We start from the raw sequence: 284119 nt of genomic DNA, 5'->3' as shown, positions 1-284119 counted from the left end.
AAAACTTTTTGCTCGTTTGCACAGAGCTCAAAATTAAATTACTTGCACGGGCTTGTCCAATTTCCACATTTGCTGTTTTGTTTTCAGAACCCATTTAAAATATTTGGAAAAAATGGAAGTTTCTCTACTGTAAAATACAGCAAATCTTATCTGCTTGCTCTGCAGTTACAAGATTTTTTTTTTTTTTTTTTTAGCAGACCAGCATATTTTTTCAAGACAATTCTATAAAATACGATCATTCCCTATTACATATAATTCATATTTCTTCACTTTCATTTTCAGTGTGGGGTATCTATATTCTGGTGTTGCCTTCAGTAAAAAGGATGAATCCATAGGCTGATGGAGCCGGAGTTTTAGTGTCTAATCCAGTGCCCATTTAGGTGAAAGTAAAGACTCATGTTGACTTTAAGCACGCGATTGGGTCTCTGATGCCTGATGAGAAGTCTCACCATAGTAAATGAAAATTCAGACATTAAGCAAGAAGGGATATACTTTCTTCAGGAGGTGGAAGGAAGAAGAGGGAGTGAGGACAAACCCACAAGGACTCAGACGGCAAAGAAAATTTGAAGTTTTTACTACCCAACTACAGAAGTGTCGCTTTGAACTGACTATGACTGGAATGAGTTGCACCAGGCTTACAGATTCTGGCAGGGCAGATAAGATATGAGAAACGTGCATTGTATGCTTCCTCCAGGACCAAAAAAAAAAAAAAAGAGCAGTCTACGCCCTGCACTCGCAAGAACATGGACTATATAGATCTGACAAACTTGTAAACATCAGCACTCCCCACTACTATGCAAAATGGAATCTGCATTATAGAAGTTGAAGAAGTTTTGTTTCAGACCTCAAGGTGCAGAATCAAGACGAAACTGGTATCATAATCAGGCAAACGTAAAAGCTGTTTTCTAATTTCAGAAAAATAGTAGATAAACACTACTATGTAGAGAAGAAATCTAATAAATGCTTAAACATTTTTAGGTGACAACTTAAATTGATGATCAGCATTTCTGGAGGTATTGCTCAGGTTGTTCATACTGAATTAGTGAAACATCACCGTATATTATCAACTATATGAAATTTCCAGTCAAAGGACTTATCAGAGCACCCATCTGATTTTAGTCGCTTAGAATGTAATTATGAAAACTGTGCTTGGAGTGCATACAGTCAACCTGGATTCACAGGGACAAAAAGAAACTGCTCTATTATTCCCGTTTCAATTGCTGCAAAGGCTCATTCATGCTGCCACGTTTTCTAATACAGAGAAAAGACTAATTAGGAAAGTCAAGAACAAGTACAGTGTTACACAACAGTCTCCGTCAACCCCTCTCAATTACTACAGAGCTGAAGTTTTCTTATTTCACACACTTCAAAGTCCTTCAGCTTCAAAGAATATTTTCCAGATGCTAAACAGCAGTTTTAATAGGTGTGCAAGAGTTTTCTGTTGTGGCAAACTTGTTAGGTATTATTATTCAGGTGACATCCTCACAGGGTTTGTAAAGCACTTGTATACAAAACATCAGGAAAAAAGAACACACATTCTGTTATATTTCTGCACCGCTGCTCAGTTAAGCACCCTGGCTAGTAAATTCAGTTACCTACCGATATTTCACTTTGATCCTGTCATTGTCAGGGTTGCAGTAGAGTCTTTCCAGATGCTCCTGTGAATCGTTGGTCACACTTTGCCAGCTCTGCGTTGCTGTCCTTCTCACTTGCCAATGATAAGGCAAGACTGTGTGATGTTTGGGACAATCGCTGCCATAAACACAAGTGCCCTGGAGAAAATCCACACAGATTTCTATTCCGTCTTCCTGATGGGTGTGATATTGCAGCTGGTTCAAGAGTTCAAAGACCAGATCGAGAGAAGCTTCTTCACTTTTATCCTGGAATATCCCAGCACCGAATTTATTGCTTGGGTTCAAATTGTATTGCATTGGACAGCTATTCTCTTGGAATAAGCCAGATGTGTAGCTTTCCAGAATCTTGTCTGGGAACAAAGGACAAGCCGCACCATCGCTAGCAGCTGGGTGCAAAGGATGATCCTGGAATGATTCACTGTTATTATCAGCAGCAGTTCCAGGAGCAGTTTCTGATGAGAAGCCTTGCTCTCCCACCCGGCGGACGTCCTGCTCAGGATGCCCAGAAGGAGGACGAGCTGCTGGCAATTGAGCCTGCACATCTGGAGCTGTTGGCATCAGCACAGTCACATTATTTTCTGGTTGAGGGCAAGAAGTACCAAGGTCCAGAGTCTTTTTCACAGCAGGTTCACATAAATCACTATGACCGCCACTTTGGCCTCGGGTCACAAAGACCCTATTCAAGGTCCCAGCTCCCAGCAAACTGGTAAAGATCGGCCGCAAAGCCCGGAGAGTTTCTGTGTCCAGTCTCTTCTGCACTTGCTGCTTCTTCTTGAAGCATGGCTTCACTGGTGGTATCTTTTCAGACAGTCTTATCTGGGGAGGAAAGTCCTCTGAAGGAGGGCACTTCATTCCTGGGCAGTGAGCCTGCTGCACGACACACGCTGGCTTTGGTTCGGTGTCCATCAGACACAGACTTTGCTCTCTCCAAACCACTTTCAAATGTCCCAGAGCCTCACAAGAATCAATCTAGGGCAGAAAGGAAAACAAGACAGTTAATCTCTCTAATTGCTCATGGTTGACACGAACAAGATCACCCCTGGAGAGGATTTCGAGCCAGCAACAGCAAACTCCTCCCTTCTCTGTGACTGTGGGTAGCCCCTAGGCACGTAAAGCATGAAACCAGCTAAACTCCGGCTAATTAATCCCAAACACACACTCATCGTCTTCTCACACATGAAATCTCAGAGACACTCAGGCACGCACACACAGTCCCCAGAGGGGGGGCAGGAAAGTCTGATGCCCTCCTCCTTGTGATGATGTTTAATAATAAACAGCACTTTAGTTCGTTATGTTCCACAAAAGCGAACGCTGCTTTCTTCAGTTTTACGCCTCCCTCACACACAGACCTGAGAGCAGAAGAATTAGCAGACATACAGCGTTCCCACTGCACTTTAAACGTGCAGGCACCGTTTCTTCTCCACCAGAAAAAGGGGCAGAGGCACACATTGCCATTCCCTTCACAAGTAGCTTCCCTCACACAGCCCCACTCGGCAGAGAACTGCCGCCTTCGCTTAAACCAAGAGCAAACTTCATACTGACTTCAGCAGGGGCCGGGGTTTAACCCTTGGGTTTTCAGACGTGGGAATTCAAGTGCTTCCACCCTGCTCCTCCTTGCTGCACACCCGACACCGACAGTCCCCCGCGTGCCCGGGCGCTCCCGCGGCACCCACAGCCCCTTCTCGTGTGCCCGCGCGCTCTGGCACTGACTTCGTGGCGCAGCCTGCGCCCCGTCACCCCGCCGTGACACGCCGAGCCCCGGGGCTGCTCGCCGGGAGTTCAAACCGGGCAGCCACGGAAACAACAGGGTGCGAGTTACTCAGGAACAGAGACGAAAAAAAATTATTTGTAAGATGAAAATACTTTTTTTTTTTTTTTTTTTTTTGCCCCTACAGTCCAAATAAATAGCACGTCTCGTACATCACCAGAAAGCAAGCTCTATACCTTTTAATCAGGAATCTTGTAACATTTGATTACATTTAATTAAACCCTCTTCAATCTCCTCGCACGTAACCTCAAAGCTTAGAGTGGAGCACATTAAGGATTACTTCCTGGATAAACGCATTCCGGGCAAAGTAACTTCTCATTTCAAAACAGAATCCCAGAGAACAGATCAAATTTGGCAATAATTTCTTACTGCTGACAGTATGCTCTGGAAAATTTCTCACCGAGTCTTCCTTATTTTGGAACGCTCATTTATAAGGCTTTTTGCATTACCCTGGGAAACAGCACGTCAGGATTGCCAGGAAAAAGAAAAAATGTTGCACCTCTCCAGTTTCCCATTTTTAGATTAAATTTAAAGCAACCGGTATATTTGTTTGCCAGTTAAGCTCCAAAATTACTGGTATCTCTATTATTCTTCCACAGACATACAAGGCAACTCTCTTCCTAAACCACCAAGAGTACCTTAAACCCTCAAGTAACTTCAGAGGTTTTAAATCCCTCAACTCCAGAAGGAATCAGATGCTTCATCACACCCAGGTTTAAGAGCCCCCGTGATACATATGCAAGAGGATCAACCAGGGTTCAAGGAGCCCTGCTGTGCCAAGGAGCCAAAGAAGTGACTTCTGATCTTTTTCAGCCATATCTTTAATGCTATTTACAATATTGTTACTGATCACTTGATTATCGTTTAAGTTTCGCTACTATTTTTAAAGAACTGCCTTACTATACAGAGCTGAATCCCCCAACTCCTCTAAAAATAGAAAGCGGCAAGAACAGAGACCATCAGAATTCATTGGCGTTTCTATTTCAGCATTCTGACATCCCAAATCAGTCGGCTATTATTTAGAACCAACGTTAGCAATCACCAAGAGCAATGCTGTACTTGCACAATGTATTTCAACAGAGGCAGATCCCTTGGTGGGAGATTTCAGTCCCCAAGTACTCGCCCTCTCACGCGAACCACACCTCCTCTGCTGAATCAAGCAAGCCAGGCTAGGGGCCCTAAAATAAATTTAAAATGAGAAAAGCAGCAGCCAAAGCACAAAACCTAATGCCAAGAAGAACGAGCAGAGCCTGATGGACGGAGCGCCCGGCAACTTTTGGGGTGTGTGTGTCCCCCCAAACCTACCGCCTTTTGCTCCCCTCGATTGCGAGTCCTTTTGACCCAATTTAAGGAGACCTTCAAAGCAAGTCTTCTTGGTGGCGGAATGGGGTGGTGAAAAAAAAAATAATAATAAAAAAAAAAAAAATAAACTGACTGCTGCAGCCAGCCGCTCGCACGCCAGTATTTTCCACCTTAAAAACGCTGAAACGCCTGTCTGTCGGGCTGCAGGTCCCGGGTTGTTTCTGGAGTTGCTGTCGGGGTTCCCAAGAGCCGGGGGGGGCCGGGGGCAGGAAGCGGGGGCAGCCGGAGCCGAGCCCCGGCGCTGCGGGGAGCGGCAGCCAGGCTCACGGCCGCCCTGCCCGCCCGGCGCTAGGGGCCAGCCCGCCCCGCAGAGCTCCTTCTGCTCCTCGCATCGTCTCCCCGCTGCCTTAAATAGTGCTCCCCCCCCCCCCCCCCCCCCCCCGCCACTCTTCCCTCCTCCTCTTCCTCCTCCTCCCTCTCCCCAGCTCCGCGGCCCGGGGAGGAGCTCCGAGGCGGCGGTGCGACTGCTCCCTGCCGGGAAACCGGACCGGCCCTCCGCACCGCCCCGGCAACCTTCCCCCTCCTGCCCCGGCAACCTCCGCACCGCCCCGGCAACCTTCCCCCTCCTGCCCCGGCAACCTCCCGCACCGCCCCGGCAACCTCCCGCACCGCCCCGGCAACCTCCCCCCCCCTGCCCCGGCAACCTCCCCCCCCCCTGCCCCGGCAACCTCCGCACCGCCCCGGCAACCTCCCCCCCCCTGCCCCGGCAACCTCCGCACCGCCCCGGCAACCTTCCCCCCCTGCCCCGGCAACCTCCCGGTCCCCTCCTGAAGGGACAAGCCGCAGCCCGCCCTGTCCCCGCACCCGTGACAGCGATTCGCCACCCCCCCCCGCATTTAACTAGTGACACCAAAGAAAACTAAAAACGCAGCGACTCGGTCTCTCCCAACGGTAAAAGGGGTAAGAAATTCCTTTGCGTTTGATTTACCAGGCATTAAGCCTTGAGCTTCACCTCTCGTCAACCTCGCCAGCCCCAGCGCCTTACCAAGGAGGATTTCCTCCGGCAAAAAAAAAAAATAAAAAAAAAATCACCAGTCCTAGGCCACTGACAGCGTGGGTGTGCGTGCGGGTGTGCTTGCACACGAGGACACGCAAGTTTACCACCACGTCAGCGCTGGAATGGAGAGTCCTCCCCTAAAGCCAGAGCCGGCACTCGCGACTGCCCAACGCTGCTGGGTTTCACGGGGTGAGTGTCTCAAAGAGCACTGGCTCATGACTAAGATGCAAACCAGAAGCCCGTCCTGGAACAAAGTCACCGTGACTCATTTTTCTGTAGCGAGCCTGGCGTGAGCTCAGCCCCCTTCTCGTACGGGTTTGGGCCCCTGCTCCTCGCTGGTGGGGACACGCTGAAAAAGAGTGCAGCAAACAGAATGGATTACAGTAAGTTGCTATTTGTTTACACGGCGTGTTTTAGGGGTGGAATTCGTTAAGAACATAGTTAACTTCATCTTTTGGCTGCCCAGGAGGTGGGTTCAGTCCGGGACGCGGCCCCGGTGAACCGCACGCCTGCGGTGCTGCCGGGAATTTCACCGGGACACGTCCCCCCATTCACACGGCCGCCACAATTAAAGGCATCTGCATCCCTAACTCAGCCAGATAAAATAACTTCTAAAGAGGTAAATAACTTCAGGAGGTAAAATTTATGTTGCTGGAACACTTATTATTAATATTATTTGTGTTATTGGTTTTTTGTTTTTGTTTTTGTTTTTGTTTTTTTTTTAAATAAAGCCAGTCTTTCGTTCCTTGTGCTCAGTGGTTTTATGAAATTACGTATACAGAAAATACAGGCAGCTGGAAAGAAACTGTCATTTTAAGATGGCACAAGCTTTGCAGCGTGTTTTGAAAATGCTGCACAGCTGCGCTCACAATGCAGGGAGAATATGCCATTTCTACAAACAAATTACAAAAATTGAGCTTCATGCAGTTGGAGCTGACTTCTCATAGAATGACACAATAGAGGCTGAGTAAAGAAGGCATCCGTATCTACAGGAGCCGAAAACAAATTATCATCTGTAAATTAATTGAACCCTTGAGTGTCTGAAACATCAGACAGGCACAGCCTTACACTCTGTCTGGACTTGACAAAACAAGGGCTTCACCAAGCACGGTGACTGGCAATGTGTCATATCCTCATTTAGTGAGGAAGAACTGTACACACACTTGCATTTATCTTCTATTACCAGAACAGAAATCATCTGTTTGGAATAGCTTATTTCATGCAGGAGATATAAATAAGCAGCACATATGGCTGAACTACACACTGAGGTACGCACAACTCCCACTGCAGTGGGACTGTGCGGATGTAACCGAGGGAAGACGGAGGCCGGGAATAACCATCTTTCTCAAAACAAATGTATAATTAAAGGAAATACATCACAGCACACCAGCAGATCGTACACCCATTTCTGAGGCTACCCCACACAAATATATAAAGAAACTATGACCACCATGAAAGCATGATCTCATTTTTAAATACACGTTTAAATCTCAAGCAAGGGAAAGCTTTAATTATTTCTTTCAAATGGTAAACTGCATCAGAGTGAATGCAGCAATTTACAATTCTGACTTGCAAATAATGGAATAATCAGTATGCACACTTCATTTATTTGCTGATGAAAGAAGGGAAGTGTCTTTGACTTAGATGTTCATGCTAAAAAACGAGTTCTCAGGCTCCAACACATTTTTTTCTAGTGACAAGACCTCCTTTTCTACCTCAGTACTTGCACAACAAACATTCCTCACTTCTTAACACGCATCCCATTACAGGAAGGTTAACTGTCCTTTTCTGATGTTTTATATAAAGTGAAGTCAACAAATGGTGGGAACTGGAAGGACGCTGGGGAACAAGGCGGCACACAAAAGGCGTGCTGCAGCTTCTCAGCTCCTCCGACGCCCTTACATCCCAAGTCTATCTTGCTCAGACTCTTGCTTCGCATTTTCAGCCAGAAGGGAAAGGGAGAGGAACAGTCACTGCCACAAGCTCTTATTTTAGCTCGACGTATTTCTGCCAGGCAATCCAGCAGAAAAGCAAGCTGTTAGACTCCACATTCTCTGTCTCCCACAACTCCTCCCCTCCCAACAAGTTTAAGAGTGGCATATGTCACCATTTTAAAATCAGGTCACAGTCAGGAGGTTCCAATATAACCCAATTAATACAGAGCCCCAGAAATCAAAGTCTAACCTCTTCCACAGTTGTGTTTCACATGGTCTCAGGATGCCTCGACCTTGCAAACTGCCTCTTTGGGGCCTTTGTTAGGCTGCTCTAAGGGAGCACTCCCTTTAAGCTACGCATTGTGGAGGAAACAATGAGAAACTACTGTCAACTTTTTCAAGGGGAAGCAAAGGTTCCTGAAGGAAAGTTGAAAAAGAGAGCCATGGGGATGCTAGATGTGCCCCCTTGCAGTAACACACGGGGGAAAAGCGATGCTTCTCGTAAAGGTAAAACCGAGCTATGTTGCAAGATCTTCTGCCATCGAATCAGAGGGGAAAACTTGGCAGTGGCTTGCAGCGGGTGTGGGGAAGCCCCTCTCATCACAGATTAAGACTCGCTGCTGATGCGCTTCTGGGGATGTTGTGGGTTGGCATTTTTGGGGCCAACATGTTTTAAAACCTTTTTCCTCCCGATTCTTTGTAACCAGAAAAAGTTAATGAAGCTAAAAATACTTCCTTGCCTTCACCACATCCTTCTAAAGTGCACAATCTAGTTCACTCAACCGTCCAAAATTTTTAACACGTTTACATTCTCGTTTGCTCAATTATGGAGCAGGTGAACGCTGAGACTACTGAAAAGGCAGGATGTTATGTGGTGGTATGTGGCACACCCCCTTCCACAGGGTCTAAGGCAGCCTTTCCAGACAAAGTGAATGGAGGTCACCATGCAAAACCATCAGTACTGCAAGACTACTTTTTGTTGATAATCCGATAATACATTTAATTGATAGTCTGATAATCACAAAACCACTCTATCATTCCAAGATCTTGCTACTCAGTACAGAAGTTGCATGACTGAAACTCTTGCTTACAGAAAGTTCTAGTGATGGGAAGTTAACTTATTTTGAGATTATATGTAACACTGTACGTAGGTGGCCTTCATCAATTTCAAGGCATCAAAAATACTCCTCTTATGAGGAATCTCAGTGCTACTGTTCCCAGTGTGCTTATACTCTGTATACAGTCTAAAATAATCTACCTCACTTTCCACTGCAAACCAAGAAGAGAAGGAAGTTGACTTCAGTAGTAGGAGAGTCTCCTCCAAGAACTTCTCTATCATTTCTCCAATTTATTCAATCACTACATAACTTTTTACATTTTTTTAAAAATTGCTTTTTAACACTGGATTTTCCACTACATACCACTAAAAAAAAAAAAAAAAAAATCAGTATATATTATTACTACATAAAATACTGAAACCTATGGTTCCGGACTTTTTTCTTAATAATATTATTATTATTATGTAATATAATTATATCAATATTTTCTTACTCTTAATTGTCTGCTATAAAATTTAAGCAAAAATACAAAATAGGACCTATCCAAGGTTAAGCAACAAGTCAGTGGCAACAGGAAGAGGACACAGGTCCCTTGACTCACGCAACAGCACCTGCCACATTGGATCAGACATCCAGCACTTCAAAGCCAAAGAGAACATACAAACATGTATGCCTCCTCCTTTGCTACGCCGCAGCAGATACAAATGCTGAAAATAGGAAAAAGGAATGAAAGTTGTTATTTTTAAGCTACTCAATCATTATTTGCAGTAGGAAATGCAAGTACAAAGTCATACCACCTTTATTTTAGTAAAGATACCAAACTTCTGACTTTAATTTAGCAGTGGAAAAACAATCCATCTATTAAAGTTTTACAGTACTAAACAAAAGATATACATTTATTACGGAAATCAATATGAAACTCAGGAATTCATTTATGTAGTTAATTTTTACTGTAATGCTTTAAAATTAACCAAGTAGATGGTTCTTTTTCATACCAATGCTTGATGAAAAGTGCTGATCACCTTCAAATAAAATCTCAAGCCCTGTCCTTGTTCTGACATGGACATGTGCCAGCAAGTCAGGTTAGGGAAGTACCAAGGGAAAAGCAATGGCAATGATGCAGGTATTTTTGTAAAAGGTAACAGATGGGAAAAGAGAATCTCTGATCAGTTCATCCTGTTATTGAGATGTGCAAGATTAGACTTTTGCTATAGACCATTTTTCATGTCAACCTATTACATACAGATTTATTTTTTCTCTCTTACAAGTTGCATGATTAAATATTTGTAATTTTTCTGTTCATATTTCTATCCTCCCTCTTAATACTATGATGGGTAATTTTAATTGTTGGGTTTTTTACAAGTGAAAAAAGTGCCTGCTGTGTTTACATGACAGTGAAATAACGCAGGCCAGTTCTCACAAATGGAGAGAGGAGGGCAGCCAAGGCTTTTGACACCCGCGCTCGTAGCCTCTGCCTGAGTGACACCTAGTGGGTTACACCTTGCTTTGGTCCATCCTGAAGATCAGGAAGGCAGAAATTTCAAGGTCCAAACATGCCGAGATGAAATTTTCTATTCCTTAAAGTCTCCCTCCCCTGGCCAGGCTAGTACATATAACTTCAAGTCAGAAGGAGGACCTCTGGGGAGCAGTAAATGCTTCATACCAGAGTCTAGAAAAGAAGCTGGGACCCTCGTTTGCCGGGGGCACGGAGGGAGCATCTGTCTTGTGTATCTATGTTTTGAAAAACAGCTGACTCCCAGACACTGCCGGAATGAAGAATTGCTCCTGAAAATGCCATCATATTCAGAGCAAGATGATTAGTAGGTAACTAACTAGAGAAATTACTATTCCCACTTGTGCCCTATTGGTATGAGATACAGCCAGGAATCTTGGATTACTAACCAGTATTGCATATGTGACTGGTGGATGCATTTGGCTCTTTGGAGGATAGCAATGACCTAAACCCACAGTGTTTTTAAGAAAAATAGAAACACGGATTATTATTCTGGTCCTATCCACAGGCAAGTAAAAAAACCAAACCCTCTTCTGCTTAAACATGATAGCCTAGAACTAGTGTAAATGGAAGAAGGTGGCTAGTTTATAATCTTTAAAATAAAAATCTTCCTGCCAGATAAATGGCATATTCACTATGTGGTGGTGATTTTTTAGTAAAAAGTCACATTCTCTTTTACACTGCTCAAAAGTATCAAAACTAGAGTAGTTCCAATTCATCCATATTAGTAAATGAAAACTTTTGAATCCAGACCCAACTTTTCCATGTGCAGCTAGCAGTAACAAAAAACAGTAATTTCCTTGGTCTCAAACTCACCTTCTTTTAATATCTTGTACTAGTAATTAGAAGTTTTAAAAGCACACCATTCTGTTCCTCTTATTTAATAAAACCTGAAAGTTTGGCAAAAACAGCATTTCTCGTAAAAAAAAAAAAAAAAGAATCATATATTACACATATGAATATCACCACACTTCGAGTTATTTTGCTGACTATCTGATAATCTTATCTCTGTCACTGATTTATGATTCATGTATTTGGACAGGGAATACATCAGTCAAAAGCGGGCTCTTGTCTTGGAAAATCTGTTATAGTTAATCATTTCTGCAGGGATATCTTACTACCCTAGGACTGCAGTCATTGAGGAATGGACCTAGAACTTTGGCCTACACATGCAGCAGAACACTTTAATGCTTTTAGCATATCAGTACAGTAACATTATACAACTTAAGCTGAAGCGTTACTAAGAGTTCCCGTCTATCTTATGAAACAAGAAATAATTTTATCACAAAATAGAAACAGAGAAAAATTGTATCAGTCACACTCAAGTCAACAGTCTCTCAAGAAGTTGTCTTTCTAGATGGGCATTTTCTTCTGCAGCCGTAATATCCAGTGTTGTACCAGTGTGAGAGAAAAATCAGGGATGTTGCAGAATTAAAAAAAAAAAAAAAAATCCCCAAACCTTATTCTTAAAATGCATGTAGCAAACATTTGCATGGATTAGGCATGAATTAGGAACAGGTAGCTTGTTTCATTACACTAAAAAAACCTCACATACCTGAATAGCATTTTGTGAGCGGAGTCTGAAGACAGCCTTTCATCGCTGTGAATGGGCCTGGTGAAAACAGTACCCCTTGGTTCAACATCAAACTTCCTGACTCACCCACAGAGCATCATGTACCCGTCCATGTCCCTCTTACAGACCACAGAGACACTCTGGGGCACTAATGATTAAAGCATCCGTCCAATTTCAAAGTTCAGATACGTGAGTTAATACATAAAATGATAGAAAATATGCCCACAATGGGGACTCGCTGGTTTGGTTTACACAGGATTTTGTTGAACGGGTGCACCCTCTTGTGGAACTCTCCTACATCAGTACAAGCCATGTTGGTTTAGTGAAGGCCAAGGCAACACTTACTGTGCATCCTTAACTAGTATGAGCAACACAGATTGGTTTATCTAATATCATGTAACTTTTGAGATTTTTTTGAAGGTTGATTCTAAAACGCTGATGGTTCTGGACCCCATGGATCCTGCCACGAGGTAAGCAGTAACGTGTGGATGGCAGTGCTTTGTTCCTTCTCCTTTAGGCTGACTCCAATTTAACGTTCCTTTATAAGGCAGTGTTGGACAACTAAAATTTAAACCGTTCTAAAATTAACAGCTAGTTCTACCTAACAGACAGGCAGTTTACTACCTACATGCAAATGTCCATTCTTCAACCAAAAATTCCACCTGATTATAAAGGGACACCTGGAAGGTAACAGTACCATAGCATTTTACATCTGAAAAAACAGCTAAGAGCTGCTCACCGTAGCACACCTTCATGAGAGCTTTAGTTAGCCAATAAAACACTGATTCTACAAGAACCTGCAACACTCTTGAAAAGTTGAAGGCGTGAATGAAGATCTCTGCAGACATCCCTTGAAAAAGTCAATCCTTACAATGTAAGAGGGAGAGGTATTATAAATTTGCCTGCCCTTTCTCCCAAGCTCTGTATGATTCAAACAGCAAGGAGGAAAACAGCAGCACTCACAAATTAAAAAAAACATAAATGAAATTAACACTAAATTCAACAAGTGAAACTAACACTAAATTCAACAATTTTCTTCTAAAATGCAGAAGATTAAGAACAAAAATCTGAAGCTCGGGAAATGCTGTTAACGTTCAAATCCTCCAACTTAACCGTGCCTCCTGAAAATGGCAATAATAATGGAAATTATTCACAAACATATCACGCGCATCCAGCGGACTAGGCATAGTTCCAGATCAGCTGTAGCAACACAGTAAAGTCTAACCCTGAGTAATGATACAAAACCATCTGGGAGAAAACAGGGCGAGTCCTTCATTTTGGCAAATACATATGTAAGCAACCAACTAGAAGAGACGCACACATTGCCTTGGAAATCCTGCATGCCTTCCTTCAGTACCGCACGGCATAGTTTGTCTCAGTGTTGACTCCCAAAGCCTCCCTGATGTGGGTACTGCGAGCAGCTGGATGGAGAGTCTGCAGAACACATAAATAAAACCACAGCGTTAGATAATACCATGCAGAAAACAGCAAAATGATTACTATATTCAGCAGATGTTCTTCCTCTGAAATAGCCTTAAGTGACTATGAGTAGGAGAGATGCTCGGCTCTACGTTTTAGAATGAGAATACGCATTTGAAACATTATTTCTTGACAGAAGAATTATTGTGTGGGAGTACACTATAAATGCTTTATTTCTAGACTTCAACAGTCTGTGTGTTGCTAAATTCAGCATTCTGGAAGGGTACAGGATACTGCCTTGCTATATTTATTCTGTCCATGAAAAATTTATATTTTTTTTCCCCCCACATTTCCTAAGGTTTTTTTAAATTAGAAAAAAAACATAACTTGAAAGAATTTTCTCTAACATATTGTTCCAGATTGAGTCTAGCCATGATAGGCTAGCTAGAAAACACAAAGCTAATTCTGTTTTCTGTGGATGGTCTAATCTCCAATCTACACCAATATGGCATGAAGTAAATGAACCCAAATCAATTCTATCCAGAGCTAGCTCAAACCTGCGCTACGCTCAAGATCACCACAGACATGTAGCCACACTGCTGCTAAGAGCAGTTCTGTTCAGCTGTACTGCAGAAGTTTTGAACTGCTTTCCCATAACACAGGCTTTACATTAAGCTCAGTAGATCCAACCTGGATCTACTAGACCAGTGCAAACACCCAAGCTGCTGTCTGTCCTTAGCCTGGCTCCTGTCCTACTCATTAGGTCCAGCTCCACACCAGGCTCTCTGGATCCAACACTGCTGCTGCAGAGCACAGCTGCACATACCTGGGCCTTGCTTCCCTGTGACAGATATCCTGTCAGAGCTTTCTGTCCTGGCTAGGAAGTGATGCCCTTCTCAGTGCTGGCACTGCTACACCCAGCCTGACTCTTGCAGAATCCTCAGTATCAGTATTAATCAGATTTTCTCTCATCTCCAGACTTGTAACTATACCTGAGCTCAACCATTACCTCAAGTTCTAAAGCTGGCTGGATAGCATTCCTACATACTCCATTCTGTACAGACCATTATAGTGAAATGGGTATTACCACAATGAGTTCAAACATTTGCAATGCACGAGGCTAGTCTGTTACGTGTGATTACAAATAACCATTCAAAAGATGAAGCAGTCAGGATACCCCTTTTAATCACACATCCAAACATTCTTCACATGATACCTTCAGTTTCTAGTTCATCCTTCTCGCTTCAGATATTGGCATTTTAGGAGCCATCAGCACATGGATGGCCAACCCTTCCGACTACACAACATATGCTAAAATTTTCCTATGGCTAAGATCCAGAAGGCTTTTGCCGAACTCAAGGCTGCAGGAATGGGAAACCCCAGAGATAACTCACAGGTGAAAAGTGACACCAGCCACCATGAGATCCTCCTACACTGCTAAAGGATGGAGCAGTAGTGGGTGGGTAGGTGCCAGGATGACACATTTCAGACTCAGAAATCCCATCTGGCTGACTTCCTCCCACTACCAGAGATTCAGACTGCTGAACTGGACCAGCAAAATCCCACTGCCGATCACCTGATATATCCCTTGAGTGGGGACTACGTGTGAACTGCTTCTAATCTGCGTGTTGTTACAGAGACCAAGCTGACTATCCCACATTTAAATGATTGCTTCCGATTGCCTGGCATCCTTTGCGCCTAAATATATAATCACAGGCAGCAACTGAATGGATGGACCCAAGAAGCAACAACAAACCTAGCCCCTACACCAGTGCTTCACTGCTGCAGTCACACCCTTAGCTCACTTTGCCTACCAGTTGTCTTCTACACACAAAACAAAATTTGCTAGGTCTGCTTATATTAAAGGCTCATTCATTCAACTTCCTCAGCCTGCCCGAGTGCAGCCCTTGTGCTGAAGCATTAATGACACATAATTCCAGGTCTACTTTCACCCTGCCTTTCTCCATCACACCCTGAAAGGCCAGAGTGATCTGTAAGAAGGCTTACAGTACCTCTGTGATAGGTGGTACACCCCCCAAGGGTCCTCCTGAGCAGGTGAAAGCCTCCACACAGCAAATAGCTTGACTGCCATCCTCAGATCACAGCTGGCTGTAAAGTATATAAATCACATACATATGCAGCACCAGTCTGCACAAACCTCCACAGGACTCAAACCAGGGGATTTTGTGGTTAACCGGAAAAAAAAGTGAAAGATACGCAAAAGAATGTAATGAAACACCATTATTTTATTATTTCCTGCTTTCAGAAGCTTTTATTTGGATTATCTGTAGGATACGCCTGCAGATCTCAAAGCAGACCTTGATGTTTAAGAAAAAGATGCCCCAGATCTTGAATACTGGGTTAATTCTTACCTGTAAAGTTTAGTTATTTTCCAAATATTACATTTGATGTTGCTTTTCAAAAGCGTGGTCAGTTCCATGCTCAATCTCGGATAAATGCTGAGCAAGCCATCCCCTTCAGAATCTATTCAAAGATATTATTTCATTAATTTCATCTACATGCAGAAAAACCTATCAACCAAAACTTTAAAAATGCTAAAGAAGGAAACTGGAGCAGATGAGACCATTTCAAGACACCAGAAATGGGTCACATATGCTACACTGAGCTCGCTTCAGATACAGCAAGCGTCACAGAAATCCAGCAAGTTTCATCTTTTAGAAATTAAAGGTGAGCATAGCAATCCGTTATTTCAATGCCATGTTCTCAGAAGGTAAAAGAAAACAGCTCATCATGCAACAGTGCTGGATAATGTACTCTACTTTGTTCACCTCAGTGATTATTGCAACTATCTTCCCCTTTCCTAACACAGAGAAGGACAACTCAGACATTCTCCTGACCTTGCAGAGTCATAGACTCTTCCTAAATTCATATCCAGATAAGAAAGCTATCCTCTCAAAACTGTATCTGAAGCCAACACCAGTTCAAGCCAGTGCTACTCCGCACCAGCCCCCAGACTGCCCCTCCAGCTGTGACAGATGTGCTCTTTTGGGGGCTACATTCTAAACCACATCGAGGAACTGATTTGGCTGAAAAATAATACAGCCAAATTATATGGCTGATTTTAAACCTCAGACACCACAGAACGTTTCAAAAAAAGCACAGCACACACAAGAGTCAGAAAGCTTTTCATCCACCTAGTTCACATAAAGATAACAAACTGCTCAGTTTGAGTGTCATGCGTGTTTACTCAAAGAAGGTTTTTCTTTTGTAATTCAACAATCCCCAATCAGCTGATCCAAAACTCAGAACACTAATCCCTTACTGCATGATAAATTTCAACACAGCCAAGTAAACACAGGGATTTCAGAATATTAGAAGAGTGCAATTCTGAACAAAGAAGGGGTTTTTCAATCTTAACTATAGTGAAGCTTTTGCTCTGCTCTAATTTAATTCTTGGACATAGCTTAGTCCACTGACTGGAACGAATGCCATTGAGAAAGTTAGTCTGAATTCAGATTTAGATGTGAACATGAAAACCTAGCAGTTTTCAAAACTATGGAATTTATTTCCCAACTAACAAGTGTTGGGGAGGAGCAGGGGGATTTAAAAGGAAACATGGAAAGAAATCTGTCCAGATTCCTGCTAGCCAAAATGAGAATAATACACAATTTCCCCGGAGAACTGAAGCAGAGAGCTGCCAGATTAAGTCTTAGTCACAAACTTCTGAGGCTGTATCTGCACTGTAGGAAACTGTCTCAATTTCAGTGAACTACTTGAGCTAAAACAACAAAGCAGACAGAGGTCTTCCAGACATGCAAAGTGAAATGGTTCAGCTGGAACAATTAAACATGTGCAAAAGGAAGTGATCACCGCATGAGCACTTGGTAGTGAAATGGTTACTGAAAGCAAAGAATAGATATTGTTTCTGTGCTTAACAAAACCCCTTTTAGAGAAGCAAACAAAACCAGAATGGCTGGTAAGTAGACAGCAAAATTAATGGCTGCAAGGTCAGCCAAGCTGATCCTTTAGCTTTGGAGGTAGGTTTACAATGTAGTTGCATATGGAAAATAAAAAGGTGTTTTCATAGGAGTTGGATCATTCCTTTGGCTGTGGTATGATTTAAACTAAAATCCACGCAGTACTAGCATATAGATAATGAAGTGAGAAAGATGCAAGAGACTGCACAGATCCTTCAACTCCACAATAAAACATCAAATCCAGAATAAACACTGACACAAGGACGAAGGCAAAATACCCTTTTTAGACTAACTTAAAAAGAGGAAAACATACACACCCCCAAGCATAACAGAATATACGCCACTGGTACTATTGAAAAAAATATGTGCAAGCATCTGGAGACAACATCAAAGAAATGACTCTCCTCTTCTGAAAGACAGCTGGGCTCATTGCTGTCTGATATTCTATAATCGGCTGAAATAAACAATTTTAAAATATCAGGTATCTCTTAAATGTATCTCTGCAAATCTACCCTGACAAACTAATGTTATAAAAGCAAAGAACAGAGAGGGAGTATCAAAGTTCATGTTGAGAACATTTGTTTTGTTATAGAGAAATTAAGGGTGTGCACTGTAATTCCACACAGCACACAATGTTCTGCGTTACTTTTATGAACATGAATTGTACAACAACACAGAGATCAGGTATAATCACCACTGGGGTGATGTATTTTAATCACAAATATTATTTTCTGTGGGACTCGGAGAGGATTCTTGCCAGTCAGTATTTCTTTTTGAGTCAACTCTTACTGCTGGAATGTGAGTGATCACCATCCTGAGAGACATGTTTCTGTCTGAAGGTTTTTAAAAACTCTTCTGTTAAACAAGATGTCAGCTACCACGGTAACTAACAACAGAGAAATTCATTTAGCCATAAGAAATACTGGGAAGTCCTAATATTAACACTAGACAGCAAAAATGATCCTATTTGGTCTGTTCATACATAATGTATTAATCTCAGGGGAGTTTTTTCCACAGGTTTTGCAAACTGAAAAACAGTTATCAAGAGCATTTGAATTAGATTAGGACTGTACAAACCATCAGGCTGTAAGAGCTTGTAATCTTTTCAGCAGAGCTATGCCAAGGAAGAGCCACAGCTCAAAGCGATACAGAATTTTCAATACAGTTGAGAAGCCTTACTCACAAAAACAATCTTTGTGTGTTCCCAAGGGTTTAGGTAGGCAGAGCCAGGCAAGGGTAATCAAAGTCTGACAGAAAGGTAATTTTATACAACAAGAAGTAACAGAGCAAATGTTGATTGAAAGAACTGCTATACAAGATTCTCTAATATATTCTCTCAATGGAGTGCAGAAATAAAAAGAGAGAGAAATAAACAAGATGTTCAGAAAGTTGCTAACCCACGACCAATAACAATCAAGACGTTCAAGTCTTGGCTGCAGGAGTACAGCTGCGTAACCGCGGGCACCCCCTTAGGAACTCCCACCCCCCCACCCCACACGCAGCCCGGGTGCTCCTGCGCTGCCCTGCCGCAGTCGTGCCGGAGGAAAGGGGCCATTCCCTGGCCAGAACAGCTCGGTGGCCTGTGGGGCTGCTTGCTACCAGAGCTACAGACACTCGTAGCTCTTCAGTCCTAGGGCACCTATTTCTGGCGCTGTTACAGGGACAAAAGAGCCACCACGACAGCTTTCTGGTTCTGTCCTTGACCTACCTGAGGTTGCTCGCCATCTCTGCTGTCCTAGAAGAATTTCCCCATCTGCAGGTTAGGGATTCTTTCAGGATTTCAACACCTAGGAAGAGATGGCATGAATTAATCAACTGAAAAAAACCTAGTAATAAGTTATGGACTCAGAGGGTTTTTGGTTTTGTTTTTGTTTTTTTTTGTAAGATAATCATATTAATGAAAACCGTCCTGAGACCCTGGGACATTAAGATTCATATTAGCACAGAAGATAACAAATAAAACTTTGCAGACTTATCTACTGTTAATCACCTGATTTGGAGATTCTGCAAATGTGTTTTGGAGCCTATGCTTCACATGGGTAAGTGACAACAATAAAATAGACAAAGCAAATTCTGCTGGGAAATACCACTGCCCTCATTTAAAATTTTCAGCTTGGTCCATCTTAGAAATCTAGAGAAAAGAGAGCAGTAAAGATAATCCTGTATTTCCAGAATGTTTATCACTGCTTCTGTGTTTTCAAAAGAAATTTGGTAAGAAACATACTTTGTAAATTACAAAGATAACGGCATTAATATTTCCATTATCAGGAGAACTTTTGCCTTTGGGTCATGGAGCCATTGTTCCTCAGATTTTGACGCCTTCTGTTCCCAATAGCTTCTGAATGAGCATTCAGACAAGATGCAGTCAGCACAAAGCAGATTTAGGCACTTAAACAAAAACGTGAATTGTTTTGACAGAAATCGGTGGCCCGATTTACTTTTGGGGAAGCAACTATGACATACTTAAAGTGAATATAAAGCTTCAGTGACAGCTTCGTTGTATGCCGTGTTCTGCTTAAAGCTACAGTTTGCCAGTGCCAGGATTTTTAGAAAAGCAAAGTGCTCATTTGTTTTTTCAAGAAAATCTTTCATTTCACAGCCTAAATCCATGTCATACTTCATCTTAATGGAAAGACAGATGGTCACCAGGCAGATTTTGTTCCAGAATGACAGCATCCTTCCCATGTAAACTCAAACCAAGAACAAAAAGTTAGACTTAATTACATTCCACCACAACACAAATTTACCCAAATGAGCGGAAGAAAGAAATCTGTGCAAGAACAGAGTCAATGATTACATCTGAATCTTGAAACAATCGTAAAACTTACTCTTTCCCACGGTTTTCAACTACTTTATACAACTCCAATAATGTTCTTTAATAAGCAAAATCTTCCAATTGGTAACGTTGAACAAATAGTAATGTTACCTACCACGCATTTAGCTTGAATGTGTTTTACAAAGAAACCAAGACTGATCTGCTCTCCTGTTGGGAGTACCATCCTTAGTATAGATTTCAGAATGCCTTCTAACAGGCAAACAGTGTTTCCTGCCAGTGAGAAACAGCTGAAGCCATTTCAGAACAAGGTAGTATAAGCCAGAGAGGCAGGGCATAAGGAACAGAGACATTAGGAGAGGTATCCATGTGTTTCATGTAACATATACTCATATAAAAAGAAGTGAATCTGTGAAAGTCAGGCAATTTTGCAAGTCCAGTGAAATACATGCATGCACCTTTAGGTGCTTGAAGACCTTGAAGTAAGAAGCCACTAAAACATCGCTGATGACTTCAATGATTTCTGCAGATAAAATGCTTTTTCATTTAAAAAAATGTCAGAATTCCTTATTAAAATAAAATCAAATCATAGTTTTTTTCCATTTTAAGACAGCCACAGAAATATTTAGAACTTGAGAATATACAACTCAAGAACATTATAAATCCAATTAGATGTGGGAGCCATCATCAACCACTCAACAGCATTAAAAGCATCTATGAAGGACAACACCTAAGCTAATATCAAGGCTGAGAAAAGCCATATATTCTGGTTAGATGCAGCGACAGGGAGACAGACATGACCACTGCTGACAGATCCCACAGGCCACTTGTTTCCTCCCCAGCAATGCCCTACCATCGCCGGTACGTGAGCGGTGATATCCTTACTCACTGCCAGAAGGTACCACAGCCCGTGCGATGAGGAGGAGGGGGTGGGTGAGGGAGGCAGGCTGGGTCCTGGCCGTGGCTCAGAGCCTGCCCTCTGCACCCAGCCATTGGTACTCACGAGTGTTTCTGCTGGTAGTGGAAGCTCCTGCGCTTCATCCGATGGGCTGGTGGGTCGGCTCACCCAGCTGGGGAATCGCTGTGTGAGGGGTCTCCAGGCCAGGAGGGAAGGTCTTGCTAGAAGAAGCGAAACTCCCATAGCTGCCTGGAGATAGTGCGACATCAGTGACACCATCCTACTAGCACCCTGTGTTCAATACGCTTTGGATCATGAAAACCCACTCTCAGTTTAGTCATGGAAATCTATTACGAGGTCAAAACACAATCTTACTACACTTAAGTGTTTTAGAAAACTCTGTCATAACGAATTATGATTTTTGATCACAGAACAAGTTGGGTGGGAAGGGACCTTAAAGCCCCCCCAGTGCCCCCCCTGCCCCGGGCAGGACCCCCTTCCCCCAGCCCAGGGGGGTCCCAGCCCCGTCCAACCTGGCCTTGAACCCTTCCAGGGAGGGGGCAGCCACAGCTGCTCTGGGCACCCTGGGCCAGCGCCTCACCCCCCGCACAGGGAACAATTTCTGCCTTAGATCTCATCTAAATCTGCCCTCTTTCAGCATAAAACTCTTCCACCTAGTCCCATCCCCACCCCCTGATCCAGAGTCCTCCCCACCATTCCTGTCCCCCCTTTAAGCACTGGGAGGCCGCTCGAAGGTCTCCTCAGAAATGTTATGGATATATATTATATACATAAAATATATGCAAGCAGTTCATATGAATAATGTAATATGCATACTATATTATATATAAATTTAGCTTCATTTCCAGGTAGCATTTCCTCATCACATGTACCTCCTATCTTTCATCGCAAGCAAATAATATTAGTAATCAGAAGGAAATAAGCGGCAAGAATGACTTTGAATAATTTTTTTTAAAAAGAGACACACTTTGTTAAATATAGCATGCTCAAAATATGTGAGAAACATTAAGGAAAAAGCACTGTCCCAGTAGACAAGGGGTGCTACAGTCTCCCCAGGCCCAGGTCCCTCAGGCTGTGCCGCTCAGGCAAGCCCCCCACTCTTCCAAAGATGCCAGTGCTGTTAAACCCCGCGATTTTCGTGGGCTCCCACCCGCTATGACCACCAACTGTTGCTGAAGCTTTACTCCAAACTGTGGGGACCCACCTTCTGCGGCTCCCCAAGCTGGGAGGGGAGGGAGGGGGGGAGATGAGGGAACGCTTCTAGACGTTAAAACAAGAAAGAAATGCTTTAACGGCGCATAACCCGGCTTGAAGGCGCATCACAAAGAACAGCATGGCAACAACCGTACCGATTCTGTGGGAGAAAAAGGTAGTTTTTGCTGGTTTTTTTCCAGAGAAAAATTGCGCGGGAAAGCGCGCTGAGTGCCGCAGCGCTGCTTCCCTCAGCAAACTGCCCCCCCCCCAATTCCCGCAGCTTCCCCCCCCCAATTCCCGCAGCCCCCCACTAAGCTGGGCCGTGGCGTAACGGCCGCTAACGGCCGCTTAACCGTCGTTTAACGGCCGCCCACCCCGGCAGCCCCGCCCCGGCGGCGGGCTGACCCGGAACCGATCGCGGCACCGCTCCCCGCCCACCCCCCCCGTTCCCTCGTCCCGCCATGGCGCCCAAGGGCGGCCCGGGCGGGCGGCAGCAGTCGGAGGAGGATTTGCTCCTGCAGGACTTCAGCCGCAACCTCTCCGCCAAGTCCTCCGCGCTCTTCTTCGGCAACGCCTTCATCGTCTCGGCCATCCCCATCTGTGAGCGGCGGGGGCCGGGGAGGGGGCCCTGACGGGGCGGGGGGCGGCAGCAGCAGGCCCTGAGGGGGGGAGCCGAGCCCTGAGGGGGGGAGCCGAGCCCTGAGGGGTTTCGAAGCTGTGAGTTGTGGGGTTTCAGGCCCTAAGGGGGGGGGGGGGGGGGGGTTAGGGGCTCCCCACAGCCCTCCTCGGGCTCCTGGCCCGCTGCCGGTCCCTGGGCCTGGCCGGCTTTGAACCCCCCCCCCCCCCCCCCCCCCCCGACCCCTCGCGGTGTCGTTTTGTCTGTCCCCGTCCTGTGTTCGGTCCAGCCGCAAAGCCGGTTCGGTTTTCTGGGGTTGGTAAAGATGGACGAGCTGCTGGCCTAACACTGACGTGTCACCGGGGGCGGCTGCCTAGAGCTGGCCCGAGGTTGACGTGGGCCAGCTCACGAGGCCCCTTTCAGCCAAAAGCAAAGCCGATTTCTCGCTTCAAACTACATTTTGATGCAGTTCGAAGACACCCCCGCTCCCCCCAAGTGATTTTTTTCAGGAACTGGCTTTGGTCTGGCAGAGCCAGTGCTGAATTACAGAGGTAGTAAGCTGCGTAGGACTGGTAGGGGCATTGTTCTTAAACAGAAACCACTCAAAACGTCCTTTTTTTGTGTTTCTTCTAAGGGCTTTATTGGAGGATATGGCATATGGATCTTGTTCAGTCCGCAGTCCTGTATAGTGTCATGACCCTCATCAGTACCTATCTGGTAGCTTTTGCATACAAGAATGTCAAGTTTGTTCTCAAACACAAGTAAGTTTGGTGGCTATTTGAAGTAGAAATTATTACTAAGTAACTTAACCAAACCAGCATTTACAACCTTTTTTTTTTTTTTTCCTTTTTAATAAAGAAGAACATCTGAAATGTTACTCCAAAAACTATTTCACACAGAAATATCTCCTGATTGGGTTCTGTCCTCTCTCTTGTAATTATGAAATAGATTAGCCTTATTTGTTAGACAGTGAAGTAGCAAAACTACCTTCATTTTCAGCAGGTATTGCCACAAATGATATTTGACTAATACTTTTATTAATTTGATTATTACTTGTTGTTCCTTCAACTTGGCAGAACTGCTCAGTTTCTCAGCGAAGCATTATTCACTGTAAATACAACTTTCTATAACCCTGGGGGGGTTTATGTTTATTTTTTGACTTAAATGGTGTTACTTACAGAGTAGCACAGAAGAGAGAAGACGCTGTTTCCAAAGAAGTTACTCGCAAGCTGTCTGAGGCAGACAATAGGAAGATGTCTCGTAAGGAGAAGGATGAAAGGTAATCCTCCTTGTTCTGTTGTAATACTGCCTGGTATCTTTAAGGCTCTTGCTAGAATACTGGGAACTGTTGCTTGGACATTCTTTTTTTCTGTATTCTGGTAAGTAGAAGCTGTATTGTCAGCTCTCTGTTTATCTCTAAAACGTTTTTGAGGCAAGTTATTAATGAAAGGTCTCAAACAGTGGAACCTTTATCAGTGAGATTCTATAAGGCAACCTCTCAGTCCTCGAGCTGCAAAGCAAAGCAACTTACTGTACAGGCCTCTTAGTAACTTCGAAGAGTAAGCACCACAGCCGTCCTCAGAAATAAGAAACAGCTCCTTTTCTGAAATGCTGGCCTGCACGGCTAATCGCCAGTTGTCCTTGTTGCCCCTCATGGTTAGGACTGGCACGTGTCAGGGGGCAGATTTCCACCCGAGCGGTGCTGATGCCCAGGCCATGCCCCAGGGGTGTCTGGAAGCACTTAACAGTTAGAGTAGGTGCCCATTACGTGCTGGGTGTGAGGATATCAACTGTCAGCTCCGGGGCAAAAAGCCATGGCTGGTACATCTAACATACAACCTCACAAAAAGCGTTAGTTACAAAGGGCTAGGTTTGATGTGCCTGGTAGGAAAACAAGCAAAAGTCACTTAAGTGTACAAGTGATTAGTATACGCAGGGTTTTGTCTCTAACTCCTGAGCTGACTGGTAGTTCTTGCTGCACTCTATCTTTTAGAAGCTGGCTGCAACCCGCGCAGCAGTACATGGTTTACTACACCCCTGGGTGTCAATCGCTTCATAATGGTGGGTGTGCCAGGCTATGCATTGATTTAAATATGCCTGAAATAAGGTTTCTGCTTGCTCCTAGAATTCTGTGGAAGAAAAATGAAGTTGCAGATTATGAAGCGACAACTTTTTCCATCTTCTACAACAATACTCTCTTTCTGGTCTTGGTCATCATTGCTTCATTTTTTGTGCTGAAGAACTTCAACCCCACTGTGTATCCTTTATCACCGCGCTTGAAACAACTGGAGTCCTACTCCTTTTTGTTGTTATTAGTAGCTATATTTGTCATGTGGGTTGTGAGGTTAACCTTGATGTGTGCAGTTCAGTGTAATGCCTCAGCTTAGAAACACTAACATAAAAATAGATGTTACAAAAAAAAAATTCTCCTAGTCATGTAAATATTTGTCTGACACAAGATGTCTTAAGGATATCACTTGGACAATAGACAGAAATTCTTACAGCTTTGCCATTTCAGTTGTGATTGTGGAACAAGGAGGCAGCTCCTGTTCTTACAGAAACACGGCGTCAGTGTTAATTGCCAGGTGATCTTGCGTTACAGGATTGTTTAATTTCAGTAACTTAACAAATAAAATTTGTTGTTACTGAAGTAAGTATTGCCAATCAGGGCCACGTATATTAAAGATCTGCAGTTTTTAACAGTATTTATTAACTACTTTTAAGAGAACAGGCTAAACGTCATGGGTGTTTTAATTTTTAAGGACATCGCAGCATCCTGCTACCGCCTTAATTGTAAGTGGTATTTCAGGTTATGATGTTGCAATTTGAAAACGACAGAGGAAGACCATTTCAATCCCTTGTTTTTCATCAAACCTCTACTAAACGTTCTGTACAAAAGAAGTGGTATCTTTACAAGTATATATCCTTAACCTTTTCCCTACAGAAACTATATTCTTTCTATAAGCGCTTCATCTGGACTGATTGCTCTGCTATCTACAGGATCCAAGTAGACAGTTTACTTCTGTGAGATGGTTGAACTGCCATACAAAAGTTTAAGGGTGGGATAGAAATACTGCTGGTTTGGTTTGTTGTTTTTTTTTAATAGTGTAACCTCTTGAGGGTATGGGGGGAGGGTTTGAATCCAAAACAATTGAATTATATTTACATTTGGTATCTTTACATGGTATTATTCAATAACTGAATTAATCAATTTTTTTTACTTAGCAATGAAAGGAAATGGTGTGTGAGCAGTTACCAAATGTAACCTTTCTGAGGTACTTCATAGGTGCGATGGTACCACAGACGGTGAGACAAATACACCGTAAGAGGCTGCTACACAGCAGCACGAGCAGCTGTACTTACACCTGTAACGGAATTCCCCTCTCAGTGTGGTGACTGAGCCAAACTCACTGATCATAAAAAGTGGCAATCCACCATTTATCATTGTAACTTGAAAAGTTTTAATAAAAAGGAGGTGCTTTTTTGTCATTTAATTTCTTGTATTTCTGCTCTTAAAATTAAAAAAAAAAAGAGTATTTTCACGGACAGGCAGTGTGTGTAGATTTCTTAGCTTTCTGCCTGCAGAATAGAGGAGTCTTCCACAAATCAGTGTATGTATTAGTTTCATTGCAAATACTCCTCATTTTTAAGTAACTTGGAGTCAGAACAAAACCTAAACAGTGTCTCCAAGAAAAATACTTCTGAAGTGGTTTGAATGCACTTCATTCATCTCTAAAGTTGTAAATGCAAAATAAAGAAAAAACCTGCCAGTTTTCGTGGCACAGCTTAACAAAAATGCTTTAGCTGGCTTTTTATAATGGGTTCAGACAATCCTTTTGCTTTTTTCATTACATCAGTGAAGCAACTGCTCTGTTAAATGCTAAACTCTACCGCTATTAATGGCATCATGTTGTAGAAGTTACAGATTTTGCCATTATAGACTTAGAACCTGGAGAAGAGAAGGCTCTGGGGAGACCTTCGAGCGGCCTCCCAGGGCTTAAAGGGGGGGCAGGAGAGGTGGGGAGGGACTCTGGATCAGGGGGTGGGGGTAGGATGAGGGGGAAGGGTTTTAAGCTGAAAAAGGGCAGATTTAGATGAGATTTAAGGCAGAAATTGTTCCCTGTGCGGGGGGTGAGGTGCTGGCCCAGGGTGCCCAGAGCAGCTGTGGGTGCCCCCTCCCTGGAAGGGTTCAAGGCCAGGTTGGACGGGGCTGGGAGCCCCCTGGGCTGGGGGAAGGGGGCCCTGCCCGGGGCAGGGGGGGGCACTGGGGAGGGGTTTGAGGTCTGTGATTCTATAATCACAGGCGGCCGTTCAGAGCGTGCTGGGTAGGACAGAGCATAGGAGGCTAACTCCTGACGGTACCTTCTCCAAGGTGCGCGGCCAGCCCCGCTGCCCCCACTCCTCTGGCCCGCCGTCCTTGTCCTTTGCCCGACATTACAGCTGAAGATGAGCGTTGCCCTGTGAAACGATACATATCCATTTTCAAAGTAAAACACTGCCGTTTCAAAATCAACCTCAATGTTAGTAACGGGTCTCCGAGTATAAAATCAGATGCACAAAATGCTTTTATTGTGTCCAAGCAGAAGTCAAAGTCAGACTGCGTTTCTGGATATACAGCAGCTAAATTCATTTACGCATACCATAGCTCATTGGATTAAATACAGAAGACAACTCAAGTGTTAGTATCTGTTCACGCGGCCCACGTGAAGATATCCTGGAGTTAAGGGGACTAGAACACGAGGGTCCTACAAATACTGTACATAGCTGTACCCCCAGGAAGGACGTGCCCAAAGTACGCGATTCAATACGAGGGAGAAACGCTTACCGAAATCAGAGGTGCGTTTTACAAAGCAAACTCATGGTAAAACATGACGTGGTTCTTAAGATGGGCAAAAATTAATACACAAATGCTTACTACCAACTCCTGTAGAGGGATGAAATGCTCACAAAAAACTACCTGTTTAAAACATGTCTTAAAAATACTATGCGTTTACTTATGCCCGATTCCAGAACAAGTTAAAGCAAATGTAGCCTTCCACCAAAGTACATACCTGATTTTTTCTGCTATTTTTCAGTAGCTATATACTATATATATTTATAAGTATCTATATCCTTAAAAGCTCATGAATATTGAAATTTGCAATAGCTCTGTCTACAAGCAGGCAGAAGTAGAGGCAGGTTTCTATAGATGCAAAACCCAATATTTTATTATGGATTTCTTGATTTAAGGTTTATGTAGAATTAGAATTTTGCAAACAGCTGCTGTTTCTATTATCCTGACATGCATGTTCGGGTTTTCTAACTGTGCTCTTCCGGCTTGTACTCAGAAATACTTCCCGGGAGCACTCCACAGCTGAAATAATTGTATAGTTAGGAGTTGAGCTATCTTAATTTCTAACTAATTCTCTGTCTTACATCCTTTATTCAACTACAAACGGAATCTAAAGCATATCGTCAGCATAAAAAAGAAAAGAGAAAATTTGAGCTTGCCCCTTCTATCTGTTAACCTGAAGAAACTTCATAGTTGAGATTTCTCAAATGTGGTTTTATTAAAACCTTAAGCTGTATCTGGCTTTTCTGCATTGAAAAAATAGATCTGTACATCCTTCTTTAATTACCAAGTACCTGAAGGTTATAAATTATTTTTTGCTTTACAAGTGTTTTTCACAGCACAAGCATGAGGTGCTAAGAGTAAAGTAAAAATTAATGAATTCAGTCGAAGGTAAGAAAATACAAGATTATTCTTGGTTAGAAGAGAGATCAACTGTGCTTTTAAATTTCACTGCAGATTAGTAGCAACAGCACACATCTCGAAGGATCCAGTGACAGTAGACACCGAGCAGCAAGCTGCTGAATGATTCTGATGACCGGATATTAATTCGGGGCTGTACTTCTGTACAGAGCACTTTTTAAACCATGCAGTCCAGGGAATTCATGCATTGCATTATGATCTGTAGTCCTTCTTGCTGTAGGGCTTATTTCCCAGGATATTATCTATTTCGTTTACAATATGAGATGTCATCTTTGGAAGGACCTGGGGGTAGAAGAAAACCGATGTTTAATCAAGCTTCCAGTGGAGGTTTTTCCAAATTTAGGTCTAGACTTTGTCAAATAGCGTTTCCTCTGGGTTTTTTGTGTGACAGATATTTAGGCGTTCATCTAATACCTTTCCGCCTTAAAGGAAAAACTACAGTAGTATCTTCATCGTGTGAGAGAGTCACAGAAGTGCTCCTAAGCTTTATGAGCACAATATTGTTCAGCTGCGGTGGAAAGCGAGCTGGTGGCAAGAACATCAGAGGCAGCTCTTGCTGTGAAAAGCAACGGAGAATAATTAAGGTGGGTGCAAGTGCTGCGTGCCCTGCGGAAGACCTCGTGCTGAATATATCACAACGTGTCCTGGAATCAGGTCGCTGGCTTTTTCAGGTATATTAAACCTGCTGATGCCACCCTCCTGTTGCTGGCTGCGGCTACGACGACCTTGCGCGGTGGTAAGTCACGGTGACGCACCGTAGGTTTGCCTAATTAATGTACCTAATTAGAACTGGAAGGCGCCCGAAACAAAATCTGAACTATTAAAACTCTATTAGGAGAAGGAGGGCGCTGGTGTCAAGGTGTGCTGGTGCTTCCCCCCCCCCCCCCCCGCCCCGGGGAGCTGAGCAGGAGATGACCCCCCCCCACCTCTGCCGAGGTGCCACCACCACCTGCACTTGCCTGTATGGCTCCGAGGTTCTCTATCAGCTGCTCGGGGTTGGAGGATCCTAGAAGGACGGAGCTCACCCCCTCGTTTCTCAGGCACCATGCTGTGAACAAAGCCACAAGATGGTCAGGATCACAGGCTCCACGGCACGGCATTATTCCAAATCCTAATGTTTCTCTGGGCTTCTATCTCTTTGAAAAATTGTCTCAACCTTCACTTCACTCCTCCAGCAGGAAGAAGATGCACAGATCAGATAACAAACCATATAGCAGATCTTCCAGCATCCCACCTGGTCCTGGTCCCTGGCCCAGCAGTTGTCCCAGTTGTGGGGTTTGGTTTTTCCCTATATCACAAATCTCAAGGATTCACCTCTTGGCTATTTGAACCGGGGATCATTTTCCTAACAGACACGTGTGGTATTTTTCAGCCTTGCCTCTCAGCAGCACAAAGGTAATTATTAAAAAAACAAACAAACCAACCAACCAACCAAACCAAACCCCAGCTCTTTTTAAAAACTAATATTCTCTCGTGTCTGTCAGCCCAGCACACCAAACAACCGATGGCTTCCACGCAGGGAAGGACTGTTCAGAGAAACAGGCAGGTCAGGGTTGGGCTCCTGAGGATGGCCCAAGATACACTGGCCCTTTCATCAGTCAAAGCCTGAGGGTGATGCTAGAAACAATCCCGAGTAATTTTTAACTTTAATTCTCAAAAAAAAAAAAAAAGTTATTTTTGTGTGAAGCTAACAGACCAGGGGTTACCTCTAAAGCAGTACATGACATTTAAAATATCCTACAGTATGTTTTCTTCTGTTCTTTAAGTGTGTTCCTCGACACGCGTTAGCCACCTCCTAACAAGGGGTTGCACTGCCCATCTTGCCTCCCCCTGTTTCCGGCATTCTGCTCCCCAACTCCAGAGAGCAAATAATCATTTAAATGTTTTAAATAATGAATAGATCCATAGATGCTGCCAAGACAAAGCCACCCTTTGTCCTACTTGAAAGCCGGCACATCTTCTTCGGCGTCACCGTTCGCCGACACCCTGCCAAGCGACGGGAGCACCGACAGAGTACCCGGAGCTTGGGGGGTCGGCGCCAGGCTCTGCCTGCACCCGTCTCCCAACACCCCCGGCAGGCACCGACTCTGTCTGTGCCGTGAGGATGCCGGCCGGGTGCTGCCCGGGGGGGCAGCGGCGGCGCCACCGTCCCCCCCCCCCCCCCCGGTCCCGTCACCTACCGACGGCGAGCTGCGGCAGCGTGCACCCCAGGCGCTCGGCGATGGGCGACAGGTCCTTCAGCTTCACCTGCTGCTTCCTGCCCTCCTCGCTCACGATTTTCTCCTTCAGCCACTGGTAGCACTGGGGATGAATTACCCGCCGTTAGCTTTCCTCTTCCAAAATGGAAAGATTAAGGCAACGATGAACAACTCTGAAACAGGCATGTCCAACCCCGGGAGGTAACGGGGGCCGAATAACACACTGCTTTGCTCAGGATGTCTGCTGTGAAACCCTACGTCTGTATCTCCCTGGCTTTATACAACTGATGGACTCAGCCCAGATCCTGAAACCTCCTCATTTTTATTTCTGAACCACTGGATCCCAGCACAGAGGGGAAAAAAAAAAAAAAAAAATAGTGAAGCATTAGTCAACTTGAGAAAATTTTGACACAGACTCCCCCAAAAAATTGTGAGAGAACATCTAATCTTGCTCAAGATCTACTATTGCCGTTTGAGGTTAGAAAATGAATGAAATGAAACTGAGATTTCAGTTCTCCCAGTTCCAGATTTGAAACTCGATTCTGCTTCACTCTCATCAATTAAATTGGGATCCCTCTCTACAGTGCTACCTGCTTCACTAGCTTTTACCAAATATTAATAATATATTTTATCATCAGGGGAAAAAAAAAAAAATCACACATGCAATGAAATACCATATTTGAAAATGCTGCCCTTTGTAAGGAAGTCACTGTAGACTGCATCTTTCCTTTAAAAAGCACCAGTCTGAGCAAAAACCAGCACAGGAACATACGTCAGTCTGCTGGCATTTGTCAGGCAGCGTTGGCTTTCGCCCATCAGCTGTTACAGAGGCTCAAACACCATTTTGGTTGGGGTTTTTCCCAAATCCGTGACATTTTAGTGCTCTGCTGTTTTTTTAAACCCTTAAATAATATGCCCGCCGTAGGTGTGATATGAGAGGAGACCCCATAACACCCCAGTAAGAAGAAAATCGGGATAAACGTGGGAGAAACCAAATGCTGTGGTGTCACTGAAACACTAAAACATGTTAAAAATCGCTGCTGCCCTGCCCAGCAAAGGGCAGGACCACCGAGAACCCCCAGATTTCATGGGGTGCTGGGGGTCTGCCCCTGTCCGTGGGGCTCCCCGGAGGGATGCTGTGGGGCTGAGCTCCCACCCCAACTGCCCAGGGGTGTCCAGAAAAATAACATCCAAATCTATTTTACCCACTCCACGTGGTTAAGGGGGTTTGAAAAGAGCTGCCTCGATTAACATCAGCTGGGAGCATCGAGCACGACGGAAGCCCTGGGCTCGTGCCTTCTCGATGTTGGTGCGTGGTCAACGTAAAAGCTGGTGGCAGCATCCTCGTGTGACCCCCCCAGCCCCCCCCCAGAGCCATCGGCTCGCTGCGGTGGGGAACCCCGGGCGGCTTCAGAACCCAGATTTGGAGCACGGTTGCCAGAGAAACCAAGCTGGTCTGTCAATACAGCAGCACACAGGCCAGCCTTCTCACGAGGGACCCGTTTTCCCTTTGCTATTTTCCTGCCCTCACAAAAGCAGCACATCAACTCTTCTCAATCATGCAACAACGACAACAACAAAAATACCTTCAGTGCAGCCCTTGAGCTTTCAGGGACGCCGTTGCCATATTTCCCTGAGATGATCCCACAGGCTAGTGGAGACCATGTCATCGCTCCGACCCCTGCAGAGAAAACGGAGAAGGAGGTTTTAGGGGGCTGGGAGAAAACAGAGTTGTATCAAAACCAGGACTTTCCGTGAAAAGAAAAGGAGAGAAGAGGAGAGGAAAAAGGAGAGGAGAGGAAAAAGGAGAGGAAAGGAAAGGAGAGGAAAGGAGAGGAAAGGAAAAGGAAAAGGAACAGGAAAAGGAAAAGGAAAAGGAAAAGAAAGGAAAAGGAAAAGGAAAAGGAAAAGGAAAAGGAAAAGGAAAAGGAAAAGGAAAAGGAAAAGGAAAAGGAAAAGGAAAAGGAAAAGGAAAAGGAAAAGGAAAAGGAAAAGGAAAAGGAAAAGGAAAAGGAAAAGGAAAAGGAAAAGGAAAAGGAAAAGGAAAAGGAAAAGGAAAAGGAACCACTGCTTGTTTCTATTGCTGCTGGTGGTGACGTTCAGTCGATGTCTTCAAGGAAGATGCTGCTGATGCTCTTAGGACCAGCTTTATTCATCCAAAACGTCCTTGCAAGAGCCTCCAGCCCCACCCCGGGCTGGTGCTGCAGCAAAGTACCTGCAATCCTGACCATCATCCCTGCCTTACACCATCCTGCCTGCGTTGGCCCTGCTTGGCAGGGGCACCGGCTCCCACCCGGCCCCTCTCAGCTGGGTCCTCAGCTGCTCCGGAGAGGCAGGAGATGCCCGAAAAAGCATCAGCATCTTCGACACGGGGGAGAGGTGGCACCTCCACGGTCCACGGGATCTCAAAAAATCAGAAGCAGCTGTGGCAATTAACACCGATTTCCATCAGAGGCACGGTAAGCCATTTTTTTTTTTTTTTTAGGTCATTAAACATCTACTTGTCTGTCCCCTTCCGATCCGGGGAAGGAGAGCGCTGACCCCATCCAGAGCCCCAGCTCAGCCTGCCCCGTGTTTCTCTCCGCAAATGAAATAGCCGAAAGGCACAGCAGTCTCAGACTCACCGATTTTGTGATATAATTCCGGCAGCTGAACCTCCACTTTCTCTCTTTGGAAAAGATGATATTCAGCTTGTTCGCACACGGGCGGTATCATGTTAAACTGCCTGGCTACAGAGTACGCTTCCTGGAGAAAAGAAATCAGTAGATAAAAACACTTAGTGAAGTAAAAACGTTTTGCAAGGACACAGCCTACGGGCCAACACTCCTTGAGCATACAGGAGCTGACAGACTGAAATTTCGCCGTCCCTCAGCAAGGCCACGCACGTCCCCGCGCACACCCGAGGCAGAAACACGGCCCCTTCCCACCTTCAACCGGACCAGGTCGCTCAGAGCCCAGTTCAACCCGACCCTGAGCGTTTCCAGGGATCCATCTACCACCTCTCTGGGCAACAACGAATTAAGGATGAGCTGTCAGGATGCCGGTTCCCCCAGTCTAGGGTATTTTGGGGGTAAACACAGGTACCTGCGGGCACATATCCCCGCAGGCGAGCAGGGGTATGTCCTATCTGCACCTCTGGATGGGACACGCGCAGAGCGGTGCCACCCACGGGGGATTTTCCCCTGCGTGGGGACTGTTCCCACCGCAGCAGCAGCTCCGCGGGGCACGGGGGGGTTTCCCTTCAACAGGGGACCAGTGGCCCCGGGCACAGCCAGCCAACAAGCGCGTTACCGAAAGTCTTGAAGTCAGGCAAATAAAACCAAAATGACACAAAACCCCAATTGAACGAGTCAAGACACCCAAACCCCCCAAGCCCACCAGACCAGCCCACCTTCTCCTAATTAACATCGGGCTCGTTCTGAAACAGGTTTTAAAATTATTGTAGGCGGAAAGATGCTGGGTGGAGTAAAACACACACATCCCCAGCCCGGACACGCGCTTGCGGTTCAGGTCCCAGCGTGGCTTTCAGCAGAAGGAGAATTAGCAAATGTCAACGCTTTCCTAAAAACCAACTTTACCATGATCTCCATTGCGCTCCAGCGTGACGTTCCCCAGTACATCGCCATGCCTTGATTTATTACATGTGTCATCGCTCGGACAATTTCTAAAGGAGGGAAAAAAAAGAAGTATGAGAACTGCACAGAGGCCAATGTTTCAGCACCAAATCCTCCCAAAGCCACTTAAAAATGCCAGGTTTGCTGACAAGCCTGAGCAGCTTTGCATTAAATGCTACTTCTGCTGTGTTCTCTTGCTTGAGCACGGATGAAAATGCATTGACAGTGCGAACGTAAGACATTTATCCTGCAGTTGTTTAAGAACTGCCTTGTGATAAGATTTCTTTAAAAATTTGACACAAGAGGGCAGCACAGTTGAAAAATAAACTAAAAGAAAAATTCAATTTATTTTAAAATTTGTTTACTAAAAGCATACATCTGGTCCTGCTTCTTTTGACTAGGAATATTAGGATGCTGGGGGTGAAGCTGCAAAACTGGGTGGTTGAACCCCCAACTCTGTCGAGGGCCCCCCGGCCCGCGGGAGGCGCAGGCGGCACCTCTGCAAAACCCAGCGCAGCTCCTCAGCCCCGTCACCCCAAAGCCCTCCTTTTCCTTTGGGAAGAAGGAAGCCTGCACGGCTACACGTGTCAGGACAGGCTCTTTAATTTCCATCCATCAGCCCTCTGCTGAGCAGCCCTGCATGCCTGTGGCGGGGGGGGGGGGGGAGGGGGGAAGACATTATAAACTTTGCAAGACAAGGAGAAAAAATTGTCTATCCCCAGTGGTTGCCCAGGAGGTCACAGAGCCTGGCAGGATGCCTCGCTAATACTATAAAGAAAATAGCCTGTTTATAACTCACTTTTAAGCCTGATTTATCCCTGGGAGCAAGCCTGCTGGGTATGTGGCATCTTGGGGGGCAGTGCCCACTGCTGCTGCGGAGGAGCTGGGACCAGGGACTGGCAGGATCTGCAGCCCCGGGGACACAGTCCTCATGAGCAACCACGAGAGCATAAATAAGTGCCCTGGTCGCAGTAATAAATTCGTATTTCTTACTGAAATTTGGCACTCCCCGCCCTTCACAGCCGAGCACTGGCTGCCAGGGCACTGGCACTACACCAGCCACGAACAGCACATCATTTGAACGGGCAAAAATGGGCTAAACTCGCTCTGAGAGGCAAAAGAAAACAGTAGTTAGTCACCACTCCCCACGCCACACAAGGCGCCTCGAGGTCTCCGGGCACCATCTCGGTGCGCTCTTCCCTTGGGAAAGCGGCAAGGAACCGGCGCTCTACCCCGACACCACGAATTCCCGACCCATGGAACGGCAGGGAAACAACCCCGCTCGGACACGGGGCTGCACGGAGAAGCCCCACGTCTCTATTCCATCCCTTGGCCCCCGGTACTTGGACAATGACTCTGGGCATCGCTGTCTCACGATCGAGAGGAGCTGGCTTTTATATCATGAGGATTCTCGTCCTATTTATGGAAATTAAAAAAAAAAAAAAAAAAACAAAAAAAAAAAAAAAAAAAAGGAGCTTGGCAGAGGGGAGATTACACCGCCAATCTCGAAGCTATTGTGAGATTTCTTCTGCAGGCAGCGACAAGCAGCTAGAGATGATGAAGTCTCCATTTATAACCTCGGAGGGCTCTACAAGAGACACCGTGCCTCTTGCGCCGGGCTTCTGCCTTCCCACTGGAAAGGGAGATTTCCTCTCGAAGGAAACATTGGCTTGAGGAGTTTTTAACCCGATGAAGGCTAGAGTTCAAATGCCAGATCTTGTTTGGTTTTTTTTTTTTTTCCTTCTTTGCTTTGGCCAAAGCCACATTTTTCTCTGTTTCTAAGCATTTTATTCTAGGGCATAGGTACTAGCCCAGCCAACTGCCCCGTTATCAAGCAGCTACCCGCCGGCGCACTGTGTGCCACGGGCAGCTGTACAGCAATCCCTCCCTCCCTCCCTCCCTCCCTCCCTCCCTCCCTCCCTCCCTCCCTCCCTCCCTCCCTCCCTCCCTCCCTCCTCGGCAGCTCCAGCTTCTCACTGGGTTTAGTTTTCTATTTTTGCCGCACCACCATTTAGGCATTTTGATGAGCATTTCATCACACGCCTCTTACACATTTCAGTCCAGGGTTGTTTTCATTTCTTCCACCTCTACTCCTTTCAAGAAAAACTGAAGTCAACTCAGAAAATACATATATATATATATATATATGTATATCTTCTTGTTTATCAGAGACCGCTCCCACGGGCATGGCGATGGGATGGTTTGTGAAGAGCACGGTGCCTGGATCGCTCGGTTTGCCAGCTGGATGGCACAAATGGCATCACTTAAGAAGGGGGGATTTTTTTAGATGTAAATGACTGTTTCAAAACCCAGAAAACAGCCTCCAGCAGCATAATAATCATTTTGAAGTAGCTTAAAGTTGCCTGATAGGAACCGCGTCCCTCCCTGCTTGCCAGGGCTGGGGGCTGGCCGTGCAGCGGGTGCCTGGTCCCCCGGCACGGTGACAATGAGGTGGGGGGGTCTCACCAGTGTAGCCCCACTCCTCTGCTGGAAAAGCTGCTCGAGATAAAAAAAAAAAAAAAAAAAAAAAAAAGCATCTGCCAGCACAGCTGTGGGGGGTCAGATGCCTCATTCCTCAACCTGGAGGTCTGACCCCGCTCCAGGCTGAGGAACGAGCCATGAAACCCGCAGAAATGCAGGAGAGAAGCACGGATCCTTCCCATCACCCGTCTCCCGAAGTGGTCCCCGTGCCGGGGGACGGGGCGAGGGTGGCAGAACCCAGAGCAACCCCAGGGAGAGGAGGGACATGGCAGGGCGACGCGAGGGGCATCTGAGACTCATCCCCAGACGTTCCTCGAAGCTAATATTTTATGATGAAAAGCTTTTTGAATTTTAACTTTTAAGAAAGGTAAATATGCGTCTGATTTTTAGCTTTCGCCTGCCGCTTTGGGGACCACAGTCACCTACAACGATGAAATGTGTATGAAATGCTGATCTTCTCTTATTAGCTCTCCATTACCCACGCCTCCTAAGGCAGCCTGGGGGGAGCGGGAAGCGATTTTGCTCTGGCTGGGCTGGACCAGACGAGCGTTTCGAAGAGCTGATCCCTCTCCTGCCGATGCCCTGACACGCGCACCACGGGAGACGGAGGGCCCCGAGTGACAGCAGAGGAACCTCACCTGCCTGCATGCAGCCGGTGAAGAAAACAAAGTGAACATTCAAAGTTTCTCCTTTGATTTATTTGGCCGCGCCTCACCCACGCCGTTTGCTCGAGCGGGACCCTCGCCCTTTGGCAGGAGTAGCCCAAGTGGGGAACGTTTTAAGGTTACCTACAAATCGCTCTCCCTCAGAAGTGGCTATTTGCCCGTGGGAAAAGCACAGGCACGTAAGGAGCCGGAGTGGGGACTGTGTCTTGTGAAGGTAGCTCAGCGCTTCTTGTGCATGCCAGATAGTGCAGAACCGACAGATGGTTCAACAGACGCTCTGGGATAGAAGTGGCTTAGTAGGTGAACCATAAAAAAAGCATGAAGTGCATATAGAAGGAATCAACGCCACACCATTCATAATAAAAAAATGTCCCTTTTTTCACCCTGCTCAAAAATCTCACCGAGCGCCGTGGTTCATACCTCACCGCCAAGCTCCAGCGCTGCCAGGAGTATCTGCAGCATCTTAAAAGCTGCAAACGCCTGAGACCAGCCGTGCTGCGCGGGCACGGGAAATATATTCAGCACTGCCTCGTTAGGTGACACCTGACTGAGCAGAGAGGTCATTCCTCCCTCCAAGATACAACACGCCGTCCTTCCCTGAGCTCGTCAGGTGCAGCGAAATCCACGCTGGTCCTAAAATCCCAGGCCAGGTCGCTGGACCCGCAGCTGGTGCAGCGGCACCGCATCCCCCCGAGGGTCCTGCCGGGTCGCCCAGCCCCGCGTTCGTTATGAAAATAGTTGTCACGAGCACCAAAAGCCAAGCCAGGAGCTTCGAAAGGGCCTGTCAAGCTCCAGGTTTGTTTGATTTACATGTACTCGTCTATGACAGCTTCTGCAGCCTGCAAGTCTTTCTTCTTGCTATTCTTTATTTAGCTGTGAAGCTAATCTTCTGCCACAGTGTGAATGGTTGTGTTAACTCCGATGGGAAAAGAGAAGGAATGGGAACTGGTGCCCATTAAATAGGGCACTAACCCCAAAACATATTGATGGAGGTTCCTGGGTAACGGGGCTAATACCAAACACACAATCCGTGGTTATCAGCAACCACGAAACATAATTAAAGCGCACGGGTAGTCACAGATCTTGCAAGTTCCTCATTTGAATTCCCTGGATTCCCCACCGGCGGCTCAGCTTGTGCTGCTCATGCACTGGGGGCAGCCGGCCCCACAGCTCGCCAGCTGGTCCTTATTTCTGACCACGCATTGGGTTGCACCCCTGGTTTTATTGCTGGGAGAAGCACGTGCTATCCGGGCAGCCCAGGGGACGTTGGAGAAGGATGGGGACACCCTTGTGTCCCCACTGGACAAACCGGGACACCCCCCTCTCTCAAGCTGGCCGCACCAGGGGTAGGGAGGTACAGGTTTCATTTGACACCAAGAAGGCCTGCCTTAAATGCAAACCCAAGTTCACTTTCTCTGAAGGAATCAGGAAAAAAAGGAAATTAAAAAAAAAAAAAAAAAAACAAACAACGTTAAAACCACCACTGGGACACAAAGGAAACTTAAACTTCCTCCTAAAAGATATAAATTAACATAATTGAAGTATAAATATATAGGGCTCCAGGATATCATGATGAAGTATTTCATATTTAAGCTGCGCCACCTGAATATTTAATAAAAAATTGCTTTTCATTTCCTACCATCATCAGTCACGTTAAAACCTTTAATTCAAGCTTCCACTAACCTTCCATGGGGGTATTATTGTCTGGCCGGTTGGCGAAGACGACGTCCACGTACTCCAGCTGCAGCCTCTGGAGAGAAGCCTTTAGCCCTGGAAACAGCAAAGCGGAGACAAGACTCTGTGTGGTCAGAGCACGGCGGCACGGTGCGGTACAAAACAGCTCCGCGTCGGGACGCAAATAGAGCTCGTTGTATTTATATACTTATATATATTTATTATACGAATACACAACCAAATAGCATAGGAGAAGGATGCTGCATAACGTCCTGTATCTACGCAGCCGTATTAAGAAGAAAACACCAGTTTGGCCACAGGCAGAGCCCCATCCCCACCTTCCATGAGAATTTGCTTTATTGAATTACACCGAGATTTGGATTGGAACAGACCCTGGTTCTGTCCGTGGCCAGCCTGCCAGGAGGCAGCTGCCAGGGACCAACCTCAGCGCCGTCCTCCAGTTCAGAGTTAATTTAATCTAAATTCTATCACAGAGCCTTCCCGTGCCATCGCCTCGGTCCTGTCCCACCCAAGGAAGCCCTGGCCCAGGGGCACCTCCCAGAAACGCAAACCCGGAGGGGAGGATGGTGGCGCTTGCTTAAATACGTTACGATGAGCAGCTAGAGCACCGTGGAAAGCTCTGCCCCCTCTGCAGGGTAAGCAAGCTGTGCCCACCAGTGCTCTGCACCGGGCACTGGTTTGCAGAGCAAGACAAGGCACTGGTTTGGCAGCTACAAGTCCAGGACTGCCCAGGCTTCCACAGCTTCTCCAGGAGGATCTGATGGGAGAGGGCATCGAAGCCTACATATATATATATATATATATACATATATATATACACACACACACACATATATATATATATGTGTGTGTGTGTGAGCATGAGAGAGGGAAGAGGACTTCTAACACTTATTTTCTACAAATCTTCCCAGGAACAAAATGTTTTTATGAATGTTCATGAAGAATGAGCCAAAATAGAGCAGTCTGAAAACGTTCGCTGAATTTTAGGATGGAAAAAAATGGCCATTTTTGCCAGAAGTATTTATAGAAAAAAGCTATCACTGACCTTAACATTATTTGCTATGTGTTCTGTGAAGTTATTTCAACTGCTGCCAGTATTTTTCTGTCATTTCATGAAGTAGCTCCACAAAAAATGGGAAATGGATGGGTTTGGGCCACCCGTGACATGGCCACAACTTCCCCGAGCATCTCTGGGTCTGGTGCTGCCAGCGACCAGGACACCCTCTTATGGGGGGGGGGGTCACTCAAATGAAAGTTCGATAAAATATTACTGAAAATTTTTCTCCAGTATTACCTTAATATTGAAGTCATATCCTAACGTAGCGGAATTCTGCAAATTCTAAATAATTAAAATTTTCCAGGACAATCCCAGACGTACAAGCTGGTTACTGTGAGGCAGAACCGGCTGTGCTGGGATGTCCCTGCTGTATTAGCCAGGGTGTGAGGTGGGTGGCAGTGACCCCCCAGGCAAGGGGTGGATAATATTATTACTATATATATATATTTTCCATATAATCTACAGTTTAATGTCTCCTGAACAAATCCTGGTGGTTGAGAGCTGGGACAAGTGGGCCATTGCAGATTCCAGAGAAAAAAAAAACATACAAACGACCAAAGGCAAGTTAAAAACTGCCATTTTGGGTGGGCAAACCTGATTTTCTGCAGAGGAATGCGACCTTCTGATGAGCAAAGACCAAAGCCCTTACCTCCCACCTACTCTGAGGTGTGAACAAGCTGGTGTGTGTGTGTCCCCCCCTCCCCAGCACCATCAAACCCATAATGTAGATGAGCCCGAATTTTTCTTTCCTAATTTATCTTGGCAGCAAACATTAGCTTAACCAACCGCCACTGTAAACAATTAAGGCTTATCTCATAAATCAAAAAGGAGGCTAATTACCCCAGCGCATGCCGTGCAATAACGAGAACCACTTCTCACTGCTGCGGCCGCTGTGGTTTACTCCGCGGGCGGTGCGAACCCCTCCGCAGAGATCTGATGTTCCCCCCTTCAGCCCCAAAGCCCCCCGGCCCCCGAGGAGCCTGACATCCCAGGGAACCCTCTTCTACTGCTTTATACAGCTTTTCTCCAAACCCATGCTATTTTTTTTACTCGGGATTTATGTAAAAGACAGACCCAGGCCCCCACGCTGCCGGTTGCTTTTCTAGGTTTGGGACCCACCTCGTGATCTGTACGGGGTGGGGCGGGGGCTTAGGGGTCTGCTCCAGCCCAGGCTGGCGCCTCTCACTGGGATAAGACCCTAGCTGAAACAGCTAATCCGTAATAGGACAGAAATATGTCTTTATGGGCACTGCCCTATTTGTATCCTGCATGTAAAATCCCGTGCAAGTTATAATTATGCCCACGGTCACTGCGCCTGGGCGCCCGACCTGAGACCCAGCAGCGCTCTGGAAAGAGCGGGGTCAGGTGAAACGTGCTTATCTGTATAGAAAAATGTATGTGCTCTCACTCCCTCTCCAACAATAATATATCCGAGAGAACAACAACAACAAAAAAGCAGTTGGAAGGAAGCTGAGGAGCACGCCTTGAACCCAGCGGAGACCGAGGTGAATAAATCCCAGAGGGTGAGTAAGGCAACGCCCGGCATCGCTCCGTGGGGTGTGGGACAGGCTGCAAGGAGCTGGGTGAAGGGATGTACGACCACAACGAACAACAACAACCCCCCCAAAAAATATCGAGCACCAGAGAAGAAACAGCGCCGAGAGCAAACCACAGCCAGCGGGATGGGACCTGGCACCCCTCCAGAGGCTATTTCTGCCAGCTGACATCATGCCCCGCATCCTCATCCCTCCCTGCTCCGGGGGAGCCCACGCGGCTGCGGTGCCCAGGAAAGGAAGGGGGGTGGAAAGAGGGGTCAGCAGAGCAGCTCCAGACCCACGGAGCCTTCCTGCCTCCCATCACCGGGGCTCAGTGAGGACCCCGATGGCTGCAGGTAAGGGATAAATCTGCAAATTTGCAGATAAATCTGCAAATCTGCAATCACGCAGCCGGCCTAGGGCAACACCCTTGCTTATTACAGCCCAAAGAAATAAAAACCCAAAAGGTTATGGCTGCGTGGAGGTCCAGCAGAGAAGGCTTTTTTTTTTTTTTTTTTTTTTTGGAGAAGAGTCGGAAAAAAAAAAATAAAATTCCTTTGATGCCTTGTGGACCCTTCACAGGCAAGCTTGGGAACTGGCCCAAGGGAGCGGCGAGCGCCGGGGTGAAGCAGCCCTGGCTCCTGGGAGAGCAACCCCTGGGTGGTTGCATCCCACCGTGCCCACGCCAAGGGACTCGGGCACGACCAGACCCCCACCCCGTGCAACACGTACCTTCGATGATGTGTTTTCTCGAGAGGCCTCTTTCCGTCTCAGCTCTGCAAAGCGAAAACAGGTACACGGCTGTCAGAGATCTGAGGTGCTAACAGCCGGCGACAGCTCATTCGGGGTGCTGGTTTAAACATCCCAAAAGCCAAGCTACAGCTTGCGCAACAGAGAGACCCTGAACCTCGTTTGTGTTCCCAATCTCAAAGGCAACATCGTCTGGGATGAGTAATGCCACGGGTTTTAACGTGGTTTGTAACAATTTAACACGGTAACAGCCCTGCTATGGGTCTTGCCTGACTGTAAAGCTCCTGTCTGATGCTCCCTGCCAAGCTCCGACCCCTTCAAAGACTTGGCAAAATGAGAAGAAAGGAAATAACAGCAGCACACCACCCCTCCGAGGTGCCATAAATCTCCACCTGGTTGTACAGCTGTAAAAGGGAAAAGCACGCAGCAGCAAACACCGTTACCAGTAAGTGTGAGACTTACTTTCCACCCCAGTAGAGTTTTGTGGTTATGACCAGGCTGGACCTCCTGCAAACAGAACAGAAAAATTACTATTGTTAAAAATAGTTAAAAATATTATAAAAAATAATCATGATCTAAGTGAGCAAGCAGGATGCTGCCCATCGGGAAGCAGTGGCCCTGCCTGGTTTCACAGCCCCGGGCTCGGCGCAGGCGTTTGAGCAGCACTATAATCCTTTTTATAACAGGCCACGTCTCCTCCCACGCTCAGGGCCGCTGCTGGAGGGAGCGACCGTAGGCTGGGGTCCAGAAACCAAAGGTAATTCAAGTGAAGTGACAAAAAAAAAAAAAAAAAAAGACAGACACATTTTAAATTATGGAGTAAGAAATCTCCAGAGTGCTTAACCAAGGGCTACAGCGCTGTTCTCTCCAGGTATCCAAGTCCAGGGCTGCTCATTATCATGCAGCACTCCCAGAGATATTAAAACTCCAAGGGTGATACATTCACTCAATTAATCTGTAAATTCCCATGTGATATTAAATCAAAGATTTAACATTTGCAAACTACCTTGCTACATAACTGCATGCGTACAACGCGCAATTTCTGCAGCTTTTGCTAGACTTAACTTTTTTCCTTCCACAGTATCTGGAATGTTTCTTACTGGATAATCATTCCCCTAACACAGGGGATACTGATTTTGGAGACAGCGCTGCTAGAACCCATTCTTCAGCTGAAGGCTGAATATGGCACACATGGGAAGCCTTTAAAGATTATGGAAATGCTCTTAAAACTACACAACATATGCTAATGTGCATCATTTAAATTAGGTATCGTCTCCTACCAGGCTACCCGAAATGAAGGCCCATCACGGCTTTGCATTTTTAATACACAGCCTTACGTACACAGATAAGGATGCTGGCACCCAAATCACCCATCTCGACACCCCGTTGTGTTAATTGTGCTGCGCACGGGGCTGGCGGTTTTGTGCCGTGGTCGAGGTGGCGCCGCAGACTCGTGAAGCCACCGTCTGAGCTCCCCCCCCCAAACCCACCCCAAAAAATCACGAGAGCGTTTTTGTTTGGTGCTTGAAAGGAGCAGCACCGCCCTGAACCGGCAGCCCCCAGCCTTGGGCCAGCACCCCCCAACACGCCTCGTTTTGTAAAAACCCGGCGGATTCTCCTGCGCCCCGGGGGGTTCCCCCCGCGAGGTTTGCGGGTGGTGGGGAACGCCGGCCAGCGGTACGGTACCTCCAGCCCTTCTTCTTCAGGATGTTCCCCAGGATCACCTCGGCCCTGCGGGAGAGAAAGGGCCCCGTGTGAGGGGAGACACGGGGCTGCTGGACCTCAGCTCCATCCACGCCAGCTCCCGGCCCCCGCAGCTCTGCCCTCCCCTCCCCGGGTGACCGTGACCCAGCACGAGCTGGGACGGGGTGGGCACACAGCCCCGTCACAGGGGACGGTCCCCTCCAGTGGCACAAAGCACCTTGTGTGTGTGTGTGTGTGTCCCCATTCCCGTGGGGACAGACCTCCACCCTCCTGCTTTGCGTCTGCTTGAACCCGCTCCGCGCAGGCAGAGCCGCTTTGTCCCCGCACCGGGGACGCGATGGCCCGGTCCAACATTTACACCAAATACAGAGCCATACAAACCAGCCAAACTCAAATATATTCGGGATGGATATTTTTTTGCTCCCCCACCCCATTCCGCAGTGACACTGAGAGCATCAGCTCTCCAGAGCGGTTCCCCGTGCCGGGAGCTGTCGCTGCCCCCGGCCACTCATCACCATTAAGATGCGCGCTGACTTCATTTATTCAGGATATTTTTCTCCCTGTGCCAACAGCACAGTGATAGATTTCAGTCTTCAGCTGGGTACAACAAGCTTTTGATGTTTTATTTTGGTTTTTTTTTTTTTTTGGTTTGGTTTTTGGGGTTGTTTTATTTTTGTTTTGTTTTTTTTGTTTGTTTGTTTTGTCTGTTTTTTTTTTTATTATTTGTTGTTTGGTTTTTTGTTGTTTTGGTTTGGTTTGTTTTTGTTTTTTTGTTTTGTTTTGTTTGGGGGTTTTGTTTTTTTTTTTTTTTTTTTGAGTGCTTCCAAATACAAAGGATTTTCTGTTCCCCCTTGGGGAGGAGGGGGTTTCCCAAGCCCTACCCACCCCCGGGGTGACCGTGACCCAGGGAAGAGCAGAGCCGGGCGGGGGGACCCCAGGGCACTCACTTGCCGGCCGCGTACACCTCGGCCGTGTCGAAGAGGTTGACGCCGCTCTCGTAGGCGATGGTCATCAGCTGCTCGGCCACCTCGGGGAAGCAGAGACGGAGAGGTGAGGGGTGGCAGACCGCGTCCCGAGCGGCCAGCGGCTCGTCTCACCCGGGGACAAACCCCTGAAGGTGCAGCAAAGGGGCTTCAGGAGGGCTGGGAGGGGTGTTAGCATCCCCTGCCCTGGGGGTGAGACGCTTTGGCAGGGCACCCAGGGGTTCGTGAGCTGGCCCAAGAAGCACCAAAACACAGATTTACATCAACTTCCCTTTGGTTCATCCCGGGAGGAATTAATCTCTTCTCACAGAAACCTTCTAATAGGAAAGTGGCCAAGAATTTAATAGGGTTGTAGAAGATACCCTGCAAATCCGCAGAGTCCAACACAGAAAGGGTATTTTCCACGACAAGAATTTAATTTCATTTTTTTTTTGGCTACCCAACTGTCCTGCAGTTCTCCAGATGATTTCATGGGGTATTTAAACAGCTGAAGGTCATTTCATGTGATGCCCATCAGAGCCCCGCCGCTCCCTGGGGGGATTCTGCACCCCGGGGGTGGGTGCTCGGCCAGGGCACCCATGCACGGCCAACGGCCTAAGGGTGGGCATCCCTCAAGGACAGGGCTGCACTTCAGTCCTTTTTCTCCATGCGTGAACACTTTGGATTGACTTATTCTAAACAAGGAGGGCAGGAGAGCCAGGGAGGGACTTTGTAATCAAAACAAGCCATCTCACTTCAGCCTGAGACGTCAAGAAACAGGAATTAACTCAGGGATCCACCATCAGTGGAAGAAATACCACCAAAGTGAATTAACAAGGAAAAAAAAAAAAATTAAAAAAAATAGCCCTTTGAGTTCAGACTCCTGGGCTGTTTTCCTTCTGCCAAAGTTATTTTGGGGTTTCTGTCACAGAGGAGAGGGCAGGCAGCTGGGAGGTTGCTCTCCCTTTGATGACTGGCATCTGCAGCGTACCTGAGACGGAGGGAAACCCACGTGCTGCCCAGCACTAGGAAGGATTATTAACTGAGATTAAGAGCCATCTGGTACGGGCAAGAGTGTGTAGGAAAGCCAGGCTCATTTTTATTTGTTTCATCTTATTATGTAAAAAATAAATCATCAGGCAGCTCCTTGTAAGCCGAGCCCCTGTCTGTATTTATGACTGTTGCTGATTACATACATGATGCAAAAATAGTTTCTAATTTCTGCTCCATGAGCGGTGCCACTGCCAATGGTAAAGGAGGAAATATCGCTCCAAACAGGATGGAAAAGAAGATCGCTTTAAGGGATACATGGGGTTTTTATTAAAGTTGATCTCTGGAAATGTCAGATTCATTAAGGTTTTTTGTAGCAGAAGCACAAGCTTTGTATTGCTGTGCATAGTAACTCTGCCATTTCCTCGTACAGAAACAAGCTCCTCTGGTTTTGGTAGCCATGGTTTCATTTAAAAATATCTCATCCTGATTTTTAATTCATGCATTATACTTACATCAAGTGTACTTACATCAAGTATTACTTACCTCGTCTGAGATTTGGCCTCCAAAAGTGACCCATGTCCCTAGAAGGAACAAAGTAATCTGTTACTATGAGAGGGTTTTGATGACCAAAAAAAAAAAAAAAAAAAAAAAAAAATTGCCCTACCAAAATTCAGTCTCCTTGGGATTAAATTGGTTTAAAATGGGGTTAATGGGCAGGATGGGGGCAGGTGCTGGAGCCCCCTCTCCGGGGGGGAGAGTGTGGCCGGGCACGCAGACCCGGGACTGGCACATGAACCTGCTCAGGGAAGTGCCAGTAAGATACCGTGCTGCCAAAATACCCCATTTTATTGAAATCTGAAGCTCTTCGCAGAACTGAGCTCATTTTCCAAAGCTGCAATTTGACAAATTGGGAAAAATTTAGGATGCTGCCGAAACATGTCATTTGAGGAATGAAACTCTTCCTAATTTTGCGCTTCATCATTTAGCATCATGCAAGTCAAAATCAGGAGGGTAGGGGGGGGAGAAAAGAAAGAATGAAAAAAAAAAAGATTTCCTACTGACATGAAGCATTTAAAAGTCACTTTAAAAAGTGACTTTTCCCCCAGGAACTTTTCCATAAAGCCAATGGCTGACACCAGCACAGCCGTTGAGCAGCACTTTCACCAGCTGGCTTAAAAAGTAGCTGCAGTATAGATTTAGTTGCAGACTCTGGTCTATTATTGGGAAAAACTTGGGGTATTATTTCTTTATGACCACTGCTTCAAAAAAAAAAAAAAAAAAAAATCCTGTGGTGAAAACAGCATGTGGATTTAATTGGATATTCCTAAATTATAGGAATATTATTCCTCATATACATGTTGTGTGTATTATATATATTATATAATATAGTAGCATATATAATAAAGTGTATATACATATATATATAGGGAATACATATGTCCTAAGGCCCTGGAAGCAAGAGACAGCAGCGGGCTGGGGACACGCCAGGTAAGACGGAGGAGAGACCGCGATCTGATGCTGCCAAGGGGGGGAAAACAATTAAATGCTCCCTGCCTGCTTGCACTTGCAAAGGACCTGGTGCAACAGATAAATAAAGGCTCTTAAATCTTCATTAAAAATCTACTGGTTAGCTCATTGCTCACAGTGAGCACGGGAGATGAACCCTGAGAAGGAGTCAGAAAGCAAAGAGCGTCGGCTCTTCTCTGGTCACTCCCTGGTTAGAAACAAAACAAGGAGAGTCTTGCTCTATTTCCCTCAAAAAAGGTCAATCTGATTTTTTTTTTTTTTTTTTTTTTTTATACATCAGGTTTCTTTGAGTACAAATAAAGTTATTTATAAAGACGCTGGGCTTGGCAGTGCTTGGTTAACAGTTGGACTTGATTTTAAAGGTCTTTTCTGGGCTAAACAATTCTATGATTCCATGCACGTTTACCACGTATTTAAACTGAAACTCTTGATTTCCTGCAGAATAACCCAAGTTCCCACTGATCAGCAACGCATAACACAGCTAATGCTACCGAAATAAAAGGAATGAGCAAAGAGCATATATATTTCTAGCTAATTTTGCATTTACTTCTGCTCTCTGTAAGGGCAATAATCAAGTGATGGCAGCACTCGCCGAGCCCTTGCTACGCCTTGCTGGTTCTAGACCTCAGGAAAGGTACTTTCTCTTATCTTTGGAGTAAAATGGTCTGGTTCCACACAATAAAGATAAAAATAGGCTTCAGTTTATCATTAAGCTTCTTTATGCAGGTGAAAAAACATCCAAATGAAGCCTGATTTCCATGTTAAAGCTTCAGAAGCGTTATTTTTATAGGAATACATTAAAAAGCCTATCTCCTGAAAAATGGGTTGAGACTGTTTATCCCAAAGTGGTTTTTTTGCTCAAGTATGCATACAGGTCACCAGCACAGGTGAGAAGAAAAGGAATTATTTATACACTTTGGGCTTTGCACATCTCTTGAATTTACGTGTCAACGACCTTACAAAACCAACCGTGCCCCACCGAGCAGCAAGGAGTAACGGAGAGGCAAAGTGGCTCATGTGAGAACAACAATAATTTTACCTCTTTAAGTATAAATAGCAAATATATGTAATATTGGGTATACCTGCCCTGAGACTTCCCATCTGCCCCACCACACTCCCAGACCCCAGTGAGGGGGATGCAAGGGGCCTGGGACCCCTGAACAGCAAGCAGCATTGGGACCACATGGGTGGGGAACCCTCAGGGTATTTTGTTTTGTTTTGTTTTGTTTTGTTTTGTTTTTTCCCCCCCCATCTTGATTATTGCAAAAAAACAGGCAGGGAGGGGAGTTTTTGCTCAGCAAGGTGATCCCTAAAGCATCAGACGCCGTCAAGAAAGCGAGATGCCGCGTTAAGGTCCTGGCCAGATCTGGGAAGGCAGCACACAAATCTGCCTGGGGCGGGGGGGGGAACCCACACCCAAAGGGCTGGGGCAGCTGCCAGGGCACCCGCTGCTCCGCTCTGATTAAAAAAAAAAAAAAAAAAAAAAATCCCACACAACAAAAAAAACATCACTCCAGAAAGCGCAAAGGCGCACTTGGCATTTCAAATGCCTGAGGATGATTCACAACCTCAGCCAACGGGAGCACTTTGGAAGAAAAATATACTAGAGAAAGACATATTTTTTTAAAAATCACTACTTTTCCCTTTTCCAAGTATTTGTCTTGTCTATCCCAATCCTCTGTCTATAAATGCAGCCCCTCCACGACGCGGCGTGGCAGATTGACCTCCCACTCCTGCCCCTTGCCCATCCCGCTGCTCCCTCGCATTGGAAAGCAATTTCCCAGCTGGATATCCTCACCTTCAACAGAGGCATTTATGTATTAAAACTGGATTTGGCTCCATTTCCATCGCATCCCAGAGCCTAGCAAGGTGTGGTTATTAACGGGTTATTTGCTGATGCGAAATTCGCCACTTGATAATGTCACTGCCAGCAGATGTGTCACCTCTGCAGGCAAAAAAAAAAAAAAAAAAAAAAAGAAAAAAAAGAAAAAAAAGAAAAAAAAGAAAAAATTCCTGTCTGGAAGCCAAAGCTTCGCCTCCTGCCAGTACAATTTTATCCCTGGCTTGCTCCTGGCGAGGATGATGCCACATGGAGATCTGGCACGTGGCTCCGGCGCTCGAGCCACCAAAGGCTCAGCCCCGCGCGCCGCGAGTGCCGGGGTGCAAACGGGACCCCCCTTCGCCGCCGGCCCCGGCCGGAGGACACGTGGGCTTGGCTTTGCAAAAAGATTTTCCCCAGAGCAGAGCACCGAGAGGCAACGGCAGCAGCCGATCCCTTTCTGCTCACAAACAGGCAATTTCTGTACCCGGCTGCCAGCCCGCGGTATCCCGCCGGTGGCTGCAGGAACCGCTCGTTTTGGGGAGGTTCCTTCGGCGTTTTTGTACACGGAATTGGATTTTTGGGGGGGTTGGGATGGCTGGTTTTGTCCCGCTGCTCGTTTCCTCAGAGCCGGAGCTAATCGCCTCATTGGAGGCTGTCTCAACATTCTTCTTAAAAAAAAAAAAAAATAAATAAATAAAAATCAACAGGCAGCCCCTCCACAGGCCGAATTCGCTCCGAATTAACTACAAGAATAACGTGACCTCATTTTTTTCGCCCCGCATCGCAGTCGCGTTTCAGAGCCAGCATCCCGCAAAGGGCCTCCCGCCAGCCCGCGCGCCTACCCAGCGGTAGGCTACTAAAACTCCTCAAATTAAAGCCTCGCCTGGTGTTAACTTGCTCCAAGGAGGAGGTGAAAGCCCGGCCCAGGACAGGGCTCAGCACCGGGGTGCTGCAGGAGCCGGTGGCGGGGGGGTGCAGCGATGCAGGAGCGATGCTCGGCCGCTGCCGCAGCGAGCCTTCCCAAACGCCCTCCGCTCGTGAAACACGCGGCTAACACACACGCCCGACCTCGCTGGAGCTGCAAACAGCACCCAGCAAATGAAGAATTAATTGGAGAGCGTGAGCTGGGAGAAGCAGGACGTCATGAAAGGGGACGCGTTGCCTTAGCACGGCCTGCCTTTGATTCCTGTGCCGCTTCGCATTCCTCTCCGCTTTTTCATACTACAGGGTGAAGCACACTCCCACCTTGCTGAGATTTTTGGAAGGCTTTTAAGGAAGATTGCTGAGCCTTCAGAAACTTTAGTAAACCTTAAATTAGATTTTCATGCTACCGAGCGTTTAGGGAAACACATTTATCTTTTAGGGCACTGCGAAAAGAGAAGCTATTTCGAAAAGTCGTAGAAGCCACAACCTGAAGGATCTGCAGCGGGAGGGGAGGACACACTGTGCTGCAGAACAAATACCTGCACGTTCAGGAGAAGGTGGCAATTGAATTGCAGGAGTTCCAGCCTTCCTCTCTGCCTGCACACACTGCAAGGGCTGCAGGGCTCACCGCTGCTGGAGCAGGTTGAGATGCCCTGGCCCCCCAAAACAATGCTCTACCCCCCCCCAAAGCGATGCCCTGGCCTTGCCCTTGCCCACAGCAGCCGCTTGCTCCCTCCTCAGCCCCCACTTATCCCGCGCAGCTGCGCTCACAAAAGCTCAATATATTTAGATGTTGCTGCAGTTCCACATGCTCAAAAAAAAAAAAAAAAAAATCAAAGAAAAGCTCTGCAAAATGCTTTTTCCTGCTGCTACTTCCTTTCCATCGCTTTTCTCCACCACAACATTAGCTCTTGGTGAACTCTACGGGTGATAAATAAAAACTCCGCACAGATAAGACGACAACTCCTTTCAAAGCCTGGGTCTATTTTAACCACAAGAGCTCTTCTTGGTGGAATAGGCCTTATTTATACGGCTTGTGATACAGGGTGACTTTCACAATTCACTCTATTTTAAAATCAAATCTCAAAGCATGTTGGAAAAAAAAAAAAAAAAAAAAAAAAATGAGCTAACCCCTCGGTCACCCGCCCTGTGAGCCCGCTGGGGGTGGAGGTGCCCATAGCCAGGGTGAGCCCCCAAGGCGGGCAGAGCCCAGGTCCTTGCCAGCCCCATTTGCCCCCCCCGAGCAGCCCAGCACGCCCAACCGCTTTCCTAAAGACGTGCTGGCACCTCTGAACCCCGGGGGGGAACACAAACCCCCCAACCCCTTTAACATGGGGCCGGAGGGGCCCCGACAGAGCAGAGCATCCATCCCCGGGGGCTTTGCGCTTGCACCGCGGGGACGTGCTCACAGCCAGAAGAACAGCCCCCTCCTTTTTACAGCATTCGGGGGTTTATTCACATATACATGTACTTTTAAGCTTTCTTCACGTGAGTGGTTCAACGGCCGTCAAAGAAATTACTCGCACGAGTAAAGCCGGAGCTGTCCAGTCCATCTCACACGCTCTTACCAGCAGCATCACTGCGGGTGCCGCAGTGCTTGTAGAGGCCTTTCAGGTAAAATATTGATAAGCCAGGCTTTAGTTTTCAAACCAGTATGGAACAGAAATAATAAGGTGTGCACGCCAGATAAAATAAAATAAAAATTCGCCCGCAGCCCAGGCAGACTGCCATCGCCCCAGGACGGGAGCTCTGACACTCGAAGCTCTTGGGGTTGTTCAGACAGCTCAGATGTGGTCCCTGCAGGCTATCGCTTGCGGGGGTCTGGTCATATTAGAAGCTTTTTATGCCAAGGCCAAGTGCAGGCTGGGGCTCTGAGAGAACATTTTTTTTTTTCTTTTTTAATTTTTTTTACTGAAATACAAGAGCAGCTCCCACCCCGCCAGAGCAGCGCGTGGCTGCAGTAGGTGCCGCAGAGGTTACTCACCCAGCCCGAGGCATGAGACTCTCAGTCCGGATTTTCCAAGGTTTCTAGAAGGAAAAGAAAATAAATTAGATAATATTGCTAAGCCCTCAAGGGACACACAGCTTAACCCCATGGGAAACCAGCAGCTGGAGAAGATGAGTCCCTGTTTTTGCCCAAATCATCCCATTTCCTCCAAAAGAGGTGTCTTCTCCTTTCAGCGGGACGCTGGCTGCCCACTCCAGAGGGTGGATGCACTGTGGGGCCAGGAATAAACCCAAATAATTCAGATGTAGCTCACACCTGATGCCATTTGGTGTCCCATGAATAAGGCACCTGCGTTTCCCTCCCTTTCACCATCAGTTGCTATTCATTGATTAAAGTATTCTCCTTATTCGGCTTCACTTTTTTTTTTTTTTTTTTAATTCACTCTCACACTTGTCAAAACATTCACGTCCATCAGAGCAAACCCACCGGGGCTCCTGAGCTCATGTGTTTCCCCCCTCCCCCTGCCCCAAAAGCAGCAGCTCAGGATTTCCCAGCCCGAGGGGAGGCAGCGCCTTGATCCCGGACACCGGCTGCTTTTCAGCATCAGCAAAATAAAGTTAATACCCTTCTCCCCACCTCCCAGAGCCAGGCTGGAGACAAGATAATTAGCTGTGAGGCCTTGAAATGTGCCATACATTAAAACCCTACCCTGACTTAAACCTGTCACTGCAGTACAAAATACCCTTTTAATTATACCCTCCTGCTTTAACCTTTACATTACAGCTGGATCTGTGCAATTTTTTTGCCAGATCGAGGTGTAATTTAGGGACCATCTATCTACCTTCTGCGGCAGAGCGCCGCAAACAACCACTGCACTTTTTGCTGCTCCTGATGAATTATTTGAAGGCAATTTAAAACAAAAAAACAAAAAAAAAAAAAAACAAAAACCAAACAAACCAAAAAGCTCTGCTCAACCACAGGCTGGGGACACTGAAAAGGGTCAGACAGAACAGCCAACATGAGGGCAGGTCGTGCCCTGCTCTTTCAGCTCTTTCTCTTTTTCCACCCTTGGTTTTTGTGGCCATTTCAGGTGGTCACCCATACAACACGATCTCCCGCGTCGTGCCGGGGAGGTCAGGTGAGCCAGCCTGACGCCAGCAGGCAGCCCTGGGGGTCACTCCCCTCCCCCCCCCCCATTCCCCAGAGCCCCCCCAGCACCACTGCTGTACCCAAAATACAGCACAGCTGGAAGGAATTTGTCCTCAAGTAGCTATTTGAGAAGCTGGAGCTGCATTTCCAGCACTACGAGTCCTCAGGCTCACAGCACAGTTGGGGTAAGCACTGACCTGATTTTTTTTTTCTATTTTTTATTCTTTTTTTCTCTCTTTATTTTCTTTTCCTTTTTTATTCTTTCTTTTTTTCTTCTTTATGCTTTTTTTTTTCCCTTTTTATTCTTTTTTTTTTTTTTTTTCTCCCCTGAGTAAAAGAACAGCCAGATCCCTGCATAACAAAACCCATCCGCTCACCGAATAGCGCAAACGATGCCAATCCTCCCCTGCTCACCCGCACAAATCAGAACCCTTCAAAAGTTCAAAGGCAAACCCCCAGCAGCAGCCTCCGTGCTCCAGACAGAGCTGCAACCCTTCTGGCAGGCAAGAGGAGCCCGGGCTCCCGGGACTGGGATTTCCACATTACTTCTGCAGACAGCCCACCCCCCCGCAGAATGCCATTTGGAGAAGTGCTACTGTGCGTTTCCAGTTTATGCTTATTTTGTAGAAGAGTTTGGGGGTTTGGATTTATTTTTTTTGTTCTGGATTTTTTTTTTTTTTTAAGTCCTGTTCCTCACTGAACTATTCTTTGCCTTTCAAAGTCTGGCTCTGCACAGGCACACAGCTGCGAGGGCACTGCTTGGCCAAGGAGCTGTACCCCTCTCTACATATATAGATACACATCCACACTTATGCCCATTTATATATATAAAAATGCACATCCATACCCTCAGGTACGTATATGCACAGGGCTCGTTCCCCTGCACACTGGGGACCCAGGGGGTAAAGCAAACACACACATAAACCGGGCTTTGCTCCCGTGAGCCACAACCAGCTCTGTGCAGAGCCTGGTCCACTGATGAATTGGGGCAGAAATAGCATGTTTGAATTTCCAAAGCTGTCTTTGCCATTTACGTCACGTACGTGTGACCTGGGCACTTAAAAAAAAAAAAATAATTTATAAGTCAAGAGAACTGATAATGCTGAGTCTTTGCAGCTAGCTGCTCAGGTGGAGTCTAGCTGAGCCCATGGTCCAGCTTGGAGAACATCACCAAGTTGCAGCCCCTTCCCATCTTTCCCAGCCCCCTGCTTGCCCACAAACATTTCACTCAACCATACACTCCAATTAACGGGTGGGCAGCGTGAAAGCAAAGCAGCCACACTGACATGGGGAGCTGCAAAACCAGCTGGGAACTCAGCCCACTCGGGGTGGCTCGCCTCCCAGCGCCGGCCTTGCACTGTTGGAAAGCTCACAGCCACTAATTTGATTACTGGTCCTGTGGCTGAGCAGTAAATTGTCTGCAAGAGTAACAGTTCTCCAGACCTGGTTCTTCTCTAACCCCTTAAAAAAAACAAGAACAAAAAAAAAAAAAAAAAAAAAAAAACACCAAAATGAAGAAAAACCACCAAGAAAAAATAATATATATTTTTATATATTTATCTCTATCTATATCTGTTCTGCAGCTTCCAGGTACACGTGTAGATATTACACGCACACAGATAGAGATAGATAGATATATATAGACACACATGCCCGGAAGCTGCAAAATTGCCAAGTAAAATCAATGGCTGGTTTCTAAGTAACTGGACAGCAAAAGCCCTTTGTGCTTCCGCTGCGCTAATTCCCACGTCTGAGACACTTAAGCAGAGCTGAGCCGGCAGCGGCCCACACAGAGCCACCGAGGACGGAGCGGCGAGCAAACCCTGGCCGAGGGCACCGGGGCAGAGCACGGCCCAAGGGCTTCGGGGGCTCCGGGGGGATGGGATGGGATGGGATCCACTGGGAACGTGGCAGGGTTCTGCCACCCCCCTCCCCAGAGGGCACGGGGCATTTTCTGGGCCAGTGGTGGAAGCTCTCGGCGATATTTTTTTTTTTTTTTTAAGGCTAGAAATGATCTTTTTAGACAAAATGATGGGATGAATTGCTGAGTTGACGCTCGTGTGCTTTCCCTGGGGGATGCTGAGAATCTGGCCAGCGCCGCCTGGAGCCCGTTGCCCATTTCACCCACCTCGGGCCAGACCCAGCGAGGGTCTCCGGGGGGGGGACACGGTGGCCAGAAAAGCCATGGCCCACCCACAGCACGTGGCTCCACAAGGGAAGGGGAAGAGGGTGTTTTCATGCCTTTTTTTTTTTTTTTTTTTTTGATTAGTAGCCATCAGACAGCCCATCAGCATTATTGCCCCGGTCATCTGTCCCTGTTGGGCACTAACGCCATGGGGAGAGAGGATGGGGTTCCCCCCACAAGCACCCACCCCCCCGCCCCGCCGGCGGTGCCAGTCGCGGCTGTGAAAATCCCGAGCATGTCACCCCATCTCCAAGCCCTGACCTTCCCTGCCCGGAGCAGGCAGCCCAGCCTCCCAGATACCTGGCACCACCCCTGCTTCTGAGGGTTTATGCTGACTCTGTCTAATCACTCTTTCAGGAGGGGAAGGGAAAAAAAAAAAAAAAAAAAAAAAGCCCTTTTCAAATTGGAAGTCAGCACTGCTGAGGGATGAAGTGGCCATTAAAGAGGACGTTGCAGGAGGCTCCACTCTCTCAGGATAACTTTGCCTAACCTAGATTAAAAGTCAGCTCTCTTATACGTACTTTTTTTTTTTTTTTTTTTTTCATTAGCACAGCTCTCTTACTTCTCCTCTCGCTGATCTCCAGCTTCCCTTGCACTTTGCAGAACTGGAACAATTGCACCGCTCCCCACAAATCACCGCCCAACCCCACCATGCGGAGAAGCCCGGAGGGTTTTATCTGCTGCCGTCCTCAGCTGATGGGCAACCTGCTCCTGGACCCGTCCCTCCGGCTACAGCTTGCCCCAGCACCTTCCAAACCGCTTCTAGTTGCCAGTCTGAAACCAGCTTCATTTTCCTTACCCCCAACTTGCACCACGAGCGAGACCCGAAGGTGTTCAGGGCGTCATCCCTGAACGGTTTTAAAAGCAAAGCCCGAAGCCGAATGCTCCGGTGCCGGTGTGGCAGAGCAGAGCCAAAAACCTGGGACGAAGGGGGATGAGTGGGATGGGTGTGTGGGAGCGGGGGCAGCCCCCCTGCACGAGAGAGAAGGGATTTTGTGGGCAGCCCCATTCAATGTCCGCGGCAGAAGTGAGGCAAACCTCACTGAAAGCACCCAGGTCACCAAAACCTTTAATAAAGGACATTTATAGCCACGCTCGTCACATTAAAGGCCATCAGCACTAACTTGCACGAAGGGAAGGGACGCGCCGCACTGTTTCGGCTGTTTGTAGCTCTACGAAAGATCTATTTTATGTTTAACTTTAAATCTTTCCAGTTTCCTTCTCCAGGGAGCAGGACTGGGGCAGGCGAGCACGCTATGGCAGCATTGCCCTGTCCCCGGGACCCAACAGGGCAGGGGATGGTGAAAGATGTGGGGACACAAAGCCCCCCCCCCCCCCCCCCCCCCCGAGAGCCCAGCCTCGCACGCTGGTTTAACAAAGTTTTTCTTTCCTGGCCTAAACCAAAGGTGACATTTTTCCCTGCCTGCGCAGCCGGGAGCTTGAGCGAACACGACCATCCCCGCAGCACCGGCGGCTTCGCCAGATTGCGCCGGGTTGACGAGCGCAGGAGATTAATGCCTGATTCACTGAAAACACAGCTTGTAACTCAGGGATGTTGTTAAAAATACACCGAGGTACCAAAACAGCATGCGGGGAGGGACGACGCTTCCCTCGACTAGGCTTTTCCGAGCGGAGGGAAACAGCCAAACATCCATTTCCCGAGGAAGTGCCGGCTCTCGGCTCCGAGGTGCCGGTGGCAGCACCCGTGTGCCAGCAGCACCCGCTGGACACCCACCAGCACCGGGCAAAGAACCGGGCAGCACGTGCCAAGCACCCAGTGGGGAACAGGCTGGGACGGGCTCGTTAGCCCAGGGCCCGCTGGAAAGGAGCCACCTGAGCTCAATCAAGTCCTTGTTTTCTCTTCCGCGTCCGTGCCCGCTCCTTCCTCATCCTCCTCAGGCTGAGAGACCTGGACAAATCTTTGCTCAACTGGTCGTGCCTCTTCCCAGCCTGCAGCAAACTGCAGAGCTCTGCCCGGGCAGCGGCGCTCAGGTCCCCGTGACTCAAAGGCACAAAAAGGCTCTCAGATCCCCTCCTGTCACCAATTCCCATCTCCCTAACATCCCCACCACTCCGTACCGGTGGCTCCAGCCCCGGCTGGGGACCACGCGTGGCTCCGCGTCCCACCACAGCTGCTCCTTTATAAACGGAGAAAAAGAAAAACCACCACCAGAACTCCAGCACACAGCTCGGGTTTTGACCATGGAAGAAATTATACTCAGAAAAGATACTTTGGTTCTGGACCTGCCGTGATGCTGAATAAGCCTGGGTTAATTACGGTTTTAGAACAAACAGCTAAATGAGGCTCCTGGGTGCTCACAGGCTGACACCAGCCAGTACAGGGACGTGGAGACCATCACCATGAGCACAGCCCAGATCCAGCCCTGCAAAAGCCTTCGGTTCCCCAAAAGCTGGGGGGGAGAATTTAAAAAAAAAAAAAAAAAAAAAAAGAGGGAGCATTTAATTTTTTAACCACTTTGCTGTGAGCAAAGTTATGGGCAAAACCAAGGAAAATACTGAATAGAGAGATGTATCAGATATGGACGATGGGTAAGACGAGCTTGTTTCATGTCTGAGGAGCCAGGGCTCAACACGCATGAGAAAGGCCAAGGCAGCAACTTTTGGCTTCAAGAGCTCTTGGGCTCAGCATCAGGAAGCCAAAAAGTGACAAAGGGAAAAGAAAGGGCTAACGTGTCCTGCAGAAACACAGAGGGGTGATGAGAGCAACGAGAAGCACCTGGAATAAAGGCTGACAGTAAAAAGGCAGGGGAAAAAAAAAACAAAAAAACAAAAAAACCCCTAGTTTTTCAAGAGTCTCAGAAGCAAAATCCCATTCCCAGGGGCTTTTTCCTTCTAATGTGGCCATGTAGGAAGATTAAACTTTGTCTGAAACATTAATTTTCATTAAAAAAGACAAGAACCCAAGGTTTAAAATTAAGATTAATATTTGGCAAAGAAAAGTGAGAATAATTTGACAGTGCAGCAATCCTAAACCCATTTAACTCCTTCCCAGGAAGGATATTTGATGGGGATGGCATCTTAGAGCACTGCTGGCTACCTGCAAGTCTGAAATCATTCCTGTGATGACAAAGAAAGAAGACTTACAAGTCAGCTGAAAAGTTTTCCCCTCATTGCTGGTTTTGCTTTTAAAAGCCTTACAGAAGCTACCCTGCAATCCTCCTAACCGCCCCAGGGCGTGCATGGGCACTGCTCCACCAACAGAAATTTGCCTATAACAGCATAATGCAAGTGTTAATTGTATAAAAATAAACTTGGAACTTGCTGCGGGTTGGGGTTTCAGAGGCTCTCCCCGAGCTGGCAGAGACGGACGCGCGGCGGCTGGGGCTGAGAGGGAAGAGGGGCACAAAGGACAAAGCCAGGGCAGCCCAGGGGCCGGGGCTCCCCGATTTCTGGCACACAAGGGCTGGGCTCACGGTGCAAAGCCCAACAACGCGGTGCAAAGCCCAGCAGGGATTTGGGTGCAAAGCCCAACACGGTGCAAAGCCCAGCAGGGTGCAAAGCCCAGCAGGGTGCAAAGCCCAGCAGGGTGCAAAGCCCAGCAGGGTGCAAAGCCCAACATGGTGCAAAGCCCAACACGGTGCAAAGCCCAGCAGGGATTTGGGTGCAAAGCCCAGCAGGGATTTGGGTGCAAAGCCCGGGCGTTCGGGGCCCTGCCCTGCTGCAGGGACATCCTTTTCTGGGCGCTCGCAGCGATCGTCCTGCTCACCACAGCCCCCAGCTCCTCCTCTCCCACACGTTCTACCGTATCTTCCTATTAAGAAGTTTCTGCAGTATTTAACCAAAGTTTTTTTTTTAATCTCCTCTGCTCCACTCCATTACACCATTAGGAAAGCCCTTTCGCTGGAAGAGCTATTTGCAAGCTTCTTCCAGATCTTTGCTTAAGCCAGCTTTTTAAGTAATGCTAAACCCATTTCTTGCTAAAAAAAAAAAAAAAAAAAAAAAAAAAAAAAAAAAAAAAAAAAATCAGTCTTTCCCTGTGATGCTGCTGTCCCAATTAGCTCACAGGCTACATGGGGAGTGGCCAATTATAATCCTACGGTCCTCAAGAGCTCGCCTCACCCAAACTGAGAAAAACCTTTCCAAGGGAAATTGCACGGGGTGTCGCAGCCCTGCCTGGGGTACGGGAAGCATCACCCCGGCAGCAAAGTCTTGCTCTCAGGCCAGGGAGCAGCAGGGCCTCAGGGAGGATGAGGCTCGGCACTGGCAGAAGGTATCCAGAGAAAGGATGTTGTAAAAAAAAAAAAAAAAAAAAAATATATATATATATATATATATATATATATATATATATATATATACAAACCCACCACAGTGACAAGTTGATGACTAGCCACTGATGGGGCAAGGTGTAACAGCACAGCCCTGCACCCCTCGTGACACCCCCAGACCTCACACCCCTCTAGCCAGGCGCCCGGGGGTCAGCAGAGGGGAAGGTCCCTGTTTCATGGTTGAGCACCTCAGTGTCCCCCAGGATGGATGGTAGATGAACCCCCCCTGCCCCCGGCCAGGCTCCTTGCACCCAGGCAGCTGCATGAGGGGGGCCTTAATCAAGTGCCCAACTCAGCTCCCACCTTCACAGCGGCACCAGGTACCTCCCACAGGCACTGGGGTGGGGGGGCCCCCAAAACCGTGCACAGAGACACCCACATCTTCCCCCACCATCGGCAGGGCTCCCACCCCCAGCAGCAAAGCATCACCCACGGGTCACAGCCGGGTCTGCCACCGGCACCCGGGAGGGTCTGGGGGATTTTCAGACCCGACAATCTCTTTAATTAGAAGATAGGGAGGAGAAGACAGGGGAGAAAACGTGTCTTTAAAGTAGCCGGTGCCATATGGCAGGAATGGTGTTTGTCTCCTGTGGCACGGGGCAGAAAGCAATTGTAATTATTCGCTTTTAATTAATTCTACTGCAGGGGGATCTGTAAGAGAACCCAGCGATGGCAGCAAACGCTGCAGCACTAGAGGCAGCCGTAAATCCAGGCTGGGGGGAACCACGAGCCCCGTGCCCAGGCAGCACTGAGCACCCCCCAGTCACCCCATCCGGCGAGGGGGGGGATCCCCAAAACACACAGACCCGGGTACCCCAACAGCAGAAAGCACCTACCCCGGCCCCGGTGCAAAACAAACTCATTTCCCCTTGCACTTCAACAAGCAGTGGGGGAAGAATGATTCCCACCTTGAAGACAACCCACACGGTTAATCTTCCAGCCCCCTACGCACAGCATCACCTGGGCACCAGGCACATCCCGTCACACAGAGCTGGAAGAGCAGCAGGTTAAGACCCACCACAAATCCCCCACACAGGAACCAAAACCAGCACCCTCCGGGCAGGGATTTATGGTCTGAGCCACCTGCGTTGCTTAATCAACTCATTAACCCACAAGTGGTTCCTCCTATCGTTAAGGGACAAAGAATTACAAGGAAATACACCCTGGTTATCCAGGTGGGAGGTTTGTTTCGCTGCTGTCCTTCGCTGTTCTGGGTGTCTCTGCCTCCATAACCCCACCAGGGCCCCACTGGTTTGCAGAAGGGGACGTGGCTCCAGTTCAACCCAAACCCGTCTGCCTCCACGTACGGGGTCAACGTCACCCGGTGTCTGACACCAGGCCGGGCTCACCTGCTGCAAAGCTAAAGCTGAGCCCAGCTGGGACCGGCTCTGGGTACTGACAGTCCCCCCCCCACCTTCTCCGACCCCGCATCCAGCCAGCCTGGCGATATTTCCAAAACAGCCTCATGTTTGGTAGAGGCTAAAAACAAAGACTTTAAGGTCTGAAAGCAGCAAGTGATGGTCGGGCTGTTTGGAAGATGAAGGTGCTGAGCAGCTTTGCTTCAGCCTGAGATGTGCCAAGCAAACCCTGTTTTAAGCTTATCTACTTCCAGTATTCCCATCTGTACAATGGGATCAGGATAACCATCCTATCTGTCTATCTATCAATCTATCTGCTTGTCTATCTATCCATCTGTCTGTGTGTCCATACTTCTCTCTATCCATCTACCTACTTACCTACCCGTCAGGAATGAGAAAGAGCGAGAGGTTTTTCTAAGGGAAAAACATAAGTTTTAAATAAAATCTCTGCAATAACACATACAATGACTAAAACATTTTCGACTCCACACCCACAGAAGAATCATCAAGCTTAGAAGAGCTCTAAAGAAACCAGATAATGCTGGTTTTCGCCTGTTCCAGCCCCAGTTTAATTGCTCTGTGTCGGTGGTTTTGCCCACAGAAGCCAACCTCTACCAGAAATACAAAACCGAGGGGACGGCTCCTACGCGGGTCGGTCCTGCCGAAGCAGCCCCGGTGGCAGGTGACCCCCAGGACCCCGTTTCACAAGCCCCTGGGGGCTACCAGGGAGGGGGTCCCGGGTCCGTGGGGGGGCACCGCTCGCCCCCCGTGCCCACGCTGTGAGGGAGGGGTGTGGGGGAGGCAGAACCTGACGCTCCCAGGGCATTTTTAAGTATTTCAGCGTGCGAAAAACATGCTGAGAGCTATAGCTGGGGGGGGGGGGGGAGGTGGGGAAGGAGGTAGGAGGGGAGAGAGGGGCTTTGAACGGAGCAGCCCCTGGGAGAGGCATCAGCATCTTCAGGTGCAGAGGTGTCCTCACGGACCTCCTCCACCTCTGCCACAGAAAAAAGGAGTTGGGGCACCCCCGGCACGGCGCAGCCCCCCCGGCACGCCTGCACGCACCCTCACGGGTGTGGGGAGGGCCCCGAGGTGGTGATACATCCCCGCACCCGCCTGATTAGGCAAAATTGGGGGAACTATGACACCGTTTTCCTGCATATAAACTGCAGATAGTTTGGCTTATTGCTACAAAAATGTAAAAAAAATTAAGTCGCTGTTCCCGAAGCTGGCGGTGGGAAAACAACGTTGCTTAGAAACATCCCCATTAGTGCTCCAGAACTGTTCCTTTCTGCACAGAAAATGAATAAAATATGTAATTTGTCCCCTGAAAAAAAAAAAAAAAAAAAAAGAGGCTGTTTCAAATAACAACAAAACCCCGATGGAAGTGGAGACTCTTTCCCGTTGCCCTCTCCCGCTGCAGCGCATCCGACGTCCTTCGCCCGTGACCTGCAGAGTGGGGAATGACAAAGTGTGGTACCAGGCTTGGGGGGCCGTGCTCGGCCTCGGCGCTTCTGCTTCGTACCGCACGGAACCCTCACCGCTTTGGCTTCTCCCCGCGATGATGAATCCTCTTCATCACACCCCGCTTCTTCTCTCCCCCCTCAAAGGCCAGGGAGAGCCACCCTACACCCCTGGAGCAAAGCGACCTGGTGGCAATCGCAGACCCCAACCCCATCCCCGGCTTTAAAATGGGCAAAAAGGGGCAGCTGAGCTCCCTGAATTCCCCTGCTTGTACCCAGCAGGGTAGGGTGGGAACCCCCATCCCAGGAGATCACCCGCAGGGTCCAAGGGACACAGGATGCCCTGTGCAAACGAACCATCGCTGTGATGTGGGTGAGGCCAACCCCTCCAGCACCAACCGGGGCTTTTGCTCCTGGGAACCTGTGTGTCCCCCCCGCCCCGAGACACAAACACAGGCACCTCCGAAGCGGAGAGCGGCGCGGGCTCATCGCCGCTCGGGCCAAGCCAAGGCACTCTGTATTTCTGAGCACTCCGGGAAAACACACCGTCTCCACGTCTCCTCACAAGCTGCTAGGGTGACCTGTCTGCAGCCACTCGGGCTCCTGAACTCCTTGCCTCCCCCGGGGGAAGATGCTCAGCTCTTCCTAACATCGCAGCGCCGTGTAAATGCTATTCATTTCTCACAATTCACTGGGCTGCAACAGCCCCCAGTGCAGCTTAGCCATGCTGTGAACCGAGGGTGAGGCAACATGGAGGTGTTAATTCTCGTCTTTAATTAACTTGGGTGGTTTCCCACTTTTAAAACTGGATTGCGTTTTGCTTCATCAGCTCAAAAGGACCCGCAGATTTTAGACAATGAGTAGCTGCCCCTCAGCCAGCTCCGATGGTGGGAGGTTGTCTCTTAAGTGGTGTGGGTGGGAAGAGAGAAAAATAATGGTTTCTGCCTCCCATTTTGCGAACAAAACACTTCACAACACGCACAGCAGTTTCCATTAAATTACCGCTCGTATTAGCCGTAATTGCAGTGCCGCAGAATCGCAGCTTTCCACTGTTTTATCTATTTCAAACCCGTTTACACGTGCAGAGATAACGAAGCGAGGGCGGTCTGCGTGCTGCTGGGGCACCTGCACAGCCCCCGGCAAGTTTTGCTTAGGGGCAGGTACAAGTGGCTGCACCCCACTTCATTTTGGGGGATGCAACGAAAACCGGCGCGGGATTTCAACTGCAGAGTCAGCACCGCGTTCTACCTTGAAAAGGGTTTATTGCAGGAGGGGGTTGAAAACCTTGGAAAGCAAGAATGGTGATTTTTAACCAAAGTCCTGCCGAGTAGCCTTCCTTACTCGGCTACAAGCTGCCTTCCCGGTTGTCTCTCAGAAATATTCCCTAACTGGAAATCGCTTCACCCTAACACGAGTGGAAAGACCACCCAAGCCGCTCAGTGCAGGCACACCAGAGCAGCACGGAGGCTCCTGGTGATGCTTGTGCATCCCAGTGATGGCCCAACAGATACTTGCGTGAGCTGAAAAACACTGATTTATTTCCTTAGCTGAGCACATGCATTCTTAGATTTGCCTTAACATTCAATCTTACACTTGCAGTGTTTGACTGTGCTTATGTTTGCTGCTTTGAAAACTGCTTTGTAATCTCTTCTACCTAAGATGTTATAGAAATAAAATAGAATTTTATTTTAATCATGCGTGTCCACAGTAGCGCGGTGAAGGTGCACCAGGAGGAACACTGCTTTTCTAAGCTATTTCAGAGTGGAAGTGGACGGATGACGTGCTCCCAGGTGCTTCTCTGAGCATCTTCCCATCTGGGTTTCTGCAGCAACGTGGCTGCCCTGTGGTCCCCACCGCAGTAAAACGGGGCTTGGGGGAGTTGGTGACGATCCCCACTGCTGCAGCAGTGCTGGTAAATACGAGGTCAGTGATATAAAAGAACTAAAAAAAATAAATTAAAAAAAAATCCTGCTGCCAGCAGAATAACTGCAGAAGCGAAACAGGACGGTATTGATCGGCTGAAAAACAACAGCAGCGAAGCCAGGAGGTGGGTCCTGGGCGATGGGAACCCCGGCTGGGTGGCAGGAGGGACGGCCAGCCCCGCTGTGGACGGCACAAGGGGACAAGCAGGTGCCTGAATGGCATCTGGGCCCCCCCTCTCTTGGCTCTCTTCACACTTTCCAACTCATCTCCCGTACTCGTAGGGCCGCCGGCTGCGTAGGTGGTCGCTTCAGCTGAAATTCCTCAGCATGTTTCTTTTTTTTTTTTTTTTTTTTTCCCCCCCTCTCTCGTGGCTGCACCCTCAGAAAAGTTGCGGATGACGCATGAAAATGTAGATAAAGGCAAAATAGATGGGCCGCGGCCAAGCGCAGGGGCTGCCGCGCGCGGCTCTGGCAGACGTGCCGGCGGGCTCAGCCTCCCCGCGTGGGACCCGTGCCACGAGCGATGCTCCTGCCCACCCCCACCTCCCTCCCGAGGGGTAATTTGCTGGGGAGGGTGCTGGGTGCCAGCACCGGAGCCACCCCGGCTCGTGGGGGGTCCCCGGGGACACGCGTTCCCCGGGCGGCCTCTCGCCCGCAGCCGGCACAGAAATGGTTGCGGAGAGTTTGGTGCTGACGGCTCCGACCCCGGGGGTGGGGATGCTGGAGCTGGCAGAGGGGGGGGGGAAGCACCAGCGCTGGGTTATGCCCAAGGGAATAACTGCGCCCCGGGGGGGGGGGGCGCCCCTTTATTCCAGCAACCGCATCCCGGAACGATGCGCAGCCCACGGCTCTCCTGCCCCCACCGCGTTTTCGTCAGCCGTGGGATCCAAGGACAAAAGAGAGGAAAAGGAAAAATATTTGTCATTCTGCAGCTGATGCTTTTAAAGTGCAGCATTTTCAACGTCTGAGGGAATTACGTTATCCTTGTAAAAAAAACCCCAAAAAACAAAAAAACAAAAAACCACAACAAACCACCATAAAACCTTGCCGTTCCTAAAGGGTTTGAAGGAATCAAGTTATTTCCAGAAATAAGAGAGGACCAGGGAGCTCTCCATCGCACCTGTGAGAGGGCTAATCCACAGCTCCCCCAGCACCCTTGGGTGCTGCCCAGCCCCACGGTGCTGCCGAGGGTCGGGCAGAGCCCCCGCAAATCTGGACCGAGTGCCGAAGCCTGTTACACTGACCACGGTGATTCTGCTTTAGACATGTAAGAAATCACGAAGCAAACCATACCTGTGTGTAAGGTGCTGGCTGTGCTGGCACTGGGCAACACGTCCCATAGGGCTGTAAATAATAGATACCATTTTCTCTCATTTTGGTACTACATTAGACCGAAAGAGGCAAAATAAAAAATGTAACACGCCGTCACCGGATTTTCCTTCCCCATCCATTGCCCCACCTTGGCAAGTATTAGTCATTAAGCTAAAGTGGTTGAATAAGCTGGAAGTGGAAAGCACATATTTTCTCTCCAGGCGGGAGAGGCTAATTCTGGCAAAAATCACAAGACTCAGGAACGGGAAGGACTGAGCAGCCCTGGACACAGGCTGGGCGCTCAGCGCAGCCGGAGCATCCGCAGGGGGGGTGACGCGGGCAGGGCAGCCTTTGGCTTTGGAGGGGCAGTTTATTCTTGCATAAATATTTAGGTAAAAGCTATTTGCATGAATGATTCTAAAAATAAGCAGGCTGAGGCAGGCAGACCACTGCGAAAAATAACTGAATTTTTGTTTTAATTACTATGCGGGACTTTTACCCTTTCAGAGAGGAAGGACATTTTCAACAGATTTTAAGTGTTTCTGAAATCTGTTGCAGCAGTTTCACAGCTGAAGCCGTGACCAGGCAATGCTTAGGTTTTTTTTTCTGGCAAATGTAATGCCAACAGGAAAATATAGGTATGCTCTAAAAGTTTTATAACTTCATACCCAAAATATTTCTTGAGCAGCTTGTTTACATACAGGGCACATTTTTTTAGGATGACTTGCACAACCCCTTCGCCGGCCCCGTGCAAGCTGGGCGCAGGCGCAGGGACTCCTGACAGCCTCAGCCCAGCCACCACCCCTCTCGTGCCCTTTCCGTGCTGGGAGGCCATCTCATTTTCCCAGTCTGAGAAACATCAGCCGTGGGATCCGAGGATGAAAGAGAAGAAAAGGAAAAATATCTGCCATTCTGCAGTTGACGCTTTTAAAGTGCAGAATTTCCAAATTCTGAGGGAGCTATGTTATCCTTGTAAAAAAATTAAAAAAAAAAACAACAACAACAAAAAAAAAAACAAAACAAAACAAAAAACTACAATAAAATCTTTCAGTTCCTGAAGGGTTTGAAGGAATTGAGTTATTTCCAGAAATAAGAGAGGACCAGGGAGCTCTCCATCACACCTGGGAGAGGGCTAATCCACGGCTCCCCCAGCACCAGACACGTTGCATCTGGCTGCGTTTCAGCTGCCGACAGGCCCTGCGATGGACCCACACCACTCTCACATGCAGTAAGCAAAAAAAAAAAAAAAAAAAAAAATCAAAACAGGCATCAAACACGCGCCGGCTGCTAGAGGCAAGGCACTAGGACCTTGTTGGGGTGCCACCTACAAAGGGCTCCAGGAGCTTCAGGGCCTTGTTTTTCAATAAGTTTGCTGCTTCCCAAGCCCTGTGTCCCACTAATTATTTCTGTTTGCTCTCTGAGCAGAGCTTGGCTGGAAAACAGCTCCTGAAGCTCTTTAATGCAGTGCCTGAAGAGCCCTGGCTGAACACCCAGGGCACTCTGAGCATCCCAGGCACCCCAAGCACCCTGAGCACCCCGAGCACCCTGGACACCTCGGGCACCCCGAGCACCCTGAACACCCCAAGTACCTCAAGCACCCCAAGCACCCTGGGGACCCCACGCACCCTGAGCACTCCAAGGACCCCAGGCACCCTGAGCACCCCAGGCACCCCAATCGCCCTGAGCACCCCAGACACCCCATGCACCCTGAGCACCCTGAGCACCCTGAGCACCCCAAGCACCCTGAGCACCCCAAGCACCCTGAGCACCCTGGGCACCCCGAGCACCCTGGGCACCTCAGGCACCCCAAGCACCCTGGGCACCTCAAGCACCTCAAACAACCATAGGCACCCTGAACACTCTGGGCACCCCAGGCACCCCAAGCACCTCGGGCACCCCCAGCACCCCGGGCCTCTCAGGTGCCAGGTCCTGCTCCCCACTCCCTCCTGCCGGGAGAGACAGCAGCTCCTGAGCAGCTTCAAAAATGAGTTTGGGCGGGAGCCAACACCCCTGAACCCCTCCAGAGGCTCTCACCAAACACTGCTCTCGCTCCTGCGAGCGATGGGAAGCATCGCCTGGGCCACCCCGAGGAACAGGGCTGGCGTAAGGGACACGGTAGCCAAACCCTAATGCATCAGCGAGACCCACCCAGCAACTTTTCCCACCACCACGTGCCACCAGAGCTTGGTTTGTCGGGTATTTTCCAAAATTTCAGGGAAGCTTTGCTGGAGCAGGAGCTGTAGAAACAGCCCCACGGAGCCGTCCCTCCGAACGTCAGGCAGAGGGGAGATGTCTGCTGGCTTGTAACAGGGGAAGCGTCACCCCAGTTTGAAGCTCTGGGCTCACACCGAGCCTCACGCAGAGTGTTTTCTTTTCCTTACTGAGAATTAATTTCTTAACAAACACGTTCTACAGATGGCGGTTTATAATGTTAGTCTAAAAGAAAAAAAAAGGAGCGTGCTCGAAATTCAAATGGGATTTTGCCGAAGCAGCCATGCTAAAATAATACATTTTAAATATCTTAAACTGTGCGCTTCACAAGTAATTAAATTAGCAGTGATTCTGCATTACATCTTTTCTCCCATCCATTTAAGCATTAGATTAACGTTTTCATGCAGATTTTAAAGGGAAAAGGTGCGGCTGCAGGGAGAGGTTTGGGGGGAGCAGAGCGGAGCAGGGCAAGTTGGAGCAGCCGGGGGGGTCAGGCACCTCCTTTGTGTTGGGGGGGCGGGGGGGAACAGCCACCAGCCACCACGGCCCCGGGAGTGTGGAGCCCAGGCCTGGGGGGTCACAGTGCTGGGACAGCCACCCGCCGGTGACGGGGACAGCCAGAACGGGACGGCGTTCTTTAAAACCTTTCAAAAAATATCATCGTTTTGCTTCTGCTCAACAAACCTGACGTGGAAAGCGCGCTCTTTGAAGCACCGCTTGTCCTCGAATTCGAGCTTGCTCCCCTTTAGCTCATCGCTCTGTCTTGGGATTAATTTGGGGGGGGGGGGCAGGAACCGGTGGCAGACCAAGCCCTGGCTTGTTGCTGTTCCCCCTTCCCAGCTCCCCCCAGCTGTCCCCCCGCGGGCTGCGGATGCTGGGATGGGCAATCCGGCGTCCCCAGCCCTTGCCAGGACGCCGCGCTGGGCGATGAGAAGCAGCTCGCGCGCCACGCTCGCCGCGACAGTGGGAACTACCCCGACACGGCTGGGCAGAGACGACCCCGCAACAGCCCCCAGCTCCGCGCTAACGCCTCAGCCACCGCCGCGCCGACGGGCTGAGAGTTTCCCTTTGGGCTAGACCTCGCTGGAGGATATATACTTAAGCTGGTGGATAGATGTTTCCAAAGCCCCTGGTGAACCGGAAACTTTTTTACGAAGGCTATTAGAACACTTGGAAATAACTCTAAAAATCCATTTTCCAACCAACCAAAGTTGGAGTAGGAGGTTTTTGGTTCTGGGTCTCCAGGGGAGAGGGGGGAGAGGGAGAAAGCCTGAGCAGGAGGAATCCTTTCGGCGTGGCCGGGGAGCGGGGCAGAGCCCGCGGACACCGCGGCGCTGGGCATCGCTCCCCCGGCGGCAAAGCCACGCGCCGAGCGCCGGGAATTGGCCACGCCGTGCCGGCAGCACCCCTGTGCTCTACCAAAAACCCCCAAAAAGATGACTTTGCTCTGTCGGGAGCCTGGAAGAGGAGGCACCTTCTCAGCCCTGATATCTGCAAAGTCTTCCCTTCGTGAAGCCGGGGGAGCCGGGGAGGGAAGGAGGACGCCTTTGACAAACTCCAGGTGCTACCTGTATTTTTACAGTAAGTGAACGTGCATTCAAATCTGGAGTTCACCTTGCGACGTTAAGCACAGCTTTTGCACGGGTGTAATGAGACGAGAAAAATCCAGGCCACACCGAAACCCACGGCCTTACTTAGCAGCTACAAACTCCTAGAGAGCCATCAGGAATTTGAGAGCAGCACAAATCAGCACAGATTTTGTTTACTCAACCGGGTCCTTTTTCGCCTTCTCTGAGTTATTCCTCCTTTCTTTGTAGCCATTATCAGCTACAGTCCTGGGGGAAAACGCGTTGTGAATTCAGTGTAAATCCATTCTGCTCACTGGATTGGTCTTAATTTACAGCCATAAATTGAAGATCAGACAATGGGCCATAAAAATCAACCCGATGTGGAGAGCTACTGAAATAATACGTAGTTTTATATCAAAATAATAGTGCCATTTGCATGCGAGTGCTTAAAACCACTCATAATTGCAGCAAGACTTAAATATGGACTCCTAAATATATGAGGTAGTTATTATGGTTAATGCTTGTAGCGTGAAGCGAGGAAAACGAAGACGCAAGGCCTGAAATATTGCAAAGAAATACCTACTTCACTTATACCCGTCAAAAAGCACGAGAGGCTTATCTTCTATTTCCAAACTAATCTCACAGCCCGAACTGACCCGCGTGTTTTTGCAAACCTGGCAGGTTGCAAGTTTGCTTTTGACTCCTGTAAGGCCCCGGCGTACCCGGGCTGCACAGCCAGGCACGTTGCACGGGACCTGCATACGGAGCGTGCTTTACAGTGCAGTTCTAGCGTTAATAATGCCACCCCCCTACAGCAGAAATTGGCGCTTAAAAAAAAAAAAAAAAAAAAAAAGCATTGCGATTTTTGCTTCTAGCCCCTGGGTCACCCGGGGGATGTTCAAAGGAGTGGAAGAAACCGAACCGCCGGCGATCACGGAGGCGAAAGTCGTTTTCCTGATGGCAATCCCACATCTCAGACACGGCTCTGGGTCTTTGTGGGCTCCGTGCCCCCCCCTCCCCGGGGCAGCGGTTCCTCCCCCCTCTGCAAGCACCCGGCAGCTGGGCTGGGAACCTCGCCGGGCAGCAGGAGGATTCCCAGGGGGAAGTTTTGCTCTTCCCCCCATCCCCACAACCCTGGGGGGGAGGATGCTCCAGAGCATCGCTCCCCTCGGGGCTGGGACCTGCCAGCCCAGGGCATTGGAAAGGTTTGGGTTAACCACAGGACTGAGAGTTTTATATTTGTTCCGTACCTTAATTATGTTTGCCAGCGGATATTTATTTAGGCAGAAAAGTGGGATAAGGAATTCTTTCTGCCGTAGTATTCTTATTGTGCCTTCTGATGTCTGTATGCAGCTCTGCTCTGCTCTGACCCTGGCCCACGGCTGCAGGAGGGGGAAGAGGGACATCCCACCGGAGAAACACGCCCGCCGCCTCGATGCAGTGCATTAGCAGCTCTTTATTAATGTGCTTCCACAATAACCCACAATTTCAGTGGAGAAAAATGTCTGCAAAGTGCTGCTGAATGTTTAGCCGGCAGGATGTGATGACCTGGGCCGGAATGTGGCCAGGACACGGCCTGGGTGCTACCGGGGACGCTGGAAGGTCCCACAGCCTGCAGCCTGGCAAGCAGCAGCGCCCAGGCAGCGAGCCAGAAAAAAAATCCCAAGTCAGAAAAGGATTGACCAGGCCACCCTGCTCTGGGCTTGCTGTAAGCACAGGTGCTCCCAATTTTGGGACGCACCCGTTGCTCCGGGTGAGTAGATAAGCACACCCATTGCTCCATGACTGCAACAACCACCATTTCCCCTACAGCCCCATCCCCAACGCCTGGGCTGGGAGACCTCCATCAGCTTGCCCTTGCAATTAAATTTTTTTTGCTTAGGCTCGCCCTGGAGTTAATGGTCAAAGCCGCCGCCATCAATTATTTATGAATATAAATAGATAGTTGAGCTTTGTAAATCGAGTCCCTCGTGCCCCTGCATGGGCAGAGCTCTCATAAAGGGCTATTTTTGAACTGCTGACGGCCCCAAATCGGCAGCGCAGCAGCCGGAGCCGGAGCTGAGCCCCGAGCGCCGCAGGGCTGAGCTCCCCGCCAGGTCCTGGGCATGGCCCAGGCTCGCGGGGAGCCGGGATGCCCCGGGGAGGGGCTCTGCCATGCCCCACGCGTGGTGGCAAGGCTGCCAGGCTGGGCGCGGGGAGGCTGGTCCAAGCCTCAGTTTGAGAAGTTGTTCCCTGTGGTAGCCACGGCACAGAGCGGGTAGCCCCGCGCACCAGGACCGGGGCTGGGTCCACTTTACCCACCGCTCGAATTGGGCCGACAATTAATTTTTCAAAAATCCGGCAAATGAAGAGGGAGAAGAGCTTAGCCCGTGACCTTCTGATGGTCCGACACAGGTGAAGCCCCAGCCTGCCAGCCCTCCTCCCGTGCTGCGCACCGGAGGGATGCACAAACACACCTTCTGTTTTCAGCAGCCGTGCAGCAGATTGCGATTTGCCAAGCCAAGCACTGCAACTACTTCCTCCTCAAGGAAAGACTCGACGCGATCCCCAATATTCTCCCCACGCTCCCGGGCAGGGTCACCAGTGGGACTGAACCGGAGCTTTACAAGGGCTAAGGGGGAACAGCCCCTCTCCCTGTTTGCCTTCTGCACGCAGGAGGTGATGCCCAGGGGAGGTCCTGCCCAGCCGATGCCAGGAGCCAGCAGGGAGGACAAAAAAAGATTTATCAACCGCGAAGCAGCGGTTTGCTCACGCCAACCGCCGCGGGGACACACCCGAGTGCCTAATGCTTGCAGACGCTCCCCCCTCCCGACGAACGCATTTATTCCCCTCAACTTTGTCTTTTCTATTCCACTTCGGTCCCTGGGCTGGAACGGGGCCAGAAACCCGTCGGTTGATGAAAAGCCCCCGAGCCAGCTCCTCTCCCGCCCCCAGCCCTGTCACAGGCGTAGCCGCTGTCTCTCCCTTTCACATAATCCCACTGGCATCGGGAGCGCCTGGCAGCCGGGGGAGGCAGCGCCGGCGTGGGGAAGCATCCAGGGAGCGGGGCAGGAGCCGTGGGGTCTGAGGGGGGGGAGCACATACCAGTATTTTTAGCATAAAACAAGGGGCAGCCCAGCTAGCCCATCATTTTAAGCCGCACGTGCTGTAGAGTTTAGCATCAGGGACGTAATTCAAGCAGAACTGGGAAGGGATTTGGCTTCAAATGTAAGGGAGCTGAGGACTTTAGAGGATTATTGTTGCAGGCGTTGGGAAAAGCCTTTGGCTTCTCAGGGTGCTGGGTTTGCCTCAGATTGAGGAGCCAGCCCCAGAGATGAACACGAAATATCAGCTCCGTCGCCCTTGGTAGGCGTCTTCCCTACCTAAAGGTTATCTCAATTCAGCAGCATCGCAGCTGAGCCTGGAGGTTTAGTCAGCTCTTCCTCCAAATTCCCCTCCGCTTCTTCTCCTGGGGGAGAAATCAGCTCTAGATGTAGAGAGATTCGGGAGCAGAAACAGGGATTAGTCATAAAGATACAACATCAGCCTTGTCACCAGCGAGATGCTATTCCTGATGCAATTCCCCAGGTCTCGGGAAGCCAAAGCCAGGGGAGCCGTCAGGGCTGTGCTGAACACCCGTGGGAGAATTCAGCCCTCGGGATTGAAACCTGATCCAGAGGTAAGCCAGAAAAGATTTACAAAGGCCCAACCTGGGAGGCTGCAGGAGCGTTTGTGTCATGTGGGCAGCAAAGAATTGCAATCACCCGGCGCGTCAGCACACTGTGAGAGCCGGGAGCCCGCGGGAAATCAGCGGAGATAACTGCTGACAATTAGTACACGGTGTCCACAAGCCTAACGAGCAGAAGCCACTGGCTTGGTAAGGGATCACGTCTCCGTATGACGTGATCAAAGACGCGGCTCCCACTGAGGTGCTGACGGGGGGAAACTGAGGCAGGGAGGGGCAGCGGCTTGGGCAGGGCCGTGGGAGCAAAGAGGGGCCGCTGATTGAAGGGCGAGTTCTGGGGATTTTGAGAGCTGCGACTCTTCGGGCAGGACCCGCTGCCATCCCCCAAATACTGCCTGAAGCACCCAGGAACCCCCCCCGGAGCACCGAGCCTCACACACACACCCCCCCCAGCCATCCCCAGCACCCCGGCCGGCTGGGAGCTGGCTCTGGGAGATTCATCAGCGTTTCTGCTCCCACCACGGGCTCGTTACGGGAGCTGCCGACACCGTGCCCGGGAGCAAGCGGCCGGAGCACCCAACCTCCTGGAAGTTGGTCACAGAAAAGCCAGGCTTCCACTCGGGCAAAGCCTCCGTCTTGTTTCTCAACCGTTGAAACAACTCCCAGCAAATTACAGCTGAGCATCCCATTCACTCTCCTCCCATATGCCCCGTCTACGCGGTTCCTGGAGAGTTAATCTTGAGATTTTCAGGACTACAGGCTTGCCCGAACCAAGCCCCGGGCTGGGCTGCACACGCGCTTGAATTTCGTGGAACGGTGCAAACCCCAGTTTTTTACATCAGTCCCAAAGACCCTCAAATCAGCGTAACTGCGAAACAGCATCCTCGCGGCACCGGCTGGCCCTGCAGGAGCATCAGCCATGATTTGGTGGGCTGGGAACAAGCACGGCTGAAGTTGCCCAGATCCCCTGGCCGCTAGCCCCCCTCCCCACGCCCTGCCCATGGAGACCCCCCCCGGCCAGGCCTGGGGAGGGAAGGGGTGCAGAGCATCCCCCGCCTGTTCCCTTCTCCCAGTCCCAATAACGTCACCCATGAGCTGCCGAAAGGGACACCTAGTACAGTCAGAAGCCAACCGCCAAAGTCACAGAAATCCTCCTCATTTTCAGCTGGAGGCATGGCAGAGAAGCTCACCAGCTGCCCACACCGAGCACTTCAGGCTGAAGTCACAACCGTTCATTGTTTTTCCTGCCTAGCTTAGGAGGAAATAAAAATCTGTAAGACGCATGAGGCATTTTATAAGAATGCCCATGATTTTTTTTTTTTCCCTCCATTTCACCTAAAACTGGCTTTGATCTCACCGTCACTCAGTGAGCCAGGTGAGAAGCCGGTAAGCGATCACCATGATGAAATGGTACCCACAGCAGACACTTCTTTTTGCTCCCTACAACATACTGCAAATGAACTTTTTCCTGTCCAGCCTCTAACATGCTTTGCTAATCGATTTTTCGGCTCATTAGTACCAAGAGAAGTTATATTAAGCACTTAATAGAAACCATCTTAACACCACGGTCGTAAATTCACCATGTTGTGTATAATCTACCCAGGCAAGTGGGTTTTGTACAAAATCACAAATACATATGCCTGCAAAAACGTTAACACCCCAATGCTATTCAGTTACGCACGAGTTTAAAAATCTATTAATAACCTTAGTAAAGAGCTCCTGCAAAATCAGATGCATCCAGGCAGGCAATTCTTTAGAGGCAAAGTAAAGAGCTATTACACTGCAACGTAACAAAGAACGAGACCGTGACCATACCTATATTTCATGCCCGTTTGCTTTGCGGTGGATTCTTTTAATGAAATGTGGTGCTGAGGGGTGAATGTCCCCAGACTGCGAGCGATAATAGCCACTGTCCGGAATTTTGCCCGGGCTGCATTCACTACGTTCGGGGTAGTGGTGTTCTGCTTGCTGATGAGCCTGTCTTCACCATTTCGACTCTTCAAGTTGTGCTCTGTGCAGGCGATGGACACTTGCATCGCGCCCTCGGTGCCCCTTCAGTGACCGTCCAGGTCGCGGCCGGACCCCCCCCCCCCCCTCCCCGGCCTCTCCGGGCGCCCCGAGATGGGCTGCGGGCTGCCCAGCGGTGCGGGGGGCCCTGTCCCAAACGCCGCCGAGGGAACCCGCCGACCTTGAACTCACAGAAGTAGCCGAAGCAACGGTGGGGACTGGAGGAGGGGGGGGTGTCTCCGGGGGAGCCGGGCGATGCCAAGAGGAGAGAAGCCAAAAGGCACTTGCCGAAGCGATGGCGAGAGCAGGTCTCAGCTCGCTCTCCGCTCTCCACCAACCCACCCCCCCCCAACCCCCCCCCCCCTCTTCACCCCAAGCCCCCGGTCGCAATATTTGCGGCTGCTTTAGACAAAAGCATCCATCCAGTCAGGCGCTTGCAGGGACATAAAGCTGCTCCTTCATGATGAACCGCCGCCGGCTCTGCCTCGCTGCGGGGCTGGCTTCTGGTCGCTGGGGGGGTTTAAATCAAGGCAGGCACAAGGGCTCCGGCGCCCGCTGGCCCACGAACTGCTGAGCAGGCAGCCTTGTCGGATAAAAGACCGGCGAGATCCATCGGTTCTCCTTCGCCCAGAGGGCAGCAGCTACATCCCACCCAGCGCAGCCCACCCAGGGCGAGGGGCGGCGCGGTGCCGGCTCTGCAGCGGGATCTCCCCCCCCCCCCCCCCCGCCTTGTCGGGAACCCGCGGGAAGCGTGGGAACGGGTGGGAACGGGTGGGAACGGGTGGGAACGGGCCTCCTTTGTGCTCAGGGGGGAAGGCGGGCAGATGCTCCGCGTGAAAACAGCCGCCGGCATCGCTAAGCGAGCAGAGGGCCTCTTATAGAGGGGAACATTTCCATGTTAAAACGGGCTCATTATGAAAAAAAAAAAAAAATAAAAAAAATAAGGGGGAGGGGGATAAAAATCCCGTTTAACACATTAATCCCATGTTTCTGGCACCCGGTGCTGCCGCCTGCAGACCCACACTCGCAGCAGTGCCAGGGTTAATCCCTTCTTCCCCCCCGCCCCCCCTCCCCCCCAACCTCCCAGCATCGCCAGCCGAATAAGCCGCAGCGCAAAAAATCTTTGAAGCAAACGGTCCCCGTGTCCCTTGCTGCAGTCGGGGCTGCAGTGGGAGCAGGGAGCCCGTGCCCACCTCCCCCCGGGGTCCTGGCTTTGGGTGCTGATCCCCGCCCCGGGCTGGAGAGCTGCTCACCGGAGCGGTGGGAGGGTGAAGTAGGGATGGAAGGGGGTTGGGGTCACCCTCCAGGCCCCCCCCCCCCACCCCCCCAGCTCGGCACTGCCACCCAGCAGAGCAGCCCTGGGGATGGGCGGGGGGGTGAACGGCGGTTTGGGTGCACCCCGGGCGCAGACCCACGGGAGATGGGGTGCGTGGGTGGCAGCGCAGAGCGGGGGGGGGTGGGTGAGGGCCGCGGGGCACCCGCTGCCCCTTCCCCAGCCCTGCACGGGCCAGGGGGGAAATGGCCCACGGGGGTTCCCCACACCCCCACTCCTAAATCTGCCCTCGGGGGGGCTGGGCTGAGGCGGGGGGGGCCCTCTGGGGGGTCCCCTCGCCCACCTCCTGCTCTGATTTCCTCCCCTGCAGCGGGGATACACGGTGGTTTTCTCCCCCCACCCATCCTGCTGAGGAGGGGGAGTGCGAGAGCGGCTGGGTGGGCAGCCAGCACCCAGCCCAGGCCACCCAGCACCCCAGGCGACAGGGCGAGCAGCTTCTGATGGTCGCTTTGCAGTTCATTTATCTAATTATAATATCATTTCGTATCATTTCACACCATAGCATACCATATCATGTCATGTCATACCATACCATATCATGTCATGTCATACCATATCACATAATATAACATAATACAACATAACATAACATAACATATTAGAGTGGAATAGAATAATAGAAGAATAGAATAGAATAGAATAGAATAGAATAGAATAGAATAGAATAGAATAGAATAGAATAGAATAGAATAGAATAGAATAGAAGAATAGAATAGAATAGAAGAATAGAATAGAATAGAATAGAATAGAATAGAATAGAATAGAATAGAATAGAATAGAATAGAATAATAGAATAGAATAGAATAGAATAGAATAGAATAGAATAGAATAGAATAGAATAGAATAGAATAGAATAGAATAGAATAGAATAGAATAGAATAGAACAGAACAAAAGAGGAGAGGAGAGGAGAGGAGAGGAGAGGAGAGGAGAGGAGAGGAGAGGAGAGGAGAGGAGAGGAGAGGAGAGGAGAGGAGAGGAGAGGAGAGGAGAGGAGAGGAGAGGAGAGGAGAGGAGAGGAGAGGAGAGGAGAGGAGAGGAGAGGAGAGGAGAGGAGAGGAGAGGAGAGGAGAGGAGAGGAGAAAGAAAAGAGAAGAGAAGAGAAGAGAAGAGAAGAGAAGAGAAGAGAGAAGAGAAGAGAAGAGAAGAGAAGAGAAGAGAAGAGAAGAGAAGAGAAGAGAAGAGAAGAGAAGAGAAGAGAAGAGAAGAGAAGAGAAGAGAAGAGAAGAGAAGAGAAGAGAAGAGAAGAGAAGAGAAGAGAAGAGAAGAGAAGAGAAGAGAAGAGAAGAGAAGAGAAGAGAAGAGAAGAGAATTGCTCATTAATGCTTATAAAGCACATTTCTTTGAGGGTGGAAAGCATTCTATCAGAGTAAAGTGACTTCATGATATATCTTCCAAAAGGTGATGAGCAGTTAATCATACAGCAGACCCACAAACTCCCAGCTGTGAGCGATCCCCCGCCTCAAAATTCTCCTTCGGATTGGGGGCAGACGGACCGCTTGGGGTGAGGTTTGGAGGGAGGCCCACGGGTGGGGTGGAAGTCAGAAAGCTAAATAAGAACCAGCAGAAGGAACGGCTCCGCCTTGGCCACAAGATTGAGCTTTGAGAGAGTTTCCAGACACCTAATCAGCGAGTTACTATCGGAGATCACACGGAAATGCTCTCAAATACCCAGAAAAGAGCGTGTCGTCCAGGGGCACGTGCCCTGGGGGTTGCTGACACCCGGGTGCCCCACGGTGCAGCCTCATCCCAGGTCTCCTCCGTGTCCCCGTGGGGCCGGGGGCTGCGGCTGGAGCGTCGGGCACCTGCAGGGCTCTGCCTCGACAGCGCAGCCAGCCCGGTGCAGCCGAAGCACCCGCTCAGCTTTTGGAGCCCAGCTTTGCATTTCTAGAGCCCAAAGCAAGACTGACAAAACCAGAATTATTTCTCTCTCCGATGGACGCCCAGCATCCTCTCGCCGGGCGCAGAGAGCTCAAGAAGATGTATTTTTACACCTTGTTCTATACGTGTCTAGAGAATTCCCGTTGCAGCCAGCAGCTGGCTCTGCCGAATGGTGTGACGTGGTCCTGGGGACATGGCCAGGTCACTGTCACCCAGGTCCTGGTCACCGTCCCTGCTGCCACGGCTGCCCGTGCCCTGGGGTGCCAGGGAAGGGCCAGGGAGGGGACAGAAAGGGCCAGTCATGTTCTGAGCATATTAACTCAAGCTGCTTAGCTTCGGAGGGGTTACAGTCCCTGCCAAAGAAATATGTATTTAAATATGGGATTTATTTCATTTCCCTGAACAAGATAATAATTTCTAGACTAAAACATTAGAATAACATCATTTTGGACCATGGAAATCCTGAGCTTATCGAACAAGAGGTACGTGAGAGCCTCGGTGGAGGATGGTGCAGGGGTGTGGTGGCAGCTCAGGCTCCGGCCAGGCTCCCCGTGTCACCTCAGTGCCACCAAACTGCTACAGATGCAGCTGTTTGCCAAGACACACGTGTGCATTTCCCCCCCTCCCCACACCCCCCCACACCCCCCTAAGGAAGCTGACCATCGCCCGTTAAATAACTTGCTCAAAATGCTTCGTCAAGCAAATCTCCTCTATCGCAGATGCTCACAACCACGCCGGCTTTGCCTTGCCCGTGAGCCCCGCTGGCCCCCGCCCCAGCAGCCGCTGCATCCATCCCGGGGTCCAAAATAAAGACAAAAACACAGAGCAGCTCTAGGCAGGTGCAGAAGCCAGGAGATGTTCTATGGCTCCTACACAAATACACGTTTCAGTGCCCTGGACAGTCTGTTTCTTTGCCCAGGACTTTGCAGGGGCGGGATGACGAGCATCGCCGCAGAGAGCACAATGGAAATCTTCAAAAAGGGAAAAATACTTTATTCGGACCCGGTGTGGTCCCTGCGGAGGCACAGAGGGGAGCTGGGGCCGTGCTGCTGAGCGGGTGATGGACAAGCCCTTCCCCAGAGCTCCCCGCAGGCAGGGCTCTTGCTGTAACGAGCAGGAAAAAGATGCTTCTGCAGCCCAAAATATAAAAAGAAACCGAGGTCCTTCGGTCTGGGTTGGATGAAACATTTCAAGCTGATGCAGACCTGGCCCTCTGGCACGGCTCAAGCTGAATGCATGGCTTTCATTTTTCCTTTTTTTTTTTTTTTAAAAAAAAAAAAAAGTCACCTCATAGTGAAATAACTTTGAAATATTGCACCAACTCTGGCTTGAGACTTTGCTTCTTGATGGCTGCAGTCACAGGCTATCTCCACGAATTACTCTGCCGTGCCATTTTACCAAAGCAGAGCATTTCACTGAACAAATATCAACTAGCATCTTATTAACTTAATTAAATCCAACCCGATTGCCAGCTAAACCTGTGTTTTCGGTAATACCAATACGCTGCATGTAAATTGTGGCAGGCTCTGTCAATCTTTTAAGATGGCAGGTCTTAATTTCATGCCCTTCTTGCTCAGACCTCAGCAGCAGGCTGTATTTGCGACTGCCACATATATTAATTAATCAATGTGCACTGCACAGGCAACAGGGCGACGTCAGCTGAGGAGCACGGGGTAAAGGTAGAGCAACCGCCTCTGCCTCCGTCCCTGTGCCGATCATGTTTTATCAGGTAAAAGCTTTCAGTGCTTTTATAAGAGAAAACGCACTGTGGAAGTCACACCGTGGCGTTTGGCAGCAGGTTGCGGTATGGAGGAGAGCTGGACACCAACCCACCTGCAGCCAGTTACCTAAACCCACATCCCTGCGTGCTAACCAGCAGCCCAGGTCACCGACCAAGAGGCCATCTCGACCCCTTTCCGCTCTTTAACTGAAATTCTTCAACCTCGAGAGGAGACAGCAGCCTAACAGAGCAGAGGACGTAGCTGCTCATGATTTCAGCATTCGTGACAGAGTTTTAACCACGTTGGACGTGTCACATAACCACATGGGCATGTCAGATGTCAGCGAATGCCAGATGAGCCCCTCTGCAAAGTTTCTTAGCGAGAAGCCTTCCTTTTTAGCAATGCATAAAATTATTTTCAGTTTAGCTACTTTTTGTTTAGGTTGTATATCATATATCATTGTATATAAATTTGTATAGTTTTTGTATATATAAAAATTGTATATAAAATTGTATAGCATATATCATCGAATCACAGACCGGTTTGGGTGGGAAGGCACCTTAAAGCCCCCCCAGTGCCCCCCCCCTGCCCCGGGCAGGGCCCCCTTCCCCCAGCCCAGGGGGTTCCCAGCCCCGTCCAACCTGGCCTTGAACCCTTCCAGGGAGGGGGCAGCCACAGCTGCTCTGGGCACCCTGGGCCAGCGCCTCACCCCCTGCACATTAAATATATTATGATATAGCGGGGGTGTATATATATATATATATCTCATAGATTGGGGGGGGGAACAGTTAATGATGTTTTCCAGTGCACTTGGGGGCTGTGCTGAGAGCACCGGGCTGCTCACGCCGGGTTAACACTTGTGCAGCCACAAACCTCTCGCAGGGCTCGTGGAGGGATTTTGCCAAGTCCCGTGGGGGGGCTGGTGTCCCCAACGGGTGCTGGGCACCTCCTGCGAGCTGAGGGTGCTGGGTGCCGCCGAGCGAGGTGCCTGGGATGCTCAGCCCTGGGGTGCTGAGCCCCCCCACTCCTGCCAGCCTGGGGCTGCGTGCCTGCACCCCGCGGCAGCTCAGGGGCATTTACTCCGTGGCACAAAACCAGCCGTGGGCTTGTCCCACCTCCTTCCAGGGCAGCGCATCTCGCCGGCCCCACCAGCCCCGCGGCGGGCGCGCTGAGCTCTTGGGATGGGGGGGGGGGGGGCACAGCTCAAACAATTGCTATTTCCCCAGCCCAGCGCCATGCTATGCAGGAGCAGAAGTTGATGGTTCTACCCCTGCTCAGGCGTGACTTGCCCCCCCCCCCCAGCTCTCTGCACACCAGCAAAACCAGCACCTCAGCTGGGGGTAAAAGGCTGCGCAGCCCTCCTGCTGCATCGCCCTGTTGCTGCCTGCCCTCCGCACCCACGGCCCGGGAGCGGCGAGGTGGAGCAGGACGGGAGAAGTCACCACTTCCAGGCTAGGAACCCGTTAAAACCAGGATTTGAGCTTTCACGATAGAGTTTTAACCACGTCGGACGTTTTTTGACAGGCGATCCGTGCCGTGGAATTGGATCGGCCGAACTGCGGAAAGCTGCGTGGAAGCGTTAAAAAAGCAGCCGGCAGGATCCTGCCCCAGAAGCCTGGGGAACGCAGGGTTCAGCCCTTGGAAATTTCCCACCTGAAAAATGCCCTCTTTTATTTTCTCTAACAGACCAAACCTCGCTACAGCCAGCACAGTCTGTCCACAGCTGCCTTTCCCAAAAACCACCACAGATGCTTTAGGCAGCAGTCTCCAAGACTGGCCTTCACGAGAGGGGTGTTAATATACTGTCACAAATCCTTGGTTTTCAGACTCCCACACGATAATTCTTCCGCAGCACAGCAGGGTGCACTCAGGGAAATTCTGTGTTATGTCCCAATAAAAGTTTCACTGGGCCATAAAAGTTCTGATGACAAATAGAGCCCATGCGCATCTCTCAGCCATTTCACTCCGGCTCAATAGCTGTTTGAAACCAGGTTTCCTGCTGGGCTAATTACTTCTGATTGCAGCAGTTCCGTTACATCTCTGCAAATTGGGCTGATAGGGACACCGGCGAGATAACGAGCGCTGCCACCCGGGAGAGGGGGGAGAAGAGCCCAGGAGCGAGCTGGCTTTAGGCTGCAGCTCCCAGAAGGGCTTCTAGGGTTTTAATTGTAATTAACAGGCAAGCCCTGCTGCAGTGGGATGCTCCCAGGCCCAGCCTGAGGAGTGGTCCTGCCTGAAGCAGCAGTGATGAACCCCGCAGCTCTTTGTAGCTCTTTTGGGTATATCCAAACCCAGGAGGAACGATTCTTTTTGATAACGACGCTGGCAGCTTGGCAAGGCAAGGAGCTGCAGAACAAAAGCACTGCGCTTATCTAGCAAACAGTCGTCGTATTTTCACTGGTTTCACATGAAAAACTTAATTTGCATTTGTAATTGCACTTGAGGAAGACTGATCAAAACTCCTATTAAATGGTTTTTAGTTAAAAAGCATCTTTCTGGCAGGTTTGGCAGCCAGGCAGGCTGCAGGACCCCGCCCAAGCACATGAGATTTGTTACCAGCTCCAGCCCTGTGCCCACCGGCCGGGCTCCGAGGGCTCCATCCTCCCAGAAGGGACCAAAACTGGGAATGTAACAGCACGGACAAACGGAGCCAGACACGGACAATGTGTGAAGGCCGGAGTATAAATAAGGCAGCAACATCCCAGCCCCCGGGGAGGCACGCTGTACGCAACTGGAAACGCCACCCTGTTCTTCTGCAGTCCTCACATTCACCTTACAGGTCCTCCAGGAGGTGTTGAAAAAATAAATGAATCAGAACTGGTGTGAAAGATACACTAGCTTTGCTTAATTCTAATTAGAAGTGAGCCCGGTGCCAGCAGGGTGATAACTGCAGAGATGGCTTCGCTGCAGGCAGCACTGCCGAGGGTTTGTGCTCTGCCCGAGTGGGAGAAAATTCGCCTGGTCCAGCTTCCGAAACCCACTCGGTTTCAGAGCCGCCCTCCTTTTTTTTTTTTTTTTTTTTTTTTTTTTGTCATGCATTTCTATATGACGCGTGCAACCCGGACATCACATAGAGATCCGCTCACGGGGAACTCGTGAAGAAACTCCCGTCTAATTTTCAGTCCCCCCCGGGTGCCCAAGGCGCCCGCTTGCCAGCCCCACGGGTGCTCATGGGCTGCGCCGGGATCCCGGCCGAGAGCTGGCAGCACCCCCGGCACCGAGCAAGCCGCCTGCCACCAAAGCGCCTCGCCGCAGTTAGCCACCTCTGCACAACAGTCAGTAAATTCTCACTTAGTTTAATGTGGAAGAATCGATACTGAAACCAAGACCCGGAGCTTTCCGTGCCTTACGAAGAGGACGTAAGCTACCAGGTGCCTAATTCAATTAATCAGTCACTTATCCCTGCAGGTGGGAAGCATCCACCAGCACAGTGCCTACCGCCCTGGTAGCTGCACTACCCCCCACTCCAAACCAGGTAATTTAATTTTTCCATGTTATCTATTTCATTCCTCAGATGACTGAAAGCCTGTGGCTTACAAGACGGGCTCCAGAAATGACCGTTATTTTAATGTATTGTAATACACTGAACAGGATTAAACATGATTAAAACACTTGGAGCTGCACGAAGCTCCGTGGCACAGTACGAGAGGGTTCCTTGGCTTTTTTTTTTGGGGAGGTTGAGGTTACCAGGCTCAGGGACAGCCCGTGCCCGCGGGTTGCTCAACGCTTTTCTCACTTCTCTGATATTTTGGGGGGGGGGGGGGTCCAAGGCCACTCACTCCCCGTCCTTGCGGCGGGGCAGAGCCCGGCTCCGGGGCACCCGGACACCGGCCTCCCCCCCCCCCACGAGCTGTTAGATTTCAACCACAACCGGTATTTCTACCACAAAAATATAAAATAGTTAAAGGCAAGTCAAGAGTCAAGGAAGGCGCTGAGGCTGGCAGCTTACGGCAAACACGCGGCTTCCCATTCTGCCGTACTCAGATTCTAGACTGTGCGTACAGAAAATGCGGATTTCTCCCAGGTGCTTTGCACAACCTGATTGGTAAATGTATTCCAAATAAAGCTCAGCCCAAGCTGTGCTCTTCCAACTTGGCTGTGCTCGTTGAATGGTAGATTTTAAGCAATTATGTATATTGCTTTGTTACCCATACACGTCAAATATCACCCAAGCATTACTTGTAACAGCTCAAAACTCTCAATTAACTTATATGAAGAAATATGTTGCTAAGGTCTCGGTCTTGGATGCTGAATAATACACAACTCCATTCTGCCCTTTTCTGGGACACGCTATAGCAGATGGATGACTAATTATCGTGCAATAACTTCTGATTCTTTGAGAAATGCTGGCAGAGGGTCAGAATAAAGACGAGCTACAGCAGACTGCATTGTTTGCAAAACTTTCTCCCAGTGGGTGCCCCTTCAGCAAACATCCCCCTCACCCAGGAGTTCTCAGCTTTTGCTCGAGCTGTGCCCTTCCCCAGCCGGGGACCTGCATGATTTGGTGAGCAAACTGAGTGAAAACTGAGTGTTTCCATCAGTGATTATCTTATATAAACCAACACTGAATAATAAGCACTATTAAAACAATAATAATATTATTTAAAATTATTAAAAATACTATTAAAACAATAACAATAATAATAAAATAAATAATAATAATAAAATATTAAAACATCACCTCCTCAAATAGTACTTTTTTTTTTTTTTTAATAATTTTAATTCTACTCCTGAGATTCTCTCTTTGCGCTCCAACAACCTTTCTAATTATTAAAGCGGGTGGCACAGGGTAAGAATCCCATCAGCTACACCCAGCAAAGCTGTCACAAGACCTCACTCCCTGCATTGGAGAGAAAACTTCACACTGACCAGCACTCCCAAAATAACGAGAGGCATCTGCTGGAATTAGTCATTGAGGAGAATTATCACATCACCCAGAACAATGTCATTTGCTGAAATGCAGCAGATTACTAAGAAATTATCTTCAGTCCAATTAATTTTATCATTGCCTTTTCACAGTGCCAGGCTCCGCTTTGGGGAATGTGATACAGCAAAACCCCTTGCGTCAGCACTTCCACCGCGACTTAGTTACTAGCCTGCATTGATAGTGGGAAAAAAAAAAAAAAAAAATCACCACTGCAGGACTTCTGGAATCTGCTTTTAGCCTGAACAGGGTGACTTTTCCCACCGGGACGTCTCGCCGGAGCCGGCTCTGGGCCGGTTTGGTGCTTGCCCGTGGGTGCAGGCAAAAGCCAGGACTGCGAGAACTCGTTAGCTCCCTAATTTTCCCTCCACTCCCTTTGGACTCAGGGGTAAAATATTGCTCTTTTCACTTCCAGAGCCCTCTGCAAAGGCTTTTTAACTCGGGGTTTTGTCATGGTTTGAGCTCAGAGGGCAACTGAGCAGCACCCAGCATAAACCAGGGCAGGTTTTTTGCACCCAAGGCAGGAGCACGACGCGCCTCAGAGCGGCACAATGCCATTTTAGGAAATTAAATGCAAGGCCCTGTCTTCAGGTGACCTCCAAGCGCTGCCAAGCACTTCCAAGCCAGGGGGCTGCTGTACCTCCCAGGGCCAGTGCTGGCCAGGCAAGTAGTCCCTGATCTCCAAGCCCATCTCAAATGGTATCGAGCAACCACTTCCATACTGGAACGGCGCCCATTTAATTAACAAAAGGATTCGCAAGAGGCTCGCTACTTATTGCCAAATGCATAACCACTCAGCAGGCCCTCAGGGGAAAAAGAATAATTACTCTTGCGATCCACGGGGTGGCTTTTTCTGCGGCGAAAAAAAAATGTGCATTTTGTCAGCCCAGCCGAGATGGGCAACTGAGGGCTGGTGGGGGGAGCCACTCACCCTGCCGGAGGCTGGCCAGCCCTGAGCCCCCCCTGACAGCCTCATCGTGCCTATTTGGTCACACTAAGCCCCCCCGTGCACCCCACAAACACCCCAGGGAAAAATAGCAACCGTGCTACTGGAATTATGGAAACGCCGTGTTGTCTTCTGGAGTCATTCGGGCATGGGGATGGAGCCAAGCAGCTAGGAAAATGCACGCTGAAAACAAGGGGAAAAGGAAGGCTTATCAGGCAGGAGCAGGTCTGCGGCAGGCAGTTTAGCTGTGGAAAATGCTGCCTGGGAAGTCAGGCCCCCCCGGCAGCATCGGGGGGCTCTGCCCGATGGGGAGATGCAGAAATGGAAAGGTGGTCGCCTCAGTATGGGGAAAAACACAGCACAATAGAAATGTTTCAAGCGATCATTTTGACTTGCTTAAACTGCAAAAAACAGCTCTGCCCCGTGTTGGATTTGTTACTCCCGTGGTTTTACTGCAGTTGGTGCCGGGAAGCGGGTGCAGGCTGGGGCCAGGCCGTGGGGCAGCCCCACAGAGGCTCCCCCCACGCCAGCACCCCCTCTTCCAGGGCTGCCATCAGCCCTAACCAAAATCTCCCTCCACTTCCCTGACCTGGCAACTCGCTCCTGGTGCTGGAGTAATTCTGAGGAAGAGGAGAAAATGAGGGGTCCCTGCGTCCGACAGCTCTCTGTTAAAATTAAGCTCGATGGGAATTTCACTGCAGCTTTGCCTCCTCTCAGACACTTCCTCTTTGATCCTGCCAAATTCTCCCCAACAGCCCCAGGTCTCAGAACAGCACTTTTTATCCAGAACATTTTGCCTTCGGAATCTGCTAGGCTGGAATTGCATTTCCAGGAATGTTTCCTCTTTACACTACCCCAAGCTTGCAAGCCCTGCAAATTCTGAATGCAATGAAAACTCACTATTTATAATCCTTAGTGTACAAACTAGGATTCATAACCAAGAGAGTAAATCAAAAGAAATCTCTAAGCACAGACGGGGCCATAGTCCTGCACTGCTGGGGCTGAAAAGGGACATTTTCTGCTCATACTGGGAGACCTGCAGTGGGAGGGATGGGCGCGGGGCGGGAGCGGTAACCGCAGCGAGGGAGAGAGATGTTGGAAGAGCAGCTGCCATCACGCGTGGTTATTTCTTTCAATTAAGCAAAACGAAAGAGTTGCGATTGCATCAGTGTTGGGTTTGTATTGAAGACCAAAATCCATTTTTATTCCACCTGAGCCGTGGCCATCTGCGATGCCAAGTGCTGAGGCAGCACTGCCGGAGCGCCCTGGCGATACAGAGACCTGCTCTCAGCCTGGCCTTGAAGCGAACCTCGGCAAAGCCTCGCCAGAGCCTGGTTTTATAATCATTTCCTAAAGGATGGAGCTTTGAAACAAGCCAGCAACCCCGAAAACTGCTAGAGGAGGCTTAGCTGGTATTTTCCTAAACTTACCTCCCCCCCCCCCAGGAGCCACCATTCAGCGGTTTGCGTCACCACGATGTACGGCGAGGTCCCGATCTCAGCAGATCCCAAAGTCACCCCAAAGACTCCCAGATAAAACCTGGTTTAATCAAGACGGAACGGACCGAGTTTCATCCCGGGGCACGCCTGCAGACTGCAGACTTCAAACCTGTGATGTAAATAGATCCATAAATATCCCAGACTTTCAAGTCAGCTCCCTGGGGAGATGCTGGACGGGCTCCACACCGGCGATGCCGCGGGGGGGAGCGGGGAGCGGGCTCAGCAGGCAGCACCCTGCCCACGGAGCTGGCGATTTATCCAGCATCTGGCAGGGCAGGCTTTCAAGCTGGAGTCTGACAGGAGCAGAAGGTGCGTGAAAAGCAGGAGCAAGCGTGCAAAGTCCTGCTCAGCCCCGGCGGGAGCTGCCGCTCGGCACGCAGCTGAGATTTATTGCTGGGCTGGTGAACTGGGAGGACAACGTTTGTTTTTTCTTCTACCCACGGCACGCGGGGAGCTCCTCACCCAAAGGCGCGAGTAACCCTGGAAGTAGCAGCGGGGTGGATCTGAGCTTTTGCACGGCTTTTGCACTGTTGTCGAGGACCTTACCCTGCGAAGGGACGCGTGCGTGCACGCGCGTGTGCACCCATGTGAGCAGGCACGCACGCGCGTGTGGATCGCTGGGCGATGGCAGCAACCAGAAAGCAGCAGGGCCGGGGAGCCGGCGTTGGCGGAGCAGCTAAAGAGCTCCTCCTGCTGAACCCAGCCGGAGAGATGGACCGTTCTTCCCCGGGGAGGAAAACAGGATTTCTTTCTTCAAGGAGGAAACGCCACGCTACAAACACCACACACACAAGCGGATGCCCTGTCTGCACCCTAACCCACACGCATCCCCTGCTTTCACCCCGTCCTCCCCGCTTTGTGCGTGGGCTGGGCAGGAACCCTACAAAAATAACTCAAAACCCAAGGAGCAAGTGGAAACTGGTGTCATTTGGGAAAAGGATAGGCACGGGGATATCTGCCATCACCATTGCACTAGACAGCAGGCTGTATAGTTTGAACAGACTGAGAAAGAAAAATAAAGCCAAACACACACTGATGAAAAATTATGCTGGCTATTAAAAAAAGGACACAGCTGGATGCAGCTCTATAGATCAATCTGCACAGGAAACAGGGAACACATTAACGCCGTAAGCTATATCCCAATAAATATAATGCAACTCTGCTCTGAACTGAGCACATTAGGACGGGATTACGGTGCAGGATTAGAGGACCACATCAAGCACTCTCGTATATTTTGCCATCTAAAGATTAGATATTTTAAAGCCTTGATGCATGAAATGAGCCCGACCAAGGGAGCTTGGAAAAGCAGCTATGGCCAAGTGATTGTTCCCAAATTCCCCTCTTCTGTGGTAGCCCTGCAAGGGTATAAACTCAGCCCCAGTAGGAGGGGTAAGGGCTGAGGAGCGCGAGCTGCGCGCTGGCCCATCCCTTGGGCAGCCATCCCTGCGGACCGGCCACACAGCCCAGGCGATGCCCGTCAGCAGGCCCAGGGTGAAAATTCTAAAGGAACTGAACAAAAACACAATGATGCCTTTCCCAGTGTATCGTTTCAGCTTTCTGCCATTTAAAAATTTGCTGTGCTAGAGGTTAAATCCACCCCTTCGTATTTAATAGCCTTTGATGGCCTCGCCCGGATCCCCGAGAACATTTTGAACATGCTCACACTTTCAGCATCCAAAACTTCCCAGGACAGTGAGCTCCCCAATTTCATTACAAGATGCAAGGAAAGCGTCTTCTGTGTTTTAAACCTGTTGTCCGGAAACTTTGTTTGCATTCCCCCTGGTTCCTGCATTATGGGAGACAGCGAGTTACTTGCTACGGGCTATTCCTGATTTTACACACATCCACTGTAATCCCCATCAGTCATCTTTTTTCCTAAGCTAAAAGCCTGTTTAATCACCCGGCGCAGGGACAATCCCATCGCTCAGAGCCCTCTGCTTTCTCTAGCCCAGCTTACCGTATGCCTTTGAAACAGGATGGCCAGTACAGACTGCAGGATTTGAAATGTCAGCTCCCAGAAATTTGTTTTAAAAGCTCAGTATTTTACGGTTATGCATGTTACATTTTCTAAAATGGTGTTTGCCTTTTTGTCTACCTAACCCAGGGACAAGGGGGGGTTTTTCCTTCTGCGGGAGCGTTTTATCTTTTTGCCCATGCCGGTCGGTGCCTTTGGTGGTCGCCACAAAATCCTGGTACTCACCAAAAGCCTTGGGCTAGTTCCCTTACCCGCGTGCCACAGTTGTCTCGGCGAGGTTACCAAACTGGAGAGCCTCTCTAGTAAATTTAGCAGGTTTGATCTCGAGTAATACTTAGACAGTAAGTAACGATATAGTTGAAGAATGACATTCATTCTGGCACTGCAGACTGCGTATTTCACTCCCTTATTGCTTTTCCTGACACAGACTTGCACCGACGCGAGACACGCACCGAATCAGACATACAAATCACAGCCCTTTTGCCATTAGTTTGTTCCTCGAGCTCTTTGGTATCTCCTCTTGCTGTATTTAGCCACAGTAAGTATTTTAATTTTTCAGAATTAAGAGATATTTGCTACCCAGTCATGGCACTATTTTTATCACCAGCATATGCGGCTGTTGTGCACCAGCACGAGCCTCCTCCTCCTCATGCATCAAACAAGACCACAAGTGATTTGGGGTAAAAGAAAAAAAAAAAAAAACAAAACTAGTGAGGGTGAGTTTTACCATCAGTTCATCTCTGACAATGTGTGGATGCCCTCTCTTCCCCGCGGCTGCCAGGCCCAGCTCCTTGCTGCTGATGATATTTCCCATTGCAACCAAAAAAGAAAAGAAAAAGGACACATCCTGCAAAGGGCTACCTGCTGGCCAGTCTTCGGACAAGAGCTTCAGCGTGACAATCTGTAATTTCAAGTTTTTCATTAGCTTAACCTCCAAGAGCAACACGAACTGGGCAGAGCATCCCCTGCTGTCCGGGATGCGGGAGCTCCTGAGGGTTTCCCGCGGGACAGCTCGGGGAGGGATCGCTCCAAATGAGGTGAGTTTGCTTGTGTGTTGTGGGAGGAACTCGCCCTCCCTGAACAAAACCTCAGCGAAATGTAAAATGGAGAAAATACAAAGAGAAACCCACAGCCCCAGCTGCAAAGGCTGCTGCGTGGGTTAATCCAGCAGCTCCTTGGGAGTCCCTGACCCCCATAAATTCCTTCCACCTGCAACGTTTGCCAGCAGCGTGTTTTGCAAAAGTTGCCTGGGTTGCTCAAACCACGACATATACATATAACATTTCCCCTTCGGGCTCTCCAACTGCAGCTGCCCGAGCGCAGAGATGCTATTTTAGCCAGGCGTGAGCAGAATACTGAGAAGTTTTACAGCCACAGCTTCCCAGCTGCGAGGACAGACCCAGCCCGCATAGCTCGGCCTTGAAGAGCCGTAACCCCAGCAGAGTGTGTACGGAAGGAAACACCCTGTTGGAGAATAAGACACCAAATTGGCTTTGAAAGTGGCGTTTCGTCTGAGAGAAATACTATTGTCATCAGAAACAAACTGAGCTCATGCACTGCTGCGCTTCCAGTTATTTAGTAATAGGCTGAACTAAGCTGTATTTGCTAAAGTAATGAAAGGAAAAAGAACTAATCACCCTACAAATAAACCAGCTTATGCGTATTTAGTAAGTGTTTCTTGTTAACGATTCATTACTTTCCACACAAAATGAAATAGCTGTTAATAAAAAAGGAGGGTTTCATTGGGCTGTCTTTAGACGAGACCTATGGGTATCTGAAGACATGTCTGGAAGGCAAAACAAGCCATGCTGGCAAAGAAAACGTTCAAGCTCACCGTAAAACTAGAAGAGCCTCTGTACTTCTAGAGGAGCAAAAAATCTGCAGAAGGCGGCAAGTGATGACTGCTGGAAAATCCCTCCTGCCCTGCAGCAGAGCGCTCTGCGCAGCCCTCTCTCCTGCAGAAGTCTTCCTTCTCCGGGATACCACACGTGAAACGCAATATTTTACAACTGTTCCTGTCAACTGTGAAAAATGCACGTGCTTAAAATTAAGCGTATGCTCGAATCCATCAGCTTCAATGGAAATTAAGCATGGGATTTATTTTACCACGACCGAAGGCTCTGCCGAATGAAGACCACTCCACTCGATAAGCTGAGAAACAGAGAGGTGCACGGAGCCCGTGCTGGAGCCGAGCGCGCGACCGCAGCCCTCGGCACCGGGGAAAGCCTCACAGCCAACACCAACCCCCCCCCGGAGCACAACACAGTCCCAGAATATCTCATTAATGACTTTTTTTTTTTTTTTTTTCCCTGTGACTTAGAAAACTCATTTTCCAGCAGGTTTGGGGGTTGGGTATCCATCCCTGCAGAAGTTTTCTCCTGCAGGCTGGGCGCGATTTTCCACGCGGCAGCACGTAGAGATGAGCATTGCTGTCCAGTTTGGGCCGGTGCATTTTTGGCTCGGCGGGAGTCAGACTCAGTCTCAGACTCAGTCTGCACATCAGGGCAGTTTGCAGGATAATCTCCTGCAAAAAAGTGGAGGAAACTTGAGACACTAGATAACTGCTTTATGGGAACACTCTGTGACTAAATGGTACTTGTGCTTCTCAGCGAGGGCGCAGGATGTGTTAAACTATGTCTGGAGGGGACCAACGCCATAGAAAGTGCAGAATTAACAGATAAATAAGGTAAATTATAATTTTCGTGGGTGTACTAACACCAACCGCTTCAAACACAACTGCCACATGGGATTAGGATCATCAGAAGAGGAGCAAAAGAGTTTCTCATTAGAAGGGAAGCAAACTTCCCGAGCCAAAAAACCCAGTTAATCAGAATATCTCACTCGGGGACTGCACCGCTCCTGCTAACTCGGAGTGACACCAGGGATTACTTCTGTCATAGCTCGGCTCGGAGCACGGCGTCCCTGGGACGCTGTTCCACTGCCTTTGGATGTTTTCCCTTTCCATCACTCAAGCACCGTGGGCTCAGCTTTTTACTTATTTACATCGGCTTCCAAAGCTGCGTAACCCCAACTTGCTCCAAGGACTCCCAGCCGGTGCCGGCAGAGCAGAGGTACAAAACCCTTTGCCATTTCTTCGGGCGCTGGCTCCAAAGCACTTTTCACACATTCGGTCTTCCCCAGACGGTATCTCCAAACACCAACAAATCTCCCCAGCCAGCAGCTAAAACCGTGACACAACCGTGCCGTTTTCATAAAAAATAGTAAAAGTGTTGTCTTATTTCAATTTTTAAGCTCAGACTGGCCACGAGCAAAAATCAGTCTCTAGGGAAAGCAAATGTTTTGAAGAAAATGTTCATTTATTCGAAGCACAGAGAGCGTATCCACTTCCCATATGTCATCCTTTTAAAAGGAATCTCTTGAAATAAAACAAAATGACAACCGGTAGACTAAGCACATGGATGCCTTCCTCACCCATCGTCCCCCCAGCCTCCACCCTCTGTCCCCTGGCTGGCCCTGCTCCCTGCGTGGATGAGCTCCTCTCCCTCGCGTGCTCTAACACACAAAAGATGAATTCCCCAGCTTGAACCCCGCCAGGCTCTGGTTCTCAGGCTTTCAGTCCGTTTGCTCCAGTTTTAGGGCAGAGCGAGGACAGACATTACATCGAAGCACCAGCCACAGTCAGAACACCTCCGTTCTCCATGTTTTCTTTTCTCTGTTCAGTCATTATCTTTTTAATGCCCATAAATAAATGAGTTTCCATTAAAACACCAGAAAGGGTAAATACTTCTACCCAAATCTGAGAGAAGCCGTTCTTGTAGATGGACACAAACAGCTAAGTTTAGAAGAGAAGAACCAAATTCCAAGTTTTGACCCGGTCACACGCCTTTACCGTTGCTCAAAGCCGTGCTAATCCTTACAGTGCTCAGAAAAGTTAAGAGGAGAAAAGCTGCCAAACCCAGACACGGCGTTGCGATTTGCTGAGCCTGCCCGCAGATGCTCGGCCCCGTTCCCCGCGGGGTTTAATTTTTTTTGTCACCACCGAGTGCCCCGGCGCGGGACGCGCAGAAATACCTGTACTTCATCCCCGTCTCGGCTGGGACGGTCTCTTGCAGCGACAGCCCGTGAAGGTGCAGGAATTTCTCCAGCTGCTTCAGCTCGGCGGCTCGGCTGGGTTTCCCCGGCCAGCCCCCGGCCGGCGGGCCGGCTCTGGGACCCGCGCTCGGCTTCTTGCTTTTCAGGAGGGCTTCGCCCGGCTTCGGCAGGCTGGGCTTGTGGGGTGGGATGTCGGCGCAGGAGGGCTTGTACAGATGCATGGTCCACGCGCGGAGCTGCCGCGAGGGCCCCTCGATGCCCGGCGGGCGCGGGGTCCTCAGCGGCTCCCCCCCCCCACCGGCTGCTGCGAGGAGAGCCCCGTGCCCTCCCACACCCACCAGTACGAAGAGGGTAGAAGCCCGGTTGGTTGGTTAGTTAGTTAGTTAGTTAGTTAGTTAGCTGGGTAGAAGGAGTTGTGTTGCCCACGAGGACCGCGGGACTACGGAGCGGTATTTTTCTCCCAGCCGTTCTTTATGTTATTGCAACAAGCTCATTTTAACCGACGCCCAAGGTGGATTCTGGCCAAGGTCAGCGATCCTGTTCATCTGCCGAAACCTATAATGGTCATGTAACTCCAAGGGATAAGGACTGCCAGTGGGAATAGAGCACCGGCCCCGTTTCCCAGGTCTTATATTTAGATAATAAGAAATATTTGTTTGGGATTCAATCCAAGGCCAGTAAGCGTAAAACAAATATTCTCACAGGGTTTATTTCAGGCCTTGGGCCGGACAGATGAATGCTGCAAGCCTCTCCTATGCAAGTCATTAAAACAGTTTGTTTTCTCATAGTCCGTTGTGAACTCCCACAGCTCAGGTTACCTGGTCTGTAAACCTCCCCGGTAGCTTCAGCCTCCTGGGGCTTTGGCAAGTGATAAGAAAACAAAGGCTAAGGAGCAGTCAAACACCAAGAACTAAAAAAAAATAACCTAAAACCAAACAGATAAGGGCAATATTTGAGAAAGGAATGAGCTACAGGCATCGGAGGCAGGGCAGGGATTTGGGGGGCAGCGTGCCCCCGTAGGAGCTCGGGCACGGGTGGGCAAAGCCCCTGAGATGCCACCAGCCTCTGTGGAACCTCCCGCTCCGCAGAACCCGCTGCCTCTCGGGGGCAGGTACGTGTCTGAGCACTGTGCTTGCAAATAAACGTACCCAACCGACAAGCAGGTTGTTTCACCACTTCTAAACGGGGGAAAAAAAAAAAAAAAAAAAAAAAAGTTTCTGGTTCTGAGGGTCTTCGTCCCAGCAGGGTGACGGGAGCAACAGCAACTGTGTCACCAGAGCCAGTGCCCGAGGGCATCCAGCACCCTCCCGTCAAGACAACATCCAGGAGGACCACGGTAGCCTTTTCTGGCCAACACCAGCCCACAGCGAACAAATCAGGACAATGACACACCACGGAGGTAGATTTCTGAGGCTCTTGTCTAAAAACTCAAGCCATTTTCTGGCGGTCATTTCAGTCCCAACTACATCGGAGAAATAAGTTAAATAATCAAACGATGGATGTATCATGAACTCAACTAATCCTTAAATCTTTCAAAGCAGATAAATGAAGACTGATCCCAAACCTAGAACATATTTTAAAAGATTATAATTCAATGTCCCCGAGGGGAGTTTGGCAGGGGCATGTGGATTACTCGGTTATTCTTTCTCTGCAACCGAGAAAGGTCACGAGAGCACTAACAGACCTCCTCGTCCCCGACGTCCCAGGCTGGGGCTTGTCTGGATCAGCACCGTCAGAGACTTTGTTTTCCCAAAAGTTCTTCCCCCGTGCTTTGCTCTTATAGATTTGTTTAAGACCACAGGTGCCTGGCTGGGGGCTGGTGTGGCCGGTGAGCACCGTGCCCAAGAAATTGCTCAGTCTTAGTCTACAGACCCACTCGTGTTTCCTTCATTGGGCTGCTTCGACATTTCTGCACTTAATAACGACTTGCTCCATCTCTCATAGTTTTATCTCATTTTACTTCCAGTTATCCTGTTTCTAATTTTTATTCTAATGACATTTTTATTAATTTCTAATCCCAGCATGTCTGTAAGATCTCAGTTTGCGCCGGGCATTTCCGGCATCCCCCTCCTGTCCGGGATTAGGGAAGATTTCACCCGACTTCTCAGCTGAAATCCCCGCCGTTACCGAGGCTTTTGTGTAGAGCCGGGCAAAACGCCGAACCCCCCCTCGGCAGCAGCCCTGTCCCTCGAGGGGAACAAACCCCACGTCCTCCCTCCTCCCCAAACCGCCCTGAGCGACCGCGGCCGCCCTGTCCCCCCGGTGCTGCTGTTGGGGGGTGGTGGGATGGAGACAGCGACGCCAGGCAATTTGTATTTAGGTTCCTATTTCATTAAGGGTCTTACTCGGCGCAGGAGATTAGTCGCATGTCTAATTTCCACTAATACCAAGATCCCCTTATATATATATATATATTTTTTTTTTTTTTTTTTTTTAAAGGAGTAAGATCAGATTCCAGAGGCTGCGACTTTTAGGATCAATGGCATTAGAAATTCAGCAGCTGCAGGTTTCCCCTCCCCAGCGGCTCATCCACCGCCGCAGCCCGGGTCCGAGGAGGGAAAGGAGACCCAGGGCCGACAGCACCCAGCAAAGTCTCTCCTGCCATTTTCCCCTGTCAGCCCACGCAGTCCCCGCGCAACGGCAGCAACTTTTCAACGAAAGTCAGACAAAACTACGGTCGCTTGGACAAAACATGAAATCAGGCTGAATAACCACAGGCAGGTTGTGCTGAAGAAGTTGGGGAAGCTAAGAAGCAAGCTTGCAGAGTTGTCGGCTCTAATGCACAACCATCACAGGGCAGGGGAAAAAAAAAAAAAAAACAACACAATAATCAGAGAAGTCAGACTTGTAAAGCCTAAAGGGTTTCTGTTATTATTATTATTATTGTTATTAATAATAATAATAACAATGATAACAATGATGATGATGATGATAATAATAATAATAACAAAATAATAATAATAATAATAATAATAATAATAATAATAATAATAATATTAATAATAATAATAATAATTTTTGTTGTTGTTGTTATTAATCACCATCCCCACCATTTCCTGGCAGGCAGGTTGCCACCGCGGGGTACGTACCTGTGGGGCATGCCGGTGGTGTAGGCGATGGTGTACTCGTGGGAGAGCTCGCAGACCCGCAGGTACCAGTTCATCTCCAGCTCCCGCAGCAGAGCCAGGCGCCGGGCACGCTGCTGCGGCTGGCTGGCCCGCGCCCGGCCCTCCTTCCCGCTTTCCGCGGAGCTCTTCAGGGCTCTCTCCCTGCTCCCCAGGGAAAGCACCGACTGCTTCCTCAGCTTCAGCATTTCCTCGGCGTTTTTACCCCCCACGGTCCCCGTGCGGGCCGCCAGCATTTTGCCTCCTGCCCCGGCGCGAAGGCAGCACCCCCGGCACTAAGTCGCTGCCCTCAAATCATTTAAACTGATTTTCAGCCCGCACTTTCCTCCCTCTATAACCTTATGCCGGCCACGAAGCTGTAATTAGATATGTGTCTGCGGAGCTTAACCAGAAAGAAGAGCTGCAACCTTCTCATGGAAACATCTGTAGCAGCTTCCCGCCCGCCAGCCGGCTTCGCTTTGCACCGAGTAAGGAGGACGGTTCTTCAAAAGCACCGTATGAACACGTGCAAAGCAGCGCACCGAAACTGGGCTTGTACAAAAGAAGGTATTTAGATGGGTAGCGGCGGCAAAAAGGGTCCAGCTCACTGAAGGTGTAAACGCCGGAGTGCTCCAGCCAGGACAAGCCACGCGTGACAGCAAACCTGCAGCAAACGGCAGCGCGGACGCGGCCGGGGAGCATCAGTGTCCTCACCCTTAGAGCTGAGCCGGCCGGTCCATCCCTCCTCCTCCTCCTCCTCCTCCTCCTCCTCCTCCTCCCACGTGCAGTGCCTCAGCCTCGCGGGCCGCCCCGTCCAGCAGAACCCGCCGTCCTCCGAGGGATTTGTGGAAACTGGGGGATTTGACCACCCGTAAGATGAGAGCAAAGTCATCGCTTTTCCCGGTTCGTTTGTTTGCCGAGCAAATGGTGTTTTGGGGAAAACGTATGAAAGGAGCGGATCCTAGAACTGAATTAATTTCCCTCTCCGGTTTGGAAAATAAAAGCTGATATAGAGATTACGGCACTAATCACAGCAGCCACTTTAGGAGCACAAACATATCCTTGTTTGGAGAGAGAGGCAGGCAAAGAGGGGGAAAAAAAAAAAACCCGAACCTCTGAAGACAAGCAGGATTTTAAAGCCATTGCATCGCAAAGAGGAGCAGCCACCCAGCCGTGCCCTGCGCGGAGGACGCGTCCGTCTGCCGGGGAAAGGCAGCCTGCGCGCGGTTGCAGAGGGGTGGGGGGCTGGATGGAGAGCTACGGGATGAGGGAAGGCTCAGGGGGGCTCCGGCCCCGTCTCCCTCGCGCTGCAGGTCTGCCACCAGCCCTAGATGAGCTTTCCCACCTGAGCCTTGCAGACCCCCAAGGCTGGAGACTCTGGGAAGCTGAAAAAGCTTTTCCCGAGGTCCAGCTTGAAGCTCCGACGCTGTGGCCGCTGCCCCGAAGAGTTGGGACCCCCATCACCTTCCTCCCTGCCCCCCGGCACCCCCAGGGCCGCTGTTGGGTCCCTCTTGGCCCGCCGGGACCAGCTCAGCTCCTGTCACCCCATGGGAACTGGGGTCCCCCCAGCCTCCGCCGGGTCCCCTGGAGCCAGAGCGGGTCCTGGGTGAGGTCTGCTGGCCACATTCCCCCCAAGGAGCCCGGCAGGGGTTGCAGCAGCACTCTGCCAGCCCACTGGGTTTCAGGATGTGCCACAGTAAAAAAAAAATTAAAAAAAAAAATAAAAATTAAAAAGCCCTTTTTAGATGCTTTTTAAGAAAGCAGTTCCATTCCCTTTGGGAAGAAGCCCCATAAAAATCTACCTTCCTCAGAAACTGGTGTTATCTGACCTGCTTAGCAGAGATGGCACTAAAATGCTCTCTGGAAATTTCGCAAAACTCTAGAAAACCGACTCAAAATCTGAGCTGTTACCGAATTCTAGTTCTGTGCCTGTTCTAAAATGTTGCCTCATTTCTCGTTAAGCTTTCTAGCACTTCCCCAAGAGGAAAAGGAGCCCAGCAACTCCAGAAGCCTTTAAATCAACCCTGAGCAGCTGAAGTAACATGTACTTAGTTTACATATATGTAGTCTCAAGCCTTCTAAGATTCTTCAAGTTCTTTCGCTTGGAACTTGGCTAACAAAAGCAAAATAAAGTTCTTAAACAGTTGTATAAAAGGCACATTGTGCTTACTCAGCCTTCCATGTTGAACATTTCCTTAACCACAGAAACACCCTGTTGCTCCCAAAGACCTTACAAGGTATCAGTCACCTTAAAAGTAAACTAAATTAAAAGCAGACGCTGACAATTTGTTCCCCTCTCAATGGAGCATTGTTGGTCATACAGAAGGCTATTGTGAGGGGAGATGTTCCCGGAACGTCTCATTTAGGTAGGTAATGCTATCGGATGTTGTCTCTCGGATGGTTCTATATTCTGGCAGGTAAGGAGACCCTGACTCCCCTTATAAAAAATGCAGAAAGATTGCTTTCCTGAAAGCAAAGCTAGCCAGCTGGCTTTAAATATTGATACCGCATTTCTGCGGCTGTATCGAAATACTCGGCAGCTGGCCGGGCTCGGGGGAGGGTGGTGGTGGGGGACACACACACACACACACACACGAGCATCTCGCCCAGCCCTCCCCCCTCACCCCCAGCAGTACCAACAGCCCCTCCCCAAGCAGTTTCCCACCAGCTCCCCCCTCTCCGGAGGGGGGGGAAGAGGGGAGAAGGCAGCGCCCGGGGGGGGACGCCTCACCCCGCACCCAGGGCGGGGGCCGGCCCGGGGTGCCGCGCTCCGGCGAGCGGAGCCCCAAACTGAGCCCTGCCGAGGGCCGGGGGCACCGCCTGCCTTTTATCTTGCTTTTTCCAGGCAAGCACTGCTTAAAGGAATAAGCCGTTCCGATTACGATCGCTTCTAACTTATTTATGCGCGGCATAAACGTATAAAAACGCGGTTATGAGCTCCGCACTTGCAACTTATTGCAACCTGTAACTTATTAATAGTGCTCCGGGCTTTGAAAATTTCTATAGCTCTTCTTACGGCGCTTTATAAAATTTGATTTTTTTTGATTTCCAGCTGCTGTCCTTCGAGCTGGACACACGATGCGGAAACCCTCTCCGTGCCGCTCTCCTGCCCACCCCGGGCACGGCCGGTGGCCCTGGGGCTCAGTTGGTTGCCCAGCCCTGGAGTGGCCCCCACCAAGTCCCCCCTCGCCCCGTTAATCCCACCCCGCAGGGCCCGTAATGCCCCCGCACTCATCTATATTAAACGCACAATCCCGAGCCGTCTGGAACGAAGGGAGGTTACAGCAGCCACGAGCGGTGCAGAGGTACAAAACAGCCGTTAAAAAAACCAAACAATATTATTCATGTCACCAGCTTTAAAGCAGAACATTCCTGCACTGCCCCGCCTCCCCACCTCCGGGATCAGAACACGGGTTTAATACATTTTTCTCTGGCTCAGGCACTGTTTTAGTCAAACCTCTTATTTTTCAGATGCAAATAAGAGAAATATTTCAAAAAGCCTCCAGTAGATGTTTTCTGCTCAGAAAAACACTAGGTTCCCATCCTGAATTAGTACACCTCACGCAGTTTGCATTTTTAAAGTTTTTTTTTAAAAAAAATCTCTTAAGCAGTTCTCTATCAGGATGTGCATTATCAGTTAAACCTGCTGATCGACAAGTGCCTCGCAATATTACACAAGAAAATTCCACCCTGATCTTCTTCACAGCAAATTTATTCTGCCTCATTCCAAACTAAAGGAACGCGGGATGCAAATTCTGATCCAGCAATTCTACTAAAACTCATTGAAAATTCACCCTCTTTCAAAATGGTCTTCAGATCCACCCTTGCTTTTCAGATTCCACACCAGCCTCTTAATAAGTGTTCCCCAAATTTTTTCAGCTCTGTATGCACACATCTGAAATCTATTTGCATACGCAGATATCGCTCATCTCAAGCAGGATAAATTAGCAGCAGTTAACCTGGAAGGTCCTATTTAGAGGGTTTTGAGCAGAAAAACGCAAGCCTTCCGCAGGTGCAGATCGCGTTGGAAAAAAAATACCTGTAAGTGATATCTAAGCAAACATATAGATTTCATCCCAAAGGAGCACAGTAATTTTCAAATGCATGATCCAATTAGCAAGAGTCTAAACGATAGCCTTTAGGCTAACGGCACTCCTGCTCCATACTGTCTTCTACTTAAGGTAATTGAAACCCCATCAGGGAAGGAGCCATTAAGGTACTTAATTGGTTTTAAGTGGCTCACCCTGCTCTGACAGCATTTAAATGTAGTGACTTATGCGCAGCGGGCTGCGGGGAGAGCCTCGGCTCCCTGCTCCGGGCGGGAGCCGCCCGGGCATCCTCGGCAAACCCGCTCGCCCGCGGCACCGCCGAGCTCCTCTCCTTCATCCCCCTTCACCTCCCCGAACTTCTGGAAGCTCATCCCAGCATCCCGCCGCAGTCAACGCCGGCAGCCCTGAACGCGAGGGGAAGGTTCCCAAACCGGCCCTTTCCCCGCGCTTCCAAATACAGGCAGGCTCTCCAAAAAATTCACTGTGGCAGGTCGGGTGTTTCCCGACGTTTTCATTTTCTTGGAATAAGCTGGAAAGGGATGCAGCATCCCCTCAGCCCTCATGGGATGGAGGAGCAGCCCTCCCTCCATTCATTCCTCTATTCGCAGCGAGCAGGCACGACGTGGGAAACAAAGAACAGGCTCAAAACAGTATTTAAAACCTGCTATGTATCTGCATCAGGCTTCCTTTAGTTGTTAAAAGTATTCTTTGGCTTCCCCCTCGGCACTCTGGCTCCCCAGCCATGCCGGCTCTGTAGGTCAACACCCCCAAAAAACCCCTAAATAAGCAGCACAGGGGAGGCCAAGACCCTCCTGGCAGCGGGGAGCGGAGCCCAACAGTAATGTGAAATACATTTATAACGTTGCTCCCCCTGCAGCACACACTCTCCCCCTCCAGATTTTTGCCCACGAGGAGCATCGGATAACCAAGCATTTGATATATCTGTATACTTCAGCTTTTAAAGAGAAATCTCAACATCCAACACACCTGAAATCGGCGTTAATGTATTTCCGAGTACCCAGCCCTCTCCTAGCAGGCAGCACAACAGCGTTTCATCTCCCGGCTCGCGGGAGAGCCCCGGGTTTTGACACCTTCCCCCCATCCCGGGAGCAGGTCGTTACAGGTGCCCCCTCTCACCCAGGGACGGCGTCTCAGCCGCTTGCTGTATCGCGACATCGCTGTTCCATCCGGATCTATTACATCTGATCGAAAGACCACAGCGAGTAAAAGTAGCAGAGGGTAAAAAGCACTGTTCTTCTTTGTGAAATGGAGGTGGAACGGTTGCAGGTCGCAGCATGCTCCGTAAATCCCCTTGGAAAGCTCCCAGCTGCCTCCTGGAAGGGCGTGAGGGAGCTGGGCAGCTCGGAGAGCGCAGGATCACATCCAGCTTCGAGCGAGTCAGTCTGTGGAAACTGAAAAACTGAAGTGGGAATAGGCTCACTTCAGCCTTCTACCTTCTCAAATAATTCTTAGCTATAATTGTGGAGCCAAATACCACTCCTATCACACCCAAGCAAAAAAAGAAAAACCCCCGGGTATGTTAATGAGCATGTTTTTTTCTCCTGGCTGAGTCTTCAGCAGGATCACTGATGAGTGGCTTCTCTGGGTTTGCTCTGGATTGCACCGAGAGCAACTAGTGATCAAGCAATCCCTGATTAGAAAAGGGAAGATTTTCTAAGGCCAAGGGGAATTCAGATGTTCAGACGTTTCTGGAGGCAGGCAGGCGAGGGAGCTCGTGCCTGGCTCCGCTCTTGGACACGTGCACCAGCCGCTGCAATCGTTCAGCATCTGCTTTCAAACTGTATGAAAAGGTGCAGAACCACCCACGTCGTTCTTTACTTTTCTGCATACATTTCCAGACAAAAAGGCTGATCCGCTTTAGTTGACGAGGTTTCGAGCGGTTAATTCCCTGCTGAGCAGCTTTCATGCTCCAAGGACGCTTTTAAAATTCTTTCCGGATGGGTTTGTGCGCTTGAAGGATTGCGTTTGGTTTTCCGAGGTGGAGAGCCCCAGTCGGGGGGGTGGCAGCGACCCCCCAGCTCTGCCTGGAAGCCGAATCCAGGGGATGGACCAGACGTGGGACACTGAGCTGTCCCCAAAACCCGGGCCCAGGAGCCCTGTCCCCACTCCTCCTCCGTCAGCACCCCCGGCACACCCATGGGGGCACCTGGGCGATGGCGCGTTACCATGGCAACCAGCACTCCAGAAACGACTAAAAATAAACGCCGCAAAGCACAAAAGAGCGTCCTGAATCCAAAACCTGACTCAGCCACCTTCAAACCCCGGGGGTGGGTCCCCGCTCAGCAGCCACCCCCCCTCTTTGCACAGGGGGGGACATTCCCCCCCTCCCCGTTCCCCTCCAAAATCCAGCGAGCTCCCCGCCGCACAGGTACAGCGTTTGCTTCAGCCCCACCGAGACTGTCTGGAGCTTCCACAGGAGCTCACGGACATCCCTCCACATCCCTGCGGTCATCAGGAAAACCTCATTTTTATTTTTTTTTTTTTTTTTCTCCCCTTCTAAAAACCCACTGATCCCCATGTCCTGAGCAACATCCCTCCGCCACACCAAAAAAAAAAAAAAAAAAAAAAATAGGAGAACTGGGCAAGCCCCAGGCATGAAAAGGTAAGCTGGGCGCCTAAGTGACTTATTGCACGGCACCTTGCCCAGAGAATAATAAAATTAACCCACGGAGCAAAGTACAATTGCAGCGCCGAAGCACCTGGGTACACTTCAGAGCAGACCCAAAGGATAAAAGCTGCACAAGAACATTAAATCCCGGGTGTGAAACCGGCCGCGGACGAGAGCCAAGCGCGTGGAGCTGCGGGAGAAACGCGCTGAGGTTCCCTTTCCCCCGGGGAGACGGCAGCGTGGGGACTCCGGTGTCCGCGGCCGGGTCACGGCCCCCCCGAGCCCCCCGGTCGGATGGCAGCCCACCTCAGAGCGTGCTTAATTATGCATGGCGGCTTTGAATTATTTCTTCTTCGTTAAGGAGAGCGTGCACGCCAATCTGTTGGCAGACAGCTTTTTCCGCTGCGAGGGGGAGAGGCCGGTCCCCCCCCCGGGACACAAGGGACAGTCCCCAACCCAGGCAGAGCCCCTCAAGCTCTGTCACCCCCCGCCAGACTTGTAAGGAGCAGAAACTGTTTCTCTTTAATTCACATTTCTCTTAATTAGCGCACCATTCAAACTGAGGCTGTCTCTGAAGCTGACACTTACGCCAGCGCATTTTCCCATGTGTTTTTCCACCCTAAAAAAATTTTAAAAAGGAAGAAATCCTGCAAGCAGCTTTTTATTGGCCTTTGTATCCCAAACCACTCCGTGGAATGACCAACAAGCGAAATACCCCAGCTCTAAGGGGGCTCTTGAGCACGCATTTAAATCAATTATTTCCCTAAAAAAGGAACGTGGAGGAGTAAGAGGGCACCACTCGCAGCCAGCGAGCCCGAAGCGAGGGTGCTGGCAGAGCCCCCCGTAGTCGCAGCGTGCGATGGCGATGGGGGAAGCACCTAAACCGTGTAGCTGGGGTTCATCCCCTCACGAACAAAAGCATTTAACAAGCCTGGAAATATTTCCTAGCAGAATTATAACTGGACACGTGGTTCCTCCGGGAGGCTTACGGGAGCAAAACGGACATTTCTGTGTGCGGTTACGCACCCTGCTTTGGGGTGGGTTTGTCTGGTTTTTTTTTTTTTTTTTTTCCATCTCCCTGACCTTTATGAGTTTTGGATGTCATCTTTAAGGACTGCCTTTGCTATCTTCAAAACCAGTGGGAGCAAACCATAAAGGAGCCCGCAGTGCAAAAGTCAGCCAACTCATTCAGATGTTAAAACTATTCCATTTTATAATGAAGTAATTAAGTTACGGCACTGGATCGGTTTTCTGCAGTCCCTGTTTAGGCAATTAAAGAAATAGAAATAATCCACTCCACTTGATGGGATGCAATTCACCTCCCAGCACTGCACTTCCACAGAAGCGGTTATCCGTGGGGCAGCAAGAGCACGTCGTCCCAAGGTCTCGTCTGTGACGAGATCCATGAAATAAAATGGGAAAATAAATTTTAGAAGGAAGAGTCACAGGGTACTCTTGATCTGGAAGAGTCACAGGGTACTCTTGATCTGGAAGAGTCACAGGGTACTCTTGATCTGGTCTTTAAGTAGAGACATGGAAACGGTACAAAAAAAGCTTTTTGTTCTGTTGGAAAGATCATTACTGGACTAAGGTGAAGCGAGAGAGATAGAAGAATAAGGATTCCTCTGAATAAAGCCAGCACAGGGCAAGAACAGCAGGCCCAGAAATAAGTGCCCTGCTATTTAAAGAAACTTAACTGAATCAACAGCACTAGAAAACTAATTTGAGTATTTTTAACCGAGGAGATGAAGCCAGGGGAAACTCCAACGTGACATAGAGGGTACCTGCTGCAGCGTGTAGGATCGCGGGAACGGGCTGTGCTGAAAAGGTAATCAAACTTCTTCCCCAACTCCAACAAAAAAAATCCAGTAATCCAAATCCCTTTTCGCCTCGTGAAGTTTCCAAAAAACCTTTTGTGGGAAACGACCGCTTTGCGAGGAACATTCTGGCTTCGTTTCTGCAGCCGTTCTTTGCCCGGCTGCTTTCACGCTGCGCGGGGTGGCTCCCAGCACCTGGCTCGTTCTTGTCACAGGGACCCCGAGCACCCCCACGCTCCCTGGGTGGACGCGGGGGCTGCACCCGGAGCCGGCGGGACACACCAGTGCCCCCCCGCTGCCGGGCACTGGGAGGAGGGAGCCGAGGAGCATCCCTGCTCCCGAGCTCCCCGGCCAGCCCGGCTGCGCAGCCGTCGCCTGGCTCTGAACCCCTCGGCTCCCGAAGCGCTTCGGGGCGATGCTCGGGCAGGGCTCGCACGCGCTCCTTACCTCGGAGCCTTCCAGCTGCCGCTCTCCAAAATCCCTCAGCGCTCTCCTGGAAGGCTGGAAATTGCACTGGGGGGGGGTGGGTTTCAGCCCGGAGTCTCCCATCGCTACTGAGCTACGGAAGAAAAACACGCAAAATGAGACAAAATTGTTTTGAAGACTCCCTCCGTGCAGCCCCAAAAAAAAAAAAAGCAAAAAAAAGCAAAGCCCTGCAGTCTCGGCGAGGTGCGTGGGGCGGCTGCTGCAGGTCGTGGCAGGAGGTGGAGCGGAGGGGCTGCCCTTGGGGGAAGAAGGGGGTTGATTACGTCGATCATAAGCAGGGGCTCGATCAAACCCCGTGCCCCCAGCACAGCCTGCGGAGCCGGAGCCACCGCGGTGCTCGAGGCCAAATCCTTTATACCAAAGTCACAGGGGTTTCCTTTGATTGCAGAGTGTGGCTTGGGCGCTGCAAAAAAGGACGTTTAAGCAAGATAAACGACCAGCACCCACTCCCACGCTACTCCTTACGCCCGCGTGCAAAGTTTTGTTCTCAGCTCTAACCTCAGCTGCCTTTTTTTTTTTTCCTTTTCAGAGGGGAAATTTCCATGTGGTCTGGCAAATGCGACCTACTGCCAAAACCATTAAACACCAGCAGCGGAGGTCTGCCACAAAACCACTGGGCACCCCAATGCACCGGGGGGCCAGCAGCGTTTCCCCCCACCCGAGGACGCTGCAGGGCCACCCCCAGCACCCCGAGGGACGGAGGGGCTCGTCCCAGTCCGTGTGGGCATCACCCCTTTGGGCCATTTAACCAAGGAGAGAGGCCAGAAAAGGCTCTATACGCATTTTTTGGAAGAGGTTGCATTTGTGTATCATGGTAAAAAAAAAAAAAACCAATGTGGAGGGCAAGTACCGGAGCAGCCCGTTCCTCTGCAGCGGGGTGTCTGCGCTGCGACGCAGAGAGGGACGTCTCCTCACCCCAGGCTGGCCTGCAGCCAGGGGAGCACACCTGCCCCAAAACAGCTTCTTCTCACCCCAAAACGGATAGTCCATTTATAATGTAGTTTCTACACGGAAGCCCTAAAAAATAAGTCACGCCCACGTTCAAACATAATATTTTTTATTTGTGGATAAAAATTAAGGCTCACAGTACTTTATCATTTCACAAGCAGAAAAATGTTAAAAATTGAGAATGATGGGGAATGCCCCCAATACAAATTCCTCTAACTGCTGACATGTTTTACTGAAGACTTGAGGTGAACAATTGTACAGGGCAGCTACAGTTATTAGTTTGTAAACTAGGTGCTAAATATAATTTTTTTAAGAAATGTGAACAGAGTATCATGTTTCTCTCCACTTCTGGTTGTCCGATACACATGGATTCCATAAAAACACTCAAGAACCGCTGGGATGATAACACCAACCTTCCTAAGAACAACCCACCACGTCTACAATGCATGGCACAGGTGTCAAACAGGGGGAAAGAAAGAGAGCTAAGGATCACAAATTTCATTTCGATAAGACATTTTGATTATAGTGCAATAGTTTATGCCTAAAATTTTTAATATTCAACTTTCTGGCTTGAAAACCAAAACCAAACCAAAGTATGTTCCTAAAGAGCACAGGAATTGCTGCCAAGCTCCACTTTGTTACAGACATGAAAGCAACCCAGGTGATTAAAAGATGGTAAAAGTGTATGTCAAACTTCGGTACGCACATAGTATACAGGTATACATCACGCCTATAGTTAAGATGCAACTCCAAGAGGACTTCCACGTGTGCAGCATGCAGTGAATAAAAGTTTTCTGTCCAGGTACACTGCAGGTTTGTGGTACAACAGTTCCTGCAACCCCCAAACCAACGGGCATCACCATCGCCACCCAAGTTCTCCTGCGAGTTCCGTCGTAACTATGGGACTATCCACTGCAGATTTATTTACACGGAGACCAACTAAGTGTCTCAGTCAAAACTGAGAAAGGTTTGGGTTTAAGAGGTGCTCTGTATTCTTTGCATGACTTTCCAGGAATTCTTTCTCTTTTGCGTATCTGCTGTCAAGGCAACACAAACTGGTGGCGGCAGCAGCAAGAGCAAGCCTACTCACAATAAGCAACTGCCACAGCATTAAAAGGCTGAAGGATTTCTGCATCACACCAAAAAGATTCATTTCTTGTCACTGCACCCTTTACGGCTGAGATACCAACACAGTCATGGAAACAACTATCCTCAGCTTTTTCTGACAAGAAGGTAAAACGTACTCTAAGGCCATCGTTTCATTAGGGAGCTTCCTTTTGAGATAAGCTGCAAAGAAAATTTGTTCTCAGCAGAACCCATGCGATAACAGATTGTGCCACTGATTTACAGTGGTTTTGACCAACAGTTCTTACAGATCACAGTCCAGTAATAAAAGAACGTTTGTATTGCTAATGCTTCACTCACATCACAAAAAGCTCATCCAAAGGGCTCAAGGAGGTTAGGACAGATGTGGGTGAGAATTGCTACCCCCATTTTATAAAGGGGGCAGCCGAGATACTGATGAGGTTCCCTGTGCCCAAGCTACAAAGCCTGCCAGGAGCAGGGCTGTGAGGGGGAGGCAGCGTTCCCGGCCCCAAACGACACCAGCCACTGGCCAGCTGCTGTCCCACGGGGCCGTGTCCCCAAAAGGGGCCAAGGAGCCCCAGGGCTGTAACACACCATCTCCTCCTCCACGGGAAAAACCACCGCCCAATGACACAGGCAGAAGAATCAATTTACACAAGTTCGCCATTTCCAATAATCAGAAATTGAACTAAATTACCATAATGTGTAGGCAGGAAATGTAAGAACAACAGGAAATGTGTGCAACTGAAAGAATCTAGAACAAACACTTCCAACAGTTATTCCAGTTCACAGATCTACGCAAGTGGAAATGTAAGTAGCTACAGCCAGGAAATACTCCATGTCGTCGAGCAGTTTAAAACAAGTATTTCACCCCATAATACTATGGTAGTCTTGCAGCTGAATGAAATGCAACTGCTCAAATTTTTCAAAAAGGGACAAGAGGGATGAGCCTGGATACACGGTTACGGTGCCACTGGCGGAGGTACCCGGCAGGCACCCAGCAAGCTGCTCAGCTCAGGATTTAACTGTTACTTCCACAGACAGCAATCACAGAAAGTGCTCAAAATTCTCAGGTGGATGGAAATAGCTTTGCCTCGATACATCAGAAAAGTACAGGTGTCCAAAGTAACCATCTCTCAAATTATTGCTTACTTAACTACATAAACAGCAGAACATGAATGACGGAAGGGATCCACACGGATCGGGGAAGTCGCTTCCGATATCATGATTCCACACTAATGACTATAACGATCTTAAAGATCAAGCTAAGTACAATACATATAAAAAAAAAACAAAAAAAAAATCCTGTAAAAGCAAATGCGTAGAAAATAAACTGTTATCAAGTATAAGGAAAGCACATCGGCAGCAGGCTGCGAAGGGGCAAGCGCCGGAGGACAGCAACAGGATTCCCGGATCCAACAGCCCTGGTGCAACTGCTTTCCACACTGCCCTCCCGTTTTCACGCTCCTATCAGCGTCCCCAGAAGCACAGAGACACTTCACTGTCTGGAATCTGGCACAGGCAGACGTGCAGGAAGTGTGTACTCCCAATCAGCCGGGGTATACACGCCCGTTACCAACACGCACAGCTACCGAGCGATGCAAGAGGGAGCGAGCACAGGCAGACAGACAGAGGTAACTTCAGAATGTTTTAGCATTGCTCTTTTGGAGCTCAACGTTATTGCCATGGGCTAATACGTCAAACGATACAGAACAGGCTAAACAGCATACAACAGATACACGGTAATTCCACAACTCAACAGTACCCACTACTCCATTTGGCAAAATATTTATTTATAATAAATCCGTTCAAAAGCGGTTGGTCACAAAGAACTCATTTTACATTTTTAGGCTGTAACAATGCTTTTGGTAGAAGTAAATAAACTGTCTCTTCCTTACACAGTGTACAAAAACAAAGAGACACTGAAATTACGTTTAACAATAAAACACGTGAAAACAGAAGAATCGGTAAGACGAAGGCGAAAGCAGTCGGAATCTGTCTGCGCACCGGCAATGCTGCCATGATTATTTACCCGTACAAATCCTCAGCCCCACTTAGTTATTATCCCCAGCATAGCTCTTAACTGCAGGTTTACGCTCCAGGAGAGGAATCTGATGCGATGTAGCAGCTCCAGTCACTCTTTCACAGTACTGCATGTCAACACTGGGAATGGTTTCTGATATGATTTCAACTGCACACAGTACTTTAATAGAAAAAAGTTAATTACTCCCACTCCGTAGTTCCTGGTGGCTTTGATGTCAAGTCATACATCACCCGAGAAATGCCAGGAATCTTCTTAATCTCCGCCACCATTTTTAACACAACCTATTGTGGAGGGGGGGGGGAAAAAAAAAAAAAAAAGGAAAAAAAAAAACATGAGAAGGAAGCATGTAAAACAAACTTGATGAAAACTATCCGAGAAAAGTTTTAAAAATGGAAAACTTTGTTCACACTAATTCTGTTACAGACAAGAGAGAAAGAACCTATAGCTATTAGCATATTACCACCAATTACAAAATAAAATCAACTTAAATAAACCCTCTAGCTTCATGGTATTTGCAGTTACATTTGGAACTCGCTGATTTTTGGCACTGATAATAAACCAGGGTGTCAATCACAACACACTTCCCTCAAGGCAGCAGCTCTTCAGCTTCAAAACCATTTCGTGAAAGTTCAGCAGGAACATATGGAGTTATGTGTTACTATCAATCGTTTTCAGACTTTTCTCAGACCATCATCTGCAGCTGAACCACCAAACACAAAGCAACAGCTGGAGTGAAGCCCCTTTCAAAACAAAAGGGAGCTCTAAAGGTAAAAAAAAGCCAAACCAACCAAACAAAAAACCAGGAAGAGATCCAAAGGAAAGAGTTTCCACTGAGAGTTATTCTCCAGAGTTTACAATCAATTCATGTTAGAAAAAGTATTTGAGATGAGAATTTGCTGATCCTTAGAAGTTCAGCTTCCTTAAAAATCCCAGAGTTCACAAGGCTGCCACTTCCATGACATGCTGTTTTATAGTGCAGGCATAAATTAAACAATCCATTGCTCTCCATGGAAAAACACAGAACATTTTTCATCAAATATTTTCCCCATAAATACAGGTATCTTCCACGATCTCTACTGTTTTCTTACCACCTTATTACCTAGCCTTAAAGCGACTATTTTACATTTTGAAGAATGAGGGGCTTTTTTTGTTTGGGTGTGATTTCTGTGGTGATTTTGTTTCTTTTTTTAGACACAAACTTCAAGGTCAAATGAATCTTCATTTTATATAACGGAATAGTTTACACAGTAACTGAACGTTGAATTGTTTCTTTTTAAATGGACAGAGGCTGCCTTAAAGTAGAAGGCTTCAGTTACATACAATTACTAAACAATGCCTTTATGCTTTTAAAGTATGTTTAAAAAAAAAAAAAAAAGTCAGTCCTGTTCTTCATCTACTCTGCATTCCCAGAGAGACAAAGTACTTGAAACTGGACATGGATAAAGTTTCCCAGAAAGATAGGCCTGAACTTGGCTCCTAAATCATTTTAATGGGCAAAATAGAAAGCAGGTTCCAGTAAAATCAGAACTGGTAAATCAAGAACAACTCTGTAAGTCTGGACATTTGCAATTACTGATACAAAAAATTAATTTCACAATCCCAGGAATGCCTAGGGTATTCTTTCATTTTTAGTTGATGGTATTTTGGCTCAACTCTGCCAGAAAACCTTTAAGTTTGTCATACCCATTTGCCAGCTTCTCATTTTGTTACAGTTTTTTCCCCCCAAAATCACCATATTCTTCCTAACGAATACTATGAAAGAGACAAAAAAAAAAAAAAAAAAATCGCAACAAAACCAAAGTCAAAGCAAGCAATCAAGAGAGAGGGAAGAAAGTCAAAGTGAGTCATCTACAATACTAGCTCACGTTGAAAAGGAACTCGAAAACCTGTATTACCTCTTCTGGAACCTCATTACCAGGAGTTGCTGCAATACCAGTCATAAAATCACTTGTAATAAAAGTTCGAATAACCACAGATCTTTGACAGGAAGGCTGTTTCTGTAGGGGGTCCCGATCAAAATGCAACGGTGTCAGTATTATTGGCATCTGGCTAATTTTTCCGGCATAACCTTCAGAAAACAGTAGCACAAAGGGCATTAATTTGGTTTAAAGGCACAAGCGTGATAGAAGGTTTTAGAGCATTTCCCACGTTCACTTCAAACTACGCACTAAGAGCTACATTTCCATCCTCTGGCCTCTTTTCCCGACCGCTACCACCCCCCAGATCGCCACCCTCGGTGGCGCGGGCACTCAAACTACTCAAACTGCCACTTGACACGATCTTCAGCGTTTGCAGGCACGCAGAACAAAACCAGCTGATCTCCCTTATCCCTGTAATTTGCTGTGAATGCGATTTAACACTGACTTCCCTTCCCACATAACAAAACCAAGAGGTTTTGTCCATCCCCCCCATCAAGCCCAATAACGAGCCCTTCACAAATATCTCTGTCTTTGACATATTTAAGAGAAAGGTCTTCTCTTAAGTGTCCTTGTTGCCAGTGGCTAATAGGTAACTCCACACAATCATCTCTCGCTTCTGTGGGGTTATTTTCGTGGATTTTTTTTTTTTTTTTAAATATGCCCTTCTGAAAGCCAATACCCAGACCCCCTAACTTCACTGTTTAAATGATCTAAAAGTTTGAGATCCAGGTGCGTGGCAGGCTGCAGCCAGTCTAACACTGATGCAGGCTCTCACCCTCCGCTTGCACCGGCTTGAGCTACCGGTACAAGGAGTCTTTTTCACTAAAAAACTCAAGTCTTATTTTTGGGAGTGATTCATTCACACAAAGCCATGTGTCACCAAAAGTTAGCGAGACACATCTACAGTTTTACAAACACAATTGACAGTGTTATCCTCAGCCTTTTGAGGCTGTTTTTGTACAAACTATGGTAAGACAGCCTTGCTAACAGAATATGTATTCTCAAAAATAGACATCCTTTGTAACTTGATTTATACAAAATGCAGGCAAGTCTGATGAACTGATTCCCACACATATCACATCTTCAACTGTAATTAAAGTTTTTAAAAAAATGAAAATAACTGAGCCTCAGAACAACTATATTCCCAGACGCTGCCCGTGAACCGTATCACAGGGTGCCGCACGCTCCCTGGATGTTAAGACATTGAAGTATTACTGTCTGCTAGCCTGAAGTGGTTGGGTTTACAAATACAGCTTTTACTTCAAGAAATATGAAACCACTAAAGTAGTGAACATCATGACCACTAGAAACTTTGTATTTGGGCTCTCTTCTTTCCACAAATAAACATGACTTAGAAACTACCTCAAGTTTCTTTATACAGTTTATTTACTTCAGGTAAATACTGATGACTGAAATCAGCAAAGAGAAGTAATCTGGTTGACTTTCAGCTGGTTAACAGTACTTTTTGCAGAAGTTTGCACTGCAGTGAAGCACCACACCTCTGAGCTTCGTGACGTGCCAGAGGCAAGCCTCAATCCCCCCAAATCCCCTAAAATTAATTCTGCTAGCAGAAAGGCCAGCAATCCCTGTCCTCTAACTATCAGCTTCAACTTTCAGAAAAAGCTCTTGCCTGTCACCCCATTAATTTATCACTTTTTTGGAGATATTGGAGAAGCTCATAGATTTTGACAGCATCGCTGTAACTATACCCAGTTAGGGTTGCAGGGATCTTGAAACAAGATTCTAACCCATGGGATGAGGCCAAGTACCTACCAGACTCCCTGAGAATATTGTGAGCCTCAAAATCAGCTTGACGTAAAGTGCTGAGGACTCCTGTTGTCAGGAAAGTGGGGGTGACATCTGTAGGAGGTTCTTTGACCGGTGGACCGAACACGTACACCACCCTGGAAAACAAGCAGGGTGGTAGAAAAAACACACTGTGCGTACCCAGAATAAAACAGATTGCCTGAAGACTGCATCTTCAGTATTGCAGTGAGAAAATAAAACTAGGGAAAAAGTGTAAGGTTTGGTTCTGTTCCTTACCTACTAACTAGAGCTTAATAGAAGCTTATGCACACATTCTACAAACTCAACATGCACACTAGCTTTGGAAGTCATACGAATTTATTTTAGTTTGCTAGAGACTAGCAAGAGCCATAACATTACTTAAAATAATAATCCTTTGAAAAAAGAACAGAAATACCAACTCAGTGGTATCACAAAGGGTGTTTTAACTTTACTGACAACAACGTAAAATTGAGAAGATTATTCTAAGAAAGCTACTTAAGTGCTTACAATTTCTATCTTCTCTCCCAATAGAAAACCACTGAAAAATATTATTAAATAGTAAACCTTATTGTTAAGGGATAGCTATGTTTTCAGCACAGGGCACTAACACCGCTATTTATAAAATCTACATAACTACATTTTTAATAAAGTATATTCTAAATTCCAACCAGTCACATCAGCTTTATCTTTTAAATTTCAATCAATGTGTTTTATATGTTGCAGAACAAAAAGCAAAGTGTAATATTGTCTGACTGGCCTCGCAAAGGGATTTACTAGGATGTATTCACACAAGTTCTTTGAGTTTGTAGATACAACCCAAGAACACTTGTCTAAAATCCAAAGCAGAAAAGTACGCAAGCTTTACATTCTGTATTTTTGTTTGTAATACAAAATCTGCAAGCATAGCTGGGCAGAAAAGCAACTATTTCAGTGCACTCCTCAAACTGCCAGCTTCAGTGTCCCCATAAACAGCAATGAAAGATTCTGAAAACATACCCTGGTACAGCAGAACTCCCAGAGATGTGGTATATTAAGGAGGGTAGTATTAAATCCAAAAGAGCTTGAAGACAGCAGCAATGCTGTAAATTCAGCACATACTTTGAAATTGCACACACAATCCTGATTTTATGCCTTCTGTAGTTCCCTCTGCATTTAAAGTACCACCTTGCAATTCAAGATCTCGCCTTTAAGAATCTCTCTTTCACTAGGTGTCACTTATGTGACAAAATTACGTTTTGATATAAGCAATTATAAGCAGTTTCATCAGAAAGTCTACAGCCAGGCAGTCTGCATTCTCCAGAACTGATTTAATGTCTAAGCAACTTCAGCTGCTAGAAAAGTTATGGAATCAAGTAGCTAGAAAATGCATATTCACAAGAGAGCTCAATTAAGATTAAACTGCCCAGCTTTGGAGCTTTCCTATGTGCCATTAGAACTGACAGTCCCACGTAAATTCCCTTTTTGACATAAGGCAAAAAAGTACTGCACAACACTACAACTCATCAGCAGGCGTGGAATCTTTCAAACCAGATTTTGCATATGTTACATTGCATGTTGTCTAATCAAGTGCTTAAAAAAAAAAATAGGAGATAGGTTATCAGTTTCTTTTTCAAGCTAGTCATTCCAGAAATAAGCCTATGTTTTGATTTATTGCGTATTTGTAACCTCTATATGATACACTTGTCCCACATACAAAAAAATTCTACCATAGATTAAACAGGAGAATGATTGTGCATGCTAACATTCCATACATTAATAAGATTATTAGAAATAAAGATAATTCAAAATGCTTACCTGTTTATGTTGTGGCACATGCGTGGTATGAGCCTGGCAAGAAACATAAGAGACTCCCAGTGAGGAGCATCTTTACTAGAGATCCCACAAACATAGCTATATGAACGACAGTCACCCTGTAAATTATATAAAAAAAAAAAAAGAACATGAAGTTTGTCTGCCAAAATAGGTCACAGTACTTTGCCATTCATCCCGTAGGTTACAGGACCATACTTTATGTCAACATTTAGCAGACACTAAGCTGGTGAAATCAATATGCTAAGAGGTACCAAGTGAATGAGAAAATATAGAACTGTATTTGTGTTGTGAGCTAACAAGAGCTTATAAAAGGAAAATTTTCAGAATGGAAAGATTCATAGAAGGTGACCTGAACACAGGGATTGACTGCGTATTGTTATTTTGACTGCATCATCTGAAGAAAGCCTGTGATGAAGTGTAGAAATCTGCGGATGATACTGCTACTGAAAATACTAAGAAAAGCTGACTGAACGGAGTTACAGAAGAGACACACAAGATTAAGCAGCCAGTAATAAAAGATGTAATTCAATACTGATAAAGCAAAGAAAGGTACTTTACAGATATGACTACCCAGTGAAGAAATCTTCCAAGTTACTGCACACCAGTCCTTGAGAATGCCAGCTAAGTGTTTGGTGACAGAAATACAAACCAAATACTAAGGACAGCCCACAAAAATTCCAGTGGCATTAGCAAAGGAGTGAAAGAAAACATGATGCCACTGCACAGACTCAAACGTTCCCATATCCTGAGCAGCCTGCACTGCTCTGGTGCCTTCCCTGACAAGGAGGAAGATACGCTACAATTACAAAAAGCATAGGCAAGAGCAGCAAGCATGTTCAAATGTAGGAAGCAGGGGGGTTTTTTGACCAAGTCTAGGACTCTTGAACCTTAAGAGGGGGCAACAGGGTTGCAGCAGAGGTCTACAAAACAATGAAGTCATGAAGAAACTGGCTGTAAGTGACCAGCATGAGTCAACCTTAAGGATATCCTCAAATACAATACTTGGCGTTTACTCAAGTGTCTATTCAAATGACTTGACACCTTTGCACTACACCAGCACTGACAAATGACATTTGAATATTATCTTGAGTCAAGCCCTTTATTTTCAATCTCAAAGCAGCAATTATTATGCTTCACTGCATCTTGCCACACTGCTAGGAAGCAGCATTCAGAATCGCCCTGGAATGAATCCACGTACCTGCACTCCCACAGTTTTGATTGGTAACAAGAAGGCATTCAGTGAATGTAGGCTTGTAATCTGCATCAGCTTCTCCTGGTCTTCTTCACTTGTACACGCTTTGACCCTCTGCAGCAAGGTATGTGGCTGTGCAATGGTGCAGAAAAATAAAATTTTAATTAAATAAAGGCCCTAAGCACTCAAACAGAGCTTATACAATGCAAATAAAATTCTTATTTAATTAGCTGTTTGCTTAAATTTCGTCCACATTTAATCCTTGGAATTTTTTAAAGAATACTTTTCATTTAACAACTAAATATTAGCAAAAGCAGTTTTATTTGACTGGACTGCATGCAGTTTAAGCTGAAGCTCTCGAAGGCTGCAGGTGAAGCTCTTTTCCTATGCTCGTTCTCTCTTTCACAAGCTATACTTTTCATTTTTGTTGTTTATTTCAGATATAGAACAAAGTAACATCCTGTTACGCCACACTACAACTCAACAGGTTTTCAAGGAGATGCTCCCCTTCAGTGTCTGAGAAGTAAATTTAAACTTAGGACTTAGACTTGGAGCAGGCCTCTAGTAACAACTTTCGAGCCGCCTGCAGTTAGTTCAAAAGGAGCTTACAGTAATCATGAAGGCCATAACAGTTAAGAAATTGAGAACTTAAACACTGTTGATTAAAAACTTCAGGTTTCTGTCCAGGACATCTGGCAAGCACTAATTCATTGCTCCTGCACTTTAATTTAGACATTAGGGCATGCAAATCTTGAAAGTTACAATTCTTCCAGGGAGGGAAAAAATCTCCAGGAACCCTCATCTGCACAAAGTTTAGTTAAACAAAAACTTATTTACTGTTTGAAAAGTATATAAACACACCTTTTCCAAAAATTGTTTAACACTTGCACCAGTCGTGGTGTGAAAAACTCTACTGTACTATACTGAAACAGGTAGCTAGGCCTGAAGCCTCATTGATTTTGAATTTATTCACATACAGTTAATGGCAAGAAATTGTTTTAGATATGATGAATAGAATGCAGGTGTTCTATAAAATAATACGCACAAGCTGCTCATTTGTCCCATGTATAGTCCTTACCATGGCTGACTTAAACTCAGTCCAGCTGAATCAACAGAAAAAGAATCATGCATCTTGGTTTTAAGGCATGAGAATAGAGGAGAGTAAGTAATTAACTTTTAGGACAGGTAATATTGAAAAGTTAGCTATTTTGGACTAGACATAGACCAACTGGGAATTAACAGAATAACTTGAATAATTCTCAGAAGTTCAAAGGTGATCTTTGATGTCTAAGAAGACAAGTGACTATGGTGACCAAAGAACTTTCTGCCTATGACCACTAACTTCAGAAGGGGAGCTGAGACGAGACGGAAAGAACCAACTGAGACAGGAAGATATATTGGACTTTTGAAACCACTGAAGAACAGAAAACCTTGGTGTTCTCCCATGAACCCTCAAACAGCTTTTGACAATTATCAGTTGCCTAATGTTAAGTAGAGTTGTATATATAGAGGACGTTTCTGAGCTATCCTCCGCAACTCACTGAGGTGATGGGCCCAACTCCGAGTTGTTAATAAAGCAAACCTAGAGAAACCCAGAGTCTGGTAAAATTCTTTAACATATACTGAATGGCTTCAAGTAAATTGTACTGGAATGCATTATTCCTTGAAGAGCAGAAAAACCGGGTTTAAACTTTTAGCAGCTTAAACCTTATTGCAGGCCACTACAGAATGATCATACTACTTTTACACATATTAGAATTTAGCAATTTCGTTACCTTCTTAACACTTGCAGAAAAATCTGCAACTATTTTCAAAATGTTGTTTGTTTCAGGAAAGTCTTTGCACACATAAGGCTCTTCAGCACATATCACTCTGATTGCTAGACCGGGACCTGCAACACAAGGTTGAAAAAGCATTATACTAAATAACAGGAAAGCTGACTTTCATCTAAAAAAATGTGACAGCACCTGGAACAACAGGTCAGTCATTGAGCACAGTATGCTCTGTCACTGTACCTATACTTCAATTGGCTTAGCACCCTACAAGACATAAAATACACAAGCAGTTTATTCTGGAACAGTATTTCTGTTCGGTACCTTCAAGCACTGTTTACCTACACCTTAAATTGGCTGGTTGTTTAGAGCAGCAGTTAGCGGTGATGAAGTGTGGTAGGTGGCAAGCCAAAGCCAACAGGAACCTCCTCCTTCCCTTCGCTAGGCAACCGGGATCAAAGAGCTGCTTCTAACATACAGCTGGGTCTCCACTGTGTTTCCAGACCCCTGACGGCTTTTTGACCTTTTAGCTACTTAATATAAAAGCACGCGTAATTTCCTGGAAACGTCTGAAGACAGCTTCTTGCATTTCAGGTGATGCTGGGGCACTGGCACAACTACGCGCTCTGCCAGGGATCACTACACACCCTGCAGGACAACTTTTAAAACACACGGACAGAAAAGCATACCCCTTTGAAAAGGACATCGACTTTGCGGTATTATATGCAACTTTGATGTTTTCTGGTGGAGAACTGTTGTTATTCCCCATGCAATCATTTTCAAAACAGCAAATGCCCCTTAAAGGCAGGCAGATATAGGCCATTATTTCAAGTAAGAGACGTTTGACAGCTCAGGCACCATTCAGCTACACTTCAATGATAATTCTTGCTTTGGCTTATACAACTAAAAGGAAACAAATGCAGCTAAAAGCAAACTCTATTATAAAACTTTTAATCATTATACATAATAAAGCTACTCTTAAATGCTCTTTCCCTGAAAGAAGATCCTGCTTAAGTAAAAACTCATAAATCCATCAATTTTTTTCCTGTTTAGAGGTGAAGTTTTATGCTCCAACATAAATCTGTTCCACAGGTTAAGTATATTCTAAGTAATACTGATGTGATCCATAGTCCTTCTCTAAGTAGCACAGACCAACCCTCATACCTGGAAAGGGATGCCTTGAAACCAGCTCTTCAGGAAGACCAAGTTCTCTCCCTAGCACTCGTACTTCATCTTTGTGAAAGTCTTTCAGTGGTTCTATTACTTTACCCTTAAAAAGAGAAAAAGCAATTTACATCCCAGCTTACATATTCCAACAAAATGCCTCAAATGTTCAGGTTATGGCAGTCAAACTGGCCTGCTTTTCACAGCATCAGCTGCCAACACTTGCATAAACACTGGAAAGAAAAGTATGTGTGAATGTGGGCTTTGTAAAAACAGTTGCAGGACAAGGAAGTTTAAGTTTGTGCCAGAAGTATCAATAGCTCGAGGTCAAGCCTGCTCTGACTGCCTTCAGTAGTTCGGACCTTCCTTCTCTTCCCTAGATGTTCAAACCAATCCAAAAGCACTGAAAATATTTTGTACAGTATTAGAAGTGTGAGTCGGCCACGATTACTTTCTCTATGGGGCACTTCCTAATAACCGAGTACCTTCCAACAGGGTTATTATGTGATGTGTCATGTGCTGATTCTTTCTTATTTTATAATACGGTTGGAGAACTTACCATTCTAATGTCAGAAAAGGCAAAACAGGGCAGTCTCCCACACTTACTTCATATGCTAATAGTTAAGAGCTCTGCATGAGAAATGTATTCAAAAAGCTTTTCTGGACTTTGGACTAAATAGACCAACTGGGAGTGCAATCAAAGGGACAGGACTTGGGCTGCTTATCTTCAGACAGTTCAACCTCCTGTGTTCGTACCATCTTCAACCTCCTGGCTGTCATCCATAGTTGTCCACGTTGGGCCATTTCAGAAAGACTGGGGGGGTTCCTAAAATTGACTACTGGCAAACAGATGGTGTGCCAGCAGCGTACTGCAGGCAGACAGCCGGCCAGGTTACCAGGAACGTGATGCAGCAGCTGTGTAAGAACAGGAAGAACTCATCCCTGTAGGTACCTGAAGGAATTAAATGGGTTGAAATCTAGGGATAAACACATTATTCTCACACTCTCTCAAGGGAGAGAATACTATGCCTGCAGTGCTGAATGTTACTAGAGGTTCAAGAGAAGGAGAGTTTTGGCCCTCTCCCTCAACAGGAGCTGATTATCTTTTCACTAAAGCACTGCTACGTCCACGATGTGCCAGATCTGGACCTTTGGTGCCTAAAGGTTATCCACTGACTAGTGTTCACAACAAGATACAACAGAAGGAATAAGTGACCCATTACACCATGAATTCCAGATGAACCAGAATAAACTTGTCTGAGGAGTCCTGAACTACTCTCCTGCTAAAGGCATGTGGTATTGCTCTGCTGCCTTACTAGGATGCAGATTTGTTTTAAGGGCTATAAAGTAAAAGAGTGAGGAAACAGCTTTCAGCTTGCAGATGAGAAAACCATTATTCACGCTGAATGAATCCACCTTCAATCTGTTGACAGCTTCCTTAGTATCCAATGCTGGACAATATTCAAACAATTTTGACTACTTTGGAAGCGCAGCAACTAGAAGGAAGTGTAATAAAGTGCAAGATATTACAACAGAAACTAAAGGGCTTCATCAGAATAGGGTCCCATCAGCATGGGACAGTCATACCAGCAAAACAGTTGTTCATTTTTGATACTTTCACATCTGTATCCTCATTTTCATTTACCTCTTCTCTTAACTTTCGAATCAGCTCCGTGTCATTATGATGAGTTTTGATGACTTCAGCTTTGCCACTTGCAACAAGGGAAGCACTTTCAATGAGATCAGGTCTGAGGGTACCCTGAGCAAGAAAAACCTCTTCAGGTTTCAGATTCATCTCTCCGATAACTTCATTGGCAATCTATAAGATGGAGAGAAAAAAGAAAAGTGTTAAGATCTACATTTTGACTGTCAAAGGTCTAAAGGAGGACATATCTCAATGTGATGGTGGATCTGGTACAATGCTTGTGAACCATGTGGTGACCACTGAGCAACTGCCAAAAGTTTTAGGTGTACAGTAACGTATCAGTGGCTGCTTAGGTCATCCACAACTTAAGACCAGTGATGCCACTGAGTGCACGGTGCTTTAGAATGAAACAGTCTGACATAAAAGATTTATCTAGATATCATTTAAAACAAACAAACAAAGCCACAAAAAAACAAACACACCAGCCAACAAAAAAATTATAAACATTACCTTAACAAAGGTGTCACCAATAATTTTTCTTTTTTCTTCAGGACTTGTAGTCATATTCAAGGTCTTGCTAATTCTTTTGCGTGGAGTTCTGTCCTCATCCGAGATGGGCAGAGTTGTTGTACCATTATAGAATGAATGAGCTGCATTCACCACTGCATAAAATTACAGGAATTTTTTGGCAAAAACAGTAACGATTTTTATGCAAGGTTGCAAAAAAATAAGTTTCATTCTATTGCTTTAAAAAAATAAAAATCATTCCAGTCCTTTGACTATTTAACTGCATTAAATAAGGCTGTTCAATACCTCAAGAATTAATTGTAACAAAACCATTTTATTTCTCTTATTAACCTACTCTAGAGGGCATTTTTTTCCGTATTATGAGGCTAGGCAACCATGTGAAAGTTGAGTTCTTGCTTCCCCTCTTAGATTATAATTTACTTGCTTTATTTAAATAGTTTACAGGATGGTATTTCCCCAAGGCCTTTCTGCAACCCAAATTAAATGATGCACTACTTACTCATGGTACATTATGCCTCTTAATTTAGAGAGGCTCTCAAAGCAGAGATCAGCTAGGAGGCTCTTCGGCATCTTTTACCAGCACTGAACTCCATGACCTACAGAAGGAGCATTTCCAGTAAAGGGATTCCCTTAATTTGTTACTCTGGCAGCCTGCCAGAGTCCAAGTTTATTGGTCTACAGAGTGCAAGAATAAGACAGATTTTTTCAACTAAAAAAACAAACAATAAAATAAAATAAAAAAAAAAAAAAGGCATGTAGAACAAAGCTTAGACTTTGCTGCAGCGGGATACTGCGGCCCAACATGCAAGGCGCTAACGTGCAAGCTCCCCGCACGGTTTCACACCGTCTGGCTGGCAGGAGGGATTGCTCACCTAGTGCTGTGCCTCCTGACCAGAACACAAGAGTCACTTGCCACTGGTACTTACGCACAGCCCCAGGAACAGGCGGGCAGTGCTTGTGAAATAAATTAGCCAGGCAGTGTAAAGCAGCTCTCGCTGTTTGCGCAACTCAAACGTACACGATCTGTCTTCTCTGAGCTCCTCATACTTCGAGTACCAAGAAACTCTAAACCTTCTCACCAGCCATGACAAGGTACCTTCCTCTCTCTCATAACACATTGCTTCTCAACAAGCTACTCCAAAAACAACTAAAATGAACCTGTTTAGGAGCCAGGAGAGTGAAAAAAGCAGCTTGAAAAACTAAATTTTCACCGTAATAGCGTTCAGTCACCTAAATGAGCTCAGTTTAAAAAGGAAGAGATTCAGAACAAGAAAGCAAGCCCCAGTGGAGGACTGTTAACCAAGCTACTGAAGAAAACTGCAGTCCAATGAGTTTTGCAGCAGCTGAAAAGGATTGCTCAACCATCGGCCGAAAAGTGACTGAGGCGCATATCCACTGCTTTGCTGTGCCCCAACAGCAGACACCGGATCTCAACAACTGAAGAGATGGGTCAGTTCACTGTACGCGCCGATCAAATAAGTAAGGATTAATATTTCAGGTCTGAAAGTCTGTGAGTAAGCCCGGGTGGTTCCAAATCAGCAACTCTGCTCTGGTACGTAAAGTCTAAGAACTGCGAATATCAATTCAAACCAATGAAACAAGACACTGAACATACATTTTAGGAGAGACTGGCCACATCATCAGTGGTATCAGGCACACTGAACAAAATTATGGTACCTTTAACTTGAATCCCAAGTTTTTTGAGTGCCTCCTCCACGGACTGACTCTCTCTCTTGCGCATAAATCCATTATCTATGTGTACAGCTATGACCTGATCTCGGTTTAAAGCTCGGTTCAGGAGAGCAGTACACACTGTTGAGTCCACACCACCACTGAGTAAAACCTAGGGAGGAGGAAAAAAGGAAAAAAAAAAAACAAAACAAAATTTGGTCAGCTGTCTACAGGGAAAGCGTTAACAAATAATTCAAATACAACTGGGAGGATGAGAACAGACTTACAGATTTGGAAGAAAGAAAAAAGTCAAACAGTGCTTCGATCCAATTGCGCAAAATTTCTAAAATGTGTTTAATGTATCACACAAATCATGACAATTCTGCATTTTTCAAATTAACCTCAGTAACTGTGTCAGTGTTTCTGTCAGGCTTTTGCAAATAATCTTTCAACTTCAACTCAGCTACTTACCAGGACTTTTGATGAGCCCACTTTCTCCTTGATATCTTGAATGCACTGAAGTTCTCTGTTTTCCACTGTAAAGGTACCACTGCATCCCGCAATATCATAGAGAAAATTCTTCAGGATCATTTTCCCATTCACCGTGAGGCTAACTTCAGGGTGGAACTGTGCTCCATACAGTTTTTTAGATTCATTTGCTATGCCTTCATTGGTGCAAAGAAACAAGCACGATGGGAAAAAAAAAAAAAAAAAAAAAAAAAGAGGAAGTGAAATGCATACCCAAAGTCAAGCATACGCTTTTTGAATGATTTATTCTGCCACATTTTTGCACAAATCACCAATCAAAACGAAAGATTCTGGCTACCATTTGGAACAAGGATACCGTTACATATCCAGAACACACAATCCCTCAGAAACCAGGGAAAACACGCAGACATCCTAGGAGAACCACTGTGAAAACAGGAAATCAATTAACATGAATTCTCCCCTCGCCACAGGATACCTCCCACAAGCCTGCAGGCAGCCCACGGTGACGTTTGTGAGCACCACTGTCCTCCTCCCCAAAAGTCTCGGGAGGGTTACTCTGAGTAGATCACAACACTGCACTTGCACCAAGAAAGAGTTGGTCAGACCGGGGTTAACAAAACAGCAGAGAAACTGCCCAATTCCTCTGACCTGCCTCCCAGGGATGCTGTATCACCGCATTTTCGGTCTCTGCTGGAAGCCTGGCTGCCCTCTTACCAGCACTGCTGCGCTTGCTTACGCACAGGGAGCCACAGGAAAGAGCCCAGGGCAAACAGCACAGGGAAGGGTATCGGATTGGAAAGGTACAGCTCTGCTCCTAATGCCTCCATAAAGCGGGCTCGAAGGTATCGGAGCTCTGGTGGAGCTTGCACACTGGATGCAGCAAACTTCACACAGCAAAATGATTTCTAGAGTGATCTGAGTAGGCATGAGTTCCAGATCGTTTCAAAAGCAAGCCAGAATATAACGCATGCTCCATCTCATCTTAACAGTAGCTTGGAAAGAATCTTTCCATAACAAAACATCTTTTGGTTTTTTAAAAAGTCAGTTTTTCCTCTAGTTACCTGTCTGATTTAAGAGCAGTATCTTATTTTTTAAAGACCGGGCTTTGCCAAGAAAGGTTGGGCCAGCTGATCCTTGAGGTCCCTTCCAACCGGGGATTCTGTGATCCCACGACTTGTACTGTTACAGTGCAAAACCCAAACACCGCTTACACTGCGCACTACAGTACATGTCTTCCTCTCCCCTGCCTTAAGGGCACACAATATTTTATTTCAAAGAGAAACAATACATGCGTATGTTGAAATTATCTGGAAAAATAAAGTTACATTTTCCTTAAATCACCAGTTTAAAAACAAGACCGTTCACTTTCATGCCTATTTGTCTCTATTATCAGGACAGCACAACATGCAAGCAGACGAATACCAGAAATTGTTAAAAACAATTCACTCACTTGGCAATTAAATATCACAGATAGACTGTTCCCATTTGGTACTGTCTGCCGTATTTTTTCCTTTAATGAATACTATCAAAAGACAATTTCAGTATAAAACAAATACCTGCTATAATGTTCCCAGACTGTGCAACCACTTTGAACCCATCAGCTACTTTATCCACGCTATCTCCGTGAGTGAGGAGCACAAGCTCTTCCTTCTGAAGGCCCCTAAACAACGATTAAAAACTAGAATCAGTTAAAAATAGAACAAAGACCTAACTACCTGCATTTAGAAGAAAAGCCCTTAAGGACCTCAATAAAAGCACATCTCGATTGACCAGGCCCATTTGATACATATGCAGGATTTTCTTCCCAGAAACAGCTCTCTGCATCTCCGAGATGTTCTTGTGCAATACATCCTTCACGCAAGAGGTAATTTATCTTAATTCAGAAAGGCAGGGTTTTGTAAACACATCGATATTGAAGTATCCTGTTGGACACGTAGAGCCATCTAGAGCCAGTCAGGATACTTGGAGTCCTGCTTTTTATTTCAATGAAGTTTCCTTGGTCAAAACTAAGCATTTTCAGGACAATTTGGGCACCTCAGACTTTAGGTAGGGTATGAAGTTCTCCTGTAGCCCTGCAGGGGAAAGTTAATAACACTGGAACTCTAGGTATGAGTTAACTATTAGAACTACTACGAAGAACGTGAGAGGCATTGACAAACTACCAAGAAACGTAATTCTGGTTTTCTAAAACATCACAAAGCAATTTTAAAGGAAGGTAGAAAACGAATGGTTTCAGACTGTCTATTACCTTTCAAAAAACGGATGGGTGCCAACTAATACAAGAGTAATGCACTGCGCAGCAGGAGATGACGAGAGCTGAACACAAAGGCTCTCATGCTGTGGCACACTTTCTGGTATCTCAATAAAGACGTTCTACTTTGAAATAAGGGGTTTACACAGTATCCCAAGCAAATCCACCTGAATTTCTAGATGCAGTTGAGAAATTATGCCTAAGGCTTTGTTTAAATGAGTAACTTGCTTACTCATGAACACAGCTGTAAAAGTTTTATTAGAAATCACAGACAAGCATGGGTGCAATTTCACTATCTTCTTTAATACAAGCCTCCCTCTCACCCAGACACCAATTTCCAGACTGGTATTTCTGATATTGTTTTGATAACTTAAAATGTCTATGCACCTGAACAGCGAACATGTGTTATCCAGGGTAATGCTGAACACTCCGTCTTCTCTAACACTCTTCTTATGCACCGTACCTCCAAATACCTTATTCATCATCTGTCAAAACAAAAATACTACATGAAAAAGCACCACACAATCTAGTACCACCTTATGCCTCAGTCTGCCTACGACTGACAACAGCCCTCCAATGCATACCAATCTAGTTTTTCATGATTGCACTCACTTAATACATTGTTTTACAAAATTGTAAGAATTTTCTTCAAAATGGAATCACTGTCCTGCATTGGGTTTGCTCCCTTCCACCAGCCTTCTGTCAGCATAGCTGGGGACCGCTGCCGCACACGACAAATTAACATGCAAAATAATGCACATTCAGTAGTGTGCATCCGCTTGCACTTATAAACAGCCGCTCTGCAAATCAGCTGAGTGGCTGAGGCCAGTCACCATACAAAGAGTTAAGCTGCTGAACAAAATTCTGATTTATGTATTCTTTAGTTAAGGGCCCTCCAATAGGCTTGAACTTCTCAGAATCTGGCTCCTCAGCTCTGGTGAACCAGTTAAAAACTTGAGTCTATTCCCTTAGTGTTATTTTTGTGACTCTTAATAATCCTTCCTGTATCAGAGTAGTAAAATTCTCAACCAGGTTTTTTTCTTTCTAAAACCTCACCTTGGTGTTCAGAGTTGGGTATCTATATTTCAGATTTCAGAAGTCTCAAAATAAAGACTTTTTCCTTGCAAATGTAACTGGCAACTTCGCGTTTCACCTTCCAGATACTTTACTTTTCAGAGACTTAAGGCTTCATTTTTGAACTGGTTTGTTATTATACTTACTGCGCTTGACTGATTTCAAACTTTTATAATGTAGTAGTGCATTAATACACATACTTGATTAATTTACATTAAGTCAGCCTTAAGGAACACCCCTGCATGCGGCTAGCTAATGTGGTTTTCAATTTGCTCGGCATTTTAAGGCACATTTTAATATAACACACATTTCCCTTTAGAACAGGGAGTGCCAACATTGTTTCCGTCAATTACCAGCCTTTCTAAAGGAGTTTTCCCAGCCATTATTCAGCACCTCTGAAGGTTTAATAACTAACCCTGGAAAAAAATAAGATGCACAAGCAGAAGTCACACATCTAATCCATTCTTTGTCTCCTTGGAAGTTTGTTTCTTCACTCAGCTTGGATCTACCAGATCACTGCAGGATCACCTCTTGGTCCCAAGGTAAATGAGTGTTTTGTTGGCAGGAAGGTTTAAGCACGCTTACGAATTACGCTAGAAACATTCCGTGCTTGAAAACCGAAGGGAAAAACTATTTCACTTGTTCACATGAGGTTCATGTTTTCCAACACCAACTAGAGAGAATTAGTTAATGACTGCCAGGTTACCTCTATTGTGACAAAAAAAGGCAGTGTGGAACTATTCACAGCAGTTAAGCAAAGAGAAACCATTTATGCTTTTGATATGGCAGAGCCAAGAGGAGAATCCACAGTATGCCCAGGTTATCAATTAGCACTTTAAAAATATCTTTTGCATACACGGCATACTGCTTATATTTGAAAAGCAGGTCCTTTAGCAGTTCATCTTCAGTTAGTATCAGAAATGAGGCCTAGAAGACGGCTGTAGATAAACATATCTCTCAACTGCACCTGCATGCCGTAGCAGATTCCAAGAACCGGTTTTCCTATTGTAAATATTGCAGGGTCGAACCATGGTGCATCTTCTGCATACACAGAGTTTGGTCCTCCAGATATAATGATAGCTCTGCAGACGAAAGATAAAGAAAACTTTAGCTCAAATATACAGTTTATCTAAAAATCTCTTTATATGCTTTCAACACTGACATTGGCAAATAATAGCCTTAGAACTCTATGGATTCTAATATAAATTTTAACAGATACCCCAACATATAGCTTAACTTTGCTACGCTACAGCTGTCAAAATCAGCAGCTTACTAGAGAGGCATTTCATCAGTTTAAACAAAAGTCAAATATAGACCATCTTTAAAAGTGACTGTATTCTAAATTCCTCATAGCCAAGTGTCAACTATGAGAGAAGCAAGATGGCTAGGATCAAATGCAGAGTATTAGCATTAAGATATATATACTTCATGATGTCGGTGCCATCTGGAGGGGAGCTGAATTCAGAAAACAGACTCCATAATTTCTGGAGCTGCTGAAAAAACGTCCTTTAATCCACCCTGATTACAAAGTGAGATGACATTAGCCACAGGCTGTGAATCAAAAGTCCAATACATACAAGCATTTGTGGTTTGCAGTTAATACTTTACATTATAACAGAAAATTAAATCTTTTCAAAGGGGAAGAGAGACCTTTGCAAACCATGATGATTGGGAAAATTGTGAACTACAGAAGTACCAGCCAGTTGAGCAATGCTTTTTGGCCTCCACCCAGGATCGAATACGGGTGTACCAGACCTTGGACTCATGTACTGTTTGTTTCACAGAGAACATCAAATTCATTATTCAGAGCAAGAAATGCAAAATGGCACGAGAGAGAAGCTGCACACACGGGTTTAAAGGCATCTAATAAAGCTTTCTTCTAGCATTACTCAGAGCGTTTGTCATGCAGGTACTGACAAAGTAGCATTTTTCTGGTTTTAAGCAGCAGAAATGGGCAGTGTGCTTGCACCACCTTTATCACCAGCAGAAATACTGATGCAGTAACAAGCCCACGTACCGAATGCCACCTCTCAGCTGCAGTCAGGCAGGGTACTTGCTCCCCCAAGGCATGGCTAGCTCTCTCCTGCAGCCCACCTCTGCCTCCCCCAGCCCGGGCTCCTCTCTCCAACGCAGAGGACGAGGCGGGGGGCTGGCTGGGGGCACCCCTTGGAGCCAAAGAACGGCAGTGTGCAAGCTGGAAGAGGCAGCATTTATTTCTTGGTGTGTGTTGGGATGGACAAGCGAGCTTTGGAATAAGCATACAGCTGACATAGGTGTAGCTTTACACCAAACAATCCTGCTGACTAGGACCTGCTGTACACATACAGGCACTTCTGTCCAAGTTGGAGACCTGCTGAATTCCCTGAACTCAGACCCTGCTAGAAAGAGCCTGAAAACTCTTAATGCCCGGTGGTAATATTGCTTCTCCAACTCCACGTACAGAAACATTTGCATTGGTGCCATATGCACAGAACACCATTTAATATTCATGAAAGGAAATACAGCCACACCTACAAATTGAACATTCTTCCAAGATGTCAAAACCGCTATATGTTGTTCTATTCAAAAAGTAGAGTCTTAAAAATCTGCTTTTTTCCGTACCGACTAAAATCCTACAGAATACAGGAAGGTTAGCCAATGTGCCCAAGTACTAAAGAAAAAAATGAGCTGAGGGTGAGAGAGGAACCTGCATCTTCTCAGCTGTCCAGGAGCCATTAAAACCAGCACGGGACGTAGATTTTTAAGGTTTTACTGCAACACCATGTAATTTCTTACCTACCTTCTTGTGTTGGTACGAATATACATTCTTCTGTTTTACTTACCTTAAACCACTTCCAAAACAACCTGACCTAGCTTTGGAAAGCCTATTTGCAGGGGATTAAAGGCACATCAGGAACAGCATAAAAATACCACGAGTAAAATGCATGCATTGACACCCCAACTTCAGGGCTTACACCAGAGCTCCGTGCCAGAATTCAGCCCAACGCCGGCGGAGCCCCCGACTGTGGCACCTCCTCAGCCCAGGCCCAGGGTCTTGCGGGAACTGCTCACCTTTATGTCGTATTTAGATGGAACTTGTCACTAGAGATTGTTCTGAAACTATGAAAATGGAGGAGCTGGCTTTTTAAACACAGCACGTAAATACCAATTGTTCAATCTTGCTGCCTGTCTCAAAGCTTAGCACAGACCAAAGCAGAGCTCCTCGGCCCACTCAGCGCACGAGCTGCAACCTGGAAACCTGACTGTTCCCATGATATGTGGAATATATGTATCAAAAGCTTGCAGTAAAGCCACAAACTCATGGGCACTGAATAAAGGCACCCAAGGGCTGGCGTCAGTGTTTGCTGAGCTTTCCTGGATGCAAATGATTGACTGAGGCTGTGGACACAAAGCTTATTGACCAGTCCCGGTAACCGATAACCTGAAACCACTAACCTTAACCTTGGAAAGTGACCTTGTGAATGAAGAGGTTTTGCCACATTTCAGAAAGCAATTATTTGGAATTACAAGTTCAACAGGTCTACGCATGAGACCCTGAAGAACACTGAACTGTAAAAAGAAAAGGGGATAAAGTCTTCCCGCTACAAACCTGCATCGATCTCAGAGCAGGCCTGAGACAAAACATCATTAGTACGACCCACACCTCAAACCCAGCGCACAGGAGACGCAGGAAATCTTCTTAAAGCAGGAATTAGGCATGTCCATCTTTTAAAGACTTGATTGTTGGAGGATTATAAACAAGATCTGACAAGAAATTATTTTTTGGAACACTCCTGAAAGAGAAATTCTTCACCGCTACCCGACAGATCCAGCAGTTCCTGCGTTTTCTGTTCTCTGTGTTTTCAGAAGAGATCAATAAGTTCCTATTTGACTTACTAAAACATACTGTTTACTGGTTCACTAATTATCATTGATTAGAAAAATGCAAGTCTGCAGCAAAGCACTGTCTTATCTGCTGTAAGGCACAACCGAGAAGCACACATGCAACGTATTTCTAGATTTGTACCGAACTGACAAGTAAGGTCTTTGACGATTTATAGACTTCAGGGTATTTATTTTCCCCACACAGAAGAGAAGCACACCCTGGTAAGCCTAATAAAACAAGAAAAATAAAAAGTACTAAACTGAGAGACCTTTTTCTTGCTGCAAACAATGAGTGGTAGTTTCAGTTAGTTTTTTTCAGTTGCTTCCCAGAAACAGGTTGGCATGATTTACCATAATACCATCAGTACTGAAGTTAAAGTTATTTAAAAAAACAAAACAAAACAAAAAAAACAACAAACTAAGAAAATATTTTTTAGAAACTCACAAGCTTGTTTTCTTGATCAACAGCTACCCTAGTTTAACAGGTAAAACTAAATTCTTGCAGATACATACTTAAAATGCAACCTATTTGATTACAATTATAAATGGAAATGATTAAAATGACATTCAGGAGCAAACACACAAAATTGATACTGCTGGACAAGTGTCCCCCCGCAGAACTCGGGTGTTGCTGTGGATAAGCTCAAGATGCAACCACTGACGTGGTTACAACGAAAGCTATTGCACGTAAAACCCCAGGCACTGCCGCCAGCACCCGCCGGCAGGAGAGGACAAGCAGAGCGTGCAGGCAGAGGGACCGCGGGAAAGGACCTACCGGAACCCTTGTTCTCTGATGGCAAAGGCTGGCGTTTCCAAGGGGAAGATCTCGGACTGGACGAACAGCTCGCGCACCCGACGGTCTATGACTTTCCCGTACTGCGCTCCGGCATCGAGTATGACGACGGCTCCCTCGTAGCGGTGCTGCCCATCCTTGAGCTCCGCGCCGGCGTTCTCCGGCTGCGAACGGCACGCACGTCAGCGCCTTGCGGTGACACGCTGCAGACCGCGGGCTTTAAGCCAAATCTCCCAAAGAACTAACATCTGCAAAGCCTGCCTGTACGTTAATTTATGGTTAAAACAGTAAAGACTAGCCAAGAACCTTCGAAGTGGAAAAATTCCTCAAGTTTCTAAGGACCCAGGGATGCACTGTCAAGATAAAGGGGCTATGCAGTAACACAGCACATCCCTCCCAAGCAGCTACACAAACATGACATCCCCATCCCCAAAAACAAATGTGGCACAGATCAGGGAAGAAAAAAAATAAATGTTAATAAGCTAATGAAGGCAGAGCTTTCCATAAATAAGCCGCCATTATGCCCTGTTCTCCACTACAGCCACTCCAACTTTTTCCATTTTACAGTTCCATATAAAACCCAGCATACCCCGTGATAATTAAGAGCATGTGCCTTTTTCTCAAGCAAAACAGGACAACACAATGTCAGAAGAAAAATGTTTTTCCCCACCACACTACCTCATATGCTGAACTTTCACTTGACATTACCTCCTGGAGAGAATAAAAAGGAAAAATTGAGAACAAATGTCTCTGCTAAGTGATTTTAAAAAAACCCAAAACAACTTTTGAATGCAGCATTCAAGCAGATTGCATATTGGAACAAAGCAACGGTTCTGTCTGACACTGTCACATTCGAATTGGTTGGACAACTTCAGCTAAATCTGAAAGAAGGCTAGAAAACGCAAGGACAAGTTTTTTCTTTTTTCAAAAGCAATTGTGAAAAGAGGCAGCTATTATGTGGAAGTGTCCTTATCGGAGGATCCTCAAGGAAGAACGTGAACACAATTGCACTGTAAGACACCAAGAAATTCATGCAGAAAAAACTCTGCTGCTTAAAGAGATTGCTTACTTTGGGGGTGCTTCCCCCTGAACTTAAGGCTTACACTGTTCCCTTGCCAATGTAGTTTGATGAAGGAAAAACCAGAAAGGGTTTTACTTAGGCAAACACTGCCTCAAAACACATTGTGAAGCTTACGACCGTTTCAGGTTTTAATTATGGCATGTTGGAGCTGTTCTGCATGTCTGTAGCAGGCAACACATCCTTCGACCCAGGGCTCACAGCAGGTTCCCACCATTGCTGCTCAGGCTCCGAAGGACGCTGGGGCAGCCTGCATCACCCCCTTTTCAGCCACGGGTCATTCCAGAGAAGAGCATCATCCTGCTGGGACACATTCTCCCCAACAAATACACAGCAAAGGCTGCCTTTGAGCCTTCTTCCTCAGCTACCAAGAGACACTGCAGGTACCTGTCTTCAAATTCATCAAGGAAGGCAAGCACGCTGGAAAATTCTGAAGTTTACACTAGCTGGAAGAGATTTTATCCTTAAGTTTATACTAGCTGGAAAAGGTTTTATCTAAATTAAAGGACATAAGCAAAAAAAATAGCACCAAATCCCTCAAAAGCCTAAATCCACGTTAGAGTCAGTTACTCAATTTCTTTCCTTCGGCTGGTAGCTGAGTGTGCCTGACAGGGAGCTCTTAATTACCTGAATCTTGGGCTACACAACAAAAAGGGCACATGTTGGAGGAGAGAGGACTTCAGCAGCAAACGCCCCTTCAAACCCCCTGAGGTCAGATGGAGAGAGGTGACCAGGACTGCTTCCCTTCTAGTAGAAGGGAGGCAATCACTTTTAGAGTAATCCTGGGCATTTTCACGTAGCAATTTCTAAATTAGCAGTTCTTGCGAGAAAGACCAACATCCTCATTCTCTCCTGATCCCATCTTGTGGCAAACGCTATTCCTCGCAGGGCTACTTCTTACTAAAAGTCTTTAATTGTTTCAGAGGACAGGCTGTAGCTTGCAGCATGAAGGGACAGAGCTCTGCAGCCCTCTCGGCTTGGTGTCTGAGATTGTCCGCTTCCACCTGGCAGAGAGCAGGGGGGGATGTAAGCAGCCCCCCCCGGAGTCCCGGGTACACAGCCAGCCCTTGCATGGATGGGTCCCGCCTGCCAGCAGTTTCCCAACCTGCAGATCACCCTTAAGAACCTGCAGAATGAGTCAGAAGAAAGTAGTACAACTCTGTGAAGGCAGCTTTTACCTTTTACAATTAAAAAAAAGAAAAAACTAAATCCAAGTTATTGTTGGCATCAGCTCAGCTGGACTGATGGCTGAGCATTTACATCTCTAGCTAGCAAATAAATCCCGTTTTCAGCATCCTGCCCTGAAGGCACCGAGCTGCTCTGAGCAGCCAGGTATAGTGAGCTGGGCCCAAGCAACAGCTCTGGGGGAGATGCATGTAGAAACAAAAAGAGCTCAAAGTTACGTTGGGAGTAGTCGGAGATACGTCACATAAGGCGGCATAAGTCTGTATCTTAGATGAACCTGCACCTTCCTCCGTTCTCCTCAGCGAAAGCAGGACAGCGATACATGCCCCTTCGTCACAGGAACGAGCCGGACAAGGCTGCGGTCACCCAGATGGGAGGATGCAGCCCGAGCTCTGGCAAACCCCCTCACAGAGCCGTCCCTGCTTCCCCACTCGTGGGGAGCGTAGCACTGTCTCGCCCAAGGAGCGGAGGAACACTTTCACACACAGCTGCCTCAGCATTAGAATTACATCTTAACCATTTACACGGCCCTGAAAGACGGCTGTTTAAGGCTTCAAGTAACAGCTCGTTGCCCAAGTTTTGCTGGCAGTCTGTTAATACCCTCCCCAAAATCTCAAAAGCCAGTGTCTAACCATAGTTCAGAAGGTTTTTCCTCAGATGATGCTAAGGGCTTTTGGGCTAAAATCCAGTGAAAGCACCGCATCCATCGAGCAGTGCAGATCTTACTGGGAACATGTAAAATGAGCAAGGCAACATGCACCTCAGCAAACAAAAAAAAAAAAAAAAAAATCATTCCATTGGTGGCCTAATAACTTCCTCCTTGCTTAGACATGGGCTTAGAGTAAACTACGGGCTGAAATAATTTTCTCCCAGTACTACACAGGTGCCCACTGTCCTCCTCTCCTGTAGGCAACCTTGCCGCGCATCCCCAGCGTACCTCCAAGCAAGCCCCGTCCCAGGGGTTAACGCAGGCGACTGTCACCACACGGACTGTCAGAGGAGGTTTTGTACTTCACTTTTGAGCTAAATTAGAACTGTTAGGAGGTTCAGCTCTGAAGAGAGCCCAGGAGAAAAGCTACCGTAAATCACATGGAAAAGGAGGAAGGAGAAAGGCAGTCAGTCAGTCCAAGATCTGACTTTATTTATTTGAAGGCACAGTTCCAAGGGTAAAGATTTTGAACTCAAATTTAACATGGGAAACTTCATTTAATAAAATCAAAAAAAGGAACAGATGTTGCTAACGTGCAGCCAACATGGCAGTTTAGCTCATGTGGTTGTATACCATACGCACGCCAGGAGAAAGATGAAGAGGATCCCAGACAGCCCAGACGCTGCAAGGACGGGGTTTATGGAGCCAGCACCTCTTCCTAGCAGGGATTCTCCAGTTTCTAATAAAAGCTCTTTTTCCCCTCAGTAGGGGTATAACTAGAGTTCCTTGTCTTCCTCTGGTCTGCTTTCACAAAAATCTAGAAACCTTGCTATTTTTGAGAACTTCTGTCGAAGCTGGTTTGACAGCTGTCCAAGGCGGTTCAGGCACTGGGGCAGAGCAGACAGAGGCACCGTTCTCTTGTCCTGAGAGCGGGACTAAAACCAGACTGGAACGTGTGTACGCCAAGAGAAAGATGGGGCGGGGGGAAAGTCTGTATTCAGCAAATTTAAATCCCAAGTCACCCTGAAAACCACATCATACATGAAGGATTCCTACTGTTCTCTATGACTGACAAAACAAAGTGATTATGCTATCAAAACGCTGTATCTCCAGACTGCTGTTTGCCTGCTCTTTCACGGACCCGAGACCTGGAACCAAGGTCCCAAGTGCCACCTCAACCATATCACCACGGCAAGGGTCGGCCTCAATCCACCATTTCACCTCTACCACTTGGTAACAATGGAAGAAAAAAACCCTCCCATGGCTGCTGGGCTTTTTTGAATCAAAAGAAAAAAAATGCAATTATGAGTTCTATAATGAGCTGTGGTAGGAAACCTGCCATCAGGCTTGCGCTACCAGCTAAGGACACCGCGTATCTTATTCCTCAGTGTACCTACGTAGCACTTGAAGTTTGCAGGTTCCTAACAGCCCACTTCTGCAGAATCAGGGAATTTTTCAGCACTTCACACACCCACACGCTCGCGGGATTTTCATTAGTGCAATTTATAAAACACATTAACATACTGAACAGTCATCTTCTGGAGCACCAAGAATCACCCAGCAGAGCCCAGTCTGCAGCAGCAGCCCCTCTGTCCGAGCCCTCAGCCCTGAGCTTTCACCCACACTAATAACTTAGGACAAGCCTAAACCAGGAGCCTTGATCTGGCGCTTTCAAGCCAGCACAGGTTTTACAAGAGTTTAATTGTTTCCCTGTGGTATTAAAATTAAGCAGGTAGAACACTTACTCCTGTTTTTTCAGAGTATAAGAGGGAAGTAACTCCTTCAAACTCAGGCAATCCCCGAGACTGATGCAAGAGCCCCCAGCCCCTTATTTCAGAGCAACTTTAATTTACATAAGTCACACGTAGATTTCCAATGGCTGCTGAGACGCGGCCCCCTGCAGAAACCGCTCTGTTAGCCGCTTCCTGCAAGAGCACGGTGCGAGGAAGAGGAGCTGAGCATCCCACGGCTAGCACGGGGTGCAACCACCTCCGAGAAGAGCCCACGGGAGCAGCCCCAGCCAGGAAAGGGGATTGGAACGGTCAGGGAAAAGCGCGACATAAAACTTAAGCAGGGACCAACTGAGCACTTCAAAAAACCCATCAGAGCCATGTTTTCTTGCAAACTAGATGAAAATAGAACAAGGTGTTTATCCTACTACAGAAGCAACTTGAGACAACTTGTCGGGTTTTAGTTCAGAAGTTGCGTTACTGAGAAAAAACTTCAGCTTTATGAAGACCCAGGAGTCATTTTGGCACCCCCAGCACACAGCAGCTATGCCGACCCACATCTTTTTGCCCCCGTCGTCGCAAACCGGACACGGGACGACGCTGAGGGAGCAGCACGACCCCGGGGGGGGGGGGGGGTGACCAGGGCAGGGAAAGAGATTCCGAAAACCAACTTTTCCTCTCAATTTAGCTCCAGGAGCGACCGTCCTCGTCGGAAGGCCCGAAACGGCGCGGCTGAGTACTGGGAGAGGTGCTGGGGAGCACCCCCGCCTTTGGGTTTGGCGCCGGAGGCAGCGCAGGCCGCGCAAGGCTCAGCCACGCCGTGAGGCGATATTTTAGTTAATAAATAAGTAAGTAAGTAAATAAACAGAAATCCCATCGAAACACACGCGCACGGCGCGAAATAAATCCGTTGCCTCAGCACCACCGCTGCGGTGGGCTGCGAGGCACCGGCCTCCCGCCGTCCCCACGGCCGCCCGGCCCCGCTCCCCGGCCCGCCCGCAGCCCCTTTCCCCGGGGCCCCGCCATGTGCCCGCCGGCCAGGCCGGGCCCGGCCCGGTGAGCGGCGGCACAAAGCGCTCGTCAGGCCCCGGCGGGCAGCGTCCCGGGCCGCACTGACCTTGGCGTCTCCGTTGCAGAGGGCCATGGGGGCTGACCGGGGCGCGGCGCCGCCTCCGACCGGCGGGAAGCGGCGGGCGGCCCCGAAGCGGGGAGCGGGGAGCGGGGCGGGGGAAAGAAAGGGCCGCGAAGGAGAAGGAGCCGCCGCCGCCGCGATGAGCTAATGCCGCCCGGCTGCGCCTCCGCCGAGGGGAGGAGGAGCCGGCCCGGCCCGGCCCCGCGCTCCGGCGGAAGGGGCGGAGCGCGGGGCCGGGCGGTTTGGGGTCAGAAAGTGGGATTTCGGGGTTCTGGGTGGGGTGGGCAGCGGCGGTGGCCGGCTGAGTTCCCCGAGCTGGGCGGCACAACCCGGCTGGCGGGATTTGGGCGGCAGGGGCTCATTTCTGCCCGTTTTGAAGCCGCAAATGACGGCGGGAACGGAGGTTTATTGTATTTGTATACTGTAAATATTTGCGTGTTGTGAATAAGTGGGTTTTCTGTGCGCCACTACGGTAGGGAATAAAGCGCGACTTCTGCTCGGGTGCAACGTCTCAAAAGACGCTCAGGGAAGCAGCTGCATCAGCGAAAGTCTCCCTATAACGCTCCCAAAATATTTTTAATACCCTTCTCCGAGCTTTTAAAATTATTACTATTCTTAGAGGGAAATAAGCGTAAGAATTCAAGCTACAGATGGAATTACAAACCAGTACCTGGTGCCACCGTCAGATGTCAAGCAATTTTGTCCTAAGGGTTATGTAAGTTTGCGATTTTTGTTCTAAATGCCTTAATTGCGTTATGGCTGTCGTGGGTCCTTTAAAAATTAAAAAAAAAAAAAAATGAAGAATACTTCAAGTATTAAAAATAGAAGTGAAACACATTAGATCTTTCTGTCGATCTAATTATCATGTAATTGTATGAATGGGTAAAAGAATGAAGAAAAAAACCCCAAAACTAACACTCGCTTACTTTAGTTCTTACCGATTTGTATTTGTGTTAGCACAGGGGAGCCAAATGGCAGAAGAAATGGAACGTTGTTGTTCATATTCACCCAGTATTTACCGTTGGCACAACACCCCCGTTTGCCGGCCGGCGGCGGGCGCACACCCGCCGCGGAAGGGCTGGAAGCCTCGGAGGTGCGCGCTGCTGAGGACCCACAGCAGGGCCGGGGGAAGCCCGGGGGAAGCCCGGAGGCTCCCGGCTCCCCTCTCCCCTCTCCCCGCCCCGAGGCGGCCGCTCCACCACCGGGGACCCGGCCTTCCCGCCGCCATTGCCCGCCCGCTCCGTCCCCTCAGGCTTGAGGGGGCGGGGCGACGGCCTGACGTCGCTCCGCGGCGCACCAATGAGGCGCAGCCACGCCAGCAGCCGCGTGCCCGGAAGGGGCGGGGCGGCGGCGGCGGCGGCGGCCGGGCCGGCTCGCGGCGTCTCCTCAGCGGTGGCGCCCGCTCACGCCTCGGTCGCGCCGTGTCGCCGACATGTCGCCCGCTATCGCGGCTAAGGAGGGCGGCCGGCAGCGCCGGGCCGGGAGCCACCAGCACTGTCTGGACGTGAGGAGCGAGGCGCCGCCCGCCCTGGCTCTCTGCGGGGACGGGCTGCCGGGCGGGGAGGCCGAGGCGCTGCTGCCGCCGGAGCCGGGGGTGAGGGGGGCGCGGGGGTGCCGAGCGGAGCTGGGCAGTATCCTGCTGCTTCTGGTGCTGTACGTACTGCAGGGCATCCCGCTGGGGCTGGCGGGCAGCGTCCCCCTCATCCTGCAGAGCAAGAGCGCCAGCTACACCGACCAGGCCTTCTTCAGCTTCGTCTTCTGGCCCTTCAGCCTCAAGCTGCTCTGGGCCCCCTTGGTGGACGCTGTCTACCTGCGGGGCTTTGGCCGCCGCAAGTCCTGGCTGGTGCCTACGCAGTATGTCCTGGGGATCTTCATGATCTACATGTCCACCCAGGTGGACGTGCTGCTGGGCGACGGGGAGGGCCGGGGCCCTGACGTGGTGGCCCTCACTGTGACTTTCTTCCTCTTCGAGTTCCTGGCAGCGACACAGGACATTGCGGTGGACGGCTGGGCCCTAACCATGTTGTCCAGGGAGAACGTGGGCTACGCCTCCACCTGCAACTCCGTGGGCCAGACGGCCGGCTACTTTCTGGGCAACGTCCTCTTCCTGGCCCTCGAGTCGGCCTCCTTCTGCAACAAGTACCTACGGTTCCAGCCCCAGCCTGAAGGGATTGTTACCCTCTCAGGTACTGCCTGGGTACCGCTGGCCTGTGCGTGCTGATGCTGGGATGGGGGATGCTTCTTCCCTGAGCCTGGACCAAAGCTCCGCTCAGAGCAAGCGGTGGTTTGGCGCTGTGAACTGAGCGGTTGGGTTTGTCCCCGGCCCATGAGAAAGCACAGCCTGCCCGGAGGCTGGCGGGCTCCTCTGATACGTGAACTTCCAGTCTTCTCTGGCCTTAATAGTGTGGGAAACCTGCCTTGTCATTAGCTTGGCTGACTTAAGCACTTTGGAGAGAAATATTTTTCCCTCCCCCCCAGTTTAATGACTGTGGAATAGATTATTGTTTAAAAAAACACAAACCAATCAAAAGCTGTGCTTGTTTTTGAGGAGGCCTTTTAAGAACGTCTCCTTCTGGGAGGAAGGAAAGGGGGGGGAAAAAAAAAAAAGACTCTTCCAAGATGGTATTGTTCACAGAAGTACAAATGACAAGTGCTTAGGGTTGGCCACATAGCCAATTTTTGAAGGAAGGCAATATTTTAGTAAATTAAGAGGTGTTTTGGTTTTACTTTATTGAATTAAATGGAGCCTTGCAATCCAACCGTAACTAGCTGTTAGTGTAGGGATGTCTTCTATTTGGTGGGTTTTGGGGTCGTTGGGGGTTTTTTCAAAAAGGTTACATGTGGTGGTTGATGTTAGGCATCTTGCCTAGAAGATGCTTAAAATGCACGTGTTTTGGTTGCCAGGTTGAGCTTAGCCAGCTCATCTTATGGGAGGATGGGGAAAACTGGCACCACTTGTGGTCGCAGTCGCAAAGTGACCATGGCTAGCAGTGAAGAGTAAATTCTCATGGTTCTCATTTCTTTTCCCTCTCTTACACTGATTGCTCTGCCTGTATCATGTAAGAGAAAAGGTATGACAAAACTGATTTGAATTGTTTAAAGGCTAGTTTTTGCTTTCTATCCTGTACCTATTTTTATCGATAAATCCAGCTATCAGTTTCCAAGACTGCTCTACTTACTTTGTCTGCGCAGCTATCACAATTGCTAACTAGTCTTCCTCTTTCCTTCCTGTTGATAATCCCGTGTGTGGTCTAGATGTCAACAAGCAGAGAGTAGTCCTCAAAGTGACCCTGCTGGTTTATTGCTTTCCTTTGTTTTCCCTTACTGTGTAGTTAGTTCATCGCTGCTGGCATGTCCCTTCCCTCTTGCTGCAGTGGCACTGACATCTTTTACTGCTGATGCAACTTGCATATCACTAGTGTAGTTAAGAGCTGGTTTGTCTATACTTACCTCCACTGTCCAGGTTTTTTGTTGTTTTCTTTTCGCAGTACTGTTTTGTATAAATGGATTTGTTACTATTACAGGAGTGCTGGCTTTGGGAAGAAACAAAACAAAACACACGTTATCCCAAAACTAAAACACACCAATGCAACCTGTTTAACTTGTCCTGGAGTGCTAACCTGGGAGGATTAAGAAGTGCAAATAACTCTGACACTATAGTTGCAGGATATGTTTTTTTTGGGCTGGTAAAACTGGCTGAAAGAAATTTCTGTTCCCTTGTTCATGTGACTGTGTGCCACAATTTGCTGTGTCCACATTTTTCCCGAAGGAGCTGTGGAGCAGCAGTACTGTAAACCAGCTCCCTGAAATGAGGAGACTGGCTCTCTGGTCCTAGCACTGGTAGTAACGGGGCTCGTGATGAGCCCGTTTGGGCAATTAAAGCAGCAGAAAACTTCACAGTTTGAAAAAGTGAATAGTTTTTTGCCAGTTCAGATCTCAGAATGCTTTTGTTGTAGGCTGAGTGCCAGCTTTGTGATCCCAAGTCAGCTTCAAGTTGATGAGAAGCAACAGCATTTGTGTTCACATTAACTTCAGGAAATACCATGAACAAAAATAAAACCGTTCATCAAAACAAATGCTGTGTTATATAGTTTCAGGCTAAAGTTCTAGAGAGGAAAATGAGGAATAGATTTCACTGGGCTTACTGTTTGTGCTAGCATGTATGAGTTTAGCATGTTGCTGTTCAAATCACTTTTTTTTTTTTTTTTTTTTTAAGGAGGGAGGGTGGGGAAGCTTACTAGGTTTGTTGATTCCTGTCCAGTTCGCCATGCAGTCACACGAATGCCTGTTCCAGCATGAAGGAAGAGAGGTGAAGCGCGAGTGCGGGAAGCAGGTGCCCCCCAGGGCAGCCCAAACGTACCTGGGCCAGGGACTGCAGAGTGCCCTTTCTCCTGGGAGGGGATGTGTGGCTGTAGAATTGCTTAAAGCCATCGTGCAGAAAAACCTGTACCCCTGTGCACACCTCCTGGTGGTTATTTTTCCAGCCTGGTCAGTCCCTGATCTAGTTTAAAAGTTTGCTTTGCCCCAACACAATGGTTTCTTTTGTTAGTGATAGTGTAGGGGAGAGACAAAATAGGGACAGGGGGAGGCAGCAATGGTGACACCAGAAACTTTGCGCTAGAAATTCCTTGCGTGAACTATGATTTTAAAGTTCCTTTGCTTTTAGCCTGTTAGTGGACTTTAAGGTACGCTTCCTTTCAAATACCGTATTTTTGTGTAAACTGCCTACAACCACACACACAAAAAAATTCTCTGCATTATTATATATGGCTTTTTTGTTGTTGGTGTTGTTTTGTTGCTAGTCCAGCCATTGCACTGCTGTACTGTAGCTGCCAGGGGTGACTTGCTCGAGAGTATTCATGCAGTGATGCTCAAAGCTATTTCTATTCCCGTCCTCGCACTGTAGGTCTCTCACTGCGGTGATAACACTCAGTGCTATTATTAGAGTACCACTCCTGAATGTCTTTTGTAGACAGTAGCTGTGATAACATGACTCTGAAAATTCACCTTTTACTTAAAAAATAGATCAGGGTGCCTTTTTTTTTAACAGAGGAGAAAACAAGCTGACAGCATTGGTTAGAAGATCTTATTTGCTTTAGAAGAGGGAGAAGTAGCTGGTATGGAAGCAGCAGAAAATGGTTTGAAATGCCTTTTTATCTTTACACTGAGAATGGTAGGATACACCTAAAGTAGTCTTTCCATGTTTTCTTCCATGCTTGTTGTACTTGTTCTCTTCTGGTGCATAAGAAGCAGCTAATAATTGACTAAATCTTTGCACTGTCTTTGCCCTTTCACCAGCCCTCGCTGCTTGCTTTCAAGTCACCGTGAGGCTTCTGGAGTTGCTAGTGACCAGGAAGATAAAAGGCCTTACCCTCTGCATGCTACTGAGTTCTTTCTTGCCTCTTTCATGAAGGTAGAGGATAGGATTATTATAGATTAATCAATTCACTAACTCAAAAAGTACTTGCCATAAAATATTGGTGTGTTTTTTACTATCACTGCCTTCAGATCCACAATTTAGCAAATATCTGCTTAAAATACAGCACTTAAAAGTTAGCAAGTAGAATATCTGCTGAAAACAGACATATTTGAGTGACTCTTTAAAACAGTGTAAGAACCTCCCTTAGGCCATCTTTACACTCATAAGTATAAATCTTTGATTCCTTCAGATGGTGGGTAGGTATTATGTAGGGAATACAGAGCTGAGGCACGGAATGGTTACAGGGCTACACAGTAAATCAGCTGGAGAGTTGTGACTGATTTCTTCCTCTGAAGTTTTTTCCCCCATCTCCTAAATGTGGAAGGTGGGTTTTTTTCTCCTTTATCAGCTTTTAGTGGTTGTATGTGTAATCCTTCAAAGCTTTCATTTTTGTTTCTGTTTCTCCTCTGACATGCTCATTGTGGCAATAATACCCAGAACCCCAGGGAAGGGACCCGCTTTGCTGCCGCTCTTCCGTCTCAGATCTCGAGCAAACGTGGTTATAGAGTGAGGGGCGAGGAAGAGCAATGTCAGTGACTGTACATAGCGATGTGCTTGTGCTTTGCTTTTGTTGCCTGTTTTAGGGAAGGTCAATGAGTAATGTTTTTATTCCATTTTTTATTACTAGGTTTATATTTTTGCAAAATAATTGCATTTTAGATACTCAGTGAATTGTTAATGAAGCGTTGATGATGGCTGCTAGAAAGATTTAATTATTTTTTTTTTTCCTACCCTCCAGATTTCTTGTTTTTCTGGGGAGCTGTCTTTTTAATTACCACTACACTAGTTGCCCTTTTGAAAAAGGAAAACAAAGAACTAACACCAACAAAAGAGGAAACAAAAGGCATCACTGATACATACAGGCTGCTATTCTCAATAATCAAGATGCCAGCAGTGCTTACTTTCTGTCTCTTGATTCTCACAGCAAAAGTAAGTAAATGTGTGTATGAGTTGTTAGATGCTGATGATATCGGAGTCTGAAAGCTTGCTGAGTCCCTGCGATGTAACTTATTTCTTAGTTTTGCTAGTGGTTGTCATTAGAGTTCTGAATTTTCACATGACTTTTGAAACAGAATTGCTTATATCATCGTGCCAAGAAGGGCTATACAGCAGAAGACATTTGTTTGAGCTTTTGTAAGTTCACCCAAGCATTAAAGAGAAGCTTGACTGCAATCTAGTGTTAAAGTAATTTGGTTTAAAACATTTGTAAACAGACTCTGTAGTCTGCAGTTAAAAGGACAGAAAGTGTTTCTTTTAACCTAAATACTATTTCCAGAATCCGCAAGTCTGTACAAACTAGGTTTCCATGGCTTCTTGTAGGCCACACTGGATACCAACAGCAGTTAAGGCACGAGCACGAATGTCATTGCTGCGTTCAGTGTTCTTGGTATAGTTTTGGCACTGCTGACAGTAGGAGCATGCAAGTGTAGGACACGGCTCAGGACTTCCTTGGAAATCAAATCAGAGGCAGAGGTGACTTGGACTCGATCACATTTCTCAACTTACTTAATACCGAGTAAACTGAATTCCTAGCCAAACTATCACTGCTTTCCCCAGTTTATTTTGTCGAACTTGTCTTGCAGGTTGGATTTTCAGCAGCAGATGCTGTAACAGGACTCAAACTGGTGGAAGAGGGAGTCCCGAAAGAGCACTTGGCTCTGCTAGCAGTTCCAATGGTTCCTTTACAGATAATACTGCCTCTGATTATCAGCAAATACACAGCAGGCCCCCAGCCACTGAACACATTTTACAAAGCCATGCCTTTCAGGTAAAACCAAACAAATCTCATCTTATAGAAAGATAGTAATTTGTGTATTCAGATCAAGTAGAGGATTTCTTGTGTAGCGTTCTAACTTCCCGATACAAGCAGGTATGTCAGAATTCTCCAAGTAAGTTGAACTGTGTGTCTTGTGCCTTGAAGATGATTCCCGTGGTATCATAGATAAGAAAGCAGAGCGTGAGGTGTGTTTAAGATGCACATACGACAGCATTAGAGCAGTGCTCTCCTGCTCTTACTCCGTGTGGGTAGTTCCTTATTCGTGGATCGCTCTGGCTGGATCTGGGACTGTGTAAGATGAGGTGCCAGAACACCCGGATGGGTCAGCTGGTGCATCTGCTGGACTCGTGCTTCTCTGAGCTCACTGAGTAAAAGAAGCTGAGTTAAGCTGATGCAGACAAGGAGACATTTTATTTGTGTTAAGTGTTTCATACAGGAGTTGGCTTGTGGAATTGTAAACCCAATTAATCCATCAAATTACCTCATGCTGTTACTCAGTAAATCATGTAACATGTCTGTAATGGGTAGCCATTACTTCAACATGTTCTTATACAACTATGTATGTTTTCACAAAAAAAGAAAAAAAACCCAAACAAACAAACAAAAAAAAAAAAAAACAAAAAAAAAAACAAAAAAAAAAAAACAAAAAAAAAAACAAAACAACCAACCAACCAAGGGTAGATCTTGCTCAGGCTAAATTTGGTTGGATATCTTATGCATTGCTTTCTACAAAAATAAACTTCTGTGTGAAGGAGCAGGGGAGAAAGCTAGTATAGGAGATCTGGCAGTGAACTATGTTTATACGGAAGACAAAATTGTTGAGGTATAAAATGTTGACAGTTTCAGTGCTTGTCAAATATTTAATATCTAATTCTACCTAAGGTAGAAATAGTTGTACTTTTTTTAGATACAAACTGTTTTAATGTATTCTGTATATATAAACGGTCGATAGTTGCTTTGTATCAAGGAAACACATGGGAAAAATTACTTGAATGACAAATTCTCTTTCTTACCCCTCCAGACTACTGCTTGGTCTGGAATTTGCTTTTTTGGTATGGTGGACTCCTCAAGTGAAACATGAAGGAGGATTTCCTGTCTACTACTATGTTGTAGTATTGTTGAGTTATGCTTTACATCAGGTAACGTACATTGTATGTGGGAAGGGTGGCGGGGGGGGGGGTCTCATGTTGATTGCCAAGAGGACTATAAATGCCACTGCCTGCTTTTGTCCTCAGTTACACTAGAATTCCGTTTATGGCTGTATTTTCTTCCGATACTCTTGCCAGTATTATTTCTCCCTCTTCCACATGCTCCACTGGATATCTTCTGGGGAGTACCTTTTACCTGACCAGATCTGCTTTTGTTTCCCAGATTATTTTTTGTTCCCCAAACCCAGAAGCTCAAAAGCATGATGGAGTTGGAGGAATCCCAACATTCTGCTGAGTTTCATAGACATGATGATGATTGTGCATATTTTGCAGATCCATAAATTTATGTGATCCCGGTCCTAGAAAAAATACTTGATTGATTTTGGAAGAACATTGTAATGATCCGAAGGCCCGGAAAACAAACGCCTGGTACGAACTGGGCTTTGGATCAGAACTAAAATATATGCAGTGCCTTGAGAGTTGATTTTAAACACGGACGTGTTCTTTTTATATGCCATTTCAGTGGGCCTTATTATACTTCAGTTTGATAACTCAAGTCATACCTGTGCATGTGAGGCAGAATCCATTTCAGCATGACTTGAGACAAGTGGCAATGCTACTTCCTGGTGTTAGTAGAGAGGCAGACTGCAGAAGTATTTCCTCTCTTCTGCAATTTTAAGCCGTTGGCATTTTTTTTTCAGTCAACGTTTCTAACTTCAAGTAATCCCTTCGAACTGTTTTTACATTAGGGTTTTTAGTTGTCATTGCCTGGAACTGGGGAGACCTTCACTGCCCTGTGGGTTTCCTTACCTCTCCCGCAGATCACGCTGTATAGCATGTATGTTGCCATCATGGCTTTCAACGCCAAGGTCAGCGATCCGCTGATCGGAGGGACCTACATGACGCTCCTAAATACTGTGTCAAACCTGGGGGGGAACTGGCCTTCCACCGTTGCGCTCTGGCTTGTGGACCCACTCACGGTGAAAGAGTGTGCTGGGGCCCAGGAACAGACCTGTGGAACTACAGCTGCTGCAGAAGTAAGTGTTGGAGGCTGTGAAGGCCTCCGTTCAATTATTTCTCCATGAAATGGCTTCTCTTACTGCTTTTTCACCTTTGAAAACCTTCGCAGTGCAGAGTTTACGCTTAAAAGCTCCCACTGATTGAGCTCGTTTTCCTGTCTGATAAAACCAAGTCTGTTTTTATCTGTACCCTCTTAATATAACTAACGTTTTCCCAAAGATCTGCAGTCGCAGAGTCTTGCCTGTTTCATTCTGGGCTGGGATGAGAAGCTGGCGGTTGAAGCACTAGATTGGTGCCACTTTCTCTGCGGTGTAAGGAGGCCGTAGTTACGTTTTGGAGAGTAAACCTTGCGAAGCTCAGAGCTGTGTGATTAGGCGCTCTGTTCTTGGCAGGCCGGCTGTCCCCCAAGTCCCTGAAGTTTTGTGGTAGGTTTTTGTTCCTTCTGTCTTTCTGGAGGCTTCCTATCCGGATACCTTGATACCTTCTCCTGTGATGTTACTTTGCTCTCCGTCTTTGATCTTCACTTTCCGCGTGAAACTGCGTGGTGTGACTGGCTGCCTTCCCAGTCCCGGGGAAGAGAACAAAGAACGTGCTGTGCTGCTGTACACAGATCAAACAGCAGGACACAAATCTGCTTGCAAAGCAAGGTTTCAAATTCTCCTTCTCAGGAGCAAACGAGAAAATTTAATGCAACTGTTTGAAAGAGTGGAAATGTTTGGGGGGTTTTGTTGGGTTTTTCTTTTTTCCTTACTCACGACTGCGATTTATTTCACTCTTGATTGCCAGGACTCTTTGGGATGTGGAGGTTCTCTAAATAAACAAAGTGTTCTAGGACTCAGACGTGACTTGTTTGAAGTGGAGTTGCAGTTTTTACTAGTTGCAGAGGGGAAACTGCTGCAGCATGCACTTTTTCAACCTGTCTCTCCTTGGCTTGCCACTAATTAGGTTCCCTGTGCCTGGGCATTTACTGAACTCAAGTCCTTCTTCCTTTAACCTCACTCCTCTGATCTTTTCTCACATCCTCCCAGTTGGTAATGTTCCACCACCACTCCCTTCTTATTCCTAATCTGACCTTGACACGTCTCAGAATAATGAAAATGCTGGCAGAGCCTCAACTCAGAGGATTGATTTATCCTGGGATTACAGCAGTATGGAAAGCAAAACAATAGCAGAAACGATCGTGTGCTGTACACCTACCCTTTAAATGCTGGAGGTTGTGTCTTCTAGTTCTACAATTAAAAAACATTCTGGGCATGTTTTTCCCAGAAATGTGCAGCATTTTGTACTGTCCATTTGCAGATTCAGTGTGGTGAGATGCAAGGGTATAATTTCTAAAAAAGCAGTTTGGATGGCTAGGAAAAAAAAAAAATCTCGGTCTTCATGGTTTGAAGAACCGTGGTTGCACTTCCAGGCCAGCTTGAGACAGCTGGACAGTTTCTGTTTTCTTGAGTTAGACCCTTGGGCCAATATGTTCCATTTCCCAAATGGTTTATAACTGTTTTGTTACTTTTCATACTGATGGTAAGCTCAAAAGCCTTTCCTACTAATTCCATAAGAAACAAGCGAGAGGAAGCAAGTATACTTAGTCACGAGCAAGTAAAAAACAGTGGATATTTAATGCCTGCTTTCTAGAAGTCTGTGTTTCTGTATCTCCCAGAGAGTGCTTAATGCATCAGCTTCTGCTTCTGTGTTTCAGCTTTGCACAAAAGCTGGTGGCTCCTGTGTGACGGCCTTGGACGGTTACTACGTGGAATCTGTCGTCTGCGTCATTCTGGGATTTGGCTGGTGGTTCCTACTTGGGCCAAAATTTAAAAAGCTGCAGGACGAAGGACAGTCTTCGTGGAAGTGCAAGAGGACCAATTGATGCAGTTTAAATATTGGATGGACTAGCAAGGTCATTTTAGTTTTATTACAGAGACATATCCCATAATCAATAAACAGGAAAATAGGTATTTTTAAATGCCATATCGCTGAAAAAATGGGTGGCAGAGCCAGTGGTATGTTTGTATGTGATACCACTTGCCCTCCCAATAGGGAAATGTAAGTTCAGAAAGTAATTGTTAAAAAATACCACCTACGTACTACATACATATCCCCGAGCTCTAGCTTCCGAGTCCTGGTCTGCATTTCCATCTCCTAACTGTGGAAAAGCTAACCCTGCCCGTCTGTCGGAACGGCAGCGCTGCCCGCTGAGTTCCAACTCTGTGCAAAGAGAAATGACCTGACCCAGGGAAGGATGTCAAAGGCATTTGGACTTGTAGGTTAAGTGTGTTGTACTAGGGAATTCCTTGTGGGAAGAGAAACGTTAAGATGTCTGGGGGCTTTGTTTCTTCTCACTTTCTGAACTGTAACCACACCTCCAAGGATGAAATGTTTCAGAGATTCTTTTAAGTGTATTTTCTGGCTTTTATAAGCTTTAAAGATTTATAAGAAAATATTTTTATAAACAAATTACCTTTGTTTAATTTATTTCTGCTGTTTCAAAGCATTTTGATTTACATTCAAGGAACTTGATGAAAAATTGCTGTGAGGTAGGACTTGAGTACCGCACAGTACTCTACGCCCTGAGTCCTGAAGATGCAGGTGGGTGGCGCAGCAGCGAGCGCACAGCAGGCTTCCGCAGAGGGGCACGCCGGCCTTCCGGCAGCGGTGGTTGGTTGAGGGCCTGAACTGATAGTGTTGGCTCCTCTACGGCACTAAAATTTGAACATTCAATTTCAAAATCAGTGGGAAAAACGTGACTTTTCCCAGCTAGGGGGAAGAAAAGATGATCAGTGCCTTTGAAAGTGATTTGGTGATGACCAAACTTGCCAAGTTCCCAGTGAGTCCGTGTACGACTTGCTGTCACAGAAATCAGATGAGCTAAATCCTGTGGTAGAGCTGCTACGGAAATTTATTACTGATGCTGTGTAGTGGAAACATTCCTGTTGCATTTATCAAAACCCACTCCTCTCCCGAGTGCCTTAGTGACGTACAGCAAGCGTACTGTGCGCCTAGAGAGGGGGCACTTGGACACCGTTGGATGTATACAGTACATCATTATTAAAAAAGAAAACTATTAAAAATACCTTTGGAAGGTACATGATTTTCTTTTCCATTCCGTGTTTCTTGCCTTGTCAGTGTTGGAAGTATTGCATCCCGAGCTTGGCGGTCCAAACTCTGGAGGGGGTTGTGGATCTTTTGTTACTGTATGTTTCAGGAAAAAAGTAAATCCCTACCAGCTTTTGACTGACTAGAGGTGCCGTGCGGGTGTGTACAAGGTGTCTGCATAACCCGAGGAGTAAGAAGGTGTCCAGGTGAGGCCGGTGTGTTCGAGTGCTGCCTCCCCCTCTGTCCCTGCCCCTCTCCCTGCTCCCTCATCCCCTTGGCGCTCAGTGGGAAGACCGCAGCACGGGCTCACAATTTTGTTTCAAAGTCAGCGAGCTAAATACAGTCACTTTGGTTTTACTCCCCAAACTAGAAGTCTTCCAGTTGCAGCTCTGTGTAAGCACAAAGAGAAACAGTCGTTGCTTTGTAGTCGAAGGTGGATTCATCTTCCAGTCCTACAGCCCCTCACCGCATTAACTAAGCACGAGGCGCTTCGGTTCTGGGTCTTTACTGGAGCAATGGGCCGCTTTAACTGCATCTTGTCTGTACCTAGAGAAGTTTTTTTTTAACTTTTCTGACTTTCAGGAAAAAATTCTCAAGTGCAGAATACGGGAAATGAAATGACTAGGTGGTTTAGAATTGGCTTTTTACTTTGCAATTTTGTTTCACTATTTCTGAAGGTGCCAGTGTTAATAAAGATGGGTTGCAGATTGCTTATCACTGTATTAGATGATCTCAACCACATCAAAATTAAACATAAACTCCAAATCAGTAGTGATGGGTATGGAGTGTGACTCAGATTAAATAACTGTCTCCTCTTTTAAACTAGAGAAACAATTGATGGATTAGTTTTTTAATCTAGGTTGCTATTTTGTAATGCAAGTCAGAAACGTTGCTGCTATACCAGCTGCTTAGCAGGTTGCTGAAATGAACCAGTAAACTTGTGGTCTTGCTAATTTTTCTCTCCCAATGCTATTTTAAAGTGAAATAATTTATTTTGTTGAAATATTAGAATTATTGTAGGCGTAGATATCTTTAACATTAAAAAAAAAAAAGCGAACAAACAAACCCACCTTTTTAAAAAGACAAGAAGAAAGAAGCACCCCAACCTCTTCCTGGTGAGTCTGTTGCTGAACTGGGAACTGGAGATGGTGGATGGTACCGGGGCTCCGTGTCCTGCCTGGCAGAAATTGGATTTTTGTAGGCAAAGGGCTTGTCCTGGTCTGGCTTGGGGAGGAGAGGTGGAGCCCGGCTCTGCCCCGCGGTGCCCGTGGCTCCTCGGAGCCCCTCGTTGCTGTTTCCCAAGGCTGCCTTCAGCAGGCAAACACCCGCGCTCCAAAATTCCCTTTGGCAAGCCCAGCGCCCAGAAAGAGGGGCTGGAGGCAAAGCTGAGCTGCGGGAGGTGCCCCAGCTGCTGCTGTGCCAGGGCCCTGCCCGTCCCACCGCCGGCGGATCCCTCCACCACCCGCCCGGCGTTTGGCCCCCGGGACGGCCGCCGGAGGGGCTGTCAACGCTTCTTCCCTTTCCATAAAAGCCTCTCGTTCCGTTGTCTTCCGGGTTTCGCAGGGTGGCTGCTCAGATGATTTTTGAGCAGATAAAATAGGGGAAGAGGAGAGTTGTGTCGCTGAGGAAGTCAAGAGTCCTTCCCCTGAGGAAGGCAGAGCCTCCCCCCGCGGCGGGGAGCGGAGCGGCTGAGGCTCCGAAACAGCGATATTGCCCGACTCTCAACCCACCCCTGCTGAGGCAAAGCTAGCGTTGTCCCACCATTTAGCAGCATGTAGCAATATTTAGCATTTTGCCCAAACATTTGGCAATATTTAGTTTTTTAGCCAACGTACAAATTGTAGCAAAGTTGGCAGCGTGCGTCCAAATTGTTTGGCGATAAGTTACGGTTTTGCTGAAAGCAAGGTTTTGCACTATTTCTATTTTTGTTACTTAATCTTAAAATCTTCCCATCCAGTAGATAAAGTGAACAACTACTGCCTTCTATGAAAAAAAAAAACCAAACAAAAACCAGAACAAAAAAAATCAACAAAACAGGAGTAGTATTTCCTTGCCCAATTTACCACATAGCTGGTAATTTAAGAATTGTTTTAGTCTGAACCTTAGAGAAAAAGTTTTGATTCAAGTGTGGGGTTTGCTGCCTTGGATTATAAATGCCCAACTAAATCTGCTCTCTCCCTGAAATCCTGAGTTGTGGCTGTTATCGGTGTCGTCTCGTATGTGGCCTGTTCAATACAGAAACCCAGAACGGGGCTGAAATGGAAGACTTGTGTAAACGTAAATCCAGTTTTATGTCCTTGTCCGATTATGTTCTTACAACGCCTGTATTTCTTTGAAGACCATACGGGTGCATTGCACAGATGGGCATTTGATTCAGCTGGGGGAAAGGGCTGGCTTGAGCCCTTGGGTGGTGAATGACGAATATTTGTTAGTTTTGAATTAAGGGAGAGGAATAAACAACAGTGCTGAATAGCGGAATGTTCCAAAGTTTGTTTTTGTTTTTTTTTTTTTTTTTTTTTTATTTTTTTTTGGATCAGGCCGAGCCCTGCCCGGAGCCGGCCCGCCCACGGCTGCCGGAGCTTTGCTTTGAAATTCGGTTCCGTCCTGCAGGGCCCGACCCTAAAATCCGCGTCCCGCTTGTCTCGTGCCCTCCCCGATTGTCCCGTCCTTGTACCTGTCCCCTTCCTGGCTCCCCGGGTGTCCCGTCCCGGTCCCCGCCCCGGCTCCCCAGTTGTCCCGGCCCTTCCCGGGTGTCCCCTCTCCACCCTGGGTGTCCGGTCCTTGTCCCGGTCCGGGTGTCCCCTGTCCCGGTCCGGGTGTCCCCTCCCCGGGTCTCCCGTCCTTGTCCCCGTCCCCTCCTGGTTGTCCCTCCCCTGTTGTCCCGTCCTGGGTGTCCCCCTCCCCGCTTGTCCCGGTCCGGGTGTCCCCTCCTGGTCGTCCCTCCCCGGTCGGCCTGGCCCGGGTGTCCCCTCCCCGCGTGTCCCGTCCTTGTCCCCGTCCCCTCCTAGTTGTCCCTCCGCGGTTGTCCCGTCCTGGGTGTCCCGCTCCCCGGTTGTCCCGGTCCGGGTGTCCCCTCCTGGTTGTCCCTCCCCTGTCGGCCCCGTCCCGGTTGTCCCCCGTCCCCGCCCCGGTTCCCCGTTCGTCCCGTCTCCTCCCGGTCGGCCTGGCCCGGGTGTCTCCTCCCCTGTTGTCCCGTCCTTGTCCCCGTCCCCTCTCGGTTGTCCCGTCCTTGTCCCCGTCCCCTCCTAGTTGTTCCTCCGCGGTTGTCCCGGCCCGGGTGTCCCCTCCCCGGTTGTCCCAGCCCGGGTGTCCCCTCCCCGGTTGTCCCGTCCTTGTCCCCATCCCCTCCTGGTTGTCCCTCCCCTGTTGTCCCCGCCCCGGTTCCCCGTTTGTCCCGTCTCCTCCCGGTCGGCCTGGCCCGGGTGTCCCCTCCCCGCGTGTCCCGCCCTTGTCCCCGTCCCCTCTCGGTTGTCCCGTCCTTGTCCCCGTCCCCTCCTAGTTGTCCCTCCGCGGTTGTCCCGGCCCGGGTGTCCCCTCCCCGGTTGTCCCGCCCTTGTCCCCGGCCCCTCCCCAGTTGTCCCGGCCCCTCCCCGTGCCTGGGGGCGGGCGGCCATGGCGGAGCGGCGGAGCGGGGCGGCCGAGGGCCTGGCCCGTCTCTCCGAGTGGGGGGACTCGCATCTCACCCTCCTGCGGGTAACGGGGGGGGGAGGCGGGGGGCAGCCCGGCGGAACCCCGCGGAACCCCGCGGAGCCCCGCTGAGCCCCGCTCTCCTCTCCCCGCAGAGCCTGAGCGCCGGGATGGCGGTGGCCGGGGCGCTGGTGCTGGCCCGCAGCGTGCGGATGGTGAGTGCGGGGCCGGGGGGGGGCCGGGGGCTTCTCGGGGCTCCCTGCCGGGCCGGGGGGAGCTGAAGGGTCCGGGCCCACGGCGCCGGGTTCCCGCGTGTCCCCTCCCAAACAGCGGTTCCGCGGCCAGAACCGAAGCACCTTCCTCACCCCACCCCACCCCCCCACCCATTTTTTCATTTATTTTGTTTTTTTTCCCGAACTCCCCAGCTCGTTGCGCAGCCCCCCCCCCCCCCCCCCCCCCCCCCTCCGTCCTCATCTCACGCCTCCAGGCCAAATACGCAGAAATGGAGGTGGTTTCCTCGTCTCTTTTCTACGCAGTTCCATGAACAGAGCTGCTTTTTGACTTATTTTTAACCAGAAGCTTAAACCGTCCCTCGCCTCCTGCAGTGATGGGACCAGGGCGTGTGCCAGTGCTTCCCCACCAGCTCCAGGCAAAGGGCCGGGCAGCAGCGACCCTCTCCCCCTTTCTTCCAGCTGTTTAAAAAAATAGCTTCCTCTGGTCTTCCCTCTGTCCGATTCCAAATGCAATTTGCTATGGGAGAACATTTGTGTACAGTTTTTACTTCAAAATTTTACCAGAAAGTCTGAACTACAAATGTTAACAGAATTTTTTTTTTTTTTCTCTTTTGCTGGTTTGGGGTTTTTTTTGTGTGTTTTTTTGTTCTGTTTTGTTTTGGTTTTGTTTTAATCCAAGGGCTTGTATTAACCAGGTTGTTGGAGCTTCCAGGGCATATGAGATCAGACTGGAACAAGAAGTTTTACAAACTTCTGTTTGTAAAAACCTTCAGGCCTTCTGCCTGCAAGGTCCTGGATTTCTGTTTTCCTGGCGGGAGACCGTATGGATCACAAGTGGGAAGGTGTTTACTGAATAAACAACATACAGGAGAAAGGCCAGGGGTGGTTTGCTTTTTTAATTTCCAGCAGACGGACACTTTTTGCAGCTCTGTAGGTCAGTGGCCTGCGAGAAGCTTCGTCCAGTCACACCTCATGACCCCGGTGGCTTCAATTCTGGGTGGCTTTAAATCCCTGTTAGTTCCGCAAATCCCAGTGCTTGTCCTTCTCTCTCCACCCCCTGAACCAGGTGGCTCAGTCTTTGCTGCTGCCGAGCTTTGTTTTCCTGGGAGATCGTGTAACTGTCCCTTTGAATCCTCCGTGAATCCAGGGCTGTGGTATCGAATTTAATCTCCTTGTGATCTGTTCAGGGTGTACACCTGCTTTTGTCCCCTTCCTCTTTTACTCCCTTATCAAAGCCCGTGTTGTTTCTGTCCTCCCTGCTCCACCTTTGTTTCCAGTGTGTCTGTTCTTTGCTCGCATCTAACCAGGCCTTGGCTTCCTCTCACCCCTACTCTGGCACCATTCAGGCCACTTCTAAAACACTCTTTTCATGTTGAATCAAGTGAATTTTCGTCTGCACTGCTCAAAAAAGCGTCGGTTTCTGTTCTTTCTCTAAACCCGGCTTTCATGCCCACCCCTCATACTGCAAGTCCTGGCAAACAGGGAACATCCCGAAGGGTCTGGAAGGGCTGGCACGGAAGGGCTTCTGCAGCTGATTATTATTAAGTATATATACTTGCTCATGCAGTCTCAAAATCGATCTGTAATTTGCCAAACTAGTTTAAGAGGTTGGATTTCATGTGATTGTCACAGCTCTATATTAAAGAAAAAAAAAAAAAACAAACCAAAACTGTCTTGCTCTTCTTCCCATCAATAGACAACAAAGTTTACAAGCGCCTTGGATATACCTGTGGCGTTTGTAGAAAAGAATGTGAAATTGAGGGGAACGTTGCATCGCATAACCGAGGAAGGCCTGGAAGTTGAACACATTCCCATTAGCGTTCCTTTCCTCACGTCGATACAGAGAAAATGTAAGTAAAAGTAGGTGAAGAACAAGGGTAGGAACGGAATGTTGTTCTCGGTGTGTCTGCGCAGAGCAGGCAGGCGTGCGAGGAAGGGCTGAGGAACAGCTCGGGCTCTGCCGTTTGGGCTTTCTGTGCTTTACAGGTGGGGAACGGGGGAGTAAAAGACCGCGAGAAGACCTGTGGGGAGAGCTTGCCAATCCAGTGTTTGTGCTAATAAAGCCTCGTTATCGTGATACTCTCCTAAGAATCATTATCGTGATATTTTTCTGGCAGCAAAAGGTAGCGCACAGGCCGCTTATTTGCGTGCACAGCTCAGCCCCTTCCAGGCAAAAAGGCCCTGTTGGGATTGCGCTTTAGGGGTGCAAAGCCATGCTCCTTACAAACCCATTCTCACTGGGAAGTTTTTCTGTGACTTCCATCAAGTCTGAGAGTCACAGGTTTGCTTTGCAAATACCTGCAGACCCTGGTGCTTCTTGCCTATTGTTTCCACCCCTTCAGATAACAAGCACTTCTTTCTATTTGTATGCAAAATAAAACAAACTAGCTTCAACCACTGACGAAATCTTGAATTAATTTTTTTTTACTGAAGGAGAGATGGCCCCAAAGTCTTAATTTCTACTAAGTAGTGCTTTGGGGAACTAAAATGGATTTTTTTTTTTTTTTTTTTTTTTTAAAGACCAGGGATGTGAATTGATTACCAGCAGCTGAGGGGCTGTGCACAGCATGCCATTTCCTTCGGCTGCCGCGGTCAGTAAGGAAGTTCTCTCTGTCTGCAACCAGGGCAATCGGAAGGTTTTCTGCTGGTGAGGCTTGCCGGGGTGGAGCTGGCTCCCAGCGGCACGGCCTGGTTACGGCAGGAGTTGAGACCCAAGCAAATGGTGTGGTTCCAACTTCTCGGGAGGGAGGACTCGGCACTCGAGTGCCTTGTTTTAGTAAATAAGGTAAATATCGCGGCAAAAATTGACTTTTATCTGCAGTTTTGACTTTAACCGAATTGCATTACCACAGCCATCTCGCTACGTTGAAGGAATGTCATTTATAATTTCTCGATCTTGGTATAAATTTTAAACGTCGCACTTATAAATCCGATTTCAAGACCAGCGTTTTTGCAGACCGATTTGTGACACGAGTGTATTTCTCTGTCGGGCTGTGCTAGGCTGTTTGTGTAGTCCGGCTTAGCCTCCAGTTTAGTCCATGGGATGTCCTCTCACAAATGTCTTGCATTAGTATTAGCAGTCAGCTGGGTTCATCTCAATTTTTAACTCGTTCTGACGGAGTTAGTTTAGCCACAAGTAAAGCTTGTACCTCAGAGAGAGCTGACACAAAATAAAGAAAACTGTTTTAAAGGTGAATATCACATTTATCGTGCCTTTTTATAGGGTCAGTTTCTTAGCGTGTGCTTAAATGAAGAGATCTTGAGGCAAGGGCTTGGCAGGACAGCACATATTGAAGGACTGCGTCACGATTCCCGCCTGCACTGGAAACTTCAGAAAAGGCTCCTTCGAGCAGAGTTAAAGGCCTTGAAGAAAAATAAAGGAATATGGAAAGAAGAAAGCTACTCGGAGAGAATTAGAGATCGTATAAACAACAACAAATTTGTACAGACACTGAAACAATTTGCGAGCTGGGTAAGAAGCTCTGTTTCAAGGTAAAAAGGGAGACTCGCTTGGAGGAACACCAGCTACCTACGTTACGTGCTTCATGTAACGTAGAAGTTTATGGTAAAAAACTGCCATAATTTTGAGGGTCCCTGTCTTGAACGGAAACCCCATGGAGTTTCCTAACGCTGTATTATAATCCGTGTGGGATGGAATTTTAGTAGTAATATGCACGCCACAAATGAAAACATTCTGAAGCTGACCTCTTCCACAGTGAAGTCCCAAATTAGTTGTCCAGTTTGCCACCTGCTAATTCCCTACCCAGCAGTGGAGAGCCCGGTTTTTAGGAGGTGCAGAGTGTTAGTTACAGCGCACGGCCTTAAATGCTTCTCTCTTCCGTGTCATAGCCCACAGGGGATGGAAAACTCCGTTTCAGACCTTTGCAAAACTCGTGCTATGTTTACACACCAGCATTTTGTTTGAATTCTGGTTTTATGCTACTTCTGTGTATAATCTGTGTTTGAAAAATCTTTCTTCTTGAATAATGGGTTTCGTTGTTACCGATGTAAGAGGTAGTTTGTTACAGTTGATCTTAAAAAAGCTGATAAGGTCATAACAACTAAAGTTTCTCAGGGGAAAAGCAAAATCACTTGGTATATCAAAGAATATAAATTAGTATGTCAGTAATCCAAATTTTTAGAAGACAACATTCACTTGAAGACAAAAGACCTATGCTGTTTTTTTTCTGATGGTTCTATAAATATCTAAAATTAGATGAAAATAAAACTTTAACATGAAATGTGAAAAGGTGGATCGTACTGTGTGAGGAGCTTAAAGTCTTGTTTTATTTTTGATATGCATGTTAAGTATATGAGTGTAGTATTATTTATTTTGTAAATAGAATAAAGATTATGCTCATTGTTATGTTTCATATACCAAGCACTTGATCTTTGTGCAACCTCCCAGAGCCCCACTATTTATTTAAAATGAAGTGTTTTACAGATTTCCCTTCTTTCTGTCTGATTCTTTGCCAATGAAATATGAGAGAGAAGAGTGCGGTACAAAAAAATCTTAATAGCCGAGCATCGCTTGTCTGACAATTAGTTGCAGTGTCATCATTTTCTCTGCTGACTTTTCAGGGCAAAATTGTGAATCCTGAGATCCTAAAAAAAAAAAAAAAAAAGCAGCTTTTCCTCAGCTAGGAATAGATGTCAGTGCTTCTCTACTACTTTTGCTACTGCGTCCTCTTGGGGTGAGGCTGGTTTTTGCAAAGCACGGTGAGCAGCTCGCCATGAATTTCAGTGTTGGAAACCAATGTTGGGGGCGGGAAGCAGCTCTGGGGGCAGAGGCAGACCTCAACAGGAGCTGGAAAACAGGTATCTCTGCCTGTTTAAACAAACAAAAAAAAAAGTAAATAAGTGAGGCATCTGGTTTTGTGCATTGTACACTGGAGGGCTGGGCCAACCACTGCTGTAGTACTTGGACATAAGCAAAACATAAAGTTGACTTTTAATGCAAAACTACAAATTCAATCGCATCAATAATCCACTTTTCATGGGGGATTATAAGTATTCCTGTTCCTACATCTGGTAAATCAAAAGAGCTTTTCCAAACTTGGCATAATTGTGCAGTTATGACAGTTTTTTTCCTGTAATAGTTAGATATAATTTTACCTGGACTTTGAGCTTCTGTTTTGTACATGAGTCATAGGGGGATTTATCACAAAAATCCACCGTAAAGGTGAAAGGTCTCAGGAAACCGCATGCTACTTTTCTAGTGAGCAGAGGTGAGGTGTGGGCGAATGTGAGTCAAGTTTGTTCCCTCACAGCCTTGCCTCTTAGCCATTTTTACCCTTGGTGGAGTTCAGAAAAGCTCTAGAGATTTTTCTAAATCACAGCAAATTGCTGTATCCTTTCTGTTGGCTTGTGGCTCGTGAAGGATTCTTAAAGGGTGGCAATACAGCTGCTTTATCACTTACGTAGAGGAAGGCTCCCTTGGGACTGAACTCAATTTTTAAAGTTCCTTTCCCTGTACTGGTGGCAGTGAGGTAATCTAACAAATTATTTCAGAAGGAACTAGGGAGAGGAACATCGAAATCTTTGAATTCAGGCCCCTGACCTCTTTTTCATGTTGCACAAGACAAGAGCTTTTGGTGATGAGCTCTTACTACGGTTCTTGGCCAGAATATGAACCCGAGGAAGCAGCTTCGTGTATGGGGTTGGTGCTGTAACGGACAACGCTGGTCTCACAGAGAGTAACTGAGTGGTATGGGATCTGGGATTGCAGTGATAAATGATTTCATGAGAGTCATCTCCTGTAATTATTTGTTAACGCTCTTTTCCTTATCATCCAGGGTTTATCTGTTTAAAAAAAAAACAACAAACCAAACCAACAGCACGCCCGCCCCCCTCCAAAAAAAAAAAAAGACAACTCAGTTCAAAGCTGTGCTTTCCATCTGTGCAAGGTTTGAGAGGTTGCAGATCTTGTCTCCGTGGGAGGCCTGTCTATTGAAAAAGCGGTACCAGGAGTAGAAACAAATAGCTCTGTAGAACCGAGCTGAGGAACCGGCCGCGAGGTTGGGGGAGAAGCAGCACTTTACTCCATTAAATGGCAACACCCCGTGCTGACTCTGAGGAGCACAATCAGCCGCAGCAGCAATGCACGTCACAGTACTCCCAACCAGAGGATGCAGTTCTTGTGTGATTAGGAATAAGGACAAGAATTAAACTGTGCAGCTCTTGCGCCTTTGCCCCTGCAACTCCGAATACGCCGTGAGCAACACAGCATCTTAAAAAGATCGTAAGGAGGGAGAGGAGAGGTCTCCAGATGGCCCACTAAGAAAAATATCTCCAGTGTTGCCCAGGCTTTTTATTGCTTGTGTGGCAAATGGTTGTCATAAACATCACCAGCCCTCTTTGGAGTTCATTGCGATATCCCCGCTCTTCCCTGCGTCTGTCAGAGCTCACACCCGCTGGTTCCCTATAAAACACACCTCAGTCACCCATGGGGACACCAGATAGATAAAAAAAAAATCATTCGCGAAGCGGAGTTTTAGGCTTAACCTCCTGCACCAGAGGTGTGTTCCCTCACGCCAGGAGGAAGCCCAGAGATTTCGGTGGCTGCCCGTACACTTCAGGGAAAAAAAGGGCTGCCGAAGTGCTGGTTATCGCCTCCCTGCCGCCAGCCAGCGTAGGTGAACAGCCCTGGAAGTTCATCTTGGATTTTTAAAGGGGAAAAAAAAATGAAAAAAGATGAGTGAAACCCGATGTTTTCCCTCCGCTGTGGGGACCCCGGCCCGCCGGCGGGGGCTGAGGGCTGTGAGGGCGGGCTGTGAGGGCAGGTGCGGCGGTGGCCGCCATCCCGCCCGTCCCCAATGGCGCCGGCGGGGCGAAGCGCAGCCTGAGGGGACGGCCTCGCGCCCTCCGCCCGGCCGGGGGGAGCCTCCGCCGGGCCCCTCGCCCCGCGGCAGCCGCGAGGCGGGACGGGCAGCCGTGAGGGGCGGCGCGGCGCCCCGCCGGCTTCCAGCCGGGCACACAATGGAGCAGGTTGAATAGGAGCGGGCGCGGGGCCCGCCGCAACACCGGGGCTGGATCGCCGGGCTCAGCCGCCGCCGCTCGGCCGAAGGGGCGGGAAAAGGCTCCGCTCCGGGCGCGGCGTCTCTCCGGGTTTCCCCGGCGCTGTGTGAGCCGGAGGGCGGGCCGGGGCGGGGCGGGCGGCAGCGCCGTGCGTTTGAACGGGAGAGCAGGTTGCGGGCGGCGGTGCGGGACGGGACGGGACCGAGCCGAGCTCAACGCGGCGGCCCGCGGTGAGTGCGGGCGGGACGGGCCTGGCGCTGGGCCCCTGAGGGGCGGGTGGGGGGGCCGGGGCTGCCCACCCGCCCCTCAGGAGAGCTCCGCCGCGCTTTCCTTTAGGGAGCTAATACTGGCTTTGCGCGGTGCTTGCCCCCGAACGCTGAGGGTTTAGAAGTTGTAACTTTTTTTTTTTTTTTTTTTTTTTTTCCCCGGGTGAGACGTTCGGATCGGTGAGGTACTATATATTCGTTACGCTCGCTTTTTATAAAGAACCGGCGACCTTCCCTTCCCCCGGAGGCGGGCCCGGCCCGGGGCACCCTCGGGGGTCCCCGCAGCGCTGCCGGTACCGGGGGGCTCCTCCTCGGTACTGCCGCCGTCCCAAGGGGCCGCTCCAGCCGTTGCGTTGGCCGTATTTGTTTTGTTGGTTAAATAATGAATCACACCGGGTAAACTTCCAGTCGTCTTTAGGGCTCTTTGCCCCCCCCCCCTTTTTTTTTTTCTTCTGTGTGTGTTGGGGGGGGGGTAAAACCTACTTTTTGCCGCGTGGCGCGGGAGGCTCTGCTTTTAGAGGGGTTGCAGCACCCGGTTTGGTGATGAGCAAAAACCGGAGGAAACTGCAGGCGTTTGGCATGCCTTAAATTAAGGCCAGACCGTGTTAAATGAGGCTTAACGTGAAATCCTGACCCCGCGGGGAGGAGTGGAGGGCATCACCCAAAGAGTGTTGTGGGGCGCAATGCTTGCGGAGCGTGCTTGGTCCCAGCTGAAATAGGTGGGAGTTGAGTCCAGCTGGATTGACTTATTCCTAAAAATACATTGTTTGAGGGCTGATAATCTACTCCATAAACAATTTTTCAAGGAGAAGAAAAAAAAAAAAGTACGGTGAACTGGGAATTATACTTGGTGCATGTCTTGTTGTAATTAAGCAACTGTATAATTCTGGGAACTTCAACTCTAGCTGACCGAAAAGTGTTTTTAGAAGAAGTGTTATTAAATTCCAGGGCGAAAGATATAAGCCTTATCTGATGAACTAGTCATAGGCTCTTTGTTTAAGTGTGCTTTAACTCCCGAGTTATAAAGCACAATGTTTGCCTGTTTTCAGAGGACTCTCCTGATATCCTTGTCCTTGGGTCTTCTGGCCCGTATGTTACAAAACTTGGAGGAAGTGAAAGAAAACTTTGGGCGTCTGTTGTTCTGAAATATGAAAGAATACCTGCATGTAGCATTGCTAAAAGATAGACAAGATTCAACCCTGTAACGAGACACCTGAGTTAAAAGATAACATGGTATATGGAAAACAAATGCAGATTTTGGGGGAGGTGAGAGACAGCAGTCCATGCACACTGTTAAAAATCTTACTGTTTCTTTAAATCTTTAAATCTCCTTTAGCTCCCTGGTATAAGTTTGAGAACATTACTTTTATTTTTCTTTTTCTTAAAAAAAAACTTTGAAGGATGCTTTTTCTAGGTTTGAAAATGCCAGTAGGCTGTTACAGAAAAAAATGTTATGTTTTATAAGTTGAAGATGAGTGATTTATGAAAAATGATCTGACTGGTTGCAAATGCTTTCTGGTTTTATGCTACCTATTGTCTCTAAAAATGGGGATCAGCTGGTGGTTTTGGATGGAGTGGTGCACAACTCATTATTTTAACAATACTGGCTCAGCTTGGGAGGTTGCCTAGGGAATTGATTTAATGCTTCTGTCCTTTCACCCTTTGAGGCGGGTGTCCCACGATGACTTTGATCAAAATCACCAGTATTTGTAAAGGAGAATAAAATTTTCACTCTGGAAAAGCAAAGAGAGGCCACCCGCTATTAATAGATCCTGGTTTTGCCGGAGTTGATCTGTAATTTAAAACACTGTCAAGAATACCCGTGGCAGTAAAACAGTTTTATGATAAGCATCAAAATGCAGAAAATTAGTCCTTTATTCAGTATTTAGCTTTCCCTTATTTCTGGGAAAGGCTTTAATGTTGAGGCTGTGTATTTCTGTTGGCTCTACAAAGTACTTTTTCTATAAATAGTATGGTTTTCCTTTAATGAAATCTGAATGAGGATTTTCTTTCTTTAAGGTGTCACCCAAGATACAATTCAATTTAATTTGATAACCTGGATGGCAAAATCAGGGCCACAGCTGCACCGGGTGGTGTGGTGGTGGTGGATTCTTTTTGTTTTGATTTGTTTTTTTGTTTGTTTGCTTGGGGGTTTTTAAATAAGTTTAAAGAAGTCTGAATGTTAAAAAAACACCACAAATACTCCAAATTATGAAAGCAGAGGTCTGCTAGAGATCTCCTGTCTTATCTTCAGCAGGACAGTTTTTCCTGCCTGTGTCTTCAGAGGAGGTAAGATTGCCATGCATAATTGCCTTGTAGGGTCTTACAGAAAATTCTTTTATTAGTGCTTCAAACTTACTTGAATGTGTTGAAATGCAGGTGCTTTAGAAACACAGTTATTACAGCGTTTTCCTCTTGGCATAGTAGGATGCAGAGCGTGTTCTGCGCAGCCGTTAAGGCTGTTGTACTGGGAGAGTGTTGAAGCCACTGAGCAACCAGGCGCGGTTCCCCCGGGCGATGGAGCAGGGCCCAGCAACGGGCCAGAGATTAACTGGTTTGGACCACTGGGTCTGGGCTGTGCGAGGGATAAACCAGTCCCTGCTTCCAAGCCAGTAAGCAGAAGGTGCTGCCACTGGAGTGCTGCTGAGGTTGGCCCACATCAGTGCAGACGGATCTGATGGCAAGCAGGGAAGCGTGTGTACTCATTTTATTTTGTGTGGTGGTTGGTTTGGTTTGGTTTGTGTTTTTTTTTTTTTTTTTTTTTTTTTTCTTCCCCTCCCCTTTCTTGTTTATTTTAGGAAACTGGGTATGTAACAAAGGTGGCATTCTTGTTTCAGTCTCCATGAACACTGAGGGCGTTATCATTACTCCAGAGATCTGAGCTTGCCCTCTGCTTTCCTGACTTACAGACCCTTTTGCTGGTCATCTGGCATTACAGAAGGACTATTTAGTTGTACCTGGGTAGCCGGGAGTGATGTGGAGCATGCATCTGGGAGATGGAAAGGCAGGCTGGGAGAGCCAGAAGGTGAGGAAATGCCTGCTCCAGCAGATAGGCACTTGTGAAGGTTCCCCCCAGTTGGGAGTGCAGAGGAGTGGAAGGGAGAGGTGGGCAGAGCTGCTGAGAGCAGTTTGGGAGCAGCTGGCTGTTGCAGTGCTGGGTGGAACGGGGGGGCACGATGCTGGGGCGCAGCGTACCCCTGCAGAGGCTCAGGTCCACCGCTGAACCGTGCAAAACCGCTTCAAGAGCGTTTGGCCACGTGCACGAAAGCAGTGTGTGATTCTCGGCAAGAGGTGTCCACGTGAGGCTCTTCAACTTGAAATAACTCAAGGTTGCTTGCAAGAACTTTCAAGTGGAGACAAGCTGTTGTGCAAAGCAGTCCGTGCCCCATGACAGGCTTGATTTATCGGAACCGACACAAAGTTCCTGTACCCGTGCACACCAAGCATGACCACGCGTGTCGCTGAGCTGGAGTATGGGATGGCGTGTCAACTATAACTGCATGGGCCTAAAATGGGCGTTGCTGAGCCTCGTGGCAGTGTGTTCCCCATTTTCTTTGTTTGGTCTTGGTTCCAGCCGCCGGTGATTGACACATTGTTTGGCAGCAGACTTGGTAGTGTCCCCACAACAAAAAACTGGAAGGCTGTTGGCAATTACCAACTGTGTCAACTGATGATGTACACTAAGGGTGGCGGTGTATGAAATGTCTGCTCTTTGGGGGACTGCATATCAATCAGCGAGTCGCCAAATATCATGCAAGATGCAGATCACCCGTGTGCATGGCTGGCTGTGTTGGCACAAGTCCTTTCCAGGCACCGTATTTTTATCTTTGTATTTTATCACATTGTTTGACCTATTCTTTGCTACAGCTGAGCAATATCCAGGTTTATAGGTTTCATAGCTTAGAGCAATAGCTGTGTCAGCTCTTGAAATGGCAGTGTTGCCCATTGCAAGGAATAGGGTCTCATATAAATAAGGCCTCATATTAATAGGGTCTCATTTTCAGACGTACTTAATATATGACTTGTCCAAATTATTAAATATTTACTCCTTGTGAGAGATGGATGCACTCAGATGTGATCTGGTATGCTGCATACTGCCTGCTTTTCACAGGGTGTGTTTCTGCTAATCTGTTGAGAAAGAAAAGGTCCTTCCTAAAGCAGTGAAATGACCTATGGGAGAGAAATGTTTATTTTAATTTGTAGAAAGAATTATTATTTTCTAAAATTATGATAGGTAGGAACAAAGTAAGCTTACGCTTCATGTTCATTATCATGACTTCATGTCTTTAAAGCATCATTTCGCTGCTGGGAAAAGGTCTTAAAGTCTGTGCCAGGTATTTTCAGAAGGTCTTCAAGATGGGGTGTTAACAGCTGTTCAGGGAACTTCTTGCTGTGTTGAATCTCTGTGAGAACATCTACTCCCTTCACTGGCCTTTTATGTTCCATGCTCCAGGCGGGGATGCCCGGCGAAGCGGTGCTAAGCAGAGCTTCAGCTGAAAGCTGTGCTGGATGTGTTCTCGGGAGACCAGCACTCTATCCTTGCTGACACTCAGTAGTTCACCCTAGTCAGCATCGGCACCACCGATGGGTGTGAGTGGGAGCTGATCTTCTTGGCCATGTGCAATAGTGTAATTCACTGGAGTCTGTGGAAATTTATCGTCTCCAGCATATGGGAGGTGAAGTTGGATTATTTTTTTCCCCCTTGTTCCAGTTTTTCCCCGGAGAATTGAGGCATGAGCTAGGAATCTCTGGGAGTTCATGAACTGCCTCTGAGATTAATCAATTCCCCTGACTTTGGGACCGTTCATATTGGGGTGGATGGCTCTTAGAGCTGACAGTTCTGGGCTTGCTGTGTGTTCCTCTGCCTACGTTGAAGTGAGAGTGTTTACAGAAGAAATTGGAGAAAATACAAAAATCTCAAGGAGTATAATAGAATCTGAAGATGTGTTGTCGATGATGCGTAAAAAAAATAGCATTGCCAGCGTGTTGTAGTGAGTTCTCTCTCTGTAGATTAAAATCTCCTGTGTAGTAGCAAGATGTTTGTGTTCAACATGTAGAGTTTGAAAACCTTTGTGCAGCAAAACCAGAAAATGATTTGGATTAGTGACTTGGTGTACTGAGAGCTGGCCAAAGCAGCAGAGGTGTGCACGGTACTGGAGAGCAGTGTAAGGAAGGCATTCATTTACACTTATTCATCAGTTCCATGTTTGGTGGGATGGCTGTTAGGCCGGACAGGGTGTGTTTTCTGAAGCTGTGCCCGCTGACTTATAGAAGCAGCACCATGCCGCCCTCCTGGAAAATCATTCCTTAAATAGGAGAAAAACAAATTCCATTTACGCTTCTTGAGGAATGGGGAGCAAATGCTAATTCCCTTTCAGGGTCTGTTGCCATGGGGAGTCAGTTCAAATCCTTTCTAATGCCTTCCTCAGCAGCAAGTTGTGCTGACACATGCTTTTCGTGACTTCCCAGAAAGCGCGGAGAAGTGACTTGAAACAAAAGCTCCGTCAGAGCTAACAGCCAGGGGAAGATTAAGGTTTGCTGTTTGTTAGCTGAGGGTAGGACGGATAAGAGAGTTGTCTATCACACAGGCTGGGCTGCAGGGGCGAGGAGTGGGTGCTGGCTAACTTGTCGGGCAGACAGCGCGTAAGGCGCTGCGCGGCAAAGCCTGCCCGCTGCTCCTGCGAAGTGAGAGGGCGGGTGATGGAGCCAGTTGTGAGCGTCAGTCCCCGGAGCGTGGTCCGGGTTAGATGGTTAGGGTCAGGCTGAACCTCCCTTACCACTAGTGCCATCAGGAGGGAGGCGCTGGCCAGCTGAAGCTGGGTGCCGTTTCCTGAAGGTCCCCAGCAGAGCCTTGATACTGGGACAAGGTACTGAACTGGTGCAGGGGACAAGGAAGGGAGCTGTGGTCTGGTGTCAGTGGTGATAATGGTGTTTCTGGCTTGGTGATGTATATGTATGTTGGTAGTTGCTGTAAACTGAACAAATTTAGAAGCAGCTTTTTTCAAACACTTAAGCAAGCAAACGGACATCAGAGTCTGTCTTCAACTGGCAGACAATCTATGACTAAGATTAGTGTTTAACGCTCTAATGGGGGAACAGCTGAAATAACAGGTTAAAAAAAAAAAAAAAAAAACAAAACATTTTCAGGAAACCTCATCTATCTAAAGACCATGCAAGTGCAGCATCTGTATCCCACATCCAAACTCTCTTGTGACCTTTTCCCTTTGAATAGAGAACTCTGACTTCGAAGAGTTTCCAGTTGCTCCCAGCAAAATCCCCACGAAATTTTTCTTTGCTACCGTGCTGACTTGCACGCTCTGACACCTTTATGGCCAGTGTTGTGCCAGCACAGCTGTTCTCTGGCCTCGTGGCACATTAGATTAGGGAACTGATCTGGCAGAAAAAATGAACCAAACAAAAATCTCTTATTTTATTTCTCCAAGCTAGTTCCCAGAGAAGTAAGAAAAGGATCAGATACCAGATAATTTCCTTTCTATAACCAAGACTTATCAATAGTCTTTTTCTCATGCTGGTGATATTTATGGATAGGTACTTGCTGTTGAAAAAGGAGTGTAACTTTGGGAGTATTTTTTTATGCTTTTCGTTTACAAAAGATAGTTTAACTTCTGGAAAGTATCTATATGTTTATGAAATAGTTTACACCACCGATAGGTGAAACTTTTTGGGTTTTAAGTTATGAGAGCAACATCTCTTTGTGAGCAAAAATGTCTTTTTTGTGTCAGCAATATGGATATTTCATCTGATGCAGCTAACGTGCCTTGCCTGTTCTGCGTGGCTCCTATACCTGCAACTTAAGCAACATTTATACAAGTTATTTTGAGTGAATGTAGATATTTGACGCTGATTAAAGTGGAGATTTGCACAGATGACTCGTGGAACCATTAGAGCCTGGGTTTGTATGATAGTTAAATCTAAATCTGCATGAATTCAGACCAGCTTAAATGCTTAGCAATATTTGGGCGACTGTTAGTGGCTTAGTGAAATAAGAAGCCCAAGACTGCAGATGGGTGGATGCCCTATGAAATATTGTGATATTAGGATTTTGTAATCTCTTCAGATTCAATTTTAAAGTCTAACTATGGCTAAGCTTTTCATCCGATGGCTATTCTGTTTTGTGGATACTGTTTTAAAAAAATACAGCCCATGTTGTGCAGCAGCTGGCGTCTGAAAGCTTGAAAGTTGTTCCACCAGAAGACTTGTCGATACTTTTCTTAGAAAGTGAAAACATGGACTGGAAACAGCAGCTCTTTCTAATGTGTAAAGCCTGGAAAGAAGTTTCTGTTGATGGCTACTGGTAAGCTAACCTAGGAGAAATGCTGCAGTGTACTTCAACATGCTTCAGGGTGCAAAGAAAGTTAGTGAGAGCATAAATTTTCCTGGTTGTATGTTGTGGTTTGAACAGAATTGCAAATGACTTCAGTATCTGTTACTTCATAATATTAGTATAATGAAGGGCTGAGCCCTTGGACTATTGAGAGCATGTTGTAGGGCAAGTATCTTGTCTTCTCTGATTTCCACTGCAGTGTGTTTGCCAAGCTGCTGAGCGCGGACAGCACCTTTAGAAGTGATGTAGAGCTTCATCTGCAACGCTTCTTTATCAAATGAAGAGGCTGTACTGAAAGGCCAACAACCCTGTCTGGGCAGCCTTCACTCTGTTCCTGAGGTGTACAAGTGAATTTTTTGCTTAGTCTCAAATTTGAAGTAAATCAGGTAACCTACCTCTGTTCTAATGATCTAATGTAGATCTGCTGTGCAGCTAAATTGCTTCGCTTGTGAATACTACCTTGGTATTCTCCAAGGAAATTTCAAAGTAGTATTTGTGCTGTGGTTTGGTGTTTTGTTTGTGATAACTGGAAGTAAACTGGACGCACATGATGGCACTCAGCAGAGATTGCCTCTACTGCAATAGCAGCTGCCAGATTAAGGACCAGCATTCTCTCTGGATAGTATATTCCTGCTACGTAGTGCCAGCCAGATGGTCCTGCTGCCCTCCTGTGCAGATGTCTCTAATGCTTCTAAGACTGCTCTCCAGCCATTTCTGCAGCTAACACTGTATTATTTCCAATCACACACTCAGCGTGCCCTTTGCTTGACTCTGTATTGCTCTTCTCAGTTCTAACATTTTTTTTTTCCCTTATTATACTTTTCCTTTGTGTCAATCGTAGCATCCAGTATCTCTTTTTCCTGGATATGAAATAGGTGCAAGCATCCAAAATCCATAGCCCTCTGAATATTCAGTGTTTTCTGGTCTTTCTTTTCTGTTGAAGGCAGAATTGCCAGGCACATGCACTTTTTTTTTTTTTTTAACTTTGGTAAAATATCTTACAAAATATTTGCTTTTACCATATTCCATTTTGTGCTAGGGAGAGGAGTAATTTTTTTTATAAGTGACACTTTCAAAATGTGTTCCCTTGGGTAGATCCTGGAACAGCCAGCTTTGAAACTGGAGCTTTGGTTTTGTCAGAGGGAAGTGCTGGTGAACTGCAGTATCTGTCCTGTTGCTAGGATCGATTCATAGTATCTGATTGACTTAATACTGTTATCTGTTGAAGTGCTTCAGAAACAAGAGGGGGAGAGGACAGCTGAGAAAAAGCGAGATTAGCAATCTCTCCACCCTGCATACTGCTCACTTAACTACCAATTAATCTGTTTGAGCGCTCTCAAGAGAGCTGTGCAGGACTCCTAGGAATTCTTGTCTGGTGCTAAATGGACGTGTGCTTAATACCCTCTTCACGTTTGGGACCTACACAGTTTCCAGGTTAAATATTGCCGATAAATATTTAGATTATGCTGCTACTTTCTAAAATAGTTTAGTGCTAACCACAACAATGAGCCTGAGCTGAGAACATGTTTTGCTCAAGTGCTGCTCACCCCTCAGCTGCTGGTGTAGTGCGCTGTGATTCCCTGGGATGAGCGTCCTACTTCTCACACAACTCCCTGAAGCGTGGGGTTATGGGCTTTTCTGTGCAAGAGTGGAAACTGCAGAAGACAGTGAGACCAAGGGCATCAGGTGTTAGGCTCTTGGTGTTAAGCCTCTTGTAATAACGAGCATCTATCACAACCTAAGCAGAGCATATGCATCCTCTGCTAAATTCAGAAGTATTTTATACATTAATCTCTGTATTTTTTATAATCAAATAATTTCATAAAGCATACATATAACAAAACTTTCCTTGTGAGGGCTTTACACACTATCTTGATGATAAAAAACCCCTCTACTTGTTCATCTCATCCATCTATATCTACACAGATGCATGCGTGTGCATGCATACACACATGAATACATAAATTTAACTGACATTTTGTATCAAACTTCTTTGAGCACAATTGTTTTGCTGCTGTTAATTCTCTTGTAAAGTACAGTTCAGCAGAATTTAGCATAGCTCTTCTCTTTGGAGGGATGACTCTTATGGAACATGCTACTCAAAGTACTAGAATAATGCAGCTGACACATTTAATGGTGAAGAGGGATGGTGATTCTCGGCTTCAGTGGAGATCAATCAGCTAAAATAGAAGATACAGTTCCTTCAAGTTTGTGTGGACTGCGTAATGGGCTCCCTTGGGCTCAATTTACATGTTAATAGGCTTTATTCAGATATAAAGTAGATGGATTCTTGACACACTGGAGTAACATCTCTTCACTCAGGTAGGAAAGCACCGATTGCTTTACCTCTTGGCACGAATGTGCCAGGCTCCTGGCTGAACCTGCAGGAATTTGCTTGTTGTGAAAGAGTGATACCCTGAAGTTGAGAAACCTGCAGAGCGGCAATGTTAGGAGGGTTTTCAACTCTCTTTCTGAATTGGTTGCACTATCAGGTAACTACACAAACTAATTTTGAACTCAGATTTTTATCTGCTCAGGATTTTGATAACTTTTTGACAAAATAGTTGTGGTGGTACAGTCCTTTCCTATTTAAACATAATTATATGCCTGCTGGCACTTTTTACTCGTATAGCTTATTCTACATGTATAAGATAAGTTACACAGGTGTAGCCTGTATAATATTCTGGTCTGTGACATAAAGAGAATTTTCTTTTTCCACTATGTTCTTGTTATTGAAATAGCGCACATTTTCTGTACCGTTAAGTTCCTAAGTGCATGTTCATTTGAAATGATGGTGTTTGGCCCAAAGTGTGTGGTTGGTTCTTTTTTTTGTTTGCCTTTTTTTTTTTTTTTTTTTTTTTTTTTATATATATACAGCACAGTAAAGCATGATCTTGGCTGGGCTGTCTCAGAGCTCTGTAACAGAGAAAGCAAGTCACTTTGAGGCCCATCCAAATAACTGCCGTTGCTTCTTAAGAAGGTTTTCTTACAGGATGTTTGTGTCAGCTGGCGCAGCCACTTTGGGATTCTGCCTTCATCTCTGACGTGCCAGGGAGAAACTTTGTTCAGAGGGGCCACCGTGGTGTGGGAGAACCCTTTGTGCAAGGACAACGGAGTATTGTATCGGCGTGAGCCGTGAAAGGGAGGGGGCCGAAGGGTTTCTTTCAGAGGCACTGCATATATATATTGATAGCAACAATTGTCCCTGTAAATCTCCCCCATGACATGATTCTGTGTGGGAGCTGAGCCGGAGATAAGATTTCTTTTTTTATTTCATGTAAATTTTTAGTGATGAATATTTGATATGGTTTTCTTAATTAAAACATGGTGCCACTTGTATTTTCATAGCCTAATGCAAAAAGCCTGGCAGTAGGCTGGACCGTGATGGTAGAATTATTTCTACACTTTAAAAGTAACTAACAGCTTGTACCTCACTAATTAACATTAGAAGAGTGGCCCTAGTTATGGCAAGCTATAATGAAAGCTCATGGCTGGCAAGGGCAAAAGTCCAAGGAATGTGGAAGATGAAGTCTGGCAGAGGTAGCGGGTATTACTGCTTAGCATTCCAAATTTTAGTAAAATATGCCTTTAGTGTAAACAATACATGGGCCATACCCAAAACACATAATGTAACAGAGGCTGCGATAGTCTTAAGATAGAGCAAAACAGTAACAGGCGTTTTTTGGCTCACAGCTGCAGGGGATCATTCAGACCATCTCTCCTCCCTGCAGAGAGGCAAATCCCACATCTGCAACAACAGCCTCCTCCCAAACCCACAACAGAAACAGCGTAGAGGTCAGTTTAGTATTTGCCTGTCAGTCTCAGTGCAAGTAAACGTGAACATCGCTTTACACTTTTCCACCAAGTGACTGGCTTCAGCCCATGCTAGCTGCTTTCCCCTGCAGCAGAAAACCTTGGTGCCGTGCAGACTGGAGCAGCCCTGGCTGGGTGTTCGTGAGAGCCCGTCTGATCCCCCAGCTCGCTGGCTGGAAGGCGTGATCTTGGGGGGAAGCTGCCTCTCTGCCTTGCCTCCAGGTCGCAGGATGCTGCTCGGGCTTTACAGTGCTGCTGAACCTTCTCTGAGCTCATTCAGCTTGCTAGCCCTCCGGCAACAGCCTGCTTTTTTTCTGGGTTTGTGAGGTGAAGGGGTTGAAGGGTGCCTGGTGACTGACAGGAGTGTGGGGGGAGAGGAAGCCTGCTCAGCCATTGCAGAGGACAGCAGTAGAGGTGGGCCTGGGGTTGTCTGCAGGTGAACCAGAAACCACAGACACTTCTGGGCTCGTCAGGATCAGCTGCCTTCACCTTCACCACAGCAGGAGACAGCATTCATCTCACCAGTGCATGGGGAAGAGGAAGCATCCTTGTTCCCTTATAGCCAAGTACAGTGGTTGCGTCCCAGGAAATGATTGTAGCTAAATCCGTCACTAAGGATAATACGAGTCTTGTTGGCTGTGGTTTAAGATTACTTGTTTTCCCTTTTGTTTTGAAATCCCTTGAGCAAAATGGATCTGTGTTCCTCAGCAGAGCTGCAGTCTGGGCCTTCAGTGTGCTGTGCTATTTCATTTGGGGGGGATTTGTTACTCGGCCCCTGTGGCAGTAGTTCTCTGAGGAGGCACGAACAACCATGTCCTTATATCCTTCTAGTGGTTTGCTTGGGTGAAGACAGTTGGAGTTGTTTGTGCCAAGTGTGGGCAAGAAAGAGGTTGAGTTGGCCAGAGTAAAGGTGGGAGTGAGATAAAATGGGAGACCAAAGCAGGCTTGTAACAGGAACGGGTGTGTGGATGGCTCAAACGAGTCTTGAACTTGATAAAATAGGAAAGAGTGAAGGAGGATTTGGTGTCAGAGCAGGAGATCAAGGAGTCCATGGGTTTTTTGTTTTGGTTTGCTTTTTTTTTTTTTTTCTAGCAACAATTATCAAAGAAATATGAAATGCTGGTTTGTTTGGCTGTAACCATAACTGTGCATAATAAGTCCTGCTGGGCGGGATGGATTTTTGCAAGGTCCAACTTGCAAAACAAAAGACTGAAATTCTTTGAATGGAAGTTCTATGAAACGACTCAAACAAATACAGCCTTGTTTTGAGTTATAACCACCAGCTTATTAATGAGTTAACTTCTCCTGTTTAGATCTCTGAAAATAATTGTTCCAATTGTTCCCATTGTCCCTGATTGCAGCAGTGGAACAGCGAGTGGCTGTGATGGAAATGCTCCCGGGGCTGAAGGGGGGTTGTTTCTCACCTCATTGTCAGCGATTGGCTTCAGCCACTTATGTTCCCCTCACTTGGCTGGTCTTTGTTTTGCACTGTCTTGCTGTGCATTTCCATTTTAACGGGTTTATAAATATTATCGGATGGATCCAAGAAAAATTGGCGGTCGGGGGTTTGGCCTAGCAGAGCTCTGGGGCCCGTGTCCAAAAAGACAGCTCTCCACTCCCCACACTTATTGGTGATAGCATCTGCAGCAAATTACCCGTGAATACTTTGATGGGCTTGTCTCCCATGGTGCTGGTGTTGGAGGCAGAGCTCCTCTTGTGCCAGTGCTGGGAGCCTCAGCCCTGGCCGGGAAGGCAGGAGCCAGCACGGACCCGTGCGGGGCAAGGCTGCGCTCTGGGGTGTCCTTGGCTGGTGGCATTTGCCAGGAAGGGTATTGCTCCCACTCCTTCTCTTTGGTCCCGTTGGTGATGAGCTGTGTAGCGGGGGCGTAACGGAGGCAGAGGAAGCAGGAAAGGTGGTGAAGCAGACTGACAGTTTATCCTGTGCTTCAGCACAGGGCGCCGTTGCTGCTCTGAGTTGAGAGCATCTCTTCCCTCTGCAGAGCTGGGATCCCTCGGGGCTGGAGGGCACAGATTTTTGCATGATTGAGGTAACTTTGCCTCCTCAAAGGTGTTGCTCAACCTGCTTGTCCTCAGGAGAGTTCACCCCGAGCTCCCACAGGTGAATGTCTGCCAAGGGCAGGGCTGCTCAGGGAGCTCTGTGTCCATGTAACGCATCTCTCTGGTCTCAAAATTGGGAGGTAATCACTTTCGATTCACTTATTTTTTTTTTTTTTTTTAAATAACCATCACTTGGGGAGGATTTACAGTTTTGTGGTGTTGTCTGATGTGTCTGTAGCTTGTTAAATGTGGAACAGCATCATTAAATGGATTAAACTGGTCATCTCCACAGCCCCCTGGTAGCCTGTGGGGTTGACTGTAGCAAGAGGCACCTGACACGGGGGCAGCGGCTGCCGGGTAGGGTGAGCTCATCTCAGCAGCCTTAAACCTGCTGGTTGTGAGTGTCGCTGACAGTCCCTCTCTAGCAGGGTCCGGGTGATCCACCTGTGCCTGCAAATTCTTGGGGAAGGGCATGTTTGCAGAGCAAGGGGCTGCATTGGTTGTAAGGCTTTGTATGGAGCTAATGAACTATTTCTGCGTAAAGGGCACAAATAAATACTCGTATTGCTTGCGGTACTTACACATTCCTTGTAAATTGACTCAATTATCCATACTCTTTCACTTTGCAGGGTCGCTGCCTTTGATGGTGAGCAGGAAGTCATCTTACAATGAGTTACTGGAGTCTGGATAAGAAAAGCTGTCTGCAGTACTGCAGGCACTTCTTAGTGGATAACGGTGTATTCCATGGTAAGTTATAAGTTATTTTATGGTTTTGGCTGCTTGTGTTTCCTACTACTGTCAGGCACCGGTGACATTTTGGAGTGGCACACGTGTATCTCGTTGGCAATGCTCCTCTCGGGGCCATTAGCCGTGGGTCCTGCACAAACCTGGTCGGCCACTCTGCGAGTGGGGTGCCCGGGGCTGCTGCTGCCCTGTTACTGCCTGGGACAGACACACACACACCTGGACAGGGGGACACCCGGACAGAGGGACACCTGGACACAGGCTGGTTTGTGGTGGGGTCATCCAGACATGGGGACACCCAGACAAGGGGCCACCCAGCAGCAGGGACATGGGGACACCCAGACACAGGCTAGGTTCTGGCGGGGACACGGGGACACCTGAGTATGGGCTGGCTGGTGGGGGGACACGGGGACACCCAGACATGGGCTGGGTGCTGTCAGGGACACCCAGACATGGGCTGGGTGGCAGCAGGGACATGGGGACATGTGGACACAGGGACAACCAGACATGGGCTGGGTGCTGGCAGGGACATGCAGGCATGGGCTGGGTGGCAGCAGGGACACAGGGGCACCCAGACATGGGCTGGGTGGCAGCAGGGACACGTGGACACAGGGGCACCCAGACATGGGCTGGGTGCTGGCAGGGACACCCAGACACGGGCTGGGTGGCAGCGGGGACACGGGGACATGTGGACACAGGGACACCCAGACATGGGCTGGGTGCTGGCAGGGACATGGGGACACGTGGACACAGGGACACCCAGACATGGGCTGGGTGGCAGCAGGGACACGTGGACACAGGGACACCCAGACATGGGCTGGGTGCTGGCAGGGACACCCAGACACGGGCTGGGTGGCAGCGGGGACACGGGGACATGTGGACACAGGGACACCCAGACATGGGCTGGGTGCTGGCAGGAACACCCAGACACGGGCTGGGTGGCAGCGGGGACATGGAGACATGCAGACACAGGCTGGCTGGCGATGAGGATGCGGGGACACCCGGACACGGGCTGGGTGGCAGTGGGGACACCCGGACACGGGCTGGGTGGCGGCGGCGCCTCGCGGACACGCCAGGGGGCGCTCCGGCACCGCGGCCGCGGGGTCCCGGCTCCGCGCACCCCGCGGGGGGGTGGGGGGTGCAGGGACCCCCTAGCCCTCTTCCCGCCGTTTCGGGGGGGGGAACCGGTCTTTCCCTGCCCCTCTGGGGAGGCTCGGGCGGCAGACGGAGCTCAGGCTCCAACTGGGGCGTGAAAGGCCGGGGGAAGAGCAGGGCAGCGGTGCTGTGGGGGGGAGATGGGCAGTGTCGTTTTGGGGCGGGAATTAATCGGTTGTGTGCGCGTGGCCTGGCACTGCCTTGCGCCTAAACGTCTCCTCCTGAGGCATTTTTAGAACTGCTCCAGGGAAATCTGCAGGTATGCATCCCTTGTGCTGCTAGGGAGGGGGAATTGAAAGTGTCAGGAAGAGCTTGGCTTCCAAGTGTTGATCAGATGTTTGAGCAAAATAGGTACCTAATAGTGATCCCGAATTAGTCCCCTATCGACCCCTCACATCTCAGTCCCTTGCCGTTATAGGTTACATGCTATGATCACTGAGCTGTTGAAGCATCCTTCCAATAGCAAAGTTGGGAAATACTCTGAAGGCATTTCTCCCTTTTCAGGACCAATTTTTGTGTGCTTAAAACTCGATATGTCAACTGAACGAGAGAGCACATGCAATCCCCGCACAGGTTTCCCCCCCTTTGCTGGGTAAGGAGCAGTGCTGAGCCCAGCTGCTGCGCCGTGTGAGGGGCCACCAGGATTCCAGAGCTGTCCCTGCCTGCGACAGATTCCTGCAGGTCTAGTCTAATAAAACAGCTGGACCCCAACCAGTCCGACTGGGGGATGACTTCCTAATGCTGTTTCTGGGAGCCCCAAATTTTGTCGTCCTTATTCCTTTGAGGCCAGTAATTAAAAACTGTCACTTTAGGGCAGATTTCTGGCACTATTAATAACAGCAGCATAGAATGCCTACAAATTAAGGATAGAGCTACTCATATTTTTCAAAAGCAAAAGTAATTTTTTTCCTTAGAGAACCTTTATCTCCATTTTCAGTGTTTGTCAGGGAGCTGGGGAAGTTTGCAGCTCACAGAACTGCAGTGCAACCCACTGTAAACCAAACTGTATCTAGATTTTTGTTACTGTGGTTATGTTACCATCAACGAAGCTAATGGTTTAGTAGGAGAATTAATTGTCAATTTGTGGATCTTCTGAACAAAAGTCTCTTCAGAGATAACACCATTTTCCCCTGTACTGCTTTTTTCTTGTCCATAGGCTCTGCTAGTTCTATTTGGAACACCAGAAAAGTGTTAATAACTTCTGTAAGTCAGTCTGACAGCGGCATTGTCATATTAATTAATCTGAGTGCTATATTTAGGACGTGCAGAACAGGGAAGATGGTTCACTGATCTCTCATTGGTGAACCTGTCATCTCCAAGCACAACTGTTCTGCTTCTCAAATGAAACTGAGATTTATTCCTGGGATTTACCAGGCCACTTGTGCAATCCCACTGATTTAGGTGGGATCGTGTTCCTTCCGAGTTCTCTCTGACATTGTGGAAGGAGAGAGTTGTCCCCCAGGTGTTTTCACCCAGGTCCCCCTTTGAGTCTGAGCATCTTGCACTGTTTTGGTAAATGCCTGTTAATCAGCTTCTCTCCAGGCAACAGTCTGCTCTCCAGCATGAGCGTGTAACTGGAGCAGCTACATTTTGGATGCATATTTGCTGTTTTGCTATTCCAGATCAAGTGAAAGAAAAATTTGGTTCATACTGTGTGACTCGAGGTGGTATTTTATCATAGAGCAGCATGATGTCTTTATCCTGCTAATGGCGTGAAGGCTGGATAACGGTCCATTAGCACAAAGTCCAGTAATCCACGAACGACTATTGAGTGATGAGTCTGCAGAGTGGTAATCACCTAAAGTAGAAGGCGTAATTAGCAGGAATCCTGGACCAGAAAGATTGTATGGCTTAATTGATTTGTCTTTCATTCATGACCAGCCAGGGTTAATTATTTTTCCCCACAGAAGCCTTCAGGGCTTCCCGTTTGTCTCCTCAACCTAAGCAAGGCACTGCAGTGACAGTTACTTCCACTGGAGTATCTGGAGGGAGCTGAAGTCCTGGCTGGGTGGTGACAGAGGTGGCAGTTCCCGACAGCACGATGTGCGCGTGTCCCCAGGAATTAGCACGTCGCTCCTGACCCTTGAGAGAAGTTGGTTTCTTATGGGACTGTGCTGAAGGGTCGATGGAGCTTTTTAAGGCTTTGCTTTTTGTTGGTGAGGCCCCTGATCCTGTAGGTCCTGCCAGAGGGCAGTGGGGTGGGTGGGTGCTGGCCCCGTTCCTGATGGCAGCCTGGCAGGTGGGATTGACCCATCCTCCTCGCTCTTCTCGGAGAGACTGGCTGGGACTGGGCCATGAGCTTCGGGCTTTGCGTGACTAAGTGAATAGCAAACAGCTAAATTGGGACTTACCTGTGTCCGAGACCGTCTTTTCTCCGGCAGATGTAAGGAAATTGTGCTTGTTTAAAATTTTTTTTACACTACTGGGAAATTAGGAAATAAAATCTAATGTGAACTCTACGTGGGATGGGTACTATCTGTTAGCAGGGAAGGCACTGTCATCCATCCAACCCCTTGTGATTTGCTGACATTTCAGTGTTTGGGTTGCACGCGTCCAGCTCTAGTATCTATTAATACAAATTTTTGCTGTGTTTTAATGATTTTTTTTTTTTTTTTTTTGGTAGTTATTACTATTATAGTTTCGTATTCTGAGATTGAGAACGTGGCTCTTCAGGGAGCAAGCACACAGTGCTGTTGATTAGCATATTGTTCTACATTTATGAATGCTAATAATCTGTAATCGTTAATCAGAAAGGAGCTGCAGCATGTTTAGCAAATAACTGATTTTTGTCTCAGCAGCTCTGGAAGTAGCTGTTCATACTCATTAGAGTCAGTTACTTATGCCAATTATCTTTCCTTCTTAAGTCCTCTCAGAAATACAAACCTTTTGTTTAAATTCGGTTTCCATAGTTGTAATTAATTCTCTCTCTTAATTTCTCATTTTATGTTCTGGCCTCTCCACCTCTTCCCAGACCTGTGTCAATAGGGACTTGGCCGCTATTGGTAGGATGTCATATTAATTCAGTCTTCCTTATATTATCTAAACTGTACTCTTTCATTCGGAGCAGTGGACTAATTCAGTAGTATCAGGCTTGCCTGGAAGGTCACGTTACAGTGGCATAGTTATTATCTGTAATTGAACTTGTAATCTGGAAGAATTGCTGCACCTCAGGTGCAAGCCAGACAGATAAAAATATCTCGCTGCATCAGTTGGTGTTCTTAAAAAGCGTAGGAACATCTTTCTCTGTAGAGACTTGAGGACTGGAAGTGTCTGCAGAGGCACACAATATGAACTTTGCTACTTGACTGTGTTCATTTTTGGCATTTCTTTCATATCCTTCTGGGACTTGCATTGCTTTAAGAACCTAAATAGATGGTATTCCATTTGTTCACCTCCCGCTGAGGTGTTTAAATGCAAGAAACTCATGTGGACTGCCTAACTAAGAGTGTTGAAGCTCTGTGTTTATTTAGAATAGGTTAAACATCTTGTTTTGCATAAAAAAGGAAAGAAACACCCAAAAAACCCCAAAACCAACCAACCAACCAAAAAAAAAAAACCAAAACAACAAAACCAACCAAAGATGGGAAAAAAACCCTACAACAAAAAAAAACAACTTGGAGCAGAAACACTCAGGTGAGACTGCAGCAGCGCAGCTGTAACCTGTTGGAGGGCACGGTGCCTCTGCGCGGATGTCAGAGCCTCCCCTGGAAGCCAAGCAGAGGGGGCTTCTGTTCCAGCAGCGAGCAGGGAGGGGGTGGAGGAGGACAAAGCATACAAGGTACGGCAACAGGAGGGCACCTTGCTTGTGTCGTGCATCAGCTGAAGGCAGATGCGATTTTGAGTGTCGTGGAGTAAGGTGAAGGTGTTAGCGCTGCGAGGCCCAGGCAGTGCAGTTCTGGTCAGCGGTATTCGAGCAAGGGGAGCTCAGGAACAGGCAGAGAAAAGGACTCCGGGAGTAGAGACGAGATGAGTCTGGTTTGTTTAGCTTGAGGAATCAAAGACTGAGAGGGGATGTGGCTGCTGACTATAAATGCATTGGGAAGGGAAAGCTCGGGGAAGAAAAGGCTTGTTTGAACTGATGGGGAAAGTTGGCACAAGAGCAAATTGAAAATTGTTCATGGAGTGTATAATTAGACACGGGAAAAACTAACGTACTTCGAGGGGCAGATTGCTACGTTTTATAAAAATTATTAAAACATCCTATCTGTGCTCTTGCTCTGAAGTTGTAATCGGTAGCAAGCAATATATTGACTAATGTGTATATAAGACTGGAGAACTATTTACGTGGTCCCAGTTCAGCTCCTGTGTACAGTGAACAGCAAATGCAAACAGCAGTGTTCCCATTCTGTTCTGGAAAATGCTGCTGTACACTGATCAGGCTGCTCTCTACCACATTATAGTGATGCTTTGAGACACTTGCATGTGTCTAGGCAAGAAAAAGTATTGATACACAACCGTGTGCCTTTCCACAGGGCTTTAATGGGTTGTCTTTGAGTAATGACTGTACATTCATGTGTGTAATGCAGAAGTACTATATGCATCAAAATTGCCTAAGGATTTCTCATAATTTTCTAATTTTATTAGGAAAAGCTGCTAATAGTTGCATTTGCAGGATATTAAAATTATCATCTGTTTATGTCTGAAATGTTTGGTTACAGAAGTGGAGGTTGCTGCTGTGTCTTGTACTCTAGGGAGTCTTATCTGCCTAGAAGCAAAAATGTCAGTTGTCTTCGGTAACAGCGAGATACAGCACTGTGAGTGCACACAGAGAATAACAAAACTGAAGACAGATCTGGGTTTAAGCTATTTTAGCAGTTTCTGTAGAATAGAGCAGATAAGCAATTATAATGTTTGGAATAGCCTTGAGGACTTGATGAACCCACTTTCTTTTCCTTCCTGTTGCAAACAGTGCCAAAATAGAAATTACATCATGCCTCTAAGGCTTGGAAAAAGATTTTTTTTTTTTAAATTTTCTCGGTGTTTTCAAGCTGTAAATGTGAATCATATTTTGTTTGTTTGCTGGCAATAACAATGTGGGAATGGCTGCATCGTCAGACGAAACATCCATCTACTTTGCTAGCAGATGTTTGGGGCTGAAAGGGGAAAAAACCCCAGTGTGTATGCAGTAACCCTTCCCGTGGCAGAGGCTCCCAGTGCCTGCTGGTCAGCAACGTAAGTACTTCCCCAGCCAGAAGATAATTGTGTTTATTTACTTCTGATAAGTATTCTTCTGAAGTTTTTTGAAATTCATTCACACTTGTGACGATCTGTGGGAATTAACTCCAAAATTTGATGTTGGTTGGTGTAAGCCTTCTGCTTGAAGGGAAGCAGTAATTTCATGCAACCGTGGGGCGTTCAGGCTGTGGCGGGTGGAGCAGGTTTGGTCGCTGGGTCGCTTCACCTTCGCAAGATCATTGACTGGATGTAGTGAACCAGGGGCCGAGGCGGTAGTGCCACCGTGGATATCAGTATTTCCACTTACTTCAAGTGGCACTTTGAGACAGGCCACTTAAACATTTGTCTCATGCTGACACTAAGCAGACAATACTTTTCAGTGCTTATTTTGCCGTCCAACCATGTGTGGTGAGCTGTCCCTCCCAGCCACCAGCGAGCTTGCAGGGGAAATAGCTGACTCTGCTGATGTGGGTGTGTGCTCTTAGTCTCTTGTTGCAGGAATATCCAGCTCACCCTTCAAAAGGTTCTTCCAGATCACTTACATACATACGCATATCCCAAGTTGAGGCAGGGGAAGAGAGACATAGTTCAAGGCAATTGCTTATTTTGAGAGATCATCTCAAAGATTTCCCAGATGTGATGGATGACACTGTGCACCTCTTTTATTAGATGAATTCCTGCTGCTGTTACACAACCAGTTTTGGACAGCTTCACCAGAGGTTGCTTACAGCAGGTGTTTCTGCAGTGCTTTTCCATTCATTTCAGTCTCAGAAGCTGAGCTTTTGTGCAAATTCTTGTAGGATTTCTTTGCCTCAGTGATCTTGAACTTTTGTGCCCAATGGATGGGAACATAAAATGCATTATGTTTTGGTTGTGTTTTTTTTGTTTTTTTTTTTTAATACAGTAAAATGGTCTATTTTGGTTATTAGAGCACAAGAGTTTGGGGGGAACAATATTAAATCTTTGCTGAATTGCACGTATTGCTGATGGGCAGAGCTTTATAATTAGCTCTGCTGAAGCCTCATGCAAGCCCTGCGCTTGAGGCTACAGGGCTAAAGATGCCAGATGTAGACTGCAGAATTCAGGCTTGTATCTTAATAGTCAGCTTCAATGTAAGTTTTATAATGCTGCTTGGGAAAGCAGGACAAGTTAATAGTGCAGTGACTTCTATTTTGTTTTTTCTTCTGATTTATGTAGTGAAATATCCACAATTAGTTCCTTGAGACAGCCAGATAAAAGTAAAAAACGTATATGCAACAACGGCATTAAAGAATTTATTCAAGTTCACATAGATCAAAAAAGTGCCTAAAATACCAGAAGACCCTGTGTCTCGGTGCTTCCGTGAATGTGTAACTACCTGGAAGAACCCCGTGTCTATCCCTAGACGCGTCTTTTGGTGAAAGGAGGAGTTTCACCTGTGGGATCTGTCTCACGCTGGTGTATCGGGTGGTTGAGTTCTAATGCCAAGTGGTTTTCCCCTTACATCTTCTTATATTTGTCAGCTTTCCAAAGAAGCCTGTCTTCATTAATGACAAATGAGTAGAGCTGATAAAAGCTTTAATCTGATAAAAATTACAAGTTTCTTGCACAGCTAATATAAAGTTTTGTTCATTGCTAGCTGACTTTTCACAAGGAGATTGTGTTACGGTTTAGGTCTAAGATTAAATTGGGATGATGATTATGAGGATGTTGTTATCTTCTTATTTCATTATCTAGTTACTGTAAGACATAGAAGTTCTCTAATCAGCTTTTCTTGCTTTTTAGCAGAATTAGTCTTTGTACCAGTTTCCATCTATTTTGACAGTGAAAAAGAAAAAACCGACGAGCCAGAAAATTAATATTCTTCTGATGCTGTAATTGCAAAACTGTTAGTTAAATTATATTCTCATTTATTGGAAAATGAGTATATTGCAGTAGAACTTGCACTGCCCTGTCTCTGCCCAGTGGTCTAAGCCTTGTGAGGTATGGTTTTTAGTGTTCAAAAATTTGCCTTCCATTTTTGGCAACTTGGCAGAGCCTGACACTTTTGGTAATATGCTTTTTGTAGATGTGGCTGGGGGTGCGGCAGCTGCCTGGTGCCAGGGGCAGGTTCTGGTGCTGCCAGGCTGTGGGGAGGGACGGCAATGTCCCGTATTTTGGGGAGCAGGCGGGGCTTGAAGGGGACCTCGGCGTGAGCTCCTGTGGGTGCAGCCCTGCGTGGCCTCTCTGCATCCCATCCAAACCGTAGCAGCAAGCACGAGGCAGGATTTTTACCCCGGAGTTACAGGTTCAGGTTTGCTTGGCATACATGCATCTTCCAGGCATTTGAAGGTTTTTTTTTTAGCTGGGTTTGTAGCCCAAGAGACTGGAGCTGCTTGGGGAGGAGGAACCAGAGCACAGCGAGTCCCGCAGCTGTCGGTCCTGTTGGTCATCCATTTTGCTGCGGGAATATCTGCTGGTTATCCTGCGGGCTATTCCCTTGCGGGGATGAGCTGGAAGGGCCTCGTTGGTGGGTTTAATTTATCTTTTCTTCCAGGGAGTTAAAAATACCGGCGTTGGTTTGGCAGCCTAAGACAAGCCAGCACCATTTCATCCCTCATCTTGGCCAAAAGCTGTGAGCTGAGCTACAGTGTATTTTAAATTAAAATGTACGTGTAGCTGTGTGCATAGAAGAGAAGAATTACAGTTTGCAGCTATTATAAGAAAGCCTTAAATCCCCCTTTTTAATCAAATTACAGGGATGGTGCTTTGATACTGTTGGCTTTGCACCTTGGAGGTACTTGCTGTCTTATCTGAAAATAATTCCGGTGGTTTAATGACAGAACTTTGTTTTGAACAGCAAATTAAGATGACTGGAAAACAATATGAGCCTGGAGGAGATGGATTTTGAGTGAACATCTTTTTTAATAAATTTTAGTGCTTTTGTGGCTGAGATTGTCAAAAGCTATCGTTGAGATGAGGCTTGGAGGATGGTTCACGTGTTTCTTGAAACCAGCTTAAAAAGCTGAAAAACCCCAGATTTAAGCATGCAAGGCATTGGCAAAGGTCTGCCAAGGAAGGGTTTATGGGGCAGAACATGTAAGCAGGAAAAATAGGCATACAAATGAGTCTGTTCCCTTTTCTGCCAGACCTTATCTTGGGTTTGTGTGATACCTATGAAACGGTAGTGGCTGTTGAAAATACGTTTTATGGTGATCATTGATGTTAATCAGATACAGGTAACAGAATAATGCTTTTATATTCTGAAAGCTTGCTTGTCACCATCAACTCAGAGACTTGGGTGGAATTTTGCGTGCTGTGGCTCTGCAGAGCACTCCCAGCAGGAGCCTTGTGATCCCCCTGAGAACAGGGGATGTATGTGAAAGCAAAGCAAGCTGGAAAGACATGAGGGTTACTTGGTTACCACTTAAATAAGGTGTAGGTGCAGCGGTATGAAGCGAACTAGTTGCCTTTTGACTTTTCCCTTTGCAGACAGCCAAACGCTAACACAGTGTGCCTTCAAGGACACACCGCTTTCAGATTTTACTCTGACTGACAGGGCTAGGGATTGGATGCACTACCTGGCTTGTCAGTGAAGAGTTGTCACGTAGGTTTATTCAACTTTCAGGGAAAAAAAAAAAAAAAAAAAAAAATCACTGTTTTCATACCATTTGGCATATGTCTTCTGAATTACATAGAAGTCTTCATTTATTTGCTGTAATGTTCTTGCTAACCCATACAGTGTGTTCCAATTTCTAAAGGCATATAGCATTTAAGCACTTTTGTTTTTAAAAATTAACTTTATTTTGAAGACAATACTAAAGTATGTATCAATGGTTGGGCAAGTTTTCCTGCAGAGCAGCTTTGGTGTTAAAGATGCCTGTGTACAACTCCACTCATAATTAATAGAATGGTAGGAGTGCGGAGTAATTTGCATTTAACACATTATCAAGTGCAATCTGGTAGATCAATAATTAAACTATAGCGTGGTGACAGTTTATTTTTGTTGTTGTTGAACTGCAGGTATAACACATCAATTAATTTGAATGTAAATGTATTGATAACTATCTCTAGAAGCTGCAGTGTGAACAGAGGTGCCCACTGCTGGGGCAATGATGTAGCTGTTCCATGTCCCTTGTTATAACTGAGAATGAGTGACACTTGTCTCTGCAGAGCGTGACTTCTGCCATGTCCTGCCATCCTCGGCTGAAAGTGTGATTAGAGGCACAAACTTTAAGAGCAGAGGTTTCATTTTATAGGTTGCTGGATATAGTCAACATACATCTTAGTGTGCTGCGATCTATCGTGACATGGTGACGGTGGGAAGTCTCGCTATTTGTGTTAGCAACAGCTAAGATCTAATGATATTTCTCAGTAAGTAAAACGTGTCAACTCCACTTGTGTCTTGTCTCCCATCTCACTCAAGTTCTACAGGCGTGTAGAACTATGGGGGAGTTCGGTTTTTTTTTTTTTTTTTTTTTTCATTATTTTTCCTCCTCTCAAGTCACAGTATTGTGTAACTTCTTCCTTACATGCGCTAGACAAATTCTGTCCTCTTTTATTGCTGTCACAATCTTTGAGAGTACAGCTGGGGATTCCTTTGGTGCGCTGATGTAAATGTCACTGTGTAAAAGCCAGCTGAATAGTGAAACAATTAGGAAATGCAATAAATCAAGGATGCAAAGCATAATATATGGAGCCTACTTTATTCTTGCCATGCTTTCCAGCACTGTGTCCCCTCGGGCTCCGTCATAAGTAATTTATGTAAGTCTGAATGTTTCTGCCCGTTGTTCCACACTGCCTATAAACCTACTGATTGCAGTAGCATCGAGTTGGCTTAAACCAGCACAGTATTTAGCCAGTGGCGTGGCAATTTCTTACAGCTACTGGGAGAGTCAGTGCTCAGCATCTCGCAGGGGACTACTTGTTCTTATGAAATCAAATGCTCAGTGATGCACAGACAAAACCATTTGCGTGCTTTGTGCTCCAACTGGCCTGATCCTGCAGAATGGCTCTTCCCCTTCCAGTTGGTGACCGAGGCGGGAGGAGGGGGCACAAAACCTGAGGAGGAGGAGTGCGGTCCACAGAGGTTCGCTCCTTCCGCCTCGCAGAATCCCGTGGCTGCAGACGCTGGGAGTTAGTTTGGAGTGAGGGTGGTTTTTCTCTTCTGCATTCAGGCTGCGTCACTCTCCCATTCTGTGCCTGAAGTATGGTAATCCGTTCCTGACCAGCCTCCCTAGGTGCCAGCAGGATTTCCTTGCCTTTGCCTAGAGAGCTCTTCTTCCCAGGCGTTACGCGCGCTTAATGCCTGGAGCGTCTTAATCGCCGTGCTGTGCACGCACGTCTCACACCAAAAGTAGTCGCTGCTCCTGCGTTCCCAGAGCAGCAGCAGCAGCACAGAGCAGATGCTTCCAGCTTCCCTCTCGGGCTGTGCATTTCGGTTTTGAAGAAAGTTGCCTACTATTGTCTCTGGATTTGTGCTTTCCTGCCTTTGTGTTATGGATCACGAAGATTTTGTTGTTCCTCGTCAAGAGCAGTGCTGGCAATGCTCTCCTGTACTTCCAAGGATTGCTTTCCAAATGTTTTAGCTCTGGAGACATGAAGATTAAATTGAAGCTTTACTGCAGTGAGAATTTCCATTCCACTTGCCAATAATGCATGAGTTACAAATTTAATGGCAGACCTTGAAGTATATAAAAATTTAAGTCCCGAAAAAGGTAAGAATGTTTGAGTTTGGGGTTACTGTAGGAAGAGCTCATAACATTTCTGGAAGTGCTTATAGAAAAAATCAAGTAACTATTGTTATGATTTCTAAGTTACATATACTATTGATGTGGACATTTTTAATATGAAAACTGTGTATATGTATTTCTGAATATTTAAGAGGAAAACTTGGTATTTTTGTATTGACTTGAAAGTACATTTCTCCAGGAGAACATGTGGATTGTCTGTGAGGTGCTGTTCCTATGATATGGACAAACTACACTTAGGTGTTATCTTAGATTATTACAAATCTATTTGCTTTTAAAAAAGCCCCCGCATTTTGGACCCTTTCATCTATTGGTCATTTTGCTGTGGCATAGCTTTCTATAGAAAAGAGTTTCTGTTTGTTTGTTTGTTTTTTTTTTCTAGTAGCATGTATAAATTGTATAACACATATGCAAATGATGTGTAAAATTCTGATCAAACAGCATTGGATGAGAAAGATGTGTCTTTTCAAGAATTGCAGGAGGATGATACAGAAAAAGAAGACATCTTGAATAAGTTTCTTCAGTAACTTGTAGCTTACAGTGTCTGGTTTTGTTCAATTTAAGTGAGTGCTGTGTGGATAGTGATAATTAATTTAAGCCTCCAAGTGGATGTAGAGTAGATGCTGCAGAGGGAGGGAGACATCATGGTAGATAAAGTTGATTTTTGAATTTTGTTTCTCCTTAATGATGTTGAGGTTATGTTCTTTTAGAGAGAAAATTTACAAAATACATTTAGCAAAGAGCTGGCTTCTCAAAATCAGGTGGTTCGGAAGACATTTTTTAACAAGATTATCTATAATTCAAAACCCAACTAATCTAAAATTAAGCCACTAAAAGTCATGGATCATACTCTGAAATATCATTTTGTCCACTATGAAGCATGTTAAAAATATTTAAGGGCAGTGTTGGGGTTTGATACATACTCATTTTTTTTCTTTGTGTTTAGCATGGATGCTTTTGTTTGATAACTGTTTTTTAACTAGGGAAAGTTACTGGAAATAAACACAGCCACAGTATAAGAAATTGAGACTATTTTAAGAAAAAGTCAGTTATTTGTATATCCTCTCACGGAAGGGCCTTCTTTGTCAGAGTTAGTGTGCTACAGTTCCAAACACGGTATTTTTATTTTGGAGGTTTTGGTTACACAAAACTCTACATTAAGCTTTGATGCATATGGCTAGGTAAAGGAGACCAGGTGTTACTCCATCTGCTTTCTGAGGCACAGAAGGTAATGGATATGTTCCCATTTAATAATTTACGAGAGCTAGCTTATTTGAAGGGCTTTTTTGGAACAGTCCTAGAAGAAGAGCATCAGGTTTTAATTTTTGAAGCTCGTGTAAATGTGCGTGCACGTGTAAATAAACGCATTTCACACCGAAGTACTCAGCTGATGGCGAAATTCTGTTGGAGGGCATCTCGCAGTCCCTTTTCGTTAGCCAGCCACACAGTAGCAAACTCCAATTTTCTGTTAACTTTTTTCAGTTAGTAGTGCGGCCGTGCCTCTGGCTGGGGGATGCAGGGGTGGCGAGCACAACCCGCTGTCTCTCGCGTTCCGCTCTGGCCGCTTTGGTGGCGTTGCAGCAGTGTGCGGGGGGGGTGGGTGTCACAGCCAGGCTCCCGGGGGCAGCCCCCCACGCACACGAGGGGCGACCCGGCACAGGCGCGGGACGCTGCGTTCCGTCGGCATGAATAAATGCACGTGCTGGGGTGGTGGAAGAAGGCGGAGTACCTGCTCTCTCCCTTATTCAGCCTGGTGATGGCTTTAGCCCGCCCGGCGCCGGTACCGATAACGGGGGGGTCGCACCCCTCGCCCAAGTTCGGCGCCCGGGTGCTGGGCTGACTGGGCAGGCCTCGCCGTGGCTGCGCAATGAGCGCTTGCAGGAGGCAGCGGCTCGGCGCCTGCCAGCCGCTCGGCCGTAAGTCCGGAGGCGAGGGGGGAAAGGCGCTGGGGCTCAGCGAGGTGGCGGCGGCGGGGCGCGGAGGAGCGGGCCGGGCTTCCCTCGGCGACGGGTCTGGGGTCTTGGGCTGCCGCGTTGTGGTTAGGTGGTGGTCACAGCGTCAGCAGAACACCGGGGGGGCCGCAGGCGGCGCGGCGAAGCAGAGGAACAGCAGTGAGCTACGTCGTGTTTCGTTCACACGGACTATCGCAGCAGCCTTTTTTGAGGTCGTTATTACTGCTCCTTTGGGTCTCTTGTCTCTTTATATCTATCCAACCACCTGCAAAATAAGTTAAGTGTAGGCTTGAGAATAGTGAGTGATATATAAAGGAATTAGCTCAGGATGGCATACTGGTCTGAGTGGATTTTGAAGGCATCAACCTCCTCCTGTGAAAAACTTGGTCTTCCGCAGGTTTAATTCCAATAATAGCTCAAATCTATCCCAGCGTTATATGCACTTGCAATAAATCAGCACGTGCCCACGGCAGCTTTGAAAGGTTTAAAGCCTCTGGGTTGTTTGGTGTGTTCTGAGGATGGTACCCGGCGTGAAGTGGCACGCCTCACCTGAGGTTTCAGAGGATGCTGGAGCTGGATGCTGGGGGCATTGAGGTATCTCATGAGGGGAGGTGTCTAACCTGCTTCTGCAGAGCCAAGGGTGCTACCAACTAGTAACTAGGTCATATGCTTGGTAACTACTTTGTATTCTTTTTTTTTTTTTTTTTTGGTGCTTATGAATTAAATATACTCTTGTTTCAACAAATCTGCAGAACACCATCGTTGTGTGAAACCCAAAAGGTTCTTAGGATTTGCTGAAGAACTGTGCCTTTCGCCTTTCTGCATCTCCGTGGCATAAATTTAAAACAGCGGAAGCAAATCTTTCCCTACTTTGAAGACTAAAATGGCCAAATACTATATTCGGATCAATAATAATGGTGTCGGTGTTGTGGCATGCAGTAGCTTGGTGAAACCAGGGGTTGGTGAACAAAGCTGGCTGAAAGAAAAATTTACAGCTTTTTCCAGCACTGAGCTTACCTGCAAGAGGAGATGCGTGTGGTGGTTTTTCCTCTTTCCCATGCATTTTGAAGTAGTCCCTTAAGAAGCTCATGTCTTAGAGGACAGCTTGTTAGTACGCAGGCAGCATTTTGTGCTGGTGTGTGTGCTTCAGTGACCGAAATTAAAGTTATGGAAAACCATAAGCTGTCTTTTTTTTGTACAACTGGCAGGAAACCCAGCTGTAGGTGCAGAAGTTTGTGCCTGTTCTACATCAGGTTATGGGTATCCTCAGTAGTACAACAGGTAACTGGTTCAGATGCATTTTTGTATGTTACCGGTAGAAACATTGATCAGAGTGAACCTCAGATGCACAAGACATCATTATTTTCAGTCATAAAATTACTTTGGTGTTTGAGACTGTCAATTTATCGTTTGTCCACAGATGACTCACTGTTGGTGACTTCCACCGAGGTAATTTGAGAATAGAATAGGCAGATGTGTTTCTTGAGCAAAACGACTGTTTCTGAGGAGTGAGAATAAATTTGTTCATCTCATCAGTTGCACTGTAGTCTTCATTCATTACATTCAAAGGTTAATTAACTCCACCTTCAGTTTTACTCTGCTTTTTCCCTCTCGCTCTCTACTGGAGCCCCAGCTGTGGATTTATGTGGCAGCCTGGGGGGGAAGCAGTGCTCCCTCCAGCCTAGCTGCTGTCACAGCCCAGTGTGACCAGTGTCCTCCAGGTCCTGGGGACTGGATCCCTCTCCCACTCGCTTCATCCTGCAGCTACAGCTGCTCTTGTGCCCCGTGATTTATTCCCCTCACCGGGCTGTGATGCTGTGCAGGTGCCAAGATGTCTGTGACATATTGCTGTTTGCTGATAAATTTGCCGACATCAGAATTCACTGTTTGAGCAGAAGCTGGGACAGTTTATCCTCTGCACGCTTCCCATGTGGGGACAGGAGCAAGCTTTGGGAAGGGTATTCTGGTGGAGTTTTTCTGTATTTGTTTCGTTGGAGAAGTTAAGGAGGGGAGGTGGCGGGATATAAAGGAATGACATATTTTTGAAGGGGCGATGAGGGGATCTGACCCAGCTCAACATGTTGTGGTGTGGGAATTGTATTTCATTGAAGTCCTGGGTAGTACGTAAAGGATCAAGGAGCAGGGCTGACATTTAAAGCTGTAGAGGCAGGTTTAGAACAAGACATGCTTGGTTCTCAGGTGTATGATCCTTCTTTATGTACTTAATGATTTTTAAAGGGCAGACGTGGGATTCTGGAAGAGAAAGAGCTTCCCCTGTGACCTCTGCCTCCAGAGGTGTAGCCCCTGGGATGCCTTTCAGACCGTTCTTTACCGGTTGCTGTGAGGCCTCGGAGGAGCTCCTGTCCTCCTCGCTGCTGAGGAGCTTGCAGAGGTGACTCGGCTGAGCTCCTCTGAGTGAGTTATTGCCATCCTTTCTGGTACCCGAGCAAAAGCTTGCCTAGCTAAGGGGACACCCTGCGCTCTCCTTTGCAGACACAGCTACAGAGCCATGTCTCGTACTCCTTGTGAATGGTTGTGGCAGCGTGAGGGTGCTGCTCTAGGAGCCAGATGCCTCTCTGGCCTTTCCTTGTCCTGAAACCTTCTCCTGAGGCTGTCACAGCGGCACGGACAGACCTCTCCGCTCGGCCTCCTTGTCGGCAAGTGGTGTGGAAACTCTCCTCCTCCGTTTCTTCCTGCCTGCCGCCGCTTCCAGTTGCTCTCTAGTGTCATAAACAATTGCTGTGCCCTCCCTGCTGAGGGACCCTCACGCAATAATGAGGATTAGGATGTGCAAACTTGTTAACTGTGTTTGCTTAATAAATCTACGTCCCTTGTTCGCTCTGTTGATGTGACAAGGTGCCTTGGCGGTTGGCCATGTCTGTGGTTAAATGATTGCGCTTTTCCGTGTTGATAAAGGACTAATTCCATAGTCTTAATGTCTTATGGTCCCCAGTCATGCTGGGTTGCAGTGGCACCAGAGCTCTCAAAATGAACAGCTTTGCAGACTGTTTCTTGACGATAGAGGAGATCTCGGAGATATTTATTGTATTCCAGGAAGCAGTAGCAGTAACATTCCCCTCTAAGCTGTCACAGGGTCTCTTGGCTCTGTGTTGGCAGGCAGTGGCCTCTTGAAGGTGCTTTTTTATGGACAAGAATTAGAGCTGTGGTCCCGAAGCCTTGTGACCACTCGGGACCTCAGGAGGCTTCAGCAGTGTACGTGTCCAGCGGGACTGCGAAGAAGCTGCATCTGCTGAACGATCATCAGTGCTTTCCAAGGTGCTGCTTGAAGGAAACCTGGGCTAATTTCCTCAAGATAGTAATTTGAAGTCTGTGGAGCTAGCAGAAGGAAGGTATCCTTCAGCAGAGGTGGAAAACATGCATTATTCATTGTATCTGGGGGCTGCTGTCTCGGACTTCAGCTGCTATACTGAAGTGTAGATCTCAAAAAGGCGATCACGGGCCCTGTAAGGCACTGTCCTCGCAAGTCATTTTCTGCATTGCACAGTACTCTGTAAAAGTCTCACTGTAGGTACAAAACTTATGATTAAAGACCATTAAAACTCTTTGGGAATTATATTGTAGCGCCAGGTCTTTGTTTTGATGCTTTTGGTTCCTTTCTAATCTCTAAGTACAAAAGAAGAGACGGCCTTACTCTGGGAAAGGACTCTGGGTGCTCCCATGGCAAGAATAATTATTGTCAAGGATCAGCTGTGGAGAAAGCATATAGCAAAAACCTTTCACTGGTAATACGCAAATACGATGAGTTAGTGATCATCCTGGAAGCATTAAACCAGTAATCTCAATATGCTAGGCTGAAACAGCAGTTACTATGAAATATGTGTTACTCAAACATAACTTCTGGGAGCTACTACTCCAAGTTGTTGGTTTGGTTGGTTTTTTTTGTTTGTTTGTTTTTTTTTGTTTGTTTGTTTTTTTTTCAAAGAAAAAAAGACAACACCAGACAGCTCCCAGTCCTACAAAGAGTTGAAACTATGTTGATATATTTTGATGTGGTGTTTTGGTTTTGTTTGTTTGTTTTCTTCTGGATAGTACGTGTTTATATTCTTAAACTTCACCTGTTTTTTTTGTTTGCATATTATTTAGTGAATTTTCAAGTGTGAGTTATTTTTCAGATTTTACAATTTTCTTGATTGTCATTCACAGTTGTTTTGAGTAGTCACAGTTTGTGTTTGGCTGGTTACTCTGCTTGTTTTGATTCTCTACCTTCTGGAGGGCTGAAATGCAATACCTGCATGCTTTTCAGCTGGGCCTTACAAGGACTAGCACCAGCCTTTGGTGTCTCTGTTTTTTTACTGTTTTTTACTGGTGTGCGTGGCTTCCTTGAGGATTTTTGGAGATTTGCAAAAGTGTGGGAGGTCGATCATCTCATGTCTGTGGACTTCACAGAGATTATGATTAAATCCACAATAAGAAGCTGAATGTCAAATTCTGTAAGGTTGGAAGAGTAGTCACAAAGCAAATGAAAATCTGGCATAAAATATGAGATATGGCTATTAAAAATGGTCCTGACTGGAGCTGTGGATTCCCCCACACCTGCATCTGTGGTCTCTGCTCTCCTGGGTTTTTTGGCTGTTACGGAACAAAATATCAATCACCAATTTGATGACATCAGTGGTAAGCTGTGTGGTGCACTGGCTGTTAGTGCTGTTCTGTGGGATTTAGATAAAATGTGCTCTCTGGGGGATGGAGGTAGGGAGTAAATGGCTCCTAATGGCATTAGCGTAAAGGCAAATTTACAGCATAGTCATGTCAAATAAATGATGCAAAATAGGGTGATGAGAATTGTTCAGGCAACTGACGATGTTGTGTTTTTTTGTTGGTGGTTTTTGGTTTTATGATTGTGTCCAGAGTATCTTCACTACTTGGATCATGATAGTTTAATTGATTACTGTTCTCTAGTTTGGGGGGGGGGGTGTGTGTGCTTGCTTTCTTTGCACAGTTCCTCAGTGCGTGTTTCTGGGAATGTGCATCTAGGTCAGTAAAAAAATGGACTCCAAGCTGGATCTGGGTGCATGATGGCAGGGATGGGAGCATCCACCTTTTGTATAACAGCCTCACTGAAGAGTTCAGTTTCTGGAATTTTGGTACATGTTGGAGTGAGAGCAGTTTCCCCGAGGGGAGGAGCAGGGTCCTGTGCTGGCTCCGGGGACGTCGTGGTACCGTGAGTCGCCGGACGGGTCTGCAGAAGTCCTGGCCTTCGTGTGGGTGGGAGCAGCACGTGGTGGGGCTTTTGGCTCTTCCCCCTCTGAAAAGGGAACAAACAACATATCTGCCAAGTATATAGTAAAACCAGAAATACTGCATGCAGGGGAGAAGAGCTGATGTCGCAGATGAAAAAGTTACTTTTGCATTTTATGGGTTTCTTTTATCTCCTCAAGCTTAATGTTGGCTTAATGCAGCTTGCTGCATATAATTTAGAAACACAGTTTATATCCTCTTTCATAATTATACTTCTCATTGTTTGGTAATGCTCTTTATACCTTATTTAATCTTTTTGTTTTGTCAGACAGCTGTGACATTAAGTCTGTAAAAGCAAGACATGAGACCAAACCTTTTTTCTTTTGGTTGCACGTTGAAATATTAATTTCTTAACATATTGTAGTACAATGGGGGAAAAATAAGAATCGTTTTTGTGGACAACAGTAAAAAAATTTGTTTTGATCTTTGATTAAAAAAAAAAAAAGAAATTTGTCTTGCAACTTCATTGGTGTAATCTTAATACTTGGTTGTAGGACATTGTTCCTAAAGCTATTAAATATATTCCCATTTTACTGTATTTGTTTTGTTAAGGGTTGGCTGTCTTCGTTTGCTAAGGGTTTGCTGTGAACACTTGAGTTGTTGTAGCAATTGAACACACTGGCTCTTGCAAAAATAGGTTTTCCTGGCTGTCCTGAAATTGAATTAATAACTCATTGTTTGAAGACCTACGTACACATTCTTGTGCTATCTCAGAAGATGGTAGAAATGGAGGTGAGATTGTGCTCCGGGTGAGCTCAGTGCCTGGGGGAACAGGCTGCTGTCACTGAACTGAGGACAAGCGTGGAAGTTATTTAGTTGAAACTTTGCCACGTGCGTGGGACTTACTGCACAGGACCCACAGAGTTAAGTGTGGGGGGCCTTGAGCTTGTTGTTGTTCAAACAGTTAACATCATCCCTTTGCAAGGAATGGTTCTTGAGGGCAGTGGTGGAAAAAAGAATATTTTTAAAGTAAAGTCCCACTGAAACTGCCTACAAAAGTGAAATAAACCCCTGTTCACCCAAAACCTGTATTCCATCAAGATTTTGCTGTAGGCTCTTGGCAATAGAGAGTTTTGCTACTAGTGATTGGGCAATGGTATTTTCTTGAATAACTAAAACCCCGAATAAGGCAGCAAAAAATCTCAAACCCGTTCGTTCCTGCTGTTGCTTGCTTTTAGGGTTCCGTGGCAAAGGAAGGGCTGAGGGCACGGCGAGGCCGAGCGTTCAGGAGTTGGGGTAACCCCGAGAACCTCGGCGCAGCGTTGGGGCGATGGGGCAGCTAGTGCGCGCCGAGCGTCCCAGCCGGTGTCTGCCCGCGGCCGGCCCCACTTCCAGAGTGACCAGCGTATTTATTTAATCACGGATGAACACCTTTTATGGGGAGAGGATGTTGTGATGTGCCCTGTGTGTCAAAGTGCATTTCTGTTTTACTGGAAGGGCTGCCTGGTATTGTGTTTTAATTCCCTAAGGATTTTCCTTCTAGTATCGACTAGAGGGTCCTGCATGCTTTAAAGGCTTTGTGGTAAAGCACGACAGCAAGCAGATGTGCACGTCATAACTATGACTGTTGAGAATTAAACCAAATTAATTACAAACGATTGAAAAACAGGGCTCGTCCAGGGAAGGGCTGTTAAACCTGTGAAGAGAGCTGTAACTTTTTTGTGAGAGATTCTTGCAGGGTGCAGTGCTAGGCCATTCCCTGGTTATTAAAGACCTGATTGCACATGGGGATAGATTAGAGCAGAGCTGGAAGGAAGGTAGGGTTGGCTGATTTGGGGCGGATTAGAGTGCTTTTTGAACGTAAGGCCGCGTATGGTTAGTGGTCAGAGTTCCAGCTTAGTGTTCCCAGGCAGCAGCTTGATTTATTCAGCAGCGAGGAGCAGTGTTGTCAGGTAGAATAAATAGCATCTGCCTAGCGTGCAAGATTTCAAGTAACATCTGGATTTACCGGGGGCTTGGATGGCTTTTCTCCTGGCTTCAGAGGTCTACCATGTGCTGGGGAGTGTGGCCGCTTCAGAAAAAGTCCAGCTGGCACAGATGGGTTTGTATCTGGTTTAGCGTTCGATAGAGAAGCAGCCCCTTCTGAAAAGGAGATGTGTATAGTACTAAGAATGATTAGCATCGCTTGAACTGAAAATTAAGAAAGGCTCTTTGAATTCAGGTCTCTTTTGCTTCAAATAGTTGTGTGGAGAGGAAAAAATAGACTGGTATTACAGTATTATGAAAACCTATTAAACTACAGGATGTCTGTTGAGGTGATTTTAGACTGTCAAGAATAAGTTTGCGTAACTGGAAACAGAAGTGACTGTAGTTGGTAGATTTTTTTTTTTCATTTGGAAGTAAAGCTTTAAATGTACAATGCATAAGCATAATACTTTGTTTTAACTTCCAGATTGATTGACTTCCTTTGTACTTGTAACACACAAACTACAGTGTATTCTAGTTGGACTTAATTAATTTTCAGACTTTGGACAAAAAACGCACATCTAGTCTTAGTGCTAGAAAATACCATATAATGGAAACCATGTCTTGCTTTCTCAAATTTTAATATACACCTGCACTGAGGAGCTGCTTCATTTACTCAGTATTTGTGGTTTATCTAGAGGATTAAATGCTTTTCTGGAACCGGTTTTCCTATTCCTTAGTGAAAGCATTCTTGAATTGCTCTTCTGGAGCTTTATTCTGAACTGCCTCCGTTCAATAACTTCACCCCATTCAGATGCTAATGTGCGGCGTCTCTCTCTTGTTCGTGTCTGGCTAGAGACTGAAATTAGCATATTAGGAATAGATTTGAAAAAGACTTTTTTTCTTTGTGTGCTTATATTTTTATAAATAGCTTAAAGGGGAGGATGGTGTATTTTGTAAATGGTTTGCAGAGCTGAAATCCAATGGGCCTGTGAATGGTGTGGCATTTCTATTACCATAGTCTGTTCTTTGAAGTGGATTCTTTTTGTTATTAACACCTACACAGTGGGGATGAGGCAATGAACTTTCTTACACATTTACTATTCTTTTTTAAGGGGTTGTGGTCTGATGGTATTTTCTTGGAACTCGAAAAGTGCAAGCAGAAAAGATGCTGCTTACTTGGGCACTAGACTTATTGCAGATGGCATTTGAGAAATGGAGATTGTTGAGGTATTTTCCAGGAACTGGATTTCTTTCACTCTTCTCTATTTGTGAAAAAAGTGCTTTAAAACCAATTCCGTATAACTTTGATTCTGAATTCTGTCTGAAAACGTGTGTGTAAAATGCATCTGTATCAACTACAAATGTGATGTAGAAATGTTTAGGCAATTGAAAATTGTTTTTTCTCCCTATGGTTTTGTTGGCTGTAATCATCTGAGTGTGGCCCGTTTTCTGCTTTTCTTACATTAAAGAAAATGTAGCCCTCTTCTGCTTTTTGCTAGCAACATCTTAGTGAAACAAGTTGTTTTTTCTTTTTTTTTTCTATGATAGATGAGCTGATGATAATAGAAAGACTTATGTGAGAATTAGTTATTTTTGTAAGACTTCTGTTAACAACTGATAGCCTTAGGTGCAAAGCAGCAGATTTTCTGCTTTGAGTAGCTTGTTGCTAAAGCTCTTCCTGAGCTAAAACCCTGTTGCAACGGAGCGCCCTAATAGCGAAATAAAAACTGGTGTGGTTTGTATGCCAGGCTAATGTAGCAGTTCACATCTGCGTACCCACGCACGCCGGTACAACCTTTCCTTATGGAGAGCCGTGTTGCGGTGCTGGAAGCCAGGGCTTGCTTGTTTGTTAGGTGTGAATGCAAGGCAGACTTGATCTAAACTCAGTTCCAAAGTGAAAGGCTCAGTCTGCCAAGAGAAGGTGTGCCTCTGTGTGCATATGTAACAAGTTTTTGAGACGTGTTTTTGCTTCAGTTACTCTTCCTTCTTTCAGGTTCTGAGTTTTCCATCCCTCGTGGTGTAAAGGCTTGTCTTCCTGGTACTTGGTGCATCTTCAGAGATACAAGTTAAAACTGTTCTGTCAACGTGTGGATACTGTATAACGTCTATTTCTAGTTTGATATATTATCCCTTTTTTGGCTCATCTTAAAGCACTTCCAAACCTACCTATTCATTTGGCATGTGTGATGATTCAGGGAAGGCCATGTATTTATGGACATAATAAAGGATGAATTTGTTGCATTCATGCACATCTGTGCTGTCAGAAGAGTTTGGTCCCGTTCAGCTCAGCTCGAGTCCTCTCATTCCTCCGAGAAGGAAAACAACTCAGGAAAAGCACCGCTTCTGATGCGGTTATTTGCTGTGGAGTTTGGCTTGCCACCAAGAAGGCCTTTGTGCGAGGGAGCCCCGGGGAAGCTGGTCCGTCCCCTGTCTGAGTGATGTTTCAGATGCTGCTCGGAGTGCGTCTGACCCCGGGGCGCTTTGGAAGGAGCAGCAGGCTTGTTCCCCCTCACGGATGGCCTCGGGGTCGAGTGGCTGTGCTGGAAGACATGTGCTGGCCACACGTTTGCTGCGGGGATGGACCGAGCAGGGGGTGTCAGGAGCTGAGAAAATAAATCCTGGCTCTGACAGGGAGGAGCAGGAGGGCGTACTAGGCTTTGTTGTGATACCAAGAGGAGCACTGAAGAGAGAAGTGGAGAAGAGAAGGGTGATGATAAGAAATAGGGAGACCCAAGTAGTATTTGGGAGCCAGCCAGAGTGTAAACAAATCATCTGGGAGGTGAATTTGGAGTGATATCAAGTGAGGAGAGGCTGTGAATGGATAAAAAGAGGAGAAGGTAATTTAAGAGCATGGATATATCCTGAGATCAAGAGGAAATGTTATCTTGATCGTAGCGTTTGGAAAACTGTAGGAGGGAAGATGTGAGGTGAAAGGGAAGAGATGGGTGTATTTTAGTCAAAGCATAGAGAAACAAAGCCTTATCATCCCGGATGGGATGGGTGGATAAAAGGAAGAAGTCATCACAGTATGTGCTTGAAATTTGGTAGAAGGCTGGAGAGAGTGTAAATGTGTGTGGCAGGGAGGAGGGATTGTGTTATTTATAATTCTGTCAGCAGTTCTAACAGTGTCAAAAGCACAAGATAAAGCTAAAGGATTACAGAGCCCAAAGGAATGCGGAGTTTGAATGATCATCTCGCCATTCAAAATTTGCAGAGTGCTGGGATTTGAAATTATAGTACTGTGTATAATAATATAAAAATACTTAAATGAGATAAGCATGGAATTACTATAAAATATTTTCCTTCAACGTATGGTAAAGTTTTCTTTGCTTCCTTTGTTGTGAAGGTGTTTTGACAGTTGATTTTTTTTTTTTTTTTTAAGTTTCCTGTGTGGAGAAGCTAGTAGTGAAGAAGAAATAGTATGTCTCACACAGCAGTGACTAGTTTCTGTCTTTTAAAGGTGCAAGTAAAAAAAATTATATGCTTGGCAGATGTTGGAAAACTAGTAAGTAAATTTATTAATGGAATTGGATGGCCATTTATTTGAATTTATTCTGTTCTGCTTCACAGTTGAAAGATGCATGAGTGTTATGCAGTCTGGGACTCAGATGGTTAAGCTGAAGAGTGGAACCAAAGGACTAGTTCGTCTCTTCTACCTGGATGAGCACAGAACCTGCATCCGTTGGAGACCGTCCAGAAAAAGTGAAAAGGCAAAAAGTAAACTTCTAATATTTCTTTTTCATTTCTGGGACGGTTCAGTATTAGAATGTGAATTACAGAGGGATCAATTAAATAAGTGCTTTTTGATACTTATTTTAAATGTGATGTGATACTTTTGTGAAGGTTTTCAAGAGTGTGAGTAGAGTTTAACCACCTAGTAAGAGTTCAGGATTATGAAAGGAAGGGGAGCGTGGGTCAGTCAGATGTCAACATTTTCCATACGTTTGTATGAATTACAAGCAAACTGAGGAGGGACTTGATAACAAACGATGCAGAGCTCTTTTCAATGTATCATCACAAATTTATACGCAGAATCTAGGAGAGTTTAGTCAGAGGTTTCATCATCTTAACTGTGATGATTTTCTTTAGGCATTATTACATCTTGAAGTTATTGTGTAGCGTTATTTCTCATTGGAACTGTTCCGGCTGCACTGTTTTAAATTAAAAATTCAAATTAGTGGTTTCTTGAATAAAATAAGGACTAGAAATTCATAGAATTGTCATGGAGGCTTTAGATTAGAAACCAGAAGTTGGGAAGGCAGATAGTGGCAGCTGAAGTTTCTGGGCCAGCGTGCGGCGACTGAGCGGGGCTGTGTTGAACAGCACAGCTGTTGGGTGCCACGGCACTGGGAGCCCTGTTACCCTCACACAGCGATGGCTATCCCTCTCTCCCTGCTGTAGAAAGCACGGCTGTGGTGGGACCAGTCCCTCTGGAGCTACGCAGTGTTTCCCTGATGGATGGAAGACACTCGGTGTCTGTCTCCTCGTGCTCCCTTCCCGGTCGCCTGCGCTGCCTGAATGTAGCAGGGGGCACTCGGAGCTGTGCCCGCACTGCCTACCTTCATGCAGCTGTACTGTGCACAGCAAAAGACAGCACACTGGCCAAAGCAAGGATAAAAACTAGATATCAAAAAGCGCTTTTGGATGTGAAGATGTAATACTAAAAAAAAAAAAAAAAAAAAAAAAAACACAACCCAAAAAATTAATGACTCTTAGCCTGAATAATTTAGAATTGCTAAAAACACAAGGAAGTTGGGTAGTTATCCAAGCACGTCAATGTTGGTTTCCCTTTTCCCCACAGTCGTCATTGATTCCATTTACAAAGTCACCGAAGGCCGGCAGTCTGAAATCTTCCACCGCCATGCAGAGGGGAACTTTGACCCAAGCTGTTGCTTTACCATTTACCATGGCAACCACATGGAGTCACTGGATCTGATTACATCTAACCCAGAGGAAGCTCGCACCTGGATCACAGGGCTGAAATATTTGATGGCTGGAATAAGTGATGAGGACTCTCTTGCTAAGCGACAGAGAACACATGATCAGTATCCTTTCAGGAGCCCGAGCTCCAGCTTCTGCTTCAGTATTTCTGGCTTGTTTTTTAGTGACCAGCATAGGGTGTCCTTTCACCTCCCGTTAAGTGACCAAAGACCTTGCCATTGTTTGCAAAGGAAACTTGAGTAATGGGTTTGACATGGACACTTATCTGTGCAATAAAGCATCAGCTGTGCCTTAGGGACTGGATTAAATTCCATTGGAGTCAGGGGATAGGCTTGCATTTTGTTTGTGAAATTCTTATGGAAGGGTCAAACCAGTCATTTGTTTCTCTTAGTCAGTGTATGTCAGATATGTGTGTGTACTTCTCAGCCTCCATTGATTGCCAGGAGCACAGATCTTTAAGGTTCTGTAAATGCTTGTTGTGGTCTAATAACCAGAATGAGCTTCTTGGAAAGATCATGTCCATTGAATATCTTCTTGATGTGCTTTCTTTCACAACAGTGCTGACTGGTATGTTAAAAACAAATAAGGTTCTTCCCCCTAAACCCAAGCAAACAAACCAAGCCCACCTTGATTAAAATTATAACCTGTCTCTTCTCCCACACAGAAATACAAAGTGGTCACTTGTAAATACTCCTCCTGGAGTATATACGTACTTCAGATATTTTTAATTCATGTTTTCAGTGTTTAATTCTGATACAAGATAGGCACAGATCCATTTGGGGAATATATTGCATGCTCTGTTGCACACCTACTCAGCTTGCTATATTTATCCACGACTTTTTTTCTGAGCTGTACATCTCTGCTGTATGTTCTCTCCTGGTGAAACATCACTTCAAGTCTTGTTTGTGTTATCAAATATGGCAGCTGGGAGACTGGAGAAAAAATGACCCTGTACTAGTTCCATCTAGTGCTAGAACTTGGCAAAAGCTGCAAATGGATATATGTGCAAAGAGGGACTAAAAGGTACTGGTTCAAAAGTGGAGAAGTTCAAGCAGAATGAAGGGAGAAGTGGAAGAAGATATTGGAACAAGCCCAGTAATACTTGAAAACTTAGAGTATGTTCTCAGAGGAGAAGTTAGTAGCAGAAATGTAAGTGCAAAGGGGCTGTTAATGTGAATCTAGCTGTAAATAACTGTCATAAACCAGCACTAGTTTTAAGCATTTGAATGAAACCGTAACAAGAGCAGGGGGGAAAAAAACTGGTTCAGTGTTACCTCAAAACCATGTTAACCTGCAGAACATCCCAGAAGAGGTTGTGTTAGAGATGGGCCATATGCTGTGCGAAGAATCACCTCTTGTTTTCTGAATTTGACAGCTTCTAGCTTTATTTGATGCCATTTTGCCCTTATGAGGGGAGAAACGGCAAATGTATGAGTGCTATCCATTTTCTCTGTGTGGCTTAAGATTCTGTGGAATTGTTGCTGCCCTGTGGAAGATATGGCACAAGGTGAGGGCAGAGGTATTGGAGAGAAAGTGGTGGACAAAGAAGTTGTCCAGAGATGGAAGAGTTACCAGTATACGGATGAAAGAGCTGTGTGACAGTCCTGGAGGAGTGAGCATGGAAAACCAAGAGTGGTTAATTTCTAATGAAGTTCTTATGGAAACCACAGGTTGATAATCATGTAGTTGGGGCTGGTTTCACAGATTATTCCTTATTTCAATCTCTTGCACTAGATTAATGTCATCCCTGACGCAAATGGCTATTGAACTTCTTTCCTTTGAGACGAGTCATGAAACCAGTAGCCCCCAGATACAACAGTCTTAGTCGCACCAGGTAGGAGGTACAACAGCAAATTTTACCAGAGGGTATACAGTAAAAATGCTTGGGTTTGGCATCAGCATGGGGAGAACCATGTAGATAGCACCCGATCTTTGCCAGCGAGGATGTTATTTCACAGTGTACCCCAACAACTCTAATGCAGGCAGTGGGGGGGGTCTCAATTCAAACAATTTGCCCAGAGGTGCCATCTTGAAGATGACATCTTTGTGAAGGCTGGGTTGAATAATTCCCAGTTCTTCTCCTTGGAAGATGTTGAGGTCCTCTGCTAAGGATGGTTATCCCCCTGCCCAGAAGAGCTGGGGCAGGGTCTTTTTCTCCCAGGTTCAAGCCTTGTCCCTTATGCGCCCACCGGCTCTGCCTCCCCTCTCCGTGAGGAAATCATCCTCTTGTACCTTTCCTTGACGTGTTTGTAGCTGGGTCAAGCAGACCTTTGAGGAGGCTGACAAGAACGGAGATGGCCTGCTGAATATTGAAGAGATCCACCAGCTGATGCATAAACTGAATGTTAACCTGCCCCGCAGGAAGGTCCGGCAGATGTTTCAGGTTGGTGGCCTCTGACACACAGCGTTGTTGTGGTGAGACAGTGCCAGTTATGGTCTATTTTTCGGACAGATCCAGAATAAGATCTGCAACTTGGGACTTCAAACTCCGTCCTTTCCAGAGCCTCACAGACTATTTCCAAGTCTTACATTTTTGTAGACAAAGATGCATCAGAACACTGTATTAATGGGATGAACTCCATAGAAGACAATTCATTAATATTACTTTTTCATATGCATTATTATTTTCATCTCTCTGAACTGGATCGTTCTATGCTGGTAGTGATGGATGATGAAGTTACTGTTTCTATTGAAATTTTTTTTCATTTCCTTTACAGAAAATTACTTAATAGAAACTAGCTTTATGAAAGGAATTTGTTTGCTTGTTTGTTTTTTTAACAACTTCCTCTTACTTAGCCAGAATCAATTTTTCACTTCTGTTGTCTGAAAACAGTTACCATTTTCCACCAGCCCTGGTCCTTACTGTAGAAAAAGAAAGATAAGCCAAGGACATAATGGAGAGCAAAATAAAATTTTCTTAACTCTTCAGAAACAGTACCAGCCAATAGCTGGTTTGCTATAAAACATGGGAAAGATGTAGAATCTTCTGTGGTCAAAAGTGCTTTGTTTGTCTGGCATAAAATCCACATTAGAGATACATCTATAGAGTATCAAGTTAATCCCCAAAGACTTGAAGTGTGGAAACTGGTGGGGTAATGTTGCAGAGACTAATTCGGATTGTACTTGTTCCCACAAATTATAAATGTAATTTAAGATATGTATTGGATATAAAATGATTTAAAATGCCATTTGCCACCAGATAGCTGGGCATTATTTTCTTCTCAGCTTACTTGCTGTGATCTGAGTTTATAGCTCAGATGACACTAGCACTAACAAGCTGTAATGAAATGCAGCTCCCTGAGATCCTCGGGTTTTGCTGGCACTGTTGACTACTGCAGGAGAGGCAGAGAGTTGTGAAGCCATGTGCTGAGAGGAAAAAAAAAAAAAAAGTAGTTGTTCTGTCTGCACTTTTAAACTGTCCAGGAATGAAGTAGGACACTCTAGCAACCATCAGCTTTCATATAATCAGAGGCAACTTTTGGTTAAAAATAAGCTGCTTTTCTTATTTTTATTTTGCTGCAGTTGCTGCCAGCCTGTACCTGAGCTAATATGCCAGACCCCGCAGGCATGGCTAAAGTTATTAAGGTCGAATATAAAAGGAGTGTTGAAGGTTTGTATGCTGTTAGTCATCCAGGGCTCAATCCGAAAGGCCTTACCCCACGAGCAGCGCTTTGTGCCAGCGGTCCTATGGACTTCCAGGAGTTAATGCAGGATCAAGGCAGTGGCAGAGGAGCTCTGGGACACATCCTTGCCCCGATGTCTAGCTGCTCGGCTCTGCTCTTGCACTTGATCTGCTCGGGTGGTTCTGCTGGTGTGCCTTGGCGTCAGTGTCGGAGGTGGCACCACCAGCCCCCAGCCCGGAGGAACTCCTCTGCCCCCACGGCGGTGGCCAGGCTGATGGAGCAGTCTGGGTCCTGCATCTGGGAACAGAGTGTGGGGCCGCCCCTCTCATTTTGGGTATGCACTAGGAATCACTGGTGTGAAGATGGGTTCCTGATCTAACACATGCTTCGGAGTTGAGTGGAGTGTTGTATGTGAAGGGAAAGTAAAACCGGATCCTCGGGAAGCACAGCGGACGGGGGATGTGCTCGTTGCATCTGCTATTAGACTAGCCTCTCTTCTACAGAAGAAGTGAGAGAACCAACTGAAAGAGTTTTCTTGAGAAGGAAGAAGGGATCGCAGGATGGGGGGGTGCCCTCCATCTGGGGAAGAACTTTTGTTTGGTGTATCAGTGTAGAGACAAACCAACAGGTTCGAAGCCAAGTCCGTGTTCAAAAGACTCTGCACAGAAGGTGTTCTGACCCGAACAGGAGGAAGCACCATTTTTAACAGAACATGGCTTGGGAATGGCAAAGGGGTTTATAGCTGCAGAGAAAAAGCATTATATACAGCTATGAGCAAGGGACATTTAATAATGGGAACAATAGAACATTTCTAAACATTTATTTCACTTTGTCTCGATTATCTGCCTGAAGCCTTTAACTTGGCAAGAGTTGTAGCTTCCCTGAAGTTCGTTTTTTTGTGGAGACCTACATAATGTTTGACAGCAGTCCTCAAGAAAATATTCTTTGCTTTGGATCTTCAAAACAATCCTCTTAGGCAGATGTTCACAGTAAAAAGCTTGTATTGACATGCGTTAAGTACTGTTTTCTTCTCTTCCTACCTCTGAGGATAAGCAAAAACTGCCATCAAGACTGGGGTATTGGGCATATATTTTGGTGTGGAGCTTTATTGCTGCTGCAGACTTGTCCCCTCTCCCGAGCGCTGACAGAGGACTGAGAGCATTGCGGTTTGAATTAACGTACAGTTAAGACTGTGATATTGTCCTGAGTGTTTTGGAACGTCAGAGCCTGTTGTTAGGGCAAGCCACGGGGTAAAACTATTATGTATCTTGCTATGTTTAATCCAGGACAGCAGCAGGGCATACAGGAGAGTAACAGAGATAAAAATAAAGCCCAGGGTGAGCCTCTTGACATGGGAAACAAATTCAAAACTAAAGATGGAATTGAGACTTTCATAGGGAACCTGTGGCTTTACGGTAGTAACTGTTTTTGCCAAAAAATCCAGTAGATGGTATTATAATTTTGCAGTTATTTAGCCTACGAGGATTTGAGTCTGAACAGAATCTTGAGGACTAGAATTTATTAAATTTCTGTTTGTGTACATAAATTCTCTTCTGCTTTGTTTCCTGAATTCACCTATGTTTAACGTGCTTACCTGAGTGCCTTTACCTCTTAGGAAGCAGACACAGATGAGAACCAAGGAACTCTAAATTTTGAAGAATTTTCAGTGTTTTACAAGATGATGTCCTTACGTCGAGATCTCTACTTACTGCTCTTAAGTTACAGTGACAAGAAGGATCACCTCACTGTTGAAGAACTTGCTCAGTTTCTAAAGGTGGAACAAAAGGTATGGGAATACTGTGCATCCATATGTATGTACATATAAGTACATTCAAGTGTAGGGAAAGAATTTTATGGAGAAGTTTAGCTCGGTGGAGGGGATAAAGCACAGATGTAGCAAAAAAGAAATTTAAAGGCTTTATTGTTTTCTAAAAATATTTCTAGAAAGAATTTGAACTCCTTTGGACTCTGTGGTAGAGGAAAGGCAAGGGCAGGGCAATATGGTTAATGTTTGTTTGTTTATAATGGCATTCAGGTAACATTCACGCATCCTAGTTACAGCTGATTATCATGTGTCTTAGCGTGGCTGCTTTCTCTGGCATAGCTTGTCTGGATAGTTTATTGGTGGCGGGGCACGACACATCTGTATTTCCAGCAGATGCTTCTTCTGAGTGAAGTTTTTGGCAGATATTCTCGAAATCAGAATGGTCTGTGGTATGTTTTAAAGCTGGAAACATATAACAAAAGAAGAGCAAACTATTTCCGATTTATCTACAAATGGTTTGTCTGTGCATGACTTAATGCAGTAACACGTTAAGATGAACCTCTGTGTTTGCATACTCTTTCCTGTAAGCAAAGTTGAATCCTACAATATTGTTATATATCCCAGGGGTTCCCAAGTATCAGTAGTAGTAGTAATTATAAGGACTGCTGCTTTTATTATCGAGACAGCAGTTTAAATATTGACAAAGAGCCACCTCTTAAACGTGGCCTAAATCTCTCTTAAATCTTAAGAGAAGGTTACACTTTTGTGATATAATACAAAGATGGATATTGTACCAAGCTGGCCGAGGACGACATGTCCAGGACTCTATCCTTTTTTTCCCTTCTGCCTTCTTTCCCAATTTTTCTTCAGGAAAGTCTGTTTTTCAGGCATTCCTCACAGGTGTGTGGGACTTGTGCAAAGAAGATTTCACATCTGGAGGTTGCACTTCTATCTGAAGCTCCTCAGAGAGAAGCAATTGAGAGAGGTGAGGTTCAGGGAACCACAGGAAGCAGACACATCGATGCGGAATTTAAAAGTGAACAGAAGCATAAGTAACTCTAGAAGCAGCGTAGGGTCAGGATCAGAGATTTTCCCCCAGTGTGTTTATGAACAAGCTTGCTGAACAAAAAAAAAAAGTCCGGTTGCTCCTGTATATGTTATTCCAGTGGAGATTTTCATGCTCATCTTGAAAGAGACTGGGTTACTACAGAAATTGTCTGTGGAGCCCACGGAGGGAACTTGTATGCTGGACATTGAGGAGCACAGAAGGAACCTTGTGAACTCTAGGACTCTTGTTGGCTTCTGGCAATTGGTCCTGGGTTGTTTGCTCACCCCACGTGTCCTTGCAGAGTGTTGTTCCAAAACAGCCTCATGAAAACAAATATTAACATCCCAAGCTACTTCAGCTCCTGGGTATAGATGCTGTTTTGCCTGCAATCACTGGATAATCTTGTGCCATTCTGGGATCCTGCCTGCAACGACTGCTTTTTCTGAGTTATCCCCAGCATAAAATATCAACAGTCTGTGCGGGTTTGTTGCCAAATTCCTCCCTGTTGGCCACTGTGGCAATTCTCTGGCTTGTACAACTCCCTGGTTCTTCCTTCCTCCCCCCTGAACCACAGAGCACTATCACGTCACTGATCTTGCTGCGATAGCCTCAACACACAGATTCCTGCAAGCAAACTGGTCCTGGCAATTTTGCTAATTACAGCTTTAAAGCACAAAATGTTTTTATCTTTTTCCCTCTACGCTATTGCCCAAAGTTTTTTGAGCTCACTGCTTTTTCCTTTGTTTTCTTTTTAATCACTGCCTTCTACTTGGGTGCCCTTCAGCGGAGCACCCTTGACAGCAGCAGCAGCAAGGCTGACACTGATGAGAAAGCAAAGAAATGCTCCAGGGAGGTCATGTTCGTGGAGATGCTGAAGTGCCCAGGAACAGCTGAAGAGCAGTGGTATGAGAGGGTACTCGGGGACCTGCAGCAGGAAAAAAAAAACATTTGAAAGAGGCAGAAAAGATGTCTTTGTGGGTGCACAAGGACGTTATAAAACTACTGATGCAGCAACAAGAAAAAGTTGACTGTCAAGTCTGGCATACGGCATCCTCTTCTCTCTCTACACCCTGCTCAAAATGCTGAATGCGAACAGGGCTAACGGCTATAAATGCCCTGCTCAACATTATTCCAAAAACAAACAGCAAAAGGAGTAAAAGCGTGATGATCTGGAGATGAACCTCTTGGCAGTGTAGTTTAGAAGCACCTTACACTTCCTCTGCCTCTTCCCTCTGGTCTTCCCACTTCCCAGTATTAGCAGTGTTAGAGCAGATTTACCCTTTAATGTTTTCAGAACACAGATGTGGTAACAGTGTCCTCGGGTAAGGCAAGATTACCTTCAAAAGCTGATAATGGTTCAAATCTTAATGCAGCTCTCAAGTACCTTCAACCAAACGGCATTTTGTTTTTGCTCTTGTCTGGCTGCTTGGAAATCTGTGGACAGTCTGTCCAACTCCATCTGCTACTCTTTTGGCAAGACTTTTAAATATGCTGCAGCCTGAGGATAGAACAAAAGGATTTTATTTTTTTTTTGTTGTTGACTTGCTAAGCTGGCTTCTTTTTTTAGGAGTGCTCCCTGTTGCCTTCAGCCCAGAGAGCTTCTGAAAGAGATTATTTCCACTTAGGTGCAGTTTAACTCAGCTCATTGCTATTGAAATTGCAATTATATGGCTTCCAATGTCAGAAGAGCAGAAAGTAGGCTGGTTTCCTGGAAAGGCTTCTGGTCCTGCAGTCCTCTTGGCACAAGTGGCTGTGATGGAGGAACATCCCTGGGTGTCCGGTCACGCCTGCATGCCCGACCGTTGTCCCTTGGGAGCGTCCCTTCTCAATAAACCAATATCGCTGTCTGAGTTGGTTCTCCCCAGAAACTGATCCCCTGCTGTGGGACAGATTGCTTCCACGGCAGCATGTCCAGGCTCTTTGGACTGAGAGAGTTTGTCTCATACTTGTCTTGGAATAGTGGGGCTTGGGTGAAATAGGCTCTGCAAACATCATCTCCCCTCCTAGAGAGCAGCTCTGCAGCTGCCCGCCGTTCTGGGCCTGTGCTGGGGCCTCATTCTGCCCCAGTCTCGGGAGCCCCATAGCGATGCTGCTCTGTGACTGGGGGGGTCAGCTAGCCTGGGGCTGTTGTCTGCTGTCTGTCCTTCCCTCCTCCTCTCTGCTGTTTCCATACCACATCGAGTGCTTTTATTTCAGTCGTAGCAGAGACCTTATTTGACTCTCGTGCTGATGCAAGGCTGCTTTGGTGTTAGAAAACCTCAAATGCTGACTTTTGGTTTTCTGAGGGTGAGGTTTTCCACGTGCCTGCTTGCCACCTGCAGCCTTACCGTGGATCAGTTACTTGGCAATACAGTTTTCATCTCTCCTGTTAAGAAGGACAGCCCGCTGAGGTCTCGCCTGCAGCAGCGTTCCCTGCGTGCTCCGGGGAAGCGCCTGCATCTTGTGTGATGCGCCCTGTCATACTCCGAGTGGCACGAGCCGGATGGAAATGTTAATACCCTGCCACCCTGTTGGTCCCAAACTAGTATCTTCTGTGGTTAAAAGGGTTGCTGCTGTATGCAAATGAAACGGGTGGCAAAAATTGACGCCCCCGCTCATTTTAATTGAACTGAAGAGGAAATAATTTTATAACAATTACACCCTCAGAACATGCACATATAATTATGTAAAGCTTTTCCTTAATTATTCAATATGGGCTAGTGCATTTTGAGTTAAGCCTGCCTGAGGGAGTGAGTTTACTCTTATTACTTGTCTACACTAATTACACAGTATCACAGGAATAACAAGGGATGTGGTGAATAGTGAAAACGTGACAAAAAGTGGTAAGAACTGGGGATTAAGTACACTTCTAGAAAATGAATATTTCGAAACAACTATACCTACTCTCTTGGAAGAAGTTTTAAAGGGATATAATGAGATAGTGTATGCCAGAGCGTGTCGGTGTATGTTAGGCTACGATCTGAAACAGTGTGTACTGAAGGATATCGTGAACCAGTATCCCAAAAAAGAGTAGGAAATTATAAGAATATCGGTGTTGGTACATGGACTTTGAAAAAAGGAGAGACTGTGGAGTTTGATATCAGAGAAGAAAGGCAATATTAGATCATCATGCCTGATCCGTCCTTGCTGCTTTCCACAAAACAACCCTTTTTGTGGCAACACAAACTCTCAGCTGGAAAGCAAGCTGACGCCTTCCTCCTTCTCTCATGCTTAAACGAAAGGACAACCAGTGTTACTGCTTTATGTGGTGACTTGATATGTCACGACACCTTACATCATCATCTTGCACTGAAATTGGAAGAATGGCTTTGCTTTGCTTATTTGTATTTTGATTTTTCTTACAGAATGATTAACTGTGAGCAGCTAAAGCCTAAAGCATTACAGCGCTCTTGACGCACTGGTGGGTTGGCATCCTCTCCAGGAACCTCTTATTAACATTGCACTTCTTTTCTAACTTCGTCTTTCTTTTTTTCCAAACTTCTCTTCTACTTTACATTCCTTTCTCTTATTTCCTTTCCCATGAGAATGGGAAAAGAGAATGATTCCCATTTTTAGCTTGTGGGTCTTTGACAGAAGAGGGCTCTCCCATTACCTGGCGTTGCAGTGCTCTGCGGCTTCAGATGGCGTTGGAGTTTTGACAGTGGGTCTGACCTGCTTCCAGTGAGGTTGGCAAAATAAAAAGGGATTTCCCTCTTCTTTCTCATACACTGAAGACTAGGGACAATATTGCTTTTTTTTGTAGGATCTTATTTTAGGAAAAGTAATGGGCAGTTCTTTTACTTAAAGAACAAGTTCTTACTGGTTATTCAAAGGCTGATACTCTTAAAGAACATACCTGCATCAGAATTAAAGCTTTTAACCAGGGATATAAAAAGTAGCCATGTATCCAAGAGACTTTGGAAGCTCCGTTATTGACCATCTTCAGTAATCCATGTATCTAAATGCTCAGTCATCAATAATGTTCATTACTATTTGATATTAATTTCTAGTGGAATACTTAAAACCTTAGTGAAAACAACTTTAAATGAGTAGCCTATGTCGTCATTTCTCAAGCTACAGAAGCACAAATCAATGGACTTTTCCCTAGCAGATGTGGCTTTGGACTAGACTAGACATTTTTCTTCCTAGAGCACACAAGTACCTTGCCACAGCCATCAAGGAGCTGTGTGGGATAATGGAAAAAGTTATTTCTAGTCAGCTTGTGCTGAAGAAGGGCCCCCTCTGAATAGTGTTTGCAATCAAACAGCAACATCTACTTGAGCTAGGATAATCAGTTATTTTTTCTACTGAATTGTTCTCTTTCCTACTATCCTGTGTAACTCCTGCAGGCGTCTCATGATTGTTGGCTTAGCTAGGAGATATAAATAAAATGTTTGGAGAAGCAATGGGCTGAGCCATGCTTTCCCTGTGCAAGAGAAAAAAACAGAGGGAAGGGTGAAGGGGAGTAAGACTGGAAAAATATCTCCAAGTTTTCCAGCCTGAGTCACCATATGAGTTGAGCTGCTCTCTTGCTTGCCTTCTGTTACTGTAGCTTCAAATGATGGCTTGTCTAGTTTTTCTGCTCCTCTGATAGTTTTTCATACTTTGGCCATGGCCTTTGAGGTGTTACGAGATACGGTCAGTTGTGGCACCCACATTTCTTAGTTTTTAGGAGGAACTCAGCACTTGGCAGTATCAGGCCCTTAGAGAAGGCCAGATCAAGAGAGTCAACCTCCTTCAAGATTTCCATGTAGTTGAATGCTGATGCTGGGAAAACCACGCTGCAGGAAATAACAGAAAGAACAAATTCATCAAAGGCTGCAGGCAGAGCAGAGTGAAGGGAATTGGGTTTGCCATCTGAAAGAGAAGTCCGTTAGTAAGAGAACAGTTCACAGAGGGACCATTTTCAGATTTAAACAATAAATACTGTGTAATCTGCATGATGACTAACCTCACTCCTGCCTTTGCCTGAAGCAGTCACGTTAACAGAGATGACACGCTATCGAAGAGAGGGAACTGCGTGTTCCTTTGCTTCCAGACTGCTCCACACATCAGGGCATTTGAGCCGACTTTGGCAAAGGATGCAGAGTACAAGCAGTAAACAGAATAAAGGCACAAATAAACTGCCAAAGGTTTTAGTGTCATCATTGTCATCCTGTGATGGTATTAGTGGAGGAAATGAAATACACCCGATCGTAGTTCTCACTTTGGTTCTCTACAACTTAAGAGGGGTGGGAGTGAGAAAAGAGGAGATGAGCAACGGAAGCTGCTTCTTTCCTTTAATTTTAAAGGAAAAATAAGTGTATGGTGATGCTCTGGCCACACTAGTCAGTTAAGACTTCAGTTGTGGGCTCGTTGAAGCTGATGACCCAACTCTTACTTGTTTCAGAAGAACCGCTGTTTTTAATTTCAGATTCTAATTATTTATCTCATAGCCTGTATATTACAGTGAAGTCTCTTGGAAGTAATGAAATCACGGGAGTGGAAAATGCATGAAAATGAAATCAAACCCTGCCAAATATTTTTGCATGTTTAAGTAGATTATATTAGAGAATATAACTTCCTCGTTCTCATTTCAGTAGTACTGCCCAGTACAACTATTATTAAGTGTGCTTAACCAGCTAATTTTCATTCTTGAACTAAAATGACCCAACTTTTATGTGATTGCTACCTCTCACTCCTATTTTTCTCCTCAAAGGTAAGAGCCATGAGGCTTGTGCATCACTGACAAAAATAAAATCAAAATCTTAGAGTCCTTTTACAGTAGTTTTGCTGACTGTCCTGTTCACATTTGACTAAACTCAGTGTTTGATTGTAAGGATTTTTAACTGGACCCAGAAGCCTAAAGTAGATTCTGACATGCTGGTGATATGATATTAAAGTTAAGTCCACCAACACTGTCATTTTTGTGCAGATGAATAATGTGACGCCAGAATATTGTCTTGACATCATACAAAAGTTTGAAGTATCAGAAGAAAACAAGAAGCAAAATGTTCTTGGGATTGAAGGTAAGGTTTTTGATTTTGAAATCAGTTTTGTTTTGACATATTGTGGTGGAATAGAAAAGCTCTAGCAGTGTTTTGGTGTAGCTTATAACGTTTGACTGCAAGAGAGCTACGCAGGAGATGAGCAGGCAGGAGCGTGGGTGCGTTGTGAGACGTGGGAGAGGTGAGAGGAGGTGGGGTGAATTAGCAGCTGGTGCTCCACAGCGATACATCACAGCCATCACACGGCAACGTGAATGCCTTGGGCTTGCAGGAATTTATTGCGAACTGTATTTGTAAAACATAAACCATTCCGTACTATGTATTTTATACTATAGCCTGTTCTAACTGAAGTAATAAAAGCGAAGTTTTTGTTCTGTCTCTGTAGATCTAGAATCGCTCCTGTACAACCCATTGATTTATGCTTATGTGAAATAAAATATGGATAGTTGCATTTTCTTCAGGTTTTAATGCCTTTTTCACCTTGTTTGCAAATACAATCCTAAACGGTATATTTATTCAGAATCCAATTTAGTATCAAATCAAAATGTGAATTGGAATGAAGTAGATTAAATGCCATGGTGAGTTAATTTGCCCAGGAGATAGCTTTCATGAAACAGCATAATTTGCGTGGTGATTTTGGGTGCAAGGGGGAAATCTTTTTCCCCATGGCACTTAAATCCTGAGTAGGGCCTCCCAGATCTTAAACAAGCTTCTGGTGTGACCCGGGGCACTGCACTTAAACTGAAATAAAGAAAGCAAAATGAACAAGCTAAGACATTTAAAGCATTTCTGAAAGGATTTATGTTCCCTTTAACCTTACTGCTGCTTCTTTTATGTGTGAGTCGTTTTCAGGGTTGGTGTTGTTTGCGCTATCCTTCAGAAATAATTTACATTTCTCATTCTCAAAGGAGGTATTTTTAAAAACTTTCTCTGTTCAATGCCGTTCTGATTTACAGGGATATAAACCAAGTCCCACCTCCTCAGGGAAACTTGCAGCACAGAGACAACTGTAAGCCAGAGGGACAGTGGCTAGCTTAGTGACTTGGCTAGCACGGGCCCCCGTGTTCCCTGTGCTGCCGCGCAGCCCTTCGCATGGCTGCTGCCTTGTCTACACGGGATTTTCAATCAGGGTGGTGCTTTGTTACGGCAAAAAGTGGCACTGGGGCAGAGCCAAAGCGTCAGCAATAAACTCAGGAAAAAAAGCATTTGCTTCCAAGCCAGGATGGCGTTCTGGCTCCCACTTCAGTCCTGTGATCTCTACAAATTGTCAGATCTTTCTCAACTTTGGTAGGAGCCTGTTCTTTCTTTTGTTTTGTTCTTGACACTTGCTGCCTTCTGAAGATTGCTTTTCAACTTGTGCCCCGCGGGGCATCAACAGCAGCATGAAGTCCTGGCAGATCTGCGGAATACCAAACCTGTACTTTTGCAGGCTTCATATCCTACACCTCCTCTGCTGCCCGGTGTTCGAGGGATTGCCTCTGCTTCCTCTTGTTTACAAGACATTACACTTGTGATGGAGCAGAACAGGATAGCTCCTACCTGTTACCATCGCAAGGGTCCACTGAGGGAAACACGGTGCACATGTCAAATCCTCGGCATCCTGCTGAACGTGAGGCTGAGGTTCGTTCCCTTCCACCTACCCTGCTATATTCCTCTGAGCGGGTCGTTTGCTCTCCAGGGCACAATTCAGCATCCCAGGAAATGTGGACCGCCGCTGCTGAAGCATCTGACCCAGTTTTTCAGTTACACTGATGCTTTAAGAAGACCCAGGAGGGGATAGGGGATACCACTTTGAGGAGGAGGAGGAGGAAAAGACAGTTTTTTGTAACAGTAATGACTCATGGTTTAGCTCCATACTGTCTGCTTGCAGTAGCACCTAGATGGAAAGATGACTTTTGTCTTGCTGAGTAATTGTGGGAGAGGGTATTTTCTTCCACCAATTCTAACAGAATCAATCACACCTTCTTCTGTTCCCGTTACTAGCAGAGTGGTTTTGTCTGAACTGCAGAAGGCAGTTTGAGCACACTTGTCTGTGCACTAAGTTTGGCGTGGGGAGGTTCTCCAGGGTTTCAGAGAATTTTTACACCTGCGCTTTTGCCATGTGCTCCTTTTGAGGGTCTGAATGAAACATCTGATCTGAAAATAGGTTGGGCTGTGGCTGTATTTATCTGTGGGGTTTTTCAGTCTTCTTATAGAGCTACTATTTGTTACTTTTATGCTTCTCTCAGAATCCTACTTTTTTTTTTTCTTTTTTTGCTATTGGTGGTTAATTTCTGAAGAGACTTAGCTTAATGCCGTATTTTGCAAATGCTGTTGATTTTTTAATTTTTTGTCAGTTATAAATGTGTCTTTCTAGATTATATTTGCTTTTCTGGTTCAAAGCTGTTTGAAAACTATCTGAGGACAGTGGTTGGATCTTGGCAATGTATTCTTCTCAGAGGTGTCAGAACTTCCAAAAAGAAATACCGGGGTGTGTGCCAGCAGTGGACTGAGTCTGTCTGTGCAGCCTCTTCAGTTTGCAAAGAACCAGGCAAGCCACAGACAGCAGTTAATATGTTGAAAACATGGGGTACAGGAAGGTTAATCCCAGCTATGTGATACAGTTGCTTCGGAGGCGTGAGTTAGCACTGACAAGCATAAACAGAAAAATCAAATGTTAGAGTGCAAATCACTTGCTTGGTAATACGTACTGCATCCATGGCAAAACCGTTTCTCTTTGTTCAAAGGTTTCACCAACTTCATGCGCAGTCCTGCTTGCGATATATTTAATCCACTGCATTGTGAAGTGCACCAGGATATGGATCAACCCCTCTGTAACTACTTCATTGCTTCATCTCACAATACGTACCTGACCGGAGACCAGCTGCTGTCCCAGTCCAGGGTGGAGATGTATGCACGAGTGCTCCAAGATGGTTGTCGATGCATTGAAGGTATGTTTTTAGTGTAACTTGCTGGTTGTGAGAAGTATGATGAATATTTCTTTTAAGCACAAAGTCCGTGGCAAACTCAAGCCATTAATGCTCCGCTGTCTGAGTAACTTTGGCAGCAAACTCACGTTTTCTAGCAGTCTAAACAGAATTTTTCTACCGGGAATGACCTTCTCAGACAAACATCAGAGGCATCACTGTTTTCTCCTGCCTGCTGCTGTGTTGTTATGCTTTTCTCAGTCAGTGCAAGTTTTCTATTGTCCCGCATTTGTGAGGAGCATTTCTGTTGTAGGGCGAGCCCCAGTAAGGCAGTGGGCAGGCATCTGGTTGTTCTGCTCAGCGGCTCCCCGTGCTGGAGGTCACCGCTCCACAGGAGTGCTTCCTAATCCACGTTGTTCAGGGTGAGCTGAGCCAGCAAAGACCTTTTTCTTTCATAAGCTGAAAAGGAAAGTGGGTGTTTGCATATGCAGTTCCTCCTGCGGATGCAAAGGGAAGATGAGAAGTGCCTGTGGGAGAAGGACAGGTGAGCAAATAGTGCCTTCTGTCAGCACGGCTGTGTGTCTATTTCTGTCACCATCTTAGAGCTGAGAAACTTGGTTCTGGTCTGCCCGGGTAGAGGTGGGATGGTGTTTCGTTGGCTGGGTGCTGGTGGAGGAAAACAAGATGCTGTTTGTCTGATAGCCTGGAGATCGTGTTGGCTGCTTGTTTAAGTTCTGTATGATTTAAATAATAACAAAGCATTAGTATTTTTCTTTTCAGGATTCTGGGTGGAATAAAATCTTTTGACAAATTTAAATTCAGTTTTTTGTGGCTAGTATGGCAAAACTTATCTCTGGGAAAAAAGTTACTAATCTGAATTTAAAAATTAATTACAGTGAATCTGAGAAAATTGGGTGACCTATCTATCGCTGTCCTTTCCCCTCTTCAGGAAACTTCACTAGAATGCACAGTTTTATGTTATTTCACTTGACCTCAAAACCTGTTGTAGATACCGTACAGCCTAGGCGTTATAGCTCTATGGCTTTCTATTTGTGAAATTTTTAACTTCCTGTGGAGGCAACAGTGGTGACAAGTTTGGTGTAAACCCAGGGTACAGTAATTCATTAGGAAAAGTATTACTGTCCTAGTCCATTCTATATGTGATGGCTTTGATGCTACTCTTATTATAGGTCAGTTATAAAACTGCAAGTTTAATTGGGAGTGGAAAAAGACTGAATTATTTTTAAATACTTTTTCTTTGGAAGCAGAGATAGCTGTAAACATTGTTTGACCTATTACACCATTGTAATTATATATAGGAGTTTAATATTGGGGGGAAAAAACAGTTTTAGGTTGCAATTTTGCATTTGAGATAAGAAAAGGCTGTCATGTTAGTCTTAATTGGTAGGTCATAATGAGACTTGTTGACACCTGCGTGGTTGAGTACTGTTCGTGAGTTCTGCTGGCAAGCAAGATGAGCAGCAAATGTAGAAGATTACGGGCATCTCTTAATGTATAGCTTTTTTTGTCTTTATAGTGGATTGCTGGGATGGCCCAGATGGAGAGCCGGTAGTTCACCATGGCTATACTCTTACTTCTAAAATACTCTTCCGTGACGTGGCAGAAACTATCAATAAATACGCCTTCATCAAAAATGAGTGAGTGTCGGGTCAGTTTTGAAGCTACACCTGTCTGTTCTGTGTAGTTAATCCCACGTCAAAATCAACAATCAACATCAAGAAGTATGTATTACAGAAGTATGAATTACAAAGTTGATTCTGTTCCCCTCTATTGCCTGTGTCGTATTTATTGTTCAACTGCATGAGCTCTTTCCATCAATCAAGTTGGGAAGTTCAGCGTAAGGTAGAAAGACCTTTCGTGCTCTGAGAACTCAGTAATGTTTTGAACAGTCTCAGATGGTTGAATATCTACAGATTATTTTGGTCCTTTCTTTGAACAGGACTTCCCACTCATATCCACAGGGAAATTCGCCGTAAAAATCAATACCATAATATTCTCTATACAAGGGAAATACTTTATTTCAGTAAGAAAATTGAAAAGCTGTCTCATTATGTACTGCGAGGAAATACTGAGATGTGGAGTAATGTTCAGATTCTATTTCGTTTGCCATGGTACCGTATAACAGTTTATTATGAAAATCATGGAGTTTAATCATGTATGTATACAACAGCGTCAAATCACAAGCAGGTGTACAGAATTGTGAGTAGTTTAGAGAGAATAAAGTGAAAATGCTTACTTCTCTGTAAAAAAAAAAAAAAAATGGAAACCAACCAGCCATGACCCAGTAATGGACACGTGAAAAAAAAACCAAAACCAAACAAAAAACATGAGCCCAAAAGTTGGATGTTATTGATTAGAAATGGAGGTGGCGATTTCAAAACCGAAGGAGGTGGTTCCTCACCTGGTGTGTGGTTGGCCTGTGGGGTTCCTTGCCGTAGGATTCTGGGGCTGCCAAGAGTTTAGAAAACAACAGGGGCAGGAATAGGCTCTTCCATGCAGAAACAATGTCTTTAGCTCAGGAAACTTAAGCTGCAAATTCCTGGAGCCTAGGAGAGTATCCTGGAAAGTATCGCCAAATATTTCTCCTTCTCCAGAGCCTGGGAATCTTCAGAGATTCGGTCTGACTCACTGTAGCTGCACTTAAGACAAAGGCGACTTTTTTCGTTTGCGCAGCAATCAATCCATAAAAGATGAACAGAGAGGAGTTAGCGGTTCCTCTGATCCTGTTGATTTCCAGACGCTTTTCTCCAGGAGCAGCTGGCTGAGCCCTCCCAGCCGATGAAGACTTTGCCCGAGGCTTGCAAAGGATTCACGTGCCTTCTGCTCAGCTCCACAGAGCAAAAGGCATTGCGTTGCTGATGGGCTTTATTGCGAGCTTCCCTCGCTGCGCCTCGCGCTTGGTGGTGGTCGGTTTCAAACTTTGTCACCCTGTGTGCTAGTGGGTGGGGTTGGAGGGAGAGGGCAGAATCACCTGCAGGAGCTATCTGAGGGATTTGGGGGGAGACGGTGGGCAAAGTCCTTCCTCCCAAAGTGAGCTTGAGGACTACTGACAGGGCAAAAGCAAACCGCTTAAACCAGTTTATGCGGTGAGCTGTGCAGGTCTTCTCTCTCAAAACACCGTTATGACAACGTCTGGGGGTTTTGTTCCTAGGTTTCCGGTGATACTGTCTATTGAAAACCATTGCAGCATTCAACAGCAAAAGAAGATCGCTCAGTACTTGAAGGAGGCTTTTGGTGACAAACTGGACTTGTCGTCTGTAATCACTGGGGATTCCAAACAGCTTCCTAGCCCTCAAAATTTGAAAGGGAAAATCTTAGTGAAGGTAACTTGCTACTGGCGGCGTGTTCAAAATGCAGCAGAAGTCAGCATGTGATATTTGTCGTAGATTTTCTTTGGCTTTGGAGAACCAGTTCAGCAGTACCGTGTGGAATAGTACGTGTGCAGTAAGGGAGTTAAAATTCTGAGCTTTTCTGAGACATGGGAACTGTTTACCTCGGACTTGGCGAGTGTCCCGGAGTACTTCTCTAAGTCTTTCAACAGGGAGGTGATATCAACAATAGCGGAAAGAAAATTCTTTCTACTTCTTAAGCATCTTGTCTGAGACTTAGTCAGAGGTGCTTATTTTTAAACCTTAGCACCAAGTCAGAAGAGCAGAAAACCGATATAAAATGCCTTGTTATGAATAGAAGGAACTGTGACACTGTTATCTGAACCTGGTATTTTATCTTTTTGAAATTTGTCTAAATTGTTATTAGTGGATAGTGTTCTGTATGGTCCATATCCCTATAGTATCTAAGCATTATCCTACAGTCCCTCCTCGGACAAAGCATTTTGGAGTAATATAAAAGCATCTGAAATCTTGCGTTTTCTTGCATTTCCCCCTCACCCTGCTATGAGCAGTAGTTCATGAAATGAAACTATTTTCATGGTTCATCAGCTGTGTTTATGAAAGAAGAGCACTTCAGAAGGTGGCTGTAAGGAGCAGCGAGGGAGGAGGCCCTGGAGCACTGAAGTTAGTGCTGTATGCAAGATTAATTGTTTGAGCCTCTCAGTATAAACAGATTTCCTCTGTGAGGAATTTCAAAGACTGAGATGGATACAATAAGAAGGAAATGCAAGGCAGACCTTTGAGAGGTTGATTAATAGCACTGTGGCTTATTAGATTGTCTAATTTACTTTGAGGCATGGGGGCAATTACTTCACTGTGGGCTCTTGAGATACCATTTTTTTCCCCTCTCTCCTCTGTATCAAGCTGGGTACAAGGTTCACAATTTCAGTTGGATGTTAGTTTGAACATATTTCAACGTATAGCACAGAGCTGACTCAATTAGAAAGCGTCTGAGTGCTCAACTGGATGTTGGATTTCACTGAATCAGTTTTCTTGTGTAACTGGTAGTTAATGAACTAAGCAAGCACGTAGTGTTGGTGTTTTAGAGAGTCAAACAAAATGGTATGTGATGCCAGTCAGGTGACAAAAGGTGGCAAACCTGGCTTGAAATATCATGTCAATGCCCAAAAGGCAGGAGGGGTTTGGTACTGTGCTGTTCTTACACGAGCTTTTGAGCTGGCCTTCCTAACACATTTGAGTCTGTAACTCTAGTCTGATTCTTTGGCTGAGAGTGCTGAAACCCTGTGAGCAGCTACAGAACAGTGTGGAGCTGAGCTAACATTTGCAGAATGAGGAATACTATTTTAAGCATCACAGTATCTGCTCACAAAGCCCTGTCTCCCGTCTCCTGCTCAATTTAAGCAGCCCTGCTGGAAAAGATAAAATCATATTTAGGAATTGGCGTCTTGTTGAGAAGTAAGCCAGTTTTTCATCTTCTTGCTATTATTTTTGCTCTGTTTTATAAATTTTCCTTTGAAAGGCAGTATTGATTCATTAGCCAAACAATTTTAAGTAATGGCATAATTTTCATCTTGCTCGTGTGTATATAAAGAGTAACTCTAATAATACTCATGGATTCAAGCCAGTATAAATTTGACCCACTCGTTAGCGGGGCAGCATTATTCATTTCAAAATGCAGTCTATAAATGAATCATCTTCATTTACGCAGAAATCTGAGCGTAATTCTTGTGTTCCCCTGCCACTGATGCCGCAGGTAGACTGCGAACATTCCTGCAATCAGTGAGGAAGACCCAGAAATAATAACACAGAAGTTTAATAGGTGACTTATTAAGTAGCAGATGATAAAGCAAGAGGCAGCGGCCAGGAGATACAGCTTGGGAGGTGCAGACTGGATGGCAGGAGAAGCTTTTTCAGCTGCGGGTAGTGCAGCGTGGAAAGAGGCTGCCAGGAGGTTGGGGGAGTCTCCAGCCTTGAAAGTTGGCAAGACTCGGCTAAGCGAAGCTCACCTAGAGCTGGGGGTGATCCCCCCTTAGTGGGAGATCGGACTGGAGCCTTCAGAGGTCCCGCAGCCAACAGTTCTAAGGTTCTGAGATTGGGCTTCCCTCTAAGTGATCATACAGGAAGTATAACTATGAATGCTCTAAAAAGGATAATTAATCTGCTGGAGCCTCGTTTTTGTTATTTTTTTTTTTTTTACCAGTAGTAGCCACTAACCTCTGTTTGATGCTCACCACTCTAATCAGATGTTGGCAACTAGACATGGAATTATAGTTCCTTTCTAATGTAGGTATATGACATTCACAGTACTGGATTAGCAGCTAATTTTGGGTTGCTGACTACACTCTTGCATGAGCATGCAATATTAAAATAGGCTTTGCTGCTTTCTTCATGTTGATGGATGCTTGCAGTGAGTTCTTTTGTGTCTGCATTTTCCGTTCTGATGAAGAGCCTATAAAAACATCTCAGCTTCTGATTTTTAGAGTTTTATTTTAAACATACAACAGTCTGCTTGCTAGGGGTAAGCCTGAAATATCTGAGAGTCAACTAAAAAAAAAAAAAAAAATCTTTTGGGCACTTGCTGGCTTGCTCCAGAGATGGATGCCGCAGGTGGTATGCTTTTTTTGACAGAGCTTGCAAAGATCTGTTGGGAACAAACTTTTCCAGAAATACTTAAATTATCACCTGTGATAATCTCTGTCCTTGAACCAGTTTGCATGAGACTCTCTGAAAACAAATTCTAAACTCCGGTCACAGTTTACATAAGGAAGAGTTGAGGAATGGGATACTCTGGTCTTTGCACTCAATAACACTGACTATGTGTGCATTTATTGTGAATATTTTTTCCTCCTTTTAGGGTAAAAAGTTGCCATACAGTCTTGGAGCAGATGCTGAGGAAGGAGAAGTTTCAGATGAGGATAGCGCTGATGAAATTGAAGACGACTGCAAATTAAAGCCCTGCTATGTATGTGCATGTACACAGTTCCCAGAACTGCTACGTCTACATGTCTCACATGCATCCTCCGTAATCCTGCTTACAGTTGTTAGCAGATTAGAGTTTTTAGCTTTGATTTCTAAGTCAGGCCCTCAAGATACAGAAGTTATATAATTCCATGTTTAGATACGGAATGACATTGTTCAGAAATGCATGCTTTGTCTTTTAAATCCTGTAAATAACACATTTAAGTACTTTGGGTATGAAAGACTGAAAGTATTGATGCCAGCACTATAAGCATGCTAGGCTTTTTTTCAGATACAAATGTGAAGTACTCAAAGCAACGGCATGATGGAATTGCTACACGATTATTGTGTGTCTCCTTTCATAATTTTCATCTAAATTAAACAAATTTGAGGTGTGAAACATTTTTATTTTCAATCCTTCTGTTTTTTGTTTTTTTGACACTGAAGATTGCTTTGTTCCCTTTATTTATTAATTCCTCATTTATTTTTATTAGCACATTTTTTTTTGCTACAAAGAGAAACTGATGTGCAATGCTAATACCCATTATCCAGCAGGTGTTTGGGATTTTTTTCCTAGTCAGGAGGCAGCCTTGCTTTACCAGTTAAAACTTTTGAACAAAGAAAATACTGCATAGGGAGATGAAGAAAGAATAGATCAAATTCAATTTAATATTTAGGGAGTCTAATGCTTATCTCTACTTTTGAACATAGCCCAGTGAGTTTGCCTCGTTGCCACACAGAAACACCTATCTGTAGGTCTCACTAACTGGTTTTTATTTACTTATTGAGGGTTTAATTCACCTGTATCATTTATGCCTGCTATTAGCAAGTGAAGGATTTTCAGAGTAACTTGGGATTTGCTTTACAGGTAACAGAAGTCCCCATCAGAACCGGTTCAGAGGAAGTGTATGTTTGTGCCTGTTCTTCCCCTACCCTGCTGCTGCTAAAATGCTAGTGTCAGCAACATCTTTATTCATGTGCACCACACAGAAGGGCTGATTTAATCCCTCCCTTGGATAAACAGCCCCCCTCTAAGCTACTGGAAAAAAATAATGATGAATTAATTTCTTAATTATTTAAAGGTTAGATTGCACTTGGATGTCATTCAGCCCATATATTCCACAAGACAGTCTCATACAGAAGTACAGCCTTGCAGGAAATGTTTGAAGCATAGGATAAAATCAGCTTGCTCAGTGACTGGGAATGTTATATTTCTGTTAGTGTTTACTACAGAATTGGAAATATTTTGTATTAATTATTTTCTGGGGAAGCTTGAAGACTCCCAATCCCATAAATCTTTAGGAAGATGATTGGGTTTAAGTGCAGGTACAAACTTCTGCAGGTTTACGTTCAGGGAAAATTATATATTGAATGAACATAACTCTCATTATAGGTATAATAAGGTGTGATGAGGTTGCTCAACCAGCTCTGAAACCAATGTAGTGCCCGATTTGTTGGCCCGTGCTGTTCAGTAGGAACAGCCTGTGTGATCCATGTGTGCTTTACTAGCGTGGCTTGAGCACTTCTGATGAGATGATGCTTTTTTTTAACAGAAAGACCCTTAAAGCCAATGCAAAACACAGTATGTCTTTTGAGGGCTAGAAATGGAACATGTTAGGACAAAACAGTTGTTTTCCTCTCCTGACTCAGGAGAGCTCTCACACCCCAGGGACAGAGGATGCTTGGTGCTCACTGTTCTGTAGGATCCGTTATTTTAAGCGCCTTTAAGCAACCGGTTTGTGTCTGTATAGTCCATGTGACTGTTGTTAACGGTAATTGCTTCCTCTTTCTTCCCCTTTGGAGCAGGAATCTAATGATGCTTAGGTGGTTTGACATTTTGGAGGAAGTGTGTAAGTGCATTAGCTGAGAATTCATGCCGTCTTCTGAACGAGAAGCTCAGACTTGTACGGTTCTGAAACAGAGAGCTACGACCAGGGCCAGGTTCTGGGGTCATCGGCGTGGTGCACTGTGCTTTGGTGGGGCCGTGTAAGTTGTGGTGGAAGGACTAACCAACGAGAAAAAGGCAAATGGAAATGGCAGTAAAAGACCCCATAGAAAAGGCACAATTGGGCAGGATTATGCAAGAAGCTTTTTCTCGCACAGAGAAAGGAAATGTTGGGAGCGCTGTGTGGCCTGGAGCGTGTGTAATGCTCCCTCAGGCTGTCCCAGAAGAGACGGACATAATCTACTTTAACTGGATTTCTTAATGTCTTTCAGAGTAATGGTGCAACTGAGCACCAGGTGGAATCTTTTATAAGAACAAAACTGGAATCTCTGATAAAAGAATCCCAAATAAGAGACAAAGAAGATCCTGACAGCTTCACTGTGAGAGCCCTGCTAAAGGCAACTCATGAGGGTTTAAATGTTAACCTGAAGCAGGTATACGGGTTTTTCCCCTTTGCATGCTCTGTTGAATATTAGTGCAATGTGTATTGCACACTTTTCAGTTGAGAAAGTTGATAACTTATGAACAAACTTCTGAGACTTTGTTTTATCCAAAATGAAAATTTGGAACTTTCAGGAAAATTTCTAACAGGAGAATTTGAATGGTCAGATGTGAAGAGCATGTTGTTTCAATGTGTTCTAATCTGGTTTATTCCTTGTAAAACTTGGAAGCGACTAGTTCAGTAAGTACCAATATTGCAGGCATGTGTCAAGCGATCTGGTTTGTGTCTAGGCTATTGGGGAAAGATCCTTCTTCTACTGCCTTAGTTCTATTAAGACTGGCCATGATAGCCAAAAGTGGTGTCTGCCTGTAATGCTGATGGCTGTTTTGTACAGTACTAAAACAGGATTGTGCTTTTACTGCCCCAAGCAAGGTTTTGTTTTTTCGTGACTGTCTTTTCAGGCTCTTTTAGATCAGGAACGGTATGTTTCTTTTCCCTTTTGATCTCAAGCTATTTTTGTAAAACAATAAAATGGAGTTTTGAGTACATCAATAAACAGTACCTTCAATCCACTGTTACCATACTTTCACCTCGACTGGATGCAAACCCCAGTTACATTAAATACAGAATAAATTGTTCCGTGGGGGATGTGCCTACTCTGTAACCGGTATAGCCTTAAAGGTCAAGTACTTGCAGCTCTGTGTTCTGCACGGCTTCCCGCTCCGTAGGGTTTGTGTAGTTCCTGTCAATCTCTTTCTCCGAGGCTGGACCCATGAGACTTTTGCCAGAAGCCAGCTTGACTACAGGAAACATACTCAGCTTGTGCTGATGCTCGAGACGTCCGGTGAAAGCTGTGCTGTGGTGGGCAGAGGCTGCACGGATGGATGCGAGGGACGGGGCCACCTGAGCGGGCAGGGGAGGGTTATTTCCTGATTGTGGCTTTGCAGTGTGAGAACAGTCAGCCTGCCTGTTCCCTTTGCCCTTCGGGAGGTCAGGAAAGTGGGATTTCAGAGAGCAAACTCCCCATGTTAATACAGCTGATCAGATAGGAGCCATTTCAATATTATTTTGTCATAGAATAATTGCATTAGGTGTGTTCTCCGGTAGCTGGAAGGTTATTGGCCCCTAGATAGCATTTGAGGGGATAGGAAGTTTTGTTTAAAGAATGCAAATTTCCATCAGGTGTTGGATATGATGCCTGAGATTACCCATTACATGTCACTGATGTGACCAGAATACTGAAAATACTTCAGCAATGCAAATGTGTTATTCAAACATCTGTCAGGTAATAATATTAAGTAATAGAATTTTCTGAGTGATTTGAAATTATTAAGGGACATTTAGAGGTCGTCCTCCCTTGCTGCAGCAGTCCTGTGTGAAGACTGATTGTATGTGACCGTTGTTTTCAAGGGTCCTAAAGCCACACAGAACTAAACAATTAGTAATAATAAGTTAAAACAACTGGAAGATTAATTTATAACTGCTGTTGACCTAGATGGCAGAAAACTAAATGGTTAAAGGTTGTGCTGGTTTGGTAATTCTGTAACTCATAGCTAGGGTTGGTGGTGGTGGTAAGTTCTTTTCTAGTCCTTACTATGTAATTGATGTAGCAGAAAGAGATGCCTTTTTTTGCTGATCAAATGTCATTTTCCTGTAGTTCATTACTGATGTGCCTTTCATTTTTCCAAAGACTTGCTTTTATTTATTAAAAAAAAAAAAAAGGCATTGACAATGCAAGTTTATATACTGATCTCCCGTAATTATCAAATGGGTTTTTGGGGGGGGGCGGGCGTAAGGGAGGGAGGCAATGTGTCTGGTACTGTTAGTCAGGCCTGATACTATTTTGGATTTTCTGTTGAAACTGTCAAATCTCACTCTTATCTGAGGGAGAAAAGTACTGACAAGTACTTCATCTGCTAGGTTTTCCTTCTACGTCTTAGAGAGACTTTCAGCCTGAGCTGGGAACAAATCTTTGAATGCAGATACAGAAGTTATTGACTTTCTTGGACCTGAAGAGACCATCTAGAGCCCTTATTGTTATGATAGCCAGAAATTAATCCCAACTCGGCACTGAACTGGAGTTCATAGGACTTGCTGAAACACTGGAGGAATGTTGTTCAGCACCTTTAGGTCTCTGTTTCGCTCTTTAGAAGATGAAGGGATGTGCTTTTCTGACCCCCCAAAAAAAAAAAAGCTAGATGCAGCCAGGCATTATCAAACTGATGTCCAGGGGTATGGCTATAAATGTGAAACTCTGACTTCAGGCTGCCTGTGAGAAGTCCACATTTATCTATTAGGAGATTTTTATTTCCCTGCCCCCCCTTTTCCTTTGTGGCCATTTTCAAGTACACTTTCAAATGTGTTTTGTTGTTGCTTGCCTGGTTTTGCTGGACTGTTTTTTCTATGTGGTTGGTTGGTGTCATGAGTGTTAATGTTGTTATTTTTCTTCAGTGTTAGAGGATTACTAAGCTATCAAGTGTATAAAGAAATTAGAAAAGTCCTGTGATGAGATTTTGGATTTCAGTTTGTATTCACAGATCAGTATGTTGTGTTTAGACTTCAACTCACTTCTATTCTTACTTGCAATCACTGTACTTTTCTAATAGTGCGTGAGTGACATATGAGAACTTACAATAGGTTGAAACTGTCTTTTAGAGACTGTAGCAGACTCTTTAAAGATACTTCTGAAAGTATATAGTTACACTCTTTATTGCGCTTTCTCTACACAGAACTTGGACACAAAAGAAAGTGGAAAAAAGTCTCATAGTCGATCGCTCATGGGCAACTTCGTTAAACACAAAGTAAGTAAAGTGAGAGGCTCAGTTTGCTGTTCCAGGTCTGACAGCATTCTAGAGGCCCTGGGTATGTTTTATTGCCTGAGCAAGCCTGGTGTGTATGGGGGTGGTGTGGAAATACTATGTGATTACATTTAGTGTGCTGTTCAGAAGAATATTAGCTGCTAGCAGTATAGAGAACCCTTTAAAGATGATCACGCAAACTCAAAAAAAAAAAAATCTCGCCTGACCATAAGGATTATCATTACTAGTGATGGGGAACTGCCAATTTTCTGATCAAACCTGCAGCAGAGCAGTGTAGACAAATGCTGGGGCGTATTCGTGTTTTCCAGACCTCTGGCCACCCAGCTGACAACATTTGTTTTATTCCGGGTCCGGTTCTGCTCCGTTACACACCGAGCTGTGCCACGCACAGGGTGCTGTTCCTGTCTTTCTGCTTGCTTTAAGGGACTGCCGTGACTGCGTTCGGGCTCCAGGCTCCTCCTTTGTAAAAATGTGTTCTGTTCTCTTCATGGTTTTGCATATAGTATTTATATGTTTGTGTAGCTGCTAGGTCAAATTGTCTGCTTCACTGGGCCTTCACTGTGGCAGCTATTGAACCAAGCAAGAGCTGATATAATTCAAATGAGCGTGAGGTTTCACCTTACAGCTGGACAGAGCAGCCACCAAAAGGGACAGTGCCCATGTCTCCTGCCATCCCTATATCTTAACAAATGTGTTCCTGTCACCCTATTCCCACACTCCCACGGTGCCTCGAGGCGGGGATTTATTGAACAAGTAGCCTCAGCATGAGCTGATTCAACTGAAAGCTTCCTTCCTCCTGGAGTCAGTTAGCAGATACCAAGTAAATCAGCAGAGAGGCTGGTCGTGAGAGGGGCTTGCGGCAGGTTTGCGGCCGAGTCACTGGCCCCCGGCGGCCGCCTCTGCCCGACGCCGCTATTCCTCTTCAGCACTGTCTGTGGTGAAAGCTGCAGCCGAGCAGGGAGCACGCTCTAATTGATAACGTGAGCAGCCGTGTAGGAAAAACAGCAATTAAGAAATACTTCCTAGAACTCAATCAGCCACCAGCTCATCTGCCCTGAAGCCAGCTAGGAGCCATCAAAAATTCTCTAGGCAGACAATACCAGGACACATATTTATACTTCGTTTACAAGCTTACATCAGTTTTAAGTGGTCATAGTTCTCTCAGCTGCTTTAGCTAAGTGCACATTATTCACTCAGAGTGTGTTGAGATCTGCAAGTACCTGTTGTGCATGATAGTGGACACTTCACGCTGTGACCTGTGCTTGCTGATGGAAAAACAAATGCTGTGGAATGAGATGTCACAGACAAAAGTCAGCCACTGAAAACTGCTGGTTACAGTTATCCTAATGGACCCAGCAGGTTGGGAAGCCCATTCATTTCATCTCTGCTGAAAAAAATAAGAGTCTATATAGATTTTTTTTCTTTTTAAAATTTAAGATAATGATTGTATTGTAGACTGAGGCAACAGGGATATCCAGTAACTTCCCCCTTATGCCTTTCCAGCTAAGGGGATGCCTGGGAAGGATAGTCACTATTAATACTTTTGCAGGTACAGAATTATCAACCCAAGGATATTGACTTGTGATGTTTTCATCCAGCTCTTGTGCCAAATGTATCCATGTACAAACTCTTTAAAAACTGCCAGTGAAGGGAAAAAGACACTAATGCTGGTGATTCCTGCAAGTTAACTGCAGGAAACATCCCCAGTGCAGACTTTCAGATTACAAAACTGAACCATGCATATTACTTCCAATAGAGTCAACTTTATTTCAGCACTAAATGCAGAGACTAAATTATGTACATTATTGATGTATCACAGCAGGGAAAAAAAAAAAAAAATCCGTGTTCAATTACCCATGTGAGCAAAAGGGTAAGGAGCTCTGTTATATATTAGTCACCTCTTGATGAGAAGGGAACTAGAGAAACTCTCACTTGAAGCTGTAGTTAATGTTATGAAAGATGGGATGTTGTTAAAATTGGAAGCTGTGTTAAAAAATAGGTGCATAAGGAGAAAAGGTGCTTTTGAGATGTTAATCTTGTTATCATAGCTATTTTCTTTACTGTATACTGTAATAATTCAGAACAACTTCAGTGCTTTATGTGTGGCTCGAAAGGCAGCAGAAAAATGATGCTTGAAAATTTTGCCCAGACTCTTTCCTGACTTCATGAATTAATTTGTTAAATTTTCTAAACTGGGGAGGAAGCATAGGTAGGTGGAAGCAATGCACTGTACATTTAGACCCTATTGTCTGTTACTGTTTGTTAAATATGATACGATCCATTAGAATTTCAGCAGGACCAGTGCCCCATGTACGGGAGACAGTGGAGCAGTGTTGTCCCCTCTCCTCAGGAGGGAGCAGGGAGGGAAGCTGCACATTACCCAGTGGCCTGCAATGGATTGGCCAGTTTGCAGAAATCATTTTCTCCAGGCTTGGACTTGTCTGCTGGGCAGCAGATAAACCTGCTCCGTGGCTGCAGGCTTGGATCCTTGCGGTCAGATGGAGCGAGATCAGGGCACAGCTGCTTTGTGTTGCCTTTCCTTCTCTGCCTGCACGGACGTACCACCCCGGGGTTTTCTGCTGTGAAACCCCCAGGGGTCATTCTGTGTCCTTGGAGGACACAGGTCCTGTGCTGCAAACCTGCTGCAGCTCACCCGCCACCTGACATTAATTGCAGTAATGTGAGTTTACAGAACCACCCCATTAACTGACACAGCTGTGCTTGATTCTTTCCCCAACAGAAAGCTGTGAAGGCAGCGTCCAAATACCACAGTGCATCAGACGATGAAGAAAGCCAGCAAAACTCTTCTGGGAAGGAAACGGGGCAACTCCACAGGTGAGCTATGAATCACTGTTGTTTTACAGCTCAGTTAAAGCTAGAGGCATGTTTACTACTGTCGATATTTATATGTCGTTGCCTCAGGGAAGTCTGTTCTTAAGAGCAGGCCGTTTATGGCACTGCTGTTGGGGTTATGTTTTGCTGTGACTGCTGTAGCCTGGTATTTTGATTGTGTAGGTTTTCATAGCTTGCAAATAGCAATTACCCTTAAACTGGAAAGAGGTGTGATAGGAGTACTCTTCTAATGGAAAAATGCCAATCTACATTTGGCATGCTGTAAATAGTGCTCAAAGAAAACTGTTTAGGCTAAATGAGGCTCCATGGCAGCCCAGCCAACTTTATTACATCTGAGAATGTAAAGAAAAAGCAATCAGAAAAGTGCCATTGAGAATGCATTTGTTGTCACTGAAATGCTCCATTTTCATATACAGCTCAAATCTGTCTGCCTTATTTTGTTGAGAAGAGCCACGGCACAGCTATTTCATTATGTTTTAAATGAAAAATTTTGTTTGTGTAAGTGTGACTCTAGAGGTGCAAGGGGAACAGTCATCTTGGAGCCCTCTGTCAGGAGGTTTGCCACACGCGGTTCCCTGTTCACAGCTGTTCATTTCCTTATTGATGAAAAGAACAGATGGGGGGGATTGAAATACGCTTTAAATATTGAAAAATTCCCGATTTGTTTTATATGTTAAATCTAACTCAGCAGACTGGCTCGTCGGAGGAAAACGGTGAAGCTGTGCCGAGCCCTGTCTGACCTGGTGGTGTACACGAACTCTGTGGCAGCCCAGGATATCGTAGATGACGGTAAGGCTGCTGGCCCAAGCTGTACACATGCCTTTTTCAACTTCTTGATTTGGATAGAAAACATGCCTGAATTCTCAATGTTTCCCTTGTTTTTCAAAGATGTTTTAAAAGCAGAGTAGTTAGGTATCTGTTCCTTTTGCTTAACTATGGGGAAAGAGCAAAGCACCAGCTTTCTCTTTCCTAGGAAATATCCTTTCCCGTGGTTTCTTAGGACATTCATGTTTTAACAGCAATTTTAAAAGTGAGGCTTTTTCAGGAGAACGCTTTCCTGTTTTCACAGAGTTTGTCATCATCTTTTAATTTTATCAATTTTAAGTAGCATTCAGTAATGTGATAGATTTTGAATTGTGATAAATAGATGTGATCCCTGTTCAGAAAGTGTGCTGTTGCTTCACTAAACATGTTAGGGGCAAAATGGAAATTGAGAACGTTGCAGAGGAATTTGTGGGAAAGGTCACCAAATGTACATGAACAAACTGCGTATCAAAGTCTGTTATTACTATAAAATTAGTTCTGAATTTAACGGGAGAAATTAAGGAAGAGTGAAAGCACTGTGGAGGAAGAGTCCAAGAAATCCTACAAAAACAGTCTTTTTGTCTTTTGAAGTCTTTTTGAAGTCTTTTGAAGAAATCCTACAAAACCAGAAATTTCCCCTGGCTGTAAGCTCTTCGGTAAGACGGTTTTGATCAGGCTCCCATTAGTAGGTTCTTCTATAGATTCTTCGTAGCAATCATGTCTGGGGTTGAGCTTGAGCTCTTGCTTGGCTTTCCTTTTAAGTCTGGGAACGTGAGGGTAGAACAAAAGATCGTCCCAGAAAGGGGAACTGGTGCCCTTCAGTTATGCAGTGCACGTGATTTGCATATGACAAGGCAATCTATCGTCGTAGCTTTGGACTAAATATCCTGTTCCCCTTGATTAATACCGACGCAACTGAGGTCTGAGTTCAGGCCCTGTCTCCTGGGTTTGTTTTACAACTTGTTTGTTGATTTAACCGTACACACAGGGTCAACGGGGAATGTGCTATCGTTCAGTGAAACAAGAGCCCACCAAGCAGTGCAGCAGAAGGCCGAACAGTTTATGCTTTACAACCAGAAGCAGCTTACAAGGGTCTATCCATCAGCCTATCGGATTGACTCCAGCAATTTCAATCCTTTACCTTACTGGAATGTTGGTTGCCAGTTAGGTAGGTGTTGCATGAAAAGTTCACTTCCGGGTTCTTGTGTATGTGGTAAGTAAACATTATCTTAATCAGTGACACCTGAGTTTTCTCTTTCAACAGTGGCACTAAACTACCAGTCTGAGGGACGTGTGATGCAATTAAATGAAGCAAAATTTAGGGTAAACGGCAACTGTGGTTATGTCCTCAAACCTCAGCAGATGTGCAAAGGTAATGTCCCACTGTACATTTATTACTGTAAGTGTCAAGCCTTTCAGAAAGGATCTTCGTGGTGAAGTTGTGAAGACACAAGGAAGAGAAGCAAGAAAGAACATATATAGAATCTTTCATATTTCCATACATTCATAACTCTTAGACTGTGTAAGTATTAGCATGCAGTCTCTTGCTGTTGTTCTAGATATATTTTGAGGGCACCATCTTATTAATATGTGTTTACAAAAAGAAAAGGCAGTCCTAGGATAGCCAGCTGCAAGAAAGTAGAAAAAGATATGCCGTGGCCCAGGACCAAGTATCCAGGACTTTGTCCAGCTCTCAAGCAAGTCAGTGGAAATATTTTTTTTTTTTTTTTTTTTCCTTTAAAAGGATCTGGTTCAGTCCTCAAAACGCTGTTAGAATAGGAGCTGTGGTTTTCAATGTTATGCAATGACAATCCTTCCGGAATTTTGGAATTTGGGATCTGATTGGGATCTAATTACTGTTTGGTTTGTTTTTTTTTTTGAAGCTACTACTTTACAGGAGAAAGTTTCTTTCAAAGGAGGGTTGCAAAACCCTCCTATTAGAGGGGTCCTTTCTGTCTTGTAATCATATAAACAAGAGCTGCTCAGCTCAGAAAAGGTTGTAAGAAAGTGGAATGGATTTTTAAATCAATCAACAGCTGCTCCATACTCTCTAAGTTACTTGCTTATGACTGAATTTTGGCTATATGTATGCATTCTGGGGGACAGTATTTATTGTGTATAGCTTTTTCCTTACACTTCTCATTCCTTGCCATCTTTTAGGCACGTTCAACCCCTACTCTGCTGATCCTCTTCCTGCCAGCCCTAAAAAGCAGCTTATTCTGAAAATCATCAGTGGACAGCAGCTACCAAAGCCTCCTGACTCAATGTTAGGAGACAGAGGAGAGGTAAGATACTCTGATGCCAACAGATGCTTCCACGAGAGGTCCTGGAGTGACATGGCAGCATGTGACTCAAACTTTCTCCTTATTTAAATACACCAGTAAATTTCAGATACTGTCAAGATTTTGGTCATTAAATACTACGTTTTCCCACAGAGTCTGTGTCCTGCACGTGATGTTTAAGAACTGATTTGGTTTGTATTTTGAGAGTGACTTCACTGTTTTGAAAATTAGTCACAGCTGGTCGCAGCTCTTGAGACTAAAAACCATGTATGAACTTAGATTTCACGAAGCCGTTTCTCATGATTGTGCTGCTTGACAAGTCATGTGAATCGAATGGTTTTGAGTTCTCATATGAATTTAAAGTAACTCTCTGCATTAATTTTTCTTAAAAATTCACCTTCGCTTGTATCGTTGGCTTGTGTTTAAAATACTTTGTTTTTAAAAAATAGATAATAGATCCCTTTGTTGAGGTGGAAATTATTGGGTTACCAGTTGACTGCTGTAGAGATCAGACCAGGGTGGTTGACGACAATGGTAAGATGATCTAGCTGATTTCCTCTTATTAGAGTAAAATGTTAAGTAATTATAAATGATTCAATATCTGTTATTACTTTCTAAATTGAAAAGCTTCCTATCCAATGAAATCAAATGATTGTATTTTAATAAATTAATTGTGTTTTCTAGACAGAATTGCTGGGGTGGGGAGACAGACAAGCTTGAGGTGAAGAACAAGAACTGTTAACCGCAACGTCCTTCTCCCCAGTTGTTCTTAAATCTCCTTTATGCAGAAGTTCCAAATACATATACATTTTTTAATGTATATAAAATACAAGTATAACTTCAAATGCAATGAAAACAAATCACATCCTAGGCAGTTTCACTGCCACGTCAGCCTTTGTGGGAAGGAGAGGAATAGCAGAGTGGGATAGCCTGTTGCAGCAGGAGAGGTGGCCATCAGTTCTCCTAGGCAGTTGCAAAACCATGGGGGAAAAAAGGAGGTAGTTCCTGTTTGTTTTGGTGTATCTTTATCCTACCATAGTCCCGAAAAACAGCAACTTGCCTTGGCATCCCTGCCAGCTACCCAACCAGAATGATTTTGTTTGTAAAAGCGGTCCAAGAGACAGATCTCTCACTTCTGATTACAATTCCTTACATAATGGAGACTGAGAGTGCCTGGATCTAGGTGGGCAATAAGTAATGAGTTTTCATTTGTCTGTCTGGTCTGCTTGTTTCTTAGGCCTCTTGCTAGGCCTCATGAAAATGGAGGCTACCGCTTGCTACGGACTTAGTTTCCAAAATTTCTGTTATGTTTGTTTTACAGGGTTTAATCCTGTTTGGGAGGAAACGCTCACTTTTACCATCCACATGCCCGAAATAGCTTTGGTGCGATTTCTTGTTTGGGACCATGATCCCATTGGGCGAGACTTCGTTGGACAAAGAACTCTGGCCTTTAGCAGTCTTGTGCCCGGTTAGTCCCGCTTGTTTTAGAAATCTAGCTAAAGAACCAACACCTTTGAACTTAAAGTTGAAGGTGAGGCTATCAGCATAAGATACATGGTTATATCTCCGAGACTTCGTGTATGAGCTTGGGCAATTCTGCTGGTATCTTAGAGTTGTATATTCACTGTTACTTGAAGGAAATTTTGGAAATTGCTACTGGTGTCTTATTTATAACTTGGAGGCAGTTTGCACTAGGGGGGCTTGGAAAACCTGTGAGAATGTAAAATAAGAAGTTTTACTGAAGGCATAAGATGGCTTACTGTATATATTTCACTTTTGTAGACAGTCGTTGCCAGTTGTGCGTAAGATGCAAACCGATTATTTGTGGTGCAATACTTTTCTTTTACTAGGTTATCGGCATGTGTATTTGGAAGGACTGACAGAAGCATCCATATTTGTTCATATAACCATTAATGAGATATATGGAAAGGTAGGCATTTCTGGAAATTTACATCTTTTATGACTTTTTGGGGGGTTGAATTCTTCTGATTATATTAGATTTAAGTATCCCGCAGAACCTCGCAGGATTTGTGTGGTTTCTAAAGGATTCTCACAGCTTATGCTCATGGCATTTTGTACATTGGATTCGCAGTGCCTAGCTCTCTCTGGCACTGATCAGTAATAAAGTTTAAACAAATTATTCAGATACCACAGCACTGAAAAAGCCCAATGTCTAATTCTCAGTTGCCCTCAACATGATGTCTTCATTTATACTCGTATCAGTATCTACGTACACTACGAAGAGTCAGCACACTCAAGGAAGCCAAATGCAATTCCTTATTCATAGTGTTTTCTCTGAGGAGCACTGAGCCAGGGCACCCCTTCACAGCACACCGGGTCCAGTGAAACACTTGGCTCTCTCCAGTGGAGACAGCCCAGTAACAGCACAGACGTGCTGCTGTCGGAGTGCTCGGGAGGCAGGATGGAGCCCCAAGGAGGGGGGTTCCCTGCAGGTGATCCGCAGGGAAAGCTTAACATACCGCTGCTCAAGTACACACACGCTAAGACTAATGAATGTTCTTACTGCTAGCACCTAACAATTATCACGTCTAGATACAGTAAGTATATTTCTTCAGTGCGTTAAACTAATTTTATTTTAGAAGTAAATCTTGAGAACAGTAACTGCAGCAGAACGTGGTATTTGACAAGCTATTTTTAGCAGCTAATCGAAGCTTTGAAAGTTTTAGGTTTTAGCGCCTACATTTTGTTTTTCTGCAAGATTACTAATTTTAAAGCGTTTTAAAAATGAAAGTAAAAGCACAGTGCCTGCCTTTTCTCTGTGTTTCTGCTTCAGCTGCCTTCATGAGCAGTTTACGAGAGGTCGTTGGAGATAACTAGCACGAAGAAATTAAGGCCATGTTCAACAGGATTCTAAAATATAATAGTAGCTCTTTGTAATGATTAAAAAAAGAAAAACAAAGACACAAAAACTCCCACCTTTATGAAGGGTATAAGTGGAAAAGAAGAGTTAGCCCTCAGTCTTTCTGGGAGTGGATGCAGACTGTGTCGTGGCAAATACGTAAACCCACGGTTCTGCGAGCACCCAAGGAAAGCTCCGTGGGCCAGAGATGGAAAACAGCGCGGGCAAGGCGTAGGGGCTGAGAGTTGGCATAGTCCAGATCCTCACTTAACTCCTCTGCCTGTATCCTCACTGACCCGTGAGATCCCGGAGGGATCCGGTGATGGCCCTGCGAGTCGCCCAGCCGGCTGCCTCGCGCTCGGCATCCCTGGCCCGCCGTGCTCGCCTGCCCAAGCGTTCCCCCCCCGCCAGGCGGGACAGGGCCGCGGCGGTGGGGCGAACGGCACCGACCGCACCGGGCCTCTGCACGTCCCGGGCACAAAGAGAAGCTTTTAGCATTCCGAGGTAGACTTAGTGACTCCTAAATCGGGGTGGAAAGAGAAGTGAAGAGCTTGGAATGCGTGTGCAGGGTATACCCGGGTCAGTACGCATCTGAGTAGGCGTGTGAAATCACACACGGGTTTGGTGACAGTCTGTAGTGGAGCCTGTTTGGCGATTGCTCTTGGCTCCTGTGCTCTTCAAAGAAGAAATGCACCCAAGAAAAATAGTAAAGAGTAGCTTCACAGGAAGACAGAAGAAGGGGGCGGGGGGGAAAGACCCACTGAGAGTTGATGTCTGTATTGCTCAGTCTATTCATCCAATGCTTTGCCTTAATGACAGGCTATATTATTGTTTCTAATGTATGAACAAAGGCAGAATGTACATTTGCATCCTTATATAAATGAGGATATCTGGACAAGTTTGAGAGAGACTGACATCAGATTAACAAATAGTTTTGAATGATTTGCTGCAGAGGGGTTATATTTACAGCTGATGTGGTGTTACCGTATTTGCTTGTATCGCAGTCTTGAAAACATTAGCCAAATGTATTTGCATTTTTTTGCCTTTCAGTGGAGCCCTTTAATCCTCAATCCCAGTTACACAATATTGCACTTTCTAGGAGCCACAAAGGTAGACTTCATTAGCATGCACTTTGCACTTGCTGGGCGCAGATTTTTCAAATGGTTCCTAATCGCATGATCTGCAACTACCAAACTTACATCATTCTTCATTCAGACTCTGAAACATTTGAATATTGCTTTGATGAAGCCCGTGCATAAAACCCCAAGTTAATGTGTAGCCTGTCACTGCAGTACACTCCTTGCAGTCTTGTCATCTCTGATTAGGAGACTTTGAGAAAGCTTCTCTTGTAATTGTGTCGGGCTGCCATCCTAATGAGGAGAAGTAGAGACATGCATGAATTCATGGAGACCTGTGCTGATAGTTCCTTGGTCAGAGTAGATGTGAATTGCTTGGTGTGAATTTTTGCTTTGCTGCATTTTGAACTTTGTCTTCATCATTCATAAATACTCTGAAAGCAGCTTTTTTCGTTGTACTCATTATATGATAGTCTGAACTCACTTGAAACTGTGGTTATTCTCTTTCCTTTCAGAATAAGCAGCTGATAGGACTCAGAGGGTTGTTTAACAAGAACCCTAAGCACAGCTCTGCTGAAACCAGCGGGCCCTATGTACGGAAGCGATCTATTGGCGATCGAATTCTCCGGCGCACAGCCAGTGCACCAGCAAAAGGTAGAAAGAAAAGTAAGATGGGTTTTCTGGAAGCTGCTGAAATTAAAGACAGTGCATCTGAACCAATAGACTTGAAAGACAAAGAAGGAGTTGTAAGGCGTACGAGCCGGAGTTCGCAAGCACGTCCTGCTTCTATGCCCGTGGACAAATATCTTCTTGTAGGGCTGCCGTGCCCAGAAGATGAAACTGCCCAAGATGCCAAAGGAAAAGAAAATGCGTCTGGTAAGATGCTTCCAAAATTACTTTTGATGTAGTAAGTTGAAATAGGCTACTGAAGGGCTTAGTTCTGCGGTCTGCGTGCAAGTAGTTTTATTCAACCCAAGTAAGAGTTAATGGGCAAAATTACATATGTTTAAGGTTGTAATATTTTAACAGCTCCTTAAACTGCTTGATACATGAGATCCTGGAAAGCTGTCCACTCTCCAAAAGAATTACAATAATTTCTGGAAGTGCTCTTAAAAGGACACTTGCCAAGTTCCGTTATTTAAGAACCAGCCTTCACGTATGCTTCCTCAGTTTCTGGTTTGCTGCCGTCCCTTTCCTTATGGAAATAGAGTTGCTGGCATGGTGACTTTTCTCTCCCTGTTTCCAAGGGGGAAGAACAGCGTGCAGCATATGTTTTTGGAAATAGTGTGTGTAAAGACTAATGCAGACTTTCAACAAGATGTTACAAGGGTAAAAGTAGGTCAAACTTTGTATTCAACAGTCTGGATGGTCTCCTTTTAATCTAGGTTACTTAATTTGATTCATTTATATGGAAAGCATATGTTAGGATAAAACCTTGGCCTTATATTATTGATACACGATACAATTTAATTCTTAAAATAGCTTCTTTCTGAGTATATTAAGCACTAACAGTCCCGGTTTAGAAATGCAGTTATTCCCATGACTACAGCAAAGTTTAGTGTGTTTGACCTGCCTAATAATTGATTTACTGCAATATTTAGGTAAGTCTAGGAAGCTTTGAATACAGTGGCTGTAATTCATTAGGCCTGCTGTCTCCGCCCTGAGCCCGGCCCTGGTCGAGGGTGTCTAAACTGCTTTTTGGGGCCGTTTTTTGTTTGTTTGGGGAGAGCGTGTGCCCTCACCCGGGCTGTCCCCGTGCGGCTGCAGGGCTGGCCAGATCCGCAGCCTCTGGTCCCTTCTGGCAGCGCAGCGTTCGTGCAGGAGGTCCCGCAGGGCTCTGCCTCGGCTGGCACAGAACAGCCAGAAACACGGTCTGCCTGCTTTGGTGAGATGCAGAGAGCACAGCGAGAGCCCCTCTGGGCCAGGGGGCCGGCAGAAATGCTGCTCTGCTCTGAATATTGTCAGCTATAGAGCAGCAGCTTCCAGCAGCCACGGGGGCCACCGCAGAATAGGAGAACTGCCGGGCACAGGTAAGGACATGGTGTTAGGCCACCTTTGTTCTACTTGCCCGTATTAGTGGCTTTGAAAGAAACAGGTAATCTGCACATCACCTTGTACAAGAAGTTACTTGGGAGAAACAGCAAGCAAAATCAAGCCAATTCTTTTTCTACCACTCTGAGAAGAAACTGTAGACAGGTAAAAGAATATTTCTAGTAAAGGAAGTTAACTCTGACGTGCTGCATTTCAAATGGAAGGGTCCTCTAGATAAGCCTGTGAAGATGATACAGCTCAGCTGTTCTTCACAACAGATGCAATAATTGCTTGGATATTTTTTTTTTTTTCTGAAAGAAACTACAGGCAAAGCCACAAAATTGTTTTAGAAGAAACTTCCACACTTTTGGGAAGTCACAATTACTTGTAGCAAAACCACCTTTGCAGAAAACACAGGCCCTGGTGAGGCGACCTAAAAAGCTGTCAGGGGGAATGAATCCTGCCCGTTGTAACTCTGAGAGGCCTAGATCCTGTCTGTCCCTGTGAGGCTTGCTCTGTAACTCCTGCGGAGGAGGACTTGGCTACCTGAGATAGAAAGAACATGAGACATGAAGATGATGAAATTCCAGGCGGAGTCCTTGCGACCCCAAGGGACCTTCCCCCTTCTCTGTGCCGCAGGGCCATCCATGACTTAGTGGAGGACATACAGAAAAGCACCCTGGGCCCTTTTTTTGTGGAAGTGCTTACTTTGAATCACGGAAGAGGTACAAGGCAGCCTTGTGCACATTCAGGAGCAGGCTTGGGTATTCTCAGAAAGTAAGCTGTTTTAGACTGGGAGGTGGCTTCACCATCACGGAGGTACTGGTCAGATGAAGTGTGCGTTGTTGCAGGGTGCCAGCAAGAACGGAAAAGACTGGCTGTCCAACAGAGCTCTTCCTTGCTAAAATACTACAGCTGGACATACCGCTACTGCCTCCATTGGAATTATGCCAAGCGCATTTTCTACACTGTTCTTTATAGAGAAAAAAAATCTACCAGTCAAAGAAATGTATACCTCTTCATCCTTATGTAGGAACACCAGAGGGCTTGGGGAACTTTTCAGATTTTGGAGATCAGCTTTTAATGCCATGTTCATTAAAAATATCTCTTACTCTACCGGGAGGGGGTCAGTCACTGTTTAAGTCTGATCAGGGCTTCTCTTGTTCCTTCCTAAGCTATCTGATTTCTAGTGAACGTATCATGCCAAGCTTACTTTTATAATCCCTGCTTAATTAAAAGCTCCAAAATAGCGAGTCATGAAGCTCTGATTTGGCATATAAAGACAAGTAAGAAGATTTGGTGGAGGAAATTTCTAATGCATATTCTTCAAAATCTTGCTCTCATGAATGCAGTATGCTTGTAGAAGATCAAAAATTGAATCTTTGAATTATAACATTTTACAATAACTACATGTAAAATACAATCTGGAGTCCATCTACTTGCTGCTTTTTACTCAGCTCTTTTAAGCATGCATCTTGTTTCAAAGTATTATGTTTTTTAACAGAGCTGTTTTGTTCTGTCTTTATTGCCATGCTTCTTTATAGTACAAATCTGAATAGGAACACAGCTGAAGGTAATACCATGTGCAAGCTATGATATGGTACCTCATTAACATTATTTGCAACCAATATTACATCACGTGCTTGATGTAATAGACATTCAAAGGAAGTTTCAATGAAGTGCCTGCAGTTGTATTTTTCCATTTATTCATATCACAGATAATTTTGTATTAAACCTGCACAACCCCATGATTAAGTTCTGTCACAATTGTACCTAATTTTGCGTTCTCCATTTGTCTGTCTAAGGACAAAATAGTTGTTAATAAACAGAACGCAATAATGTATGCAACTAATATGTTTCTTATTTAATTTAGCCAACAGTGATGACAATACAAATGAGAAGGAAACAATCTTGAAAGAATCTATTTTTACATGTTCTGAGAAAACAGCAAATACTTCAAATTTGGCAACTCAATGTAAGAAGAATGACCAGAAGGAGACTACAGTTGACTCTCTAGTGCCACCTCTACAGGAGCAACCTGAAAATTTAGTTTTTACAAGTGATGTAGCTGGAACAAATCACCTCATAGGTTGCCAGGAAAATAATCTTTCTGATGAAACTGCCCCTCTAAGCCAGGGCTCTGATTTTGAAATTTCCACAGAAAAAACAAATGACAAAATCTATGCAGACAAGAAAAAGGAAGACGACACAGAAGAGCCTAAAGAGGAGAAAATAAGTCTTGTGGGGACTTCCCTTTCTCAAAAAGTAGAGATGGAAAATCACAAATACGACATCATCAAGAAAAGCACTGCAGCACCTCCTTCTTTGGCAGGTATTGCTTCTGCCATTTGCTCCGATGTTCCTGATTTGCACTCCACTTTAACCATGGAAGACAGTGACATTTCTCGCCTCATAGATGAAGTTTCTTTAGCTAATGAGAGCGAAATGGATAGCGCTGTCTCAGCTCTGATCGGGCAGTTTGAGGCCGCAGATGACCCAGCTGATCTCACCACGGTCTCCAGCCTCGATGGCGCTAGCAGCCAGACCTTCAGTGTGAGTGCTCTACCCCCACACATGCTTAATGCAGATCTTAACAGTCCCTGCAGGCACAACTTCACTGCCACAAAATCCAACAAATGCCCCTTATTCTCAACTCCAGATACTACTGTGTTCTCCAGCCCGGAGACCGCAGAGTATTCTGTGTACACAGTTACCCATGAGGCAACTCTTACACCAGCTTCTGGATGTAGGACCCACAGTGAATTAGTTTGCCAGAAAAAGTTAAACAGTATAGAAAATAACTCGCCTAGCTCTCCTTGTCCTTCACCTCTCTCTTTGCTAAATGCAAATCCCAAGAGAAAATGTGGAACGAGATGTGGAGCAAGCTGGGAAGCTCCTGAGTGTGCCGGTTCTTTTGGTTCCAATAGCCTCATCTTTGAGGAGACACTTGTTGACCCTCTCACTGGTGAAAATTCAGAAGGCAGCAGTCTTGTAGAAGTAGATGGGGATTCTCAAGATCTCTTGGTAACTGCACGTGAGTACAAAAGGGAAGACATGAGCCAGTTGGCTTCCCCTTTGAAACTGAGGCAAAAGCAGGACGCTGGGCGTGTCGGTGAGAGGACCTCTGGGAATAGCACAACTGTTGAGCTCTGTGCTGCTGCCCTGGACTGCTCAGATAACTTTAGGACTGCAGGGAGTCAACTCCCTTTTCCAATATGTGAAAACGTTGGGTTTTTGTATCATCATCATCATCATTCAGATAAGCAGAAAAACATCACGTGTACCTCCAAGAGATCCCAGCTCAACATACACGCACCAGTGCTCAAAAATGCTTTGGCTTTCCCACCTCATACCACTATCAAGCAGACTAGCCCTTGCAAATCCAAGAGTCTCGGTGACTTGACATCAGAGGATATTTCCTGCAATTTTGAAAGTAAGTATCAATACATAAGCAGGAGCTTTATCTCATCAGGCATGAGAGACAAGAAGCTTGCTGCTATGAAGAATATGAGACCCCATTCTACAGATGCTCTGACGGAACAGCTGAGGAAGCTGGTGGCCCTGGACCAGGAGGACAGCCACCAAACGCTCTACTCCAGGGAGATTGATGAAGACTGCCCGAAGGCGCTGGTCAGAAAACTCTCATCCAGAAGCCAGAGCAGAGTGCGCAATATAGCCAGCCGTGCCAAGGAGAGGCAGGAGGCCGCCAGCAAGCAAAAAGCTTCTGCCACGAGTAGCGTCGCGGGAGTTGTCCTTCGGAACAAGCCTTCAGCATCTCCTCACGTTGTCAACAGGCATTCAACGGGCTCGTACATAGCCAGGTACCTGAACGGCTTCCCTGGGGAGGACGCGGAGGGACGAGGAATACCGGAGGGGGCGTGCGCAGCTCTGCGCTACGGCTGCGGCGCCCCGTTGTGTGCACACGATTCTGTTCTGCAGCTGGAGCCCAGGAGTGATGACAAGCCTGAGATTTATTTCCTGCTGAGACTGTAGATTGTATAAATGTACATCTTCGGTGTTTACAAACTATTTCAGTGAAATGAAGGATTTTTAGCAAGAAATACTGCTTTGAGGGTTTAAATTATTTAGAAATCCAATTTCATGCAAGTGATTTGGTCATGATTTAATGTGCCCTTTCCTGTCAAATCTTATGTAAATACAAACCGTGCTCCATCCTTATGTATGTATTACTTTGCTTTAGAAATTATAAAGTGAAGCAGTCTGGGGACTATTTGCATGCAGTAAGCATTTGTAGCATTTTGTATTTGTACTGTATGTCATTTTTTTAGTCGGGCACATCCGTGCTCGAAAGCCTGATATTGCAGGGAATGCAATAGTATTCTGTTTTCCTAATGTCCTATCCTGCTGTTTGGAAAAAAACATTCTTAGTGATCACTTTTGGTCTTTTCATGCAAATTCTACTAATCATAGTGCTTTCTCTCGTTGTAATGTCCTCGGGATTAGGCTGCTGAGCTGGGAATCATGCTGCCCAACAAGCAGCAGTCTCGCAATGGGGACCCTCCATCAGCATCACTGTTTTCACTCTGACTTGTACTTAATTGTTAATATGGGTTTTACATGTTTCTGTGTACGAGCTATGATTCTACAGCAAACAATTTGTAGGATTAGGGTTAGTCTAAATTTGTGAGTAATGTGTAGGCTTGTCCTCTGCCTGCTCTGTGAAGTATAATGACAGTTGTCTTCCTTTTTGGTCACCATGTTGAATGCTCATTTTAGGGCAGAGTGGAATGTGGGAGTAATTCTGCATTTATGAATGGAAACCCCTTAATTTCTGCATATTTTGTTCTGTATTTTTGCTATTGGTTGTGTGTGTGGCTTCAGTACAGTTGCAGACCTGTTTTCTGTATATTTGTAATTTTATTGCTAAACTGTTGACAGTCAGTGGAATATTTAAAGCTGACGTGATAGAGTAACTATTTTGACTGTCCATCTTCATCTTTTTCTATGAATGCTGAAAGTGAATTGAGTGATACCTGAAACTTCCCTGTAGGGAACAACATAGCTTTATTTTGGTTTCAAGATATGCTTTGCCTTCGCTGTAAGTTTTTCTTATATGTAAAAGACATACCTTTTACCTCTTTCTTTTGTAATGCAGAGTATTATTATTCTTGAAAACATCATTAAAATAGATTTTTAAGCACTTGGTTACACGTTTACTGAAACTGCAGCAAATACAATTATGCTTATACTAACAGTAGTTAGTGATTGCAGACATCTGGCTTGTCATAAGCTTGCAGTAAGGTTTCAGAAAGGGGAAAAAAAAAAATCTGCCATTTTGCATGGTTCTTAGCTAGAAATCTGCAGCTGAGCCTTTTCTTTTTTTCTGGATAGGAAGGAGTGTTTATTGAGTATGTCTAACTGCCTGCACATTCCCATTTTGTTCCACTAAGGGTCTAATAGAGGCGACTGGCTGTTGGTTCGATCACCTGGGAGAGAACAGTGTCTTGTCTGGATAAAAAGCGTTTTCCCGTGCTGGACCAGAACCAGATACTGGATAAATCCCTTACGCTTCCCGTTTCTGTCTCGGTGCCTGTGATACAATGCGGAAGGTGCGACTGAAGCCATCTCGAGCGTCAGGGAAGCTCAGAAGCTCCGTGCCTTGGAGTGTCGGAACTCGGGGCAGTGCTTTTGGAGAGAGGCGGCTTCAGCTCGCGACTTGCCTGGAGCTCGTCTGCTCTGGTAGTTCCGAGGGTGATTCCCAGCGCGGGAGCGGCTGCCTGCTCACGGGCCGTATCCAGATGCGTTTATTCGTATCAGTAGAAGCTATATATTCTTTAGAAATAATTGCTGTCAAAAGTGCCTTGTAATTAAGCAAATGATACGATCTCCATCGCCGCAGATGAAAAAACTAATCTTGACTTCAAGGCTGTTTCTAGTTACTTATCTAAATTTCCTAATTTAATTGGAATTAATTTAGAGAAATGGTATGGCGTATGCAGGAGGTCAGAATAGGTTATTACAGTGGCCTCTCATGACTTAATCTCTTAAAATTTCCTCTTGTTTTCAGAAGTTAAGTCAGATGGGGACAGTTCTTTGTGTGGAAGTCGAATAGTGAAACAGGGCAGGATTTCTGTAGTCTAGACTCAAGCGAAAGGAAGATCTGGCTCAGTGGTTTTTCCTGTCTCACTGGGCTTCATGTTGTTTTTTCTCTCACTGAGATTCAAATTAGATTTTGGTTGCCCAAGGTTCTTTTTGGTGGTGTAGCAATGGGTGTGCCAAAACCTTCTAACTTCTCAGTGTGGGAATTCTCTGAGTCTGGAAGAACTCGAGTCGGAGTATTCAAGATGTTCAAAGATCTTGTTGGGATCTAGCACAGGTGAGAAGGCAGAGAGTGCTTATGTCAACTGCCAGTAATTTCTGGTTTTCAGTATTCTGTAGGACCTGGACATGGAAAACTGATAGGAGATATTTTTATGTCTGTTTGCAAAGGTGAAATTATGAGAGAGAAGTTTTTTCAGTCTGCAGAACGTTAATTTCAATAGGTTGTGTTCAGAAATGGGTTTGGTCTTTAAATGTGTGTCTTCAATGCCTGAAGAATGCATGAAATGCCAAGTGGTGAGTGTAGGAGCAGGAAGATACCGGTCCCAGCAGCTACTTGTGCACACAGAAGCTTGATGATGTGATGAAGTGTTTTGAATATTGGAAATAAGTGTTCTGTATAAAATGTTTGAATTAGAGAGGAGTCTAAGCCAAAGTCAGAGACGTTATCTCTTGCTTCTATGTTCATAATTATAAAAGAAAAAAAGATCAGTAGTAAAGTACCAAAAAAAACAATGGTGTTATTTTGCGTATAGAATACATTTAGATTAAATTCAGTGTTTTGCATTAAAGCGAGTGCACCAGGTATCTTTACAGGATGACCTTTTGACCGTCTCTCTCTTAATTTACTAGAAATGGAGAGCAATCAGACTCTGGGAGGAAGAACTTCAGATCCAGAGGAGCAGAGTCCATACAAGCCTTGCAGAATAGGCAGGTGAAGAATGCTCCCCAGGACTGGCCTGCCTTCTGTTGTCCTGCCAGCTGGCGCAGGGTCCAGTCCAAGTGCAGCCCTGTTGCTCTTTGTATACCAGGTCAGCAAGTGTCTCATCCCCAAAGCCACTGGGGCATTCCTGTGTTTATTGTCTAGGGCTCCACAGAATTAGGAACTGGTTTATAAGCAGATATCGAAGATGCTTGAAACCTCAAGTGAAATTTCTGTTTCTTTTCCAGATGAGAGTGTATATAACCAACAATTTATCGTTTGCTTAAAGCTGTCCGTATTGCTTCTGAATCTGGAACTTACAAATAGAAATGTAGGGCAAGGACAAAAGATGGAACAGAAAGGTAAAGATTATCTGATAAACTAGTACTTTTTTGTGTGCTAAGTGGGTGGTTAAGATGAATTGGAGATGGGCAGATATCGCTCTCCTGTGAAGTCACTTGGTGTAAACCCATAATTTTAAAGGACATGTACTGCGTTCTCTGCCAGGTTATATTCTCACTTCCAATGGATTCTGTATCTAGTCAAGATTTCTATTTTGATATTTTTTTTTTTTTAGTTTAATTGAGCGAAATTCATTTTCTTTCATGGAATGGAAGGATATAAACAGAAGTACTTTCCTATGGCGATGAGAACTGTAATTAGTGTATAAAGCTAGTTTGTTGCAGGCAGTGTCTCATTTCAAAGTACCGGGCCAAACATCTCTGGTATAACTAAAATGTCTGATCAATGGAGCTCTACTAGGGATAAATTTGACTTATTAGATATAAACTTTCTGGCAAAGCAGCGTGTTTTGGTTAAATATCACTCGTTTTTATTGCGAACTTCTGATCCTTGGCATAAACTGGAAAATAATGGCATCTTTGGCCCGTGCATGGCTCTGGGAATCGCTGCTGCTGCTGCTGCTGCTGGGTGTGCACCCGAGGCAGCGGTGGGAGGGCGGCCGGGCTCGCCGGTGGCTGCGGCCGGGCTCACCGGCTGCCACACGACACTTGGTCGGGCTAATTCTGCAGCTGCCCATTTCCAGAAGCAAACAGGCAGCCTCGCTGGGATGCTTTTACGAGCTTGCTGCCAGATCCTATTTTATATACTGCCAATCCAGCCGCCGCGGTGGCGGTGCTCCCATCAGGAAGATATGGGCTGGTGTATCTGAAAACACACCGCTGGTCCTCCCATCGCTGGACGATGACGTGGTATCACTGGTGGGGATCAGCAGCACGAGCCAGAACTGGTGCGATGTGACACAGTCGTGGTCTAATGTGGGGATACTCTTAGAATTATAGAAAACAGCTTGTCTCATTGCGAATTTGTACGGCAGAAATGCTTGCAGTGTCAGAGAAAATCTAACCCGGAGGTGATAGACTTTATAGAGCAATGCTAAAATGTGATGCTGAATAGCAGTAGGAATGGGACAGCTTTGGAAAACTGAGAATGCTTGCTTCAGTAGCCTTGTGTACTGGATAATAAAATGAAGGGACACTGTATCAAGAAATTAAGCACTTTCTGAACTCATCTTGGTCTTTAAACCTTTGTGAGCATCTGGTACGTGGATTACAAGAAGCATTGTATAGAGCCAGGATTTTTAGATAGATGGATAGAACAGACCAGCAATCTGCAATTCAGACATTCCTGAGGCCATTCATTTTTTTAATCCTACCACAAAATTAATTAAACCGTGTATGATCAAGGCTGCAGCTTTTTGAAAATCCATCTAGTGAAGGCTTTTTTGATGCAGAATCTGTTACAAACTTCAACTTAGTCCAATGCTGATTGCTTTCAGTGTTTAAAAACAAATATTTCTGGTTGACATTTGTCTAGTTTCACTTTCCAGCATGAAATTCTGTTTTATCTGACTGCTCAGTTGAAAAGGCTCTTAACACACAAGTTCCTTTCTTGTAAATGTGAAATCACAGCCTTCTCTTTGAAACCCTACACGGATCAAATCCCTGAAGTCTCTCTTTTTAAAATATTTTACTTGTTCCTGGAGGTCTCCTATGAAGGTTATAAAGTTTCCAGCACCATTCAAGATCTGTAGGCACCAGAACCAGTTACAACATTTCAGGGGGAGTTATGCCTAGTGGAAAACATGGAGATAACATTATTTGTACCAGATTGTGGTTATATTTATAATGTGAGGACATTTAATCTTTTTGGCTGCAATATTGCTATTGAATCTGTTCAGTGGGTATCTATCATGTCTCCCAACTATTTTTTTTTTTTTTTTTTATTTCTTTAGAGGGGTAGAGTTCTACTTTTGTAAATATAATTTGCATTTTGGTCCTTCTGAGATTCACTGAGATGTGTATTTTTCCGTGCTACCATCTTACCTCCCTGTCCAGCTCAGAAATGTGCTGTTTTATTATTTCACATTCTTTAAATTTTTGTGTCTTCTGCAAACCTTAATCATTACAAACTTCACCCATTTTTTTTCAGGTCATTGATACATCACAGGGCCAATGTCTAAGTCTTCCAGGACTCCAGTCCAAGTGCTCTTGCTCCCCACTGGTTCACTGTCAGTAGCTCCGTTTGGAGATCCGGCTGCTAACTGGCTTTGTGCTCTTCGAGCAAGTGTCAGAATGGTCGTGTATGATTCAGGTCTCTTGATGAAAATACGAAGCATCTGATTAAATGCTTTATGGGAGACTAAACACACATCATCATCATCGTCACTTTTGCCTGTACCGACTTGACCTGTTATAAATCATAAAAAGCAAGATGTCCAGTAAATTTAGTTTCTTTAATCCCATTTTGTTTGGTATTAATTACATTGCCCTCCTTTTCTAAATAAATATTTCCTTATTTTTTTTTTAATTGCTTTAATTACTCTGCCCAAGTTTTATATCAGTCTCTTAGGCAAGTGTTATCTCTCTTTGCATTTATTCTTCTAAATGTTGGTACACGTTGGTTTTGTTTCAGCGCTGTGCAACTTTCTGAACAGATGAAGATTCAAAAATTAAATATTGTGCTATCTCCCTCAGCCAGTTATTTTTAAACTCTTGGATACAAGTGCCTGGTGATTTGAATAGGTTGTCATTTGCTATTTTTTTTTTCTGTCATTTCCCCTAATTCCAAACAGAATAATTGATTGCTGGGAACTCTTACAAATAATGACAAGCTTTTGCGTATGTCTATTCCTAAACAGTTAATCCAATGACCAGGGCCAAGATTTCTTTTGCACAGTGAAGGAGGGGCCAGAAATAAATTGCGTGAGTAGTGAAGTGCTGTTGGAAACTTTGACCATGTTATGATTGTGTATTTGCTGAAAGGGGTGATGCTTATCTCGTTTGCAAAAGAGTGAATGACCTTTATGAAAAGCCAGTGCACTGAGGATGATGCAAATGATAACTCTTTTGATTATTTCATGCTCTTATTTCAGAAGCTCGGTTGTGAAGTAACAGAACACAAACCCAAACAAAGGTATCAGTTCAAATTCTTCCTCTTGAAAGAAAAAAAAAAAGAAAGGCAAGCTTTTTAAGATTCCTGACTTCTGTGGTATTGTTTCCTAGACCTTCAACAGCAACTGAAAATCAGTTGTTTTCCTCTAAAACTTCCTTTTCAAGCTGTCTTCCATCTTAACTATGTGCTAATTAGCTCGAACAAACAATTTTTATTCACTAAGGGTCTGTACTATTCTAGTATGTCTTGCCAAATATTTTTAAAAGCAATGATGTTATGAATGCTGAAGGTGTTTTTACCTTTTCTCATCTAATGCATACATTTATTGCCTAGCAGGAAAAATCAGAAGAGGGGGGAATAAGCAATTATTTTTGCCTAGTAGAGGCTGGTGGTTTACATCCTGTATGAGCAGGCCTAAATTACTTTTCTAATTTATGAAAGAACGCGTGAATTAATCTGTTCAAGAATCTGCAGAGAATGGTTAATAGCAGCAAAGATGAGATTGGAGTATTACTTTTAAGAAACTATATTTTTTTTAATTCAAAAGCAAAAGAAGTCTCTAGTTACTTTTATGTGATTGTTTACTGGAACATCTACTGCCCCTCCTTCTGACAGCAGTACAAAATGCTCCTCGTGGTAGGGGTCCAATTTCACATTCTTTGCTCTTGGCAGAGGAGCCCGTGTTCAGATAGAAACGCACTGCAGAGAGGTGAAAGGATCTGCTAGAAAGCTTTTCTGTTTCTTCCCTTCATTTTAACAGGCTGAGGAGGTGTTTATTGCCCGGTCAGGTTCACCACTGATGGATCAAAGGAGGAGTGAAGCGGTAGCCAGGGGAGCGATTTCTGTGTGGGCAATGGGATGGGGAAGACGTTCACTTTAGGCATTGGAATGAGGGAGAAACAGAAGTAAATATCTTGACAAATATTTTTGAAAGCTTTTGTTTTGTTTTGGCCCGTCGTGCTGCCTTTCAGCAGCGCTAAGGTGGTGCGACATGACGGATGTGGTTGATTGGACGAGGTGGTAAATCACCTTCATCGTTCAGGAGTTACATTTCCACGTGGTATTTTCAGTGTCATGTTTTGTGAAGTCCGCCCGTGCAGCTCTGAGAGGATGGCAAAGTTGCCCAGGGCTTGAGGAGGGAGGGATTACTGCTGTCCAGAGAAGCCTCAGCCTTTCCAAGGTAGTTCAAGAAAACCCACAAAAACCAACCAACCCTCAGTTTTTCTCCCCTTGTATCAGCTGCTGTGGAGGTTGCTGCTGCGAGGGGCAGGCACGGGGTCACCCGTGGACACAACCAGCCCGGGGCTGGTGCTGTTGCTGTCTCCTGGCAGGGGGGTGGCATGTCCTTGGCGTCTGCGTGTGCCCACCACCGTGACATTTCATTAAAAAAAAAACACACAAAAACCCCCCCAAAACTGCGAAAGTTATAGAAAGAACAGCCAGAATTTCCCCCAGAAGTGTTTCGGGTTGGTTTTATTGTTGACTGGTGCTCATCTGGATTTGTTTTGATAAGATTTAAATGCTGTTCCTACTTGCAACAGGGAAAACAATGTTCAGGACCCTCAGCCCACACGTATGAGGCAGTGTGGCAAAGCGATTACACTGATTACAGATCTGCTTAGACGTGCAGAAGGAGAAATAAATTGAATTTCTATCAGAGATTATCTTTTAAAGTCCTGTGTTGCTTGAGATGAATAAATGAAAATAGGCAGTGTCTGCGCTGGCCTAGTTGAGCATGGAACTTTTGTGTGTTGAAATGTGTTCTTTAGCAGGTGAACTGAGTACCTGCTATAGCTGTGGACCAAACAGGAGAATTTGTAGGCCAGGTACAGATTACAGCTGAATTACCTCACCTTCTCCTACTGCCTGTTTGCAAACGCTTTCCTGTCAGATGTATAAACATGTATTTATACCTATAAGAAGGGGTCGTGGAAGGGCAGGGGGAGAGGGCAGCTGTAGCTATTGCAGCGGCTTTACTAATCCTTTGCTTAAAGAACAGTTGGTTTTTTAGTATGTAAGCCCTTTGCAGCAAAGACTTGTCTTTATGTATGACTTGATTCAATCACTGCTGTAGTCCTAACAGTATTTCTAGGGTCCATTTCTAGGCTCATCCTCTTCTGCAAGTGAAGGTACATTGATTTAATGCCTGCCTTTGCTGCTTGGCTTTACATATATGAGTGTACATCAAAGACACGGGGGTAAGGGATGATGGACGTGGTCAAAGGGAGTCTGAGATAATGAATTAACTAAATTTTTCAAGTTGCTTTGCTGAGCGCTTGCAAATAAAGATAAATCCTGTTTTTCCCGGTGGGTGCATTTAAAAGCAATGCGAGCTTCCGTTCCAGACCTTATAACGACACAGAAATAATTCCTTCATATTGCAAGCAGTAAAATCTAATCCCGGCGTGCGGGGAACGTGGCTGGGGACAGAACTGTGGGAACACTGGCGTCTGGCAGCCCAAACCGTTGGGCACCTTGGTGGTTCCCAGCCGCCCTGTGGCGGGAGGTTGCAGGAGCGAAGCCGCCCATCGCGGGCAGAACCTTCCTCAGCGTCGCACGGGACCCTGTGGTGTTTCCTCGTTGTGACCAGTGCTCGAGATAAAGCACAGAATTCGATCTGCCCCGTTGCCTTTGTGTGACAGTTATTTATTTCCCCGAAGCTCTCTTGCTCCCGATCCACGCGGTGTTCTGTAATGGCAATAGTTGGGCGGTTAATTTAAGTACATCTGGATATAGACTTAAATTTATCAGTAAAGTCAGACAGTATTTATCTGATCCTGTTTTAAGGAATAATAGCCTTAAGGAGGCACGTTTTAAAGGGAAACAGATGTCTTGAAGCAGATGATTAATTCATGCTTGGTTTTCAAGCACTCATTTGACTTACAGGCTTTTTAAAGCGGGTTCTTCCTTTTAATTTAGTGCTTCGCATCTGAAACGCTTATAGTCAAAATCTGATTTCAGCTAAAGATGTATTAATCTAAAGTGATACTTTTAAACTCAATGGAGAAATTCTGCTGAAAATTAACACCGCTGAGAAAACAGAATATAAGAGTTGGAGAGTATCTGCAAGTCATGTTAATTTGATTTTTTTTTTTTTTCCAGCACTACTAATTTTTTTCAGTAAAATGCAAATTTAGTTGCATCCAAGTGGATCCGCTGGCAGGGCAGAGTTCAGCAGAAGGAGGGAATACAATCAGGTGCTAAATTCGGGTTCTTTACGTCAGTGCAGATCCAGGGTGTGACTACTGAAGTTGGAGTTTCCCCAGAGGTATGCTAGGACGGGAATCTGTTTCTCAGCTACTTACCCTGAGTCAGTCCGCTGAAAGCTGTTCGAAAGGCTAACACTGGAGATGGAAGTTTGCTTTAAACCATGTTTCAGGTTTCTTGTACTTTTCCATATCTGATCTTCCAATAGAGGTGATGCTGAGTAAGAAAGACGGTAATTATACCCTTGTATTTATTTTGTCTTGGGACTACAATGTTAAATATTTAAAATATATGCATGCGCTGTTTTGAATTAATTTAAATAAATAGTAGCGATATTGACCTGCACTCCCACTTTTTTTTCCTGTAGCTTGAGTGAGAACCTAGTCGTGCATGGCTTTTGCATTAATCAGCTGCATTCTTAATCCTGGAAGGTAATCGTTACGATTTTCTGGTTTGATCTGTGTAGTCAGCAGGTGAAGTTTCGGCCCGCTCGCATGCGTATCGCCCGTGGGGGAGACTCTTCCATCTCTGGCTCCGTGCGCAGGGTGCAGGGGGCGACTGCTTTTAATTGGGGACTCATTAGCTTTCTAAAGCCGGAGCGCAGCGCCGGTAGTCGCAGTGCTGGCGCTCTCAGTCCTGCACACGCTCAAAGTGCGCCGTGTTTGAGGGCGTTGGTGAAGCATGAGCAGAGGGAACCCGTTGGCATGTTATCTCACCAGAGGAAGAAATGTAATGCCACCAGAAAGAGTCTGCTGTTGGCCAGAGATCTTGTCCTCAGCTAGAAAAGTTGGTGCAAACGCAGAGAGTCTGCTGATGGGATAAAAAACCCAAATCTGAGAGCGTTTGGGGATAAGGCTGCTGGCATTCTTCAAGGGGTAAAGGGGACAAAGACAACAACGTCTCAGGGCCACGTAAGTAAAGCGGGGTGACTGAGCGTTAAAACTGCTGCGTTGATGTACCCCACGTTCAAGTTGTGAGAACACCGGGGCCGTGAGACCTTGGCTGCGGTGGGATCCCTCCCCCTCCCCACCACTGCGAGAGAAAGGTGTGGAGGAATTCATCTTTCTGGAGCCAATACGTGCTTCCATGAAAAAACCCAAAGATTTACTCATTAATGTAGTTTTTAATTTGAAAGAGAAATCCTCAGTAGTTTTGCCTTTGGTCTCCACGCTCAGCCTCTCTGTGCCAAGCTCAGCACCGAGCCAGCTTTGCAGCGCAGATACTGCTAGACTTGACAGCAGGAGCGAAGGGAAAAGGCCTGATGCACACATGTCCAGTAAATTGTCCCTTTTATTTCCTCGCGGAAAAGCACTTCTTTTTTTTTTTTTTTTTTTTTTTTTACTCAGAAGATGTGAAAGTCTACGTTTCTTTTGCCAGTAATTCAAGTTCATACATTATCAGGTCAGTAGGATGCAAGCCCTTCTCTGCTGTAGGTCTTTGCTAGGAACCATGCAGCGGGACTCACTCCAGTGCCGAATGAAATGGTTTCTCTCTTTGACAGTTTTGGCAGCACCTTCTGTTGCACTTAATAGAGATGCTAAATGCTTAGCAGGATGAGTAAATACAAGCAGTGGCCAACTTCTGCTTCTGAATGCAAAGCTTTAAGCAAGGAATAACTTTATGTGTTTTGATTGAGCTATATAACAGTATAAATGAAACCAAAATTCTTAGCCACTGGTCATACACATCGAAAATATTTTTGTTTGGTTTAAAGTGGAAGAATTGTGGAGAAAAGTACTGGTGTGACTTGTAGAAAACTGCTGTAAGCATGGCAGTTCTGGGTTTCTGATCTGTTAAAGCCTTGCCAGGCTCAGCACTCAGTCCAGAGACTGCTGTTGCTGAATGGATATACGTTCCAGAGAGATTTATAGTTTCTGCCAAACAAAATTTTGCTGTGTAATTCCAAGTAGTTCAGTAGCTCAGGAGCGGCATGTATGGAAAATCCTTTGTCAAGGGGGCCAGTTTCACATCAGACTGGCAGCCTCCGGCTCCAGCAGCTGAGTTCCTCATCATATTCTGGGTTGGTGTTGGTGAGGTCTCCAGCAGTCCCCTCTTCCCTTTTGACTGTAGAAGGGGGCGGCAGGAAGCGTGTGTTCTTGTCAGATGAATAAAATGAGACTAGCCTTTCATTTACTAAAAAGGAATACACCCCATCACCTACACAGCAGCAATAAGACCAGACAAATCCTATCTTTTTGCTTCCCAGAGCCCAGGCGCCAAAACCAGTGTGGTGGCACGTGGTCAGGATGTTGGTGCTACAAGCCAGTATCGTATAATTCTGAACGGTATGAATTTCCACTCCAGGTGTTGCTAGGGGAGGAAAGGGAGGATGATGCGTGCTTCCTGCTAAATTCCAGTGAGTTTCAGGCTGGTTTGTATCAAAGCTGTGCTGAAAGATAACGCTCGAAGAAGGGATTTCCAAAAAGAAAATTTGCAGGTAGTTATCCCTGCAGAGTAAAGGAGAATGATGTGATAGTGGCAAGAAAACTGCTGTTGAGCTGCTACAGGGTTGTTACCTCTCGAGTGGCTTGTAATTGAGCAGCATCTTTGCAAGTCTCTGCTTGCTGGGTGATCTCTAGCCACCTTGTGTCTAGACATCCAAAAGGTATTTTTGCATGCATCGGGATGCTCTGGATGCAGTGTCAGACTGGTCACGTGGAAATGACACAAGTACTAGAGAGCCAGGTTTAGCCTCTGTGGGCAAAGGAGAAGGAACAAGGGATTTGAGGGAGAGGGGGAAGATTTCTTTGTTTCTGATCAGCATGGAGAGCAAATTTATTAGTAGACAGGAATGTCTTCTTCAGGAGCTGGACCCCGACGAGGGGGAGGCAAATCCTCCCCGCTCTGCCCTCCGACGCCAGCTCGGCCCTGACTCACCCACATTCCCTGTGAGGTCCCTGAGCCACAGGCCCTATGTTTTGGGATTTTATCATTTCCAGAGATGGAGCAGTGTGGAAAGGCTTGGGGGGAGCTCACCTGCACTCTCAGTTTGTTGACAGATCGCAGTTTGCTTCTCGCAAATGCTTTTTGAGGTGCCCATTGGGTTAGAGCAACAGGTTTGTATCATGACAACAGTGCAACAGACTGGTACTTAGATGTAAAAAAATAATCCTAACAGAAAGTACACTTGATATTTTTATCACATTACACTGAACTAAGCAGGATTACTCAGTGCATAAGTCTATTAAAGCCTTTATGGCTTCCTCTGAACGTGAACTGAACTTTTAAGGCTGGAATTGGATCTTTGAGGGCAGGAGTTGCATGCTGCAGCAATTGTGCACAGAATGCCGTAGAAGAGGTTACATCATCTTCATTCTTTTGTGACTATATTGCCTCGGTATTCTTCTAATATTCTGGTATCTCATTAAATTAGGAGCAAAAGTTCCTGTTTTGCAACCAGAGCTCTTCTGCGTTCAGGCAGGCGACTGTTGTCACACCTGCATCGCGTGTGTGTGATGATGACGGTGTGAGTGGTGCGTCTCGAGGAAGGGGGAGAGGCTGGGATGTTCTTACACGGGTAATAACAGCAAAGGGATGGGCTATTCCTGCACAGCTGGTGATGGAGAAAGGACGGCGAGGTTCAGCCTTGGACCCAGAATCACTGTAGAATCCCAAAGGGTTTGTGTTCACTTGTGCCATTCCAGTAAAAGACCAGGGAGAACATTCCAAAAAGTCCTTCGGGACTACCTTGAACACAAGTCCGCTGAAAAACAGAGAAAGCACAAGTTGAGAGCAAGACCTTCAACTGTGGTGGTTATTGGCTTCCAGGCCCTCTAAAATCCCTCTGGTTTTGGACTTGGTACTGCTGCTTGTTTAAAAATTGAAGTCTAGTCTCCTGTTGAAAAGAACTGCATACTAAAACAGTTGATGCTTTTCTTCCCAAGAAAAAAAAAAGTTAACCTAGTTTTTCATTTAGAAAAAAGTTGTTTGGTCTTGTGATTTTGCTCTGAATTGCTTCTCTGTATATATTTGATTCCAAATACTCATCGGTGACAGTTGAAATATTTTTTTAAAAAAAAAAAAAAAAAAAAAAAGGCCAGCATGCCTCCAGAAAATCCTGTTGTTTCTTTTTTCTTCTTTACTTCTTTAAGCCCAAGAAAAAGCAGCTGCCAATACATTCAGCAGCTGGCAAGTAAAGCACTGTCAGTAGGCCTGACTTGCTGTGAAATATTAGTAAACAAGCAGTTACATTAATGGTAGCCAAGTTTAACAAGATCTCCACTTATTATCCTGTCATTTTTTGTGGAAGAATATGCCATTGCTGTCAGATCCATCTGTTCAGTTGCACAGCCTGTGCATACAAATCACCTAGTCTCACACATGGGGAAAGACTTTGGAGAAACCTGAAGCTGAGAATGAAAGATGAATAGATGGTCTGTTAATAAATAGTTAGAACTCAATTGAGATAATTGACTGCCTGGCCAAGAGCAGCCAGGTTTTGTTACGTTGTGTGTAGTAGTGAAAAATCTGGCGATCTGGCCCAATGTAAGCACGGTTTGTTTTAGTCTGCATAGATCAAATATTATCTGCAGCTTCATTCATCACAAAATGATATGGAGAGGAGGCAGAAAAGGGAACATTGCAGGGAAAAGCCATGGAAGAAAAGCATTTCAGAAGGTATCAATTTAACCGTATTTTTTTTCAACATAGACAAAATAACCTGATCACGTGACATAAAAAAAAATCACTGCTGGTGTAGTTGGAATACCTTTCTTGGAAGCAGTGGTATGGAAAAATTAACAAATGATAGAGAAACTTCAAGGGATAAATATATATCACTAATAATATTCTATTATTGTTTATCTTATTCTACCTAAGGGATTGAAGAATAGTTGCTAGGCAAGAGAATAGTTGTTTGAATGGTCTCTTCAACAAAACCAAAAGGTCGCCAATGGGTTCTGCTGAGGGGGGTGAAAATTGTGAGTAGGTTGAGGCTGTGTTCCTGTTCCTTCTGCGGAGGAGAGACCTCCGGAAAAATAATTGGGAAATCCAAACCGGTTATCATATTTCAGTCATTATCAATCAGTCAATGAATACTGGTTTGACTAATTCTAAAACCATTTCAGTAGAAAATGGATCCTGTTGCTGCTCTCTTCCATAGCGGTGAAGCCATCTCCCATCGCTGTCAAACCGGGCTGCTTGGTTCTTGGGTGCAGATGAGCTTCACAGGAATACAGAGGCTGTGAAAGGGCCGGCAGTGGAACGGGGCGAAGCGACGGCAGAAACGTGGTAGGATGTGGGCAGAAACTGTTTGGGGTTTTAACCTGGCTCCCTGAGCAGCGCCAACCCCTTTCTGGAACGGGGCAGCGTAACTGAATAGCTGCCAAACACACATTCATTAAAGTTTAAGTTGCTTGCTCAGACATTAAGGAGAGATCCAGCTTTGTGATTTTTTTTTTTTTTTTTTTTTTTTTTTTGCACAGCAAATTTATGTCAACCGTCAAATGTCTTTGCTGCAGACACTGGCAGGAGCTATCACATCTTTGCAGAACAGACTTCTGTCAGCAGCTGCATTGTCATTCTGGTGCCTTTTGCAGTTTGGGATTTTTACTTGCCAGTCAGTGCAAGTCTGAGTAATCTATACTGAAATGGAGCCTTTCATTTCCATGGGACTGGTTCAAACCTCAGTGTGTTTAATAGATCTATTTGGAGATACTTACGGGTGTTGGTTTTGGAAGATTTAGTGAAGTCATTTACTTTCTGGTGTCAAAATTCGTTTAGAATTTCTCATCTATCATCTATGTCATGGTTCCTCTGCTTTTTGCTATTCCACACTATAGAAGAAATGTTGTAGAAAGCGTTTTGTAATACCTTTGTTGTGGAACAGGCTACTGAGCTAAAAAAAAAAAAAAATCAACCAAACAATAGAAACCCAACCGTTACTGAACAACTTCTATTTGATTTTAGAAAAAGTCAGGTTTCCCCTTCAGCCAGCAAACACCCTGCTGGATAAGACTGTATCTGAGGACTTTTTTTCTATTTTAACACTGGCCAATCCATGTGGCCTCTCCATGCGGCAGCCCTGGTGTGCCTCACTTTGCACTGCTGATTTTATTATGTTGTCAACACTTAATACACGTGTTCATCAGCAACTGGTGCTGGTAGAAGGAAAACAAAAATGATCTGCCAAAGCATTCAGCTAGCATCAAGTGCCGGAGACCAAATGTACTTTACTTGGTGGTGCCTGTGAAGCTGCTGGCTTCTGGTGACAATTCCCCCTCCGCCCTGGGTGAAGCACGTCTCTCTCTTCTCTTCACACCCCGGGGTGCAAAGAGAAAGAGCCAAAGAGGGGTTGAGCACACGAGAGTACAGACAAGCCTTGTGCCAACCCAGGTGTGCACGTGTCCGTGGGAGTCACGGTCAGTCCTTCCCGCCGCGGGAGCCTCTTCCCCTCTGTGCCCCATCACAGCTCCCGCTGCTCCAGGGCAGCTGAGAGAGCAAGGGGTTGTGGGGCACAACGGGTGTCTCTCTGAAATGTTTGGAGGTTTTGTTCTTTGGTTTTCTTTTTGGTGTTTTGGGGTTGTTTTTTTTTTTGTTTTTGTTTTTGTTTTTTTTTTTCCTCTAGTCTTGGAGGCTCTGTTTTACAAGAGAAACCAAAATTTCATCTCTACTGGAGAAAGCTGCAGGGCAGCTTTAGCTTTCCATGGCATGTATTTTGCCTTCTCTTTAATCAGCCTAATTAACAGATCACAGCCCCCCCGCTCCGGCTTTGACAGAGGGCTTTATGGGCGCTGTGAAACTGGTCCCTTAGTTTATGTCACTTTTTTGCCCCCCCTCCTCGGAGAGGCGTGAATTGTCTGGGCTTTCTATTCCAGCCAAGCAGAGAAGGAGCGGGGTCGGGGTGGCTGCCTCGGGTCGGGGTGCTGCTCCGGGTCGGGGGGCTGCCCTGGGTCGGGGGGCTGCCCCGGGTCGGGGAGCTGCCCCGGGTCGGGGGGCTGCCCTGGGTCGGGGGGCTGCCCCGGGTCGGGGAGCTGCCCCGGGTCGGGGAGCTGCCCCGGGTCGGGGAGCTGCCCCGGATCGGGGAGCTGCCCCGGATCGGGGGGCTGCCCCGGGTCGGGGGGCTGCCCCGGGTCGGGGGGGCTGCCCCGGGTCGGGGAGCTGCCCCGGGTCGGGGGGGCTGCCTTGGATCGGGGGGCTGCCCCGGGTCGGGGGGCTGCCCCATTGCTGGTTTGAGGCAGGGCAGGATTCCTGCGTGCCCTGCTGACCGTGCGAGCGCCGGGCTGAAGTCGGAGCTGCCCTCCGCGCGCTTTGAGGCAGCCAAAGGAGGAGACCGAGGTCTGTAACAGCCCGGCGCGTGCGGGGGAGCCGAGCCTGCACCCCGGGCTGCAGCGGAGACGCGCCGAGTGCCAGCTCTGCCCGGGGCCAGGGGGGCAGCGCCCGGGGTCACCTCATCCGGCGAGGGACCGAGTCAGCCCCCAGGAGCGGGCAGAAGCCGCGTCACGCTCCAGCGGGCTGTCACGCTCCTGAGCATTTCTATTTTTTCATTCTGGTTGGGAGCATTTAAGGTAACGCTTGATCATTATTTTTCAACTTTTTTGTAACTATGGAGACCAGGAGCTTCATAAAGCAAAGCAGAAGCTCTCTAGGTGCAGTTGGAACGAGCTCAGACATTTCTGTCTCTCTTGGCCCCTTGTCAAATCTTTTGACTTCCTGGAAACTGGGAAAAAAGAATCAGAGTGGCGTATGCAGAATGTTATACTTTAGATTAAAATTCAGTGGAATAAACACAAATGAATCTGCATTTGGAAACAAAGGCTAACTCTCAAAAGTCCCTCTCCCACAGCCACTGCTCTGAATGTGAAAGGTACGTGCCAGTAAAATCAGCAGGTATGGCAGCTCTCCTGTCAAACAGGCACCCACTTCTTTTTAAAACAAAGGCAGGACAACCTGTACCTGGAAATGACAGTAACTGAGGTAGGAAGAGTTGCTGGAAAACATCTTGTTTGTCACGTATATTTGAATTTGTGAACTGTTGGGTAGAGATAGAAAAGTCTGTATCGCCTCACTTCCCACAGTTAAATGCTGCTATTGTGGTAGGATTGCAGTGTGCCGAGCCCCGTTTGAAGGCAAGAGCTTGGACGGATAAATGCAGTGAAGCCTGACTTTGCTAAGGATTCACGCATCTCAAGAATTTTGCCAAATGTACTGTGTACAGTCCTGCGTTAGTTTTGTTGGATGCCCAGCAACTTTGTTATAGTCCCTGATTTCCTCCGTGCCCATTCAAATATTACTGAATCAGAGAGGATAACTCTTTTCCTCAGCATTTGCTTTAGAGGGTTGTAGCGTGTTTGATCTTGGGATATGGCAGCGGAGAAAAAATGCATGTTGGTTTTGGTTTTAATTCAAACTAAAAGCTCAGTTTTAATCCTGCCTTTGCGAGACGGGCAAGGCGGTTGCTGCTGAGTCCTCTCAACAGCCGGGCATCTGTGCAGGCAGTAATTTCAGACCCCAGGGTAAGTCTTTGAGGGAGCCGAGCTGCTCGGGAACGCTCACCCCGGCAGTGCCGGCCTTCCCTGGCTGGAGGAGGGCCGGGTGGCTTGCTGAGGGAGAGCAGCCTGAGGAGGAAACGTTTCCGTGGTACGGAGCAAATAGTCCCTGTGAAACAGCAGTAGAATCTGTCCCCTGAGGAGAGCCCGTAGGAGGATTCCCTGCTCCTAGTCCTTGGCTTGATTTGTCTGGCAGCTGGCTCACTCCTCAGGCTGCGCTTCACTGGAAACGCGGCGGCACCTTCCCCTGCGCCGGCCAGGAACTGAGTCGATCCGCAGCAAAGCATGTTTTTGCTGAGTTTGTACAGTAAATTTATTTTTCCTCGCAAAGGTGATTTGCTGACGTGTTAAAAAAAAAAAAAAAAAAAAAAAAAAGACAAACCCAAGAATGCACAAGCCTGTAGAAAGATTGCTTACAGTGCCTTGGCTGCGGCAATGATCCTTGCCCGGCCTGGGGGGGCTGAGGGAGCAATTCGTTGCTGTAGTGATGTATGCAAAGATGCTCCAGATGTGCGCTGGGGGAGATGCCTTTGTGGCAATGAAAAATCCATTAACTCGTGGTGCAATGAGATCTCATGTATCGGGAGAGACAAATAACGGATATGATGAATACGGATGAATTTTAATAGGGTTTTTTAAGTTAGCTGGAAATGATTATCAGTGCTGCAGTTCTTTAAGGTTTCAGCCTACACAATAATCATCTCGTTGTGAAAATTGTTACACATGAAGTTTTAGTAGCTATGGGAGAATTGGTTTATTTTCTTTGTATTATACAGAATACTGAATTTTTATGACAGCAGAATAAATGTCAGGAATAAATAAATGACTAATTCATTGTAGCAGTAGTGCTAGTGCCATAAAACATAAGTTAATAAATGACAACTGTTTAGACATACTTGAGCCACACTTACTCTACAAGCATTTTAATTGCAGGCGGAGGGTTTTACGACTGTTTTTTACAAAGCCAAGGAACCACTGGCAGTACTTGAAAATAAGGTGGGATACTGCACTGGAGGAGCTTGATGGTGCAGTTTCCAGTACGGTTTGCTACAGCTGAGCAAAGTCCTACCACCCCGTCTCTTCTCCGTGAGCAGCGATCTGCTTCACTTCAGCAGTCTTGTCCCAAGTCATCTCTACTGTTTAAGGTAATGTTGACGAAGCTACTAAACCCCTTCTTTCGCTACCTTGAGGTATTCTGTACTTTTTCCTGCCTGAGAAACTTGGTGCAGGGGTCGAGGGTCCCATCTCATTGTTGAGAAGACACAAGCCACGTGGAAATGCTCTTCTCACCCTGTCCCGAGAAGGGGGTTGGTGCTCTTTCGCTCCTGCTTAGGGCAGTCAGACCTCCTTTCTCGGAACCAAAACTGGGGAAGCAGGTCTATCAGGCTAATTCCCCTACAAAATAAAAACCTGTGATGGTGTGGGGTATATCGATGCACCTTTGGCGCGATGCCATTTCTCTGTTAACCGGAATGCACGAGGTGGCAAGCGGTTCCTACTCATCGCTCTGTCATCCAGCCCGTCTCCTGCAGAGTCCTGTCCCGCCGGGCCGAGCACGGCTGCTCCTCCGGCTGCTTCTCATCTCTGCATCTGCCTCCAGCCCCTGCTGAGCTTTGTCTCCCTTCCTTCCCACAGAACTCAGCCAAAACGGTGTGTACGCCGAGCCCCTTTGACTCTCCACAGCTTTGTCTTCCCTTCTGTTTTGAACAGAAATGGACTTTCATGTGGTTTCTGTAGCAGAGCGGCTCAGTCTCTGCATTCCCCTAAAATGTGACGCGGCAGTAACCCCTCACCTGCCCTGACAGCACCACCCCAGGCTCGCCGCTGGAGCTTTTGAGGGAAGACATGAGAATTAGCTGCAGCGATGCTGTCAGCTTAAATAAAACAGGATATATGGTGTTGGGCATCTTACCTCGTTAGATAATAAGAGATAATGTGGTACTTTCTGTAATACATTCCACTGCCTGCTGGAACTAGGAATGACAGTGTTCCAGGTTTGATACGCTTTCATTATTTTTTGAGCTTAGATGATCAGCCTTGCAGTGTATTGGGAAACTAAAAAAAAAAAAAAAAAGGCAGTCCTGTTTTTCTCCTTAAAAAAGCAGTCCTGTTTTTCTCCTTGAAAAAGCAATACTGCAAATGTTGTGGGGGAGCATTCACAGGTGCAGGATGAATCAAAATCAAAACATGTAGAGGGATCATTCAAAAACAGGCTGTGAAGAAGAATTCAGAAGCCAAGTTGGGAAGGAAATCTAATAAGAAAGGAAATGATCTGGTTTGGTTTTGTTTTGTTTTTCTGGAGCAGCTGCTGTTTATGAAGTCAATACACATAACACTATGTAACAACACAGAGATAAAGCAGTGTATAGCAAGGGATAATTCTGAAACAGTAGTTCCTTATATTCTATTTAACTCCTTATGCTGTTACATACTCTTATTTGTATTTAAGCTACTCTCGGTGTGACGGGGTGTGAATCAGACATAGAAAAGACTTCCATTTTGTAAGTGGTCCAGCTGGATCTCTCTTTCCTTTGCAGTTTGATCTCTCGACGTGACTTTAGAGATTTTATCTGTGCACAATGAGACTGGGTATTTTGTCCAAGGAGCCTGGCCCACGAAAGCCGGCTTGTGCCGCCGGTGTTATCTCCCGTAGCGTATCGCGGTGGAGGACGAAGGACCGCCCCAGGGAACTGATCCTTCGTCTAGCTGCTAACAGCATTAATTGTTCTTAAGTGGCTCCTAAAGCAGCGAAACTAATGCATATGCATAGGAGAGCATAAATATCAGCTACCGTATATAGTTTTGGGATTAATTGTTTGGTGAAAGACAGTCCCGTAATTTAGGATCTGTGTTTAGTTGAAGGTCTAGGTCATTACGATGGTGTTTTCCCCCAAAGAGAAAATTAGATAAGCACAATATGCTGAATGATTTCAGTGACTAACGTGGTTTATTAGACATTTTTTGGTATATGTTAAAATTGGCAGTGGAGTATCAAAAAGGCTCTGTAGTTTGGGTATCTCCTTCAGTGAGCTTGGAAACGACCGTTAACGGAAAATTAGTTAACAGTACTAATTAAGCTAGAAAAGTAATACAGAGAAGATTAACATAGGCCAGAAAGTGGGTGAGCAGTGTAATAGCATAAGACTAAATCTGTCCAGACAAGCAGCCCGCTACCACAGCTCACAGGTGGCATTGACACTGAGAAGGATGAGAGTGGAACTTCATGGTGCCATGGGTTTCCTGAGGACCGGCCCTCAGTCGGGAGCTTAGCAGTCTGAGCTTCTCCATGCTTTTGGGTTCAAAGCAGATGTTGATAGGGAGTGGGAGGGCGGCTGTGTTCCTCAGATGGCTGGAAGGAAGCCTGTTTTGCTCCAGAGATCTCTCCTCTCCTTTTTTAATGAACTCTGAGAACCGTACATCCTCCTGACAGTCAGACCTCAGTGTCCTGCCTGGAGGCGAGGTCGGTACCAGCAAGCCTTCAAGCCCTTTGCGTGTAAGATCTTGCTCTGCATCCCTCCTTTGCCTTTCTGCTCCTCCTTCACTTGAAACTGTCTTTTCCTGGTGTGATCCAAGCTGAAGCTCTTCCACTGGCTGGGGGGAGCAGGAGCTGCCAGGCTGCTGGTGCCCTCCTCCCGCCGTGTCTGTGCAGTCCCAGCCCTAGTTTGTCCCACGATTTGTCGTAACAAACTGCGCGTACGGATGTTGAAGAGTAGCGGGAGAAGTGATAAAACATGCACCCAATATAAATTCATGAGCAAAGTAATGCAATAGGATCATTCCAACACAAGGGTTATTTTCTACTTGCCTCTTTAATTTGAAATATTCAGAACAGTTTGAGAGTTTTGACGTGTAATAAAATCCTGACCTGTTTTCCACCAAATTGCAATTGTACAGCCTTGGCTTAATAATATATTGCCATCTGGAACTGGGTCAGAGCAAATCCACGTACATTATATAACTTGAATTGGTTTATACAAGGAGAAGGGGATATAATATCTTAAGCCTTTTAAATAAGGGATAAGTGCAATACTGGGAATTTGTTAATATTATCTCATGCTAAATTTTAAAACACGTTTCCAGGTGCAGTAGTTAAAGATGAGGCTGTTTATTTGTTGGGATCAGTTGCTTCCATGAGTCTGGGAGTTGCGATTGGTAGGGATGCCAGAAGACTGTTTTGCTGTGGTTGGGTGTTCCCGTGGTCAGGTGCTGTTGTGATGAGCTTGGTGGACGTACCCGGATGAGCAGGGGGAGAGCTCTTCCAGCCCCCAAAGGAAGCAACTAAATGATTTGCTCGAGTGAATAGTTGTGGTTTAAAGCCTAGGCTCTCCTATACTGTTCATGAAAGTTAATCAAGGTCTCCAAAAATAGCTCTTTCCATCCGTATTCTTTACTAGCCTGGGGAAAATTGTCCGAGCTTTTTTATTTTGATAGGAGAAAGTTAATTTGTTGACATTTTAAAGCAAGTTGACTACTTGAGTGGCAGTAAGGGGGACTACGTAGGTTGCCGGTGCAGCTCCAGGGCTCAGTTTCTCGAGTACTCCCCAGAAAGTTGCCATTTGGCTCGGAGGTGGTCTCACGCTTTATTCTGCAATCTCAGTGCAACGTAAGCCTCGGCTGCTGCCTCCCGAAGTTTTTTTCACCCTCTACGGAATGAGGCTGGGCTGTCTTCCGAATGTACGGGTACGTAAACCATACCTTCCACTGACATTTCAGCAGCCCTTCAAGAAGAGGAACTGGGTGTTACTGGAGCCCTGTGGTGGGGTGACGGGCCGGTGCCGTCCCGTCGCAGCCGCGCTGAAACCTCCCGAGCCCTGCGTGCCGGCGCAGCCGCTGTGACGTTTTCTAGGATAATATTTTTAGGTGTCGTAGTTGTGAGGGTTTTCTTATGCCATCACTCCAAGTTCCGAGTCCAAGGCATAGCATGGAGACCAAAACGCTGATCTTAGTGACTTATATTTTTTTGTATATGTATACATAAAATATATACGTAACTTTGTGTGACTTATGTATACATATACAAAAAAATATAAAATATATACGTAACTTTGTGCTTTTGGAGTAGTATCCCCGAAGTAACTGAGGTGCAAGGTGGCAGTACTGCAATGTGAAATGAAGTTCAGGGATTTTGCAGCAATAAGTGCAACACAGAAGTTAATTTGATAATAGATCAACTAAATATATACTGTGTGTCAACAAGTGTTGTGTGCGAGCCTGAAACAGGACACATTGCCCTCGTTAGCCCCCCCCGGATCAATCAAGAGGCCTCGTGCCACAGTGGCCCCGACAATGAGGAAAAGGAATAGTGCTTCTCACCTGTTGCTGCTGTAAATGCAGTCCAGGCAAATAACGACTGGAAATTGTTTCCACATGATGGCATGTGGCCGGTTTGAGATGAGCGGGTGTCACAAAAGCCGGCTCTCTCTATAGCTGGCATGTAGACAGCTGTCAGGGACAGGACAAAGGCCAAAGAATAGGCTTTTAAAGATTGTTTAACGCTATTTTAAGTAGTTTGTTGTTTTTTTTTTTTTAATTGCTGCATTTGAGGTCATGATATGATTTGCCTAAAATCTGAATATTCCGGTTTGTGCTGCCTTTGTTCTGTTCCCAAGGAGACAGTTGCACCTGCAGCACAGAGGGGGGTTTGGCCGGAATTGCTCTTTCGCCAGCACGGCTGCTGTGGCGTGGTGTTGGCGGGGGCGAGAGGGTGCCACGGCTCGGGCCAGTTCCTAACGGTTCGTGCGGGAAGGACGTTGTTTTAATGGGAATTCTCTGGGATCCGATTTCGTTCAGCTGAGCTTATTTGAAAAGCGCACAGAGCCGCGCTGCCAGCCCCCCCCTGCCCTGCCCCTGCCTGCCAACACGACGCCACGGGCGGGATGGGGGCACCTGGCCCACCCCAGCAAGGGCTTGAGGCAGAGGAGCTGCAGGATGCCTGATCCAGGAGGCGATCCGCGCGTTATAGGTGCTTAATCACTTTACACAATTAATAATTACATGTTAATATATCATCACCGAAAGATAAAGATAAAAACCACACGGCACTGAATAGTAATTGTCTCGGTTTGCATCTCAGATAACACATGCAGAATTTAAAGTCAATGAAATTACCTGTGCTGCTAATTTAATTAGCAGGCACTTCAAAAAAAAAACCAAAAACATCCTTTGGCATTTGACAGCGTTTAAACTTTTTGTTCAGAAATAGCTACCAGGGAAAAAAAAAAAAAAAAAATGGAGTCCATTTAGGGGATGTCTGAAAAATTCAAAATATTTTCACATTAAACTATTGCCTCTATTTTACTGCTATGCTCATATAAAAATAAGCATTGGAACTTTACAGTTCTCATTTTGCATGAATAATTTATTTACACAATAGATGATAATACTAGTATTCATAGAACATACTGGAATCAATTGTCAGCAGCATCAGTTCCTCTGGAGGGGAAACGTAAGTGAATTTGTGCTTCATCTGAGGTCTTAGAACGTTCTAAATTATTGCTGGCAGTTGGTGATGCTTCTAATTGTTGATGCAACACATGGAATATTTTGGCTTTAACATGTTTGGTGATTTTTGTAGCCTTTTCATTAGAAAAATTAATTAGTTCAGAGCACCTGCTGAACTAGCAAAGGCATTGGTGCTCAGATAAAATGAAACTGGTAATTCTGAGGTACACTCACAAAACATGAACTTGCTGTTATCTGTCAATCGTATAGTCGGATGTGGATTATATCATCTATATGTACCCCCAGAAAGGTTTTTTTTCTTACACACACTGACTACAGCCCATGTTTGCTGTCTTCATGGATTCTGCCTTAAATTTGAATGTCAAGATAACTTGTTAAAAGGCTATTTTTAGAGATTATCTCCCTATAAAAATCTTATTTTCCTTTTTGTCCTAGCCTTTGGGTTTATTTGCGTGCCTTTTTACTTACAGTATGATTTTAAAGCATTAAAGCCATGACGAAGGATAACATGCTCTTTATGAGGTTTAAAGATAGCCTATTTCAGTTTACTCTAAGTGAAACAAAAATAAACTGAATCTGAGGAAAGCCTTTTACTGAACTAAGAATTTCTGCATTTTGCAGCAATTAACTTAAACTAGAGTAATTAAAGTGGTGAGCTTCTGTGTGTACGGCAGGCCTCACGAAAAGGACCATTAGCCATTTATAGTTGGGATAAGGATTTTATAAACCCATCTGCCGTCACTGGCAAGGTAAAGGCAAATTACTCCCCTTCTCTAGTCTGTGCCACTGCTGCCACTTTCGTTAGCGTCATGAATATTTACTTGGTTATCTCAATAAAACTCAGTTCCCCTTGTGGGGAACCGCCTGTTAAGGGGTTGGCATTGCAAGTGAAAGCGTGCAAAACGCTACCGTTGCGTGTATCTCGTGTCACCGTGTGCAGCATTTACTCTGAATGTGCTAGCAGAGAAGCATACGTAAGTGGTAAAAATAGCAAAAAAAAAAAAAAAATAATACCAATTTTGGCAAAATTTTACTTGTGGCGTCCTTTGTCACCGGGGGTGCATTGCAACCACGCTGATGCTGTGGGGAAAGACAGGTGAGCTCTGCCGTTTATTCTTTGCCCCATAAAAACAAGGCAGGGGATAAGAGAAGCGAGGTAGAAGAAATGTAGGTCATGGAAACATTTCCCAGAGCAGGGCTGTTGCAGAGCGAGCTGTCTTCCAAATGTTGACTGAATTGGGATCTTTTCTCACGTGGCGATTATTTTAAATAATTTTCTGATTTCTGTGGTATAATCATGGAGGGAATGGAAAAGAAACCATTCCTCGAGTGTTTAAGAAACAAAACCTTGCTAAGAGTGTGTATCTGTGTGTGTAGGTGGGTGAGAGAGGAAGGGAGAACTGGCTCTTTATTTTCCTTCTGTACGCTCTGTAGCTAAAGAGGAGGGGTTTGTGTCCAAAAATCCAGGACAAAATAATACTTCTCCTATATATATATAATATGTGACATCATTCATTCTGGAAATAAGGAACTCGTGGGGTTGTTTTTTATCGTTTCGATGCATTTCCCCCCAGACGGCGCGGACTGCAGGAAGGGGTTGCCATCTGCTGGCAACCACCCACCCCAGCCCGGAGCCCGCCTGCCCGGGCTGATCCCGGGGAGATTGCGGGGAGCGGGACCCGACTCCCGAACTCCTGGGGAAGTTGGGGTGACCCCCTGTGATCCCAACAGGTCAGTCAGTCAGTTCAGTGCCGGCTGTCACGGGGTCTGTCCCCCCATGGACCAAGTGAGGTGAGGTGCCGTGGGCGGGTGCGGGGGTCCCGCTTGGGGAGCGGCCTGAGCCTGTGGCGGCGGCCGGATTTGGCTAGCGCGTACTCACCCCCTCCGCCTGCTCTGGAGAAGAGGGGGCCAGTCGGAGTGTTTACACCCGGTTCTGTGGCTCAGAACTGGCCTCAGGGGTGCAGGAAGTAAAAACCAGCAAAATCCGGGAGCTCAGTCTGGGGGAAAATAGGTTCTCAGTAAAGAACCTACGGAAATGAGAAAGACACCGTGGGGGGGATTAAAATCAAACAAACACCAGAATCTGTGTTTCTACCTATAGGTATTGATCCCAATTACTCAAGTGATGTGAGCAGTAGTGGCTGAAATGCCAGTGCTCTGTCGTTTTTGAGCATCCTTGGCCTGTGCAGGCAGGTACCCCGGGCTGAGGACAGGGAGGATCAGGTGCCCTGCTTCGTGTAGCGTAACTGTAGTAGGATTCATCTGCACAGGGGCAAAGGCACGCCGCCGGAGTGAGGAGACACTCAGCTTTTTCAAAGCCAAAACACTAAATCTATACTTTCTGAGAAAAGTTTTAACTACAGCATATTTAGTTTCTTAAAAAAAAAAAAAAAAAACCACACCTTTTCCTGCGGTTAGAGCTCCAGTGCCTCAGCTGCTGGATGCAGTAGAACGTCCTCTGGGTTCTCTGAGAATCTGAACTTGCTCTGTCTGTCGCAAGAGGGTACTGCAACACAAGGGCAGGAGCTGCTCTTCTGCACACTACCTGTTCTTTAAGGACTTGGGGTTTACAGTACATATCTAGCTCGTAAAGCTGGCTATGTTCTTACAAAGAAGATGCTTTTTTTTTTTTTTTTTTTTTTTTCTTAATCCATGCATGGAAGTGTCAATTTTTGAATGTTTTTGAGATCTCCATTGCAGGTTGGATAAAACCTGATAGCATTTTAATGGCTTCTTAAATTAAAAAAAAAAAAAAAAGCTTTGCAAGCCTGAAGTGATTTGTTCCGGTAATTTTAAAAATTCATTCTTTTCCACAGCATAGGGGATTCATTTTAAAAGGAAAATAGAAGCTATAGAAAAAGAAAGGCACAAAGCTCCATCTTAGCTTCTCCCCCAAGTAGGTAGACTGCAGAAGGAGGGGTCCTCGCCACAGAGGTGCAGAATCCAGGCAAAGTCACGCCAGAGACACCTGGAAGAGGAGGGAGAGGCTCCGGGAGGACGGCGTCGGGTCTGGCACCGAGCTCGTGCCCAGGAGGGGCCGGTGGGGTCTGCAGCGTGCAGAGCTCTCGCCGCTCCCTGAGACGCTGGTTCCTCCCTGCTCCGGCTCCGCTGGTTCGGCTCGGTGTATCCCTGCTGACAGGGCTCAGTAGCTTTTTGCTTTAGCAGTTGTTTTCTTCTGGTCTTGAGTTTTGTCCCCTCTCACTAACTGCCAACCTTGTCCGGCTTCTTCCACTTTTTAGGAAAAGGGGCTCCTCGTCTGTATGGATAAGAGCAAGATACCTGTAGGGAAAAATACCTGTAGGGAAAAATACCTGTAGGGAAAGTGCAGTTTAGGGTGGGTGACTTTAGGGCTCAGATTCCAGGGCTGGCTTACAATCAGTTGTGTTGTAGTTTTCTAATTCAAGGGGGAATGTAAATTAAAAGATTCTGATGAAATCCTTCATTTTGTTTTAAAAGGGACATTGAAATCATCTTGCTTCATCTTTACCCAGTGTTTATGGTAAATTGGAATGATCGGATCAAGAAAGGAATTATTAACATCTTAGATAAACACAGCATTTTAAGAAGTCTTTCACAATTTATGTTAATGAATATGTCCTTTTTTCTTTAGCCAGTTTATGTTTTGCCATTGTATTCCTTGCTGACATGATCTAATGTTCTTTCAGAGGACACGGTAAGATCAAATAAAAATGTTTTCAGGCCTGTGCATGACTTTGCTCAGCACATCAGCTGAAATCATACAAGCCAGCATTTGTTTTTGAATGCAGTATCTCCAATCTAGCAAGTTGTTTTCAACCAGGAAATTCAAGGCTGAACCGAGAACTGGAACACCCATCACAGCTGAGCAGTTCAGCTATTTGTTTTTCAGGCATTAGAACAAGGGAACAACCCAAAGCGTGATTTAATATCCAGCTGTTTCCATCTCTTTGTCTGGGCACGGCCAGGGCATCGTGGTAAAAGCCAAGCGTTTGAGAGCAACGGTCCCGAGTTACGGGGCTGCTGTAGGTACCCCTTGCTGGCGCGTCCCACGTTGCTCCTGACCTCCTGCACTGCTGCTTCCCCACCTCGCCCGCCCTCAGAAGGAAGCTTTTCCTGCCCATTTCAGTCTGGAATGGTAAAAATGTATCCTGGGCTCTAACTGATAAACTTCACCCGCAAGAAGAGAGTCCCTTTACAAGCCCAGGAAAGAGGGGAGCGTAGCTACTGGGCAAAAGGAGAAGAAATCAGTTGGGAGCAGCTCAGGCTGCTGCTCATCCCATTCGCTTCCCCCCACCTCAGCCCTTGTGCCACAGGCAATGCCGGGGGGGGGGGGGGGGGCCCCAAAGCCCTCGTGCCTGCCCTGGGTCGCCCCTGGGTGCAGGGGAGGTGGCTGGAGCTGGGCGCGTTCACGTCAGGCATGGAGCTCCTCCTCCCTCCCGCTCTGTCCTTGCAACCATCCATTCATTGCTAGTCTTTAGGGGGAGAAGTGGCAAGAATTATCCCAAAAGAGTGAAAATGGCACTGTGCGTCTTGTTTTCTTTTTGCCTGCTAGCCTACCTCCAGCAGACCTGGAGCCGGAGGAAGCTTTTCAGGCCGGCGTCAGGGGAAGGCTGGAAGATGTTGGGTCTTGGACACGGTTGGCTGCTTGAAGATGGGTCACGGCCACAACTGCTGCAAAACGGTAGGAGGTCTGCGCTTGTACCGGGGGTTACTGGGGGCTCCCCTCAGCTTTTTGCCAGCAGGATGGAGCAGTGGCAGAGGTGACCGCCACTGCCAAACACTCCTCCCTGCGCCTGCACCGAGGCCTCTTCCTTAAACTTTTTGCTGCATCCAGGGTGCACTGCATGTTGCAGTTTCTTATCCAAAGAATTAGAATGGAATAATTAGCTTCGTGTTTTTGTGATAGCAGAAGAATCACATGGAAAAGGTACCATGATAAAGCTGGAATTTTAATTTGGGCTTAGCAGCTTCATCAAGAAGTTAAGATTCTGTGCAAATCTGAGCAACACATTAGATACCTTTAAATTCGGAGGAAAATGCCAATTTTTCTTCAGCTGTCACAGTAAAAGCCACACCAACAGGTTAAGCTAATGTATAAATCATAAAATGCATCCTCCAGAAAGCTGGCATTTCCCAAGTCATAAAACCCACGGTGATTTATGGCGTTGGGTGGGTTGGGTTTCCTTCCTGACTAACAATCGCTGGAGAGGGAGAAATTCCGTGAAGTTTTTATAAGAAACTCTGAAGCTTGTCCTGTCGCTGACCCTGCGCTAGGCAGCGTTGGTTGCTGAGCTGCTCCTGGGAGGTGTTTCGTACCCGGCACTGCCCTTCAGCGGCAGATGGAGGGGGGCTCCCGAGCTGCTTTCTGTCTCCAAATACCTGCCGCTCAGTGTGACGGGCTCTTTGTTCGGGCCGTGGTCCCCGGGCTCGGCGGGCCCTGCACAGCAGGCTGGAAGCCCTGCTCGGGCTGCGGCCCACGCTGGGATTTGGCCCCTAAACTCTGAAATCTGGCGCGTGGCGTCCGCAGGCCAGCGTGCTGCGGGTGCAGCTCGCCTCCCCGTCGTCTGAAGCTCGGCGCTAAAACCCGGCTGAGACCGCTTCTCATAAACGATGTGTCAGGCAGATTTATTCCCAGCAATTATCCCTGTGCCAGCTAGAAAGGTATTTACCAGTCAGCCACTGAAATGAAACTCTACAAAGACAAACCCCACATCGTTACCAACGTTATTTTTAGACGCCGGTGGGGAACTAATGCAGAAATGACATTGCACATGGAGATGTCTACACCGACAGTGCCGTTTCTCCATTATATTTACAGCTTTTTTAATCAAGTATCTCAGTATTCAGCTGAAGTGCTCTGCCAAGAGAAATGATGTGTGTACCCCGTGCCCTAGGAAATAGTGTGTGGAATTAAATATTTAGTAGCTTAATGAATGGAATTTTTCAGATCTTCAGTTGCACAGTTATCAAATACGTAGACAATCAGTCTTTATTTTCATGATGTAAATGTCAGTGGAAGTAATGTCTAGCAATTTTTCAGGGAGTTTTCAAATGCAAAGATTGGTGTGACTGATAAAATGCATCTCATTAGACAAATTTTCCACACATATCTATTTTGTGAATGCAATAATCTGATACTTTATCACATGTTAGTCTACAGGTCACAAGAGAGTATGGGAAAGTAATAAAACAATTCAAGGCATAGAAACATGGCTTTTATTTGCTAGTAAAATGGGGGGTGGGGGGTGTGTTTAAAGGAAAAAGCTCGATTGAAAGAAAAAAATGTGATTTAAAAAAAATTAGTACCAATATTACAAAGCTATAAGGATTTTACTACTTGGCGCATTCCTTTTGTGAAGATGATTTGATATGTCCCTCTAATATAAAGCAGTGTAGCCTACAGTTATTTATATGACTCGTAGAATTTGTAAAACTGAAAGGATTTCTTTGCCAGTCTACTAGATGCTGAATGCAGACTTTGAGGTGTTAGAAGTACAGCTAACAAAAATATAAATTTGACATTCTAATACAAAAATATAAATTTGACATTCTAATACAAAAATATAAATTTGACATTCTAATATTTGATATCTAAGTACTGGTGAAATTATGAAGATTAGAATGTACACTAACCATAGTGGCTATTCAAACAGCAAATATTGCCAATTGTATTTTGTGCTAAGCGGGTGGTGTTTTCACGAGCTGTTCGGACAGTTGCTTCCCAAACACCAGACACAAAATCGCTCAGACTCCGCGGAAGTAGCACAGCGCACGCGTGTGCGCTGCTGCTCCCGGGCAGCTGACGTTTGCTTTCTCTGTTTTGTGCCCAGCATTCCTCAGAGGGAGCTGTGCTGTGAAGAAATCCCGTCTGGTACAAAAGGGGGAAGAGTTTGCTTCTTGGTGAGGTTCTGCAGTTTCCGATGGTAGATCTGCGCACGCTGTTGTTACAGGAAAACAAATCACCAGCACCATGTTGTGGCGTTAGCTTAGGCTGCTGGAAAGCTCCTAGGTGACCAGTCCGCCTGCTAAAGAGCTGGACAAACGCATTTCTGCTAGCGTTCCCTTGCTTTTCCTTAGGTTGGGACTCTGGCTTTAGTTGCCCCCTTGCCTGTGGCCTTTCCGTGAGCGCTGGGCTGTGGGTGCCCTCCGTGCTGGAGGGCAGGTCCCGCCTTTGGTGTGGCGAGGGCGCCCGCTGCCACGGCAGCACCGACAGCTCCCCGGGTCAGGTTTGGTGCCGAAGGAGGGAAAAGCCTCGGAGGGGGATGGCCGGGGTCTCTCAAAGGGTGGCAGCCTCCAACAGCTCCTTTCTGTGAGCTGAAAGATAGCGATGGGTGGAATAAATGCACTTTGAAACATGAGGGGGGGACACTTTCTTCCGACCCTTCGCCAAAGCGCTGGCACGGACACAGTCGCGCGGCTGCGGGGGTTCCCGCCGCTCCCCACGGCCGGCGGCACGTGTGGCCGCGCTGGGGAGCAGCAGGGCTTTGGAAACGATGGCCAATGACCCCCAACAGCAGGCTCTAGGGTGTTTTTTTTTTTTTTTTTCTTTTTCTTTTGGCAAAGTCCACATGGATCTAAAGAGAATTTAAGGTTTTTTAAAACATCAGTACTGTTTTTTCCCTTAAAGTATCTTTCTCTTCCGGAAGGACTTGCTGCGCTGATGGCTTACTCAGTTCTTCCTCCTAATTTTGGCCCTAATTCACATAAAGTGCTGAAGGCATTTGAAGCATTTAAAGTGCATTCCTAGCTTTGAGCAGTTAATGGGACTTGAAGTCAAGGAGCCTGCTCAAAAGACTGATTTAAGTGAGACAAATCCATTTGAGTACCTCAGTGGACTGAAGGCTGAAAAAGAGATCTCATTTCTGATAACAACTAACCATCCAAGTCTAACTCTGATTTTTGAGTATTTCATCATCCCAGCACAAGCACAGAGGAAAAAAACATGCAAAAATTATAATGTAATATGAAACACAAATAAAAATGAGGGAATTGTTCATCTTGTGCATTGTTCTTCAGCAGGCAAAGAAGTAGATGCTTTTTGCAATGAATCATTCCCTTGAGGTTTTGCGTAAGCATTGTGTACTCTCTCCTCGTTTTTCATATTTTGAAACTGTCCCCCTGCTTTTTTTTTGGCTGTTGGACTGAGACCTATTGTAGAATTTATCTGCAGTTCATTCCTTTCTTCCAAACAGAAGAGGTGTTGTTTAAAATAATGTCTATATTGTTACACTATTATTTGTTGCAGTTACAACTTTTATATCCCTAACCTCACGCTTTAGACTTGCAGAACAATACTTGCTATGCTTGCAGCTCAATTAGGGGGGTAGTTAGAAAAACCGTGGTGAAGAAGCAATGACTCTCTGTCCTTGCTGAAGGCAACTAGGCCTGGAAAGATCCCAATCTGTGAAGGTCAGATTGTCTTGTTGGGAATACATGGTTCCTGCTAGAAACTATTTCCATTAGATCAGATGTATATATATCATTAGCAGAACCAAACCAGATAGGATTCTTACGGGAGCAGCTATGCAGCCAATGAAGTTATTGTATCAGAGAGGTGTGTTTTCCAAGAATTCAGTGGTGGGTTTTTTCAATATTACACAGAGAACAGAGTTACGTTTCTTTTTACAACAAATTGGATCTTATCCCAAAAAGTCTGCTTTAAAGCTAAGCCAGATAAAGGGTGTAAAGCTTGCATTTTATTCTTGTCTCAAAACGGTGCGATACACTGAATTGTGCACGTCATAATAAAATGCTGTATAGCTCTGGGTTTTATTTTAAGAGTACACCCATTTGGGGTAAGCGGTTATTAAATCACTTTCCTTATGCGGTGCTTGGGGAAAGGCAAGCATTTTTTAGGGAGAACTGTCTTGCCTAGGAATGCAGAGGACTGTCAAAAGCCATCAGAGGAGACACAGGGGGCATATCCAGTACGAGAAAACTTCAGTACTCGGAGAACTTGCCGTTTCAGTTATTATGTTAGCAGGCCCATTTGATCCGACTGATCTCTAGAAACCAGGGGGAGGCCTTTGCCTGGTTTCCCTGAGCAGACGAACGCGATCCGTTGAGGGGACTCGCTGGGCCTGCCTTGGGAAGTACCTGCAGGTCTGGAGACGCTGCAAGTGCTGTCGCAGCTGCCACTGGAAATTCTGCAAGGCAGCAAATCCCAGAAATTCTGCTGGTGCTAAGACGATGTTAAAACTTATTTAAAAGGTGTTATCATATGACTGGTGTTAATTGGAGTTTTGGGTCCCCCAAAAAATCCTTTAAGACCTGTGCTCCTACTAGAGGGAATGGAAGTCTGATCCTTCATCCAGCAGAGTCTTACTGGTATGGACCTGGTGATACTGGGCAGACAATAAAGCTCAGTGTTTCTGTTGCATTTGCAGAACTGGAAATCATGCCGCAAAGTACCTGCTTTGAAGTATTTTATCATACAGAAATGCAAGAACCTAAGAGACAGGGAGCGCAAACTGACTGAGGAACAGGTTGGTCAAGATACTGATTTCAGAAATTGATGAAAACTTCCTTAGGTGATACGACCTGGCTTCAGTTATTCTTCTGTAATCATCATCTTGGAATTCATGCCAAACTCAAAAGACCAAAAAATGGGGACTGTTTATAGCATGCAGTGAAACCAATCTATACAAAGATAAACTCATCACTAATGTAAACCAACTGTCTTCAGTAAAGTTTTGCCAGAGTTGAATGCTGCTCAATCACATTGTGTATGTTAGCACGGTTTCTAAGATACCGATCACAGCAATACAAATAATTGTATTTAAAATATTCCACTGCCATTTTTTTTGTTGTTGTTGTTCATTCCGGATGAAAGTACTCTGTAGATGGACACAAGTCATGTGTAGCCTGGGCCTCACAGCTTTCATTCTTGCATTTAGGACAAAAAAAAAAAAAAAAAAATTATTCCTGTAAAAATAACCAGACATTTAATTGCATTTTCTGTGGGTATTTTGAAGGCTGTCTCTCCCAGCTGTTTTGTAGGTGTAGCATTGGACGTGTACCTGCACCCTGCCTGCCTCTGCAGTCACGGAGAGGGCAGGGAACTGGGAAGGGATCCCTGGAAAACAGCTCCTGTGTTCAGGAACTGACCCTTCCTTGGTAGGGACAGGGATTGCATTTCCATGATAAGCGGTTCTAGTCCTTTAAAAATCAAATACTTGAGTTATGAAGCTGCTTTAGAACGAGTTAGATCATGCTGGTATGAAAAGCCAGTATTTTTTCCATCTGGTGCTCTCGAATCTAACTTTGGCTTAATTCCTTTTCTTCAGGCTGTCTGATATAATAGCTCCAAGGAAGATGTGATCCCCACAGCCGCTGTAAGAGAGGAAGCAATTCTGAGGAAAGGTGATAATTGACATTTATTTTTGTTTCCGTGAAGTATTTAATCGTTAATCAACAAGCAGATAAGAAAGGGATAGTCTCTTTTAGGAGATCGGCATAATGTGTTTCCGAGCGCTGTCGTGTCTCCTGGGAGCCCACAACCAATTCCTCTGAGCTGCACAAACCCGCAGATCAGAGCTCTTCAAAACATCCTGTGCACCTGTTCCAGGGGACGGCTTCTGAGCAGCAGTTTGTGTCCTCATCCATTTTAGGGACACACAGGAAGAATCTCGGTTTCATTTGGTATCTAGGCACAGCTCTGAAATGGGATTATGTAGAAGCTTGCTGAACATTAGCAAAAATGTCCTCCCGTCCCTGGAAAAATTAATTTTGTTAGGGGCATTTTGCTAATGTGTGGTGCACCTGTGTGTTCCCCTGAATGTTCTATACAGGACTTCATTTCCCTGATTAACTTTGAGTGGGATTCTTCTGCTCACTGCTCAAAAACTGTGGCCAGGGTCACTCCAGGGGATCTGTATACTGAGCTCTCCTTTTATGTGATATAAGCTAGTGTGCACTTTGTCCTGTTTGTTGGCTCAGATCGGGCACTCATCTCTGATTCGGAAGCGAAAAAAACATGAAGGCTGCCCTTTGAAATGGTTTATCCTGTTTAGGACAAAATAATTCTCAGATCATTTTAGGAATGTTCCTCCTTTGACTTTTGTTGCCCACTACCCACTGGAGTAGCGAAAACCTGTGACTGCACACTGTAACCTTTCGGAGGGAAGACGCTAAACGTACCTCTGCTTTGTGGAGTACAAGGTACCTGGTGGTGCTTAGCAAGTAAATAATAACTACAGAAATACATCTACAAGTATTACTGAATAGGACTTGGCTTGGTTTTTTGATAGGAGAGAGATGAGGGGAGACATGGGAGACTAAGAATGAACTGGATCCCTGCCACGCTCTAAATATATGGATGCACATAAATATTACATGAACCTACCATGCGGTGTTTCTGTGGCTGTAAAGAGACCATAAAGCAGTTTTCGCCCTTGTTTCTCTCCCTCTTCAAAAGACAACTCGTCTTTATTCAGCTTTTCCTGAAACAGATGTGCAGTTGCAGGAATAGGAAGGGGTAACCTTGAACCCCTGGAGCCCTTGCCTTTTTAGACAATTGAATGCATGTAGCCAAAAACTGGCATCAGTGAGCAAGGCAGCTGCGGCACATTCCAAATATTGCTCTATTTAAAGGCTCACGAGAACAACCGCAGAGGCAAATCTTAAAACTTGCCAATAAAACTAGCAGAGGGGGGAATGGCAGAACCAGGTAAGATGCACAGTTAAATGTGAATGTAACAATGTGTTCTTAAAATTCCCAGATCTGAGCAATGTAATGTGAAAATACTCAGCTGTTTGCGTTCTTGTATGATACACTATATAGTTTACTTTGCAGTAAGAAAGTGCAGTCGGTTCAAAGGCTAATTCTATTAACAGCAATGAGTTTAAAGCAGCTTGCGTTCCTCTTGTATTTCTGATTCCTACCAGTTTGGGTTTGTTTTTTTTTTTTTTGTACTTAGAATCTTAAGTTGACTAACATAACTCATTTTACATGGTTCCATTTAATTATGTTTGACGGCGTTTTAAATATACTGTCTGTATAGCTGAAATCTGAGTGTAATGCTAGGTGAACATAAAATAATTGGGATTTTAACCCCACAAAGCCCACGTGGCAGAGCAAAATAAAATTTTAATGATGACTTTTTCATTATGAGTACATTTCTACTTTCCTCGAGAAGAAAAGGAATTTTATAAAAATGCGGTTTATATTTGTTGTCATTTTCTATTTACTTCACTGCAAGAGGTTTGGATGGTGAAACTATTGTAAGTTTAAATATGGCGTAAGCTTGTACACAATTATTCAGGTAGTACTTTTCCTTGTAAAAGGAACCTTTTTATAAATCTTCTTAGCTATATTAAAAGTTTTTAAAGATTTTTATCTCCCTTTTTTTGCACAATTGCCACTGGTTTTTAAGAAGGATAGTGGAATTCTACTAAGATACAACAGGATACTGAATTTCTTAATTTTAGGTTTCATTGTTATCCACCGAAATTAAACTGATATTCCACCAGGAGTTAGTACTCAATTATATTTTGCATCGGTAGGACGTTATTTGTGTTTAAATTTTTTTTTTTTTTTTTTTTTTTAATTTTGTTAAAAGCAATGTGGCCATCATCAGGCAGCCAGGCCAGTCTGGCACCGGCCCCAGCCTGGGGGGGGGGCAGCAGGAGCCGCCGTGCCCCCATCCCCTGCCGCCCGCCCAGCCCGGCCCCCGGGGGGGAGGAACGGCTGGGCAGCCTCGCTGACACCACTAACTGATTTTTAAATCTGAAGCTGGCAAACGCCGTGAATGCACAAGCCTGTCCCACAGCTGCCCTGTGGTTAAATTAGAGCTGGGAGCGCCGCAGCCCCTGGAACTGGGAAGCTCTTTGCTGGTGGGGCTGGGAGCCGGGCGGCAGCCGCGGTGCCCAGGGCCAGCGCACACGCCCCCTCCTCGGCTGCTGACCAGCCTGCGGGTCAGCCGGGCATCCCGGTGACGGGTTAGTGGTTTGGCCGCCTGCGTGCACGCGTAGCCTGTGTGAGATGAAACACAGAGGAAACTTCCATGAGGCGTTTATTGCGCGACTGCGAGCGCGAGCTCGACCGGCTCGGGCAGGGAAACGTTCCCCCCTTTACCTGCCGAGCCCCCGCCGGCTTAAAATAAGGGGAAGCTTTTCCACCTGCTAACTTGGGGTGCCCTTGTCAGTGCGGTCGGGCCCAGACATTTCAGGGGCGTAGGCAGCTCAGGGAGACCACAGGCATCGTTTTTTCTCGTGGTAGCTGGTCGAGGTTTTGACCAGCTGCAGAGAGCAAAACCAAGCTGCCTTACGGTTCTGGGCAAGAGGTAGATGACAGAATAAAATAAGATAGCGGTCAGATGAGGTTTATCAGTGTATGTAGGGTGTATTCAGCGTGGAAGCCTGTGGTGCTGTATCCCGTAGCTGAGGGCTCCCTGGCTTCCCTGTGGCACTCGGGCATCGGGGGGTGGGCGATTCCCAGGGCGTCCGACCTGCCGAAGTGCAGAGCCTGGGCCTCTGTTTGTCGCACGCGGAGGAGCCCTGCTGTAGCACAGCAGAAGGGCTGTGTGTTTGCTGCTCTGCCCAGCCCGCTTCTGTTTATTTTGAGATAAACTCACGTTTGAAGTAGAGAAAAACCTCTACAATGGGGGAAAAAGAAAGTACTTTGTAGCTAGAATGCCGGCTTGCATACACAGGTCGCGGTAAGATTCCTTTATTTATTCTCACTGCCATCCAGAATTGGCCGTTTTATTTCAGCAGGCTCTGGCTCAAACCCCAGAAGCTAGGGCTCGTTTCCGTGCTCTGTTTGAAAGCAATACTTGTGACTGCAATAACTCACATTTCCCTCAGTGTTCGGCTTTCCCCTCCATTCATTTAAATGGTGATTATAACAAAACCTCATGTGTTAGGGTTTTATCTGGTTACCTGCAGGTGTCAGTAAAGATTTATTTTTTTTCCGAAATGTAGTTGCTTACAAGTATTCTGTTGCTTTGCTGCTAGCCCCTCCCCAGCCCATCTCCCCCTCGGGCAGGGAGGCAGACAGTGGTGATGCTCTTTTGGCTGTCGGTGCGCGCAGCCTTGCTCCACGGCGAGGGCAGTACCGCTTCTCAGGTGTAGACTCAGGATACTTTTCCCCTGGACCACCTATTGGGACCCTGGAGTTTGTCACCTTTTTCTGAGGCCTTAGGAAGGGGTTACCTGCTCGGGCAAGCCTTGTGCCTGTCTCGCACTTCAGTCTCTCCTGCTCATGGCATCAAATACAGTCTTCCAAGCAGTTGCTTTACTCTAACTCAAGTCTTGGGGTATCTGTCCTGTGACCAGAGCAAATGATCTCACGGGCATTTCTGTTCTTAAACTATGAAACGCAAGTACTCCCGGTGGCTCCCAGGAAACTCTATCCCTCGGAGCCAGCTGCTCGCTGCCTCGTGACAAATGCTGGGCACAGCATTCCTGCTGACCCATCGGGCCCTGCCTGCCTCTCCTGTCTTACTGCATTTAAACTGGACCTCATCTAACAAAACCCCATATTCACTAGACACAACTGCAACTTGGCAGAGCTCTGTCAGAACTCTTCTGTGTACCCCAGCAGGATCCAGCCCTCTATTTGTAATAGGACCTTTAGAAAAAGTAAGTAAAGAGAAATGATTGCCAACAGAAGTAGCTTTACCTTACAGAGTGTCAAAGGAATAACAGTCTCTATACAAAACAGGTAAGGGACCCCCCTGTGGCGAAAGGGCACCCAGTTTCGGAGAAGGATTTTCTCTCTTTGCTGCGTGGTTGCTTATCTGTTTTATATTTCTATGGCAGCACACGCAGATTTTCTGTCTCTGTGTTTTCTCTTTCCCTCTCGGTAGATACACCACACAGTATCATGGTGAGACATGCTTGTGTTGTGCATAGCTTTAAAAGAGCAATGTAGAAAACCTTAAATTATTGAGCATCCCTCCAAAGGCTGTGTGCTTGATCTAAACTGTGCAAGGTGTCGTGACTAGTTTTATATAATTTATTAATCCCCTCAGAAGCCTGGAAGTCTTTTAACTGCAGAAAGATGTGCTTTAAAATGTTGTAATATATTGGTAATTGATATGATCTCAAAGGTTGATACGCTGCTTTCTGGCGAGCTTCTGCTAGTTGCAGGAAACTGATAGAAGGGTCTTTGAAATATTCCGATGCTGTACAGAAGCATGTTTAGATGAAGTGCTAGTCCTGCTTTCTGCGTGCTCCTTGAAGAACCTTTGCCTGCATTGAACGACACGTCTCCATGTAATTTTTTAGCACGTTCTGGTACTAGCGGGTGACGCAGGCAAGACGTCACGTGTGTGTGCCTGGCACAGCACAGCCAGGCAGGCGGTACATTCACAGTGGAAACTCTTATGTTATTTTAGTACTTGAAAGTGGGGAATGCCCTTGCAGCAGATAATTACGTCAGCCTTAGCTACCCCGTACTGCTGTGGCAGGATAGCAGAGGGTGAAGTTGGGCACCGTGCACGG

At 46.1% G+C, this 284119-nt stretch overlaps 8 protein-coding genes and 1 long non-coding RNA gene across 24 annotated transcripts in view; 6 read left to right on the top strand and 3 right to left on the bottom strand.

Moving 5' to 3' along the window:
- The window catches only part of LOC104369157 (TCDD inducible poly(ADP-ribose) polymerase), a 42029-nt gene extending 19686 nt beyond the window's left edge, over nucleotides 1–22343 (bottom strand). The window contains exons 1-7 of one of the 8 annotated variants that reach the window (XM_033000051.2): nucleotides 22238–22342; nucleotides 22093–22148; nucleotides 20973–21116; nucleotides 18905–18983; nucleotides 15631–15742; nucleotides 13159–13273; nucleotides 1600–2603 (exon numbers count right to left, since the gene is read on the bottom strand). In XM_033000051.2, coding sequence (XP_032855942.1) covers nucleotides 1600–2603; nucleotides 13159–13273; nucleotides 15631–15698 — 1187 coding nt within the window. In that variant the 5' untranslated portion in view covers nucleotides 15699–15742; nucleotides 18905–18983; nucleotides 20973–21116; nucleotides 22093–22148; nucleotides 22238–22342. Of the gene's footprint in view, nucleotides 1–1599; nucleotides 2604–4707; nucleotides 5018–5692; nucleotides 5832–13158; nucleotides 13274–15270; nucleotides 15368–15630; nucleotides 15743–18904; nucleotides 18984–20972; nucleotides 21117–22092; nucleotides 22149–22237 lie in introns of those variants that run through there. The other 7 variants (XM_033000050.2, XM_033000052.2, XM_033000049.2 and 4 more) reach the window with 7 other exon arrangements.
- Nucleotides 5505–6497, top strand: LOC116963396. The gene is made up of 4 exons (XR_004408153.2): nucleotides 5505–5664; nucleotides 5800–5950; nucleotides 6041–6144; nucleotides 6228–6497. It is a non-coding gene; the product is annotated as an uncharacterized LOC116963396 (long non-coding RNA).
- A 152-nt stretch (nucleotides 22344–22495) lies between the features above and the next one.
- SSR3 (signal sequence receptor subunit 3) lies at nucleotides 22496–26192 on the top strand. Its single transcript, XM_042796496.1, has 5 exons — nucleotides 22496–22682; nucleotides 23333–23459; nucleotides 23879–23977; nucleotides 24824–24955; nucleotides 25643–26192. The coding sequence occupies exons 1-5, from the start codon at nucleotides 22544–22546 to the stop codon at nucleotides 25707–25709; spliced, it is 564 nt and encodes a 187-aa protein (XP_042652430.1). The 5' UTR covers nucleotides 22496–22543; the 3' UTR covers nucleotides 25710–26192.
- Nucleotides 26193–27245: 1053 nt separating this feature from the next.
- Nucleotides 27246–97612, bottom strand: KCNAB1 (potassium voltage-gated channel subfamily A regulatory beta subunit 1). Of its 3 annotated transcripts, none has more exons than XM_042798766.1 (14): nucleotides 96869–97612; nucleotides 52362–52405; nucleotides 46648–46685; nucleotides 45097–45176; nucleotides 44132–44176; nucleotides 42908–42952; nucleotides 42428–42471; nucleotides 39092–39178; nucleotides 34227–34312; nucleotides 33273–33393; nucleotides 32235–32329; nucleotides 30631–30751; nucleotides 29410–29498; nucleotides 27246–28732 (listed from the first exon to the last, which is right to left on the bottom strand). In XM_042798766.1, exons 1-14 carry the CDS (start codon nucleotides 97138–97140, stop codon nucleotides 28643–28645), a joined length of 1257 nt encoding a protein of 418 aa, XP_042654700.1. In that variant the 5' UTR covers nucleotides 97141–97612; the 3' UTR covers nucleotides 27246–28642. The 3 variants fall into 3 exon arrangements, with proteins under 3 accessions (XP_042654700.1, XP_032855960.2, XP_042654709.1); XM_033000069.2 differs by lacking the exon at nucleotides 96869–97612 and adding an exon at nucleotides 93759–94330; XM_042798775.1 differs by lacking the exon at nucleotides 96869–97612 and adding an exon at nucleotides 75258–76414.
- Nucleotides 97613–109670: 12058 nt separating this feature from the next.
- GMPS (guanine monophosphate synthase) lies at nucleotides 109671–137873 on the bottom strand. Its single transcript, XM_033000043.2, has 16 exons — nucleotides 137664–137873; nucleotides 131887–132068; nucleotides 128215–128329; nucleotides 126561–126658; nucleotides 125479–125582; nucleotides 123905–124098; nucleotides 123440–123605; nucleotides 121745–121896; nucleotides 121235–121408; nucleotides 119590–119695; nucleotides 118429–118544; nucleotides 116660–116785; nucleotides 115444–115559; nucleotides 113635–113765; nucleotides 111838–112010; nucleotides 109671–110223 (listed from the first exon to the last, which is right to left on the bottom strand). Exons 1-16 carry the CDS (start codon nucleotides 137688–137690, stop codon nucleotides 110122–110124), a joined length of 2082 nt encoding a protein of 693 aa, XP_032855934.2. The 5' UTR covers nucleotides 137691–137873; the 3' UTR covers nucleotides 109671–110121.
- Nucleotides 137874–139030: 1157 nt separating this feature from the next.
- SLC33A1 (solute carrier family 33 member 1) lies at nucleotides 139031–152679 on the top strand. Of its 2 annotated transcripts, XM_033000040.2 has the most exons (6): nucleotides 139031–139864; nucleotides 143897–144087; nucleotides 144741–144925; nucleotides 145956–146073; nucleotides 146904–147119; nucleotides 148799–152679. In XM_033000040.2, the coding sequence occupies exons 1-6, from the start codon at nucleotides 139111–139113 to the stop codon at nucleotides 148964–148966; spliced, it is 1632 nt and encodes a 543-aa protein (XP_032855931.2). In that variant the 5' UTR covers nucleotides 139031–139110; the 3' UTR covers nucleotides 148967–152679. The 2 variants fall into 2 exon arrangements, with proteins under 2 accessions (XP_032855931.2, XP_032855933.2); XM_033000042.2 differs by lacking the exons at nucleotides 143897–144087; nucleotides 145956–146073.
- Nucleotides 152680–153774: 1095 nt separating this feature from the next.
- On the top strand, nucleotides 153775–158498 carry CUNH3orf33 (chromosome unknown C3orf33 homolog). The gene is made up of 5 exons (XM_033000101.2): nucleotides 153775–153885; nucleotides 153975–154034; nucleotides 155749–155902; nucleotides 156677–156837; nucleotides 157276–158498. Exons 1-5 carry the CDS (start codon nucleotides 153805–153807, stop codon nucleotides 157546–157548), a joined length of 729 nt encoding a protein of 242 aa, XP_032855992.2. The 5' UTR covers nucleotides 153775–153804; the 3' UTR covers nucleotides 157549–158498.
- Nucleotides 158499–161224: 2726 nt separating this feature from the next.
- Nucleotides 161225–245284, top strand: PLCH1 (phospholipase C eta 1). Of its 6 annotated transcripts, none has more exons than XM_042799710.1 (24): nucleotides 161225–161299; nucleotides 175181–175298; nucleotides 200023–200169; nucleotides 201254–201497; nucleotides 203647–203776; nucleotides 206632–206802; nucleotides 213723–213816; nucleotides 216522–216725; nucleotides 218239–218359; nucleotides 219874–220045; nucleotides 222927–223034; nucleotides 225248–225409; nucleotides 228147–228218; nucleotides 230977–231071; nucleotides 231781–231878; nucleotides 232882–233061; nucleotides 233158–233265; nucleotides 234054–234178; nucleotides 234625–234709; nucleotides 235497–235643; nucleotides 236026–236105; nucleotides 238086–238145; nucleotides 238627–238987; nucleotides 242016–245284. In XM_042799710.1, exons 2-24 carry the CDS (start codon nucleotides 175220–175222, stop codon nucleotides 244133–244135), a joined length of 5163 nt encoding a protein of 1720 aa, XP_042655644.1. In that variant the 5' UTR covers nucleotides 161225–161299; nucleotides 175181–175219; the 3' UTR covers nucleotides 244136–245284. The 6 variants fall into 6 exon arrangements, with proteins under 6 accessions (XP_042655644.1, XP_042655638.1, XP_042655670.1 ...); XM_042799704.1 differs by having other exon boundaries at nucleotides 231778–231878; XM_042799736.1 differs by lacking the exon at nucleotides 238086–238145.
- Nucleotides 245285–280269: 34985 nt separating this feature from the next.
- Nucleotides 280270–284119, top strand: part of STRIT1 (small transmembrane regulator of ion transport 1) — a 4745-nt gene continuing 895 nt past the window's right edge. Inside the window, exon 1 of the mRNA XM_033000047.2 lies at nucleotides 280270–280340. Coding sequence (XP_032855938.1) covers nucleotides 280328–280340 — 13 coding nt within the window. The 5' untranslated portion in view covers nucleotides 280270–280327. The remainder of the gene's footprint in view (nucleotides 280341–284119) is intronic.

Source organism: Tyto alba, unplaced genomic scaffold, assembly GCF_018691265.1.
Source record: "Tyto alba isolate M040663 unplaced genomic scaffold, T.alba_DEE_v4.0 Super-Scaffold_10, whole genome shotgun sequence".
Classification (NCBI taxonomy): Eukaryota; Metazoa; Chordata; class Aves; order Strigiformes; family Tytonidae; genus Tyto; species Tyto alba.
The sequence above is the reverse complement of the archived record's forward strand: the minus strand, read 5'-3'. Positions and strand labels throughout refer to the sequence as shown.

Bases quoted from the DNA above. Each gene is read 5' to 3' on its own strand.
- CUNH3orf33 (XM_033000101.2), top strand. From the start codon at position 153,805: ATGGCGGAGCGGCGGAGCGGGGCGGCCGAGGGCCTGGCCCGTCTCTCC. The intron at 154,035-155,748 runs GTGAGTGCGGGG...TCCCATCAATAG, and splicing joins TGGCCCGCAGCGTGCGGATG to ACAACAAAGTTTACAAGCGC. The intron at 156,838-157,275 runs GTAAATATCGCG...GCCTTTTTATAG, and splicing joins GCCTTGTTTTAGTAAATAAG to GGTCAGTTTCTTAGCGTGTG.
- SLC33A1 (XM_033000040.2), top strand. From the start codon at position 139,111: ATGTCGCCCGCTATCGCGGCTAAGGAGGGCGGCCGGCAGCGCCGGGCC. The intron at 144,926-145,955 runs GTAAAACCAAAC...TTACCCCTCCAG, and splicing joins TACAAAGCCATGCCTTTCAG to ACTACTGCTTGGTCTGGAAT. The intron at 147,120-148,798 runs GTAAGTGTTGGA...TCTGTGTTTCAG, and splicing joins GAACTACAGCTGCTGCAGAA to CTTTGCACAAAAGCTGGTGG.
- GMPS (XM_033000043.2), bottom strand. From the start codon at position 137,690: ATGGCCCTCTGCAACGGAGACGCCAAG. The intron at 121,409-121,744 runs GTAATGTTTATA...TCCATCTTATAG, and splicing joins TTGGTGACACCTTTGTTAAG to ATTGCCAATGAAGTTATCGG. The intron at 113,766-115,443 runs GTAAGCATTTTG...CTTGTTTTCCAG, and splicing joins ATGTGCCACAACATAAACAG to GGTGGTGTACGTGTTCGGTC.
- PLCH1 (XM_042799704.1), top strand. From the start codon at position 175,220: ATGAGTTACTGGAGTCTGGATAAGAAAAGCTGTCTGCAGTACTGCAGG. The intron at 200,170-201,253 runs GTAAACTTCTAA...TTTTCCCCACAG, and splicing joins AAAAAGTGAAAAGGCAAAAA to TCGTCATTGATTCCATTTAC. The intron at 233,062-233,157 runs GTAGGTGTTGCA...CTCTTTCAACAG, and splicing joins GAATGTTGGTTGCCAGTTAG to TGGCACTAAACTACCAGTCT.
- KCNAB1 (XM_042798766.1), bottom strand. From the start codon at position 97,140: ATGCTGGCGGCCCGCACGGGGACCGTGGGGGGTAAAAACGCCGAGGAA. The intron at 34,313-39,091 runs GTTAGTGGAAGC...TCCCTCCTTTAG, and splicing joins CAATAATACCCCCATGGAAG to AAATTGTCCGAGCGATGACA. The intron at 28,733-29,409 runs GCAAGTGCAGGT...TTCTACCCCCAG, and splicing joins AGAACCTCGGAGCCATACAG to GTCCTTCCAAAGATGACATC.
- SSR3 (XM_042796496.1), top strand. From the start codon at position 22,544: ATGGCGCCCAAGGGCGGCCCGGGCGGGCGGCAGCAGTCGGAGGAGGAT. The intron at 22,683-23,332 runs GTGAGCGGCGGG...GTTTCTTCTAAG, and splicing joins CGTCTCGGCCATCCCCATCT to GGCTTTATTGGAGGATATGG. The intron at 24,956-25,642 runs GTATCCTTTATC...TTTTCCCTACAG, and splicing joins AAGAACTTCAACCCCACTGT to AAACTATATTCTTTCTATAA.